The sequence below is a fragment of the Lepisma saccharinum genome, chromosome 20 (assembly GCF_977018435.1).
Source record: "Lepisma saccharinum chromosome 20, izLepSacc3.1, whole genome shotgun sequence".
Classification (NCBI taxonomy): domain Eukaryota; kingdom Metazoa; phylum Arthropoda; class Insecta; order Zygentoma; family Lepismatidae; genus Lepisma; species Lepisma saccharinum.
In genome coordinates this window covers 58,816,307-59,104,664 of record NC_139248.1, presented here as the reverse complement: position 1 = coordinate 59,104,664, position 288,358 = coordinate 58,816,307, and the positions used below count along the sequence as shown (strand labels likewise).

Genomic DNA, 288,358 nt, shown 5'->3' with positions numbered 1-288,358 from the left:
AGTTACGTCCTCCCCTGCCTCTGAAGCCTCTACCTACACCCCTGTTACCTCTAGTGAAATATTGATTTTGCCTGTAAAAGTTCTGGCGTGGAACTTGGTTAGAGAAGTTACCATGATTACTAGAGACGTACTTTCTATTCTGGCCACCTCTAGATGGCCAATAGTTGTTTCTGGGGGGTTGATTTTGCATTTGTTTTATGAGTTTGTTGCTATTTGTCACAGAATTGATCAATTCTTGGTGTGAAATTTGCATATCGTGAAGTTTGTTTGCAAGAAAGCTAACGTCTTGATTATCCTGAGCGGTGCTATTTGGAACGGCCGTGCGTGGAAAAGAGGCGCCCTGAACGGCCGTTGCTCTGAATGACTCGACTGGATGGGCAGCTGTTTCCACCCAAGACTAGTCTTGGTTTCCACTGTGGGAGCTGCTGCCCTTTCATGTTCATGCTTGTGAACGTGTTTCCTTCGTGTCGGCTTCGCAAGAATTTTCTCCTCGTCAGACGAGAATGAATCGGAAGACGACGTGTGGGAATCAGAATCAAAGATTGTATTAAATTTTTCTTGCCGATTGCGTTCTTTAGCGATGACTCGACGCTTCTCGACGCGTCTGAGCCAGCTAATAAGGTCTTCCAAATTTGCGAATTCCTTTTCGGCGGCTTCCAGGTATTTATCCTGGAGGCCGCTTATGATGGAATACATGAGCTTATCCTCTCGAATGCCAGGAACAAGTTTCCTGACCAGAGCGGATTTGCTAGTTACGTAATTCATCACAGTTTCATCCTTCCTTTGGATCCTAGCACGGATCCTGTCCTCGGCTAACCTGAGGTCACCTTTCTCCGGCAATGTGTCTTTTAATTTGTCCTTGAGATCGTTGTAGGACAACGTAGCAAAGTTCGGGGAAAGCTTTATGCCAGAAAACCATTCCAGTGCGATTCCCTGCAACGCTAACGCCAGAGCCGATTTCTTTCGCTCTTCGTTCCACCCGTGAAATTCCGCCAGGTTGTCGAACTTCAACAAGAACTGATGGACACTGTCTCGTTTTCCTCCCGAAAATGCGGGCGTTTTAAATGATGCGAGTAGTATAAAAGGCCATATTATTGGTGCCAGAAATGATGAGGTCTTGCCTGTACTAAAATTAGGTCAAAATGCCTATAAAAGTTTATTGCTCAAGTGTCCTCCTCTATCAAATTTAAGATTTTTGTACAAGAAAAGTTTTTTAGAAAGGATGAGGTATTTTTGACTGAATATAAATACTTAAAACTAAGGCAAAAAAATGTCTATAAAAATCTTATTGCTACTGTGTATATAACCTACGATTTTTGTAAAAAAGCTTCTGAGAAAGGATGACTCTTTTTTTTAGATTAATTTGGCTACAGCTATATCTGTCAGATTGTTATTCATAAGCTTGTTAAAAATATATCTTTTTCGACACTATTTTGGCTTCACTTAAAACTAATCCAAGATGCTCTTAAGAGTTTTTGATTATACAGTAGTACACTGTAATATAATTTTAAATACTTATTCAAAATATTTTTATATTATTATGTTAATATGTTAACCTGGAATATTTTAATTCAAGACCAGGTACAACTTATTTATCTAATACTAAGACAATGCAATATGCAGAGGTCTTCTAGAATTGCTCTCTCACTCTCTCATTTCTTACATCATAAACATATGATTTTTCACCTATAAGAATAACACTACATATGGTGTCATCAGGAAGTGTATCATGGAATTCACAGATAATTTTAATGTTTGTCCTGTCATTAACCACAACTTGTTTTCTTTTTGAGGTGTTGATGACAAACATGGGTCTCTGTGCTTTGAATTCATCTGGTGAGTAATACATGTCAGTATTCCCAATTGTGACCCTTTTGTATGCTGTAAATGCCTCATATAATTTAAGAAAATCATCCTTGGACATGTTTAAATTACAACTTTCTCTAGGGAACACCTCATTTCTGCCATTTTTAAGATATATGTTTTTGATGTTGCAGTTATCAAATTTACTTGAATTTTTTTCTTGATTATTGTGTCTTCCGGTCTGAAACAGTACCACCACAAAATCTGGCATGTCATATTGTATACTGGAGAATGAGTTTGTAGCATCAAATTCATAATAGCTACCAGTGGCAGGCTTCTGCACACATTGATATGTATAAAATTGTAAAGGTACCTGTGGATTTTTTAGTATATCTGCTTTGTATTTAAGAGCATAACTAGCTTCATATTCAACAACTGGAATTCTTAGCTCCATAGTCTGAATTAGGCATTTGCCTTCATCAGGTAGGGTATTAGGCAGAGCTGCCCCAGTAGAGTTTAATGAACTGTACCTCATCAAAGCATTATTATCATTGGCAGCTCTTCTAAATGTAATTCTTAAACCACCCTTCCACATAATTTCTTTGTAATCTGAGAAAAATCCAGGCAACAGGCGCATAGGAAACAATACTGTGTGGTTCTTAGATATTATTTTATCACCAGCTTCAAATCCACCTATTTTGTAGTATGAGGCCTCGGTCTTGGATAATTTTAGTGTGGCCAAAGCTGTAGAGGTAATGCCAGGGTAATCTACTCTGTTTATAACAACACCATGTTTTCTGATCTCGATTTCAGAGAATAGATGTGGCACAAAATTGTCTACCAATCTTATATTTGAGTTAGCCGGATAATCTGTACCATCGAGCTTGACAACATCAAATTTAATATATAGGTCTGCTCTGTGAGGGTGTATAAATCCATCTCCTACATCAAGGTCAACCTCAATCTCTGTGTTGGCTTGATTTAAATTTGCAAAGGTCCTCCGGTTTGGGGGGAATGATTGTAACTCATAACTCTCAATATTTTCCATTATATTTATTTATTTATTTATTTTTTGTATGTATTTTTATTTAAATATTAATTTCTATGATAGCAGTTGTTGTGGCTAAAGCAAAATCAACTAATTCTTCTTTTTCATTAGTGACCATCAACTCAATATAATCTATTCTATTATGGCATACAGGAAAATATAATGTTGGTGATGGAGTATAGATGATCGGTTCCATAAATTCAGAGTTAGGTTTGAATGTTGCAATGATGCCAGTTTGTTTGTGAGTGCCTATGCCATGTGATTTGGTGATCATACCCTCGGCCACATTACAGTGAATATTTAGAGTTTCTATGGCTAAGAATTTAGGTATATTAATAGCAGTGTGTTTAATGGCTGGTTCAAGTTTTGTGTTGTTCTCGAATCCTAATAGCTCTCCTATAGTACCCAGATCTACTGTTTCTGTAGCAGACACAATTTCTACTCTGTGAGTAACAGAATTTTGAGTTAACAATATACCTCTAGGTAACTGAGCATTTAAAGTAGACAAATTATACTGGCCTGGAGTGATGACAATTTTTTGGTCACCAACTGCGATTGTGTTGTTGTGGTGCGTAATATTAGGGATCAAGTACATGCCATAGAATGCTCTAAGAGCTATTGTTTTGGGATATACTATATCATCATGTAGTTTAAGTTTCAATATTGAATTTTGGCTGGTGAGATGGAATACTCCCATGATGTTTTAGATACCACAAAGCTTTTTGAAAATTTTCAATTGATGGTTTATTTATTTGAGACAGATATCTAAGAACAGATAAACATAGATGTCCACAATTAATATCTTTGAAATTTTGAATACGGGTATTATTATAATAAAGATTAGTTGATTTTAGATATTTTACTAAATTCTCAGGTGGAACACCTCCAAATGAATCAAACACAAATGCCTCATTGTTTAAATATTTAAGATAACAAATCCAGTGAGTGCCCTGATTTTTATACTTATCCAAATTAACTATGCCACACTCTTTGTTGAGTGGTTGTTCTGGTAAAGAATCAGACATGTATACTCCTCTAAAATATTTGATGCCCAGTGGTTTGATTAAAGCTTCAATATCTTGGGTGTTAAGAAAGTTATGAATAAGTTAAAAAAAACAAGAGCCGCATGTGTGTGGGAGAGAGAGAGAGAAAGGTGAGACACAAGCAGAGGAAAAAGTTAAGTAAAGGAAAATAAGAAAACGTACACCATCAAAAAGAAATGGGGAAACAAATACAAACGAAATCAGGAGAGAGGAAGAGAGAGAATACATGTTTGTGAAATTCATATTATATATATACTCTATATCTGCCCACCCTAATTTATCAATATAAGGATCCTGCCCACCCGGTCAAAATTTTCTGTCGCCGCTCCTGCCTGGTCAACAAGCTGTCTTTGTGGAAGATAGCTCCCGTATGCACGTGTGGACTACAGAGGGAGCAGCAGTACTGTAGTGTTGTAAGATTGGCGAAAAGCAGTGAAGTGAGCGAGGCAGAGGGCTTCGTCGGTCGCGTTCGTTCAGTGGAAAACTCTTATCATTTGATTTATGAGTGACGGTGTAGTTTGGCAATGCAATTTTGACATAACAATCAGGAAGTGGTTGTATTTAGAGCATGTCAGTAGATGAGGAAACTCTTAAGACCAATTACTCGTGATTGACGTTAATGGGTTTTTAATTTATATTAATTAAGGATTGGGAGGGATGCTATTGGTAATGAAATATGATGAGAGTAAAGGTACAGGGGGACGGAGATGAGCGACTGATGGTTTATAATACTGCGAACGTAGTTAATATTAATAGGTTTTCATTTAGTGTACAATAGTTACTAATGAGTAAATGATTTTGAGGTTTTTGGAATCCAATTTTTTGTTCTTATTAGATCTTTGCCTGTGAAGTACTTGGAGTTCATAGGTTATAATTTACTATATATTAGTTACTAACTAGGAGATGGTCTTTGGGGTATCATAACACAATTTTTGCTGTTACTCGCGCTTTTCCAGCGTTAGTGTGTCATTGATGACTAAGACCACTTTGTTATGTAAACGGGTCTTTCAAGATGATGTGTACACTAACGAACTCTAGGGTTAAATATAAGAAGTAGAGATGACGTCAGGCGTGATCTGATTGGTGCTGCACAAGACGAGCTCGAGTGTTCAAGAGCTAACAGGAAGGCTGAAGCACTCGAGTTCTGGGTAGCACGCCGATCTGGTACACTGCACGTACACTAGCGTTATTCATGTAAGGTAGAGTTCGTTAAGTCTAATTGGTATTTGGTATGTGTCTTTAATTTAACTTCGATGAATTAATGGAACGATAGAATGGTTCCAAAAGATTTTGTTAACCTTATTATATTTTTCAATTTGGTTTCAATACTTGCAATAAAACTCATGTTAATATATAACTTCATCTGGTTTCTTCGAAACATGCTGGTTTTAATTGTAACATCTGTATTTTTCAATGAACATTCTCGAGACGCATAGGACTATCTATAGCATGCTCCACTGCGCGGTCACATCAGCCTCGTTTCCTCACGGGAGTTTGGTTTTCTCGAAGGAACCGAGGGTGGTGATAAGAGAGAGCATGGTTGATCGTGTGTTTTCAGAGGCATGTTCATTTGACCCTACATACCAGCTGTCGGTTTGCTCTGCTCGTTACATTGAAAAATGCCAGTATTCAATCTGTTCATCGTAAAAGAAAAGGAAAATTTAATTGGTTATGGAACAGAAGGGGGGAGATATGAAAATTAGAATTTAGTATTAACGTATGTTTCTAATTACAGATACACTATTTGCAATATAAAGAAAATGGATGGTGTGAATTCTTTATTAACCTTAGATCAGGTGGGAGACTCGGATCGCACGCAATATCGTGAGCCTTTTTCTTCAACTCGTAACAGAGACCAGCGATCTGAAGGTAATGAGAATAATCCTATTAATGTACTCGACCAAAGAAATGTAGAGGTACAACCTAGTTATAGGGTTCCTATCAGGACTTCCTGGGTAAATAGACGCCCTCGTCACAATTTAATACAGTTCTCTGATTCAGACGAAGAAGCTAGGCTTAATATTAATGAAAGAAGTAACAATAGTGTTATTTTTCCTGATGGTGTGTTAAGCAAGTTAACTAGTCATATTGCACAGAATACGTTAGTTCAAGCTATTGCTGATGTTCCGCCCGTGGTATCCGAATCTTCGGATAATATATTTCAATTTTTGCTAGCAATTGAGAAAATTGTAGAAAGGTGTTTGTTTCCTTTGAGAGAAATCATGTTGTCAGTGTTAAATAAAGTGGGACAAAGATTGTATAGTTTATGTTTGACTTGTATATCGAAGAACAGCATGTGGCGAGAAGTTGTAAGGAAAGTACTAGATACTCATGTGACGTCTTTGGGACGTGAGAAGCTCATTACGAAGTATGTATTACGCAGGCAGGATAATTGGGAAGACCCAGTAGAATTTTTAGAAACTAGATTAAGGAGAGCCCGAGTTTTGCAAGTTGCGTGGACAGATGCGGAATTTTGTGCCTTGTTGGTCGAAAGACTGTTGCCTAGATATTCCGAGAAATTTCTTATAATGAGTGAAGTTCCTGACTCTCTTGAAACATTCAAATCGAGTCTAAAAAAAATGCAAAAACATCATGTTATTGCAAGTGAATTTTATGCGGAAAAAAGACAGGAAAAACTTGTTTCCTTCTCCTTGCCTAAAGACAAAGTTCCTATGCAATGCCGATTTTGTACAAACTTTAATCATAAAGAATCAAATTGTCCCCTTAAAAGACAGGCTTATATAATGAAGAGAGATCTTTCGAAAACTATAAATAAACAGGAGATGCAAGCTGTTTTCATTGACTGTTCTGTGGAAAAGGTACCAGTGTTGGCTTGTATTGATACAGGTTGCTCTGAGAACATTATTAAAGACAGTATTTGGCAATTAATTAAAGATAAAAGAAATTTTCACGAGCATGAGGTAGATATCAAAGTTACCGTGGGTAATTCTTCCAGTTTACATCTTAAGAAGAGAGTGACAGTTGGAGTTCAAATTAATGAAATGTCGTGGCCAGTTGATATGTACATTGCTAAAAACTTACCTGTAGACTTAGTACTGGCCTAAAATTTAAAATTCGAACTGGGATGAATATAAAGTTAAGTGATGGTGTAGTGCAGTTAAAAAGCAGAAATAAGATTGTGCCAATTAAGTGGAATGGTGATAGTTTACTTAAAGGATGTACAATATTTCAGGAAAGTGCTTCTACTCCTCAATATTCAAATGGGCAGACGATTCGTCAAGCCAGTGGATACGACGACCGCCGGGAACAAGTTGGAGTCCGGAAAAGAAGCAGACCAGGAACCCGAGAACACTTTGGCAGGCCTAGAAGACATCAAGGGACACATCTGGGAATGCAGACTGCAAACATAGGTTATTATGAGCAAGAACTAGGTAAGCTGAAAAAGGAATTTTCTGACGTACTTACTGATAATGATATAGGATGTATAAGGGATTATGAATATCATATAAAGTTAAAAGATACAACTCCCGTTAGAATAAATCCATATCCAGTAACTCGTGAGAAAAGATTAGAAATTGAATCAATTGTTCAAGATTTATTAGAAAAGGGAATTATAGAAGAGTACCAAAGTAACTATTGTTCACCTTGCTTCATAGTGAAAGGTAAAAACAATAAAAGTAGGCTTGTTTGTAACTACTCTGAAGTCAATAAACATATACTATTTGATGCCTTTCCTAACACGGTGTTAGAGGAAAGTTTGATGTCAATTAGCCAAGGAAATGTTTATAGTGTGCTAGACATAAAAAAACGCTTTTCATCACATTAAATTAACTGAGGATTCGAAAGCACTGACTGCCTTCGGGACCTCCTCGGGATTTTACCAGTACACTAGGATCCCATTTGGTCTTAAAATTGGCCCTAGTAGCTTAGCCCGAATTATGTATAAAATTTTGGATGACTTAAAAGATAAAATTTTGGAATTCTATGCAGATGATGTAATTGTGTTTAGCCCGGATAAAGAGACACATTTGAGACACCTTCGAATTGTATTCGACAGATTTAAGCAATGGGGGGTCACCATCTCCCCTACTAAAAGTCAGTTCATGAAATTAGAAATTCAATATTTGGGATTCATTGTTAAATCAGGAAAATTATGCATGGACCCAGATAGAATAACCGCTATACATAAACTTCCACCTCCTAAAAATATGAGAGGTTTAAATAGACTTTGTGGGTTTCTCTCTTACTTCAGCCGATTTATTCCAAATTTTCATGAAATAATGGCACCTTTGTATGATTTAAAGGTTAAAGGAGTTAAATTTCATTGGGGACAGTCTCAACAGTCTGCCTTCGACAAACTAAAGCAATGTTTTGAAGATTTTGTAGTTCTGAAACTACCTGACCTAAATAAACCCTTCACAGTACAAGTGGATGGAAGCTTAAAGGGGTTCGGATGCACGTTGTTGCAGGAAAATTAACAGGGTCAACTAAAACCTGTTTATTTTCATTTTAAACGGTTGAAAGAGAAACATAAATCAAAAACTATATATGAAATAGAATTAATGGGTTTAATGTTAGCTATCGAGAAATTTGGTTTCTATTTAAATTAAGACCATTTACGGTTCAGATGGATTCTCTCAGTGTTACATGGATGATAAGAAGATCTAAGAAATATCCATTGTATGCTAGATATTTAGAAAAGCTTTCCGAATATCAGTTTGAAATCTCACACATTTCCACCACAGCTAATGTTATTGCCGATTTTCTCTCACGCATTTACAACAGTCAAGAATTTGATACCGAAAATTTGGAACTTGAAGAATTGCAACATGTTAATTTGGGAATGTATTTTCATCCATTATTCTCTTTATCATTTGATTTGGAACAGAAAAAAGATAAAGTATTGTCCCGAATCATAGATAAAATAAATAATAAAGAATTGGTTCCAGATTATAAGTTAGTTAATAATATTTTGTACAAGAAAACTCGTGCAATAAATCAAACGTTTAAAATATGTGTGCCAGAACATTTACAAAATTCGATAATCGATTATTTTCACTCGAATGTAATTGGTGGATCCCATTGTTATTGGGTAAAAACACTCAAGAAAATACAGTCTAGATTTACGTGGGAAGGTATGAAAAATCACATTCAACGATTTGTAAGTAGTTGTGATGTTTGCCAAAAGGCAAAGAAAAGAAATGTACCTGCGTCTAATGCTTTGATGTCAGAAATCATAAAATTACCCTTGCAACGTATCTTTATGGACGTAATAGGTCCGTTACCAATGTCTGGTGGAAATAAGTTTATATTAATAATGGTAGACGCCGCTACTAGGTTTTGTGTATGTCACGCAATGGCTAAGATTAGTTCTAAAATGTGTGTCAAATTACTACATAAAACATTTATGTTACTAGGAGTACCTTATGAATGTGTAACTGAAAATGCAGCTTATTTTAAAAGTCAATATTTCACCTCATATTTATACTCCATGGGAATTCGTCATATTACAATTTCGCCATACCATGCGGCGGCAAACTTGAGTGAAAGATACATATCTACTATTAAAAGTTCCATGCGAACTTATATACACAACAGACAAGACAAATGGTCAACTGTTTTACAAGAAATTGTCTTTAGTATCAATTCAGTATATCATGAAACCTTAAAGATGTCTCCGGCAGAATTATTTTTGGGTAGGAAGTTGTACTCTCCTCTAGAAGTTAAGTGGCAATTTATCTTGTCGGATGAACATCTTGAAAAACAAGATTTAATAAATAAATGGGAACTTGCCATTGAAAATATGGTTAAAATGTGGCATAAGCGAGACAAAATGTATAAAAAAAAATTTGCAGACATAAGATTTTCCGTAGGTGACTTAGTTTTAGTAGAGACGCATAAAATCTCTAGTCTAGCACAAAATATAACGAAATCATTGAGTATGAAATATGCTGGACCTTATCAGATAATAAAATTTCTGGGGGGTAATAGTGTTCTATTAGAAAATGTAAAAGATTCCAGGAAAGTTCGTCGAGCACATGTTAGCCAATTGAAAAGGGTTCTGTCTCGACTTCACGATTAGAACTCCCCAGATTTTTTTCTTTATCGACGTGCTACCCAAAACACGTGTCAGAACTCCTTGTGTTGCGTCTTATCTGTGTAACCATCTGTTACTTGTAGAAGTCTGCTGTATAGGCATGTCTTTATTTCAAGTTGTACCTGCCTAACTGACTCAAGGTCAGACTTTTGAAATCCTTTCCGGAAATGTGTTACTGAACGAAGGTTAAAGATTACGTAATCTAAAAATCCAAAAACAATGTTGCAAATCCATTAATGATGTGTCGACACATACATTTGTAAATAATTTGTATACTAATTATTTTTATATGTGAAAAGTAATCAAAATAATATACATATGTTTGATTTATAAATGTTATACAGGGTGTTCATGCAAGTTACGAAGAAACTGTTCTCGATTTTGTATATTTCAGATGGGGTCTGTACGCCTAGCTTTATGTCGCGACACACAACACCAGATTTATTGGAATAACGGCGCTGGCTACCCAGAACATACTTAAATTAGAATGGTATCATAACTAAGGTGTAATTTTTGTAAATTACCCCCGAGTGGGGGAGGTTAAGACCACTTTGTTATGTAAACGGGTCTTTCAAGATGATGTGTACACTAACGAACTCTAGGGTTAAATATAAGAAGTAGAGATGACGTCAGGCGTGATCTGATTGGTGCTGCACAAGACGAGCTCGAGTGTTCAAGAGCTAACAGGAAGGCTGAAGCACTAGAGTTCTGGGTAGCACGCCGATCTGGTACACTGCACGTACACTAGCGTTATTCATGTAAGGTAGAGTTCGTTAAGTCTAATTGGTATTTGGTATGTGTCTTTAATTTAACTTCGATGAATTAATGGAACGATAGAATGGTTCCAAAAGATTATGTTAACCTTATTATATTTTTCAATTTGGTCTCAATACTTGCAATAAAACTCATGTTAATATATAACTTCATCTGGTTTCTTCGAAACATGCTGGTTTTAATTGTAACATCTGTATTTTTCAATGAACATTCTCGAGACGCATAGGACTATCTATAGCATGCTCCACTGCGCGGTCACATCAGCCTCGTTTCCTCACGGGAGTTTAGTTCTCTCGAAGGAACCGAGGGTGGTGATATGACTCATGCTAGGAATGTACTTATTTCAAATTCAGAAACATTTTATCTGTTAAGAGGCCGGCAGTCGGTAGTCTAGCCTAGTCCCTCAATGGGCCGTTGCGCCACGGGTTAATGTGAGAAAAAATAGGGGTACCAGCGTAGAAAGTTTTGGGGGAAAAGTGGAAACTAGGGACACCAAAATTCAAGGCACGGGTGAAAATTTTATCTTGAACCGCCCCTGCACCTAAACACCTAATTCATTTCGGGGGATGGAGCTGAACACCATATCTTTAAGGGGTATAGATAGAACCTCACAATTCTATGTTCAAGGCCAGTGGTGTCGATTTGGGGGGGGCGGGGGGAGGTTGCAAGGAAAGCTTACTTTCTCTTGGTAGACAAGGCTTAACATTAAAGAATGTTTCAATTGCAAAATGCACTATAAAATTGTGTGCTGTTACTGTGTGTTTTGTGCATTTTGTAATTATATATTTGTTTTTACACGCTTGTGCATGTATAATTGACGTTCTGATACTAGTCGTATGTGACGACAAAAAGAGTATAAATACGGATCAGTCGGCCCAGATTCTCACTCAGACCGAACTTCAAGCGACAGTTGCAGAAGTAACCAGGGACAAGAACACAGCCACACGCCATTATCAGAACTACTGTAGCAAAACCGATGGAAGTCAAGGAAAAGGAACTTCACTACAAGGAATAACAGGAAAAATTCATTCGTTCATTCATTGCAGATTCTGTACCATTTTTCACTTGCTATGGAAGTGTATATATGTCTCGTGTGCTTTTTTTTTTTAGATTCTCCTTGGTGCTCCTTGGGGTGTGGTTCGCGCGGAAGACTCGTGTAGGGTGGAATACATCTAACGGTCTCTTGTTACCTACACAACTCCTTGCGCCCTGGCACTTGTTGAGGAGTTACTAGTTTTGCTAATTTGCAGTTCGTTTGATTATTTCAATGTGATTTTTATTATGTGTCTTGTCCCGAGATTCTTGGTGCTCGTTCGGGCGAGGTTCGTGTGGAGGACTAGTGTGGGGTGCAATACACCCTACGGTCCATTAGTTTCTTTACACAACTCGTTTTCGCCCTGGCACTTGTTGAGGGACGAATTTATTTGATTTCTTCTTGTCGAGCCCTCAACCCATCTTCAGACCGTTGTCTCAAGGTGATATATTTGTGTATTTTTATTTGTCAGTACCATTGTATGCTTATTTTAACTGACAGGGCAGTTTGAATTGATTTATTGTTTTGCATAGCTTTTCCCTTGTACACTTATGTACATTTTGCTTTTTTTTATATTAACTGAGTATTCGAAATAGAGAAATAGATTCCATAATCTATTTTGAAAAGTAAGTTCTGAGTTTTGGTTTGACTGCAAATCTTAATATTTTCCCGTGCTCTGAGAGGTGTCATATGTATATCAACCATTAGGCTATAGAGTCTCATGCTGTTCATTCACGATATGTATTTATATCATTAACATTGCTACTAATATCCTATTGTTGAACCTTGCACGACCGTGTCAAGTGTTGGATATTACAGTCGTTATGGCATACCTAATAGTGATCATTTTATGTTTCATTTCTAAGTATGTACTTATAATATGCGTCATGTCGACCAACGTAATTAGCCTGTGCACACATGGCAGCTTCTCGTGATGCTCTTCCAAATATTACATAAGAACTCCATAAGGAGTCATTCCATATGAAATCAACACAGCCCACAACCTGACCATTTCAGATTTTCATGAAATTTGGGAAGTTGAAACTATGCATAGAACTTATAAACCATGCAAAATTTTGAGTCCCATATGCCTTGTAAATGTAAAACTATGCAAGGTCAAAGTTCACAGAAATTGCTATTTCTGAGGCCCTCTAGCTATCTTCAACTTGCTGTAACTCACCCCCTATTTGGCCTAGGAAGCTAAAATACAGTTTATTGTACAGAGAGTTGATCAAGCTTCCCAATGATAAGTAACAAGCCTATATTTGGATGAAATGAAAATATTGTCACGTGACCTTGAAAATCTCAAAATATGTCATCGTCAAATGTTATAAAAATAACATATTTCGTGCACCATGCTATACTATAAAACACATGGAAAAATCAAACTGGGACTAGAATGGGATCAGAAGATGCAAAATAATATGTACTACTGTACTTCCCAGGCAATTCTTGGAACCGTAGGTGTAGCAGACCGAACAAAAACGTAGACTGTTTGGGAACAGAATCCTAGCTACAAAATTATTCAGCTGTTAAAACAGGGCCGGCATTATTCCCGGTAGATCGCAGGAAGATTCAAAGAATACCTCCGTCTGATTGGCTGTTTCGAGTGAATGCTGTGTAGCAAATGCAACCCTGCAAGTAACCAATTACCTTGCCTATTTCCCCCGCTGACTCAACATTTAGGTGAAAGGAGTGGGTTTGCGCCGAAAACTACAACTGCCCTAGAATAGGGGCTGTTCACCAAGGTACCTGCCTGTGGTTTGAATTTTGAGGTTGAGTCTTTTTAGTACACTTTACGCACAGATAGACTAATCGGGGCTGGACCTAGAGTTTGAAATGGGATCTGAACCACTATGTGCCTCCAACGTACATCGAACCTACGGCCTCTTCGTTACAAGGCGACGACGTTACCACTACACCTCAGAGAGGCCCAAACCTGCCTTGGGGATCAGTAGTAGTTGCATTTATGAAGTTTGCACCAATTAACTTCCTGCGGTGTGGAGAGAATTTCTCCATGTACAGTCATTGACATTTCTGGGTTGTAACGATCAAATTGAAAGTTAATGGGATTTTTACAACCAAAAAGTGTGCGTGACTGAACAAGCGCCTACTCACGGACCACTGGAAGAACTTCACCACGGAGAACATTAAAAAGCATATGGTGGTAAAGTGCTTCAAAATATGACAAAGTTTTTACATTGAACAAATTGTATATTTTTATAATCAAAGAATAGTATTCATTGCAGTAAAAATAGTATGTTTTGCATGCAAATTGCTTCTAAAACCAGTCATTTCATAAAATTATTATTAATTAATAATTGTGCCTATTAATTCATTATGAGCACCTAAAAGTTCTAAAATGGAGTTTATAAAGTTCTAAACCCCTCGTTTATAACACGTAAAGATCAGTTCCTTAGTCATTAACAAGAAGGACCATCGATCGGGCTTTAATGAAGACAGTTTAAAAGCTTTAATCCACGAGGATCCACATCAGTCGACTCGAGAATTAGCAAATGTGATGAACTGTGACCATTCAACCATCGTGCGTCATTTGCATTCCATGGGCAAGGTTCAGGATACCGCATGCTTTAAATGAAAACCACCAAATCAGCGAGTAGGCCAGGAAGTTCTGCGACACGATAATGCACAGCCACACTCCGCTAACATGAAAATAGCAGCTATCCAGGAGCTTCGTTGGGTAGTTATTCCACATATTGCGCCCTCTGATTGCTACCTTTTCAGCTCTCAATCCATCAATCTTCAAGGAACTTGGCTTGACGACGCTTTAACCCAGAATCAGCTGATTTTTTCAGGCGTTGAATTGAAAAACTGCCCCAGCTTTGGTAGACAGTCATAGACACTAACTAACTCTGTAGCCTTCTTAAACTCGAAGAATCATGGCTGCAGCAACACAGGCCTTCCATCTGTCCCTATCGTCAGCAAGATCTATATACTCTTTTCCATCCCTATCGATTTACTTTAAGTCCATCTCAACGTTGTCCCCCAATCTTCGTCTTGGCCTTCCTACAGGTCTCTTACCATCAGGTTTCCCAACAAAAATCCTGTAAAGTCCTCTCTCCTCTCCCATTCGTGTCACATGGCCTGCCCACCTAAGTCTTCTTTATTTAATTATTCTAATAATATCTGGACATGAATACAAATTATGTAGTTCTAAATTATGTAACCTTCTCCACTCAACTGTCTCCTCATCCCTTTTAGGTCCAAATATTTTCCTAACAAGCTTATTTTCAAATACTCTCACTTTATGTTCCTCTTTCAATGTAAGGCAGTGGCGTCTCGTGGCCTCAAATTTGGCCGGGGCTTATTTTTTAAAGAATTTAAAATATAATGACAATTCACATGAATTACAAAAAATAGGTATTTTTTCTTCTAGACTACAAAACTGGACTTACTTTTTTGAAAGAATTTAAAATGTAATGACAAATTACATGAATTACAAAAAAACGGGTATTTATCTTCTAAACTACAAAACTGGACTTTTAAAACATAATGACAATGTCCTCCTCCGTAGTCGAGCGGGTTAAGGCGTTCACTCGTCTTGAGATCGTTCGCTGCGGGACGGCGTAGGTTCGAATCCGGCTCTGGTCGGAATTTATTCGGCCTGCGTATAGGGCCGGTGGCAACCTACCATCGTGAGGAAATTGGGGAGCTCCGAATGAGTGAGCGTAATCCGGTCGAGAAGACCTACTATAACGGCTGGGGATACGTCGGGCTGACCCCCCGACTATTCCAATACAGGTTGAAGATCTCCACGCTTAGAGGTGACGCACGTCAAGCGTGGGAGGGAGACTGGCAGTCGGTAGGTATGCCTTGGCCCTTCATGGGCTGTTGCGCAACGGATTATTATTATTATTTACATAATGACAATTCACATGATTACAAAAGAAACAGGTATTGTTGTGAAACATACCTTTCTACGAACGTTGACTCCTGTTCTTCTGCTCAGCAAATTTTGTTATTACTTTTTCGTTGAAGCCCTCTATGTTTGAAATGTATTCTATCTCTATTGTAAGCAAGTGCCAAGGCATTTGGTCTGTCTTGTCCCATTGCATTTCTTAAGCAGGTTTTAATACGCTTCAATGTGCTGAAACATATTTCAGATTCAGCTTTTGCCACTGGAGTTATTAAAACTAGCGAATGAAAGCCACCAAAACACTACAGAACAACACGCGAGATCGAACGCGACGCAACGCAACGGAAGTAGCCCCGAATCAGCACTCAAATCCATTGCACTCTCCCCTCCTCTCTCTGCTAGCATGTGACCTTCACTGTAGCGTAGGTGGGTGTAGGCCACGCCTTCCTTTGCGACGTGCCCCGGAAAGCGATAATTGACATCAATGCCGCTAGGAGCGCTGCATTGCAACAGACGATGAATTTACGTGGGTAAAAATCGCCTTCTAAAAGACTGTGTGATAGTTATGCGTTATGGTGATTGATAATTACACTGATAAACAAGCCGTAGATATCTGACATGATGTTGACATTTTCTAATGCAGATTTTCATGCTGATTTCAAATTTGAAAACCGTATTGCACTATCACGTCAGGTTTTGAAGATATCGACAAAATTTTATTTTTCATGGAATACCGTTCCTCAAAAAAAAAAAACCAATTTGTCGTTTTTAGTTATTTTTCGTGCAACACCGTAATTTTTTTCGTTGTTTGTGAACACAGTTATACTTAATGTAATACGTCGAAATATTTTCGACATCGCATTACTATACTTTCATTTGTTTTTTATTTTGAGTGACAGTAGATTATGGCATCCAGAGGTTGAAGAAATTCACCAGATCTGTTTTGGTTTGGTTTGAATTGGTGTTTTAAGTCCACTTTATGTACAGTAAGGCTAATCGGGACTAGACCTACAGTTTAAAGTGGGATCCGAACCACTATGTGCCTCCAGTGGGTGTCGAACCCGGGACCCCTTGATTACAAGGCGACAACGCTACCACTGCGCCATCGGGGAGGTCCAGATCTGTTTTGCTACGTGTGCGGCTATCTAACAGAAATCCCATCGGAAAACTTTTACACAGTTTCTGAAGAAAGCATATGAACTATACTTTGATTCGAAGGTACGTAGTGGTAAGTCGTGGGCACCACAGTTCATATGTTTGACATGTGCACGCAACTTGCGCGGTTGGAGGAAGGCGAAGAAGTACTGCTGCTTCATCTGCGAGTGGGAGAGCAGAGATAGGAAGCACCACTACATAAAGAACTTAATTTGAATTTAAAATTTTGGGTGCGTCAGCACTAAGGCTATTTTGCACCCGTCACATTATTCGGGGTCCAGCCCCTTATCGTTACAAATAACAACTCCAACGTTGCATAACTAAATGCATGAAATATAAAATATTAAAATCTTCTGACTTTCGTTAAAAGCTGATGCTGTAAAGGAGCACTCAGCACAAATAAGGAAAAACACAGGACAACACAAACAAAATTATACTGGCCGTGTGGTCAGTCGCCAGAGCCTCGTTAGTCTGCAGTCCAGGGTGTACTATGTGGAAGTAAGGTTGACTATTGGGTGCACTATGTGGAAGGAGCATCCCTGACACCCCACTACATAAAGAAGAATTGGCTGATCAGAGATATAATGCAGCCATGAAGTAAAAACGTCTTTCATGTGCCGTTGGTTGAGAGTGAAAAAGTTATCTTGCCACCGCTTCATTTGAAGCTGGGACTCATGAAGAATTTCGTGAAGGCAATAGACAACGACTCAGAGGCTTTTCTGTACCTGTGCAACAAGTTTCCGGAGTTGAGTTATGCGAAAGTGAAAGAAGGTGTGTTCATAGGTCCACAAATAAGGAAGATCATTGCTGACAGCCACTTCCAAGACTTAGTGGATGGCACTGAAAGAGATGCATGGGTGGCATTCAAGTCAGTCGTAGCCAATTTCCTTGGAAATTATAAATCTGCTGACTATGTGAATGTTGTGCAGAAGTGCATTAGTGTGTACAGAAGACAGCTGGGTTGCAACATGTCCCTCAAAATTCATCTCCTCGACTCACATCTTGACTTCTTCCCCGAGAACCTAGGTTTAGTCAGCGACGAACATGGTGAACATTTTCATCAGAACATCTCGGTGATGGAATCATGCTATCAGTGTCGATGGAGTGCAGCAATGTAGGCAGACTACTGTTGTACGCTTCAGCGCAACATGCCAAATGCTCAGCACAAACGCAACTCTACAGCCAAGAAATTCAAACCAAACACCTTAAATGTATGTATTTTATGTATGTATTTTATATGTGTATTATACCTTCAACTAGCTGTTAGTATATAGTATATGTGTCATGTGATGCATTTGCATTATTTTCTTAGCTCTATGTAGCAAAAAGTGCTTTGATACAATGTTAAACATATATAAATGGTTGATGTCATATATCTCAAGAATGGTGGGTGTTACAGACAAATGGTTTGCATATTTTGAATCAGCATGTTTCAATTTTCTTAGAACGCGTGTTGGATACCAAGATATCTGCCGAAATTATTTTTTTGTTAATCAGTGTTACGTGAATACGTCCGTTTTTCTTTAGGGGCTAAGCCCCGGAAGCCCCAAGGGACGAGACGCCACTGATGTAAGGGACCAAGTTTCACACCCATATAATACTACAGGCAAAATTACTGTTTTGTATATTTTAACTTTTAGTTACTTAGATATTAAACGAGAAGGCAAAAGTTTATGAAGAGAGAAGTAACATGCATTTCCTGAATTAAGCCTACTTTTTATTTCTTCTTTAATATAATTTTCATTTGTTAATATTACTCCTAAGTATTTGAATTTGACAGTCATAGACAAAGAAGGAAAATATATTACTGATTAATTTATGTCTTTTGTTCATCTCAAATTAGTATCAAATAAAAATATTTTTGTCACGGTGACAAAAACACTACGAACTTATGTATCTACCCATTACATGAGAATCAATTTAGTGCCAGGTTTTCTATATGTGTATAGCTTCTTTCTTGCTAATAATTGCAAATATTGGTCATTTGGAGATAAAGATAATACTTTTCAATTACATTGTCAGGAGTATAACTCTCCGAGCGGAGAATGAAAATTTATATATATATTTTTTTTTGTTCATAACAATATTACTGATATTTGTTTGTTTATCTCTCTCTCTCTCTCTCTCTCTCTCTCTGTTCTCTGTGTATATATATATATATATATATATATATATATATAATATCTGTGTGTGTGTTCTTAAAATATTGATAGCAAAAGTAATATCTCCCTTACATTTGAGAGTCGTGCTTGCAACTAATTTTGTGTGTGTTTGGAGGGAGGTTCTTGGACCCACTAAGCCCACTTTAACGTCGCCAAAAATGTCTACGAGAACTCAGAAATTGCTTTTTTAGCAGCAACAAAATTAATATAAATTTCAAATAACCATCACTGCATACAAACATTGTAATTGTTTTTCTCACACCTGTGCCTCCACCAATTAATGTAAAAATTATTGGAAGGCTAGTAGAACACTATGTGGTAATTAGCATTAATACTGTGCTCTTTAAAACTAATGTCTGTCTAATTATTACATGTTCCAAGCATTGCTGTAAGAATAAATCACAGCAATCCACAGAACATGTCTTCCAAAAAGAGGAGAGTAATTTGAAAAGGTTAAGCGCATATGTAATTGTCTTTCCCAAATTTCCATGAAGTTTCTTAAAATTATTCCTGTGACAGGTTTGGATAAGATATGAAGATAAAATTTCATATGTTATATCTGTTCTACAAGATTATGGAATTTAAGGCAGTTAGTTACTGTGTATACAAAGAAATGAAATTTTGGGAAAGGTTTGATGAAATTATGAAGCATATAAGATTTAATAAAGTTTCTACTCTGTGCTGCCATCTGATATGCATTCCAAAAGCTTAATATTGGGTCATTCCATGTCAAATCAACAACCCTAACCTTACATTTTTTGGATTCATTTGAAATTTGGCATACTGGAAGGGACACCTGAGGTAGGAGAATATGTAAAGTTGCAGATCCATATCCTTTGTATTTCCGAAATTACAGTGTTGCATACTATGCGATTCTCACCATTTCATTTCAACATCTTGTTAAATTTAAATTGCAATATTTCGGCAATCAGGACACCTATAGAAGTGATTCGGACGGCGTTGGAAAGCTCTAGAAGAGCTCTCTCACAAGATGCACATGCCTATGTCAGGGTAAAAAATGGAGGGGTGTAAAGAAATCATTGGTAGCCATTTTCTCAAAAAGGGTATTTTTTAAAAATATATATGTCATACATACACTATTACTCAATAACTGTACAGAATTTGAAAATGGGACGCCAATGTTATTCGGAGTTATGTTAGATTTAGACTAGGTTAGGTGGAGTAGGTTAGGTTAGGTTAGGTATTGCATGATAACATATTTTGATAGACAAATTCCTAATATTCAAAAGTAAAAGTAAACAGAAATTAAATACAATATTGTTTGAATTATCGTACATGAATCTAATGTTTAAAATCGCAGTTATTATAAATACAGGGTGATTCACAAGTCCGGTCCCATAGGTAATTCCGTTACTAGTGTACATAGTGAAAAATTGAAAGAGGGAAAAGTTGTTGGAAATAGGTAAGTTTCAATCTAAAATGCTAGAATTTTGAACTTAGCATGCATCGTTTAGGTTGTACACTGGCACGAGCCTCATTAGTAGCTGAAAATGCCACATGCTTGGCCCCTAATACTGCATGGCATCGCAATACCATACAGTACAGGGTAAATTAAGGATTGTGGACGATAATTACAGGTAAACTAAACAAATGTTTATACTAAAGAATAAAAATGTGAATGTGTGACACGCGCAGTGGTACAGTGTGAAGTGAAGTACTTATGTACTACAGCCTGATTCTCATTTGTGAGTTTTTAGCCTCTATCGCCACATGTTCACGTTTTTAATACTTGTTTATTTTGCCTGTAATTATCGTCATCAATTCTTAATTTACCCTGTACTGTGTGGTATTGCGATGTCATGCAGTATTCAGGACCTAGCATGAGAAATTTTCGGCAATCAATGAGGCACGTACTAGTGTACAGCCTAAAGGTTGCATGCTACATTGAAAATTCTAGCACTTTTGATTGAAACTTACCTATTTCCAATAACTTTTCCCTCTTTTCATTTTTCGGAGTTACCTATGAAATCGGACTTTTAAATCACCCTGTATTTATAATAACTACGAACTTAAACAATAAATTGATGTACGATAATTAAAACAATATTGTATTTCATTTCTGTTTACTTTTACTTTTGAATATTAGGAATTTGTTTGTCAAAATACCTTCACGTATATTATCATGTATTACCTAACCTACTCTACGTAACCCTAACTTACTCTAAATCTAACATAACTCCGGATCCCATTGGCGTGCCATTTTCAAATTTTGTAGTTATTGAGTAATAGTGTATTTATGACATATATTTAAATAAAAAAATACCCGTTTTTGAAAAAATGGCTACCAAAGTTTTCTTTACACCACCTTCAATTATTTTTTACCCTGACATAGGCATGCAATATCTCGTGTGAAAGAGCTCTTCAAGACCTTTCCAACGCCGTCAGAATCACCTCTATAGGTGCCCTGGTTGCCGAAATATTGGAATTTAAAGTTAACAAGATGTTGGAAAAAATAGTCAAAATCGCATAGTTTGCAACAGTGTAATTTCGGAAATACAATATATATGGATCTGCAACTTTACAGAGTTTCCTACCTCATGTGACCCTTTCAGTATTCCAAATTTAAAATGAATCAAGATATGTGAGGTTGAAAAGTACCTCTTCATTTGTTGATTTCACATGGAATGGCCCTATTATTTCATGAAATATTTTTCTACAGAATTAATGTTACTATAGTGTTTATCAAAGACCATGACCGTACCAGGTACAAGCTACAGGGGGTGCGCACCCCTATCTTGTAAATTTCCCACACATTTAACCACCCCAATTTTCTTCTGAAGAGTTGTCATAGTAATAAATTTCGAGAGAAAGTTAAATACTATGTTAGCTAATTTGCTTCGATTGGAGGATTGATTGCAAGGCCGCCAGTAAGCCTTTCTTTTTAATCGGAAGGGGGGGTTAGCAGTGCTGAAAGTGAGAAGGAATGTGGGGTGATGCTATCTCTTAGTTAGGAAATTCCACCAGTATAATTTTTGCAATGGCATCCTCCATCTACTGCATTTTCTGCATGTTGATCCATAAAAACATCCCCCTTCCTCCATCTTTCTACAAACTGAGAATTTCCATTTACAGCTCTGAGCTGACTAGTAACATTTCATATCTTGCTTGCCCTTCAGTTATAAAACTTCATATTTTAGCTATCGTTATTATTATTATTATTACTATTATTATTTTCTTAATCATAATATTGAAATTGAATTGAAAATATCGTGTCGTTGTAGCGCAGTTCAGACTTGAGTTCACCATTTAAATGGAGACTGGATTCGACTTGCATCATTTCCAGAAACATCTATCACATTATTCATGAACATTTTTTTCTGTACTTTTTTCACGATGTAGAGACCATTTCATCGGCTGTCTTTCGTGGCACCTCTCGTCCATGTTTTCACGCTACAATTTCATAATTTGAATTACATAAAGTCTTCTCAGATATCTCAGGTGGGGGACAAATTCTCCCTCTGCGGATGACATTGGAGGGATGGACATATTCATAAGTGTCAACCTTTGGGGCTCCCCAAAATCACCCGCGGGAAGGCTGGAATCGTTTAACCATTGAATAGTAAGGTTAGGTTAGGTTAGGTTAAACCTAACCTTACTATTCTATGGTTTAACTCACCATTATTCATGCACAGTGGCGTGCCCAGGATTTTCGAAAGGAGGGGGTTAGGTATACATTTTTTAGTAGTCAGCCCTCATTTTGCCATCTTTTCCTGCATTTGAAGTTCTTCTTTTTAGGAATACTGGGCCAAGGGGGAGGTTATAACCCCCACCAAACCCCCCTTGGGCACACCACTGTTCGTGCAGAGTTACTAAACATCGCAACATTCCTCCACGAAGCTTATTGTCTTGTACCATAGAATAGTTTGCTTGTACTAACTAAAATCATACTATGTGCAAACTAATGATTTATTTGTCCAAATCTTGAAGTCGCCCAATTTTTACATGCTAAATATCAGCGAAAGTACGGAAAACTTAAATTGAATCGCTATTGTGCCACCGAAAATTATGAAAATTGGGGCTCGGAAGGTAATGAAAACTTCCTTTTTTCTCTTTGCATTTTCCGGCCATTTTTTGCTTCTAGTTCGTTCTTCATAATTTACTCGTATTTCTGTTTTGTTGCATTTTAATCACTTTTGAGGTTTCTATTTGCTCTTTCGCTGTTGTTTTATGAATTTTAAATGCATTTACTGGCATAACTTGCATAATTAAAGTTCCTAACATCGTCTTTGTAGCAAGTTCGCCATTAATCGAAAATATGGTCAATGAAAAAGCACAATATTATTTCTAACTGAAATCTTTGGTAATGGTTAAATAATTAATTGTCATAATTTTTCCACCAGCAAACTTCAAATACTTTGGGTGAAGGCTGCTTTGAGGTTCCTTTGCTGGCCAATATCATCGCTTTAATCTGTGCTTTTAAAGCAAAATTAGTCACAACATGAAAAAATATATACGAGGGCTAGTCAAAAAAGTGAGAATGATGTTTTTTTTATATATCACACAGTGAACTGTAATGATCCTGCGAGATCTTACTTATTAGTAACACTAATATTTATTTACTCTGTGTATAAGTAACCATTGTTAATATGGTCAAAGTTAATTTATTTACTTGTTAAATGATACATGTGTTAATAACTGCTTTGATAAGTGTGTCACGTGCCTTGTTTATCGGTATTAACTTATCCTTATTCTGTTATTTTCTTAATAAGGCCCTGCGTGGTCGCAAAGAATTTGTAATATTTATCTTATAATTGTATATTAACGTTTAGCACGCGGTTAATATTATATGTTTTTATCGCTTCTGCCTTGAGCACGTAGTTCAATTTACTGCCGTAGAGATGGCCTTGCCTGCTCTAGCACGGTTCCACGTAGTTCGCGTGAGCGGTGCTAGAGGCGCTACTTTAACCAAAGCTATATAACCGGCCGCGCACCAGATATTCTTCAGTTGGCTTTCAGGTCGGCTCACGATAAGATCTCTCTTAAAAACTTACCTGGAAGAAAGGTGCACTCCGCGCTTGCGAGAGGCCAAGCACCCTAAAGAAGTGGCACTCCGCTTTGAGGCGAGAGAGGTTGAACTCTGCCCACGGGCAAGAGAACCCACTCTACCTTCCGGTGAGAGAAGTCACCCCTCCGCTTACGAGCGAGAGAGATGAACTCCACTTTCGAGTGAGAGGTCCCATTCCGCTTACTGCGACAGGTTTCCTCCCCTATCAACCAGCGGTACCCCGCCTGGGGGCTGAGACGTTGGATTTCTAGGCAATCGCTCAGAAGGTAAAATTACAGGTCAGTTAAAGCACGACGGGGTGGCCTTAATAGATGCCCTAGTTCCCCCAGAAGCCAACAGTTTCCCTGCAGTTACAGAAGTCGGCACATTCCTAACGAGTGTTGGAGCTACGGTTACGACTGCAGAGGGCAGCAGCAGCAGTATACCTGTTCCCAGTTTACGGCAGTTTGCAGAAGCCATTCTCCCCCCATTGTGTGGCAGTGAGTGTATTATCCTACATGGGCGTGTGCTAAACATACACCGCTTACAGTGGCTATAAGTGTATCCAACTACGTTTATTAAACTTTCTCTAACTATAGACAGTGTACTTTTTCCTGAACACCGAGTTAAATAGAGTCTCATGCCACCACTGGAGAACAAGTTAGCATGATGGGTAAAACTTTACAGTGCGTTTGGTGCTACTGAGCAATTGTTGCCAAGCTAGTTGGTTTGTACCTCCGCAGACTTACTAGTGTAGGTGTAGTAGGCACCCGGAGGAACGTTGCAGAACATGCAGCGGTGAAACAAATTTGCGCGAGAAGAACGTGTCTCGTGGAATCGGCAGATAAAATTGCAAACACGTATGCGCATGCGTCTGGCAACACTGCGCAAACAAAACACGAATGGTCAGAAGTCGCATACGAAAAATGGGGTCTGTTCGTGAGAAGCAGTACGCGGCTTTGAAATTTTGCGTCCGTCTGCAGAAATCCGCCACGGAAGCATACGAAATGTTGCAGCAAGCATACGGCGAAGATGTCGTTCCACAATCAACCGCATTTCGGTGGTTCAAACAGTTTAAGGAGGGCCGTGTTTAGACCACAAAGCAGGGCGGTCCGGGAGCTCCCGCCACCGCAGTGAACGAGATCATGGTTAACAGAGCTGCCGTGATTGTTCGGGAAGATCGCCGAATAACAATAGATGAACTGGTAAACGTGTTACACATTTCCCATGGTAGTGCGTTCACCATTCTGCACGATCGCTTGCACATGAGACGCGTATGTGCAAGATGGGTGTCGAGATTGCTAAATCCTGAACAGAAGCAGGTGAAAGTGGAGGTGTGTCGGGAGCTTCAGCGTCTGGTAGCGGAGCATGCCGAGGCCTACCTGAATTCCATCATAACTGGTGACGAGAGTTGGCTTCACCACTACGATCCCGAAAGCAAACAGGCGAGCACAGTCTGGAAATCACCCGGTTCTCCGACGCCAAAGAAAGCCAACGCTGTTCCGTCGGGGAATAAGGTAAAGGTGATTTCCTTCTTCGACTACTGTGAAATGGGCTACCAACATGAAGTGCCCTCGCATACCACGGTTACTGGACAGTATTACGTGACAGTTTTGAAGACCCTGGCTGAACAAATCCGTCGAAAACGCCCTGAGCTGCATCCATCTGTTTGGCGCCTATACCAGGATAATGCACGCCCTCACGTTTCCAAAGTTGTTGTCCAATATCTGGCTCGACAGAACATTGAATGTGTCCCGCACCCTCCATACAGCCCGGATCTTGCTCCGTGTGGCCTTTTTTCTTCTTTTTTCCCCCTCGTCTGAAATCGAAGTTGCGGGGCAAGCGTTTCGACTCATCAAAGGCCGATCTCAAGACGATGTTAAAAGACGGTTTCCAGCACGTCTTCCAGGACTGACAAACACGTTGGGCCAAGTGCATACAACTCAATGGTGACTACTTCGAAAAATATCATATCAACCTGCAGTGGCGGCGAGGGAGGGGGCAGTTGCCCCTCAGTTTTCGCCACTTTTGCCCCCGCACTATGCTAAATCTTATATACGAAGGGAAATGTACTGTCTTTGCCCCCCAGTTTTGGCACCTAGCTCCCCCCGGGTTTTGGAACCCAATCGCCGCCACTGTCAACCTGAACCCTGACTAATGTATTTCGTAAGTAAAACATTAATTCTCACTCTTGTTTGACCAGCCCTCGTAATTTGATGCACGCGAAACACAACTGTATTTCCAGATGTTTTCAATAGTCCTTATGTCGAAAACGAAGAGACGCACACAAAAAAAATGGAGAATATCGGAACCTTTCTTCCTCGCAAAAAGTTATTTTTAGCATTTTTTTTATTTGATTTATTTTGCTTAGCTTTTTTGATACTTTTGGCGAATCGCGAAGATGAGGATGAGTGATGATATGAAAAAGTGATGAAGGGACACTCTCAAAGAACACCCGTGCTTGATGTATGAAATATCATTATCCTTGCTTAGCACCCCCCCCTTAATATTATCGCGCAAAGAATAACTTCTGGTATTGTAAGGAATCCGTAGCACGAATGGCATAGTTTTGTAAGAAGTGCATGCCCGTCTCTAGCAAAAAATAAGTTCAATTTTGAAAACAAAATTGTACTGCACATTCCGGATTTTCAGAAAGTTATTTTACGTAACATACTTGTCGTTAACTGGTACATTGTATAACACCATCAATAACAAATCACGCTGTTTTTTATGGTATATAGACTTGAAGTTTTTATGTCTTATAAGGAACGGATGCTTGCAAATGGTGCAACAAACTTTTTAATAAATTTAATCTTTGTAAACCAAAAGCAATAACTCACCATAAATTCAAGTGACGCCCGTCGTTTACATTTACTTTCTTTCTTTTTGATCGCTCGATACAACCTAATTCTCCCCCGCACACACCCCCTCGTGTTTCGAAGATATTTCACGATTAAACAATAACACATTTATTACACAGTTTATGCACAGAAAGTGATTTAAAAATTAAATATTGTGTGGTTTAGGAGACTCAAGAAGTAGAAATACATTCCGCTTGACATGCATGTACGGGTTTTGATGTGTTGATGGGTTGGCAATACTGCCGATTCTCTCATTGTCTGCGATACGAAGAGCTCGACGGTTCAGGTAAGACTGGCATGGATGATTCTGAGCGCGTTCTCGCGCGGATTAATACATAAAACTCGCTGCAAACTTGACCTGACGCGCGGCTTAGAAACGGAGTTCTTTTGTAACTACTTCATCTGACGGAAAACGGAAGACAACTAAGGAAGAAATTTTCCCACGCGACCTATTTAAATGAAATTCGAACTATTCGCCGTTACAACAGTTGCCTCGATCGAGTCCTTTGGCAACGGCAATTCTAAGGGAAAACGCTCATTTCTGATTTCATTTTCTAATCAAATGTCAGCGGAGTTTTTCCAACTTCGCTGAAGGTCGCTGTCGTGATGAGCTTTTAAGAAGTTATTTTTCAATCCTTCAGCGGGACCCTTTTTGTAACATGATTAGCTTATTTATTTATGATGTCCGGGTCCTAGGTTCGACTCACGCCTGCGGCGTGATATGGTACATAAGGTTTAGCATAGTGTTGGGGCAAGAGAGACAAAACGTGGGGGGGGGGGGCATGCGCCGCCTCCTAATCGCCGTCACTGAACAAGAGTATGGGATCAACCACTACTTTCAAACCATCAGCAAGGAAAACAGCAGAGCCACAAAGGGAAAATGAAAAAAGTGATGCAGAATGCCTTTACTCCAACTGCTTTGTTCCTCGTAGTCCATCAAAGTGTGGGTATTCTGCACAAGCTGGTATAAGTTGGCCCACAAGTCATACGCTAGAATTGATAGAGATGATGATAAAGCAATCTCAGCTTGCAAAATTTGCGCACAATCAAAACTTATTTTGGACGTGAGGTTACATAATTATCACACTATATTACATCATATCTAGATAAATGTTCAAGAATTATATTATGTATCAAGCATTGAGAAAAGGGGGTTCATTGTGTCCCAGTGCTGGGACAGAATGGGCTGATTTACATTTGTTCATTCTTTCCATTTTTTTTTGTGTGTAATGTTTCCTTCTGTGTAGCAGTGGCGGCGATTGGGTTCCAAAACTGGGGGGGGGGGCAAGGACAGTTTACTTCCCTTTTAAGGTTTAGCATAGTGAAGAGGCCCCCCCTAATCTCCCCAACTGTGTGTAAGTGCTACTTTTATGTCTGTCAATGTTCAAAGGATATATTCCCTAATTTGTAGCTTTTTTTATTATCTAATATCTTCTTACAGCCTTTAGACTATTTTCTACCCCTAAAAAGCTACCAGCCAATGGGAATACATGAAACAGTTGTAGCATCAATCACTATCTTCAATATAAGTGTTCAGCCCCGGGTTGCCCTACTCGTTAACCAACATTTGGGGCACGGCTACAAGCAGTACCTACAACCACAGACTCTTTTCTACAGCTTTCTGTCCAAGTTCCTGTCAGTGCGGAGAACCCAACCAAACAATAAAATAATGTAATGAAATATAATGAGTTGGTGTTTTAAGTCCACTTTATGCACAGTAAGGCTAATCGGAACTGGGCCTACAGTTTAAAGTGGGATCCGAACCACTATGTGCCTCCACCAGGTATCCAACCCTGCACCCCTTGATTACAAGGGGACGACGCTACCACTCCGCCATCGGGGAGGCGGAACCAGCTGCAGTAAATAAATTACTAAGGAAATATAGTTCGTTTCTAACCTTGCCCCTCTTCCCCTTATCGTACATATTGTAGCATGGTGCCAAGGTAAAAACTTCTTTTTTGGACATATATTTCATAAAATTATGTAACTTAAACATTATGTTATTTTAGGGAAAAATCCTCTCGTCCACTGTTTCAACACCTCCCCAATCATTTTAAAGCACCGCATTAAAGGTAACGCTAATGACTTTATGTATCCATATTCGTGCCTCCCCGATGGCGCAGTGGTAGCATCGTCGCCTTGTAATCAAGGGGTCCCGGGTTCGATACCCGGTGGAGGCACAAGTGGTTCGGATCCCACTTTAAACTGTAGGTCCAGTCCCGATTAGCCTTACTGTGCATAAAGTGGACTTAAAACAGCAACTCAAACTGTATCCATATTCAAGCCTGGCTTGATGGTTAAATCAGTAAAATGCCTGATAGGCTAAAATTACGTTGTCCTTGTACACAGTGATGTGCCGTAGACTGTAAGTTTACGTCTATATGCGTTGTCTACACGTAATCTATGCGTAGCTTTCATTGGTTGTATTTTACATAGACTACGTAAACAATCTAAAGTGCATTAAAATGAATTTTTAAGGGTTTCGTGAAAGGATAGTGACATTTTCAATTGTATTGGTTCCTAACGAAATGAAAAGAATCCTATTTACAACAAAATGTCTCTTCTCTTCTATTATCAACTATAGAGGAACATAAATAGTATGCAAGAAACAACAACGGATGGCAGTCGTGAAACAAGAGTGGTCTTTTCCCCATAGAACACTAGAATATTTCCTATATTAGGTTTCTTCCTAGGTGAGAAATTGTTCGAATTTCGAATAAAGAGTATGAAAAGTTCTCTTCACACATCAGCATCTGATACGCAGTATAATTTTCTTTCAATTTCACGGCGCCCTTTGCTAAGTTATCAACTTTCGCCATGTTGTTTACATAGATTACGTAATCTACGTGTATAAAATAGTGTACGTGTAGAATGTAGACTATCGTTGTTTACGCGTAGACGCATATCACTGCTTGTACTTGAGTGAGCTTCTGTTAATGCTATGCGAATGTTCATTTTTAAATCAAACTAAAGTTCTCGGCATTACTCACGCTTGTAATGATAACCTATTTTATGTGCAATCTGAAATAGCTAATTTTGTGTGTGTATCGGATCGTTATTCCATGGCCATGTACGGATTTTTCTCGCACTTTCTTATTGCATTTACATATTTAAAAAATCTACTAATAACCTGTTTCCAGCAGAATTGAAAATTGTTAAAGTTTGCACGAGAATACTGTATACATTTAATTACTAATATATGCCATACTTACTTTGTTCTTCTTGTTGAAACATTTTGGCTTCAACTTCTCGCTGACTGTGAAATTTGCTATTCAGCCTCAGTTTTAAATTTTCGTTCATCACAGATATATTTGCAATAAAGACTCTACGGAAACTTGGTTTCTTGTGTGTGTGAAATAAAATAATGTGACGAAAATTAAAGAAGAGAATAATTATCGAGGCAAGGTAATTTTTTTATATAACCCTGTAATTTATAATAGCACGTATCCAAGGTGGGGATAAGGGAGGTCGAGCCCACCCTCAGGAAATATTTCACTTTACACTAGATAAAGTAGGTTTTTGGCTACTTGAATAATGTGACGATAATTTGAGGAGAGTAATAATTATCTAGGCAAGACAGAAAATGTTCTATAACCTTTTTATTGATAAAATTAGGTTTTTGGCTTCTTGAGTAATGTGACGATGGAGAGAAATAATTATCGAGGCAAGAGGGAGAATGTTCTATAACCCTGTTATTGATAATAGCACGTATCCAAGGTGGGGATCAGGGAGAGATCTCGACCCCCCCCCCCCACCGGGAAATCTTTCAGTTTACAATAGATAAATTAGGTTTTTGGTTTCTTGAAAAATACAACGCTAATTTAAGGAGAGAAATAATTATGGAGGCAAGATAGAGAATGTTCCATAACCATTTTATTGATAATAGCATGTACCCAAAGTGGAGATCAGGCAGTCGAGCTCCCGCAGGAAATCTATCAGTTTACACTGGATAAATTAGTTTTTTGGCTTCTTGAATAATGTGACGATAATTTAAGGAGCGTAATTATCGAGACAAGACGGAGAATGTTCTATAACCCTTTTGTTGATTATTGCACGTAAACTTGTATTGCGCTTTCATTGTTGTTGTCGCAGCGAGCGCGATCATTGTGTAAAGATTTGTCATCATTTAGAAGCTGCACAACAAAGCCTGTCACGAGTAGGACGATTCTTTGTTTTATTTATTCTTTGGAAAGCGGAAAAGGACACATTCTTAAATAAGAGGTGGAGTCGAACTACTGGTAACATTAACGAAAGGTTTTATCTGCGGAACATTCTAGAATATAATGAAGACATAAATAAATACCCGGCTTCAATTTCCCGGTTGATCAGTACAACAGAATCTGTTAGTAATTCGAAAATGAAGTGGACTAGTGACGCAATTTTCTGCAAACTACGGAAGTCTACTTCTAGTTCCAGTTCGTGTCCAAAGTTAAAGATATTGCCGACTAGGAGCCTCAGTGTAGTGCTAGTTCGGGGCATGAGCCGAAGAGATCGAAGGTCTCTAAAGTGAACATTTCAGGAGTACCGGATATTGGGGCGGTTTATTAAGACATAAATAAGTTGCACAGATCAACTGTAATTTTATTTGTGCCCGGGCCAAATTTCGTGTATGCAGTCCAAGACTTTCATGGGATAAAAAGGACTTTTATTTAAGCCAACTGGGTTTGACACACACTCAAACACTTAACTACTACAAAGGGACAGCCGAAAATTTTATTAATGTCAAGAAGAGAAAGCAGGAAGATATTTTAGCGGAATTTTCAGGCTCTGCCAGGACCCGAACCAGGGTCTCTGGTAAATCATGCTGTTGCTATACTGGTATACCCAGGATTTTCGAAGGGGGGGGGGGGGTACGTATACTCTTTTCGTTAGTCAGTCCTCATTTTACCATCTTTCTCTGCTTTTGACCTTCATTTTTTTAGAAATACTGGGCCAAAGGAGGTTTATGTACCCCCAAAAACACTCACTCCCTTGGGCACGCCACTGGAGATAAATGAGTGAGCATTTTATCATATTGGAAGACGAAACATTAGATGTGTTGGGAACGGAAGGGTTTTCACTGTGCATTAATTGTTTCTCGATCCAGCTGTATTCGAGAAGACTTCCTTTGTTTCGTGCCGATATATGACAAGACTGCGGAAGCTGTGACGGACAATTTCGAACACTTGCGAGTGCTTAGGCCTGAATGCAGAATTTGGTGGGTTTCAGCTTGTATAAGAGCTGCAAACATGGGAAGACAAGACACATTAGTGGTGTTCAGGCTCGAATCAGGGAGAAATATTCGAAAACTGTGTGCGTCCAGTTCGCAGCCCACAGTTTGAATCTCGCATCGTCGAGTGGATTGTCCATTCACTGTGTAACAGCTTCGTGAAAACACTCAGACAACAAAGATGTTTTGATGCCTGATGAGAAGAAACGTACAAACACGTTGTGATAAAAATGGCAGCCTTAAACGGTGGCTACTATTTAGGGGACAGTTGCTTCCCATTTTTTTGACTCCGCACTATGGCCTTGCTAGGCCTTGTCTGCCAAGAGAAAGTAAACTTTCCTCCCCCCCCCCCGTTTTGCCACCAAAGGGCACCACTGGCCTTAAACATACACTTGTGAGTTTATATCTATACCCTTTAAAAATATATTGTTCAGCCCCCCTCGAAAGGAATTTCTGGATACGTGCCTGTTTGGCTGTATCTTTATTCCTTTATATTTTAAATACGAATAAAATGTGTTAATCTATACGTAGGAAACTGGAGATGTGCCGAACTAACTTCACTAATAACATAATAGTGACAATACTAAAATTCAGGAGGATCATCATACATAGCCTACCATCAGTCTGACATCCCATGATTTAATAATAATGACAAAGATTTATGGATGAAAGAAAAGGAAGAAATGTTGCCAGGAGATCAATTTGGATTCAGAAGGAGACTATGCTAATATTACGGCTCTTCATTAAAGGCAGGATGGTGAAGGACAAGGAAACGTTTACAGCCTTCGTAGACTTTCAAATATCATTTGTCTTCATCCTTCCAAATTGCCATCGATCATCTCAAGTAAAAAATAAGCTTGTAATTTTATTGTCAATAACGTAAATAAAGCTCAGTTAGTAAATATTCGAACTGAATAAGGAAAAACAAAGCGTTAAATAAAATAAGAAAGGCTATAAAATACAGGAACCAGTTAGTGTATCCATATTATACCATTTCAACCAAATAATAAATGGTTCCAGTGTTTCAGAATTCCAAAAATTAGTTATATATGAGACACCACACAACATAATGATCATGACTAAAATTTCCTCCTAAAATTTGGAGCTTTTCTTGAACGAGGTGTCTAAGAGTTAATAACAAAATAGAAGAACTATGCATTTCAGTACACTAAATGCATGAAATGTAATATAAACTGGTGGGTTGAATCTCACCTCCAATGCTGATTGGCAATCTGGTACCCCTGACCTCAATCCACTGGACTGCAAACTGTGGCCAGTGCTAGAGGGGACTCTCCGTAAGAAGAGACACCTTACAATTGCAAATTTAAATTGCTCCTTAATGGCAGGAAAGGTGGATTTTCCCATTGAGACCATCCGTGCTGCAATAGATGCCTGACCAGAGAGACTTCGATCCTAATGTGGGCAAAAGTGGACATCTAGAAAACCCGATTTGTGCCATTCTGTGTAATAGATATATAAATGTAACATACAGAAAGAAATTTTAAAATCTGAAATCTTATTGAACTTTTTCACAAAATAATATGACAGTATTTATGGCTAGGTGTATACCTTGTTGTACACATAGTAGCTTAAATCGTCTACTTTTGTTGAGCAATCATTTTTAGACAGGTGTCAGTGGAGGGATTTGAAATATTGTCACTTGATATCTGCTCATTCTGTATATAGTTCCTTGTTGGGGGGAAGGTCATTATAATTTCCTCTGTAGATAGGTTACCTAACACTGTGTTATTTGTGATTTTTATCTTATGAGTTGTAGGGTTAATTATGTGAATTACAGGATTTTCTGTATTTAATAAAGCTCTAGGAACCAGCAGGCTCCTTTTCAAGAGAGAGGGTTCTGGCTCGAAAATGTTACAGTCTTTGTCTGAAGTGTTAATAATGTTTACAGGAACAAACATTTTAGAACGGGGTGGAATTTGAACTTTCTTTACTAATAAAACTTGGGGATATTATCAGCAGCAATTTTCTGAAGAACGTGTTCGGGTAGCGTATTCACCTGAATTTTGTCTTTGGGAATTTGGAACTTAGGTGGTTTCCCAAACCGAGAGAGTTGCATGGTGTTGTTACAGGAATTTATGCTTACGTCATGTGTCATCCAGAAATCGTTGCCTAACAATGGCAACATGGATGGCATGTGGACGACTCTAAATGAATGAAGAAACCATTTATTTCCTAGACGAAATCTAATAATTGCGATTTCCTTTATCGCTATTTGATTTCCCGTGACACCCCGGATAACACAATTTATTTGCAATTTTTTGTTTTTTTCAGGTACTAGGTGATCTGGGAAAATTGATGTCATGGCACCTAGGTCGACGCAACAGTTGGTAGTTTTCCCCTTACGGTTACCAAGTGTAGTGTGGACCAGGTATAAATGATTTTGCTTATTTAGTGGGACATTAATTCGTACCCTTCTTTCCATACGTGGTGTCCCTCTACGTACGGAAGTTAACAGTTTAAAGAATCACTTTGGACAGCTTGTTCAGAAAGTTGATTGACTTGACCACAGCTAGTGCATTTATTATGGGACTGGTGTGTTTGGGACGTCCGCGTGTTTCTATCCCATCGCTGGTAATTAGGCCGTTGAAAGTTACGTCCTCCCCTGCCTCTAAAGCCTCTACCTACACCCCTGTTACCTCTAGTGAAATATTGATTTTGCCTGTAAAAGTTCTGGCGTGGAACTTGGTTAGAGAAGTTACCATGATTACTAGAGACGTACTTTCTATTCTGGCCACCTCTAGATGGCCAATAGTTGTTTCTGGGGGGTTGATTTAGCATTTGTTTTATGAGTTTGTTGCTATTTGTCACAGAATTGATCAATTCTTGGTGTGAAATTTGCATATCGTGAAGTTTGTTTGCAAGAAAGCTAACGTCTTGATTATCCTGAGCGGTGCTATTTGGAACGGCCGTGCGTGGAAAAGAGGCGCCCTGAACGGCCGTTGCTCTGAATGACTCGACTGGATGGGCAGCTGTTTCCACCCAAGACTAGTCTTGGTTTCCACCGTGGGAGCTGCTGCCCTTTCATGTTCGTGCTTGTGAACGTGTTTCCTTCGTGTCGGCTTCGCAAGGATTTTCTCCTCGTCAGACGAGAATGAATCGGAAGACGACGTGTGGGAATCAGAATCAAAGATTGTATTAAATTTTTCTTGCCGATTGCGTTCTTTAGCGATGACTCGACGCTTCTCGACGCGTCTGAGCCAGCTAATAAGGTCTTCAAAATTTGCGAATTCCTTTTCGGCGGCTTCCAGGTATTTATCCTGGAGGCCGCTTATGATGGAATACATGAGCTTATCCTCTCGAATGCCAGGAACAAGTTTCCTGACCAGAGCGGATTTGCTCGTTACGTAATTCATCACAGTTTCATCCTTCCTTTGGATCCTAGCACGGATCCTGTCCTCGGCTAACCTGAGGTCACCTTTCTCCGGGAATGTGTCTTTTAATTTGTCCTTGAGATCGTTGTAGGACAACGTAGCAAAGTTCGGGGAAAGCTTTATACCAGAAAACCATTCCAGTGCGATTCCCTGCAACGCTAACGCCAGAGCCGATTTCTTTCGCTCTTCGTTCCACCCGTGAAATTCCGCCAGGTTGTCGAACTTCAACAAGAACTGATGGACACTGTCTCGTTTTCCTCCCGAAAATGCGGGCGTTTTAAATGATGCGAGTAGTGTAAAAGGCCATATTATTGGTGCCAGAAATGATGAGGTCTTGCCTGTACTAAAATTAGGTCAAAATGCCTATAAAAGTTTATTGCTCAAGTGTCCTCCTCTATCAAATTTAAGATTCTTGTACAAGAAAAGTTTTTTAGAAAGGATGAGGTATTTTTGAATGAATATAAATACTTAAAACTAAGGCAAAAAAATGTCTATAAAAATCTTATTGCTACTGTGTATATAATCTACGATTTTTGTAAAAAAGCTTCTGAGAAAGGATGACTCTTTTTTTTTAGATTAATTTGGCTACAGCTATATCTGTCAGATTGTTATTCATAAGCTTGTTAAAAATATATCTTTTTCGACACTATTTTGGCTTCACTTAAAACTAATCCAAGATGCTCTTAAGAGTTTTTGATTATACAGTAGTACACTGTAATATAATTTTAAATACTTATTCAAAATATGTTTATATTATTATGTTAATATGTTAACCTGGAATATTTTAATTCAAGACCAGGTACAACTTATTTATCTAATACTAAGACAATGTAATATGCAGAGGTCTTCTAGAATTGCTCTGTCACTCTCTCATTTCTTACATCATAAACATATGATTTTTCACCTATAAGAATAACACTACATATGGTGTCATCAGGAAGTGTATCATGGAATTCACAGATAATTTTAATGTTTGTCCTGTCATTAACCACAACTTGTTTTCTTTTTGAGGTGTTGATGACAAACATGGGTCTCTGTGCTTTGAATTCATCTGGTGAGTAATACATGTCAGTATTCCCAATTGTGACCCTTTTGTATGCTGTAAATGCCTCATATAATTTAAGAAAATCATCCTTGGACATGTTTAAATTATAACTTTCTCTAGGGAACACCTCATTTCTGCCATTTTTAAGATATATGTTCTTGATGTTGCAGTTATCAAATTTACTTGAATTTTTTTCTTGATTATTGTGTCTTCCGGTCTGAAACAGTACCACCACAAAATCTGGCATGTCATATTGTATACTGGAGAATGAGTTTGTAGCATCAAATTCATAATAGCTACCAGTGGCAGGCTTCTGCACACATTGATATGTATAAAATTGTAAAGGTACCTGTGGATTTTTTAGTATATCTTCTTTGTATTTAAGAGCATAACTAGCTTCATATTCAACAACTGGAATTCTTAGCTCCATAGTCTGAATTAGGCATTTGCCTTCATCAGGTAGGGTATTAGGCAGAGCTTCCCCAGTAGAGTTTAATGAACTGTACCTCATCAAAGCATTATTATCATTGGCAGCTCTTCTAAATGTAATTCTTAAACCACCCTTCCACATAATTTCTTTGTAATCTGAGAAAAATCCAGGCAACAGGCGCATAGGAAACAATACTGTGTGGTTCTTAGATATTATTTTATCACCAGCTTCAAATCCACCTATTTTGTAGTATGAGGCCTCGGTCTTGGATAATTTTAGTGTGGCCAAAGCTGTAGAGGTAATGCCAGGGTAATCTACTCTGTTTATAACAACACCATGTTTTCTGATCTCGATTTCAGAGAATAGATGTGGCACAAAATTGTCTACCAATCTTATATTTGAGTTAGCCGGATAATCTGTACCATCGAGCTTGACAACATCAAATTTAATATATAGGTCTGCTCTGTGAGGGTGTATAAATCCATCTCCTACATCAAGGTCAACCTCAATCTCTGTGTTGGTTTGATTTAAATTTGCAAAGGTCCTCCGGTTTGGGGGGAATGATTGTAACTCATAACTCTCAATATTTTCCATTTTATTTATTTATTTATTTATTTTTTGTATGTATTTTTATTTAAATATTAATTTCTATGATAGCAGTTGTTGTGGCTCCGGCAAAATCAACTAATTCTTCTTTTTCATTAGTGACCATCAACTCAATATAATATATTCTATTATGGCATACAGGAAAATATAATGTTGGTGATGGATCGGTTCCATAAATTCAGAGTTAGGTTTGAATGTTGCAATGATGCCAGTTTGTTTGTGAGTGCCTATGCCATTTGATTTGGTGATCATACCCTCGGCCACATTACAGTGAATATTTAGAGTTTCTATGGCTAAGAATTTAGGTATATTAATAGCAGTGTGTTTAATGGCTGGTTCAAGTTTTGTGTTGTTCTCGAATCCTAATAGCTCTCCTATAGTACCCAGATCTACTGTTTCTGTAGCAGACACAATTTCTACTCTGTGAGTAACAGAATTTTGAGTTAACAATATACCTCTAGGTAACTGAGCATTTAAAGTAGACAAATTATACTGGCCTGGAGTGATGACAATTTTTTGGTCACCAACTGCGATTGTGTTGTTGTGGTGCGTAATATTAGGGATCAAATACATGCCATATAATGCTCTAAGAGCTATTGTTTTGGGATATACTATATCATCATGTAGTTTAAGTTTCAATATTGAATTTTGGCTGGTGAGATGGAATACTCCCATGATGTTTTAGATACCACAAAGCTTTTTGAAAATTTTCAATTGATGGTTTATTTATTTGAGACAGATATCTAAGAATATATAAACATAGATGTCCACAATTAATATCTTTGAAATTTTGAATACGGGTATTATTATAATAAAGATTAGTTGATTTTAGATATTTTACTAAATTCTCAGGTGGAACACCTCCAAATGAATCAAACTCAAATGCCTGATTGTTTAAATATTTAAGATAGCAAATCCAGTGAGTGCCCTGATTTTTGTACTTATCCAAATTAACTATGGCACACTCTTTTTTGAGTGGTTGTTCTGGTAAAGAATCAGACATGTATACTCCTCTAAAATATTTGATGCCCAGTGGTTTGATTAAAGCTTCAATATCTTGGGTGTTAAGAAAGTTATGAATAAGTTAAAAAAAAACAAGAGCCGCATGTGTGTGGGAGAGAGAGAGAGAAAGGTGAGACACAAGCAGAGGAAAAAGTTAAGTAAAGGAAAATAAGAAAACGTACACCATCAAAAAGAAATGGGGAAACAAATACAAACGAAATCAGGAGAGAGGAAGAGAGAGAATACATGTTTGTGAAATTCATATTATATATATACTCTATATCTGCCCACCCTAATTTATCAATATAAGGATCCTGCCCACCCGGTCAAAATTTTCTGTCGCCGCCCCTGCCTGGTCAACAAGCTGTCTTTGTGGAAGATAGCTCCCGTATGCACGTGTGGACTACAGAGGGAGCAGCAGTACTGTAGTGTTGTAAGATTGGCGAAAAGCAGTGAAGTGAGCGAGGCAGAGGGCTTCGTCGGTCGCGTTCGATCAGTGGGAAACTCTTATCATTTGATTTATGAGTGACGGTGTAGTTTGGCAATGCAATTTTGACATAACAATCAGGAAGTGGTTGTATTTAGAGCACGTCAGTAGATGAGGAAACTCTTAAGACCAATTACTCGTGATTGACGTTAATGGGTTTTTAATTTATATTAATTAAGGATTGGGAGGGATGCTATTGGTAATGAAATATGATGAGAGTAAAGGTACAGGGGGACGGAGATGAGCGACTGATGGTTTATAATACTGCTAACGTAGTTAATATTAATAGGTTTTCATTTAGTGTACAATAGTTACTAATGAGTAAATGATTTTGAGGTTTTTGGAATCCAATTTTTTGTTCTTATTAGATCTTTGCCTGCGAAGTACTTGGAGTTCATAGGTTATAATTTACTATATATTAGTTACTAACTAGGAGATCGTCTTTGGGGTATCATAACACAATTTTTGCTGTTACTCGCGCTTTTCCAGCGTTAGTGTGTCATTGATGACTAAGACCACTTTGTTATGTAAACGGGTCTTTCAAGTTGATGTGTACACTAACGAACTCTAGGGTTAAATATAAGAAGTAGAGATGACGTCAGGCGTGATCTGATTGGTGCTGCACAAGACGAGCTCGAGTGTTCAAGAGCTAACAGGAAGGCTGAAGCACTAGAGTTCTGGGTAGCACGCCGATCTGGTACACTGCACGTACACTAGCGTTATTCATGTAAGGTAGAGTTCGTTAAGTCTAATTGGTATTTGGTATGTGTCTTTAATTTAACTTCGATGAATTAATGGAACGATAGAATGGTTCCAAAAGATTTTGTTAACCTTATTATATTTTTCAATTTGGTTTCAATACTTGCAATAAAACTCATGTTAATATATAACTTCATCTGGTTTCTTCGAAACATGCTGGTTTTAATTGTAACATCTGTATTTTTCAATGAACATTCTCGAGACGCATAAGACTATCTATAGCATGCTCCACTGCGCGGTCACATCAGCCTCGTTTCCTCACGGGAGTTTGGTTTTCTCGAAGGAACCGAGGGTGGTGATAAGAGAGAGCATGGTTGATCGTGTGTTTTCAGAGACATGTTCATTTGACCCTACATACCAGCTGTCGGTTTGCTCTGCTCGTTACATTGAAAAATGCCAGTATTCAATCTGTTCATCGTAAAAGAAAAGGAAAATTTAATTGGTTATGGAACAGAAGGGGGGAGATATGAAAATTAGAATTTAGTATTAACGTATGTTTCTAATTACAGATACACTATTTGCAATATAAAGAAAATGGATGGTGTGAATTCTTTATTAACCTTAGATCAGGTGGGAGACTCGGATCGCACGCAATATCGTGAGCCTTTTTCTTCAACTCGTAACAGAGACCAGCGATCTGAAGGTAATGAGAATAATCCTATTAATGTACTCGACCAAAGAAATGTAGAGGTACAACCTAGTTATAGGGTTCCTATCAGGACTTCCTGGGTAAATAGACGCCCTCGTCACAATTTAATACAGTTCTCTGATTCAGACGAAGAAGCTAGGCTTAATATTAATGAAAGAAGTAACAATAGTGTTATTTTTCCTGATGGTGTGTTAAGCAAGTTAACTAGTCATATTGCACAGAATACGTTAGTTCAAGCTATTGCTGATGTTCCGCCCGTGGTATCCGAATCTTCGGATAATATATTTCAATTTTTGCTAGCAATTGAGAAAATTGTAGAAAGGTGTTTGTTTCCTTTGAGAGAAATCATGTTGTCAGTGTTAAATAAAGTGGGACAAAGATTGTATAGTTTATGGTTGACTTGTATATCGAAGAACAGCATGTGGCGAGAAGTTGTAAGGAAAGTACTAGATACTCATGTGACGTCTTTGGGACGTGAGAAGCTCATTACGAAGTATGTATTACGCAGGCAGGATAATTGGGAAGACCCAGTAGAATTTTTAGAAACTAGATTAAGGAGAGCCCGAGTTTTTGCAAGTTGCGTGGACAGATGCGGAATTTTGTGCCTTGTTGGTCGAAAGACTGTTGCCTAGATATTCCGAGAAATTTCTTATAATGAGTGAAGTTCCTGACTCTCTTGAAACATTCAAATCGAGTCTAAAAAAAATGCAAAAACATCATGTTATTGCAAGTGAATTTTATGCGGAAAAAAGACAGGAAAAACTTGTTTTCTTCTCCTTGCCTAAAGACAAAGTTCCTATGCAATGCCGATTTTGTACAAACTTTAATCATAAAGAATCAAATTGTCCCCTTAAAAGACAGGCTTATATAATGAAGAGAGATCTTTCGAAAACTATAAATAAACAGGAGATGCAAGCTGTTTTCATTGACTGTTCTGTGGAAAAGGTACCAGTGTTGGCTTGTATTGATACAGGTTGCTCTGAGAACATTATTAAAGACAGTATTTGGCAATTAATTAAAGATAAAAGAAATTTTCACGAGCATGAGGTAGATATCAAAGTTACCGTGGGTAATTCTTCCAGTTTACATCTTAATAAGAGAGTGACAGTTGGAGTTCAAATTAATGAAATGTCGTGGCCAGTTGATATGTACATTGCTAAAAACTTACCTGTAGACTTAGTACTGGCCTAAAATTTAAAATTCGAACTGGGATGAATATAAAGTTAAGTGATGGTGTAGTGCAGTTAAAAAGCAGAAATAAGATTGTGCCAATTAAGTGGAATGGTGATAGTTTACTTAAAGGATGTACAATATTTCAGGAAAGTGCTTCTACTCCTCAATATTCAAATGGGCAGACGATTCGTCAAGCCAGTGGATACGACGACCGCCGGGAACAAGTTGTAGTCCGGAAAAGAAGCAGACCAGGAACCCGAGAACACTTTGGCAGGCCTAGAAGACATCAAGGGACACATCTGGGAATGCAGACTGCAAACATAGGTTATTATGAGCAAGAACTAGGTAAGCTGAAAAAGGAATTTTCTGACGTACTTACTGATAATGATATAGGATGTATAAGGGATTATGAATATCATATAAAGTTAAAAGATACAACTCCCGTTAGAATAAATCCATATCCAGTAACTCGTGAGAAAAGATTAGAAATTGAATCAATTGTTCAAGATTTATTAGAAAAGGGAATTATAGAAGAGTACCAAAGTAACTATTGTTCACCTTGCTTCATAGTGAAAGGTAAAAACAATAAAAGTAGGCTTGTTTGTAACTACTCTGAAGTCAATAAACATATACTATTTGATGCCTTTCCTAACACGGTGTTAGAGGAAAGTTTGATGTCAATTAGCCAAGGAAATGTTTATGGTGTGCTAGACATAAAAAACGCTTTTCATCACATTAAATTAACTGAGGATTCGAAAGCACTGACTGCCTTCGGGACCTCCTCGGGATTTTACCAGTACACTAGGATCCCATTTGGTCTTAAAATTGGCCCTAGTAGCTTAGCCCGAATTATGTATAAAATTTTGGGTGACTTAAAAGGTAAAATTTTGGAATTCTATGCAGATGATGTAATTGTGTTTAGCCCGGATAAAGAGACACATTTGAGACACCTTCGAATTGTATTCGACAGATTTAAGCAATGGGGGGTCACCATCTCCCCTACTAAAAGTCAGTTCATGAAATTAGAAATTCAATATTTGGGATTCATTGTTAAATCAGGAAAATTATGCATGGACCCAGATAGAATAACCGCTATACATAAACTTCCACCTCCTAAAAATATGAGAGGTTTAAATAGACTTTGTGGGTTTCTCTCTTACTTCAGCCGATTTATTCCAAATTTTCATGAAATAATGGCACCTTTGTATGATTTAAAGGTTAAAGGAGTTAAATTTCATTGGGGACAGTCTCAACAGTCTGCCTTCGACAAACTAAAGCAATGTTTTGAAGATTTTGTAGTTCTGAAACTACCTGACCTAAATAAACCCTTCACAGTACAAGTGGATGGAAGCTTAAAGGGGTTCGGATGCACGTTGTTGCAGGAAAATGAACAGGGTCAACTAAAACCTGTTTATTTTCATTTCAAACGGTTGAAAGAGAAACATAAATCAAAAACTATATATGAAATAGAATTAATGGGTTTAATGTTAGCTATCGAGAAATTTGGTTTCTATTTAAATTAAGACCATTTACGGTTCAGATGGATTCTCTCAGTGTTACATGGATGATAAGAAGAGCTAAGAAATATCCATTGTATGCTAGATATTTAGAAAAGCTTTCCGAATATCAGTTTGAAATCTCACACATTTCCACCACAGCTAATGTTATTGCCGATTTTCTCTCACGCATTTACAACAGTCAAGAATTTGATACCGAAAATTTGGAACTTGAAGAATTGCAACATGTTAATTTGGGAATGTATTTTCATCCATTATTCTCTTTATCATTTGATTTGGAACAGAAAAAAGATAAAGTATTGTCCCGAATCATAGATAAAATAAATAATAAAGAATTGGTTCCAGATTATAAGTTAGTTAATAATATTTTGTACAAGAAAACTCGTGCAATAAATCAAACGTTTAAAATATGTGTGCCATAACATTTACAAAATTCGATAATCGATTATTTTCACTCGAATGTAATTGGTGGATCCCATTGTTATTGGGTAAAAACACTCAAGAAAATACAGTCTAGATTTACGTGGGAAGGTATGAAAAATCACATTCAACGATTTGTAAGTAGTTGTGATGTTTGCCAAAAGGCAAAGGAAAGAAATGTACCTGCGTCTAATGCTTTGATGTCAGAAATCATAAAATTACCCTTGCAACGTATCTTTATGGACGTAATAGGTCCGTTACCAATGTCTGGTGGAAATAAGTTTATATTAATAATGGTAGACGCCGCTACTAGGTTTTGTGTATGTCACGCAATGGCTAAGATTAGTTCTAAAATGTGTGTCAAATTACTACATAAAACATTTATGTTACTAGGAGTACCTTATGAATGTGTAACTGAAAATGCAGCTTATTTTAAAAGTCAATATTTCACCTCATATTTATACTCCATGGGAATTCGTCATATTAAAATTTCGCCATACCATGCGGCGGCAAACTTGAGTGAAAGATACATATCTACTATTAAAAGTTCCATGCGAACTTATATACACAACAGACAAGACAAATGGTCAACTGTTTTACAAGAAATTGTTTTTAGTATCAATTCAGTATATCATGAAACCTTAAAGATGTCTCCGGCAGAATTATTTTTGGGTAGGAAGTTGTACTCTCCTCTAGAAGTTAAGTGGCAATTTATCTTGTCGGATGAACATCTTGAAAAACAAGATTTAATAAATAAATGGGAACTTGCCATTGAAAATATGGTTAAAATGTGGCATAAGCGAGACAAAATGTATAAAAAAAAATTTGCAGACATAAGATTTTCCGTAGGTGACTTAGTTTTAGGAGAGACGCATAAAATCTCTAGTCTAGCACAAAATATAACGAAATCATTGAGTATGAAATATGCTGGACCTTATCAGATAATAAAATTTCTGGGGGGTAATAGTGTTCTATTAGAAAATGTAAAAGATTCCAGGAAAGTTCGTCGAGCACATGTTAGCCAATTGAAAAGGGTTCTGTCTCGACTTCACGATTAGAACTCCCCAGATTTTTTTCTTTATCGACGTGCTACCCAAAACACGTGTCAGAACTCCTTGTGTTGCGTCTTATCTGTGTAACCATCTGTTACTTGTAGAAGTCTGCTGTATAGGCATGTCTTTATTTCAAGTTGTACCTGCCTAACTGACTCAAGGTCAGACTTTTGAAATCCTTTCCGGAAATGTGTTACTGAACGAAGGTTAAAGATTACGTAATCTAAAAATCCAAAAACAATGTTGCAAATCCATTAATGATGTGTCGACACATACATTTGTAAATAATTTGTATACTAATTATTTTTATATGTGAAAAGTAATCAAAATAATATACATATGTTTGATTTATAAATGTTATACAGGGTGTTCATGCAAGTTACGAAGAAACTGTTCTCGATTTTGTATATTTCAGATGGGGTCTGTACGCCTAGCTTTATGTCGCGACACACAACACCAGATTTATTGGAATAACGGCGCTGCTACCCAGAACATACTTAAATTAGAATGGTATCATAACTAAGGTGTAATTTTTGTAAATTACCCCCGAGTGGGGGAGGTTAAGACCACTTTGTTATGTAAACGGGTCTTTCAAGATGATGTGTACACTAACGAACTCTAGGGTTAAATATAAGAAGTAGAGATGACGTCAGGCGTGATCTGATTGGTGCTGCACAAGACGAGCTCGAGTGTTCAAGAGCTAACAGGAAGGCTGAAGCACTAGAGTTCTGGGTAGCACGCCGATCTGGTACACTGCACGTACACTAGCGTTATTCATGTAAGGTAGAGTTCGTTAAGTCTAATTGGTATTTGGTATGTGTCTTTAATTTAACTTCGATGAATTAATGGAACGATAGAATGGTTCCAAAAGATTATGTTAACCTTATTATATTTTTCAATTTGGTCTCAATACTTGCAATAAAACTCATGTTAATATATAACTTCATCTGGTTTCTTCGAAACATGCTGGTTTTAATTGTAACATCTGTATTTTTCAATGAACATTCTCGAGACGCATAGGACTATCTATAGCATGCTCCACTGCGCGGTCACATCAGCCTCGTTTCCTCACGGGAGTTTGGTTCTCTCGAAGGAACCGAGGGTGGTGATATGACTCATGCTACGAAGGTACTTATTTCAAATTCAGAAACATTTTATCTGTTAAGAGGCCGGCAGTCGGTAGTCTAGCCTAGTCCCTCAATGGGCCGTTGCGCCACGGGTTAATGTGAGAAAAAGTAGGGGTACCAGCGTAGAAAGTTTTGGGGGAAAAGTGGAAACTAGGGACACCAAAATTCTACAAGGCACGGGTGAAAATTTTATCTTGAACCGCCCCTGCACCTAAACACCTAATTCATTTCGGGGGATGGAGCTGAACACCATATCTTTAAGGGGTATAGATAGAACCTCACAATTCTATGTTCAAGGCCAGTGGTGTCGATTTGGGGGGGGGGGGGGGCGAGGGGAGGTTGCAAGGAAAGCTTACTTTCTCTTGGTAGACAAGACTTAACATTAAAGAATGTTTCAATTGCAAAATGCACTATAAAATTGTGTGCTGTTACTGTGTGTTTTGTGCATTTTGTAATTATATATTTGTTTTTACACGCTTGTGCATGTATAATTGACGTTCTGATACTAGTCGTATGTGACGACAAAAAGAGTATAAATACGGATCAGTCGGCCCAGATTCTCACTCAGACCGAACTTCAAGCGACAGTTGCAGAAGTAACCAGGGACAAGAACACAGCCACACGCCATTATCAGAACTACTGTAGCAAAACAGATGGAAGTCAAGGAAAAGGAACTTCACTACAAGGAATAACAGGAAAAATTCATTCGTTCATTCATTGCAGATTCTGTACAATTTTTCACTTGCTATGGAAGTGTATATATGTCTCGTGTGCTTTTTTTTTTTAGATTCTCCTTGGTGCTCCTTGGGGTGTGGTTCGCGCGGAAGACTCGTGTAGGGTGGAATACATCTAACGGTCTCTTGTTACCTACACAACTCCTTGCGCCCTGGCACTTGTTGAGGAGTTACTAGTTTTGCTAATTTGCAGTTCGTTTGATTATTTCAATGTGATTTTTATTATGTGTCTTGTCCCGAGATTCTTGGTGCTCGTTCGGGCGAGGTTCGTGTGGAGGACTAGTGTGGGGTGCAATACACCCTACGGTCCATTAGTTTCTTTACACAACTCGTTTTCGCCCTGGCACTTGTTGAGGGACGAATTTATTTGATTTCTTCTTGTCGAGCCCTCAACCCATCTTCAGACCGTTGTCTCAAGGTGATATATTTGTGTATTTTTATTTGTCAGTACCATTGTATGCTTATTTTAACTGACAGGGCAGTTTGAATTGATTTATTGTTTTGCATAGCTTTTCCCTTGTACACTTATGTACATTTTGCTTTTTTTTATATTAACTGAGTATTCGAAAAAGAGAAATAGATTCCATAATCTATATTTTGAAAAGTAAGTTCTGAGTTTTGGTTTGACTGCAAATCTTAATATTTTCCCGTGCTCTGAGAGGTGTCATATGTATATCAACCATTAGGCTATAGAGTCTCATGCTGTTCATTCACGATATGTATTTATATCATTAACATTGCTACTAATATCCTATTGTTGAACCTTGCACGACCGTGTCAAGTGTTGGATATTACAGTCGTTATGGCATACCTAATAGTGATCATTTTATGTTTCATTTCTAAGTATGTACTTATAATATGCGTCATGTCGACCAACGTAATTAGCCTGTGCACACATGGCAGCTTCTCGTGATGCTCTTCCAAATATTACATAAGAACTCCATAAGGAGTCATTCCATATGAAATCAACACAGCCCACAACCTGACCATTTCAGATTTTCATGAAATTTGGGAAGTTGAAACTATGCATAGAACTTATAAACCATGCAAAATTTTGAGTCCCATATGCCTTGTAAATGTAAAACTATGCAAAGTCAAAGTTCACAGAAATTGCTATTTCTGAGGCCCTCTAGCTATCTTCAACTTGCTGTAACTCACCCCCTATTTGGCCTAGGAAGCTAAAATACAGTTTATTGTACAGAGAGTTGATCAAGCTTCCCAATGATAAGTAACAAGCCTATATTTGGATGAAATGAAAATATTGTCACGTGACCTTGAAAATCTCAAAATATGTCATCGTCAAATGTTATAAAAATAACATATTTCATGCACCATGCTATACTATAAAACACATGGAAAAATCAAACTGGGACTAGAATGGGATCAGAAGATGCAAAATAATATGTACTACTGTACTTCCCAGGCAATTCTTGGAACCGTAGGTGTAGCAGACCGAACAAAAACGTAGACTGTTTGGGAACAGAATCCTAGCTACAAAATTATTCAGCTGTTAAAACAGGGCCGGCATTATTCCCGGTAGATCGCAGGAAGATTCAAAGAATACCTCCGTCTGATTGGCTGTTTCGAGTGAATGCTGTGTAGCAAATGCAACCCTGCAAGTAACCAATTACCTTGCCTATTTCCCCCGCTGACTCAACATTTAGGTGAAAGGAGTGGGTTTGCGCCGAAAACTACAACTGCCCTAGAATAGGGGCTGTTCACCAAGGTACCTGCCTGTGGTTTGAATTTTGAGGTTGAGTCTTTTTAGTACACTTTACGCACAGATAGACTAATCGGGGCTGGACCTAGAGTTTGAAATGGGATCTGAACCACTATGTGCCTCCAACGTACATCGAACCTACGGCCTCTTCGTTACAAGGCGACGACGTTACCACTACACCTCAGAGAGGCCCAAACCTGCCTTGGGGATCAGTAGTAGTTGCATTTATGAAGTTTGCACCAATTAACTTCCTGCGGTGTGGAGAGAATTTCTCCATGTACAGTCATTGACATTTCTGGGTTGTAACGATCAAATTGAAAGTTAATGGGATTTTTACAACCAAAAAGTGTGCGTGACTGAACAAGCGCCTACTCACGGACCACTGGAAGAACTTCACCACGGAGAACATTAAAAAGCATATGGTGGTAAAGTGCTTCAAAATATGACAAAGTTTTTACATTGAACAAATTGTATATTTTTATAATCAAAGAATAGTATTCATTGCAGTAAAAATAGTATGTTTTGCATGCAAATTGCTTCTAAAACCAGTCATTTCATAAAATTATTATTAATTAATAATTGTGCCTATTAATTCATTATGAGCACCTAAAAGTTCTAAAATGGAGTTTATAAAGTTCTAAACCCCTCGTTTATAACACGTAAAGATCAGTTCCTTAGTCATTAACAAGAAGGACCATCGATCGGGCTTTAATGAAGACAGTTTAAAAGCTTTAATCCACGAGGATCCACATCAGTCGACTCGAGAATTAGCAAATGTGATGAACTGTGACCATTCAACCATCGTGCGTCATTTGCATTCCATGGGCAAGGTTCAGGATACCGCATGCTTTAAATGAAAACCACCAAATCAGCGAGTAGGCCAGGAAGTTCTGCGACACGATAATGCACAGCCACACTCCGCTAACATGAAAATAGCAGCTATCCAGGAGCTTCGTTGGGTAGTTATTCCACATATTGCGCCCTCTGATTGCTACCTTTTCAGCTCTCAATCCATCAATCTTCAAGGAAGCTCCTTTTGTGGAAAAAATGCTCTTCAAACTTGGCTTGACGACGCTTTAACCCAGAATCAGCTGATTTTTTCAGGCGTTGAATTGAAAAACTGCCCCAGCTTTGGTAGACAGTCATAGACACTAACTAACTCTGTAGCCTTCTTAAACTCGAAGAATCATGGCTGCAGCAACACAGGCCTTCCATCTGTCCCTATCGTCAGCAAGATCTATATACTCTTTTCCATCCCTATCGATTTACTTTAAGTCCATCTCAACGTTGTCCCCCAATCTTCGTCTTGGCCTTCCTACAGGTCTCTTACCATCAGGTTTCCCAACAAAAATCCTGTAAAGTCCTCTCTCCTCTCCCATTCGTGTCACATGGCCTGCCCACCTAAGTCTTCTTTATTTAATTATTCTAATAATATCTGGACATGAATACAAATTATGTAGTTCTAAATTATGTAACCTTCTCCACTCAACTGTCTCCTCATCCCTTTTAGGTCCAAATATTTTCCTAACAAGCTTATTTTCAAATACTCTCACTTTATGTTCCTCTTTCAATGTAAGGCAGTGGCGTCTCGTGGCCTCAAATTTGGCCGGGGCTTATTTTTTAAAGAATTTAAAATATAATGACAATTCACATGAATTACAAAAAATAGGTATTTTTTCTTCTAGACTACAAAACTGGACTTACTTTTTGAAAGAATTTAAAATGTAATGACAAATTACATGAATTACAAAAAAACGGGTATTTATCTTCTAAACTACAAAACTGGACTTATTTTTTTTTAATAATTTAAAACATAATGACAATTCACATGATTACAAAAGAAGCAGGTATTGTTGTGAAACATACCTTTCTACGAACGTTGACTCCTGTTCTTCTGCTCAGCAAATTTTGTTATTACTTTTTCGTTGAAGCCCTCTATGTTTGAAATGTATTCTATCTCTATTGTAAGCAAGTGCCAAGGCATTTGGTCTGTCTTGTCCCATTGCATTTCTTAAGCAGGTTTTAATACGCTTCAATGTGCTGAAACATATTTCAGATTCAGCTTTTGCCACTGGAGTTATTAAAACTAGCGAATGAAAGCCACCAAAACACTACAGAACAACACGCGAGATCGAACGCGACGCAACGCAACGGAAGTAGCCCCGAATCAGCACTCAAATCCATTGCACTCTCCCCTCCTCTCTCTGCTAGCATGTGACCTTCACTGTAGCGTAGGTGGGTGTAGGCCACGCCTTCCTTTGCGACGTGCCCCGGAAAGCGATAATTGACATCAATGCCGCTAGGAGCGCTGTCGTATCCATTGCAACAGACGATGAATTTACGTGGGTAAAAATCGCCTTCTAAAAGACTGTGTGATAGTTATGCGTTATGGTGATTGATAATTACACTGATAAACAAGCCGTAGATATCTGACATGATGTTGACATTTTCTAATGCAGATTTTCATGCTGATTTCAAATTTGAAAACCGTATTGCACTATCACGTCAGGTTTTGAAGATATCGACAAAATTTTATTTTTCATGGAATACCGTTCCTCAAAAAAAAAAAAAAACAATTTGTCGTTTTTAGTTATTTTTCGTGCAACACCGTAATTTTTTTCGTTGTTTGTGAACACAGTTATACTTAATGTAATACGTCGAAATATTTTCGACATCGCATTACTATACTTTCATTTGTTTTTTTATTTTGAGTGACACTAGATTATGGCATCCAGAGGTTGAAGAAATTCACCAGATCTGTTTTGGTTTGGTTTGAATTTTTGTTTTAAGTCCACTTTATGTACAGTAAGGCTAATCGGGACTAGACCTACAGTTTAAAGTGGGATCCGAACCACTATGTGCCTCCAGTGGGTGTCGAACCCGGGACCCCTTGATTACAAGGCGACAACGCTACCACTGCGCCATCGGGGAGGTCCAGATCTGTTTTGCTACGTGTGCGGCTATCTAACAGAAATCCCATCGGAAAACTTTTACACAGTTTCTGAAGAAAGCATATGAACTATACTTTGATTCGAAGGTACGTAGTGGTAAGTCGTGGGCACCACAGTTCATATGTTTGACATGTGCACGCAACTTGCGCGGTTGGAGGAAGGCGAAGAAGTACTGCTGCTTCATCTGCGAGTGGGAGAGCAGAGATAGGAAGCACCACTACATAAAGAACTTAATTTGAATTTAAAATTTTGGGTGCGTCAGCACTAAGGCTATTTTGCACCCGTCACATTATTCGGGGTCCAGCCCCTTATCGTTACAAATAACAACTCCAACGTTGCATAACTAAATGCATGAAATATAAAATATTAAAATCTTCTGACTTTCGTTAAAAGCTGATGCTGTAAAGGAGCACTCAGCACAAATAAGGAAAAACACAGGACAACACAAACAAAATTATACTGGCCGTGTGGTCAGTCGCCAGAGCCTCGTTAGTCTGCAGTCCAGGGTGTACTATGTGGAAGTAAGGTTGACTATTGGGTGCACTATGTGGAAGGAGCATCCCTGACACCCCACTACATAAAGAAGAATTGGCTGATCAGAGATATAATGCAGCCATGAAGTAAAAACGTCTTTCATGTGCCGTTGGTTGAGAGTGAAAAAGTTATCTTGCCACCGCTTCATTTGAAGCTGGGACTCATGAAGAATTTCGTGAAGGCACTAGACAACGACTCAGAGGCTTTTCTGTACCTGTGCAACAAGTTTCCGGAGTTGAGTTATGCGAAAGTGAAAGAAGGTGTGTTCATAGGTCCACAAATAAGGAAGATCATTGCTGACAGCCACTTCCAAGACTTAGTGGATGGCACTGAAAGAGATGCATGGGTGGCATTCAAGTCAGTCGTAGCCAATTTCCTTGGAAATTATAAATCTGCTGACTATGTGAATGTTGTGCAGAAGTGCATTAGTGTGTACAGAAGACAGCTGGGTTGCAACATGTCCCTCAAAATTCATCTCCTCGACTCACATCTTGACTTCTTCCCCGAGAACCTAGGTTTAGTCAGCGACGAACATGGTGAACATTTTCATCAGAACATCTCGGTGATGGAATCATGTTATCAGTGTCGATGGAGTGCAGCAATGTAGGCAGACTACTGTTGTACGCTTCAGCGCAACATGCCAAATGCTCAGCACAAACGCAACTCTACAGCCAAGAAATTCAAACCAAACACCTTAAATGTATGTATTTTATGTATGTATTTTATATGTGTATTATACCTTCAACTAGCTGTTAGTATATAGTATATGTGTCATGTGATGCATTTGCATTATTTTCTTAGCTCTATGTAGCAAAAAGTGCTCTAGTGAAAGCTCTGTCTGTGAGTTGTTTGCTTTGATACAATGTTAAACATATATAAATGGTTGATGTCATATATCTCAAGAATGGTGGGTGTTACAGACAAATGGTTTGCATATTTTGAATCAGCATGTTTCAATTTTCTTAGAACGCGTGTTGGATACCAAGATATCTGCCGAAATTATTTTTTTGTTAATCAGTGTTACGTGAATACGTCCGTTTTTCTTTAGGGGCTAAGCCCCGGAAGCCCCAAGGGACGAGACGCCACTGATGTAAGGGACCAAGTTTCACACCCATATAATACTACAGGCAAAATTACTGTTTTGTATATTTTAACTTTTAGTTACTTAGATATTAAACGAGAAGGCAAAAGTTTATGAAGAGAGAAGTAACATGCATTTCCTGAATTAAGCCTACTTTTTATTTCTTCTTTAATATAATTTTCATTTGTTAATATTACTCCTAAGTATTTGAATTTGACAGTCATAGACAAAGAAGGAAAATATATTACTGATTAATTTATGTCTTTTGTTCATCTCAAATTAGTATCAAATAAAAATATTTTTGTCACGGTGACAAAAACACTACGAACTTATGTATCTACCCATTACATGAGAATCAATTTAGTGCCAGGTTTTCTATATGTGTATAGCTTCTTTCTTGCTAATAATTGCAAATATTGTTCATTTGGAGATAAAGATAATACTTTTCAATTACATTGTCAGGAGTATAACTCTCCGAGCGGAGAATGAAAATTTATATATATATATATATTTTTTGTTCATAACAATATTACTGATATTTGTTTGTTTATCTCTCTCTCTCTCTCTCTCTCTCTCTCTCTCTCTCTCTCTCTCTCTCTCTCTCTCTGTTCTCTGTGTGTATATATATATATATAATATCTGTGTGTGTGTTCTTAAAATATTGATAGCAAAAGTAATATCTCCCTTACATTTGAGAGTCGTGCTTGCAACTAATTTTGTGTGTGTTTGGAGGGAGGTTCTTGGACCCACTAAGCCCACTTTAACGTCGCCAAAAATGTCTACGAGAACTCAGAAATTGCTTTTTTAGCAGCAACAAAATTAATATAAATTTCAAATAACCATCACTGCATACAAACATTGTAATTGTTTTTCTCACACCTGTGCCTCCACCAATTAATGTAAAAATTATTGGAAGGCTAGTAGAACACTATGTGGTAATTAGCATTAATACTGTGCTCTTTAAAACTAATGTCTGTCTAATTATTACATGTTCCAAGCATTGCTGTAAGAATAAATCACAGCAATCCACAGAACATGTCTTCCAAAAAGAGGAGAGTAATTTGAAAAGGTTAAGCGCATATGTAATTGTCTTTCCCAAATTTCCATGAAGTTTCTTAAAATTATTCCTGTGACAGATTTGGATAAGATATGAAGATAAAATTTCATATGTTATATCTGTTCTACAAGATTATGGAATTTAAGGCAGTTAGTTACTGTGTATACAAAGAAATGAAATTTTGGGAAAGGTTTGATGAAATTATGAAGCATATAAGATTTAATAAAGTTTCTACTCTGTGCTGCCATCTGATATGCATTCCAAAAGCTTAATATTGGGTCATTCCATGTCAAATCAACAACCCTAACCTTACATTTTTTGGATTCATTTGAAATTTGGCATACTGGAAGGGACACCTGAGGTAGGAGAATATGTAAACTTGCAGATCCATATCCTTTGTATTTCCGAAATTACAGTGTTGCATACTATGCGATTCTCACCATTTCATTTCAACATCTTGTTAAATTTAAATTGCAATATTTCGGCAATCAGGACACCTATAGAAGTGATTCGGACGGCGTTGGAAAGCTCTAGAAGAGCTCTCTCACAAGATGCACATGCCTATGTCAGGGTAAAAAAATGGAGGGGTGTAAAGAAATCATTGGTAGCCATTTTCTCAAAAAGGGTATTTTTTAAAAATATATATGTCATACATACACTATTACTCAATAACTGTACAGAATTTGAAAATGGGACGCCAATGTTATTCGGAGTTATGTTAGATTTAGACTAGGTTAGGTGGAGTAGGTTAGGTTAGGTTAGGTATTGCATGATAACATATTTTGATAGACAAATTCCTAATATTCAAAAGTAAAAGTAAACAGAAATTAAATACAATATTGTTTGAATTATCGTACATGAATCTAATGTTTAAAATCGCAGTTATTATAAATACAGGGTGATTCACAAGTCCGGTCCCATAGGTAATTCCGTTACTAGTGTACATAGTGAAAAATTGAAAGAGGGAAAAGTTGTTGGAAATAGGTAAGTTTCAATCTAAAATGCTAGAATTTTGAACTTAGCATGCATCGTTTAGGTTGTACACTGGCACGAGCCTCATTAGTAGCTGAAAATGCCACATGCTTGGCCCCTAATACTGCATGGCATCGCAATACCATACAGTACAGGGTAAATTAAGGATTGTGGACGATAATTACAGGTAAACTAAACAAATGTTTATACTAAAGAATAAAAATGTGAATGTGTGACACGCGCAGTGGTACAGTGTGAAGTGAAGTACTTATGTACTACAGCCTGATTCTCATTTGTGAGTTTTTAGCCTCTATCGCCACATGTTCACGTTTTTAATACTTGTTTATTTTGCCTGTAATTATCGTCATCAATTCTTAATTTACCCTGTACTGTGTGGTATTGCGATGTCATGCAGTATTCAGGACCTAGCATGAGAAATTTTCGGCAATCAATGAGGCACGTACTAGTGTACAGCCTAAAGGTTGCATGCTACATTGAAAATTCTAGCACTTTTGATTGAAACTTACCTATTTCCAATAACTTTTCCCTCTTTTCATTTTTCGGAGTTACCTATGAAATCGGACTTTTAAATCACCCTGTATTTATAATAACTACGAACTTAAACAATAAATTGATGTACGATAATTAAAACAATATTGTATTTCATTTCTGTTTACTTTTACTTTTGAATATTAGGAATTTGTTTGTCAAAATACCTTCACGTATATTATCATGTATTACCTAACCTACTCTACGTAACCCTAACTTACTCTAAATCTAACATAACTCCGGATCCCATTGGCGTGCCATTTTCAAATTTTGTAGTTATTGAGTAATAGTGTATTTATGACATATATTTAAATAAAAAAATACCCGTTTTTGAAAAAATGGCTACCAAAGTTTTCTTTACACCACCTTCAATTATTTTTTACCCTGACATAGGCATGCAATATCTCGTGTGAAAGAGCTCTTCAAGACCTTTCCAACGCCGTCAGAATCACCTCTATAGGTGCCCTGGTTGCCGAAATATTGGAATTTAAAGTTAACAAGATGTTGGAAAAAATATTCAAAATCGCATAGTTTGCAACAGTGTAATTTCGGAAATACAATATATATGGATCTGCAACTTTACAGAGTTTCCTACCTCATGTGACCCTTTCAGTATTCCAAATTTAAAATGAATCAAGATATGTGAGGTTGAAAAGTACCTCTTCATTTGTTGATTTCACATGGAATGGCCCTATTATTTCATGAAATATTTTTCTACAGAATTAATGTTACTATAGTGTTTATCAAAGACCATGACCGTACCAGGTACAAGCTACAGGGGGTGCGCACCCCTATCTTGTAAATTTCCCACACATTTAACCACCCCAATTTTCTTCTGAAGAGTTGTCATAGTAATAAATTTCGAGAGAAAGTTAAATACTATGTTAGCTAATTTGCTTCGATTGGAGGATTGATTGCAAGGCCGCCAGTAAGCCTTTCTTTTTAATCGGAAGGGGGGGTTAGCAGTGCTGAAAGTGAGAAGGAATGTGGGGTGATGCTATCTCTTAGTTAGGAAATTCCACCAGTATAATTTTTGCAATGGCATCCTCCATCTACTGCATTTTCTGCATGTTGATCCATAAAAACATCCCCCTTCCTCCATCTTTCTACAAACTGAGAATTTCCATTTACAGCTCTGAGCTGACTAGTAACATTTCATATCTTGCTTGCCCTTCAGTTATAAAACTTCATATTTTAGCTATCGTTATTATTATTATTATTACTATTATTATTTTCTTAATCATAATATTGAAATTGAATTGAAAATATCGTGTCGTTGTAGCGCAGTTCAGACTTGAGTTCACCATTTAAATGGAGACTGGATTCGACTTGCATCATTTCCAGAAACATCTATCACATTATTCATGAACATTTTTTTCTGTACTTTTTTCACGATGTAGAGACCATTTCATCGGCTGTCTTTCGTGGCACCTCTCGTCCATGTTTTCACGCTACAATTTCATAATTTGAATTACATAAAGTCTTCTCAGATATCTCAGGTGGGGGACAAATTCTCCCTCTGCGGATGACATTGGAGGGATGGACATATTCATAAGTGTCAACCTTTGGGGCTCCCCAAAATCACCCGCGGGAAGGCTGGAATCGTTTAACCATTGAATAGTAAGGTTAGGTTAGGTTAGGTTAAACCTAACCTTACTATTCTATGGTTTAACTCACCATTATTCATGCACAGTGGCGTGCCCAGGATTTTCGAAAGGAGGGGGTTAGGTATACATTTTTTAGTAGTCAGCCCTCATTTTGCCATCTTTTCCTGCATTTGAAGTTCTTCTTTTTAGGAATACTGGGCCAAGGGGGAGGTTATAACCCCCACCAAACCCCCCTTGGGCACACCACTGTTCGTGCAGAGTTACTAAACATCGCAACATTCCTCCACGAAGCTTATTGTCTTGTACCATAGAATAGTTTGCTTGTACTAACTAAAATCATACTATGTGCAAACTAATGATTTATTTGTCCAAATCTTGAAGTCGCCCAATTTTTACATGCTAAATATCAGCGAAAGTACGGAAAACTTAAATTGAATCGCTATTGTGCCACCGAAAATTATGAAAATTGGGGCTCGGAAGGTAATGAAAACTTCCTTTTTTCTCTTTGCATTTTCCGGCCATTTTTTGCTTCTAGTTCGTTCTTCATAATTTACTCGTATTTCTGTTTTGTTGCATTTTAATCACTTTTGAGGTTTCTATTTGCTCTTTCGCTGTTGTTTTATGAATTTTAAATGCATTTACTGGCATAACTTGCATAATTAAAGTTCCTAACATCGTCTTTGTAGCAAGTTCGCCATTAATCGAAAATATGGTCAATGAAAAAGCACAATATTATTTCTAACTGAAATCTTTGGTAATGGTTAAATAATTAATTGTCATAATTTTTCCACCAGCAAACTTCAAATACTTTGGGTGAAGGCTGCTTTGAGGTTCCTTTGCTGGCCAATATCATCGCTTTAATCTGTGCTTTTAAAGCAAAATTAGTCACAACATGAAAAAATATATACGAGGGCTAGTCAAAAAAGTGAGAATGATGTTTTTTTTATATATCACACAGTGAACTGTAATGATCCTGCGAGATCTTACTTATTAGTAACACTAATATTTATTTACTCTGTGTATAAGTAACCATTGTTAATATGGTCAAAGTTAATTTATTTACTTGTTAAATGATACATGTGTTAATAACTGCTTTGATAAGTGTGTCACGTGCCTTGTTTATCGGTATTAACTTATCCTTATTCTGTTATTTTCTTAATAAGGCCCTGCGTGGTCGCAAAGAATTTGTAATATTTATCTTATAATTGTATATTAACGTTTAGCACGCGGTTAATATTATATGTTTTTATCGCTTCTGCCTTGAGCACGTAGTTCAATTTACTGCCGTAGAGATGGCCTTGCCTGCTCTAGCACGGTTCCACGTAGTTCGCGTGAGCGGTGCTAGAGGCGCTACTTTAACCAAAGCTATATAACCGGCCGCGCACCAGATATTCTTCAGTTGGCTTTCAGGTCGGCTCACGATAAGATCTCTCTTAAAAACTTACCTGGAAGAAAGGTGCACTCCGCGCTTGCGAGAGGCCAAGCACCCTAAAGAAGTGGCACTCCGCTTTGAGGCGAGAGAGGTTGAACTCTGCCCACGGGCAAGAGAACCCACTCTACCTTCCGGTGAGAGAAGTCACCCCTCCGCTTACGAGCGAGAGAGATGAACTCCACTTTCGAGTGAGAGGTCCCATTCCGCTTACTGCGACAGGTTTCCTCCCCTATCAACCAGCGGTACCCCGCCTGGGGGCTGAGACGTTGGATTTCTAGGCAATCGCTCAGAAGGTAAAATTACAGGTCAGTTAAAGCACGACGGGGTGGCCTTAATAGATGCCCTAGTTCCCCCAGAAGCCAACAGTTTCCCTGCAGTTACAGAAGTCGGCACATTCCTAACGAGTGTTGGAGCTACGGTTACGACTGCAGAGGGCAGCAGCAGCAGTATACCTGTTCCCAGTTTACGGCAGTTTGCAGAAGCCATTCTCCCCCCATTGTGTGGCAGTGAGTGTATTATCCTACATGGGCGTGTGCTAAACATACACCGCTTACAGTGGCTATAAGTGTATCCAACTACGTTTATTAAACTTTCTCTAACTATAGACAGTGTACTTTTTCCTGAACACCGAGTTAAATAGAGTCTCATGCCACCACTGGAGAACAAGTTAGCATGATGGGTAAAACTTTACAGTGCGTTTGGTGCTACTGAGCAATTGTTGCCAAGCTAGTTGGTTTGTACCTCCGCAGACTTACTAGTGTAGGTGTAGTAGGCACCCGGAGGAACGTTGCAGAACATGCAGCGGTGAAACAAATTTGCGCGAGAAGAACGTGTCTCGTGGAATCGGCAGATAAAATTGCAAACACGTATGCGCATGCGTCTGGCAACACTGCGCAAACAAAACACGAATGGTCAGAAGTCGCATACGAAAAATGGGGTCTGTTCGTGAGAAGCAGTACGCGGCTTTGAAATTTTGCGTCCGTCTGCAGAAATCCGCCACGGAAGCATACGAAATGTTGCAGCAAGCATACGGCGAAGATGTCGTTCCACAATCAACCGCATTTCGGTGGTTCAAACAGTTTAAGGAGGGCCGTGTTTAGACCACAAAGCAGGGCGGTCCGGGAGCTCCCGCCACCGCAGTGAACGAGATCATGGTTAACAGAGCTGCCGTGATTGTTCGGGAAGATCGCCGAATAACAATAGATGAACTGGTAAACGTGTTACACATTTCCCATGGTAGTGCGTTCACCATTCTGCACGATCGCTTGCACATGAGACGCGTATGTGCAAGATGGGTGTCGAGATTGCTAAATCCTGAACAGAAGCAGGTGAAAGTGGAGGTGTGTCGGGAGCTTCAGCGTCTGGTAGCGGAGCATGCCGAGGCCTACCTGAATTCCATCATAACTGGTGACGAGAGTTGGCTTCACCACTACGATCCCGAAAGCAAACAGGCGAGCACAGTCTGGAAATCACCCGGTTCTCCGACGCCAAAGAAAGCCAACGCTGTTCCGTCGGGGAATAAGGTAAAGGTGATTTCCTTCTTCGACTACTGTGAAATGGGCTACCAACATGAAGTGCCCTCGCATACCACGGTTACTGGGCAGTATTACGTGACAGTTTTGAAGACCCTGGCTGAACAAATCCGTCGAAAACGCCCTGAGCTGCATCCATCTGTTTGGCGCCTATACCAGGATAATGCACGCCCTCACGTTTCCAAAGTTGTTGTCCAATATCTGGCTCGACAAAACATTGAATGTGTCCCGCACCCTCCATACAGCCCGGATCTTGCTCCGTGTGGCCTTTTTTCTTCTTTTTTCCCCCTCGTCTGAAATCGAAGTTGCGGGGCAAGCGTTTCGACTCATCAAAGGCCGATCTCAAGACGATGTTAAAAGACGGTTTCCAGCACGTCTTCCAGGACTGACAAACACGTTGGGCCAAGTGCATACAACTCAATGGTGACTACTTCGAAAAATATCATATCAACCTGCAGTGGCGGCGAGGGAGGGGGCAGTTGCCCCTCAGTTTTCGCCACTTTTGCCCCCGCACTATGCTAAATCTTATATACGAAGGGAAATGTACTGTCTTTGCCCCCCCCCCCCCTCCAGTTTTGGCACCTAGCTCCCCCCGGGTTTTGGAACCCAATCGCCGCCACTGTCAACCTGAACCCTGACTAATGTATTTCGTAAGTAAAACATTAATTCTCACTCTTGTTTGACCAGCCCTCGTAATTTGATGCACGCGAAACACAACTGTATTTCCAGATGTTTTCAATAGTCCTTATGTCGAAAACGAAGAGACGCACACAAAAAAAATGGAGAATATCGGAACCTTTCTTCCTCGCAAAAAGTTATTTTTAGCATTTTTTTTATTTGATTTATTTTGCTTAGCTTTTTTGATACTTTTGGCGAATCGCGAAGATGAGGATGAGTGATGATATGAAAAAGTGATGAAGGGACACTCTCAAAGAACACCCGTGCTTGATGTATGAAATATCATTATCCTTGCTTAGCACCCCCCCCCCTTAATATTATCGCGCAAAGAATAACTTCTGGTATTGTAAGGAATCCGTAGCACGAATGGCATAGTTTTGTAAGAAGTGCATGCCCGTCTCTAGCAAAAAATAAGTTCAATTTTGAAAACAAAATTGTACTGCACATTCCGGATTTTCAGAAAGTTATTTTACGTAACATAATTGTCGTTAACTGGTACATTGTATAACACCATCAATAACAAATCACGCTGTTTTTTATGGTATATAGACTTGAAGTTTTTATGTCTTATAAGGAACGGATGCTTGCAAATGGTGCAACAAACTTTTTAATAAATTTAATCTTTGTAAACCAAAAGCAATAACTCACCATAAATTCAAGTGACGCCCGTCGTTTACATTTACTTTCTTTCTTTTTGATCGCTCGATACAACCTAATTCTCCCCCGCACACCCCCCTCGTGTTTCGAAGATATTTCACGATTAAACAATAACACATTTATTACACAGTTTATGCACAGAAAGTGATTTAAAAATTAAATATTGTGTGGTTTAGGAGACTCAAGAAGTAGAAATACATTCCGCTTGACATGCATGTACGGGTTTTGATGTGTTGATGGGTTGGCAATACTGCCGATTCTCTCATTGTCTGCGATACGAAGAGCTCGACGGTTCAGGTAAGACTGGCATGGATGATTCTGAGCGCGTTCTCGCGCGGATTAATACATAAAACTCGCTGCAAACTTGACCTGACGCGCGGCTTAGAAACGGAGTTCTTTTGTAACTACTTCATCTGACGGAAAACGGAAGACAACTAAGGAAGAAATTTTCTCACGCGACCTATTTAAACGAAATTCTAACTATTCGCCGTTACAACAGTTGCCTCGATCGAGTCCTTTGGCAACGGCAATTCTGAGGGAAAACGCTCATTTCTGATTTCATTTTCTAATGCAATGTCAGCGGAGTTTTTCCAACTTCGCTGAAGGTCGCTGTCGTGATGAGCTTTTAAGAAGTTATTTTTCAATCCTTCAGCGGGACCCTTTTTGTAACATGATTAGCTTATTTATTTATGATGTCCGGGTCCTAGGTTCGACTCACGCCTGCGGCGTGATATGGTACATAAGGTTTAGCATAGTGTTGGGGCAAGAGAGACAAAACGTGGGGGGGCATGCGCCGCCTCCTAATCGCCGTCACTGAACAAGAGTATGGGATCAACCACTACTTTCAAACCATCAGCAAGGAAAACAGCAGAGCCACAAAGGGAAAATGAAAAAAGTGATGCAGAATGCCTTTACTCCAACTGCTTTGTTCCTCGTAGTCCATCAAAGTGTGGGTATTCTGCACAAGCTGGTATAAGTTGGCCCACAAGTCATACGCTAGAATTGATAGAGATGATGATAAAGCAATCTCAGCTTGCAAAATTTGCGCACAATCAAAACTTATTTTGGACGTGAGGTTACATAATTATCACACTATATTACATCATATCTAGATAAATGTTCAAGAATTATATTATGTATCAAGCATTGAGAAAAGGGGGTTCATTGTGTCCCAGTGCTGGGACAGAATGGGCTGATTTACATTTGTTCATTCTTTCCATTTTTTTTGTGTGTAATGTTTCCTTCTGTGTAGCAGTGGCGGCGATTGGGTTCCAAAACTGGGGGGGGGCAAGGACAGTTTACTTCCCTTTTAAGGTTTAGCATAGTGAAGAGGCCCCCCCTAGTCAAACATGGCGGATAGCACCAGACACGTCTGAAACCGACTCCTGCTACATCGCCCGTTTACGCTAACACAAACCACTACCACGCGGATAAAGGATTCTCCTACACTCGCATACATTAGATACATTGCCTGCAAGACTATCAGGACACCAACATCAACGACAGGGTCAAATCTGAATCAAACAATACGTAACAGACACGCTCTAAGTAGACCCTCCGACAGTGCTACCAACCCTCCAGTCAGCAATGTCCAACAAGCAGCTGAACCAGCGTTTCGGCACCCTCGAAGCCAAGCTCCAGAAAATCGAAGAAAAGGTAGAAGCGGCCCTAGGATCCACCAGGCAACCCAACACAGAGGCAGTCTCTATCAATAACCCATCTGCTCTCCAGGATGTACTTCAAGATATACAAATCATGAAAGGGGAGCTAGCAGTCTTTCGTGAAGATATGGAAAGTGTCAAACGTCAAATCACTGACCAAGAAGACGCCCTGGATAAACTCCATCAATACAGCCGGAGAAATTGCCTGTTACTCCACGGAGTCCCGGAAACCCCGCAGGAAAATCCAACCGAGGTCGCCCTCAAAATATTTTCCAGCAAACTTGACGTCAACGTCCCGGAAGATTTCGTGAGTCGCTGCCACCGTCTTGGAGCTCCTCGAACGAAGAGAACGGCGGCGGACGTCGTCAGGCAGGGGCACAGGCCTTTAATCATCAAGTTCGTGTCCTACAAGCACCGGGACGCTGTGTGGCGATCCAAGAGGAATCTCAAGGGAAGCCAATATCTGATCACAGAATCGCTTACACCGAAACGCCAGAAACTGCTCCAGGAAGCCAAGGCAAGACACGGGAACTTCAATTGCTACACAATTGATGGGAAAGTCGTCGTGGTGACCGAGGAAGGAAAGAAATTCATTGAAACCGAAAGGGACCTAAACGCTCTCAAATGTAGGCGGGAATGATGATGCGTGGAACTGGAAAACAAGAAACGAACGTGTGAACACTTGTGCGTGTGTGTGTACCTCATGAACTCCATCCAGAAATTAACTCACAATTTATCACTCCCCAATTACTGGAAAAATTCATATTATCTCATTTGGTATTTGATTATTGTGTACTTTTGTGTGTTTTGTGTGTGTGTGTGTGTGTTTGTGTTTAGTGAAGTTACATGTAAGAAAGTGCTTAAAAATGTGAAGATGTTAACTGCTAACTGTGTGAGGTTTGGCGAGGCTAGTTTTTACAAGGAGACAGCATATAAGTACTCGTACACTCTCTTCTTTTCATCCCTCCAGCGTGATCTATTTTTAAAACACCAAATAGTATTCAATGTTTTTATGTCGTTTTTAAAAAGAAAAACACCCGACTGCCTTGATAAAAACTGTTACCCATCCTGGTCCCAATCTCAACAAATGGTACCCCTGTCCGTTCCTCTCTGCAAAAATGCCTTCCATGTCAACGACATCACGTGACGCAACCGCAAGAAACGGTTCCCTCCCCCCTGGTCATCGCCTTTCAGGGAAAGACCAACCACCCCTCCTCACCCTCGCACAGGCTAACGTCAGGTCTCTGTCGCGGACAAAATTAGAGGAACTAATAACAATCACACGCGAGTGCCCTCCCGACTTCCTCCTAATCACCGAGAGCTGGTCCTGTGAAGAAGCGGCCACGTCCTCTTTCGCTATCCCTGGTTACACGGCCATCAAAAAAGACAGGACTACGAAGGGTGGAGGTGGTATTATCTTATATCATCGCGAAGACTTAAATGTCAAGGTCCTTTCAACATCCACCAATTATGAAAATAACGATGAAGTTGAAATTATAAACGTAGCGATAAAGATTCGAAACACAACCCTGGGAATAATCGGGATATACAAAGCACCCAATATATCCTACACAAAATTATCACGTTTAGAAACCGCAATCTCTGAAGTTTTCCCGCGTGTTGACAAATTGATTATTTTAGGAGATACAAACGTAGACTTTCTTTCGCCACACAAACCGGAGACAAAATACTTTCGATCAATTCTTAATTCTGTCGGCCTTACGCAAATTATCAATAAACCGACTAGAATAACGGAAAATAGCGAATCACTCCTGGATGTCGTAATAACAGACGACCCTGCCATTGTACGTTCATCAAATGTAACCGTACCTATCGGAAACTCAGATCACTGCATGGTAAGTGTCACCCTTGCCATTGAAAAACCGAAAAGAGAAAAACATTATGTCACATACCGTAATTTCTCAAATTTCAATAAGGAGAAATTTGATGATGATGCTGCAAAAATTGATTGGGCACAAATTAACAGCTACGACAACATCGAAGATAAGGTACAGTATACATCTACCAATATTATCCACCTTTTTGACAAACATGCACCTCTCCACACTAAACCGGTTAAGCATAAAAGTGTTCCGTGGATATCCGAAAACACGAAATTACTCATGAAACTCCGCGACAGAGCTTTATTAAAATATAAACGCGAAAAGACAAACAACAACTGGGAACATTACAAGGAACTAAGAAACTTTACAACTACGGTGCAACGACAAGAGAAAAAAGCATTCTTTAACCATCACCTACGATCTAATGAAAACAACAAAGACCTGTGGAGCAAACTCAAGGCGTGGGGAGTGTATAGTAAAACTACTAATAATGAAATACCCTCCGATATACGAGACGTAGATAAAATAAACGAACATTTTTCAAACATTTGTCGTGAGGCCGACTGCTCGAAATCAGCCTTAAATAAAACCAGTAATTTTTTTAACTCCAAAATATTTAATGAAAGTGCACAACAATTTCATCTTAAAGAAATCAGTGAATATGACACAATTAAAGCAGTAAATAATATACGATCCAATGCCTCTGGCAATGATGGAATAACAATAAAAATGCTCAAACTATCACTTCCGTTTATCTTAAGTCACCTGACACATATAATAAATTTCTCCTTTCGGACTGGACAATATCCAATCAGCTGGAAAACAGCGCGAGTGATCCCTCTACCTAAGAAAAAAGTAACATCGTCCTTAAACGATCTTCGTCCTATAAGTCTACTACCCACCCTTTCCAAGATCACCGAAAAAATTGTTTACAATCAAGTCAGAAATCATGTGAACAGCCTCAATCTTCTTCCGAAATGCCAATCGGGCTTCCGCCCTGCTCACAGCACGGCGACGGCGTTGCTAAAAGTCACGGATGATATATTTCGCTCAATGGACAAGGGTATGACAGTTGCTCTGGTTTCACTGGATCTGACAAAGGCTTTTGACAAGGTTCATCACGACCTACTCTTAAGCAAGTTGAAATATTATAATTTTTCGCACCCCGCACTCAAATGGTTCAGATCGTACTTGACAAACAGGCAACAGAACGTGTTCCTAAAAACTACCACGCCCTCTCTCTCGAACACGCTTCCGCTAGAAACTGGCGTTCCGCAAGGATCAATTCTAGCTCCTCTCCTATATACAATCTTCACAGCAGATCTAGAAACCAACATAGAGCATAGTACCGTACACTTTTATGCAGATGACACCCAAATTCAAATCCCATTTCCACCAAAATCACCAGATTATGCAATAGCATTACTTAACAAAGATTTGGCAGCCATAAATACCTGGTGTAATGCAAATGGTCTGAAAATAAATCCTCAAAAGTCTGTTTTCACCGTCATGGGTTCCAAGAATAGCCTCGCAATGATAAATCCGAATAATCCACGCGTCAAAATAGAGACATCCGAAATTCCACATTCAAAAAGTATAAAGAATTTAGGAGTTATGTTAGACGAACACTTGAACTGGGACCTTCATGTTCAAGAGCAAACTAAGAAAGCCTACGCAGCACTAAGATCCCTCTATAAATTTAATGAATACTTAAATACAAATACTAAAATGAAACTTGTGCAAACACTGATTCTCCCTCTTCTAGACTACTGTGATATAGTATACGGTGCAAACTTGTCTGTTCGAAATAAGGTCAAAATTCAAAAAGTTCAAAATTCGTGTTTACGCTTCGTATATAGCATTAAAAAATTCGATCATATTCTCCCAACCCTGAACGAGAACAAAATGCTAAACATGAACAGACGTCGCAGACTTCATTTCTGTTGCTTTATACAGAATCTTTTGCATAAAAAAATTCCCGAAAATTTATTCGAGAAACTAAAAACCAGAAGGGAAATACACAACTACAAAACAAGAGGAACAGCGAAACTTGAACTCTTCAAACACTCGCTGGAAATTTTCAAATCGTCTTTTACACTTTCAGCGGCAAAAACATGGAATGAACTTCCGCCCTCCATTACCTCCCTCCCCAGTCCTAACAAATTTAAGAATAACCTAAAGAATTTTCTGTTAGATGAACAATATCTCTGTTCAAGCTCCCACGAGTAACACTACACAATACAGTTTAGATTACATACGAGCCTCGCCAATCCAATCCAATGCTTGACAAATCTACAACTATATTGTAATATTTACGTATGCGTTGTTCTATCGTATCTCACAAAACTACCATAATCATGTACATCAATCTCAACATCCGTGCGTGAATGTCCTGCTCAGAAATGTTTAGTATGTGTGTTTTAATGTGTGTGTGTGTGTGTGCGTGAATGTGTTTTTTCTCTCTTTCTTTTTTACGTGTTGCCGTGATTTTTTTTTTAAATCTCATCTTTGTTCTTTCCTTGTAACCATTTTTTTATTGTATTTTCTTCTCTTTTTTATGATTTTGTTTATGTACACTAGGTAAATGTCAAACGGGGTTAGGTGGGAGAACAGCCACAGGCTGAACCTCGCCCTTTAATAAAGAAAATTTGAATTTGAATTTGAATCTCCCCAACTGTGTGTAAGTGCTACTTTTATGTCTGTCAATGTTCAAAGGATATATTCCCTAATTTGTAGCTTTTTTTATTATCTAATATCTTCTTACAGCCTTTAGACTATTTTCTACCCCTAAAAAGCTACCAGCCAATGGGAATACATGAAACAGTTGTAGCATCAATCACTATCTTCAATATAAGTGTTCAGCCCCGGGTTGCCCTACTCGTTAACCAACATTTGGGGCACGGCTACAAGCAGTACCTACAACCACAGACTCTTTTCTACAGCTTTCTGTCCAAGTTCCTGTCAGTGCGGAGAACCCAACCAAACAATAAAATAATGTAATGAAATATAATGAGTTGGTGTTTTAAGTCCACTTTATGCACAGTAAGGCTAATCGGAACTGGGCCTACAGTTTAAAGTGGGATCCGAACCACTATGTGCCTCCACCTGGTGTCGAACACGGGATCCCTTGATTACAAGGCGACGACGCTACCACTGCGCCATCGGGGAGGCCTACAAACAATAACAAATGTGTTTCTTCAATACCCCTTATCAAAAGACCATCGGGAATCGTTATACAAAACCCTACTACGAATAGCCGGACCCTGTGGCCGAGTGGTTAGCACATCGCGCTGCGACGCCAAGGGTCCCGCGTTCGAATCCCGCTCGGGCTTGGTTGTTTGTGAATGTCCATTCATCAATTTCATCATTTCATCACTCATCCCCATCTTCGCAAATTAGCCAAGAGGCACAAAACGCGAAGTAAAATAAACTAAATCAATCAATAAACCTGTTGTCAATCTACTAACGATTAAAATTACCCGATATGCAATCTGGTGGGATTTTCCGGAACTACTCTATGTAGGATAGGAAGTTGTTCAAGGGATCGGAAATGTTCGAAAGAGTAACGTGTACTGTTCAGTTGTTTGCTCTAAATTGTTTTGTGGGTCAGGATAAGTGAAAAGTTTGCATGTGTTTCCATCCCGTGAAATCAACAAAATGAAATCTGTAAATAAATCAGGGAAAACAGAATTGATTGACAGAAGATTGGCATTGGGGATAACATTGAAATGCGTCAAAGAAATTACGAAGAATGCACGAGTCCGTTCACTTTATTTTTAGAAAGATCATCATTCTATTACCATGAAAGTAAAGTTTCAAATTGTTCTTTATGAATAAAACTTTTTTTTCGAAAACAATGTATTGTATATGAATTTTTGAACAGGTGCAAGTCGATTAAGTGCGAAGATGAAAATAGTTTGAGATTTTATTAATGACTGTAATCAAAGGTAACCAAAAGAAAAAAGACATTCTAATTTGTTGTTTCATTCAGTGAGTCCTTTTTCAGTGAAGAGAGCCTCGATGAATTATTATATTATTACATTAGTATATGATTATTATTATCCTGTGTTATTATTAAACCAGCCTGCCTGTTTGGGGGAAGAACTGTAACGATATGTTTACATTTTTCTCCTGCCCAAGCTTTGCAAACACAGGTGAATTGCTTTATTTTCAAATCATTTCCAAGAGTCCCAGTTCTGAGGTGCAGATGAAACAGCACTGTAAACGGTAAGACATTAACATGTATATTAAATGGGAAGGAAAATCAATTTACTTCTTTTTCTCACCTTACAAATGATTACGATCTATCATTTTGTGCACAAGTTATTTTCAGAATGTCCTGAAAGTGTTTCAATTTAATATTTGCACATATAATTTGCTTCAAGCAAGTGTACGAAAAGTGAAATACTTTTACAGTGGAGACATGCATTGGAACTATTCCTTTGCGGGTATGCAACCCCCTTAAGCAAGAGAAGGAAAAAAGTTGACGCACTTAAACTTGTCACCCTACACACTAAAAGTGCATCCATTTTTTTGACTCCAACGACACGTTTTGGTGCATCAAACAAAATACAAGTGACACATTTATTTTGATGCATTTAGGTGCATCATCCAGTTTTATGCATTTAGTGAATCAATTGACACATTTATTTTGATGCATTTAGGTGGATCTTTCGGTTTGATGCATTTTTAATGTGTCGTTGGAGTCAAAAAATGATGCACTTTTGTGTGTCAATTGACACACATTGAGTTCTGTGTGATGCTATGAAGAACCAGTGCGGTTGGTCTGCGTTTCTCGTGTTATATTTGCCTATCATAATTAAATGCTTCGTTCTCAGTACAGCTTGACCTTCGTTATAGTTCCTGAAATTCACATCGCATTCGCAATATTTAAAAATATGGCATACTTTAAACTTTCTTCTTCCATATCAGCCATGATAGCACGTTCCTCTTACGTACTACGAGAAATGTAAACAAATCAGAAAAAACTTGTAGTACTACTAGAGTTCGATGTATCACCGTTCCCTGCACGTGCATTACATCCGTTGTGATCAATATGAAGCACTTTGAACCTTCTTACAGTGAACCTCATGTATTTGCTTATCAGTCACGTTTTCTTCTTTCTGTATGTAATTATATATTTTTAATTAATACTTGACCGTTATAAGTATAGGTCATAGTACGCATTCTTTTCAGACCTACTTCTTTGTCTTAACATATTGTACTCTCACCCCACATCAGTCCTTTTTATCCATGTTCCTCGTTTCTTTATTTTTCATAAAGGAATTTCAGTTTGTGTTTCATTTCTTTTGCGCAAATGATGATAAAATAATTTTGTTCAGATGAGAGAAAATACACTGAGACAATTACATCAGTTGAACAGTACATTTAAAAGCTTATTTATGTGTATTTATTACAAGGAAATAATGTGTATTGTATAACATTATATCTAACTAACTCTCTAGCCTTCTTAAACCCGAAGGTTCATGGCTGCAGCAACACAGGCCTTCCATCTGTCCCTATAATGAGCAAGATCTATATACTCTTTTCCATCCCTACCGATTTCCTTCAGGTCTATCTCAACGTTGTCCCTCCATCTTCGTCTTGGCCTTCCTACAGGTCTCTTACCATCAGGTTTCCCAACAAGAATCCTGTATACTGAAATGGTACGATATATAGGGATCTTTGGCAGTCTTTATCTTGGTCTTCGTCTCGTTCTCGTTTAGGTCTCGTTGACGGGCTCGTCTCGGTTTCGGAGGGCAATTCTCGTTCTCGTCTCAAGTCTCGAAAAATAGAGAATTAACAACATATGCAAAGGCTTATCGTACAAACTTTCACAGTGCATAGAGATTATAAAGACAAAAAACTGTTCTCAATGATTTTTTGGTAGTTTGTTTGACTCATCGTTTCAACGCTATGAGCCCTCGAAAACAGGATATTATCCTGCTTATATATGCAAACCAAACCGCCAATTCAGAATTACCACGAATGAACTGGTGTTGTATTTATTATACACAAAATTCATTATTTATCTGAGGAAGTCGCATGTTCTAGGTTTGATTCTCGACCTGGACATGACTATTCATTTGTGAATGTCCTTTCATTGAAGTGGAAATTATTTGGTGGGGAGGGGGGGGGGGGTTGCTCGAGACTTTGGGGACAGCTAGGGGGATGCTTCTATGGTTAATGTTAGTGTTGCTCACGAGACGAACCATTTTCCGACTTATCTCATAAAAGGAGACAGGACAAGTGAATGTTTTCGGAACGAGACGGGACTGGGAGAGACCAAAGTCTAGTCTCGTGGGCACGTTGGGTGATTCTTAGATTGTGCTGGTTGGTGGTGGTGGTGTTAGTGAGGTGGGGAGTTTCTCCTGCACCCCGACTTCGAATATTGCTTGTAGTCATTCATCTTCATTGTAGCGATTAGCCAAAAGTTGAAAGAAATGTGACGTTAGAGAAGATACATACTAAATTAACCATGCGTTCTCATCGTTGCGGTTAAACAAAGTGACGGAAAAGCGACGTAAAAGTAGGATAAATAGATTAATACATAAATTTACAATATATATATTAATTGAAGAAAACTGTCGTTTACTGCAGGAAATTTAAAAACTTCGCGTATAATTTTTTATTACCGTATCGCCTTTTATATTGAAGGAATTGGCGTGTAAACCCGAGTATTCTAAACGTATTGTTATTTTGAAATTTGCGAAGATAATATTATGACCAAAATAATTGTAATTCCAGAAAAGGCATTCTTGTAACAATAATTTCTTGCCAGTGAGAACCTAGTATATATTTGCAATGAACAAGGCTGTTCTCGTGTTCAGTCATTGACCAGTATTGCTTTGTCTTTTTGCTGTCGCTTTCGCGGCGCATGCTAAGTTTAAGGAACGAGCAGGAGCCCTGCCTGCACGCATTTCTAAATGATGACGTCAAGCCAATCAGAGGATGTTCTCAAATCAGTGACGTAGGAGGTGACTTTCAGCAGTGTTTGAAGGCGTGTTTCTCGAGAACCAAAACAACTATCGCCGAGATACTTTGCACATCTCATTTTGGTGTCATTATCAGTAAAATGAATAGATTTAAAACGTTTTTCATGTCATAGTGGAATTGTCCATTACAACAAAACCAAGACTAAAATATAATTTTTCCCAGGACGGCGTAGCAACCGTTGTGCAATCACATCGCAGAACGGTTATTTTGACAAAATCCTGTTTCCCCTACTGAGTGCTTTGGGGAGGGGAAATTTTAACGTTGTCGCTTCTTGCTCAAGCCTAATTGGTTGTTTGACCTCGAGTTCCTTCGTAGGGAAACGTGGCAACAAAGGGTCACTGCCATAAAGGCGTTCTCCGCACCGCATATAAGAGCGGCGCAGGAATAAAAATTAGCATTAATCATGTGTTGCTGGTGCAGAAATGTTAACCTGCGTCCCAGAAGAGTATTGTAATAGTTCAGTTATCCACGTGTAGTAATACAGAGTGATTCTTATAGAACCGGTCCGACAAAATGAGCTGTAATATGAAATATACCATACAGATATTAACGCAATTTATGCATGACGTACCTTGGATAGTGTGCCGTTGATTTTTCATTGTGATCAGAGCATGTGTTGAATGTGTCCGCCGTATTAAAAAAGGCAGCCTATACCCACGCGTGCATATTCGCCGTGACTCGCCGTTGTGTTTCTCCAGTGATGTTCCTGATTTCAGCCGAAATGTTGTCCTTTAAAGCTTGTAACGTACGCGGTTTGTTTGCATACACCCTGTCTTTCAGTAAACCCCACAAGAAAAAATCCGTGCTGGGGGGTCTGACGACTGGACACTGCAAACACGTACGTACGTACATGCACCACCCATACAGCACACAAATTTCCAAAAGACATCCATTGGATATCCCCTGGATATCCATTTGTCCGCATACGTGATATACAGGGCAGGGGATATCCTGAAATGGATATGTTTTGGACGTTTCCGGACCACTTTTGGACATCAAGTGGGACGTTTTCTGGACATTATATGCTTTGATTTAGACATTTTTTGTACGTACTATGGATATCGTATGGATACGAAAAGTACATTATTTAGACTACATTTGGATATTATCTGGACATTATATGGATATAACAGGGAAGTTTATTATTATTATTATTATTTTATAATTTAATAGGGCACCATTTAGATATCAAATAGATGTCTCCTGGACTGAATTATATATAAATTCTTAAGAAATCACATGTATACGAGAAAATACTCAGCATTAGTAAAAAAACTTTTGTGAAGCTAAGGGGATTTCATAGATTTGTACACATATATTTGTAACATGCACTCCTTTCTCTCTCTCTCTCTCTCTCTCTCACACACACACACACACACACACAAACACTCTCGCACGTCTACAAAAACGGAAAATATCTTATATTCACACGCATTTCCATGATGAGCAGAGTATAGAGAGCTTGTTCTTCACTGCCACGTTTCCCAACTTCCTGAATTCAAACTGGCGTCAACCAGCGAGACACAATACACTTTCACCTGCACTTGCGCGCGCATGCGTGACTCGCTATGACACAGACAATGGCCACACGAGTTTCCCTCCGAATATCCAGGGCTGGAGCTGTTTTGGACGTAAAATGGACATCGCTAATATACATGAATCTTGGCTATGAATATTCCTTGGAGATTTGTGATGCTACAAGCGAGCATTGACCCGATTCTTGTCTGCATTGTATTGTAGCGTTTCTGATTCTATGATTTAAAAAAGTTTCAATCGCTAATAATAGAAAATAACAAAACGCTCACCAACAAGGAAAACAAACAGTCACAAAGTTTCTGATTCACTCAGGCCTCAGGCGTAAAACACGCGAACTGAAAATTATGTGTATAGCTACTGTCTATGCTAAATATAAGGAACGGGTTTTTCCGCTTGAGCTAAGCAGGATTGACTCGATTTTAGTCTCGATTGTATTGTAGCGTTGAGTAACGCTAAATAGAAAGTTTCTCATTCTAAGAAAAAAAAATCACTAAATGACAGGTGAATAAGTTTATAAACGCTAATGCTTCAATGCAATTCGACGATACAGTATGAAAGAGTATACATAACGGGAATACTATGATCATTTTCTAATATCCGAAACAGATCCTATTTATGTTCATTGTTGGATATCCAGTTCTGGATCAGTTCTAGCTATGTATTGGATGTCCAGAAATGGATGTATTTTGGATATCCAGTTTTAGCAAGATCTAGATATGTTTTGGATATTCAAAATTGGATGTGTTTTGGATATCCCGTTTTGGACAAAATCTAGATATGTTTTGGATATCCAGAATTGAATGTGTTTTGGATATCCCGTTTTGGACAAGATCTAGATATGTTTTGGATATCCAGAATTGGATATGTTTTGGATATCCAATTTTGGACAATATCTAGATATGTTTTGGATATCCAGAATTGGGTATGTTTTGGATATCCAATTTTGGGCAATATCTAGATATGTTTTTGGATATCCAGAATTGGATGTGTTTTGGATATCCAATTTTGGACAATATCTAGATATGTTTTGGATATCCCATATTTGGCAAAATCTGGATGTCTTGCATATCCAGATTTGGATGTGTTTTGGATATCACATTTAGAACAAGATCTAGATATGTTTTGGATATCCCGTCTTGGACAAAATCTGGAGACGTATTGGATATTTTTAATTGGACAATGTTTCTGACAGCCAGTTCTGTACATGTTTCGGCCATATATTACATATCTAGAATTGGACGAGATTCAGTTATCCAGTTCTGGATATCACATAGACGTCCAAATGGATATCCATAATTGGATATACAGAAATGGATATCTAATGGATATCCATAATATACATGGATCTGATCTGGACATTGGATATCCCTTGGAGATTTGTGCTGTATGGATATGTGTCCTTTAACCTCGCAGCATAAGTGTTGCCACCTGTCAGATCACCTGCACACCATTCGACTCAGCACAACCCACGGATTATTATGACGTAAATAAGAGCTGTTATATGCATCGCCTGCAGCACTATTAGCAAATTCATCAGGCCGGTTCTATAAGAATCACCCTGTATTATGTGCCTGGGCGGGATGAGTGATGGATTTTAATTCTATATCTGAGGGGAGGGTAACAAGGCCATCCACAAGATTAGTTTGAGGCAGGCAAAGCACACTTTTATCCGAAGAAGCTGTAGCCCCATCTCAATACTACTGCTTCAACTGCTTGAATTTCAAATTCTAAATTAGTGAAAAACCTGTTGCAGGATTACTTGTAAGTTCACTTTATGCACAGGAAGGCTAATCGGGACTGGACCTACGGTTTAAAGTGGGATCCAAACCACTCGTGCCTCCACTGGGAATCGGACCCGGGACCCTTTGACTACAAGACGACGGCATGTCGTACACTGGGAATGCAGGTATATTATACCGGGTATTTCATAAATAATTAAAGGGTTACAAAAATTTATTGCAAGTAAAGTATTGAACGTACTTTAATAAAACCTGTCCAGAACAAGCAAGGAACTCAAACAGTTTGTATGTACACCTATATACAGTTGCGGCGATTAGGAAGGGGCAGTTGCCCCCACTTTTTGCCACTTTTACCCCCGCACTATGCTAAACCTTATCTACAAAGGGAAATAAACTGGCCTTGCCCCCCAGTTTTGGCACCTCCCCCCCGGTTTTGGAACCCAATCGTCGCCACTGCCTACATATGTTTAAGTGTAGGCACACATCGACACGATAGACTACATCTTGCCATACTCGCATCAACATGGGCCGGTCGATAGTGTCTATCGCTGCGATGACACGCTCCCTTAGGGTTGCGATATCACGCGGCATCGGTGAGGTGAGACGAATGCCCTGTCTTTCATGAAACCCCACGAAAAGAAGTCGCACGGTGCAACCTCCAGTGATTTTGGGGACCGAAACATTGAACAAAAGACTGTGAGTAATGTGGGTGAATTGAGTGTCGCCTAGCGGCAGGTATATGAACTCTCAGCTTAACGAAACATACACGAACAACTCGCGGGGGTGCCCGACCTGAGTCAACCGGCACTACACGCACAAACTGCTTGCGTTCCTCGATTTCTGGACTGGTTTCATTAGCGTAAGTTTAATAGTTTACTTGCAATAATTTTTGTAACCCCTCAATTATTAATAAAACAGCCGGTATATCCAAATTGTAAATAAATTGATATTTTCCATCCTCCGTGGCGGAGTGGTTATCACAGCGCGCTACAACGCCAGGGGTCTCAGGTTTGAATCCCGTCCTGGGCATGAGTGTTCTTTGTAAGTGTCCCTTTACCATCACTCATCCTCATCTTCGCGATTACCCAAAAGTGGCAAAGAAGCAAAGTAAAATGAACCTAATCAATGAATTAAATTGATATTTTTCTATTACACATTTAGCACGCGTGTTTCGTCTGCGTTATTGATTTAATTAGGTTCTTTTACGTTGCTTTTCTGTCACTTTCGACTAATCGCAACGATGAAGATGAGCGATGACATGAAATTGATCCAAAGATACTTTGCAAAGAAGTATAGCTAAACACTTCAAAACTATTTTGTTATTTGTTCGTAAGTCCATTTTGTTTTCAGTTTTTCTCATTAGTGCCCTAAAAATGATGAGGAGGTATAAGAAGGGTGCATGATTATCTTTGGGGAAGCAAAGAGAGAGATGAAGATAAGTGGAACAGAAATTTGAATTATAACATATAAATCAATTATTTAAAAAGAAACAAACTTGCAATTAACTAAACTGAAACATTTCCCTGGCTCTATGTTCTGAACTCTATTATTTTTATTATTCCAACAATGGCACTAGAGTACGAAGCATATTTACTTCGGGGGGCTGAAATTACAAAGGTGGATAATTACAGAGCTGTGTGCTAGGGTGGAGTGCGGGATACACAACCAAATGTTTCGTAATTATCATTCTTAATCTTAGTTTTAAAAACTGTTCAAAGACATAAATGGTAATTGGGTTCATATTAATTTACTTTGAATTACTGCTTTGAATTGAAATTTTTTATTTTCTCAAAATATCGGAGGGTTGTAGCCCCATTAGCTCTCCCCCGCGCACGCCAGTAAGCAATGGTATAGTTTCAATTTTGGTAGCTGAGCAGCCCCTTTGAACGGGGATTTTTTCTGATCCCCTCCCACTCCATTTATGACGAATATGCGAACAACACCTCACATCTTTACAATAAAAGTAGAGACACATGAAACAAAAGCCGAAGCTAGTAGGACTCAAATTTTATTAATCACGCTCCAAATCATCGTCTACTGAAACAGATCCTTCACAAACGTTCTTGGTTTATTCCACCCTCGAAATATAAAATATTTGAAAATGATAAGCTACGAAAATATCATCGATGTTTTTTCAAATTTATGAAAATTTCGATTTTTGTCCCTGCATAAACGAATGGGTTTGTTGTGGAGAGAGCCAGGCTCCAGTAGTTTGCAGTCTGCAATATTGGGTAGTTTTAGTTGTATATCAGTGGCGGCGATTGGGTTCCAAAACCGGGGGGGGGGGCAATGTGCCAAAGACAGTATATTTCCCTTTGTAGATAAGATTTGACATAGTGCGGGAGAAAAAGTGGCGAATAGTGGGGGGCAACTGTCCCCCTCGACCCTCAAATCGCCGCCATTGTGTATATCCATTGATATAAGGCTACTAGACGTCCCGATTTATTTAGCCTGGACAGTTCATTCCTTTTGATCCCTGTCCATATGTTTTCAAAGCGAAAACATGTCCCTTTTAATAGTAGTAGTAGTAGTAGTATTGCTAATGCGTATAATTTAATTTATAAATATATTATTTTCTAAACATAGAATTATCATGGTTGTTTAATGGTGCTGGGATAAGATTATTAAAGGCAATTTGAAAACATTGTTAATTTTGCGGAACAGAATACTTCTGAGAATTGAAGCACTAAGCTGTACACAGTTTTCTTTGTCTGTAAACGACTGTGTTGATGATGGTATGGTTGGGGGGCTATAGATGAGTGATTTTTTTCCGTTACTTTAGACCATAATATTGCAACTGTACATTTGTATGTTTACCTCCAGCTGTACTATTACCATAGCATTGGTGGCCGCATCAAATACTTCAACAGCATTTCGCTTAACAACGTTGCAAAGGAATGGGTGTTCTTTGTGAGTTTTCTTCATCAATTTCATAATATCATCACTCATCCTCATCGTCGCGATTTGACAAACTCGGAAGAAAAGAGACGTAAAATCAACCCCACAGCATTTCGGGGTTTTCTCTTTGTTCTACATTTTCAGATATGCCTGCACCCCCTCTTTCCTCAAGAAAAAAAAATCATGAGTACGGGCCTGGTTTGTTCTGTCTGTATTAGCACAGATAAGCGTGTCAGTAGCTTGTTTAGACAAATAACGTGAATCCTTTTTGGCATCATCCTCTAGAACAAATGTTATTTTCACTTTGACCTTTAGTTGTTTGAATCCCAGCGATAACCTTAATCACAGACACGACATAAAAACTAATTTTCCTTTCGAAAACTTTGACCAAATCACACGCACCCGGTGGGGTCGGCGCATGTCGGCGCATGCGATTCAGCTCAACGTGTTTCTCGAGAACATTCGATGCACTTGTCTTTTGTTTTTTCACCTCGCCTCCCACCACGTATGCGGCGTATTGATCCGGTATATAAGCTCAACCGGTGCAGCGCTGGTCAAGTTTAACGTGTCGTCGAAGCTAGTTTTTCTACGTACAGCTATTCTTTTGCTGCGATCAGCTGTTGATAAACTGCCAGAGTGTTCACTGAACTTCGTTTCGTTCGTTCAACATTGTAGTGCTTGAGAAAGGTAAGTTTTAAGCAGAATTTCTGTCATTTCTACTGCTTGTTCTCGCTGAAGATATTCGACGTACATATACTGCGAACATTTGGTTCCAGTTAAGTGAATGTGAGAAAAAGTACAATAATATGTACTAATAATGCACGAATTTAGTCAGTTGTGTGGCAGCCATTTACGTATTCAAACATTTTCTTCATATAACCGGGTAACGGGTCGATAATGACTTGTGCGTTGTTGCATTTTCTCAACATGCACGTTACGTGTTGTCCCCATGGGGGACTTGCTCCTGTATAGCATGCATAAAAGTGTTGATTGTTCTGTTAAGCCCGTTTTTCAAAACAGGTTTAATTTTTAACAATGTTTACAATTTTTTATATGGCCGTGATATCAGTAACAAGCATTGGTTCAAGCTATAAATGGAAAGCTGAAAATTGCCAATTTATGACATTCTTGTAACTAGTATAATATTTTGACAGTTCCTCCCCCCACCTTCGCCTTTTGGAAACTGTCTTCCTCCTATGCTGTCATTGGGTATTACTAAAGTTATGTAATGTCAAGTCAAGGTCAGATTTAGGCAAACCAATTGTCATCTAAATGTCATCTGGACATGTCATTTCACTTGTATTTTCGCTTCGAGCTGCTTTCGTGCATAGTTGCAGCGGTGGTGATGACTTTCATGTTATTTCGTGTGGAAGTGATGCGGTGAGGGACAATGTCAGCGAGCATAGCCGTGACCTTGCCCTTGGAAAGTTTGTTTACGGAAGCGAGAGAGTGTGTCCAGGATTGCTGTGTACTGAAAATCGCTTATTTGGAAAGTGACATAAGAGAAACAGTTTTTCGGTTCCGATTCTGCCGTTACTTTTTAGTAGAGCTAATCGAAATTAGAATCACAACCGTGTGTTTTCCAGGGTCGCATTTACTACGCAGCTGCCGGGTTCAATACTCTGTGGAGGTCCATAGTGGTTCGGATCCAACTTTAAACTGTAGGTCCAGTCCTGAATTAGCCTATAGGAGCATGAAGTGGACTTAAAACAGCAACTCTTTTCTTAAGTAAGGGTTTAAGAGTAAAAGAAGGGCGAACTCGTGTTGCAAGGTAAAATTTATCATCAAATCAGAGGCATTATACTTAAAAACAGCACCAGTCCCTTTCTTTACGCCAGAGGCGCAACCACGAATTTTCGTCTGAGGAGAGGAGGGCAAGTACCAGGATAAACGTACCAATAATAATAATAATATAACATTATTATTGTTATTATTATTGATTTGCTATATTTTACTTCGCTTTTGTGCCACTTTTGGCTAATTTGCGAAGATTGGGATGAGTGATGATATCATGAAATTGATGAATGGACACTCGCAAACTGTAAAAATTAGGTATTCCCCGGATACCTATAACTTCTTAGGCCTCCCCGATAGCGAAGTGGTAGCGTCGTCGCTTTGTAATCAAGGGGTTCCGGGTTCGATACCCGGTGGAGGCACATAGTGGTTCGGATTCCACTTTAAACTGTAGGTCCAGTCCCGATTAGTCTTACTGTGCATAAAGTGGACTTAAAAACACCCAATTCAATTCAAACCTGTATCTTCTTCGTCTCGTCAATTTTTGACATTCGTACTTACCTATCTGCTTCGCGGAACATTCTTTAAGGTGTATTCAATTTTTTTTTTTATTACAATTTTTCACATTACGAGTACTTCTTTCTCGTAGTCTTTTCGCTTGCCTGAGAGACAATATGGCGCGTACACCTTTCTAGATAATCGCGCGTCGTGCTTGTGTTTTGTCGATTTTCATTCGTTATGCAGTGTTTCAACCTTCGGAACCCAAGAAATACCCGTGAAAAAAGCTCATCTGATGTATTTTTTTTTTTAAAGTTTTTCACATTGATTTGATTTAGTTTATTTTACTTCGTTTTGTGCCTCTTGGCTAATTTGCGAAGATGGGGATGAGTGATGAAATTATGAAATTGATGAATGGACATTCACAAACAACCAAGCCCGACCGGGATTCGAACCCGGGACCCTTGGCGTCGCAGCGCGATGTGCTAACCACTCGGCCACAGGGTCGGGCAGTTTTTCACATTGTTGTACGAAGAAACTTGTAATAATTCGTGGGGCTATCCGTGAATGGTTTTTTGGGCTATCCGTCCCGGAATCGGTGGGAAATTTAAACTAAAAAAAAATTTTCGTTTGAAATTATTGAGTCCAAATTTCCCACAGATTCCGGGCTCCGTCCCTGGGGTAATTGACCTACCGCGGCCCCCCCTCCGCTCCGGCTACCAAGCTCTCTCTATAGAGTCCCTGTTAAAGGCGTGTTAGAAATTGGCCGGAGTCACCTGCCCCCAAATGAGCCCCAAACTTGTAAATTTGAAGAAATCAGTTTCCTGTTCAAATCTACATGGAACTCTTTTAAACCGTAACTTCCCACGTCCCTGGACTCTCTTTGAACACGCATATACCCACAGCGCATTTCTTCTAACGAGTAGCTTACGTTCACTGCCACATTTTGGACATTCCTTTCCTTTCTTCACGATCCCATGTTCAATTAAAAAATCCACTGGATGTTCCGCACCCGGTACAAATTTCACCACGCATCCACGACACGTCATGTTTCTAACTTTCGTTGCAAACACAGACGGTTCGAAACACTGGATACCCCAATGAACATGAACAAAACACAATCACGACGCGTGATGATGTACGAAGGTGTACGCGCCAAGGGCTATTCTCCGTTGGAGAATTAATTTTCAATAAAGAACATGAATTTCCACTATCATACATTCCCACATCACACAAAATACCTTCCAGATGTTAGACAATGCTACAGGAACTTATGACCCTAAGTATTTTCTTCTGTAAAAATGAAAAAATCTGTCCGGGGAATATCAGATTAGTACCACTATGGGAATTATTTTTTCAACACTTTCAATTTCACATTAATAATGGGAAACAAGGACGCAAACTATTTTTGAAAGACAGAAAATGCGTGATAAATGCATTCCAAATATTATTCTTTTTTACATTAACATGTATAACTTTCATGCACGATATGATTCACACATATGCAACATGGAGCGTCGTGGACACTAAATTGTGTACGTATTCAAAGTTTCTTTAATACATATTATATACAACATATTATTTAAATACATTACACAACCAATTCATCCATTTCACAATAAACCAACAGCAAAAATTACATAAATTGTCTCTCAAATGTGCACGCTCCCTTTCCTCAAAAAAATTATTCATGCCTTTAAAACAAAATCAATTTAGACAAGTCTTATTTTTTTGTCTGGTAATTCACAATGCATTACAGAGAACAATCACACGTTGCGAGCGAAGCGAGCAAGAACATTTTTGGATCCAATTTGTTTGCAGGCTGAATACAATGTTGATTTAATAGGGCGCAAATAATTTCACGGGACGCCAATGCCTTCTCTTTTACAACGTCTGTGCCTCCCCGATGGTGTGATCAAGGGATTCCGAGTTCGATACCCGATGGAGGCACATGGCACAGTGGTTCAGATCCCACTTTAACTGTAGGTCCAGTCCCGATTAGCCTTTCTGTGCGTAAATCCAATTCTACAACTTATTTTCATTTAGATCGTTCGTTGCCCAGGGCCGACTCCCGCCGCCCCCTAGCTACGGTTCTTAACTTGATAAGACTAAGAAAAGCAGGGCATTGCGAGCGAAGCGAACAAGAAAATTTTACGAAAAGTATTTTTATTTGCATAAAATTTGAAGTTGTGAGCGGTAATTACCCCCTGCAAGTACGTACACTTGGTCGTCAATGTTTGCCCCCCTAGAACTCATTTCCGTCCGCCCCCCCCCCTGTGATTGCGCCACTGCTTTACGCTTGTATCGCTTGCTGTTGCAAACAGCAGCAAACAATATTGGACGTGCACCGTTATTGCATTACATAATTTATTAGGCAGCAGTAAAAAATGAAACTGATCTCATTTACTGCCGACAATACTGAAGACGATAACTTTAAAGTGTGCGAACACCAAGCGATAATACAATCTTTAATTGCCGTGGTGAGTACTACAGGAAATACGCATATGATTTATTTGAACCTGACGTTTCAGAATTACTATGAATAATAATGACGACGAATCAATTAACATCAGTTGATCCCGATGACGCAAATGGGGTGAAAAATGATACTTGTACAATTTCTTAATTTAGAAATTGCGTTACGAATATTCTTGTCAACTCCTGCGACTGACTGTTTGGCAAAGCGTTCTTTCTCACTCTTTAAAACACTTTAAAATATTTACGATCATTTCTGTCGCAAGACTGATTGACAATCTTGCTGTCCTTTCCATGAATATTGACATTATCCAAAAACTAGACTACGAAGATGTTATCGATTAATTTGCAACTAAGAAAGGACGCCGTAAAACACTCCTTACCTGACCAGTACTTACCGAGTTCAATATGTATGTATGTATGTATGTATTATTATTATTATTAATGCAGTTAGTTGGCGGTACAGTATAGGCCTAATCATTTCGAAATAAAAGACGGCAAATTTCAGTACCCTTAGCCATGGGCGACGTTTGAGCTTTTGCTTTGGGCGGGCCAGACTCTGGGAGAAGCATATGATGTACCTGAGGGTTATTGAATATCCCCTACTTTATAAGGGGTCCGGAGGCTTCCCCCGTAAATTGAAAAAAAAAAACAACTTAAAAACACTGAGTTTTAGGCCTTTTAGATTTGAAAATGTTAAATATCCTCGCTTAAGTAAACAAATATTAATTAGTATATTGGTTGTTAGTTTTTAAAAAAGCAAAACTGTACGATTATTGCATTTTGCATTTCATTAATTTTTTATTGATACAATACTTTAAAAAGTTACGGTGCAATAGTAAGCTTCAGAAATGTTAGAAAAATTAAATTGAAAAGTTCTTTTGATGCCTCAGCAGTAACTGTTGACTCAACACAGTCATTTTACGTTTTTTTTTCTTCAAACTGTACATATTAATCAAATCGTCTAAGAGCCGCTATTGCGGCGCAATTACCGCACATGACATCATGCCAAACGTCAAGATTTACGGTATGGCTTCATAACAAAAATGTAGTAACTGAACTTAATCATGTTATTTTTTTAGTATTTTTTTTAAATTGGGGGGGGGGCTAGGCCCCTCCAGAACTCCGCCTATGCCCTTAGCCCTCTGTACTCCCACTAAAAAGTGAAAATTTTTGCATTTGTGAAGATTATATTGTTTACGTGCGTTTTCAATTGATTTTAGCTCACGGAGATGCGTTATGGTGAACTAAAGTACCCTTGTTTCCTTACCTTGAAACAGCACAACCCGCAGGCTTCGCGCAAGTGAATATAGCACCCACAACAACAATAAAAAAAAAAAAAAAACACCAGACGGAACGTTACATACCGCTTCACAAACACAAAATTATAATCATTTTACATTAAAATGTATTATAAAATGACGTAAATCAAACATGAAGGACTAGAAACCAAAATAAAAGCGAAACTATTAGGAGTGTTAGATTTATTGGTGCTTATAGTTCTACATTGTTAGGTTAAGTGTTAGGTTCGAGGCTGATTTTACGATCAAATTTCCATGTTATTGTTGTTTCCGCGTCCTAAAACAAATTATGTTGCGTAAACTTCGAAATTTATCGATGAAAAAAAAAATCAATGTAATTCTTGAAGGGGTACAGTCGGTCAAAGGCCCCTGTTAAAAATTTTAATTATTATATTATTCTGCAGTTATAAAATTATCTCTGGGCTGTCAGGATTAAAAATTTGGCTTTCTTGCCAGAGACACTTGATCTGGTGATGGGGGTAAATATATTTCGGTATGTACTCTGTTAACTCGTACCCTGTGAAAAACGTTGGTAGAATTTGTGTCTTAAGTTCTTCGTTTAGTAGAGAATATCTACGAGATTACACTATCAGAGTTACAGCTGATTTATTACAATGTAATATTGCAGGACGTGAACGATGACGATTTCATCTGAAAAGCAGACAAATTAGTTTCAATTTGCATATAGTTTTACAATGTTAGAATGTGAGTATTTCTGAATTTCGGGTCATTAATTCTTTTCTCAATTATTGACACCGTAGGTTATCAATGAGCTACAGGGACCTCTCGATGGCGTCCCTTTGTAATCAAGGGGTACCTTGGATCGATGCATTGTGCAGACAAATAGTTCTTCAGATCCCACTTTAAACTGTACGTCCATCAAATTGACTGCAAAAACACACGATGTGAAATAAACAACGCTCTAACGACAGAATACTCTTGGTTTGTTGCAGTTGTAGCTCATTATGGCCTAACTTACATAATGTCGAAATTTAAGTTGCTTATAGTTTTGGATATTTTGGTTAATAGCATTTGTAATTTTTTTCGGTTTTCTGCCCATTTTAGCTACTCACGACAATGAATGCTTTTCAGATAAAACTGATAATGGACACATTAACAAAGGAATGTGACATTTTGAGAATAGAAACAGTTTGAGGAAATTACATGAACTTAGTATATTTACATATATATTAGTGTAAGAAAACAAACCCAAGTGGCGTAGAATTTGATCGAAACGCTATCTATATCCATTTACATACATACATACACAACAAAAACTTGTTTTGTTTCTGGTTTTCTTGTTATCCTTCATATCTCACTTCATCCATTTACTCTTACATAGCAAAATAATTACATTACTCTCTTACAGTGGTGGCGATTAGGGGGGGCTGGGGGCAGTTGTCCCCCCACTTTTTGCTATTTTTGCCCCCGCACTATGTATAAATGGAAAGTAAACTGACCTTGCCCCCGCAGTTATGGAACCCAATCGCCGTCACTGCTCTCTTATTATATTTTCCTTCTACACACAATTTGCCTTGATATAACTTAAAACGCCCACCTCTCTTGTTAAGCTTACATGATAATACTTAGTTTAATGTAAGATTGTCAATGTCATCCATAATCAGCAAAAGTACATTGAACCTTGAGTCAAAGCAAGCTTCTTATATTTCTATAGTAGGTTTTGGTGTCAGTTGCGTGATATTAGACACGCAAATATTTACTTTACGAGATTTAACCTCGACGGTTAGTATTTTTTCCCCCGTGTTTTCGGTGGTGAAGCACCATTTCTAATCTAACTAATACATATTTCACCGGACAGTTTGCAAATATTACTGTGTTGCAAACATTTTAAAGTTTTACACCGTTAGAAGCGCACGTACATGAATTCATAATAGGAACATACAATTATATTTACGTTGTTCTTAAAATTTCATGAAAAATAAATAATTAGGCCTACATTGAGTACACGTATTCTAGTAAAATTTAGAATAAAATTATTATGTATTTATTGTTTAAAGGGATTAATCAGAATCAGAAAAATAAGCGGCATGTAGCCTAAAATTATGTATCTAGATGCTAATTTATAACTGCATGTGGATGAAAATATTACATATTTTTCTTGTGTTTTTGTATGTAACGACACCTAAATAAAATTGTACGGAAACAAAGGGAGCAGTCACATTTAATACGGGAAGTTTACCAATGTTGGCCTCCCAGTTAGTTAATTTGATTTTTCAAAATATTAATTTGTTTCTGCAAATTGTATGGGTATTATTCTCATATAACGTCGCATCTCTTCCATATTTTGCTAATCTTGACGATGGGAATGAGTGATGAAAATCTGCAATTGAAGGTTAACTCGCAGGAATACCGACACCAAGGCCGGGAATCAAACCAGGAGACTTCAGTGGTGACTCGAGTTAATAATTTAACGTGTTCAGTCATCGAGCCGGCTTCTGATGTCAGAACCTATTTATAGAAATCGCATAATTAAAATTGTTCTTTAAGAAATTCATCAAAGTAGGACCTATTCAGACATGTACAATTTATTATACCGAGAAAATTTAAACAATCTTATGCTTTGCAGTAGAACTTGAACACAAGGTTTGGTAACTTCAAAATATATCAGATGTTTTGTTCTTGATGCTTTTAATATATCTTCTAATATATAAAAATGGATGTGTGTGTGTGTTTGTTCCGGCGTAACTCTCGAACGCCTGGAGCGATTTCAACCAAACTTGGAACACGTATCACTTGCAATCTCGAAAGAAATACTGTGAGGGTAAGACACCCCTTGCACCCGTGGGGGTGGGAAGGGGATGACGTAAAAATAATCGAAAACGACCGATATTAGTGTGGAATCCATAGTTTTCGGGGTCGCTTAGATGAATAGTGACACTCCCAATGTCGTTCAACTCCAAGTTCATCACCTATCGGGATGGATGGTGAGAGTGTGTGAAAAATAAAATGTCAAAAATGACCTGGATTAGTGTCGAATCCATAGTTTTCGAAGTCTCTAAGCTAATTGGTGACATTCACGATGACCAAACTCGGTACACATATGACTTACAAACTGGAAAGAAATACTGTGGGGGTAAGACACCCCTGGCACCCCTGGGTGTGGGGAAGGGGGTGACATGTAAATATAATCTAAAACTACCGATATTAGTGTGGAATCCATAGTTTTCTGAGTCGCTAAGATGAATAGTGACTCTCCGAATGCCGTTCAACTCCAAGACACTCCTGGCACCCCTAGGAGTAGGGGTGGGAAAGGGGTGACATGTAAAACGACAAATATTAGTGTGAAATCCCTAGTTTTCGGGGCCGCTAAGATGAATAGTGACACTCCCAACGCGTTCAACTCTCGAGTTCATTTTACACTATAGTTGGAATTCATTATATATGTATTCCTGTCTAATAGAAGATTGGGATAAATAAATACCCGGGAAACGCCGGGCAATCAGCTTGTAATATATAAAGTATAGAATGTGTGTCTGAATGTGAAGAAAGAGTTCCCTCAGCCTATTTTCAATTCAAACCTTGCCATCTGTACCTGAATATTAACTTAATAACAAACCAAGTCAAAAGTCTGCCAATATATTCCATGAAAGATGGGGACCGTGCTTAAAAGGATTTTTAAAAATGATAGTGTCTTCTTTTACCTGTCGAGGAAGCAGTATAATAACTATATGCTGTTACCCTGCCCTGTTTTTTACATATCAGTATTAAGAAACTTCTATGAGTTTTAAAAGAGGGTTAACAGAATTTCAGTAATCGCAACACTGCAAACAATGCACCATATACACTACTGGAAAACTACGAAGATAGTTATTCTACAAGTTCATGTCTGCCCCAAGGCTCCGCGCTTCAAGGGGGCGCCGTGCCAAATAAAAGTTATTACGAGCTTATACAACGATGCTTGAAATTGAGAAACTAACATGTCTAATGTTTTGAGGCTCTGTGAATTCATGTGAACGTTTGTTGAATATTGGCTCCGGAGACATCAAAAGCCGATTCCGGTTTGTGACTTTACGATTAAAATTGAAAACTATAAACACTGTCCTGAATAAATTAGTTTAACAAACGAACGTATAATAACTGTGTGGAAGTTTATACCTTCGAAGTGCACGTACAAGACAATAAAATTTTAAAATACAATGCTTGATTCAGACACAACTTTTCTTTTGTATCTTTGTAAAGATGATATTGCGGAAAGCAACCGAAAAAGGGTAGGGGTGAAAATTCATCTGCGATAATGATTATTTATGATGTATCCTACGCATATATACCGGGTGGTCCAAAAGACCTGGAACGGTCAGATATCGTGAGAAATGCACATCGAATCGGAAAACGAAAAAATACGTGTTTTAATAAGTGAAAGAAAGCTATTCAATGAGATCACACTTGATTCCCCACCCCCCGCACCCTAGGGGTGGGGCGGGGCAACTGTGAAATTTCAAATGGAAACCCCCCATTTTGTATTGTAGAATCGGAAAAAGGACTTCATTCAGAGTCCAACGAGCTATCAACCATCCTCTTAGCTCAATTAGGAACGAAGATATAGCGATTTTAAATTTTCGACCCCCCCCCCCCAAGAAAAAAATTCAAAGGGACCCTCTGTCCCTAATTGAGCTAGAGTGAGAGCGATTGCTTTTTTGGGGGGGAGGTGATAATTTAAAATCGCTATATCTCCGTTCCTAATAGAGCTAGGAGGATGGTTGATAGCTCGTTGGACTCTGAATGAAGTCCTCTTTCCGATTCTACAATAGAAAATGGGGGTTTCCATTTAAAATTTCACAGACCCAGGGAGCGGGGGTGGGGAATAAAGTGTGATATCATTGAATAGCTTTCTTTCACTTATTAAACACATATTTTTTTCGTTTTCCGATTCGATGTGTATTTCTCACGATATGTGACCGTTCCAGGACTTTGGACCACCCGGTATGAAAGAGCCAGCCCATGTGGCCGAGTTGTTTCCCGGGTACGAAACCCGGCTCTGATATGGATGTTTGTGTCCGTCTGTCTTAAATGAGATTTGAGATTAATTGATGAATATGATGTGTGGGGAAGGGTGCCGCTTACGGATCTTCCTTTAAAAAGTGCTTAGCAAAGAGCACTACTACTCAAGGGATCCTGGGCAAGGGTGCAAGTGTCCCTTCATCAATTTCATCATATCATCACTCATTCTCATCTTGTAGACAAACCAAATCAATCAAGGATATATGAAAGAGAAGTTTTTGTAAGGAGGGTCAGGTCGTTGGCAAAACTCTAATAGTAAAATTAACAATAATAGTAATTAATATAAATGGTGACTATTATAAAATAATAACATAAACCCATTTTATTTCAAATTTAGGATTATACTCTTGAGAATACTTTTCTACTCAATCCAACAGATGAGTAAATATCAAGTTCAATTGTTACTTTATTTTTTGTACATTTCATAAAGTTAGCGTACTGAAATGCAGAGTTATTATTTTTTGTTATTAAGTTTTACGCACTTAAGAAAGAAACTTTTAAAGTTAGGTGGAAATTTTGGTCTAAATTTGTCGCATAAATGTCAGTTTTTGAATTTTCAAAACTTTGCAAATCGGCTTATGGTACTACGTCAAATAGCTTACACGTATATTTGAAATTATGAAATTTATATTGAAACTTGCTGCATTGAATTTTCTTTGGCATAATGGTGCTTTAATGCCCAATTCTTGGTATCTGATGCAAGAAGGATTAATTTCAATCTACATTAAGATATTTTATAGCTTCGATATTTAGCACAGAGTAGAAAATGTCAAAAATTTATTGGGTTTCATCATGATTGTGGAGTGCACGGCTAATGAAAAAATATCCCCGAGTATTTTCCGAGAGAGATTCCATTCGGGACAGCAATAATTTTTCCATAAGTTTATTGACCGTAGAGTATATTACCTTTACAAAAAGAAAGACTTCTTAAATGCCACTGAGAATGTAAGCTGATAATTAACTTTCATATCATTGTTATTAGCCTAACTCTGTCCCTACCTCTTCCAATACGTTCATCGAATTCAATAAATATGCAACAGACAAAGCAATAATGGCTGCCTGCTTTCATTCTGTCATTGTCGACATACAATCAGCGAACAATGTTGAAGTTGCTGTCCGATATATTGGCCTTATTAATTCTCATAATGCTCATCGCGTCCTTTCACACAAAGGAAAGCGCCTCCTTACATTAAAATCATATGTGCCAATGCACCATTAGCCACAGACAAAGTATAATTCTGAGAAGGCTACGATACTTTAAGCTTGCAACATAAAATTGGCATTTAACTTCCTTTGCCTATTGGTATTAATGAGAATTCTTGCCTGCATCACTTTACAGGACAAATAAACTTCAAGTGGCAATTGAAAAGCAAGCACATGGAAGTGCAAGGACAATTTTGAGAACTCTTATCATGTTTCTTTATGCCGCAAATAAACTCAACTGAATGGTTATGCGAAAACCATGAAAAGGTTTCGATGTCTCGTGAAGCAGCAAGATTGATTTATTACCTTACTGTAGGATTTTTGATCGTGCACTTTGAGAAAATCGCCTCATTCTCAAGCCGAATGATTTTTGTCCCATCCAAAGCAGTGACGAAACACAAAGGGGGCTGGGCAGAAGCTCCTCCCCAAATCGATCATCTCAACCCGCAGACAAAACATCTTTAATATTAGGTAAACTTATTCTCCGGAGGAACACTTTACTTTAACAAGGGTCATATTAAAAGTGTCTGTCCCTTAGAAATCATTCATACTGATTGAAACTTTCACAACATATTAATATGGAGATGTAATTTTTGTCCAATCATATTATTCTCGTACAGCCTGACACTTTTAATCTAAATTCGACTTTGCTTAGAAACATGACAAGTAAACTGATACCCTTTATGTAATTCTAATAGTATGAAAAGTTTGTTCACGTTCTACTCAAGAAGCATACCATACGTGTAAATCGTAATTTCTTTTCACGGCTTGTGACCGAATATAAAAGTCTTATGAAGCTTACCAACCATACAAATGTATATTTATAAATGTTACGCAAGACGACATTATGTCAATTTAGTTTATTTTACATCTCTTTCCATCCATTTTGGTTAATCGCGACGATAGGGATTGCAGTAGATAGATTGTGAAACATCTACGATGTTATAATATCTTTCTATGCAGATATTTAATTGTTTTGTTGATTCGTTGTCAAGCATGAAGTTAGTCATGTTGTAATATTTTGAGTTATGGATTCAATTGTTATTATATATTAAGTGAACCCACTTAAGTTATTATATTACCGTAGTTGGTAACGCAACAATTTGGCGACGATGTACGGGATTCGAGGACAGATTCTGCAACCTTTCGATGTGGATAAGGTAATACTGATTCGTATTTGGAACGGTTTGAACAGATTTGTGTTGCTAATGCACCATGAAGGAAGGAAAAGCAAATTACTAATTTTATTACATTATGTAGAGGAAATTTGTATGGTGTTTTGAGGGCCCCGGCGCCCACCCAGCGTCGAATAACATGGGTACCTGGGGGAAACCCTGGGGGGTAAAGGCGGTCAGGGGCGTGATGCTGATCACATCACCCCCCTCACGACCGGATCAAGAAAGTGTGGGGCGTTACCCCCACACCTCCTATACGCCTTCATGGCGTGGTGCTATGCACAGGGGAGCACTTTACCTTTTTTTTTAGGGATTTAGTTACCCCAGATTCTGTTGCTAGTAAAAGATACAAAGAAATGAAAAAGGGAGATACTTCCGGTATTCTGAATATATACCTGAAAAAGATATTGTTGAATCATTTTCAACCTAAACATAATGTAGTCACAGAAAGATACCGTGATAAATGACAATTCTCTTATTGTAAATAACCATGTAAGAATTTTATGCAAACTACCATTATAAGAAACAAATATATCTTTGTAATCACGAATGTAATAACCGCTAATAATAAGATGCGATAATTCGCTCAAATTGTGTTTGACCTGCTGAACTAGTTTATACATGAATTCCTTTCTTATTTTGCAGATGGCAGCACCTAAGGTGATTGTTGAAAGCCCCAACGTGAAATACAGCAAGGAATACATTGAAGCTGATTACGACTATGAGACCACAAAAGTGAAGAAAATTAACGATCAGTATGTGGTAAGTGCATTATTTGATCATGACAACTATTTGTGTACAGTGACGCTGCCAGTTTGACGTCCCGGATCTGCCAGTCCACATTCCGTACTGCCCCTTTCCTAAGCAAAATAATAAAATATAGATAAATGTTATTTCAGGCCAAATATGCATTTTTGTGTGGTATTTATGCGTGTATTAAATGTGATCCCCCCAGAACATATTCCCGCGCCTGATCTGCCACCCCAACATTTTTTCCCTAGCGCCGTCACTTGTTGTACACGTTGGAACAGAGTATCATATTTCTTATCGAAATTAGTTGAGAGGATAAACGTCAAACGTCAAAACTTCTGCAATGTGTCTCAGTATTCCAGGAAAAATAAGCGTAAAGTTTCGTATCCAATGGGCCAATTAGCCATGCTGCCTGTGTCTTGAAAACAGTATGGCTGTTCCAAGCGCAACAACTGAACCTTTTATTAATTTTTTTTATTATTTTGTGACGCTTTCTGCCCTCTGTGACTAATTGCAACGATTAGAATGAGTGATGATATGATTAAATAGATGAAGGAACACTAACAAAGAACACACATGGCCAGGCCTGGATTCGAATCCGGAACTCCGCCACGGTGTTCGTCTAACTGAACCTGTAGCTGAAGAAGATTTGATTTGATTTGGTGTTTAAGTCCACTTTGTGCACAGTAAGGCTAATCGGGACTGGACCTAAAGTTTATAGTGGGATCCGAACCACTATGTGCCTCCACCGGGTATTGAACCCGGTACCCCTTGATTACAAGCCGACGACGCTACTACTGCGCCATCGGGGAGGCCCTAGCTGAAGAAGAGAGAGCAGCGTCGTAAGTCAAATGCGCTTCAGCGTTCTCCGATGAAGATTTTCTTTTTCTTTTATAGCTATACATCTCATCGGCAGTAGCGTAACTGATATGCTCTGCACCCCTTCCCCCCAACTTTCAGTTGCGCGCGGTAAATCACCACTGTGTGAGTTAGAGGAGAAAACAGTATCAAAGGGGTGTAGATTCTCGTTTTCTTTGATGTCTGCCTATCTACATGAGTGTTTACCTAATCAGAAACGTATTCATGAAACGTGCCTGGTACAGTAGTTGTTCCACACATCAATTTATTGTAGCACTCCTAGCCCGTAAAGACGTGCTTGCTGGTAAAAATACCCAGGCGATTTTGAAATACTTACATATTTCTTCTGAGTACCATTCCATTGAACTCTTCCGACTGTCAAGACATTGAACCAGCTGTGAGACTTTTGGGTAAATTTCACGCTCATACGTTTCAGTTTGGTATATCAATTGTTCTCTTCTTTCTGTTGTTTTTTTTTTTATCAATTGTGTCAATAACATAACCTGTGGCGCAAGGGGGGTAAGGCTACCGACTACCGGCCTAACTCCTACCCCAGAAGAGGTGGGCAATCATCCAAACAGTTACAGTGTGACGTGTGGTCAGCACGACGAACTACCAGTCATCGTTGCAGATTTCAATGATCGGGTTACACTACTCATTTGTAGATTTTCAATTACCTCACTATGGTGGGTGCTCTCCGGTCCCATACACTGGCCGAAATCTCAGAAGAAAATGTGCAAAATTAATTTAAAGTTATTTAAATGCTTTAATACAATTAGAATTTGAACTTAAGAAGTAATTTTGCTCGTAGGTAAAATTTACCCAGCGCACTTCTTTGGTCACTATTTTTCCTCATCTTTGTCAAATACGTAACGCAATAAATATGTTCAAACTTAATAAAATTACTTTAATAGATGAAGGTATTATTTACATGTCATGAAAATTTCAATGCGGATTTGCGAAACAATTTCGCTTGTGGGTAAGATTTCCCAGCGCGCGTCCTGCCAGGCAAGAATAAATGCAAGAAAACGTATTAGGTGTGTAACACCCTTTAGCACAGGTGGAAGCACTCTGCGTGCAGTTGCTGAGTAATCGTTGCTTGCTTGTTTTTAGTGAACAGACTCTTTTCACTCCCCAAAGTATTATCCAACGAATCAAGGGTGCCCGCAGGATTTATTCTCAGGGGCGGTAGGGTTATAGAAACTTTTATTATTGTTATTATTGCTATTATTTTTGTTATTACTACTACTACTAATGTTTTTTTAATTACATGCATTTGTAATTTCCATATTCAGTATATCTCTTTCCAGAAATATCAGGGGGGCAAGTGCCCTCCCTGACCCCTCCGTGCGGGCGTTCTTGAACCGAATAAATGCCAGCAATGTCGTCGCCGGGATGAAAGTATTTTATTTGCAAGCGCGATACTTGGCGGTGTGCAATTAGCGGATGTTTCCGAAGAAATTTATGCACACACACAGCATAGTTGGTTGATCAATCAAGTATTTGATCGGTCTGCTCAGTGAGCAAAAGAAAACTTGCTGCGAGTCTTTGACCTGGCGTGCAGCAGCGCCTCTAGCGGAAGAGCGGCATGCAGAGTTGACCTTCCGCATGTTTCCTAGAAGTCTTTCTTGCTAATACGTCGTTCAAAACAAATATGTTGATTTCTCTTTGACACTTTTTCCATGCATTCCTGTACAGGAATCCACACGACGCCTTCCAAAAATACAATTCATTTAATTTTTTAAGTACATATTTTAAAACTACTTCATTATTAAGGAAATATCTAAATGAAATTCCCAAGACAGATTTAAATTCGTGGTAAATAATGATCAAATAGCAAAACTAATTCCAGAAAAGTTACAGTTTCATACGCGTTGCTTTATATAGTTCATAAAATAGTAGAAATAAAAAAAAATATTTAAATTATGGTACCAAAAATGAGCATAAATATATGTACTTTGTGGTGCTGCCATCTAGTAGTGTTTTTATAACCTTTCTTTGATGAAAACTTCGCAACAAGTATCAGACACACTGGTCATCCCATCTTGGGAAATGACGATATCGAGAATGTGCCCGAGTAACCTTCCAATTGAATTGTGCCGAAATCTTCGAATTAAACTTCTTACTTTCGGCGGATTCTTGGAAATCAACACTTTATGGAGCATAGTTTTTGATTAATACACTCCTCACAAAAAGTTTGGATCTGTATTCTTATATTAGTCAATAGGTGATAGGAATGATCTTGGAATTCAACAGCATATGGTATCTGTCGGCTGGACGTTCTCGTGCTTTCGCCGACATATGCAACCCTGCCTATCACCCTATCGCCTAATCGCCGTCGCCTTGTAATCAAGGGATCCCGGGTTCGATTCCCGGTGGAGGCACATAGTGGTTCGGATCCCACTTTAAACTGTAGGTCCAGTCCCAATTAGCCTTACTGGGCATCAAGTAGACTTAAAACACAAATCAATCAAAATCTATCGCCTCATATACCAAAATTCCCTATTTTTGTGCTTAATATAACAATATTCCAAACTTTTTGCGAGGAGTGTATAATTATCATTATTATTATGACTAGGATAACAAACGATATTTAACTTCATAAATCAATTATTTTTACACTATTTTTCCAGGCTGTTCACTACTCCACTCCTGGTTCTACTGAATTTGTGTTTTTACATCATTATCTGAGTGCCCGCAGAAAATTTTGCAAAGGGAAGGGAGGTGGGGGGTCAAAATCAAAATGTCCTTATGTTAGGTATATTGACACTGTTTACATGTCAGCACATGAATAAAGTGTTAGGAGATAACGGAAAGATGGATGAAGCGGTAAAGAGTGAGGAAAAGGAAAAGAATTAAGTAACCAGAGTGGGAGATAGAAAGGAAACGTATGTGAGAGACAGATAAAGAAAGAGAAATAAATAAACGACAGAGAGAGAGAGAGAGAGAGAGATGGGGAAAAGGAGAATATAAGTGAAATACAGAAGTGACGTGACCACAGAGAGAGGTACAGAGAACAAAGTAGGACAGTGAAATAAAGAAACTGGAGATAGAAAAATCAAAGAAAGGCAGAAAAGGAGAAGACTAATAGCGGAAGATCGTTAGAGAGAAAGAAGAAAGAGAAAATAGCAGAGATAAATAAAAAAATATAAAGAGAAGTAGTAGTTTCAACGAACGAAAGGTGCTAAACTGAGAAAAACTCAAAAGCTAGGAAGAAGGTAAAAAGGAAAAAAATAGATACAAGTTACAAGCAAACGAGAGGGAGAAAGGAGAGTTATCAATTTTTCCTTATTCCAAGGAATAAACTCCTATAATCATTATTTTGCATTTTTCAAAACTTATGTAGGAATCTTGTTTTTGTGAGTCGGCTGTTTTTTTTGTTTTTTTTTGAACAAAAATTGAAATTTCTTCAATATTTACTCCAGCTACTGAAACCAAGCTAAAAACTCTTTGAGCAACGCAGTGGTGTGTCCAATTCTCGATGGCAGTACATTGCATATGGCTCGGATCCAACTTGTACAGTTTTGACCACCCTTTCTTCTTATCGTGCACTAAATTCAAAACTTGCAACCAGATTTTTAAAGCCAATTTACCGTCTATGAGGAAGGATTTTGAGTTGGAAAAAGTGCACTAATTAAAACTTAAAATTTAAATTGTATGTTCCTGCGATGTTCGTGTGTTCGATCCTAAGTCACAGAAGAATCTCTTTCAAAATAATCAGGCGTTTGACATTTGCATTCGTGGGAAATGTAGTCGAATTAAGAGATGGTAAGATTAAAATTACAAACAGCTATTTTTAATTGTAGGAGAAAATCAGTGTGATAGGCGAAGAATCCAGATAGGTAGTGATCACATTCCTTGTGTGGGCATATACCTTTTGTTGGATTCTGACAATGATTTGTAGACTGTGGTGGTGATTAAGAGGGCGTGTGGGGTAGTTACCCCCCACTTGTTGCCCCCGGACTATAACAATGCTGACTTGCCTACCAAGAGAAAGTAAACTGCGCTTGCACCACCGGTTTTGGCACCCAATCGCCGCTACAGATTTTAGATATGCAGTGAGGAGCATAAATATTGGTTGATTTGATTTGGTTTATTTTAGTTGATGAAGGGACACACACACAACACACACATACCCAGGTCGGGATTCGAGCCCAGGACCTTTGATTTCGTAGCGCGGTGTGTAAACCACTCCGTCGCGGAGGTCGGTGGGTGTATAAGCAATACTTTCGATCCATAGGATGAAAGTTTGTATTGCTGTCTAAAGAATATAATCGCTAGAATTACTTAAGTGGATAATAAAAATAGGTAAGTAATATAAACAATTTGAAAAAAATTCACTCAACTTTCCATATATAGTACACCTGAATTCAGCGAAAATTTCGTGCGTTAAATCAATCAACCACAGAAAGTTGTGAACTACATCTTGTCTTTCAATAGCGTATCTTGAAATTTTAATGTCAGAAAAAGAATGAAAGAAATTGAACAAGAAAACATTCGTCGAATTTTACATCGAATTAATTATTCCAGCCAAAAGTATTTAGCTTAATCAGTGGCGTATTCTCCATGTTACCGCGTTTACCTACGGTAAACCAACTTTTCTCATCTATTACACTGGGGAACAGTGAAATTGCGGCACAGTGTTTGAGAGCTAATTTAGGGAGATTTCATGCAGCTGAATAATGATATATTAATATATTTCCTGAATTGGCTCTAATTTATGAAATAAATGCAACTAAACCAAAATAGCGGAAACATCAGACATACATATAAATGAACTTCCAACAACAATTTAATATTTCTTTTTGTGATTACAATCATTAACATGATTTTTTGGTTCACTCCATGTCATGGGCACTCCAAATTTGAGTGATTCCAAACAAGTTTTGCAAACTATATGTGGGACCCATTTTTTTATTCTGTTGTCCCAGATTTTTGGCAAAATAAGCCTGATACAAATCTCTCACTACATCCGTGATATTTCTTCTCTGTCATGGTAGACAATATATTCCACATATATAGCAAAAAACATTTGGGTTATTGAAACACTTACTACGTGAGGAACTCATATTTCCAATGTATTCACATTAAACGCATTTCGCTTAGTTATTCTACAAAATTCAACATTAAGAGATATACTTATTGCATAGTAATGCTTCATAAATTGCCTAGCAACAATTTACAAATAAATAAATAAGTTTCTTAATGGGAATTTCAGCCCATTATCAAATATTGATATTACCGAGAAAAGCGTGGAGTAATTTTACCTCCTACATTTTCCATTGTGTGTTTATTTTTATAACTGGAGTCAATTCAACTGAACCAATCATACAATTGGCAATCACAGCTGTTTTGTGTGCTGAACACTGATCGTTGTCCCGCCACTGATCGTTGTCCCACGCACCCTTTTGACGAGCCGATTTCCTCCCCGGTTGTACGCGAGGAGGGTGAAGAAACCGAAGAAAAAGTATTCGGGTGGTTATTTAAAAACACGTGGCCCAGCCTAGTCCGTGTTGCTGGGAAATTTTCCTTGAAGGAAAATTCAGGTCAAATTTTACGTGAAAAGCAAGGACGTATTTGGTGAGAAGGTCCAAGGGAATCCGACCCCCCCCCCCCCCGAAAGACTTAACCAAGAACTAAAATTAAATAATAAAAATGCACTTATTTAACAGTAATCCATGGTTTCATTGCATTAGTAGATCAACGATTACTGGACGTAGATATATTTCGGATAACTTTCGGAGAAGTGGACAAACATGTAATTCATGGATCTAGTGATGAATCCGGCAGATTAAATAAAAATAGTAACATTTTACAAGGTACTGGTGCTGCATCCGATCTGCATATCTATACTCAATAAGTAGATTATTTAAAATTATTTATCTGGTCCGATGTACACTCATATGACTTTGTAATCATAGGTGGAACAAGCAAAGTATATTTGTGTGTGAGTAAAAGAAAAAAAAGAAGAATGAAAAACAGAATCTGATAGCAATCTGCTTGTACTACTCGACTTAGAAGTATTCGAATACAAAAGGAACTTCAATGATGATTGACGGTGGAATTATTGTACATTTCTAACCATACACAAAGTTACAGGCAATGACATTAAGATAATAATTGACCTTGATAGTGTCCCATTTGATTCACACTAAATTGACGAATCAACATTAGATGCCCATATTTAGTATATGTAGTGTACTTCCATTTTGTCTTCTTTCATTGTTTCCCATCTTCCCATAAATAAATATTCTTATAACATCTCCAGTTACTCTAATATTCTGTACTTGTTGCAGGATATGTTCATAGCATAACCCACAATATACACATCATGCACCAATGAAAATGACAGGCTCTAAGTTTGAAATATGCAATATGTCCTTCGATGAAGGTAGATTTTCCACTAACAGTATGTCTATTTTCCAATTGCAGGCTGCTCCACAGAAGACAAGATTTCATTTTCGCACAAAATGCAGTGTTCCCAAACTTGGTGTCATGCTTGCCGGCTGGGGAGGTAATAATGGTAGCACGGTCACTGCAGCCGTGATTGCTAACCGTCTTGGTTTGACATGGCCCACCAAAGAGGGCATAAAGAAAGCCAATTACTTTGGATCCCTCACACAATCATCTACTGTCTGCCTAGGCACTGGAAGTGACGGCGGTGATGTGTATGTGCCGATGCATAACCTGATTCCAATGGTGAATCCAAATGATATTGTCTTTGATGGTTGGGACATCTCATCCGTGAATCTGGCAGATGCGATGGAAAGAGCACGAGTGATAGACTACGAACTTCAGCGACAACTCAAGCCTCATATGATGAAGATGAAACCACGACCTTCCGTCTATTGCCCTGACTTCATAGCTGCCAATCAGTTTGACAGGGCAGACAACTTGATCAAGGGGACCAAATGGGAACAAGTGGAACAAATCAGGAGAGACATCAGAGACTTCAAGAAGAACCAAAACTTAGATACGGTGATTGTCCTCTGGACAGCCAATACGGAAAGATTCTGTGATATCCTGGAAGGTTTTAATGACAGTGCAGACAGTCTGATGGCTGCTATTAAGACCAATGCAAGCGAGGTGTCCCCATCAACACTATTTGCCGTTTCCAGTATTCTTGAAGGGGTGAGTAACAAATTACCTCTAAACCTAATAACACACATGTGAATATACTATATTTGCAAATTTGTACCTCCTTAGCATGATATTCGTCATATTATTTTAAAAATAATATTAACACACAATGTTCATTTTTCAAATGCCTTTTTAGCTGTGAATAAATTTCCATAATATCATCCAACTAAAATATATGCAAGAACAGAAAATATGCAAATTAAATGAACTGTTTCTCCCTTCTTTGCATACCAATGTTTCCCCTCTCACTTTCTAACTTGGCTAATTTCATTTTATTCTTTGCCAACACAGTTCAATGTTGTTTGAATATCAGTGTGATTAACTAAAATTTAGTATGTGATCAGATACATTTTTATTTCCAAACAACAATACTAATGAATATGATGAACAGATTCTCTTGGGCTATCGACCAGGTGAGTCACCTGGTCAATAGCCCGAGAGAATCTGTTCATCATTCGTCGCCAGGAAAGCTTCAAGTCTTACTTAATAATGAATATTGTGATAAGGCTTCCATATCATGCCCACATGCACACACCCACTGCTAGAGTTGACAGGATAAGGGAAAGCCATATGTTCTAGCAGCCACTGATCTTGAATCATTCCCACGACTTACACATTTGACACTTCATTGTTAGAGATATAGATATGATGGTGAATATATATCACATTATTTCTATAATAGTTGTATTTAAATTTCAGGTTGAAATTGCCTACATACCTGAGCTAATTTGTTCTCAAATTTTCACGGGAACATAAATGTTACATCATGGATGTATGCCTAAAGTAAAACAATTGCTCCTAATAGAATGTTCATTTGGTTGTATTAATGCAGTGTCTCTTGTGTGTGTGTTGGGGGTAGATTTTGATTGATTAATAATAATAATAATAAATTCTTTATTTCCGTTGACCCATGTCCATAGGTATGGAAATCGTCATATAGCAATAGATACAGCAATAAAATATTAATACAATTATAGACAAGAATACAGTAATGATTTGAAGATCTTCTACATGATGGAAATCCAAATAAAGGAAGAATACACTATGGGAATGAAATTACGTACAATATTTAAGGCGAGCACAATAATAACCAAAGAATTTTTTTAGTGTAAAAATAAAATGTAAAAGTAAATAGGTAACTTATACAACATGGAAGAAAGTGAAAGAAGGAAAAATATATAAAGAACCAATTAATGATCATTTAGGCACAATAATAGCATATGGTGAATAATTCGTATATTATAATATAAATAGCATAATTACATTTTCTGTACAATCAAACTCTGTTTGTTGACAATTTATGTAATTATAAATATTTACAAATTTGGAAATTCATTTATTGAATAAAAACAATGTCGTAATAAGAATTTTGTTAATTCCCTCTTAAATTGGGTAATTGATTCCATTGTTTTCATGTGATCAGGTAATTTATTATACAGGTGGATACCTACGAATTTAGGACCTTTTTCAAAAAGAGTGGTATTATGAGTTTGTATACCCAGATTGTAATTTTTTCTTGTGTTGTATTGATGTACTTCCTTGATACGTTCGGAGAAACTAGACATATCTTGTTTTACTTAGCACAATAAATGTAAGATATATATATACAGGCAAAGGTAATATTAGAATGCCAAGATCCCTGAAGATTTTCCTACATGGTTCATTAATTTTCTTATGGGTGTAACAGTCCTAAGGCTATTCTGCACTCATTACTTATTGTAAGGACAAGCCCTTGTCTTCTAAAGTCAAGTCATGGAGATAATCTCCTTGTCACAACTAAAGCTATTCCACATATATCATAATTAAATATCTCCATATCTGTTAAACAGACAAACAGTAATAACAGGTTAACAGAAAATCCCATAGATTATTTTGGCTGAGGGTCTAGGTACTAGCTTTGTTTACCTGCCATAATGCAGTTGGTTATCTCTAAAGAAGTTTGCGTTAACTTAGGTTAACTTTTTTTTCTCTTCACAGTGTACCTACATTAATGGTTCCCCACAAAACACGTTTGTTCCTGGTTGCATTGATTTGGCTCAGAAACACAAGGTGTTCATTGCTGGTGATGACTTCAAGTCTGGACAGACCAAGCTAAAGTCTGTTCTTGTTGATTTCCTGGTGAGTGCTGGAATAAAACCTGTGTCCATTGTAAGCTACAATCACCTAGGAAACAATGATGGCAAGAATTTATCTTCCCCAAAGCAATTTAGATCCAAAGAGGTGAGTCAACATTTCATTTTTTCCTATCTATCTAATCAGTTAGTTAGAAAACCTAACTTAGATTACCAGCAACTAAAAAAAAAAAATCAAATTTACAATCAGTGTATGCTAAATAGATCAATTTCCAAATATACAGGGTGTTGATTTTCAATTAGTCTGTTAGGATGGAATCTAGTATTACATGTAAAAATAAGCCGCAAATCAAGAATGGTAAAAACACTGTTTTGGCTTGCATTTTGATTTATTAACAGCAGAATTCTGGTAAAATTACATCCAGCGATCTTTGATGAATTGGGGGTTGTACAACTACATCAAGAGCTGGAGAACTCATTCGGCACAGCCAGAGGCAGGAACGGGTCAGATCCATAGGGAGAGTGATAGGGACTTTCTTTGTCCCTCCCAACTGGCAGATTTTTGCATGCCTGGAAGACTCAAATGTTCTGTTTTTCTTCTTCACCAAGTCTATTAGGCTTGAATACTTTTTTAAAGTTTGATTCGAGTCCGGTTTGTGCTCATGATAGGCTAATCAGAACTGGACCTACAGTTTAAATTTGGTTGATTGATTTGGCTTATTTTACTTGTCTTTTCTGTCACTTTTGGCTAATCACGATGGTGATGAGTGATGATATGATGAAATTGATGAAGGGACACTCGCAAAGAACATCCATGCCCAGGACAGGATTTGAACCTAAGACCTCTGGCATCGTAATTCACTGTGCTAACCACTCCACCACAGAGGTCGGCAGTTGAGATTTAGATCCAATCCACTGTGCAATATCTCTCAAAAGAGGATCAAACCCAAGACCGAGGCATGTAAGTTTTTGTTTTCTTTGTTCATTTTCTCTCTCATATCTGATCGTTCAGTTTACTCTGGCAATGGGAGGAATTATGATAACGACATGCAATAATAATTATCTATTCTAGCCCTGGATCCATGTTTTTCCAAAATTGTACCCTAATCTCTAGAACATGGAAGTCTGTTCCTGTTTACAGTAAGATATATTGTTTACGTAAAACAGTGCAAGTGTAGCTCAGAATTGATTCTCAGTGAGTTGAGTGACCCAACTGAAATTCGGCCCTTCCAACTGTAACTTCTGGATCCACCAATGGTCAGGGTTTCCAGTTCGGAACGATGCCTTTGGCATCTGCAAGCATTAAATGACTGGCTACAAGTCACGAGGCATTCATTTCATTATTGTGCTTTCATATGTGTACTGATTTATTTGGCGATTTCCTTATGTTTGTTATGTTTTACAGATTTCCAAGAGTAATGTAGTGGATGACGTGGTACATTCCAATTCGATACTATATGAACCAAATGAGAAACCAGATCATTGCGTTGTCATCAAGTACGTTCCTTATGTTGGTAAGTAAAAATATGCTTGGTTCATAAATTTAGGAAAGGTGTACACAAGGGATTGAAATAAAACATATGATGTACACCCTCTTCCCCCCCCCCCCACACACACAAATTTTACCCACTTCTGTTTCTTATGAAATTGTTCATTGCTATAAAGAGTGATTCAAAAGTCTGGCATCTTAGGACACCACCATTATTGGTGCAGATAGCGAAAAATGTGAAGAGGGGGAAAATTATTGGAAGTGGATGATTTTCAATCTAATGTGCTTGAATTTTCAACATAGGATGCATCATTGAGACTGCACACTGGTACATGTCTCGGTGTAAAAATTGCCACGTTGCTACATACTTCATCCTCAAAAGGGGCATTTACATTTATCACACTACTGTACTGTGCTAGGTAAATTAAGAATTTATTATGATAATTAGATGTCAAAGTACAAAAGGTGTGAACATTGGCACATGCAGGGTCCCTGCCCCACCCCGCCCCTCAACACCTAGAATTACAGAAATTGTACATAGGACAAAGTGACCTCTGTCACTGGCATCCATCAGAACCTGCTTCATCACAGAAAACAACAGGGAGCATCATGCAATAACGTCAATTCCCCCTAAACTATTGGTAATATCTAGGCAACAGCGAAAGCACACCATATGAAGATTCATGTGAATGTTCTAGAAGGAATTTTAAGTAATGTATTTATTTTTTTCAAATTTGGAATATCATCAGTGTATAACCTCAATGATGCATTCTACATTTTCTAGCACATTAGATTTGAAACCACATATTTTTTTAAAAAATTCTCTCTCCAATTTTTGCTGTCTGCACTAATAACAGAGTTTTGATGTCCGACTTTTAATTTGGCCTGTATTGTAGCCAACTTTCTTGAATGCAATCTACCTACTTTGTCCCACACTATCAAACAATTCTAAAATAATAATATTGAAATTAAGTTTTACGTTTACAAACAGTTGATTATATTTGGTGTGAAAGATATTGGAAATTGTATAATGTAATGATAAAAATTATGACAAGGACTGTAGTTAATATTTTATTAAGAGGAAACAATTTTGTTATGACTTAATTACATTTTCTATCATGCAGTTGTCAATTATGCAACTTTATTGTTTATTTTGCAGGTGACAGTAAGCGTGCTATGGATGAGTACACTTCTGAAATCATGCTGGGCGGACACAATACAATTGTAATCCATAACACCTGTGAAGACTCACTGTTAGCAAGTCCTCTCATCCTCGATCTGGTAATCCTGGCCGAACTGTGTGAACGTATCACATTCAAAGTAGACCAATCCGACTCCTACCAGAGTTTTCATTCCATCCTGTCTATTTTAAGCTACCTGTGCAAGGCGCCGTTAGTACCTAACAACACCCCTGTTGTTAATGCATTGTTCAAACAGAGAATCTGCATTGAAAATGTCTTAAGAGCTTGCATTGGACTACCGCCAATCAACCATATGCTCATGGAGCACAAAATGGAAAACCCGGAGGTCTTCCACCACGTTACTGAAGCTGTAGATGTGAAGAAATCTTCTGTAAAGGGAATTACACGTATCACCAATGGAGTCTACAATGCGCAAGAGGATAGCATGGGAAAAATCGTGAAAAATGCTTATAATGGATACACAAATGGTGATCTTATCACTATCGATTAGCATTGCCTGTTCATCACCATTTGTGATAACTGAGCCATCCACAATTCGTTATGTATGTTATTTATTTCAGCAACATTATGCTTATTTATGTTTTTGTTTAATAAGCCCTTGCTGTGTTAAATATAACTGTTGTTATTTTAGTGATCATATCAAAGTGTTGTACTTTTCTAGCAATAAATAATTTGGTTTCTCTGTCATATGTTACGAAATACTTATCAATTGAATATTGTGATGAAAACAAGTACACCTTTAAAAATATATGGGACACATTATTGAAACACATTACATGAAACTCTCTTTTATTGTGATTTTTAGTTTTGCAACAAATATTTCACATTGCATGTGTCTCATTGATGTTCCATTTGGGGATATTTATGTTCCATTTGGGGATATTCTTATTTTTTCACTTTATAAATGATTTGATGCCTGCTTAATGTAGCTATTGTCACTGGGTGTAAATGTCCTTTTGTATCATTTCTAGGTAATAACTCCATACTCACAATAAACATAACTTTGAAGCACTGCGAGACTTAACTTGTGTTTATCTGGTCACAAATGTTTTAGATTCAATGTGATAATGAAATAGCATTCTGCTCAGGGCATAATGTGATTTAATGTGCTTTACCCTTTGGTCAAGAAGAAACCCAATATTTTCAAATATGTAAATAGATATCGTTGTAAATATAAATATTAGTAAACATTATTCTCTCTAATGTTGTTTATTATGAAGTTAATGTATCAAAACAAAGAAATGTGTAAACATTTGAATTGTAGTTTTGTAATTCTGATTGATTTATGCAAAACTGAATGTGTGTAAAACAAGCATAATCATAACAACAGTTTACAGGTTGTTTTGTAATTGAATGAAAAACTGTGAGATACTATTTTAAATAAAACATAAACTACAAAATCTAATTTCATTTTATTGTATTCCTCGATTTCACTTGTATTCATTTTAAAAATATATTAAATATGTTTCACAATTTGCCACAGTAAGCATGTCACACATGAAACCCTTCAAAAATCATTCATAGTAGAAGAATGAATTTTCCAAAGGAAATTGTTTAAATGAAATAGGACTCAATATTTTGGACTCCTAATTGGATTTTGGATCTAGAATCCTACCATACGTATCTCACTAATATAGGTGAACTACAACTTTTTGGAAAAGCAAGAGCTCACCGATGCATTTGCTTAAATTGGAAGATTAAATGCTACTCGAATGAGAAAAATCTAAAAAAAATATAACATTTTTGCACTTCTGTCTTTCAAGATTTATTTTACAAATTATTTACTTTTAACTTTTCCCCTTCACAATAGTCATTTACCCCTCTTTCCCTCCACCTTTTAGTACATCCTTTAATTATTTACTTCATAATGATTTACTGAAAAATATAACATGGTAAGCATTTTTTACTTCAATTCTTAAGTATATAACAGTAGTTTGATATTTTACTTTATAAAGTGTATTCCTAGTTTGCTTTATACTTAGGACTTCTTTTTAAAAGAATATAAAATATATCAACATTGTTTCTAATTCTGGTCCTTTTTGTGTGGGTTTCTCTGGGTTTCCTGCTTCTTACCCTATGTACACTCTTTAACTACTTTCAAACTAATTACAATGATGTATTTAGGGGGTCCAGGGGGTCCACGTTGTGATATTGAAGTGTATACTTTAATTATAAATTCTATATGACTACCTGCCCGATTCCCAGCAATATAATTTCATATCGCCATAAGATGTTTTTCACTTTCTTTTCATTTTAATAGGTAAGTATTGATAGTTGTTTGGCAGTATTTCTATTAAAATCGAAATGAATGAAAGAGCAACTAGTGTCAATTCACTACTTCGTAACAAACAGCCAATCACATAACAGCAATTGAACTAAAAAGTCTCGTCTCATTGGCTGCCACAAACTACCTCTCACATGAACAAATTACCTACTTCCCTCCATAAATGAATTAATGTTGCAACAGCTCAGCAACGTAAGTTAAAGAGGGCCTACCCGATGGTGCAGTGGTAGCGTCAGTGCCGTTACAAACAGCCAATCACATAACAACAATTGAACTAAAAAGTCTCGTCTCATTGGCTGCCACAAACGACCTCTCACATGAACAAATTACCTACTTCCCTCCATAAATGAATTAATGTTGCAACAGCTCAGCAACGTGGTGCAGTGGTAGCGTCAGTGCCTTGTAATCAAGGGGTCCCAGGTTCGATACCTGGTGGAGGTACATATTGGTTCGGATCCCACTTTAAACTGTAGGTCCAGTCCCAATTAGCTTTACTGTGCATAAAGTGGACTTAAAACACCACTTTGGAACTTAAGTTAAAATGAGGGAATCTATGGAATCCTTGTTGTCAATGTAACCATGAACATCCCACTCACTACCTTGCAGAAATGGCCAAACCTGATGCAGCTACCTTGAAGTAAATTTCATTACTCCTAAACTTGTCCCCATTATTCTCCGTTTATAAAGTGTCCATCCATTACTAGAAGTGGGAAGGAACCACAAAACCTCCATCAGCTAACAGAGTTGTGTTGCCTCTATTTTCTTTGCGAGTTCTTTCTCTTCATAAGAACCTTGTCAAATTTGTTACTCAAATTTTGCTTTTGTATAAACTTGGCTTGTCTTGCAGCTATTACAAGTAAACAAACTGATAGTGCACATAAACTATTCAATGAACATCATAAATCACTATGTACTAACTCCCTCAGGAACTCACCGATTCATCCATTCAGGGATTGAATTTGTTTCTAGTTACGTAGATACGGCTGTATTTATCAACAATGCCAAATTTCTTCAGCTCCTGGAAGATCAAATGCATCTTTTTAGACCGTTTCAGTCAAGTCAGACAATGAGTATGAGTGATGATAGGCAGGCACGTAGCCAGGGATGATGATTCGGGGGAGGGATGAAGCATCTCCCCCGAAATGCTACAAATATCTAATTTAAATAGTATATAGTGATAATTAATTTTACTTGCTTAGAAGGATTAAACAGCCATTACTTACGGCCACACTGCATGGATATCAGCCCCAGACTCATTCTATCACAAACTACAAGTTCTGGAAAGACATGCTCTTCGTTTGGCCTACAGAGTTGTCCTACCATCCCTACACGACTACTGTATGAGCGAATAACCTTTCCCGAAATCACAACCCACATCGAAGCCATCCATCACAAATATATAACTGGTCGAATGAACTCTCACCATCCACAACTTCTCAGCACAATGTACGAAGATGCTCTTCACGACTGCCTTCCTACATACCACTGCACACCATTACTACATCTCTCACCCATGTATACCTTCCTGATTGATCCACAGTATCCTGACCATCAGCTGTATAATATCCATCATCCTCCGGAACTATGGCATGTGATATATCCAACATATGCTGTATAAATAATCCATAGCAAATGATTACTACCTCACTGAAGTAATTTCCCTCTACTGTCACTGAATAAACAAGATCTGAATGAAATACCCTCAGAACAAGCAAATATGTAACACTCCTAATACAGAAATTCACATAGACCATCACCTTGCATAAGAAAAAAATATTGTGAAAACAATTCACCTTCCAAAGAGAAGGTGTACCCTTCTAAATGGAAGAAGAAGAAGAAAAAAGTGCAGAATCAGTGATGAAGTGATCGGCTAGTTCAAATGAACTTTCCAGCCTGATCATTACCAGTGCGCAGTGGCGGCCGGCGGCAAGTATGATGGGTGGTACCAACGTGATCAAGAAATCGAAAAAAAAACTCTGCAACTCCTCCTTGAGGTTGCCCCACTGGGCAAGATGTTATCCTCGTTTGGGAATGTGGAAAACAGTGTGTGTTTAAGTAATAACACACTAATAGATTCATCTTCACCTATCTTTATACACTACAGGACACTTCACTAAAAACACAATTAGAAGAGGAAGGGAAAACAAATCTTCTCACCTTCTCCTCCCCCACACACAGGTATTTCAACTGGATGTTGAAAATATTCTAGACATTTGATGTAAAAAGAAATTGTCGAAATGCCAAAGGAAACTCGCATCACCATAGGATTTTTTACTTTTATATTTTTAAAAAGTCTAGATGGCCCTCTAGGTGCATCTATCTATTATCAAAATGTTCATTTAACTTTGGAAAAATACTAGGTTCGTTTCTCCAAAAGTTGGCAGAAAAGTAGATAGTACCTGTTTCACGAATTACTTCACCAATGGGTCTTACAAATCTGTCGTATTTAGCGACTTATCTCTAAAGATTGCAACTGTGTCAACACTGCAAAAGTTCCCTTGCTGTGCCAGGCGAAAAAGGGCACGGTTGGTGTCTTATGGGCTAACCCCATTGGCTAACACCACCCCCTGCCACCGTCTTCCCGGCTCATGGTGGAAATGTTACTCGATGAAACTTCTCCAACCCTCTGCACGTGTTTCAACTTGGTTAGGCCATCTCTTGGGAGGCGCGGACCGCTGCCTCGCCGAGGGTACGAAACAACTGGTGATGCAGTGAGGAGGTTGGGGCGGTTCATATCTAGTCTGTGGTTGGGGTGGTCGTCACGTCAGCTTGACAGATTGCAAGATTCAAATCTCCTTGTCTATAAACTATCAATGTATTAATTTAACAATACTTGGGCTAGGTATGCATTTCTTCTGAGGGTAGTGGCATGGCACGGCGGGTCTCCCCCTTGAGCTGCCGCTGCCAGTGCCTACTTAGAGATCAGATAGATCATTGAACTCTCTAGCCTAATTATTGCCTACTTTTGTGGGAGCAGGAAAAGGTTTATTATCCATTTTGCCTTGACTCACCTCACTCAACAGGTCGCTAGGTGCCGTGGCTTGCCGCGAGTTGATAGCTTCGTGGAGATGAGGCCTCGCTCGGAAAGGTTTATTATCCAATCCAGAATCAGTGACATAGTAGTTGGTATGAACTTTCCAGTCTGATCATTACCAGTGCGTAATCAGAGATCGGTTAGTTCATTGAACTCTCCAGCCTAATTATTGCCTATTTTTGTGAGAGCAAGAAAAGGTTTATTATCCATTTTGCCTTGACTAATCTTACTCAACAGGTCGCTAGGTTCCGGGGCTTGTCCCGAGTTGATAGCTTCCTGGAGATGAAGAATGCTTGAAAAGGTTTATTATCCAGTCACATAATCAGTGATCCATTACTTCGTATGAACTTGCCAGCCTTATCATTACCAGTGCGTAGTTAGAGATCGGTTACTTCATTGAACTCTCTAGCCTAATTATTGCCTATTTTTGTGAGAGCAAGAAAAGGTTTATTATCCATTTTGCCTTGACTAATCTCACTCAACAGGTCGCTAGGTGCCGTGGCTTGCCACGAGTTGATAGCTTCGTGGAGATGAGGCCTTGCTCGAAAAGGTTTATTATTCAGTGACATAATCAGTGATCCGTTACTTCGTATGAACTTGCCAGCCTTATCATTACCAGTGCGTAGTTAGAGATCGGTTAATTCATTGAACTCTCTAGCCTAATTATTGCCTATTTTTGTGGGAGCAGGAAAAGGTTTATTATCCATTTTGCCTTGACTCATCTCACTCAACAGGTCGCTAGGTGCCGGGGCTTGCCCCGAGTTGATAGCTTCCTGGAGATGAGGCCTTGCTCGAAAAGGTTTATTATCCAATCACATAGTCAATGTTCCGGTACTTCGTATGAACTTGCCAGCCTGATCATTACCAGTGAGTAGTGTAATCATATTCCTTCAAAGTCACACTTGGTTCGAGGCCTATTGTCTTTATTAATTTAACCACAATGGAAAACCTATTTTGACGATGTTCTTGTCGATTTTATACTATTGCAAATCTGTGTTTTTTCACCTCATACTTGGTACGAGTGTCATAATTTTTTACGAGTTAAATTACGCAACATTGCGATGGCTCGTAAGGGTAAATTATTGCATCATGTTATGCAACAAGTTATTACGCAACATTGCGATGGCTCGTAAGGTAAACTATTGTGCAATGTTTACCCAACAAGTTATTACGCAGACCCGTATCTAACGTGAGGTTGGTTATGACGTAATGGGTGTCTTCTGATTGACTTACTGTTTCGGATGTTTTCATCCGCGCTTATGTTACTTAAAGGGTTTTCGCATTACAGATCAGTCAGTATCGTGAGAGTGTTTGAAGAGTAGGGATGTGTTGTTGCAGTGTTAAAAGTTAAGTATTTAATTTATTTTAAAGCTACATACTATTTATTATTTTTAAGTTTAAAAAAAGTGTATCAAGTTATTTTTTTCATAGTAATTTCGATCAGATTGAGTTTTGATGTATTTATTATTTTTTATAGTTAGTACAAATATATATTTTATATATAATAAAAAATAGCTAATATAAAATAAAACGTCATGAATATTTTTGGGTTTAAGAAGCAACAACATAATCAGCCTTAGAGAGAATTCCAGTAAACATGGATGTATTTAGAGAAATTTATCATCAATTGAAAGGGTTACTTCTTGTTCACTTGAATAGTATTTGGTCTCATGTTGACGAGGATACTGGAAAGCACTTATTTGTATTTAATAATAACTTATCATCATATAAGTTACCTGTTAGTGGGAAAATTAGTGGTCTTCGTAAAGAGATTAAGGGTGTGACAGAACAAAGTAAAAACCTCATCAATGAATTGGTACCTCTTACTGCTAAAAAATATGCAGACTTCCCTCCTACGCCATTATCCAGCATCCACACTCCTCTGGTACTTAAGGAACCACCTGCTAAAGCAGCTATAGAAGAATCAAAGAAAATCGAGTTGGGTCCCCTGCAAGGGATTATTTGAGTACAGGAAAATACGAAAAAGATGAAGTATAGAAGCTAATGAAGGTGTAGTATGGAAAATTGGCAAATCTAAAGTTACATTCGAAGGGGACAACATAAAAATTAATTTGGGTGGGAGAAACAGCTGGTCCAGATATCCTGGTACCGTAGGGCTATGGGAGCTTATTACCAAAAAAACAAATTAAAAAATTTTGCAGAAGATGATTATCAAAGTTACTCTGAAATTTTGACACTCTCTGATGCTTTGTACCAAAATAACGATGCCAGTCAAAAGCGTGTGAAATCGAGCAGCGGGGATAAATACAAAAATCTGATTAAACCTATCTGGAATCAACTAAAAACCGGTAGTGGTATAAAACAATACAATACTTTACCTAAGCAATTTGTATGAGTAAACGATGTGAGAAAACTTATAGATAGGTTGCTGGTTATAGCAGGGGAGGAAAATGCTGGGAACAATAATTTCCATAATGAGAAAATGGGTATTGTAAACATAATTAGTGACAAATTAGCTAATTTTATTGTAAACGATCCTAAAGGTATAGGTTACTTAATTAAAATTTTCAATACTTTACCTCCTAAATTCTGGAATATATCAGAGGGTCGAGGTTTAGTAAATGATATTATTAATAAACTTCCGTTCGAGTTACACGTACCTGGTTACCAATATTGTGGTCCTGGTACAAAAATTGAGAAACGAATAGAAAGAGCTGACAAGGGTATTAATCCTCTGGATGCAGCTTGTAAAGAACATGATATTGCATACAACACACACAAAGATCTGAATGATCGTCATGTGGCTGATCAAAAACTGGAAGAGGCAGCTTTTGGAAGATTAACAAGCAGAGATGCATCATTGGGTGAAAAAACAACAGCGTTGGGTACAACTATTGCTATGAATACAAAACAAAAATAAAGGGCGGGGTTTGTAATATAAATACCCTGAAAAATAATAATAAAACAACATGAAACCAAAAGGAGTTGTCATGATCTTAAAAATTTAAAACTTAATTCGATTTTAACTAAAAAAAAACAAGAAAAGAAGAGGCAATGTATAGCCAAAGGAAATGGAATGAAATTATTACTCAGTACGCCACAATTGAAACAATTGCAAAATACAAGAAAAAAACACAGTGCAGGACTTATATTCAGCATTCCAGCTATCCTGGCTGCATTGGGGGCAGTTGGGAGCTTAGCCGGGGGCAGTGCTGCTATTGTCAAAACTGTAATTGATTCAAAAAAATAAGGCAGAACTAGAAGAGCAAAAGCGTCATAATCTTGCCATGGAGAAAAAAATAGGCAAAGGTGTGAAGTCTAGAGCACTCAGAAAATTAAAAATAAAGAAGAAGCTCTTACCAACAAGACATTGAATCTTTAATTAAAATATTTAAAATTAAACACTTCAGGGGGGGTTTGCATGTCTGATTCTCTCCCTACAGGTAGTCCTCACTCTCGAGAATGTGGCGTGGTGAATTTGGACAAGTCCGAAAACGTTGGTACTCACTGGATATGCTATTATAAACAAAATGACAATGCTTTTATTTTCGATTCATTCGGAGGGGTACCCCCTACAGAATTAATTCGTTACTTGAAACATGTTAAAATTTATTACAACGACGATCGTATTCAAGATTTCGATCAAATTATATGTGGCCATGTTTGCATTACGATGCTCAGAATTTTAAATAAAATGCCAAACATCAAATTAAAAGATTTACAAGAAGCTGTATTATATATTAAATATGGGAATTTTTCATCTCTCCAGCGAGACTTCGGTTTTGAAACTACATCTTCACGATGATATTATCTATCCAAAATCCATAGCCCTGAGAGTATTCTACAGTAGGTATCTTACCAACAATACTATATTAGTAGGTAATGAAAAAATAATTATTCCTCCTGGACAGTATAACTTATCTACTTTACAATTTGAACTTCCAACCACTGTCTTGCTTTCTCAAAATTCTGTAACACACAGAGTAGAGATTGTAACTACCAATGAAACAGTGGACTTATCCACCATGGGAGAACTTTTAGGATTTGAGAACAATAGCAAATTAGAACCAGGTGTTAGGCACATAGGTAAATTTATACCAAAATTCTTAGCTATTGAGACATTGAATATTCACTGTAACATTGCCAAAGGTATGATTATCAAAGCAGAAGAAAATTCGATTGGCAGTCACAAGGACACAGGTATTATTGCTACATTTAAACCGAATTCTGAATTTATGGAAACTATCTTCTATTCCCCAATCCCACCAGTCTTTTTCCCTGTTTCTATTGATAAAGTTAATTACATAGAAATAACAATTACGAATAAGAAAAATGAAATAATCGATTTTGCCGGTGCTAATAGCACTGCGATAATAGAAATTAATATTTAAAAAATATTAATAAATACCAAGATGGAAAATATTGAGAGTTATGAATTACAGTCCTTCCCTCCAAACAGGAGGACATTTGCAAATTTGAATCAGCCTAATAAAGAGATACAGTATGACATTACGGTGGGGGATGGATTCATTCATCCACATAGATCTGATCTGTATATAAAATTTGATATTGTAAAACAAAGTAATGGTGATGAATATCCCCAATCCGGGGCTAATATAAAACTTGTAGATAATTTTGTTCCATTCTTATTTTCTCAAATTGAAGTCAGAAAGCATGGTACAGTGATTGACAGGATTGATTGTCCTGGAATTACATCCACTACAGTGGGGACATTGAAACTGTCCAAATCAGAGAGTGCATATTATAAAGTTGGTGGGTTCGAAGCTGGAACAAAAATTCAAGCAAAAAGTCACACAGTACTGTTCCCCATGAAATTGCTATTTGGATTTTTATCTGATTATAAAGAAATTATGTGGAAAGGTGGTTTGAGTGTCATATTTCGCAGAGTACCCAATGATCATAATGCCATCATGAGATACAAAACTTTGTATGCAGATGGAACAGCTAATTAGGGTAGTTTACCCGAAGCTGCGAAATGTGTGATCCAGTCTATGGAGTTACGAATGCCTATAGTTGAATATGAATCGAATTATGCTCTCAAATACAAAGCCAACATTTTGAAAAATCCCCAAATTCCGATTCAGTTTTATACATACCAATGCATTCAGAGATCAGTGGAGGGTAAATTGTTTGAATTTGACCTTACTAATCAGTTCCAATCTTTGCAATATGACATGCCAGAGTTCGTAGCTGTGTTGTTTCAGACAGGGAGAGATGACAATCAAAAAAATATAGCAGCCAGTTTGATAATTGTAAAATTAAAAATGTGTATCTGAAGAATGGCAGAAATGAAGTATTTCCTCGTGAAAATTACAATTTAAATATTGCAGAACAAGATTATTTAAAATTATATGAAGCTTATAGTGCATTTAAAAGAGTAACTGAAGGTAACATAGATATGTATTATAATCCAGATGAGTTCATAGTTCACAGACCAATGTTTTTAATCAATGCATCAAAAAGAAAATTGGTAGTTATAAATGATCGAACTAATATAAAATTGATCTGTGAATTTCATGATACTCTACCTGAAAATACAATATGCAGTGCAATTTTAATTGTGGAGAAATCATATATTTATGATGTAAAAAATGAAAGATTGATAGAAAAATTTTAATAGGAGAGAATAATATATAAAAAAATTAAACTACGTGTAGATTTTTTTTGTAATTTTCAAAATTTTGGTTTGATGTTAGGTTTATTTTTTTTCACATGTGTTAAGTGCAATTATTATTAGCTTCTAAACTAAAGTGCCCCCAAGGCAAAGTATGGATTCCACACTCGAGGATACACCTGTTGTCGTCGTGTGGATCCAGGGCTACTTTTTTATTTTATTTGTTGTAATCTCGTGGTTTGAGCTTTGTATTCTATTATCCTCTCGAACTATCCTTGACTGTGAAGAAAGGCAATAAATATAATCTTGGAATGTTAGTTTGTTTTCCACGGTATCTTTGTACGTTCCTTTTGCTTTCTTCGTGACGCTGCTCTCTGTTGTGAATGTATACATCTTCGAACGCAAACCAGCAAACTCAACAATAATAGCACCGTTACATTCATCTTTCAACTTACCAAGAACCTTGTTGTTGTAGGAAGAAATTCCAAATTTGTTGGGTTGAGGGTAGGAAGAAGTGTCGAAATACCCAAGCATGGAAGGATGTTTAAGATCTTCGTAGAGGTTAGGTGTTTGTATGTCATAAATAACACTATCGGTGTCTATGTACAAAATTGACAGCTTATCATTATAGAAGGGTTTCATAATATTATAATGAAATTCGAACATGTACAGTTTCGACAAGTCAAGAACTGTTGCACCAACGTAAATAGGTTTTCTGAATTTTATTAATTTTATATCTAGATTAAAAAGTGTTAAATTCTCGTTGTAAATTTTTCGCGATTTGAATCTGGGATCAGATACCAATTTTCTACAGTTATTGTTATCTGAAACCAATTTCATGTCTCCATGCTTTCTGACGTTCTCCATCGTTTTTCCATAAACGGCATTATTCATTAGTTTATAAAAATCTTTATCTAATTCTGAAATGGCAGCTGTTCTGTGTCTCGTGTTGGTCTCAATATAAGATTTTAACCATGGAGAGTGTTTGAACTTGAGAATTCTTCTCACATTTACTACCTGAACACCCTTCCCAATCAAAAACCGGAGATTCTTGTAGTGGACGACATATCTCTCTTTTCTGTCCAGAGTTAACAAAAGCTTGATTTTATTAGAATCAGGTGAACATTTAATTTCAGGAGCCGGAGGTAAATCGGAAAAAGTATGCAAATTATTTGGAAATTCAATGTCTACCTCAATGAACAGACCAAATTCACGATCGTCGAAACAATTAATATCAATTGAAATGGAATCTATCCACTCCCTCCGTAGGGAAGATTTTGTATCATTGCGAATCCGTAGAGATTGTTTACGTCAGCGTAAAATATGTAATTCGATGGTCGATTTGCATCGTATTGATTCTCAGACATGTGAATATTGTTTGCCCTTGCATGTCTCTGCGAGCATTGCACCATCCCCCCACGTATCCCCCTTTCTATAAAAAGTAACATGTCCTCATCCGATATCAATTCCAACTTGATCCTTGTCTGGAGCAACATAGCAGACCACGCCAAACCAGGAAGACTGTAGCAGTATGCTGGGTCTAATTTATAAATATTTATTGCTGTTTTTCTGAATACCTGAAAAACATCAGCAAGTATTGTTACGTCTAATTTGAGATATGCATCGTGATAATCGCTGAGAGTATTGCATCTCAATTCCTTCCATATTAATTTCGCATGTTCGTATTCTTCATTCGTAATTCCGGTTTTTTTCAGTTGACTGAAGAATTCTTTTTCAGGTGGAAGAGTGTCATCGTCAAATTTAGATTCATCGGTTACATATTCGTAAGGATAAATGCCTTTACGTTTAATCAGTTCTACGTGTATGTTGGGAAAACTACCTTTTGTAATTTTAAATTGTTTGTCAGTAAGTTTACTCGCTAAAGCATCGAGACTTGCCGATAGGAATCTAAAAGAATCTAGAACCTCATCTCTATGATTTTATTCGTTCCTGGAATTTTAACTTTCTTACTTATAGAAATATAATGTTCTTCTTTTTGAGCAAGAATATCTATTTTTTGCGTATCGTATCCAAGATTCCTAATTAAAAAATGGAAGTCGTAATTGGATCCATTGTGAAAAAATATTGGTACGAATTTAGGCTTCTGGATTTTGAGGTTGCAGGTGTTACAGATTCCACTAATGTAGTTTCCGGTGAAATGATTATGGTGAAATACTTTCCGATTCTCACATGTGAAATGTTGATCACACACCGGACACGTTTCAATGTTATGGCAAGATTAAAGTTCATCACTAGATAATGGAAGCATTGATTTCGATTGGCATAAGAGGCTATCAATGTTCTTAACCTCCTCCACCATCTTTTTAAAAAAGAGTTCAATAACATTCGGTCCGCGATATATATATATGGTTTATCTATCCTATCCTGCCAAACAACAACATGACACGTTCCAGGCTAACTTGTGTATGTACGCGTCGTATTATTATACTATCAATATTAACTTAATAATACTCAGCGGTGAACGATGAGACTCGGTGAAGTACAGACTCCTCTCAGGTACAGGGATAGTGTTAGGCAAAGACAATATTCACAGCACAGAGAAATAAAATCACATTATTGCAATATATATAAACTGAAAGGTTTTATTCTTTATTCATTGCAATTATAATGCAAGTATACTTGAGATAAAAGAGAGGATTTCGCTTTGTCGATGAATTGACTCAACTAAAACGCATAAACTCAATGCGTGGCTATCGGCAAGCCTATGATCACATAGACCTAGCTTGCGCCCCGAACTACCACACCAAGAGATATGCAATGATAACTGAGCCAATATTTGCTCTTTAGCCTTTTATTTCCAAATTAATATTTAGGCTAGCTTTATTATTTAACGTAGAATGGTTGCAGTATTGTGCATATCATCAATGCATGGCTATCGGCGTACCTATGTTCACATAGGCCTAGCTTGCGCCCCGAACTACCATACCAGGATGTATGCACAACACCGAGGAGTTCTTTTTAAGTTTAAAAGCTTCGACGATCGGTGGCGAAAGTGTGATGATTCTTACGCTATATCCTCGCTTTTATACTATTTTCGAGAACACAGATTAAAGTACAGATGTATCATTCACTATCTACAAAAGGATACTATCAACAAAACTGACATCTATACATCTTTAGAAATACAAATTCGTATAGTGCACTCTTGCAAACATGAAGATACATTAAACTACTCATAACAAAGCATAAAATACAATAAACATTAAACAAAAGATATACATTACAAACCAGGTGCGTTATTACATATAATAACAAAGAAATTACGCTTTCTTTTACAAAAATAAATACAATAGTGACATATTTTCTACTGATGACGTCACATAAAAATATGGATCATATCATCTGCCCCTTCCTTTCGAAAACTAAGTTTCAGGAAGGAAGTTATCTACCTGGAGGAAACTTAGTTTTAAAGTACAAACTCTTTCTTTTTATCCTCCGAAAAACGCACTAGTTTTAGGTTATCCAAGTTAACCTTATCATATAATTCTTTAGTCCTTGGAATTAGCAATGTCACAACATTATTTTCCACTTTGTTCACTATATAAGGTCCAATCCACAACATAAATAACTTTTGAATGGTCCTATCTAGTGATGAGCTTAAGGAATGGTTTTTAACCATCACGAAGTCTCCAACTGTCACTGTCTTGGCATTTCCCTTCTGTTTTAAATCCTTCGACAGCTTCTTCTTCTCTCTGACTTGGGCTAAGAATAATTTGGACTTCCAATCCGGTTGGGCTTCTTCCCGTTCGGGCCAATTGAAATGTGTTAGGATCTCTCTGGGTATAGGATGATTGAAGAATAGTTCAGCAGGCGAATATCCAGTTGTTTCAGAAATAGAATAATTAATTAACCAAACAACTTTTGATATGTATCGCGACCAAGTCTGATGTTCTCGATAACAAAATAAACGAAGTAATCTGACTATCTCTTGATTTGCTCGTTCTACCATGTTCCCCTTTGGATTGTAAGCTGTTGTGCAAACGTGATGGATACCACGGCTTTTGGTAAATTCCTTCCACTGCTTCGAGGTAAACTGAGCTCCTCTGTCGCTTAGGGTAAACGTAACGTTTGGATAGTGAGCAAAATATCCTCTCTGAAGCGTGTTTATAATTTCTGTGGTGCTGGCAGTCCGTAAAGCATATGCGGAGACAAAACGTGTACCCACATCAATAAGGCTCAAGATGTACTGGTATCCATTAGACCGAGGAAGCTTCCCAATCAAGTCCAGAGAAAGCATCTCATGAGGTTGCTTGGGACTGATATGAAGGGTCTCCTTGAGTATCCCTAATTTGTCTGGTTTACTCTGGGCACAAATTTCACAATCTCGGATGTACTGTATCACGTCATCCTTCATGCCTTTCCAGAAGTATCGTACTGCAAGTCGCTTCAATGTCTTGGATACTCCAAAATGTCCAGCTTCATCATGAATTACTTTCAAGAGAGGTTGCTTCATTACCACCGGAACACACAATTTCCAAAGAGACTGATTGTCTGATCCTCTCTTAAATAAAATTCCTTCTTGAATGAGATAGGAACGATGCAATCTGAGGTTAGGTTCCTGAGAATTTAGAGATTGGAGTAAATTTTTGCAGAATTCATCTTCAGATTGTGCCTCTCTCCACTTGTCGACGTCATCTATTTCTCCTCTTTCGGCCCACAGGTAGTTTATTCTGAATGTCTGCTGGCTATTTTCAGGATGAATCTGGGGTATATCATCAGCAGGATACCGAGATAAAATATCTGCCAGATCGTTTTGGCGACCAGAGACGTATACTATTTTATACTAGTACTGTTAGAGTTTTAGAGACCAGCGAGTCAAACGACTGTTCCAGTTACGGGCGCCTTGTAACCATACCAACCCTTTATGATCACTGTAGATAGTGAAAGGTCTACCTTTCAAATAAACAGCATACTTCTCAACTCCAAAGATTATGGCCAAACATTCTAACTCATGGATGGAGTAATGGCGTTCGTTCTCCTTCAGTTTTCGGCTTGCATACTGAATGACCTTCCTCTCTTCACCATCCATTTGGAAAAGAATACTACTCAATCCTTTCCCAGAAGCATCGCATTGGATACAGAATTCCTGTTCAAAATCAGGCTGTGCTAATTCAGCATCTCTTACAAGTTCATTCTTCAGTAGCTGGAAACTTTGTTCTTCCTCGTCTCCCCAAATCCAACGTTGATTTTTACCTAACAGCTTGGTGAGCGGTTCAGATTTAGCTGCAAAATTTTCAATGAACTTCCGCCTCCAGTTGGCGAGGCCAAGAAATTTCCGAACATCCTTTCTAGTTTTAGGTTTAGGAAATAATTTAACGGCTGAATTTTTGTCTGGTTGGATTTTGATAGCATCTCCAGAAACAATGTGACCCAAGTAGGTAATTTCCTTTTTGACAAATTCACATTTTCGCAGCTTTACAGTCATCCCCACTTCTTGGAGTCGCTGCAACACTTCGTCCAGATGTTCGAGATGTTTGGAGAGTTCTTTGTCGAAAATCAGCAAGTCATCCATATATTGAGTTAGATACTCTTCGGTTTCAGGACCAAATACAGCATGCATGGCAGCTATGAAAATTGACACAGCACTAGAGATACCAAAAGGCATTCGAGCAAACATCCACTGACGTCCTTTATAGGAGAAGGCAGTACATGGTTGGCAGTCTGTTTTTACAGGGATCTGTAAATATCCAGAAGCCAGATCCAGATTTGTAAAATAACGAGCACCTTTAAATTTTTGTAAGGCATCCGAAATGGGCTCAACTGAATTTCGTGGAACACGTACAATTTTATTCAAATTTCTGAAGTCAATGCATGGGCGTACTGTACCGTCAGGCTTGTCGACTACAATTAAAGGGTTCAAGTAAGGGGAATTACAAGGCATTATAACACCCCATTGTCTCCACTTTTCTAATTCTTCCTCCAGGAGTTTCCTTTTTGCTATAGGTATGGGATATGGAGATCGATACACAGGTTCTGTGGTGGTGAGTTCAATCTCACACTGGAAGTTTTTAATAGTACCTGGTCTCTCGGAAAATACATCTCTATGCTTCAATAAGACTTCTTTCAATTGGCTTCTACCCCTTTCGCATAAAATCTCATTCGCATTGACCTTCTGCAGAATGTCGTCAGGACTAGCCGTCCACTGATCGACATAGGAATCTTCACGAACATTTCTTACATACGTCCCTTTCGAAGATCCATTATTCACGAGGTCCTGCTCTACCGGAACTCCGTCTACGGTGAGGGATAACTTCTCGCGCTGTAGGTCAATTCCTGCTTCATATTTCCTGAGGAATGGGTAGCCCAAAATAAAGTCAGCTTCGAGACCCTTCAAGACAAACATGTCCTCCAATAAATTTCTTCCAGCAATCTCCAGATATACTTGTCTACATCCTACAACTCTAGTTTTGTTTCTCCCAGTGAAATCAGTCAGCCTAACATCTGTAGATGTTTGTAACTGCAATGATGGCAGCTTCTCTTTAATCTTCTTCCAAATGGCGTAGCTCATGAGATTACATTCGCTGCCAGTGTCCAGAACACAAATAAAATCGACGCCGGTTACAGTTGCTTTAATTAACGGAGCCCTGGGTAAATTTTCCTTTCTGCCTGCCTGTTGTAGTATTCTATCTAAACTTTGTTCTCCCTCATTGAGAGTCAGCACAACAAAAAGATGATTATCTTCACTATTTATATCGCTGTCATCGGTTCCCAGAGAAGTCCAAGATTTTAGCCCAACCGTGATCGGGAACGAAGAATTCACGTTGGGCGACTGGCTAAATCCGACTGCATACCACTCGGATTAGCACTAGTCGATGGTGCCCAACAAAAGTCTCTCGTCATGTCGACGCTTTGACGTTGCTCGTTCGTCAAACGTGAAGCAGAAGGTTCAAACGGAGGCGCCGTCGCTCTGAAATTACTGGGTTCAGAGGCGTTACGTGAAGAGTCACGGGAATGGTCTTCTGGATCAGATCTGGAACGACGCGGCCCACGTGCGTAGTTGTTCCTGCCATCCCTTCTAGGAGGTTTACGTCGTCTGTTGTAATTGGAATATCCATTCCTCTGGTTCTGCATAACTTGTCTGACTCTGGGTTGTTGGTTTCCAATTCTATTTTGTCTGGGAGCATTTCCTTGGCCTGCACCTTCCCTATTCCACACAGGCTTCCAACTGTCCTGCTCTTCAAGCACCTCGAACCTTTTCAGAAAGTCGGCTAGCTGCCGTACAGTTTGAGGAGAATTAGCTAGACTCAGACTGCGAGCTCTATATGGAAGCTGGGAGATGATTAAATTCACAATCTCAGGTTCTATGTAATGGGCAGACAGATTGCGGTAGGCTGAGTAAATAGACCAGGCATATTCCTCCATGCTCATACCGGACTGCTTTAAGTATCGGCGAGATCTCACTGCTGTCAGCTGTCTCTCTTTGGCCTCTTCTGAAGCATATTGTTTGCGAAAACGACGGCAGAAATCAGAATAGGACTTGAACTCTAACTGGTTTGCTCGAAACCAATGCTCAGCCTGACCCTTGAAGAGCCGAGGAATAATTTCCAATCGGTATTCGTATGGAATCTGCATTAAATCAAAATTGATATTAAGTTCTTTTAAGTATTGCTCAGCATTCTGGGCTTCCAGGTCTCCCTTGAACTTCGACAAGGAATTAAGGTCTGCCATCCTTGGAGTTCCAGTCATTGCTGATCGCTGAGTTGTTGGCGGCGAATCATCTGGCCCGCTCCTTGAATTCCCATGCCTTCGTGTTCGCTTCCTGATTTTTGCTTGATACTGAGAGTCAGAGCTGGTGCTGGAAGAGAAGGAACTGCGATCCTTCTTCCTTTCTAGACGTTTCCTCTTTGTCCTTTCTTCATAAATACTGTGCCGGGCCCTGCGAGATTCACGCTCTGTGTAACCTCTGTCATCGCCCGAAAGACTAAAGGTAGGTGGAACAGCAGACGCCACTTCATTAGCTCTTGAATCAGCAGTAACTCGTGGGCGACAGACTTGTTTGTCTTCTCTAGTTCTCTCTCCACCGGCTCGGTCCATCGCTTCATTTAGTTCAATGTTCATGGTTGGCAACGCTGCACTCTCAGCAACTGCAGACGGATGACCAGCTGTTCGAGATCCAGTTTCTGTTTCCGTTTGGCGGGTAACGTGCATGGTCTCTAACTGATTCGTAAGTTGTTCTACTTGAGTTTTTATTTCCTCAACGTCCTTGCTTCTTTGAGACACAATTACTGAAATCTGACTAATATTTTCTTGGACCTCAGCCCGGAACTGTATTTTGTCAGTCTCGGCCTCGGCCAATATCTGTTCCATCGTCAGCTGTTTTTCAATAATCTTATTGCACTCCTCAGTGAATCTCGAATTAATATCCTCTACATCGATGCGAACACTTTCCGTGGCTTTATTAACATCGGCTGCCAAGCTACGCCGGAACTCATCAAAGTCCATCTCTCTAGCCTGCCGGATTTCTTCAGAGAATCGCGCCCTAGTTTCCTCATTCTCAGACTTTAGTTGTTGAATCTCACAGGCCATCTCGCCTATTTCAGCTCTTAATACTTTTATAGATTCATCGTGCTGCTTACCGATATCATCCTTTAGCAACGCACATTGTCTGAGGATATCTTCCTTTAATATGTCAGATTGTCTACAGATATCAGCTTTCAAGCTGGTAATGGAATCAGCTTGTTGTTTAATATCAGCCTGCAGTGTTTCAGACTGTTTGCTAATATCATTGCTAATATCAGCCTTCAAGTTATTAATGGAATCAGCTTGCTGTTTAATATCAGTCTGTAATTTTTCCATACTTTCTACTTGCTGCTTGCTAATTCCTTCAATCATGGATTTTAAAGCTTCAAACATATTTAATGGATCAGATGTAATAGTTGTAGACAATGATTCACATTCTTTACAAACGAAATCGGTAGCTTCGTGGTTTTCAGATCGAACATCTAAGCCACAACATTCATAATGTAGAAGCTTTGTACATTTCTTGCACACAAATGTGGATTTATCCTTATCAATGTCCCGACAACAATCGGGAACATTAAGTCCTGAACTCGAAGTAAGATTTTTATTTGCACTACGCAAATGTTTCTTTTCCATTTCGAAACGAAATAACTCTGTGCTTTTCTATAAATATGAAAGTTCAGTGCTCTTGCACAATTAATCTCAACTTTAAACAATTGTCTTGCCCTTGTACACTACAAAATCGAGCCAACACGTTGAGCTGCCACTTGACACGTTCCAGGCTAACTTGTGTATGTACGCGTCGTATTATTATACTATCAATATTAACTTAATAATACTCAGCGGTGAACGATGAGACTCGGTGAAGTACACAGACTCCTCTCAGGTACAGGGATAGTGTTAGGCAAAGACAATATTCACAGCACAGAGAAATAAAATCACATTATTGCAATATATATAAACTGAAAGGTTTTATTCTTTATTCATTGCAATTATAATGCAAGTATACTTGAGATAAAAGAGAGGATTTCGCTTTGTCGATGAATTGACTCAACTAAAACGCATAAACTCAATGCGTGGCTATCGGCAAGCCTATGATCACATAGACCTAGCTTGCGCCCCGAACTACCACACCAAGAGATATGCAATGATAACTGAGCCAATATTTGCTCTTTAGCCTTTTATTTCCAAATTAATATTTAGGCTAGCTTTATTATTTAACGTAGAATGGTTGCAGTATTGTGCATATCATCAATGCATGGCTATCGGCGTACCTATGTTCACATAGGCCTAGCTTGCGCCCCGAACTACCATACCAGGATGTATGCACAACACCGAGGAGTTCTTTTTAAGTTTAAAAGCTTCGACGATCGGTGGCGAAAGTGTGATGATTCTTACGCTATATCCTCGCTTTTATACTATTTTCGAGAACACAGATTAAAGTACAGATGTATCATTCACTATCTACAAAAGGATACTATCAACAAAACTGACATCTATACATCTTTAGAAATACAAATTCGTATAGTGCACTCTTGCAAACATGAAGATACATTAAACTACTCATAACAAAGCATAAAATACAATAAACATTAAACAAAAGATATACATTACAAACCAGGTGCGTTATTACATATAATAACAAAGAAATTACGCTTTCTTTTACAAAAATAAATACAATAGTGACATATTTTCTACTGATGACGTCACATAAAAATATGGATTATATCAAACATATCCAAAACTATTTGGATCATAAAGCTGGTACGGTGTTGTGGAAGAAAATTCGGGATCCGGATCGCAATAAGACAATGGCTTAAGAAAAGCCTCAAAGTCTGCGATGATAATGGCCGGATGTTCCAAGAAGGCCTTGTGCATTTTAAATTCTTCGAATTCATTTGCTTTGGGCATCAACATGCGAGCCGGTCTGTTGACTCCACAGTAGACTTTATGTTCAGCAAGTTTTTGTTTGGCAATTTCTTGATTTTGGAAATGTTGGTAATTACATTGGTCAAGATCGTCGAATACGGTTAAACACCTTGGACAAACTTCGATGTGTGCATGAAACTTGGTTGTTTGGCTTCTGACCAAGCGAGAGAGTGAACGAATTAGCGTGTGATGATGAACATCATCGTCAGCAATAAGAAGCAGATTGATTTCCACGGCTTCGTCATCAAGAATATTAGTTATCCTAACAGGATGCACAAAATGCTTAACTGAACTATACGAATATACATTTATAGCTAATCGTTTTCCTTCTCCATTTCGTGCCCTGTTTTCAAACTTTGTTATGTCAGAAATAGCAACAGGGTATTCGATGCCTGTCATAGAATATTCAATCTCATCGATATATTTCTTATAGTGACTAACCCGTTCCGGATTATCTATCCAATGAACCGGGTGAAGCGCCGCCAAAACGCACCACATAAAACACTTATTGTCAGTGTTATGAATGTTCAGCACGGCTCTCTTATGCCGAATTTCTACCGGAAGTGGAACATAGCTCGAAGCAGAAAAAGGTGTAAATTTGTTTACATACGCGATTAATCTGTGAGGACTTCTACATAAAGACCAACCTGATCCCTTAGCCTCGATATTTAATTATTAATAGTATTATATTTTGTTGGTGAAATCATCTAATTATACCTGATGTTAATATTATTGCTCTAACGGCTCCTGTTGCTGGTCACGGGTTTTGATCTACTAGGAGATATGGGTGGTTTTGGTTTGTTGACATTAGTTACTTTGATTCTCTGGAATAAATAGCAATTAATAAGGCAAACACATAAGATTGGATAAATGCTACGGCTGTTTCTATAATAATTAATATAATTTGTGCTAAAATTAATATTGAAAGTCCAATAATTTCTAATATTGTTCCTGTATTTCCAATTATTGATATTATTAGGTGGCCAACTATTATATTTGCTGCTAATCGTACTGATAAGGTTATTGGACGAATTAAATTTCTAATTATTTCAATACCTACTATGATTGGTATTAATAGTGCTGGTACACCTTCCGGCACTAGGTGTGCTAATATATGTTTTGTATTGTTAATTCATCCAAATAGTATAAATGATAATCATATTGGTAGGGCTAGGGTTAAAGTAAAAACTAAATGGCTTGATCTAGTAAATACATAGGGGAGTAGCCCTATTGAATTATTAAATAAAATTATTGAAAATATACTAATAAATATTAGAGTTCTTCCTTGGTGGTTAATTATTCCTAGGAATGTTTTAAATTCTTCGTGTAATTTTATCATTATTATGTTATATAATATAGAGGTCCGTGATTGTATTAATCAAAATGGGGCTGGAATTATTAATAATCCCAAGAATGTTCTTATTCAATTTAGTGATATATTTATAATTGATGATGTTGGGTCGAATGATGAGAATAATCTTGTTATCATTTTCAATATTTAATTTTTGGTTTATTTTCTATTTTAAAATTGTTATTATTTAATAATTTATTATGATTATAGTAGTTAACAATTATGAATAAAAATAAATTAATATAAATGTTGTAAATAGAATAATTCAGTTTAATGGGTATATTTGTGGAATAAAAAAGTATCTATATAGATAATTTAGGTTTGACACTCCTATGTTATGTATTAACTAACTTTTTTCATTAGAAGTAGTTGTTATATTACTATTTTGTGGTTTAAGAGACCATTACTTACTTTTCAGTCATCTAATGATTCTTGTATAATTTTTATTAATCAATTAATAAAAGATTTGTGAGTTGTAGTTTCAATAATAATTGGTATAAATCTATGATTAGATCCACAAATTTCTGAACATTGTCCAAAAAATAGACCAATTCGACTAATGTTTACTCCTGCTTGGTTAAGTCGTCCTGGAGTGGCATCTATTTTAATTCCTATAGATGGTATGGCTCATGAATGTAATACATCTGCAGACGTAGTTAATACTCGAATATCTATATTAATTGGTAGTACTGTTCGATTATCCACATCTAATAATCGAAATGATTCTATAGTTATTTCATTTGTTGGGGTTATATATGAGTCAAATTCTGCTTTTATAAAATCGGAGTATTCATAACTTCAGTATCATTGATGTCCAATAGTTTTAAGGGTTAGTGAAGGTTGATTAATTTCATCTAATAAATATAATAAACGTAGGGATGGTAGTGCAATAAAAACTAGGGTAATTGCTGGTATAATTGTTCATATTGTTTCTAACACCTGTCCTTCTAAAAGTATTCGGTTTGTTAATTTATTATTAAATAATGATGCTATTAGGTATCCTACTAATACTGTAATTATAATTAAAATTAATATTGTGTGGTCATGGAAGAACATTATTTGTTCTATTAGTGGGGAGGATCTGTCTTGTAGTCCTATTTGATTTCAGGTTGCCACTTTTAAGTAAGGGCTATACCCTTATATTTGAAGCTTAAATTCAATGCACTTCTCTGCCACCTTAAAAATTAGTTGTTAATAAGTAGTATTGGAAGTTCTGAGTATGTATGTTCGGAAGGAGGTGATATTTGATATCATTCAATTGATGACGCTTGTTGTAGATTAAATAATGTTGGTCGAGCACTTGTTATACCTTCTCAGGTAATAAAAATTATAATAATTACTGCTGTGAATGATAAGATTGACCCTAATCTTGAAACAATATTTCATATTGTATATGCATGTGGATAGTCCGAATATCGTCGTGGTATTCCTCTTAGCCTCAGAAAATGTTGTGGAAAGAATGTTAAGTTGACTCCAATAAATATTGAGATAAATTGAATTTTTAATCAATCTGGATTTATTATTACTCCTGTAAATAGTGGAAATCAGTGTACTAATCCTGCTATAATAGCAAATACTGCTCCTATAGATAATACATAATGAAAATGTGCTACAACATAATATGTGTCATGTAATACAATGTCTAGTGATGAATTTGCTAGTACTACTCCTGTTAATCCTCCTATTGTAAATAAGAAAATAAATCCTAATGCTCATAATATTGATGGGGAGTAATTAATTTGTGTTCCATGGAGTGTGGCAATTCATCTAAATACCTTAATTCCTGTTGGTACGGCAATGATTATTGTAGCTGCAGTAAAGTATGCTCGTGTATCAACATCTATTCCTACAGTAAATATATGATGTGCTCATACAATAAATCCTAGAAATCCGATTGCTATTATTGCATAAATTATTCCAAGGACTCCAAATGTTTCTTTTTTACCTCTTTCTTGAGTTACAATATGTGAAATTATTCCAAATCCTGGTAGAATTAGAATATATACTTCTGGGTGTCCAAAGAATCAGAATAGGTGTTGATATAAAATAGGGTCCCCCCCACCGGATGGATCAAAAAATGAGGTATTTAGATTTCGATCTGTTAATAGTATGGTAATTGCTCCTGCTAGAACTGGTAGTGATAATAATAGGAGAACTGCGGTGATTACTACTGATCATACAAATAATGGTACTCGTTCTATGGATTTCGCACCCTGCTTGCCATGGCAAGCTTGGTTCATGCTTCCAGTAAGCTGTCTGTGCTATGTGAGACCATTGAATGAATCCCAGAAATAAATGGTTGCACAGTTTCCAAAATTTCGAAAAAATATTGTTTTAGGGGAGAGGTCAGAACATAAACCTCATGAGTAAAAATTTACCCTAACTTTTACAGCCTTTTCGCGAATGATTTATGCAAAAGTTAATTAAAAATGCAATAACCGTGAGTTTCAGTGCACTAACAGAGTGAAATGTGAACAAGATATATATAAAATAACATTTGCACTAGATGTTCACTCATCTGTTGAATCGAGTAGTGAAGTGCTTCCCCGATGGCGCACTTGTAGCGTCATCGCCTTGCAATCAAGGGGTCCCAGGTTTGATACCCGTGGAGGCGTAGAGTGGTTCGGATCCAGGGACGTCGTTAGTGGGGCACGCGGGGGCACTGGCCCCGGCAAACGTCCACGTGGCCCCGGGGAACTGTTCTGTATTTGCTGGAAATTTGACTTTGATGACAAATATTGCAAAATAATTCTTCAGTAAATTTTGCTTGCAGTTTGAAACACTTCTTCAATTTTCAGTAGCACGAACCCAAGCAAAGGCATTTCTTTCTTATTTGCAATGTGTCTTGCTTATTGAACACAAACAGATGTATTGGGAGGGGATGCAGTTAATGGTTTTGTGGTCCGCCCCGGTCAGGGAAGTCTGAGACCTATTGAAAATGCACTTTTCCTCCCTGCTGCACACCAGATCCAGGATCCCCCAAAACCCGTATTTTCTCTTCATCTGGCCCTACACTGGCTCCATGAGCGCCGAAAGGACGAACAGGAGGATTTAGTTACGGGTGGCTAGAACTTTCTGGGTTAATTATTTTATGGTTCAGGAAAGATATCTCCATGCGTTTCAAATTCCAAAACAGAATTCTATTGCTTGTCCCTTTTTCGGCGCGGGAATGAATGACATAGCGGTTCTTCTCACATGCACTCAACCCTCCTGCTAATGACCTGCCCTCCAAAGGAGGGAAAGGCCACTTTCTGAAAATTCGGAGAAACATCGAAGCGGTCTTCATCTGTTGATTTGGTGGACAGTTGATATCTGTCAGATAATTTGAAGAAGGATTTGCGGTCCGAGCGGTGGTAAACTTCTGTAAACGCGAGAAGATAGCATCACGAAGTGTTTGTGATCTCGTTTTCCTACATCGCAAGTAAAATGTCGAATGAGAAGTTGCCAGATTGTCTTCCTTTAGAAACAATGGATCAGGATCGATTGATCGACCAAATATCCAACATATTGGCATTCTAAAAGAGAGTCTGACTACCACACAAGATCCTGGGTTCGAGTTGGTGTTTTAAGTCCACTTTATGCACAGTAAGGCTAATCGGGACTGGACCTACAGTTTAAAGTGGGATCCGAACCACTTGTGCCTCCACCGGGTATCGAACCCGGGACCCCTTGATTACAAGGCAATGACGCTACCACTGCGCCATGGGGGAGGCCCCGATCCTGGGTTCGACTCCCAGGGTAGTTGATCTCGTGTATAATGAAGAATAAACCACGTTTCAATTAAGGAAGGAAACTAGATATGTAGCAATTGTTTTTACAGCCGTCTGCATGCTCTATAAGTATTATTTTACAAAATGTGTGTACCTTTCTGACTTTCTATGATTTTTCTTCATTTAGCCTCCACCTGCAAATGCGGAAGCTACTGCTGCTTAGGTGGCTAGGTTGGCTAGACATACAAATATAACTAATCCCTAGTCATACAGTGAATAATACTTATAATATAATCATGAGTTATGGAGAATCAAATAACTTATCAATCATTCATTTTCTGTTTCTATTTGTTGTGCAAAGGTTAAGAAGGTTCATTACGATGCCAGGGGTCCTGGGACTGGGCATGTGTGTTCTTTATGATGGTCCTCTCATCAATTTCACATCACTCATTTTCACCTTCATCTTCACGATTAGCCAAAAAGTGTCAGAAAAGCGAAGTAAAATAAACCAAATCAATCATTTATATATTTATATATTACGCCGCTTTTTACCTCTTGGGTTAAATGCGGCGATGAGGATGAATGATGAGCCGAAGGAATGGCAATGGGACAGTCATGATATAACCATACCTGTCCAATGTCCGAACCTTGGGCCTCTGGTTTCGTAGCGTGTTATACTCAGTGGAATTCTTAGGAAGAAAATCTGTAAAAGTAGGGTGAAAAAAAGCAAAGTTGTACGATGCATAAAAAGCCATGTTTAGTTCTTCTAAAACCTTCCAATTATCGAGTTCGTGTTTTAAGTTTACTATATGCACAGTGAGGCTAATCGGGGATCCGAACCACTATGAGCCTCAACCGGGTATCGAACCTGGGACCCCTTGATTACAAAGCAGCGACGTTACAACTGCGTCATCAAGGAGGCCGAGAAAAACTTACAATTAGTCAGTAAATTTAATATTGAGGGACAAGGCCTGCAAAGAGTTCCTTCATTCGGTTGCTCTCATTCGAGTCCCATAGTTTCGAGAGCAGAATTTGTTTCAATATCACTTTCAAGTACTTCCCAAATTGTCCTCACGATGTTGAAACAGCACAGAACTTTTGGAACTAATACAAGCAGGCACATACCCAGGGAAGGGGCTCGGGGGCTTCAGTCTTATCCCGAAATCCTACAAATATCTGATTTTAATAATGTGTAGTAGTAACTAAATTTACTTCATTAACAGGATTAAACATCTTGTATATGGTAAGTTGCAATATACCAAGAAATTCATATTTAGCGAATTTACTCCTTCCCCCAACCTTTTCGTCTTTAGATGGCGGCTGCCGATAAGGGATAAGCCCCTTCCGAAATCAAATTCTGGCTACCGGCCTGGCCACCAACGATCGAACCTTGAACCTTTCGATTGACTCATTAATTGAACTGGTGTTTTAAGTCCACTTTATGCACAGTAAGACTGGACCTACAGTTTAAAGTGAGATCCGAACAACTATGTGCCTCCATCGGAAATCGAACCCGGTCAGGTTGTTGAACCTGCCGAAGCAATGACGAGGACGTAATCATTTGAGCGTGTGGGAACTCTTTTTTATCCAGTGCCATCATATATTCAGTTTTCCACACACAAATAAGATTAATTTTAAGAAATTAGACGTGTGCATATAATTTCTTATCGTCATCATTTCCCAAGTGAACAATCAGATGCCATAGAAGACTCGGGCCCACCCTATAGAATAGTGCTTAACGCGGTCGCCTTGAACTAAGAGATGCCAGATTCAATTCCGGTATGAACTATATACATGAGATGCACACATTTTATATTTGCACTGTTCCCAATACTTGTAAACCTGGTTCCAGCACTTTATATCTAAAACCACGAAAAAGGGTTTTATCTACTTCTCAGTTTTCTTCCAGCAAATTTACAAATCTAAAGACTGATAACATTGTTCTTGGTGTATCAGCCATTAAGTTAATGAGTTCATTCTGCATTTAGTTTCCCGAATAATAGCTGTGTGTTTCGCGAGAGTATATATCCATAGACTGTTGGAGGCTACAGAAGAAAATTATGTTCCTTTGTGACAGTCAGATTTACTGTCGTCATTATTATTATTATTACTCTAACAATTAGCCGAAAAAAATGTGTTTAATCAAGGTGTTGAGTGTCTTCATTTGTATGTATGTATATGTGATAAGCCAAGCCGACGGGAGGAAGAAAGGAAGTCGCGAGTCTGACGGGCGAGCACCTGAAAGGCCACGTTATGCGTCTAAAGCTTAGGAAATTCGACCTTAACGACAACCATTTACATATCTCGGGTTCCGGCGGCCGGATTTGTGTGGAATTTTTACCAGCGCAGCAACATGTGTGCAAGGACGGATGTGTGGAGTTTCGTCGCGATGAAGCAAGAATTACGGAGGCCAGATTGAATTGGTTGTAATCGATCAGTTTATGGGCACAGATTGCAGTTGAGCTCTGGGCGCCAGCGAGACGGAAGCTTAATCCGTAGGAACCAAACCTCCAGCACGACCCTGTCCAGCCTAGGACACAATGGAGCGAAGTGGAATGACCTCTCCGGAAGCGTCCCTTCAACGACCGCCGAGCGTCCTTTTTCGAAATCGGGATAAAACGAAGGACATGCTTTTTCGACACACAGTTTTACCGCGATTCTTGTAGCGAGAGCACCTCCGTGCTTCATCTCCGTATACCTTGGACTTAACACAGTTTTACCGCGATTTTTGTAGCGAGAGCACCTCCGCGCTACCTCTCCGTATACCGTGGACTTTGCTTTGTTTTGCGAACATCAGTGTGTGATAGGCAGTAAGTCGTTACGAGTGCGCTTACCTCAATCGCTGGAGGAAGACGAAGCGAGACTGTGTTTCCGTGATAATCTTAGGCCGTTTATAGTTTTTGTGAAACAAGGAACATCGAAAATCATGGCGGGCTAACGGAAGAAGAGAGATGAGGGCGTTACCCTCGATTCGCCCGATGCCAGACGAGACACCACGACCCATGCCTACAACGTGCCAAGAAACGACGAGCTACGCCGCCTGATGCCTACCAGCCGCCACAGAGAGAGAGAGAGAGAGAGAGATGTCGAACGCTGCCATGTTGACGTCCCGACGCTTGAGATCGTCCGACGGTGATGGAGAAGACGCCGACGAGCCAAGAACGACCGCCACCCGCCCAGATGCGACGTCCTAATCGCGCCAGACCACGGAGATGTTCGCCGATCCCGAGAGAAAGAGACGCCGAGCCCATTGACGTTCCCGACCGACGCCGACGACCCATCATCACTGATCCGCCGAGGAACCAGATGCGTGGACGCTCTTCGCATTTTCGTCGTCACGACCGAGGAAGAATAGGAAAACCTTTCGTGTGCATACTAAGTGATTTCAATCGCCCATGAAGACACCAGGAGGCACCGTGGAAGCTGAGAGATGGTAAAGTATTCATCTGTGTGAATGTCAACACGTACCGGCTCGATTGATATTTAGAGAACGCCCTTGAAATTCGTCAACATTTTGAAAACGCCCACACCACTCGGAACTTCATACCAAACTCCCGTCGCGCTTATCATTTGTAATTTATTTTGTCTCAGGTCAATTTTACTTACTTCTTGTGATTTTTTTAAAATGATCTTAAATACGCTGTTGTTGTGCTCCTTTGTATTTGTTTAAGGTGCGTACTACTAGAGTAAAGCGCCGCCCGCTTAATTGTTTAATCTATTTGAGGTTTGTTCATTTTTATGTGTCAGCGCTGTGTCGCTGCTAGCTACGTCAGGTCGCGTATGTGATTATTTGTTAAAGTATTTCCCTGGTAATATGAATTGCTCGTCGCGGCGAAGTGTTGAAGTCCCGCCTGCTAGAGAGTATATGTTGCGTTACTCAACGGAGGTTATTGTTATGTTTGGAACCACGTGAGGTCATGTAAAAGGAAAACGTCCGCCCACGTGAGCGTAATTGCTGTTGAGACGCCTTTGTTTATGCTGGACAAATAATGTATTGTCACCGCACCGACCTAGTTTTTTTTAAAGGTGAACTTAAGTAAGGGCTGGCTAGGATTTGAGTAGCACTGGAGCAAATCACAAATGACCTGATTAGACAAAAGTCGAGGTAAATTTAAATGTGAATGCAATAATTAGGGCTCGTCGTCATAAAACCTGTACATATCATGTATCATTTTTGTGTTGATGACCCCGTAAAGATTGATTCTGTGAGTGAATGTGTGAGTGAAAGAGGGGGAGATGTAACTAATTGATTTTTGTGTTGTTATGAATAGAATATACTTTTTATTTTTCATGTTAATTTTGGGCTATATCATTTCGTACGCATGTCGCTACCCGTGATTTTTAGGTATGCAGCTAGCCGCTTCCCGGCTACAGGTAAAAAGGTGCTAATTGAAATTATATGTTTTTTGTTTGATATGGCTAATCGCTATGCACTGTTGGTCACCGGTCCCTATACACGAACTCAACGTGGACCGTAACGCTATTTCACTTGTTCGAGGGAGATTTTGCCGCCTCTATCTAGGTAGTGGTAGCATTTGTTGTCCCGGGCAAGGAAGGGCGTTTCGCACCTTTCCAAATTTTTGATTGATTGAGTTGGTGTTTTAAGTCCACTTTATACACAGTAATGCTTATCGGGACTGGTTCTACAGTGTAAAGTGGGATCCGAACCACTATGAGCATCCACCGGGTATCGAACCCGGAACCCCTTGATTACAAGGCGACGATACAACCATGCGCCACCGAGGAGGCCCTTGCTCCTTTCTTTCCAAGACATATATATATATATATATATATATATATATATATATATATATATATATATAATATATATATATATATATACAAACACATACGCCTATATGGTGTATAAAGGTTTATTAATTTATAATAGTTTGATAGAAAAATCTTACGTTTGGGCCTCCCCAAAGTGATCAACCTAGCTACGTCCCTGTTCGGATCCCACTTTAAACAGGAGGCACAGTCCTGATTAGCCTTACTATGCATAAAGGAGACTTAAAACACCAAATCAATCAATCGAGTAGTAAAGTTTATATAATAATTATAATAATAAAATTGTTTCATTTTTATTAGTTTATAATATTTATCATTGTAAAACAGGAGCGTATATTTTGCTCTAGCTAGGCTATCTACGAAGCTTGAAGTCTAGAGAATAAAATACAGGAGAAAAATCGATCAGAAATTGTAAATATTATTATTCATATCAGTGAGATGGATGATAATGCTGATCCTGGAGTTGGCAACCTGATTTCTTATGAGTTGGTTACCTGATTTCCTATGAGTTGGTAACCTGATTTCCTATGAGTTGGCAACCTGATTTCTTATGAGTTGGCAACCGGATTTCTTATGAGTTGGCAACCTGATTTCTTATGAGTTGATAACCTGATTTCCTATGAGTTGGTAACCTAACCTGATTTCTTATGAGTTGGTAACCTAACCTGATTTCTTATGAGTTGGCAACCTGATTTCTTATGAGTTGGCAACCTGACTTCTTAGGAGTTGGTAAACTTATTTCTATTCATAGCCTAGGACCACGTGACATAGTGAGATAGCCCTGATCTTGGACTTAGTATACGCCACTGTTGTAAAATAATTTTTATTTTCTATTAATTTTCATTATTGTTATAATTATCATTATTCAATATTCTACCATTTAAGTTTTATCTTTTCCCGAGCTTTTGCAAAAAAGTTCTGGCAAATTAATTATTTTTTGTTATTATTATTAACAGCAAAAATTACAAACTTTCTGTTATTTGTAACTTGAAATGAACGATGGCAACTTCTAGGAGCTGATCAACGGTCCGACTCGAACCCCCTGCCTCTCCCAACGCTCGTATGCATTACATACATTTATTTTCAGCTACGCAAAAAAAAAGGGGGTAAAGCGCTTTGTACAGTGGTACAAAAAGACACTGTAACATTTTTCACCAAGTAAACTTATTGCACTGCAGTAATGCCACCATTACTAATAGAAATAACTGAAGATTACGAATGATTGCTACTGAGGAAAATCTTTCAACAGAATGCTATTATGAAGTTCTCCTCCGTGACCGTGCGGTCTAAGGCACCTTGCTTTGGACGGTGGCTGCGGGACGGCATGGGTTCGATCCCGGTTTCGGTCTCCGGGAATTTTCGGCCTGTGTAAAATTGGCGAAATTGGGGAGCTCCGAGTGAGTGAGGAGCCTACTCCGGTCGCGAAGTCCTAAGGCGAAGTCCTACAACGGCTGGGTGTTGGTCGGGCCGACCACCCGTCCCCCTAATCTGGCTACAGATCTCCACGCCCCTCTGGTGGCCCGCGTGGGAGGGAGGCCAGCAGTCGGTAGGTAAGCCAGTGCCCAATATTGGACTGTAGCGCTATATGGTTACTTAGGGAGCGGGGGGATATTAAAAAATCTTGAATAAGCTGTCGATAAAAATAAACACTATATCCTGAGTTTTGAGTTGGTGTTTTAAGTCCACTTTATGCACAGTAAGGCTAATCGGGACTGGACCTACAGTTTAAAGTGGGATCCGAACCACTTGTGCCTCCACCGGGTATCGAACCCGGGACCCCTCGATTACAAGGTAATGACGCTACCACTGCGCCATGGGGGAGGCCATAAACACTATGTCAAAATTCCATTGGAAGACTTCACTCGTTGCTTTCGTTCCTCTCATCTCTGCTCCAATATTAGTTTAAAAATTGCATTGATCACTGAGGATTCACTTTTAAGTGGCACAGAGATTACACACCGAAGTAAAAAGCAACAGCCCCTTTACTCTAAAGGAAACAATTCACCTTGCATACGAGTACAACAGACCGAGGCGACACGATGCATGGTACTGAGAAAACAACAGTCCAGTCCAAGCGACACGTGCATTTTCTCGTGGTGAATCGGTTCGAAAGGAAGCTTTTAGACTGCAGCGATACGTGTCTCTTCGAAACCAACATTCAAAAATAAACAACACCTTCCGAATTAAAGAGACACGACAAATTGCAGGTGTCGCTTGTCGCTCGGAATGGGCCGTTTTATCAATACCGTGCATTGTGTTGCCCCGGCCTGTTATTTGCGCCAGCGTGAGTGGTGAATGGTTTGCTTTTGATCGAATGCTTCTGTGCGAAATCCCGATATCGCTTGTCGCTTCAGTCTGAAAACTCCCTTGTTGTTTGAAGTAAATTCGTGCAAGTGAAAGTGGCATGCCATATCATAGGTTTTCCCTAAATCCCTCAGGCGGAAAGGCGACGTTGAAAGCACATATATTTACTAGCATTTGTTAGGTGTCACTTCATTACTTCGGCAGATTTGTTGGCAAAGATTCACTTAAGCATACTTTATAATATAATAATATCACTAGTTTTATAGAATTCTCTTTCCCTCACTTTTCCATTTACAAAATAATTGAATATATCTGAACTTTCGTACGTTTTGAGTTCGTCGTGTGTGTACATGAGATACTTGTATGTAGTAGTATGCTATAGGTACAACTCGCGGCCACAAAGACACGTCATATTTTAATAATCTGCTCTGCAGTTGATCATCCGACGGATTCTAGACGTCCACCCCTTCATAGTAGAACTTTAACAAATACCTTTCTTGACTATCGTCGCACAACTGATGAAATCAAGCGCCCATTTCTTACTTCGTATGCCTGTGAATCTGCACTGGCAACAACGGGGACTGGTCTAAACTGGAAGTTACGGGGGGAACAGGGCAAGACCTCAGCAATGTTTATGTTTACATTTTTAATACGGTCTATAGCGGCCAACAGCCCCTTACCTGTCAGTTTGATGCAACACGCACAGCAATTGTGTTCAACGCAATCCGTGGAACACCGTGGGAGTCAGTGTTACCAACTATCTAAAAAAAGTTATCAGACGTGAAAGACGTCGTGTCAGTAAATTGTGTGTAGATACTCGAACATCAAAGAAGGATTTTTTCGAATAAATAAGTGTGTGTGTGTGTGTGTGTGTGCATTTAATATCTACGTAATTTAAAACATATACATGAGTGTTCACGTGCTCATGCGAACATTATCAGGCGACGCGCCTGAACGTTTGCACCCAAAGGTAGGTTGCAATAGGAAACACAGTCACGTCCTAATACCAAATGCAACCAACGCCAAGTGCAGATTCAAATTCAAATTCAAAATTTCTTGATTGAAGGTCGACTGGCGAGGTTCAGCCTGTGGCTGTTGTCCAACCTAACCCCGTTTATACATTTACCTGGTGTGCGTGAACAAAATCATTAAAAAAAGAGAATAAATTTTAAAAAAATGGTTACAAAGAAAAGAAGAAAGACAAGATTTTAAAAAATCGGGTAGACATAAAAAAGAAAGAAAAAACACACACACATACTAAACATTTTTGAGCAGGAGATTTATGCATGGATGTTGAGATTGATTTACATGGCTAGTTTTGTGAGGTAAGATAGAACAATGCATAGCTATCGGCAAATATTATAATATAGTTGAAGATTTGTCAAGGATTAGCGAGGCTCGTATGGACGCTATTCACCGGATGTTTACATTTCTGTGCTTCCTTGGCGCGGGCGGGGACTCCACTTCCGGTTTTGAAAAGAATAACATTGAATTCAAAGGTGTAAAAGCAGTGTCTTCGGAAAAGACGACAATATTTGTGTGGCTTTTGGTTTCAATATGAGACAGGGAACAAACAATTGTTCTCAGGTATCTATGTATCGTTTTGAGACAGACCCGATACGGACGCACATGTGTTGATTAAATTTAAAAGATGGAACTACTTATAATCATATTATAACGCATTTGCCTTTTGGTTGTTGATAAGCACTCTCTCCAGGGGCGTCGGTAAGTGAGTCGACCTCTCCTCCACCTTCTCCTCCCCCTGGAAATTGGCATCCTTCATTTCAAGTTGCAAGGAAGCAGGAAGTTATTTTTATTGTTAATAACAGAAATAAAGTTCACTTGGTTAGTATTCGAACAGAGTAATCAATTGTAAAATATGCATTAGATCGAAAAAATGAGTGAGAAATGAACCATGTTATTTTTTTCATATTCTACCATTTAATCCAAAGAATATATGGTTCCACAGTTTTCAGATTTCGAAAAATTATAATTCTAGATGACGTCAAACAATATAAAATTTGTGAGCATATTTTTTCTAACTTGAACGACACTTGCAAAAGTTAATAACAAAATATTATACAATAACTGTGCATTTCAGTATAGTAACTATGAAATGTAAAAGTATTAATGGAAAATAGTTGTGCTGGATATTCACTCGGCTTGTAGATCAAATAGTAAGATAATAATAAACAACAACAATAATAATAAAATTCGAATAAAATGTATTTAATTAGGTATATATTATTGGTGTATAACAATAATTTTAACCGTAGCAATTATTATTATTTATTATACTGTTGTCTTTTCAAAAACGAAACTGATGGTAGAAGATCAACGTTGTCTTGGAAAATATTAGTATAGTATTGTCCCTTATATCTGCATCCAAAGGATCCAGGAAATTGCCAATCCTTTCTAGGTACCTTTGTTTCTCTATATCACTAAAAATTAAAAGTGATCCATTTTGTTTCCGATCTTTTATAAGAAAATAAGCTCGGTGACGATCTGTATTCCACTTGTTTACATTGGAAAATTCGCTAAACCGGAAGTTCTTTCCCCGCCATCAATAATCGAATTGTCTGATCGATCATTTTTTGTTTACTCAGTTTATGCAGTTTAAGCTGTATTATGTAGTGCTACTCGTGGGAGCTTGAACAGAAATATTACTCATCTAACAGCAGATTCTCTAGCTCGTTCTTAGCTTTGTTAGGATTGGGGAGGGAGGTTATGGATGGGGGGGGGGTTCATTCCATGTTTTTGCCACTGAAAGTGTAAAAGACGATTTGAAAATTTCCATTGAGTATTTGAAGAGTTCAAGCACTATCGTTCAAGTTTCGCTGTTCCTCTTGTTTCGTAGTTGTGTATTTCCCTTCTGGTTTTTAGATTCTCGAATAAGTTTTCGGGGTTTTTTTAATGCAAAAGATTCTGTATAAAGCAATAGAAATAAAGTCTGTTTATGTTTGGCATTTTGTACTCGTTCAGGGTTGGAAGAATATGGTCGATTTTTTTAATGTTATATACGTAGCGTAAACACGAATTTTGAACTTTTTGAATTTTTACTTTATTTCGAACAGACAAATTTGCACCATATACCATATCACAGTAGTCTAGCAGTGATTCCCAAAGCGTGCTCCGCGGCACCCTGGGGGGCCGTGGCTGTCTTACAAGGGCGCCGGAAAATGTTCCAATATTTTCACTGAAATTACATTTGTTCGTCTACACATGGTTTTGAAATTGGACCATCGCATCAATGTGTTCATTCCATGATTGGAAGAATCATTTATCTAGCAACATAAAATCTATTTTTGAAGAGCATCTTTCACAGCTAATCAACAGGTTTAAGAAATACTTTTAAGAAAATAATATTGAAAAATTCGCATGGATTTAAGGCCCATCCACGGCCAGAGCTCCATCTGAATTTAGTACTTCTGTAGGAGATGAAAATCTTAAGCTGTCTTATGATAATACGCTGTAAAAAAAGTAAAGTAAAGTGCTCCCCTGTGCATAGCAGTACGCCATGAAGGCGTATAGGGGGTGTGGGGGTAACGCCCCACACTTTCTTGATCCGGTCGTAGTTGGGGTTTGATGTGATCAGCATCACGCCCCTGACCGCCTTTACCCCCCAGGATTTATCCCAGGTACCCATGTTATTCGACGCTGGGTGGGCGCCGGGGCCGCTTTCAACCTTAGAAAAGTTCCCGGATTTGAACCGGCCGGAGATCGAACCCGGGACCTTTAGCATGGTAGTCAGCCCTTATGATAATACGCTGAATTGAATATCAATAAAATATGAATATCCGCTGCTAAGCGGTAAAGCTCTGCCAATAATTGCATTTGCGACATCACATTTCTGCGAAGTTGGATTTTCGGCAGTTGCTGTGATAAAGAACAAGTATCGTGCAGAAATCAACGTGTAACAGGAAATGAGGGTGGTTGTTTCTTCTTTGATTCCAGTTGAGAAGATATGCATAACATCAGGCTCACCTGCCCCACTAAAATTCAATCAATGATATGATTGTTTCAAATATGTGCTTATTTAGTTATTTTTACATGTAAAATATTCCTGGCAGTGGCGGCGATTGGATTCAAAACTAGGGGCAAGGTGCCAAAACTGGGGGACAAGAACAGTTTACTTTCCCTTGGTAGCATAGTGCGGAGGCAAAAGTGGCAAAAGTGGGGGCAACAGCCCCGCCTCACCCCCCTAATCGCCACCACTGATTTGGCAATCAAGAGATAGAAAATTAAATAGAATAGATCATTAATGACGCGTAGTTTTGACGTTGAGAAAGAAAATGGTAAAGCAAATAATCCCGAGTTCCGCTGATTATTTGCTTCCCTAACATATACTTCATAATCGAAGAGAGTCACAATGTTGTTAATATATTAGCATTAAATAATGTTGAATTGTAATCATGATGAGTTAAACTCAGGTTTCAAAGGGAATATATTTTTACACAAATGGATTTTCTCCTACCCGCAGCAATTTACTGGACAATTGACAGTGACACTTTGAGCAGAAAGCAGACGATGAAAATTAGTGTTTTTATGACTACAGAAAAGAAGTGATAGGTTCAGGTTTTGATGAAGTTATGTGATTGTAAGTTTTTAAGTAGAAAATAAGTGGTTTTTTTATATAGTAACAGAAAAAAACAACGATTTTGGTTTTTAAAATTTCTTAATCTTATTGGAGCTGGCGTATTACGTTACTCATGAGAAAGAAACCTATCAATTTAACAACAATTAATCTTAATATAAGGGGAAGAAGCACAACTAGGACGTTACATTCAAGTATCAAGAGACAGACCATACGTTATTTGAATAGGTTAGCTAAATCAGGCTTTATGTTCTCAGTATAATCTCGGTGCCACATAGAGTGTTACTATTTCAACGTTTTGGATAAGTTAGGTTTGATTGCCTTACTATTTCCACACACAAAACGCTTCAAAAATGTTTTCACTAGAACAGTCTACTATTTGTGACATAATATCACGCAATAATGCTTTCTCGGACCTCAAAAGGCGCAAATTAGTCTCTGCACAACTTTCTAACGTACTTTCATATTCATTTTCAGCATTCTGAACGCCTTGCAAACCCTTCCATCCAACTTGCATATATTGGCCCTAGTTCCTTTTGTTTTATTGCGATTTCATCATGCTACGAATGCAATTTTAACATGTTTCGATTTTGATTTACTTCTGTTAACACATACTGCTGAATTTTAGTGATTACTTAAGATTTTGTTCAATATATGCTTTCGTAGTTAGGTTAGGTAGGCCAGGTTTGGTTCTCTTAGCATTAAAGTAAAGTCCTTAAATGAATTCTACTAAGGTTCCGATTTACTTCTACATTAATTCCCACTAGTCTACGATACTTATAGTCGCTTGTCAACGGAAAATACATTGTCCATCGGAAGCACACATGCTTGCATAAGGTAATTTTTAAGTTTTTTTTAACATAAATAGCTTTTTTTTAAATCCAAACAGTGCTCATTGGTTCAAGGAAGGTTCAAATTTCATGTGACAATGATTGTCAAAATTCTACGATAATTAGTCTTCCTGCTAGCAGAATTTAAAAAAAAATCATAAAACAATTAGAACCGTTACCATTGTCAACTTCCTAATGTGGAATATTGTATGCATATGTTTGGGGGCAATTTTTTTGTTGAATTTACCCCTTTTTTGATATGCTACCGGATTTTTTATACCTACATACAAAAGAATTTGTGTAGTTCTATTTTTGTGCGACAATATTAGAATCTCAATTTGCTTATTTACTAAATGACTAAATACCATCTAAAGTGTGGAATGTTGCTAATAGGTAATTCATGTATATGTACAAGTACCAAAAGTACATAGCCAGAGGTTTTAAATAATTCAGGCACCAACCCCTTTTTCTCTGGAGCCAGCCTTTATGTTGGGAGGGAGGGTGAATACGGTCCAAGAAAGCCATGAATCCAACTAACATGAGCTACATATTTTGATATAAGATCTTATAACATTTAATTTATGAATTAATACAAAATTGTATTAAAAGCAATTAATTCTTGCGCCGGTGTAGCCTTCCCAAAGAAGGCTCTACCAGTAACAACATGAATAACTATGCTATAAATTCTAATGTATGGCAGACTGTACCATATTGCCACAGATTGCATTGCATTGCACAAGACTGCATACTTTTCGGCAGGCAAATCTTCGATGACTGGACCATTGATTGACATGAATGATTTTTCAGTTGTGTTTGTTACATAGTTAAGAAATGGTATATTATATGCTTTAAACTCCATTTTCTTCGAAGGGGATATAAACATCCCTGGCAGGGATAAAAATAATTTTGTTGTCCTGGGTATAACATTTTTTGTGAGAGGGAAATCCCCAGATTCCCCCCCGTTAATTCACCCACTGGTGCATAATACAATTTCTACCATATATTGATAACGCTGTCAGTAACTAGCAGTATAAAACACTTAAACTTCTCATCCAATCAGTGACGAGGTAAGAGAAGCATTGCCTTATCCAGGCTAATTCAATGACAAAGTATGCGGATGGGTTAATATCAGTGGAGTTTTCTGAAAGTTTGACCTGGTTTACCGCAACAATTCTTATTTATTGTGTATATTTTTTATATGTTAATTAGATATAATACTAGGGCTGAGCCAATACCACTTTGAACCAATACTGATTCCGATACTCTCACCGATTCCGATACCAATACTTTGAGACTGTCCTATTCTCAAACTGTCATGTTCAAAGTTAATATTATTTATGTTATTGATGTTGTTTTTAACTTATGCATGTTTGTTTTATAGATATTGTTATAATCATCTTATCACGCTGTATAAAATACAAGAAATGAAATTGATGTAACCATAGCAACGAGAAATAATAAGTACTAAAAAATGGTGATGGAAGTTGTGAGATTTTCTGCGCCTGTATTGTATTTATTTTAATTATAATGGTTATCGTTAATTACGCAATTTTATTTGCATTGATAATTGTTCTGCAAGTTTAAGCGCAGTGACGGTTATCAAGAGTGGCGACCCAGAAGCCAGGATTGTTCAAAAAGTGTGCAATCTTCTGATAGTGGTAATAATGTCTGTTGTAATGGAACAGAATTTTTGTCATATGCTGAATTAAGACTTATGTCACAATCTTCAGTGTGCTTGTATAACGTAACTTCTTAAGTGAATCGTCATATGTGTAAAGATCACAATGGCTGATAAGTTAAAACAAAGTAAATCTAAATCGTCGCGTAAAGAAACAAACATTCAGGCTAATACAATGACTACTTACTTTGATGCTGGTAATCCCGTAGTCGCTTCCAGTAATGCGAATACTACAGAACATGATGTTTGTTCTACAAAACCCGACAAATTATCTTGTTGTGATGATCCTGACAATGATTTGAGGTATGTTCAGTGTACACAGTGCTCGTCATGGCATCACATATCTTGTCTCAAACTTACAGTCACTCACTGGACAATTTATTCGACTACACTAGAAAATTATTATTGTAAAGGTTGCAAACCAGATTATGATCCTTTTAGTTTGCCAGCTTATCTAGAAACTCTTAATCCGAATTTTGGTGATTTGTTAAGTACTGTTAAGAGTATTCAATTGCTAATGGTCGCTTCTAATGAAGACCTCAAGACGAAACTAGAACAGTCTAATGCTGAAATGAAATCGCAGTTAGAACAGTCTATGAAATCGCAGTTAGAACAGTCTAATGCTGAAATGAAATCTCAGTTAGAAAATTCTATGAAATCACAGTTAGAACAGTCTAATGCTGAAATGAAATTGCAGTTAGAACAGTCTAATGAAGAACTAAAAACCCGAATGGATCTTGCTAACCAAGATATGAAATTACAGTTACAGCAATCTAATCAAGAATTTGCAGAGTTTAATGAGAATATTAAGTCTCAGTTTGAACAATTGGAATTTTATATTTATAGTAACCTAACTTCAAAATTTGAATTGGTTCATCAAGAAATTAATACTGTTAATCAAAGATTAGACAACTTGACTTCCGATGTTAAAACACAACTTGATTCAATAGCTTCTGAATGTGTCAAGAAAAATGAACATTTGGGAAGTATTTTAAATAGCAATATTTCTCAAATCTGAACAGAACAAGACGTTCAAGGACAACAAATTTTAATAAATAAAGATTTGATTAGTGAATACGATAAATCTATTACAGTATGTTCATCCAAAATAACTGATATTAATAATAGATTATCATCGTTGGAAGTTGCTGGTAAGGAAAATGTACATTTTGGAACGTATCTTATTGATTGTAATAACAGGTTTCAACATATAGAATCTCGTATTGATGTTTTGCGAACTAATTATGCAAATTTTCAACGCAACACAAAGGGAAATTTGAAACCTCCCCTTGCACAAAATAGTTCTCAAACTAAGAGCATGTGAAAGGGCTAGAAATGCAGTTGACTCGGGGGTGACTAATTCATCTACTTATTCATCTGATGAATCTTTAACAACCCATGTGAAAACAAAGTTCGATGAACCGCATGTTCGAAATCGTGTTCGCTGGAAGCGAAACAAAAGATTTATTCCAACCTGCAATGAGGAACATTATCGAAATAATATGTCACCTAATAGTGTACAGTTTAAGGATACAAGTAGTTATGCGATTAACAATATGCAGACAACTTCTAGATTGAATTCTAACGTTACAAATATTGATAAACATTCCAATGTTCAACAATGTTGTTCTGCTGATGGTGAAAATAGTTACATAAATCAAATGTTTACATACTCGCAAGAACCTAACCTCCCTGTTGTTCATCATAGTAATGTCCCTGGTGAAACATGTGGGTTTCGTCATATTTCTTCCTTGCAGAATGAAGCTTGCAGACCATGGTTTCAAGGTGAAAGGCATAATGCAAATTTAATGACTGGCACAAGTTGTCCAAATGCTGAAATTGGTGTTAATGAGTCAAATACAAATAACAATTACTGTGATAATCCACAAAGTCAGTTTGATCGTTGTATTTCTCCAACATCTTTAACTGTAATTACTGTTGGGGATAGAGGAAACCGATATGTAAAGATAAATGAACTGTCTCATTTACCCAAATTTTCTGAGAAAATAGAAGACCAATCGGCTCGAGAATATCTAGAACATCTTAATTCTATGCTTGATCTTATGGGCATTCCAATTAACAAAAGGCTACAGAGTATTCAGCAGTGTTTCACCAACAGAGCTGCGTACTGGTATAGAACTCACAAACGTATGTTTTCTTCATATGATCATTTTCAGAGGGAATTCATGAAACAATTTTCAAGTCCGGAAATAATACAGTCTCAGTTATCAGTATTAAGGAACAGGAAGTATGATCCTACAGTACATGGTGATTTAGAAAGCTTTGCGTTGAAAACATATTCGAATTATTGCAATTTAGTTGAGAACCCAAACGAATTGGATGTTATTCAATTAGTTATTAGCCAGTTACCAAATAATATAGCTAATAACATAACTTGTCATGAGATACGTTCTATGGACCAGTTAACAACTATGTTAAGGAAATTAGATGTTGTCCGAACTAGTAGAAGAGGACTTATTTTCCTACCGGAAGAAACCGATAATAGTAATAAGGTTAAACCCAACAAGAATCCTGACAGTATGAAATCAAAATTTAGTGTCAAGCAAATTAATGTTAAACACACCAAAAACATTTGCTCGTCTTCTACTCAGACTTCGTCGATGGATGCTCAAGTATGCTTTACTAATGAATTTCGCAACGCTAATTCAAGATATGGACTGTTTAGAGGTAGCAATGGTAGTTTTAGAGGACGTAGAAATAATTGAGGCTATTCAGGATTTTCATATAATAACAGAAATAATTTCAGATTCCAAAGAAATAATGCATACTCTGGTATTTCCGGTGACATTACAAATAGGCATTATAAGCAGGATGCTGTAAGTTCTCAGTTACCTAACAGTAGTCAGAATGGAAGGATTTTCTACAATAGGCAAGTGCAGTATACAAGTGAGCCTGCTCTCGCTCCTACTTACAGTCAACCTGTTAATGTGACTTCATTACAACCACAAGATGCATCTACAACTTCTGGAATATCAAATTCTCCTTCTGGAAATGTATCAAGGACCTTTACACGACAATCTGGTATTGGAACATCTTAGCAATCATCAACAAATTTAAATTAAAGGAGCGGATGGAAGTGCCTCGTTCACTCTGCTTTCTTTCAGAGAGGCCAAATTTGAACAAACGAAATTCATTTCAAACACATGAAATTATGAATGTACGTGATGATAAAGACTTAATATCGGAACCACTACAAGTGAATTTTTTATTGGAATGGTTTGAAGAAGAACTTGAATGGACTGTTAGTGATTATGATATTCCGGTTCCATTAACTGAAGTTCCAGTTATTCATGGAATTATTTGTCAAATACCTGTAGTTTGTATTATAGATTCAGGAAGTCAGGTAAATGTTCTAAATTTTGACGTTTGGTGTAAACTATCATCTTTGATTGGCAACATTAAACTGGATAACGTGGAAGATGTAAAACTCACCGGTTTCGCTGGATCCAAGAAGTGTAAAGTTGTTGGCAGTAAAATTATTAATCTGCAGATAAAGAACGAATACTTTTCTATGGAATTTTTTGTTCTTAACCTTCCAGCGGGCGCGTTCATAATCGTGTCACCAGCGGGCGCGTGACGCATTTTTTACGTCATTTAGTATCATTCATTATGAGCAAGGATTTTTATAATATAAACGTAAATGTTCTTGGGTCTACATTCATTGATATCATATCTGAGGTTAATATAAATGAAACATATTGAAATACAAGTTAGAATGCTGAAAAAAGAAGAAAAAACAGTACGTAACTTATTACATATTTATAGCGCACCATGCTTTTCATCAGCAGGCGCGTGTCGTACTTCTTACGACAGATATTCCTGCTGAAAACCTAAATGTTACAAGTCTATGTACAAACACTTTACATTCCAAGTTCAAGAGGGACTGAGTCGAGTAAAAATTCTCTAAGTCATATGAAAAATTATGGGCAGTCTATGGCAATATCCTGTGAACACACTCCCGCCTTCCCCTTCCCTCACCTCACACACCACACACACACACACACACCCCAACACACACACCCCAACACACACACACACACAAACAAACACACACACACACACTATATCTCGTATGAACTAAGTAAAATAAACCAAATAATAAGAACTTACTTTCACATTTTCGGATATGTCCGTCCCCTCAAAACATCCTGGGAACGAGCCTAGCTACCAAAGTAAGTCAAGTCGCGATTAGCCTTTCTGTGCATAAAGCGGACTCAAAAACAAAATCAAAATCAATCAATCTATTCTATTCGTGAAACTTGAAGGATACGCTGAATTTCGCTAACGTCTACGTTTTGTCGACTCATTTTCAAAAATGACCTGACTAAATAATTACAGAACAGGAGCAGGCGCACAGCGCAAACTTTACGACACGGTGTTCTGATCTGAAATAAACAACAATTGACAGAGTATAACATATGGATTAGTAACAATGACTGCTAATATGCAACACAAAATACCTCTTTGAGGAATACATATAAAGCATAGGTCGACGAATTCAAAGGAAACACAAGAAAATTAAAGAAAATTACTTTTGGCGTAAATTTTGCGCAGGCGCGCCCGCTCGAAGGTTAAAGAGTTGAATGCCGATGTCATTTTAGGAGTTCCATTTTTGAGGAAATATAAAGCTGTAATTGATTTTAAAGAAGGGAATGTAAGTTTGCTAAATGATAAAGGAAAGGAAATTTCCTCTGTTTTAACTCGGCAATGTTCTTCTACAGAAGATTTGAAGTATTGTACAAAGTCTAACTTTTGTTCCGAAGATACATTAAATGATAATGAAAGTTATTCATGTAGATTGTTACGTAATGCGTCAACTTTGAATGATGATGTAGAATATATGCCAGCTAAGAAGTTCATTTATGAGTCTGTTTTTAGAAATGATAATTTAGACAATTTGCAGAAAGCTGATTTATTCAAACTTCTGTCGTATTGTCACGTACAATTTTCAGATAAACCTAGAAAAGCAATTGTTGAACCTTACAAGATTCAATTAGATACTGTAACACCTATTACAAGCACACCTTATCCCATACCAATATCAAGGAGACTACCTTTAGAAGAAGAGCTTTCCAAGTGGGAGAAATGGGGAATTATTTACCAAGATTCTTCACCATATCTTAACCCTCTACATATAGTGCCAAAGCAAGGAGGTCTTTGGAGACCTGTGATCGATTTTAGGAAACTTAATCAACATGTTATCTCTCCACAAGTGAGAGTAGAAGCAATGAACGAAATGTTACAGAGGTTCCTAGGATGTGTTTACTTTTCTTCAATTGATTTATCATGCGGTTATTTTCAAATACCGTTGACTGAAGATTCATATCCTTACACAGCTTTTTCTTATAGAGGCAGACAATATCTTTTCCGCTATCTTCCATTTGGGATTCGATCAGCAGTCTCAGTGTTCCAGGACAGGATGAATAAAATATTCTCCACCGATTGCAGAAATTTTGTCGTTTGTTATTTGGATGATATTCTAATTTTCAGCAAAAATTGGTCTCAACATATGCAACATTTAGAACTAGTTTTACAAAAGATTAAGGGTGTCAATATGTCTATTAAATTTTCCAAATGTAAGTTTGCTTACAAAGAAATCTGCTTCCTTGGACACATAGTGTCCGGTGATAAAATTATGGTTGATCCTGCAAAGAATTCAGCAATTATTAATTTTCCAATTCCAACAAACAAATGTTCCTTGAGAAGGTTCTTAGGATTAGCTAATTGGAGGCGAAAGTTTATTGAAGGATTTGCTGAAGTGGCACAGCCTTTGTATGATCTGGTGAAAATGGAATCAAAATGGCAATGGAATGAAGTTCATGCTTCAGTTTTTGAAAACCTCCGCAAGTCACTGATATCTCCAAAGGCTTTGTATCAACCAGATTTCACGAAGCCTTTCAATGTCAACACAGACGGTTCGAAGAAAGGAATAGGTACTGTTCTATGGCAAGACTCAACTGAAAATTCTGAAGAAGGACCACGTATAATTCAATACGTTAGCAGATCTCTTAAAGGCAATGAGTTATCATACAATACTCACGAGATTGAATGCTTAGCGATATTATTTGCTTTTGAAAAATTCTACATTTACATAGCTGGAGCTACGGTGAAATTGTTTACCGATCACCAATCTTTATCTTGGCTAGAATCTACTAAAACTTTGAATCCACGATTAAATCGTTGGAGTTTGAAATTACAAATGTTTGATTACAATGTATATCACAATGTATATCACGTGGCAAGAAAGTCAAAATTCGGATTCTTATTGCAGTGCCATTGTACAAAAGTTACAAAATGGGAATTTGTCACAGAATATAAAAAGGCAATATTCGATTCAAGATAATATATTATTCCTGAAACATTTGAAAGAAGACAAGTGGAAACTTGTAGTACCTATTATTGTTGTACCCAAAATTCTTCATAAATTACATGACTTACAAGGTCATTTTGGATACTATAAACTATTTAATAAGTGCAGAAGTTTATATTATTGGCCTAAAATGAAAGTTAGTATCAAGCAGTATTTGAACGACTGTCTAACATGCGCAAAAACTAAAGAAGCTCACACAAAAATTAGTAAGGATGAATTGCATGTATATTCTACTACTCCACATGATATTTTATCAATAGATCTTGTTGGACCGTTACCCAAATCACAAGTATATAGTTACATATTAACAATAGTTGACACGATGTCCAAATATTTAATGGCTTATCCGTTAAGGAAGGCAACGTCACGTGAAATAATTAACAAATTCAATCTCCAGATTGAGACTGTCCTATTCTCAAACTGTCATGTTCAAAGTTAATATTATTTATGTTATTGATGTTGTTTTTAACTTATGCATGTTTGTTTTATAGATATTGTTATAATCATCTTATCACGCTGTATAAAATACAAGAAATGAAATTGATGTAACCATAGCAACGAGAAATAATAAGTACTAAAAAATGGTGATGGAAGTTGTGAGATTTTCTGCGCCTGTATTGTATTTATTTTAATTATAACGGTTATCGTTAATTACACAATTTTATTTGCATTGATAATTGTTCTGCAAGTTTAAGCGCAGCGATGGTTATAAACTTGAAAATTGTAATAATTAAAATTTGTTTAAAATATTGATCAATACCTTACCTATTGGTGTGTAAATAATCTGCAATTACATGCATGAATTTACCAATAAATTTGCTTTAGAATATTCCAGATTTACATCAAAATAATGAAAATAGATGTAATAAAAAATACAGTTTTTCTTTCATAATTTGTGCAAAATAAAAAAAATAGTTCGAGTTTTGCATAATTTCCAGGATAATTAGGCTCGGCTAAAGTGTCGCGTGGGATTTTTGCAGACCCCATGAAAAACCAATGTGCCAGAAAAGTATTGGCTCGTATGGGTAGATGAATTCCAATCGATACTTTCCGATACCGATACAGACACATCAGCATCAGTATCGGCTCAGCCCTAATACACCAATGCAGGCATGCAAGTGAAACCATATCAGAAGTCCATCAACTTTAAATTGTATGGCAATTTCTATGTATTTGAAAAAAAAAAGTTAGTTTACTAGCGATAAATCAAGTAACATCGGAGAATATGCCACTGGTTAATATTGATTGATTTGCTTTATTTTACTTCGCTTCTTGTGCCATTTTTGGCTCATTTGGGAAGATTGGGATGAGTGATGAATGGACACTCACAAACATTCATGCCCAGGGCGGGTATCGAACTCGGGACCCCTGGCGTCGTAGCATGATGTTGTAACAACTCCGCCATGGGGGCCGGCCCACTGGTTAATATGATCATGAAGTTCGACATGTGTGTATGTAGCATCTGGGACAATCAAGTAGAGTAAGTCTAATTTGTCATCAATTCTACTGTGAAAACAAAAGCCTGATGAATTTATCATTTTTTGTTTTGTTGCTTGTTTATATATTATAATTGTAAATTAAATTTTCCATTTTTTAGATGCTGGCACCATATGTATATTGGAAAAGCTAATACACAGACACAAGGCAGACACACAAGAGTATGGAGATAATGCTGCTCTGGGTCTACAGTTCATTTATACTGTTAGGTGAGGTGTTTTAATTTAAAATAAAAATGTAATTTATAAAGTTAATTTGTATTAACATATGTATTTTCGAGTACAGATCAGCTAGATTAATTTGCATTTGTCTTTTCATATTTTATGTACGTATTTCTTAAACTAAATAATGTCTTTTTTAAAAAACTTTTAAAGAAACTCTAAAAATGCTTACTTACATTTAGCGAGTACTTCTATGTTGGTTGAGCAACGTTTCGGGGTTCCTACTTTCTCCTTCTTCAGGCTTCACTTGGCAATAGTTTCCTACATGCCACGTCACTTATTTTAAATCAAGGATTAGATTAAAAGGTACATTTGGACATAAAAAAATATTTATAAATCTTGTCTAGCCTTGATAAAAACTTCCAATGTCAGTATCCCTCCCATTAAGCAACCCCAAAGATGCAATATACCATTATGGATGACTAGAGGTGAGACGTTTTAACAGTTTAGGAGTAGACATTTTATTGCGTCTTTGGGGTTGCTTAATGGGAGGGATACTGACATTGGAATTTTTTATCAAGGCTAGATAAGATTTATAAATCATTTTTTATGTCCAAATGTACCTTTTAATCTAATCCTTGTTTTAAAGTAAGTGACGCGGCATGTAGGAAACTATTGCCAAGTGAAGCCTGAAGAAGGGGAAAGTTGGAACCCTGAGACGTTGTTCAACCAACTTAGAACTACTCGCTAAACATAAGTAAGCATTTTTAGTGTTTTTTAAAAGTTTTTTTTTAAAAAAAGACATTATTTAGCTTAACACAAATGAGTAATACGCACACATGTTAATATGTATATATATTTCTTCTTCTCCTTTGGGCTAATTGCATTGATAAAGATAAATGATGAAGGAATGCTCATACCCAGACTAGAACTATTAGATGTACTTAGTATTAGTATATACGGGCTGCTTCAAAATGATGTGAACGATTTCAACTCCTTATATTTTTTTTTATTTTTCATCCAAATTGCTTTAAATTTTAAATGTAATTCTTTTGAACACTGTATCTCACAAATGTTCTATGTGAGCCCCCTTTGTTACCCTGCATACATCAATTCGGTAATCTAATTCCGCCCAGACCCATTTCAACATGTCTGTATCAACAGTTTGCACTGCAGCAGTAATGCGCTCTTTCAGTTTATTGACATCTGCGGTTAGAGGTGGTTTGTACACAATGTCTTTAGATGTCCCCTCAGAAAAAAAATCACAGGGTTAAATCCGGGGATCTTGGTGGCCAATGTAGTAACTTGATCATTTTGAGTAGATCGCCCAATCCAGCGGTCTGGCAGTCTGATATTAAGGTAATTTGTAGTAAGCATTTGTAGGAATGTTTGTCCAGTCACAGTTTCTTCGTGAAAGAAGTATGAACTGTACACTTTGGTAGATGAAATGGCGCAAAACACATTAGTCTTCGGTGAATCACGCACAACTTCAACGACTTGACGAGGATTCTCAGTCCCCCAGATGCGAACATTTTGCTTGTTCACTCTTCACGTAGCCTCATCACTAAAACAAAGTTTGTCAATAAAATCATCATCACCACTGCATAACTCGAGAAATGACTCACAAAAATTTTTGCGGAACGTGTGATCATTAGGTGTTAATGTTGTAACAACTGCACTCAATAGGGATACATTTTTAAACGCCTACGCACTACGTGCCAAACAGTTGCCCGCGGCATTGTTAGCTCTTGAATCACTTTCCTTGTAGACTTTTGGGGACTGCGTTGAAAACTAGCTCGAACTCTCTCGACATCTGCCTCAGACATGGATGGTCTACCAGACGATTTTCCTTTGCAAATGCATCCCGTTGTCTTGAATTTATCATACCACTTACGTATGGAGTTCTTGGATGGTGGTTCTTTACGAAATGTTGTACGAAACTCACGCTGAACACTAACAACAGACCGACAAACTTGAAACTGTAGGACGCAAAAAGCTTTCTCTGCACCACAGGCAGCCATCTTGGAACTTATCACCCTGCCACCTAGTGGAGAAATTTGGAACTACTACGACCACTGCAAACAAAACTTGAGGATATGGTTGAAAGTATTTACATCGAACTTTAATTGTTGATAAAGTTTTATCGCTCCTGGAACGGTTTCTTATCGTTCAAACAATTTTGAAGCATGCTGTATGTGCGTGTACCAAACAGTAAGGTAAATTACATATCTACATTGAGAATAACTTGGCACCATCAATGTCAACAGTGTTTCGAAGACAACAGAACTCGTTGCAGTAGCACTGACAGAGGCAACTCCACACAGGTAACACAGTGAGAGTGAAAAATTATAACACCATTTAGCCTTGTTTCCATGATATGAAAAACTCAATATGCTGGCCAAGGCAGAAATGTATTTTATTATAAAACAAACTAAATGTAATGTTTCAACGTTTGTACTTGGTGCAGAGTCTGAAGAAGCCCTTGCTAGAAGGTTGAATTGTTATGTTTACGGAAAAAATAGCTAAAACCGGGCTCACTTGGCAGCTCAATTGAGCAATGGCACAGTATGCGAGAGACCCAGGTTCGAGTCCTGGTCAAGCCAGCATTTTCCGCTAAAATTTCTCTGTAGTTTATGAATATGTAGACAATTATTGGTACTACATGCTGGTTTATGTTTATAAAGTTAATTAATGTCAAAAGACGAACTACGCTTATGCTGCTTTTTCAGATGTTAAAAATTCCATGCAACTTTTGCATTAAAACAGTGCCATAATTTTTTCTAGATCTAGTGTGACAGTTACATAAAAGTATTCCATAATGCAACAATTGAAAAAAAAAAAATACATGAGTGGGCTGTGGTGGCCCACTTACCCCACCTCACCCTAATTATTTGTGCAAATTGATAATTTTGCTATATGTTTTTTATTATTCAATATCAATAGCTATTAGATTTTATGGTTTTATTTCTGTGCAAAATATGTTTTTTTTTTCACATTTGATGTTATTTGTTGCAAACTTATGAATTTCTATTTTATCACATTTTTTTTTCAAATAAACCAGAAAATGTGGCTTGAATGTGTTTTTAAATTCTCCTGGTGAGTGTATTATATTCTTAACACTGTCCATATGTTCGTTAACTGTATACATGCTGTTCAGCAGCAAAATATTATTAGTCCTCACTGAAGTCCCCCACATAAAATCTTCAACATTATATTTAGCCAGATCAGTGTAACCAAATGTAACTTATTAGTAACAATCAAATTTACAATCGGGTACATTGACAATTCTCAGTTTCTTTTCATTTAGAAAGTTCAAAGATGTCATTTTTGTATGTAAAATTCTCTCCTCTGTAGGAACCACCTTGTTTTAACCTGCCCCCTTTTGCATGCAGTACACCCAACTGCAAAAGTTAATACATGTATAGTGGAACCATAAGAGAAAAAGCCTGCACAGACCCATGACTCATCTGCACCTCACTCCCACGTGGAGGGGAGGGGCAGAGTGGAGCATGCTTCCTTATGGGCCAAATTGAACGAAAGAAAGGGAAGTTGCAAAGAGACTTTTCGCCAAAGGTTCTTTTCCTTGTGCTCGCTCTATAGTAGGCAAATTATCCATCACCATTTTCATTCAGTTTGTTTTCCACAATTCCATGATCGTGACTTAAAAATTACCAATAAGCAGAGGGCAGCATTTAATGTGCTCGGCGTAATTCCATTCCTTAAAACAACGCAGGATGTAGAAGGAAATAAAAGAACAATGTAGGTTGTACTATAGCATTTTTCCTTACTATGGATACCTGTTTTTATCCTTTTAATCTCGCCACCTCCTGTTTTGTATCCGAAACCCAGCAACCTTGGTGAAATATTGGAATAGCAATTCGACATGCCAATGTGAGTACATTTCTTTCGATATTACATGTCAACACATGGTTTGACCCAAGCTAATAATTTACTTCCATTATACAGTTTTTATCATAGTTTGTGGAAGAACGTTATACATTAAACATTTTATAGAGCACAGCACATTTTGTATATTGAAATTTTGGGTTCCAAAAGAAATGTTTTGTATTCATTATTATGGAATTCTCAAATAATTTCTACTCTTTGGGTGAGTTGGTAACCTATTTACAATAATTTCTTTTAATGCGTTTAGCCAAAGGTTAGATTATTTAATTCTGAATTATTATGGTGCAAATGTATCGCTCAATTTATATTGATGTCTGTTTACACATACTTCATTGATTTAGTGATTACTTAATACGTGTTTTCTGGAGAATAAGTTTCATTTGTGCATGTTCCTATGGGATTATTTGTTTGCTAGCAGCTATTCGTTTACTGACATCTTGGAAACAGAGTGATACTGCCATCTACTTCACGTTTGTATGGTGAAGGGGTTTTCTGACTCAACGTTAGAGTGACATTTCTACATCGTTGATGAGGCAGGTCAGGTTTAGGGTTCTAGAATTAAAATAACTTCCCTAAATGCTGTCATTGTTAGGTTAAATGGTTCAGATTTAGGGCTTTTAGCAGTAAAGCACCATCCGTAAATACTTTCAACAACTGATCACGTGGAATCTTGTCTCAAGCACGACACTCCTTCGATCCTTTAATGGAAATACGGTAGTACTCATGTCCAAGATAAGTGTAGAAGGATTGGCTGCTTGCTGGTGTGACGCTATACTAGGGTCGGTTGCAGTTGCCAACAATATTTAAACTGGAAGCGGCGACTGGCAACAGCAACTAGAAGTAAATAAAGAACCCGTTCTAGGTATTACAAATTATTAATTTGCATCGTACTTCTCTCTTAATATTGCGGGAGTTTACGGGCAAAATCAGCGAGAAGCACGAGGCAAAGGCCCTGTAAATAATCACACTTTTATATGTATATCAAGGGTCCGGCAATGAATGGCATTTTATGCTTTCTCCATCGCGATCATTGTTTAGCTAGTTAAATTAACATTTTCCCTCTCTCGAAGTACCGCTGCAATATCCAACGACAACTTTAAATTTAAACTTACTGCCCACTGTGTATAATTTAAAAACCTAAAGATTAATCACACTCCTTTTTACGCTGTTTAAATCACCATCCACATGTCAAGCCGTCCCGATTAACCGAAGCGGTCGTCCACGTGACGTTTAGTTCGTCACCCTTTTTTTTTTGTTTGTTTGGCAAGGAACATTTAAATGAACAATAATTCTTTATACTGATTCAAGCGTTCATAATGCTACTGTTGGGGTAACGGGGGTCAATGATTCTACGAAAATTCAAGTCAAAAGATTTCCTCAAACTTGATCAGTTATTTTCAAGTTTGCTCAATTTGTCACAATTTTCTGTATTGCGAAGGCAGGGTTCAATTATCGCGCAATCACAGCACTATTTCATTCTCGAACACGACCTGCGTGTCCGTTAATTTCACCTCCTTGTGCTCAGCAATTATTAAACCGCATGCATCTAGCTTCTAACAAAATAATATGTGTTGCATAAAGGATCGTAAGCGTGGCAAAGATTTTAGTTCACTTTGTTCTACTTACGCAAGTTCATGTGTGCACAAACTATTATTGGTTTACTTTGTTAGTAAGACAAAGGGGAGTCAAAAATGAACAGTCGCATTAATGCACTGGAGAACAGAATTTGAAGTGCAGCAATTGTCTGACACTGGATTTTTGCATTCCTAATGCCACAGCAGAGTATTACGTACCTCGTGTAAAGTTTTTAAGTCGAAAACCAAAACACCATGGTCCCTTTCCATTCAGTAATGTTCCATTGCACATGGAAGGCAAATGGCCGCCTTCTTTTTGATTAAGTCGTCCGGACCATGGCAAGGCACGTCACTCCACTGACGAGTTGGAGAAGCTGCAAACGTGTCGTGTACTGCTCGATTCCTGCCGATGAAGTGTGGCAGAATATTTACCGGTTTTAGTGCAAGCCAACTAGTATGAAAGGTCGCTACTAGAGGCAGCACAAAGAGAGCTATTAGATGGGGATGCCATCTGATGGCCGAAAATTGAACTTCTTAAAACTGGTTTAAGCATTATTAGAGTTCGATTTTTCCTTGTGTAAGGATTGCGAATATGTACAGTAATATTCGGAAATGTTACACTGGAAAGTGTAGATGCTTGCATAACCTACTTTTTACATCATATTTTCTCCAATAAATAGTACATTGTAAAACCTTAAACTGTGCTAATTACTTTCTTGTAGCTCCTAATTAATTTTACAATTATTTCCATTCAAGAAGACTTCCAAATGCTCCTAAATCATTAAACATTCAGAACTGTTGCCTGGTTCGTATTGTGGTTCTGAAATTGAAACAAATCAGTAAGCCTATTTAAAGTTTGTGCTGTATTTCACAGCATAATCATTGCAGATGCCAATTTATTTTTATTGTAATAAAGTGGGGGTGCGATCTTTATGTGAAGTTCTTAAAAACAAATCGTGCTGCTATTACTTAAAAATAATTTATTATTAAACTATCTTTGGTGCAAGATTGCGATGCACAGAATAGTCCAAATCGACACACATCATTTCATCATGACACTTTAGCAAACATTTTTCCAGTCTGAACAACATATTAGTTGTTGTTGATTTGTGCATTATAGTCTAAATATTCCACTTGAGAAAATTTACTATACTGTCACAAAATACAGACTTACAAAATTTTATCTTCTGTGTCCAAAGATTCTGTGCCGCTATTACTGGTTTCGTTATCTGATACACCATTGGGACGGTTATGTGAAGAAAAGATAAAAAACAATTTTTGGACTGAAAAAGCGGTGCGATGATATGCAGTGAAATACTGTCTTTTTTTTCCCTCAAGAAGTAAATGAGAATCTTCTGGATATATTTTCTTCAAGAGATATGTGGTTCTTCATTTATACACAGCCTTTGTTTACAATTGTATATTATTGTGCATTCTAACAATGTATTTTTACAGGTTGTGCTAACAATTGCTTCGGTGAGGATGAGAAAGTGACAGTTGATGACCTGATAAGTCAAAACAGCGGAGGAGATTATGGGTTGACCGGTATGGATGTGCAGGAGATCCATGCTAAAGTTATTGATGAATCAGAACTTTCTGACATCGATTCTGTCAGTGGATACATCAAGGAATTTCAGGTTAGCATGAAATTATTGTTTTCCCTGTTCTAAATTGTCGCATATCTTGATTAAAAAATGATAAGTGGAGAACATGTCTGGACTTCAAATATAAGGAGACGTTTATAGACACTGTGTGAATGTATACAGGAAATTGATAACATAAATAATATTGCAATCATATCTATTTTTTGTGTATATAAAAATTGTATTGAATTGAAAATCTACGATTTCAGAAATGACTTATCTACATCAAATACAAAACTCCAGAAAATAAGAAAAAATTTAAAATGAGCTTCCCTTTTCAGGATAGAAAGTCTAACTTTTCACATATAACTCTATTTGTATTTTGCAAATAAATTGTTAATAGAATCACGAAATTGCAACTGTAAGAGTGGAATTAATTTGCTTTGGAACCAAAGCTTCCTATTTTAATTTTTTTAAACAAAAAAATATACCTTTATATTGATAAAAAATAACAAACTGGCAAGATTTTCATTAAATAACAGGATATTTATAGAATTTTTTATCAGTAAAATTAGTACCAAATTTTGCTTTTAAACATATACATCAATGTGTGTGTAGATCAGCTAATATCAATAGAGTACTTATTAATCTGTCTTATTTCTGCTATGTATATGTAACATACCAAAGTGAACATTTGTAAGTAGTTGCTTTCTAGGTAGAAGGCCCGGAATAAACTATAAAATATTTTGTATTACAGTGTTTAATCTGTGTTCTAAATGTTGTTCCAATACAAAAATGGTGATCTGAAGTCATTTTAAGGGGGGTTTGCATTTACCACTTTGAATTTTTTCACTGCTTTCATTTTGAAAATTTTGGGAGGGGATATTGCCCCATTAGTTCCCGCACTGCATATGCCAATGCTTGGAATAACAAAATGCAGCTACTCCTTCACAGTAACAATGACTACTTCACATTCCATGTGCCTAGCATATTGAACCACACTAAAAATTTTCGGATCTGAATCCTGAAGCCAGTTAGAACAAAGCATGTTTGTTTCCTTTAAAGCACTGAAATGCTGCAAACACATTAGGGAATAGATTTCTAGCATTAAAAAAAGGGTGATTTAGTTGAAATATTAAATTAAAACATTCAAACATACATTTATCATAGCAGAGAGCAATTTCGGAAACCAGAAATGTATGGATTTTACTTTCATGGTTGCATTCTTTACAAGTTACGACCAAAATAGAACAGTATTGTCAATTTGTGTGGGTTATGCGTGGGTTGTAAATAAAGTAGTGGCAACACTGTCAAGAAAAGGTGATAACTAGGGCCCGGGACTTGATGTCCTATAAAACTTTAAAATATGTACGTAATTATGTTATAAAAATGGAAAAATATGTCATGAAAAATTAAAAATGTCAGAAAAATTCAGAAGTATCCCCAGTAAAGCCAAAAATATGCACAGCAGTACTTTCGAATGTCTCATTATACGGGATGTCAGTATCTTCAGGGGAAGATCGACTACGATGGGGGTGGGGTATTAAATGAAGTCAGAATCCCTTTTACCATATAATGTAGTGGGAAAATATTGACAATATATTGTAAGGTTCACTGCAATTATCCAAAATGTTATTTGCTATTATGTCAGATTTACACCTTTGTGGAAAGTAAAGCATAATTGGCAGCTCGCCATAAAATAGGGGGTATTTTTGTTCTGTACTAGTTGGTAAGAAGATGACATCTGCTTTAATTTCTTCGTTCGTAATTTCCTTATCCTGCCATCGATAATATGAACTATCTGTTGTGTTAAAGGTACGAATTATAAAATAAAAATAAATAAATTATAAAATAACTGATTATGTGCAAGACAATTACAAAATTATACAGAAATATGTCTTATTACAAGAAAATTGAAGAAATATGTTGTAAAAACACGAAATTGGTAAAATATGTCAAAATATGCCTTATCAAGTTTGTCTATTTCGACTGATTTTCATCAGATATGTAAAGATCTCACCCCAGTATCCGATCTGATACCAAATAAAATATATGTTATAACATAAAATCTCGTGCGCTAGTGATAACACCATGCATATGCTATGAGGCCCATGTCGATGTGTGGAGTGCCAAAAGTGGTCGGTGCAGCGGGCGCTGTTGTGTATGTACGAGGCTGAAATGAGCACCATTTTGATCACCACCCTAAAACATGTTTGCCAAAGTAAGACATCGATTTTGGATCAAAATCCAGGTGGCCCGTGGCAAATATGCACTAGAGTGTGATCAGTACTTTCATGAAGCCTGTATTTAAAGCTTATATAATATATTCCACGATGCCTAGCCACGGCTGATTGTTGCACAATGGGTAAGTGCATTTCTTGAGTAGGTTGCGATGCTTCAGTGAGATGTACCTCAAAATGAGGAAGATTGCATCATGCCGGGTTCTTGATAACTGTCACCAATGTGCAACAATCAGCTGCTGCTAGGTATTGTTGCTACAGGCTTCATGCAAGTACTGATCACACACTAGTGCATTTTTGCCACGGGCCACCTGGATTTTGATCCAAAATCGCTGTCTTACTTTGGCAAACATGGACCTCATAGCATATGCATGGTGTTATCACCTTTTCTTGACAGTGTTGCCACTACTTTATTTACAACCCACGTATAACCCACACAAATTGACAATACTGATCTATTTTGGTCTTAACTTGTAAAGAATGCAACCATGAAAGTAAAATCCATATATTTCTGGTTTCTGAAATTGCTCTCTGCTATGAGAAATGTATGTTTGAATGTTTTAATTTGATACTTCAACTAAATCCGTTCAATGAAAATTTCCGTTAAACTTTTTTAAAAGATAACTAGTATAGTATGTGTTTTTTTATGATTCGTAATCTTTGTGTGTTTTGTGTATCATTAAATCAGAATAATAAACATGTCAATGTAAATTTTTGCACTGTTGCTAGCCGAACTTTAAAATCTGCAGCAATATGGTAGACTGGCCATATATTAGAATGTATTGCATTGTTATGCATGCTGTTAACAGTTGAGCCATCTTTAGGTTGGCTACTCCGGCTAACTAACTCTAACATCCTAGCCTTCTTAAACCCGAAGGTGTATGGCTTCAGCAACACAGGCCTTCCATGTGTCCTTATCATGGGCAAGATCAATCCTTACCTATTTCCTTTGGCTCCATCTCAACGTTTTTCCTCCATCTTCGTCTTGGCCTTCCTACAGATCTTTTACCATCAGGTTTCCCAACAAGAATCCTGTAAACTTTTATTTTCTCTCACATTCGTGCCACGTGGCCTGTCCACCTTAGTCTTCATGATTTAATTATTCTAATAATATCTGGACATGAATACAAATTATGCAGTTCTAAATTATATAACCTTCTTCACTCACCTGTCTCCTCATCCCTTTTAGGTCGAAATATTTTTCTAAGGATATTATTTTCAAATACTCTTAATTTGTGTTCTTCTCCAGCGCAAGAATTAATTACTTTTAATCCAATCTTGTACTAATTAATAAATTAAATGTTATGAGATCACATTTCAAAATGTGTAGCTTTATCTTGGATTCATGGTTTTCTACCCGTATTTGAAAACAAAAACTGGCTCTTGAGAAAAGAGGGCTAGCACGCAAATAATTTTTTAGCTTTGTCTACCCCTGTGATGTAAGAGGTGGCTTGTTAAGGCATGTTTTTCTGCTTCCAGAAGAAGTTCAAAGAAGAGCAGGAAGCGACTCAACAGGCAAAGGATCCAATGGTTGCTGCTGATGAGGAAGGGACGGAGCCCGTGCAGGGGGAGGGCGTGGCTGTAGAAAATGACACCGCAAGTGTCAATGTGACTTTGAACGCAACTCAAGAGGCAAACGAAACAACCAATGCTACATCCAATTTGGTTTCTTGTAATTTGAGGAACGAAACTGGAATCCCTGCTGTAGAGGTTGGTAGTCTTATTTCGTATTTGTTCTGGAATTTTGCCAGAAATTAATTTATCCCAGTAATCGAATAAGCACCATCTCCACTCCGTGTATTTTAGTTATTTTATATCCTGAGCCCCCGATCTCTCATCACGTGTCTAATCACAATGATGAGGTTAATTCTTATGATTGTAATTAATAGGGCTATGATTTTCATTTCTTAGCATTTTTTTTCTTTGCTAAGGGTTGTGTGTTCCATAAATATATAGAAATTCATATTATGAAAAAACTAATTAAATTAAGGTGCTTTTTAAGGACATATTTAGGCATATTTCGCTATTTCTATGTGATACAGCATATTTTCATAGATTTTGAGTCATATTCAGCATATTTTCGCTTTTTCAAGGAACATACAGCAATTTTCAAAGTGAATTCGTTCTTACTCCCATGTTCACTCAAGTTGTTGATTTTTTTTACAATTGTACGTCTCAGTTTATTTCCTGAAAATTGGTGAAAATCACTCTCCTTTTCTAATGGGATGAAATCAGTGGCATCTACTGACCCTGAATTTAAGACGTTAGCAAAGAAGGAATGTTAACCCCTCCCCCTCTCATTTCTGTGAACAAATATTACAAATTTTCTCCGAACATTGTTGGTGTAAATTTAGAAACATTTATAAAAAACATTAAATTACATAAATTATTTTAAATTAAGCAAATACTTCATTTAAAATATTAAAATATAATGCAAATGGCCACTCATTACCGAAGATCCATCGTATGTCTGGACAATTAATTTGTTCCCACACTTATATTTATCCATTATTAAAATCACATGACTAAAAAGAGCTCCTGCAGTTTTATCGGCGCTCATGTCATGAAATCCAAGAAATCTTTCAATGACTTTTTTCTGTGAAGCCAAAAAAAAACTTAACACAATTGACACCTGAGATTTATTGATAATGTCTGATGTTTCATTGACCATGGTGACAATGAGGAATTCCATGTAATTACCCTTATTTAGAGATGCTGCATTTTCCTCATGGCCTCAGGATGGCAGTTCTTGCTTTGCTAAATAGCAGACGGCGTTAATCAACCTCTTTAATGTTTCCCTGTTCTTTTTTACTTTTTCATTGTGTAGCTCTATTTCAGCTTTTCGTTGAGTTTCCAAAAGAACGTCAATTCTAGTAGGGGTGGGAACAAAACTAGTAAATTTAAAGAAAATAGAAAGATGCAATTCAGACTTACTGTGTTTTTCACTGCAGTATTGAGATGATTCAAATCCGCATACCCTTGATAATTCCAACACTTCTTTTAGTCGAGAATAATAAACATGTCCAACAGTAAATTTATTCACCACATCACACCCGCAAAGCCAGTCTGAAATCGCATAGAGTTCTTTTCGAAAATGTCTCTCAAAAGCTTTTCCAGCACCACTTTTTCCTTTAACACATGTTGACATCGTGAGATTCGGACATGGTCGACGATTGTCAATCACTTGTTTCTTCTCTGAATACGAAAGCGAAGAAAAGGAATTATTTAAATACTTTTGCACAACCATTTCACTATTCTCCATCTTAAAATAATCACATCACTTCACACCACACGTTTAAAAAATAAAGCACAAAAATCAAGAGCAAAACAACGTGGAACGGGGCCTGAATGAAAGCCAAATAGTTGGGAACAAATACAACGCCTTGAGAAGCTAACCATGGTTCTGGGTGGCAGGGTGTGCATGCGAGATCATTCTATGTTTTGGCAGTGGTAAGACGTTGGATATCCTTGCCAACGTCCTGCCTGGCCCGGACCGATCTGCCTGTCTGACAACCACTGCACGCTGCGCCGCGTTCGAAAACTACCGGGTGCTCGAAACTGACAATTAAAGAAAAATGCTCAAAATCATAATTTATAAAAGTACAGATACTTTCTTCTTTATTTCATTTTCCTTTGGGCATTGACACACGACTTACACATCCAGAGAAATCGCCACTGGATGAAATCAGATAATGGACTTTGGCCCAAAAAACTCTTAAGCAAATATTTGCTTATTGTTGAATTTCTTCGAAGTGTAGATCATTGTTTATTTTCTGTAATATTGTGAGTAGTCTTAACTAAATCTGTGAATAACTTGCATGATGCGTGTGGTGAAGTGGGACAACAAATGTCAACGAAAATTAGGAAAGTTTTGAGAGAAAAACAGGTTATCATGCACTGTACTCTATTGCAAAAATTTTATTGGGAGAAAAATTGTCTCTCGATACTGCAGAACCTGAGCCGAATGACATTGTTTACTTTAAGTATGTTCCTCTCGTGTCAGCTGAAGTAGAAGAAGCTTTTCTCAGTTCAAGGCTTTGCTCACTGATAATAGTCAATCATTTTTATTTGAAAACTTACAGAAAGTATTCATTGCAACTCAGGGCTCATAAAGTAAACTAAAAATAGTATGTGAAAATATCTCAGCATATGTTAAGTTTTGATGATTGAAACAGTTTAGTTGTAAGGGCATATTTTTGAAATTATAGTACATATTGTTGTTTTTTTAAATTTTAGGTCAGTTTTATTTTTATATTCTGGTAATTTTTAGGTCATAAAAAAATCCTAGTCCTACTGATTAAGAAAGTGATGGGAGTGATGCTAAATGATCAAAGTACAAAGATATTTAATCTCACTTTTCTACCTCTGTTAACCCTTTGTTGCACACAGTGCCAGAGACCAAGCTTTAAAAATACGTTCAATTATAGGTCTAACTAACTAACTCTCTAGCCTTAAAAGTCTAAAATGCTAAACCCTCAATTATTATGATTGCAAATCTTTATGTGTAAACAATTCAGATTAAATACACAAGGAAAAATAAGTAATTTTCCACACGATGAAAATTTCAATGTTACGTGTGGAATTGGAAAAATGGGTTTCTTTTGCAAATAACTGGTGAGAGAAAGTCTTTTTTCATTGTTTCACTGCACTCTTACAAATGTTACTCTGATTGATCACAGTGGCCATCTGAATCAAACTGTCCACGTATTGTGTCACTCTCACTCGGAATTTCCAGTAATAACTGTCTTATCTGCTATTATTTTAACTGTTTAGTTGTTGTTAATAAGATCACATTTTAATTGAAATCACAAATGCACAAATAAACAAAAAAGGGAACACTTGATTAGTTATGCACAGAATGGTAAACTGGTTTTCAGTAAAAACTATGTACACCATTGGCCTTGTCCAGACTTGCAGACCAGGGCTTGGATAACCACCTCTCCCCCACCGGCTCAAAGATCTGACTAGCACTGAAAAGAAAATTGTGGGGTATAGAGCGTCTCAACCTTAAAAGTCAGTATGGGTTAAATGGAGCGCGGCGTTGCCAGATCAACAAACAGAGACGTATCGAGTCGCTGTTAATCGCTATTGATTGCGACAAACTTACTTCCTTAATATCGTATAGGAAATCATCAAAATCTATGTATTTGATGCATTTTAACTATAATTACCTCAAGATTTGCATGTAAATGTTTATATTTCGACGTAACTATTTACCATTTTACATTTGCATTATAGGTGTAATACACGACGCAACTATTGTTACTTCTTTCATTGAATGTTGTATCGTTTACATAAACAGAATTAAATAAATGCAAAAACAAACATTAAGATACATTTTTTACGGAAAATAAAGCACACTGCACTTCCTACGAACCGGGGCACCTGCCTGCAACTGAATTGTAACCTTGGTGGCGTGCAATGAATTTGATACGCGAGACAGCCTGCATAAACAAACTACAATTGCAGAATAAATAACTGTGCTGTGGAGTAACAATGCATTCTAAAAATAACTTCAAACAATGGTCAACACTTTTCTCGCTTGGTCTGCATGTGTATCACGACAAACTGAAAAGTTTCTCGCTAACTAACTTTTTCGTGTTACGGTCTGATGAATTATACAAAATATCCAGTGTGTGTGTGTGTGTGTGTGTGTGTGTGTGTGTGTGTGTGTGTGTGTGTGTGTGTGTGTGTGTGTGTGTGTGTGTGTGTGTGTGTGTGTGTGTGTGTGTGTGTGTGTGTGTGTGTGTGTGTGTGTGTGTGTGTGTGTGTGTGTGTGTGTGTGTGTGTGTGTGTGTGTGTGTGTGTGTGTGTGTGTGTGTGTGTGTGTGTGTGTGTGTGTGTGTGTGTGTGTGTGTGTGTGTGTGTGTGTGTGTGTGTGTGTGTGTGTGTGTGTGTGTGTGTGTGTGTGTGTGTGTGTGTGTGTGTGTGTGTGTGTGTGTGTGTGTGTGTGTGTGTGTGTGTGTGTGTGTGTGTGTGTGTGTGTGTGTGTGTGTGTGTGTGTGTGCGCGTGCTTTTGCAGATGCTACCTTATGGGGACACTCGTCAGTTGTGAATCCACCTTATGGGGACCGCACCGACTTGTGGGGACCAAAATCCGGTCCCCACAAGGAAATCGTTACGAAAATACATTTAGAAGCCTCGGATCACTGCGCTAGAATTTTTGAGGAACGATAATGGAATTACCTAATAGGAAATACTTGCAAGTACCTGATGGATAGCATCCTTACTTGGGAAAATTTGTTTTTCACGTGTCCCCATAGGGTGGCAAATTTCAATGCAACGTGTGGGATGAGCTTACTATTTTCCACACCAGGTGGTTTCCACACCAGGTGGCAGAAAAATCGCGTCCGCGTTACACACCCACACGCTCTGGTTTTATCGCCCTTGTCGGTACCCGGGGGGAAGTGGAGTAAGGGGGGAAGTTTCGGGTGGTGGTGCGGTGAGAGGGGGAGCGCATACACACGATTTCTTTCCGAATAGACCTTGTGGGTACCGGAGAATCACCTCCCGGTCAAAGGCCAAGATATTCAAGGTGCATCGGCGCTCGTCAGGAGAGGTTGAGACAGTGTCTGGTTGAAGGTCACTTTTTACCCCACAGCTTTCTGGAATTCGATTTCTTTTTATTTCTTTTAATTCTTATTATTTGGCGCCATTACCCTCTATCTAAATCTATGTTTCGCAACCGGTGTTCCTCCACAAGGTCACGGGTGTGCTGCGAACTTTTCTTGTAGTAACAAATTGAATGTAAATTATTTAATCTGACTACCATGCGAGAGATCCGGGTTCGATCACCAGCGGGGGAGAACCAGTATATTTTCCACCTGTTCAAGCGGTTCTGGCGCCCACCCAGCGTCGTATAAAGTGGGTACCTGGAGAAAACTTTTGGCTAAAGAAGGTGGCCATGGACGTGGTGCTGATCACTTCACCCCCACCTTCGACCGTGATCAAGAAAGTGTAGGGTCCAAACTCCATACCCACTTTACTCCTTCATGGCATGCCTTGATGGCAAGAGTCAGTTTGTTATTACACATACATAATCTCTACAGGCGTTTCGGATCCATATAATCAGCTGCATGAATCGTTTCAATAATAATAATAATAATACCAAAAGTACCTATGAGTGCAGTGAATTGTATTATTATTATTATTATTATTAGTAGTAGTAGTAGTAGTAGTAGTATTTTTAACTGATTATATTGTAACTCATTCCTAAACTTTTAATGTATATCAACAGTGCCGTAATGTATGTTTTTTAGATAAATAAATTTTATGATGTGCCGTGTTCAATAGTGGATAATTTATGGTATTCTGCGAGGACGAGAAGGTTGCGGAACATTGCTCAACCTTTACTTTTACAGATGATCGAGTATTTTGAGTGGTTTAGAATTATCAGAAGGAAAAAGAGGGGAACACCATACTTTCGGAGGTATTTTCTTATGCCCTTGTACCTTAAAATTAACTCAGAGCGTGAGTACCGCGATTTTTCTTTTACGGATTCCCTTTTTGATTCATCCTTTATTTTCCTTATTTTTTTGTTTACAGTAACTTACTGCGACATTGGCATGAAGAACGAAATTTGTTCGGTTTTCCTGAACAACGTTGATTTTACAGCATTCTACTAGGGGATAAGTAAGATTAAAATAAACGTTAATAATAGTAGAAGGTAAATGTGTGTTAGTGTTCAACATTAATAATATTTATGAATACAGATACAAAATCACATAAGTGTGTAATTGGTTTTGTAATGTTTTGTTTGGATAGGTTATATTGTGTGTTGTGTGCCTTAATGTTAGTGTTAGTGTCAGAAGGAAGTCATGAGCTAACAAGACGTCCGTTAAAAGTGTAAAGTTAGAGGCGCCCTATCACGGGTAAATACATGTTCTTCAGTTATTTTTCCCACTTATTTCTCTTTGATTCAACCTCGATAGCGAGAAAAGATTAAGATTCAGTTGAAGTGAAGAAACTTCTTTTGGTACTTAATTACTGCCATGTGTAGAGAGTAAAACCACAGACTTAAAAACGAGGGAAGAACAACGTTAATACCTATTTTGTTCTTTGTTTCTTGACTGTAAACTTACTGTTCTCTAGGACACAGCCTATATATTATGCAAGTTCTGTCCCAAAAGTAATTAGACCAATTCTAGAAAAATCGTTTTGTTGAAGGTACTGGTGTGTTTAAGGGGGCTATCGAATTTGAACTTTCTCAGAACATTCTCTGCACATAAATACTATCAATTAAATTCAATATCAATATTTTTTTGCCCGACCCTGTGGCCGAGTGATGTCGACCTCCGTAGCGAAGTGGTTAGCAGAGCGCGCTACAACGCCAGGGGTTCCGGGTTCGAGTCCCGGGTAAGGCATGGGTATTTGTGATTGTCTGTCCTGAAAAAGTCCTGAAATAGAAATGTGAATGAAATGATATGAGTGAATGTGATGTGGGAAACTTCCGCTTAGGGGGCTTTCCTTTTTTTTTTAAAAAAAAAAAAAAAGTGGTTAGCACATCGCGCTGCGACGCCAAGGGTCCCGGGTTCGAATCCCGGTCGGGCTTGGTTGTTTGTGAATGTCCATTCATCAATTTCATCATTTCATCACTCATCCACATCTTCGCAAATTAGCCTAGAGGCACAAAACGCGAAGTCAAATAAATTAAATCAATCAAAAAATCAATACCAATTTATGTGATGTAAAAATGTGAATAGAATTTATATTTTTTCACATATGCCTTTTTGAATGTAACAATGCTATTGTACGTTTAATATTGTTGCCAAGTTGCTCGATGACTTGGAGACAGTCAAAGACGACAGTTGCTACCACTAAGTTATCCAGATACCTGTACCCTGCACCGTCCCGTTTCAATTTATTCATCATTGTTGCGGCCTACCAGGAAGGAATCCTTGATTCTTCAAACTGTTATGGGTTTTCAGCGACGCATTTATGCGCAGCAACCATAACTTAGCAGGGGCAAAGGAGACACTTGCTCCCCATTTTTTTTGGTTTATGGAGATTCACGATATAATGGTACTTTTGTTAACCTCCTGAAACCCGAGGACTACAGTAATCAGTAATTTTATGATTTTGCAAATGTAACACCTATTTATCAAAATAGTCCTGGATGATATTTCTATGAGCTGCAAAAAAGAAAATATTCTGCTCAACCCCCCCCCCCCCCATGAGTTAAGCTCCAAATTTTTATACTATAATCTGAGCATACGAAACAAACATTGAATATTTCATTCTGTAAAATAACGTAAAGTTTTATGGTTGACGTAAAAGTGTGGAAGAAACCGAAGGAAAATTAAATTTAGATAAATAACATCATAAAATCGGATCGTCTTAATGTGAACGAAATTAAATAACGTCTATTTCTGCCATGAATTCAATGGCGCTTCCAGAAAATTAGTAAGAAGCCTAATGCTGCTTTTTCACTCTTGCAGATGTATTTTCCCAGTATTTCATATTATTTTTGACCGAACTGGAGCTACAAATTCAAAGCGCGACAAGGACAACTTGAAACGTGACCCCATAAGAAATCAAATCCTGGAACGTATATTTACAAGATCAACGTTCTAACGGCGAAGCCCCTACGTAAATTCCTCAGTGTATGTGTAAATAAAATAGAGTAAGTTAGTTACCATATATTTTCAACCGTGTTTGGAATTACAGTTTAATGTGGAATCTGTCCCGGGGAACTTTGATTGCAGCTTCAACCACTCGCTATCAGTTGTATTACGTTTTTCATTTTTCTTGGTAAAGGATATACGTATATTTACATTTGGATGGTCACTGATTCACATCTCACGACAGCCTAAAGAGTTCTCGTTGTCTTGTTGAGTCTATTCAGGCGACTGCTGAGATAGTGTCGCTGACGCTTTATTCCCTGCCCTTTATTTTCACTCTTTATACACGTCATCCTCTCGTCGCTGTTCAGTTAATTTTGAGGCCTCCTCGATGGCGCAGTGGCAGAGTCGTCGCCTTGTCATCAAGGGGTCCCTGGCACATAGTGGTTCGCATCCCACTTTACTTCTCTATCTCTCTCTTTCTCTCAATGAAAGAAAGAGAGGAGAAAAGAAAGAAAAGAGAGAGAGAGAGAGAAAGAGAGAGAAGGGATAAACTGTAGATCCAGTCCCGATTAGCGTAACTGTTCATAAAGTTGACTTAAAACACCAAATCAATCAATCAACCAATTCAGCTAATTGTGCATATAAGCAATGATGAGTAAATAAACAAGCACCCAATCATAAAAACGATCCTTCAATTTTTCGCTTCTCATTAACTTAATTCATAGTTTCCAAAAACCTTTCAGCAGACGTGAATAAAAAGCGTAGGTCGTTCCCCGTGACGTAAGCATATCAGAATCAGCTGCCTTGTGACTTGAGAAGGAAAGGAGAAACGTGACAGGTTAGAAGGTCAGATTGCAATGCCTCGATTCGTGATACCCACACACATGCTTGGAACCTAATGTCTTGTGTTTCGTTGTTGATAAAAATACAGCAGCCCCAGCGAACATTTGTGGAAGTTGCTCACAGCATGTCCACTGCTCCATTTCGACCTTGAGTTCCTTCGCTGGAATCATTTTGAACTGCATCGTGTGATGTAGGTATATTGGTAGTCAGACGTCCCATCTTGTGAACGTCGAAATACATACATCTTTTATTATAAAGTTGATATTACAAAATATATGCTACGAATGATGTGATAAAAAATTAATGGAAGTTATTTTCCTCAGGACGTCTAACTGCCAAGCGGGTGACCAGGGTCCGATTTCCGGGTGGGGCATGATATACTTTCGGATTTTTTTCCGGCCTTGTCACCGCATAAAGCGGGTCTGGGCTCACACAGTTTCAAATCTATTGCTACCTGGGGCCAACCCTGAGGGGTAAGGGCGGCGGCAGCGTGTTGCTGATCACATCACCTCCAAAAGGACGAGATCGAGTTCGAGAATATGAGGGGTCCTATACCTATATCACATAAATGTGCCTTTATGGCACGGTGCTATCTGCACGGGGAACTTTACCTTTTACCTCACATTTATCACAATAAACAAGCTATGTTTAATATATATTAAAAAATATAGTTCTGACTGGGTAAAGGCTGTGTAATATCCCACTTTATTTTTCATGATTTTCTGTAACGTTACTAAACACGATATTTATTGCCATATTATTTTTATATTATATTTTTGGGTTATTTTATATTCCTTTTAGAAAACTGATTAGCGAATGTGTAAAGTGTTTCTGTCCAAGTCCATCAGTCCGTATGAACGATCAGTGTCTCAAAGCTACAAATTCAAAAATCTGATAGACCTAACAGATACTAGGTAAACACATCTCTATCGGACCGTCCATCTGTTTGGCCGTGAGGGACAAGAGTCCATGCGAGGTGAGACATCCATATCACAGAATCTGTTGACGCTACATCCGCAAAAATAAACACAATTTAACGACAAAGAAAATTCTAAACAACCCCTGTATAAATTATCTCCAATCCAATCCAAAAGTCGGAAACAACCCATATATTTTCTCCAGATATTATATATTTATATTTATTGAACAAATGATGCCACAGAACATTGTTCCATTGAGACATGCATACATTTTGTGCATTATATATGTGCATTACATATATCTGTGCATAACATAAATTGTTTCACTAATTCCTATACAGACGAACCCCTCACCCCTTTCTCCAATGAGCCAATAGGACTCTTTTGAATGATTGAAATGACAGACTGTTTATATCAACGCTCGGATCATTTGCTACTACTTCATTATAAGTTTTACCCATTTTCCACATCGGAGATATATTTACATAATTTGTTCTAGATTTTGGTACATGAAACAAACCGGGTTTCGGTCTGATTCTCATTTGAGATACATGATATTGTAATGCAGATACTAACCCCATAGAGTCTATTTTGTTATTTTCAATTTTATATAACGTGCTCATCAAATTAAGATTAAACTTTTCTTCAATTTTTTCAATGTTAAACTGCGATACAAGCTCAGAGTACGGATTGAATTTGGGATATACTTTGTCTTATCTATACTTTATGAACCTCAAGAACTTGGACTGAATCATTTCTATTTCCCTCATATGTTTTTTTTTTTTTTTGGTCCAAGGGCTGCCATATTACCGACGCATATTCTACGAATGAGCGTACTAGGGAGACATACAAAAATTATTAATATTGATGTACTTTCTAGATCTTCCCCACATATTTTTATCAATCCTAATTTCTTATATGCTTGGTTAACGATGTGATGCATATGCTCTTTAAAATATAGATTTGCGTCATACGTGATACCAAGATCCGTGAATTTAGTGACCTTAGCTATTTGATTTCCTCCCATCTGACACTGGAAGTTTCTTTTTATTTCAGCGTTTGTTATAGACATTACCTGACATGTATCAAGAATGCAAGTCTATAATTTTCGCTCCATTGTAGTAATATATTTACGTCTGCCTGCAAGTCAAGGCTGTCTTCGTCAGAGCAAATTGTTCTAAATATTTTTACATCGTCAGCAAATATGTCAACGTGATTTCGTAATAATTTTCGGGAGGTCATTAATAAAGAGTAAGAAAATGAGTGGGCCCAAATTGGATCCCTGCGGCAGCCCAGAAGGCGTAGGGTATTCCCGAGATATGTATCCTCTATAATTGACAAATTGCTTTCGGTCCATGAGGTAAGATTTTAGCAGCATAATTACATTTTCAGAAATATATTAAAATACGATAGTTCCTGAAGTAAAATGTCATCATTTACCGAATCGACCGCCTTGGCCAGGTCAGCATAGATACCTGTTTCCTTTCGTCTAATTCATAAGCTACAAAATGTGCAAATTCGGCAAGGTTTGGGATTGTCGACCTCCGCGATATAAAACCATGTTACATGGTAGATATAGCCGGTCGTACGTTGGCCATTATTCTGTCGTACAGTATTTGTTCAACACTTTGCAAAAAAACTGAGAGAATTTACACTGGCCTAAAGCAATCAACGTTCTTTGCATTTGCCTTTTTTTGGGAAGGGATTAACTTTAGTAATTTTCCATTTTGATGGGAAGTTGTGATGTTCTAAAATGTTATTGAATATTATACTCCCCTTGACCACATAGGGAGGAATGATGTCCATCCTCACTGCTTTTTTGGCTTTCAACATTTTAATTGCTTCCTCGATATCATTCAATTCGATATACGATATATCGAGTTGGGAAAGCACTCCGGTTTCGCACTTATCTGATTCAACTATAGAGTACTGTAAATAATCTTTGTACACCGATAGAAAGTAGGTAGTAAATGCATTTACAATATCGTGTCCATTGTGTAAGATTTCATTGTTGTATTCAAAAGTATCACTACCTGAATCCCTCTTTTTATTTCTAATATATGTCCATACGTTATTTACATATGTCCCTATGTTTTCCTCCGTCTCACGGATGTACGCTTTGTACGCTGCTGTTACCCCTTTCTTTATCTCTTTCCTAAGATTCTTGTATTTCCCTTCATGGTACTCTGCGTTGCAATTACCTTTTCCCCACTTTTTGTAATGATATAATTTTGACATTATTTTCCTAATAATGTCACCATTGAACCACACAGGATATTTAGGTACCTTGATGCGTTTCAGTGGTACGCAGTCATTCAAAATATTATACAAAATATCATAAAACGTATTAGTTAGTGTATTGACACCCTCAATATCGCATAGATTTACCCAGTTATAGTCTGTTAATTTTCGATATAAAGACGGGAAGTTCGCTTTTTTGAAGTTTTATTGAAAACTTACATTTTCTGCTTGATTTGAAACATGGACCATTAATGTAGCCATATGCGTTATTAGGAGATAAAGTGCTTCATCTCTGAGGCATGTTAGATACTCCGTACGCCATATTGGATTCGCCATATTTGATCTAACCTTTTTTCAAACGAGAATAGGGGTAAGTAACACATCAAACATCTTTGACAGTTTTCGAGTTCAGGAGAACCATTATTAAGTACGTAATTTTATATTATGCAGACACTCAAAAACGAATAAAAATCCCTTAAAAAGGATTTCAAAATGTGATATTTCAGAAAATTTCACGTTATTTCGGTATGACACATGATCCCCTTTCCAATTAAAAAAATAAGCGGATTTGAAGTTGGAGCGGGTATTCTTGTTGCACTCTTTAGTCCAAGACACAATGATAATGATATTATTGGTTTAACGTTATGCGTTGTCATGAAATTGGCTGGTTCCATGTTTTTGCCTGTTTATACGTCGGTACTTTTTGACACCCCGAAACTTCGAAAGTAATACAGATATCTTAAAACCGGATTTCACCATTCAATTTTTCAGAAAATTTTACATGAATTTGATATGTCATTTGCCTATTCCCATTTGAAAAAAAAAGAAGAAAAACTTTCTATCCACTTTCATCAATTGATTCTCATCTCATATCGTAGAATAACAAAACAGGAGAAGAAAGTAAGATATGGACACATAGACTCCTACATACTGCACGTGATTGCATTCACGGTTTATAATATCTGTAGAAATTATATGGGTGTTTCTCTTTCGACTTTCGAATCACCCTGAATTTTAAAGTGGTGACGTGACCAAAACGGTTTGAGCTATAAATTGAAATTTGTCAAACCAACCGGACGCGTTATTAAAAATCTCCATTGAGTCTTTCATTTAATTGTTGTAGTCATTCACGAAATAATTGGATAGATAGACAAAAACCATAAAATAGAAGCGTAGATAGGTAGACCTATCAAATACTAGCATGGAGCGGTATAAAGTATCTGGATGCGAGTATCCGTCTGTTTATGGGAGGCAATGAATCGAAAGTCAACAATGAAAATATTCTTATACTTAAATATCTAGGACTCAATTAAAGCTACGAACGTGTAATTTGATAGATATGTTAAATAGCAACTTCCATGGGCGTAACTTGGGACCTAACTTGGCGGGAGGGGGAGGCATGATCATAATTTTTTCATCCCATAACTACTGTATTTGTAAAATTAAAAAGTTATATTAATATAAAATCAATTTTTAATTAAACTTTTAAAACCATTAATTATGTATTGGAAAATTAACAAGCCGAATAGAAATTTTAAACACACAGCAAACTTTTGTTGTTATACTCAATTTAAACTTAGGAGATAAAAGAGCATTCTTCTTTCTGGTTGCAAATATTAGTCCTTGGGGGCTTGTTTTAAGGTGGCCTTCCCCACCTGAAAATACTTGTTTCAAATGGTACATGTTAGAAATTTTAATATTGAATGAGTTAAGGTCAAACTGTTTCAACAGTGAATAGATGATGATCATGCACATTCGCTGATGCCAGAATTATTTAATATATAGCAAACTGTCCGCATTTAAGTATTCAATTTAATATTTTTGATATTTAAAGTAACATCTGGTTATTCACGTGGGAATTTACAAATACAATTGTTGTCAATATTCTTTAAACTGTAATCAAGGGACCCAGGTTCGATACCTGGTAGAGGCCCATAGTGATTCGGATCCCACTTTAAACTGTAGGTCCAGTCCCGATTATCCTATTAGTGCATAAAGTGAGGTTAGAACAACAACTTAACAAGATAATTTATACGTCACACAGCATGCATGAAACTTTTCAGATTCGTTGACTTTCTGCTATCCACTGTGTACGTCCCAGCACAGAAATATCGACTTGTATGGAAATTTTCACACGCATAAATCTTCCAAGGTTTCATGTGATTTCCGGTGGCCGTGAAGAGCAGGACTTCCTCCATGCCGTAAGGACCACACAGTATTTGCAAAGCCCTGAAAACCTGGACAATACCTACTTTATAAATTGGACATTTAACCAATGTAGTTCTCTTTCTAAATTTTGTAGTCTTTTCTGTGAGAGGGCGCGATAGTTCGCTCTTTGTATTTCTGCCATTTTTTAAAGAACAAGAATCAGAGCTCAAGCATGTATATACGATGAGTCCAAAGTGTACCTGGAGAGGGGAAGGGGTGATTCTTAATTATTTATCATCATTTTTACCCCTGTATCCTCATTAAATAATAATATATTTCAAGAAAACTGGTCATGTGCTTTGGCTTTCAGGCCTTTGAAAACTCTGTACCATGGTGTGCAAAGTATGCAGTACGGTGTGAGGTTGTTTGCATGAATTTAGTTTCATCTAGCACAGTATAGTTAAACTATTTTTTAGCGTGTAAATTTTACAATTTGTTTGCAGCAAGTTTTGTCACTCATGTTGAGCAGTTAATACCTCTAGTGCATAATGGTTCTATTATTGCAGAAGAAAACTATAAATGAGCCCAGCAACTTATCAATTCCTCCTCTGTAAACGATATCTATTCTTCAAATACAAGTGATAGAAATGCAATAGTTTTGCGCTATCTATGTTGAAAAATGATGGTTCCCAGCCACGAAAGAAATGTGGGTTTTAGAAGGGAATTCCTTCAGTATTTGGAATCATGTGAGACGTGGCATCCCCAAGAGTATCCGTGAGGTCATAAACATACTATATAGACCATAATACAATTTCGAAGGTGTTTTTATGCATAGCATATTTCGATCTTTATATAGCATATAAATCCGATCCGCCACATACCACATATAGCACACAAGTATGAGTGAAGCTTCTGGTTCTAATGAAGCTTCAGGCCTCCCCGATGGCGCAGTGGCGCAGCGTCGTCGCCTTGTAATCAAGGGGTCCCGGGTTCGATACCCGGTGGAGGTACAAAGTGGTTCGGATCCCACTTTAGACTTTAGATCCAGTCCCGATTAGCCTTACTGTGCATAAAGTGGACTTAAAACACCTATTCAATCGACCAATCAATAAAAAATCTAACGAAGCTTCAGTTTCCTTTCTTGACGAGTTGCGTCCGAGTAAAATTCATTTATCATTTTGGACCTATTAATATTATTCGTTTGTTAAATATACAAAACAGCAATAAGGTGAAGTATTTAATGCCCAGTAGTTTTGAGTATACAGTGTATTGGTCCTGAGCCTTCGAGGGCAAGAAAGAATGCTCACAGCATCCTGAACTCACGGAGTTTGTCAATAATGTTTTGAACGGATCATTTCAAATTTGGAAAATGTTCTCGTAAATGTTGTTCCTCACTCACAAGAAAGTTCTGGGTTGAAACCCATGATCAGTGTTCTTATATTCACACATTCCTGACAGCACATTGAGTTCTAAAGTATTTTCTGTCTCTGACATTTTATGTGTGGAATATACCTCTTTTTCACTCAACACATGATTTGGGGGGGGGGCGGTTGCCCGCCCTTGCCTCCGCCAAGTTATGCCTATGGCAACTTCTCTCGGCAAAATGTTCTCAAATGGTTTGTCTGTTTGTAAGTGAGGGTAAACAATTTGACAACATATACCTGTCGATTGCTCAGAAATAATTGCAAATTGGATTGAAAGTAGTCTTAAGTCTAGTATTATGGAATAATTGACATGTCGATAAAATTGTTTGTCTGTCAATGTGAGTTCAACTATGGATATACTACTTTCTGATTAGTACACATAGCATAGAGCATTCGCGGTTACACTGTAAACACCGCTCTATCTTCTTTTTACATATCTACGACGTGACATAAGCATGAATCATGAACTCATGAAATAAGTGGAGGGATTTTCGCACCTGCATGCTTTACTTAGAATTTCAACCTGAGGTCCATAACGCTATGCTTGATCATTTTTACGTACACTGCTGTTATCCTCTAATCAACCATTCCGAATAATGAAGCAAATTTGCATGTGAAAATTTAAAACTGTGGGTTAACTTTATTCATGTATTATAATTACGGACGGAAAATACATAAAATGTGATCTTTATAGTTCGCTTTTATTCATCGTACCTTCATCAACTATTTGTTTCGTTAACGGAAATGTCGAAGTTGCCAAATTCCGTACATAACTGTGGTACAACTTGCTGCACATGGAAGAAAAATATTATTTAAAGTTCTATGTAAAATGAAATACACTAACCGTCGGAGTGGTCAGCGCCAGGGGCATGACTATTCTTTCTGAGTATCACTTAATCAATTTCGTCAAATCATCACTCATCTTCATCTTCGCGACTTTCCAAAAGTGGCAGAAATTCGAAGTAAAATAAACCAAATCAATCAATCAATCAATCAATGAAATATACTAACTTGAAGTTTACAAAATATATTTACATGTAACTCGTACATAATCAATTTACAATCCATTGATGGAAATATATTTGCTAATTTGCGGTGATTAGAAGACAGTCAAAAGTTCTACTAATTCTTGACTTTGGTCGTTGAGATGTTCTTAAAACGTGCTCATTAAAATTTTCGAAAGCAGATATTTTGATGCATTGAGGAAGATTCAGGCAAAAGCAGATTTCAGAAGAATAAGTAAACAAGAAACAAGTGTCGTTTGAAACGAACATTAAGAAGCAAGTGTGACCTTCCACACCGGGGCGACGCAATAAGCAGCTCAGTTGCCTGTAGATTGGGTGACTCTCGGAAAGGTTCGTTTTTTTTCTATAGTCTACTTGTACCCTTCACGTGCAGTGAATGCTCTTTTCAAGATTGCAAAGAAGATCCAGGTGTTGTATCCCTTGCATTTTGTTGCTTTGGTACGAAACCCTCTGTTGGTTCAAGCAACTTGCTTGTCTCCTGTACGTACTTGATATTTGTATATTTTGTATGAAATCATCGTAACATAAATTTCATAGCCAAGAAAAACCTCGGAGCACTTGTAATGGTCGGATTGAGCATTACTGGTTTTGGAAATATGTTAATTCATTGCTGGCCAGCTACAAGGTGTAGGGTAAAGTAATATGTTTTCCATGTGCGTACTTATATGTTGTTACTGGATGTAAGTGTATGTGCTCATTGGATTGTGCTTTACTGGATATTAGATTCCCCTGTTTTTATCACTCCAGTGGGGGAGATGTCTTTCCAAAGACCGTTACAGTGGAATTTTCCAACGCTACGTGGTCCACGTCCACGGACGTTTACCCAGACTATAAAAAAGCCAATTGGGCTTTTATAGAAAACAGTGTTTCCCATCTTTCGACGACGAGGAATGTCTGCTCGAGTTTAGTCCACTTTTGGTGGCTAGACTATTATAAGAATGTAGCATTTGGTGCAAGCCAGCCCCTGTTTGCTGTCCCAAGTCCCCTTTAGAAAAGTTTTGAATATTTGGATATTTCCGTATTGAATAGTTGATGCCCAAAAGAAAGAGTAAAGGGGTAAGGAAACGCATTTGTAATGAACGGAATATCATTTCAGCTGAGGGTAGGCCCGCAGAGATAGTTTTGCAGAGATATATACTATATAACAACGTATAATAAACAATATAATCCTACTAGAAATGTTGTTGCTGTTGATTTGGTGTTTTAAGTCCATTTTATCCACAGTAAGGCTAATCGGGACTGGACCTACAGTTTAAAGTGGGATCCGAACCACTATGTACCTCCACCGGGTATCGAACCCGGGACCCCTTGATTGCAAGGCGACGACGCTACCACTGCGCCATCGAGGAGGCACTACTAGAAATGTTATGATTTGCTGAATTAACTCTAAGAACTACAGTACTGTCCATTTTAAACCAGTTGTTTATTCACTTGATGTACGTACATGCGTAACGAACCATGGACTAAAAATATAAATTGTTATGTGAAACCCCCCTTTCGTATTTCCGGCTCAAATATAATCTGCTCGCTTGGCACCCAGGGTGAGGTGAAAGGAGGGATTTGAAGGATTAAAGCAGGAAGTAATCCAGAGGGCCGGATAGGAACCAGGGACTGGGGGCTAACCTTTCAAAGAGGGGGGTTGCACTTTCACACACTGATCCTAGGTTCTAGGTTCGAATCTTGGGTAATCGATATGTGTTGGTTCCGTCATCTATCTCATCAATTCATCCTTCATCCTCATTGTATTGTGATTAACCTAGAGAGGTAAAAAAAGGACGTAAAATAACAAAACAGAAGAAAGTAAGGTATGGACAACAACGTTCCTCCGAATAGAGGAAACATAGAAAGATAGAAGAAAAAGGGGGGACCGAAATATTTTTTTAGGAATAGTCAAATTTTATTCCGATTAAATATCGCATACAAAATGCATACTTGAGGTAAAAGTTGATTAAATGACAATTTTTCTTGTAGGCTAAGGTATGTTCATGTACGCACGTGTCAAGCATGTGTGCGACCGTGAGGTGCCGCTCCTCCACCCTTGCATTCCTCAAATCCTCAATTGTTTGTTATCATTGTAGTGACCAAAGTTGTAATATTGTAATCAACAGGGTCGTAACGAGTAGTTTCATTGTGAAGCAATTAATCTTCGTTTTTAAAATATGTTCTAGATTTGTGTTTGAAAAAGTTGGAGCTAGGGTTGCAGCTTATCATGTTCTCCATGGGTATCGAGGCAGTTAATAATGCCCTGAGTTGTCCTTAAGCACAGATTCGAACGACATTATGCGGGTGTGTCTACGAAAACCAATCCAGTCAGCATATCGACCATCAGCTTGTAGATCCACTGTTTAAAATAGTAGCTTTGACACCACTCGCTTATAGCAGGCAACTGAATGTGTAGATATTTGTGCGACATGAAAGCACTGTTTCTGTTGTTGTGGCAATGTTTGTACAATTCAAGATATCGCCAGAGGTTAGAGTAGTTGCACCAGAGGTTAGAGCAAGTTTAACTTGTTGAAACAAGTTCGCCACTTCTACCCAGTAGAGGCACATAATGGTTTGGATCCCACTTTAACTGTAGGCCCAGTCCCGATTAGCTTTAGTGGACTTAAAACACCAAATTAATCAATCAATCAATCAAGTTCGTCACTTCGCCGAAAGAAAAACTAAACATCTCTCAACTTACAGCATTTTGTAATCGCGCAAAATAGCGAAAATCCATTTTCCTCCCGCCTTATCGAAGGCCTTGACCCAATTTTGCTCAAATTAATTATCACTCTAGTCCTCAAAGGTATACAGCGACTGTAAAAAAATCTGCCTAAAAGCTCTAAATTTACAGTAATTACCATCTTAGCAGAGTTGTAAGTTTTCTATTTTGTTCCCGCTCCCCTCCCCTCCCCCCGCTACCTATGCACTCAAAAGTAAATTTCTTCCTGGCAAATTGTACATCTATTGTTTGTTGAGTTTCGATGATTAAGCTCTGAATATTTAGTTCTACAGAGCGTTGCAAATGTCAAAAATGGGTTAGTAGTGAATATGCATAAATATATTTACATACATACATACATACATATGTACATATAGGTAGGTATATGCATGGATGTAAGGTTCAAGTGACGGTTACATCCAATGGCTGGAAGCCCTCTGTTATGCTAAATGAAATGAGGTATGTATCATCAGGAAAGCAGGTCAATATTTCTGCCTAAGCTCTCTTTTTGTTGTTCGTGTTGTTGTTTCCTCACTATCATTTCAAGTTTATTTCTTAAAAAATAAAATATTGCGGGTTCAACCTTACTTTACCCAACTTTTCACACGACTTATTTATAGGTTTCGTGCGAATTCTTGTCTTGTCTTTACAGTTACACATTATTTCACACGCATTTGTTTACGAGAGCTGTGAATTCGGACAGAGCAGAAGTCGCTAGCAATGCTATGAAGAAAGCACAAACTACCTTGCTCCTCCAATGTTTGTTTTGATCTGGTGGGGCCTACACAACACTAGGCCCCATCTCATAAACAAGGTGTTCTAGGAATAACCAGAGAGACCCGGGAATTATGAAACATACATTGTCTTTCAAAATGAATGTAAGATTAAGGACATATCTGTAAGTAACTCTCAAATGATCTTGATACAAAGTTTCGTTTATTATACAGATACAGAAGTTTATTATTATTATTATTATTTGAGGCTCACCCTGACTCAAAAAAATTAGTACCTTGGGGTAATCCTCGGGAGTAAGGGCGGCCGGAGTGTGGTGCTGAACACATCACCTCCAAAATGGCCGAGATCAAGAATATATGCTCCCACGTCCCCTAAATTTGCCTCATGCACGGTGCTATATGCGCGGGAAACTTTACATTTTACCTATTATTATTATTATTAAATATGTGAGATATCTATATGCTCTTTGTGGCATGAGTTATTTCTTCGTTATTTTACGTCGCTTTTCGTTGGTTCGATGTGGTCTACAGACTGGGTATTGTTTGTCTCTTTCAGTTCGGAATAAACATAACTTGATTCGGGAAGCATTGGGTCGCCCACGTCGTCTTCGTGACCGCGTACGTGACTTCATATGTTTAGAAAACAAATTCAGGTTGTTTCCACTTGACCTTGGAAGGGGCGGACTATAATTGTGTTTTGGTTCCATAAAGAATGCAGCGTGCTGTAGAAAATAATTTCTCTTTCAATAGGTCGCTGAAGCACGGGATGAAAGGGAATGCTTCCAACAGTAGCGTACGCAGGATTTCATCAAGGGGGGGGGGTGTTATTTAGAAAACTTTCTACAAATACATATTACCATTGTTTTATTATACTTTAATTAATAATAATAATGACAAATTAATTAATAATTATTATAATTAATTAATTAATTAGTTTAATTACTACTAATGCAGCTGCTATTTATGAAAGAAATACAACAAAATTACATTTCTTTTGTTTCTTTGTTACAAAATAATTGTCTAGTCAACGGTTGTATATGATAAGTGAGACATTTTAAGTGTGAAGAAAATCCATAAAAACAAGCAAATATATTAAATTTATTGAAATAATCGAAATATGAAACTCATTCAAGGAGCCGCGCTGGTCTAGTCTGACAACTTCTTGGGATATCCGGGTTCGATTCCCGAAATTGGTTGGAATTTATCCAGCCTTGTCTCCGCACCCAGCCTCATAGCAATGGGTACCTGAGAGCAACCCTGGGGGATGAAGGCTGCTGGAGCATGGTGCTGATCACATCACCTGCAAAATAGTTCGAGATCGAGAATCTTTGGGGCCCACTCACTACTACGTGTGCCTTCATGGAACTCGCCCAGGATGATGATGATGATGAAGCGCGAGAATACATGTTGCTAAATTCCACTGAGTCTTATGTTTTTGTTGAAAAGTAAGTTTATAGATATTCCAACACATTTATCACTTGTAGGTGATTCACAAAGCACTTCTTCAACATTATTTAATGATGTGGATGTAGACTCAGCATCACTTGAGAGTTCACAAGCGGATGTGAAATCAGTACCGGGAAGAACGTTTGCAATAAGGTCGGCATACTGCGACGAAGCAGCGGCCCCGGCGCCCACCCAGCGTCGAATAACATGGGTACCTGGGGAAACCTGGGGGGTAAAGGCGGTCAGGGGCGCGGTGCTGATCACATCACCCCCACTCACGACCGGATCAAGAAAGTGTGGGGCGTTACCCCCACACTCCCTATACGCCTTCATGGCGTGGTGCTAAGCACAGGGGAACACTTTACTTTTACTTTTTACTTTTACTCTACACTGCGACGAAGCAAGGAATTTTCACAATTCTCACGAGAGTCACTGCGTGACTTTTTGCAAAAAAATTGCAAAATTGAACTTTGCGGCCGCTTAGTTTGCGTTTGGAATGTTGTGTTTTTCTTCATGCTGCATGGGAATAATAATTCAAATTATTATTATTATTATTATTACTGTCGCAGATCTTTGACTGTGATAAATTAGCCATTTTAATATTTTTTCTACAGTATTTTCCATAATATTTCAAAAGCTCAAGGGGGGTTTAAACCCGGTAACCCCCCCCCTTGCGTACGCCACTGGCTTCCACAACTAGCGTTCAGCTTCAAGCCCTGCATTTTCCCTCAGTAATAAACAGATAAGGAAAGAAAAAGGGGAAATTCCTGAAGACGCCCAACCTCCACCCGCATATGTTCAGGGGTAGGTGCTTAGTGCCCTGCTGCCTTTAAAATAAACAAGGAGCGTCAGATCAGCGGAATTTCGGTTCTCCCGTTTTTCTCTTCGTCCATGTATTGACGGTTTGAATTATATGTATGTACGAGGCACTAAAGGTAAATCTAGATAACGTCTCATGGATATAGTGGACCAAGATTGTTCCGGCGTTCTAGAAACGAACTTGGTTGTAAGATCTTACTTGCTAGTAATTGAATTAAATTAATGGCATCTGCATTGCTAGTAATGAAAACCGCGGTAGCTCAGCTAGCGTCTGACTACCATGCGAGAGACCCGGCATTTTTTCCACCTGTTCAAGCGGCTCTGGTGCCCGCCCAACGTAGTGTAGTATAAAGTGGGTACGTGGAGGTTACTCTGGGAGATAAAGGCGGCCCCACCTTCGGCGGTGATCAAGAAAGTGTGGGACCCTAACTCCACACCCCGTATACGCCTTCATAGCTTGGTGCAAAGCACAGGGGAACACTTTACTTTTTATGTTAGTAATGAAACGAAAGTTCGGAAGCGGGGAGAATGTGTTAAGACAGAGGGGAGAAAGAGTGGTATTTTAGGAAGGTTAATAATTAAATGAGTTAAGCAGTGTGCAAATTAAGCAAAGGGTGTGCTGGTGATTTCCCCACCACAATAAATTTTATCCCCTGCAAAAGAAAATTATTTTTATCTATGCCAGAAGTGTTTTTATCCCTTTAAAGAAAAATGGAATTGAAAGGATATATTATTCCATGTCTTAACTATGTAACAGACACCATTGAAAAATCATTTGTTATTTATGGTTCAGTCATAAGATTTGCCTGCCCCAAAGTATGCAGCTTCGTGGATTAAGGAAGGACACCATTCCGAAACTGACAACCTCACCGTGCCGAGACAACAAAAACTCAAATTTTCGTGGCATAGTGCTGATATTTTACACTTATTAAATTGTTCACCAGAAACTTGTAGGTATGTAAGATTGGCATTAAGTATGAACTTGGCAATATACAGTTGGTAACGTTTTCGGTGTTAGTAGTTCGATAACTATTTTCGTGTATGAGTTTGGGTTTACTTAGAATCAGGCGGGCCGCCAGGAGGTGGGGAAGGGTGCTTCATCACCCCTTCATTTTCTTCCTCACGCCGTCCAGCATCCCTTGTTCAACTTGTTAAACCATGTCATATTCAGCGTAGAAAGGTTTTGAAGTGAGATCGGTATTACTGCATACAACAGGCAAGTCATCGATCTTAATCTGACATCAGGCACGTATCCAAGGGGGCTCGAGCCCCCCACCGAAAATTTTCTGTTTACACTAGATAAAATGAGGCTTTTAGTTTCTTGAATAATGTGATCATAATTTGAGAGTTATGATTATCGAGACAAGACAGAGAATGCTCTATAACCCTCTTATTGTTAATAGCACGTACCCAAGGTGAGGATCGGAAATTTTTCAAATTACTTTAGAAAAAAAATAGGTTTTTGTCTTCTTGAATAATAGGACGATGACTTAAAGAGAGAAATAATTATCAAGGCAAGACGAAGAATGTTTTATAACCCTATTTTCATAATATTGCACGTAAACTTTTCTTGCGCTTTCGGTGTTGTCGCAGCGAACTTGAGCACTATGGAAAAACTTGTCAGCATTTGAAAGCTGCACAACAAAGGTAGCGCCACAAGTAGGACGATTCGTTGTAATTTTTAATCTCTGGAAAGCGCGAGAGGGAACGTTCTTGAATAAGAGAAGGAGTCGAACTACTACTGGCTATATTAACGAATCGTTTTCCTGCTGAACGTTCTAGAATATGAAAATATTCATTTCCCGGTTGATCTGTACAATAGAATCGGTTAATGAGGCTTCAGAGGTAAGTGTGGCAATTCATACAGTCGATCAGTGTCCATTGGTGGCTTTATAAGATCTAGTGATTTGAAAATGAAAAGTAACGAAGTCTACATCTAGTTCCAGTTCGGGTCCAAAGATGAAGACAATGACGACAGCGGAACTTCCGGAGCCTCAGTGTAGTGCTATTTCGGGTCGAGGGCTGAAGAGATCGAAGGTCTCTTTCTCTAAAGTTAATATTTCAGCAATACCGGGTATTGGAGCAGTTTATTAAGAAAGAAATAAACTGCACAAATCAACTGAAAAACAAAGTTCTGATTGATGATTTAGTTGTGCCCGGACCAAATTCCGTGTATGCGGTTTGTAACCTTATATAATAGAAAAATGCATATGCATGTGTGAACCTACATCAGATACTGATATTTCAGATATTGGCCTTTTTATACTTGTTACCCAGCAAGCCTTGATGAGTTACTAAGAGTCTAATGTTCCCGACAAATGGAGTAATGGACTAACTTTGTGACGACTGGTGTCCAACTGGAGGATGTTGCAACATCGCGCTACGACGCCAAGGGTTCCGGGTTCGAATCCTGGCCTGGGCATGGATGTTTTTGAGTGTCCATTCATCAATTTCATCATATCGTCACTTATCCCCATATTCGCAAATTAGCCAAAAGTGGCACAAAAAGCGAAGTAAAATAAAGCAATTCAATCAATCTTCTAAAGTCTTGAAGATCCAAGTCACAAGGATGGAAAATTAGGGCTTTGTTAAGGTTAGGTGCGAAAGCAGGCGACAACACCCTAAAGGATCATATACAAACCTGCGGGAAGAACGATCTTACTTAAGTCTCCAATACGAAATGATAAAAACTTCTGGTGAGTTCATTATAAATTATGTGTCCGAGATAAAGAGTGGTATCCCCAGAATTTTCGGAAGGGAGAGGGGTTATGAATACTATATTTGGTGGTCAGTCTTCATTTTGCCATATTTGTCTGTGACGTTCTTTCTTTTTAAGGAATACTTTGTTAAATGGGGTTATGTCCCCACCAACCCTCCCTTGGGCACGTCACTGTAGACAAGCATTTGATCACATTGGGAGACGAAACATTAGATGTGTTGGGAACTGTGCATTAATTGTTTCTCAATCCGGCTATATTCGAGAAAACTTCCTTTGTTTCGTACCGATATATGACAAGACTGAGGAAGCTGTGATAGGCATCTTTAAACAGCCGCCCCTCGTGGAGGAGTGCTTATCACATAGCGCTACGAGGCCAGGGGTACCGGGTTCAAATCCCGGCCTGGACATGGATGTTTTTTGAGTGTCCATTCATCAATTTCATAATATCATCACTCATCCCAATCTCCGCAAATTAGCCAAAAATGGCACAAAAGGCGAAGTAAAATAAAGCAGATCAATGAATCAATCACAATTTTGAACACTTGCGAGTGCCTGAATATGGACAATTTGGTGGGTTTCGGCTTCCATAAGAGCTGCAAACATGGGAGGACAAGACACATTAGTGGTGTTCTGGTTCGAATCAGATAGAAATGTTCGAGAACTGCCTGCGTTCAGTTCGCAGCCCACAGTTAGAATCTCGCGTTGTCGAGTGGATTGACCATTCCGTGCATTTGTAACAGCTTCGTAAAGACACTCACAGATACCACAGATGTTTTGATGCCTGATGAGAAGAAATGGGCAAACACGCATACTCAGATGGTTTCGGCACACGATATTAATGCTTGGAAATAGAGGAGTCGTGTGGTAAAAAATGTTCTGATTTCACGTTCTAATTAAAATGGCAGCCTGAAACATTGGCGACGATTTAAGGGATAGTTGCTCCCCATTTTTTTGCCTCCTCACTTTGGCCTCTTAATGGTAAGCCTTGTCTACCAAGAGAAAGTAAATTTTCATTGCACCGCCCCACCCCCAGGTTTTGGAACCCAGTCGCCACCACTGGCCTTAAACATGCGATTCTGAGGTTCTATCTATACTTCTTAAAAATATGTTGTTTGTGTAAGACTTTTTGCTTGTAAATAGTCAATTGTTTTATGGGGTATTGTTGCTTTCCATTGTTATGCGGCAATAAAGAGGGCCCAAAATACAAGTTTCTACTGTATTTTTACTTATTTCGGCCCCTAATATCTTGGTTAAACAACACTACCATTTTTTTTTACTCGGCATGAAAGCTCACTATTAGCACTCACTGAAATAGCACATTACTTGGATATTGACGCTGTTAGTAGATATAACCCTTTAAATATTAAATTATTGCGAAATCCGCAACTTTAGAATTAGGCTTTTCTCAAAACAGCAAAAGGGAAGAGTAAAACTTGGTATGTCATATGGTAGCTGAATATACAGCCTAAGTCAAAATGATGTTCCCGATTTCGTTCATTTCTTATATGAAAGGTAATGAGCTTTTCTTGCATATGTAATTTTTTTATGGAATACAATCTCAAAAAGTTTTCTCTCTCTTTCTATTGAAGACTCGTAGTTGCGCTGTCAGCCACTAGAAGGCAGTTTAGTAGCAGTGAGAAAAATGGCTACCACTGGACAGCAGAAAGCGTTCTTTATTCTCGTTCAGCGACATTTCCGAACAAGATTTGTGGTTGAACCGCCTTCTGGCAAGTCAATTAGAAAATGCTACAACATTGGTGGAATTACGTGAGCGCATCACTGCAGCCATAGCCGGCGTGGACCCTGACATGCTAGGAAGAGTGTGGCAGGAACTTGATTATAGACTAGATGTGTGTCGTGTAACACGTGGATCGCACAGAGAATATTTATAATATGCCAGGAAAAACATTTTGAGTTTTTCAATCTGTGTGTGTAATATCAGTCATTTACGTATGATTACAATGAAATAAATAGACACTGAAATCGGAAGAAATCATTTTGACTTACGCTGTATGTACTAACACATGTAAATAAAAAAATCATTGGGGCCTCGTCCTATTTTTGAGGGGAAAACATCAAAATGTTAAGAAATGTCAATGTAAATTATCACACTTCCTTCGCTATCAGAAAGAGGAACAGACCTTTCTCCTCCCCTTGTATGTTCCAAATGGAACAGTTCCTGTCTTGAAAAGTTGTGGAAGAGTTTCAGTTTTTCTTTCTTTGATGAGTAGCGTAGTGGTAATGCGACCTCTTTGTAATCAAAGGGCTCCGGGTTTAATGCAAGGTGGAGGTACAAGTTGTTCGGATTCCACTTTAAACTACAAGACCACAGTCCCGAAAAGCATTTATGTGCATAAAGTGGGTTTAAAAATAAAACTCTACCGAACTCTACATACAGTGACATACCAAGGACTTTCGTTAGCCATCTTTTTGCCACCATTTCCTGCTTTAGACATTCTTTTTACTGGGCCAAAGAGGGACTATGATTCCTTACACCAGGAATGTCCATCCCCCTCAAGGTCCTGAACGCAGTCTCCCAAATAAAGAATTTCAAGGCACCAATCATAAGGATAATAGTCCAAAATTCATAACTAAATTCGATCATCATAACCCTCCAATATTATTTTGATAAATATAGTAACTGATTTTAATTTGGATGCAATAGCCTGTCAAGTGGTCAATAGTTATATCTTAAAATGTATATTTTCGACACGCAGAAAATGTCAGGAAATAAATTATGTGTATGCAGTGTTTTGGTCGGGGAATAGATGTTAAAAAGCCCACAACTGAATGATAAGATAGAAAAATCTAACTGGGCACACCACTTGCATACGCATGATTTTTCGTTTCGGAGGCGGCTGGAATTGTAAAGGTGGATATTACATAGCTGCTTCACTGAGTTCTGGGAGAAGACGGGATATAAAATATTTCATAAATATTATTTTTTGCCTTCCTTTTTAAAGTTGTTCAAAGACAAATGTCGGGGGTTGTTTTAAGGGGAGTTTGCTTTTATCATTTTGCCCTTTCCAGAGTTTTTAGTGCTTTCATTTGAAAAATTAATTTTCTCAGAATTTCAAATTTTCTCAAAAATTCATAACCCTTACCCTGCGTACACCAGTGGGGCAAACCAAATATTGGTGCTGCAGTTGTCTTAACCAAAACTTGTTTGTTCGTACGATTGATTCAATTATCGTTTCATACACAGAGCCGTAGATAGTGAAAATAGAATTTGTTGCCTTTGAGACGCTCGATTTGTGGGATGGCGCGTTTTCCTGTTGCAAAAGCACTTTTTGAGCTTTTTGGAAAGTTATTCACCTAATGAACTGCGGCATCATCATCTAAATTTACTAAAATATTCAATCAACACCAAGAATATTGGTCGTGTCAGGCAATGTAGTAGCCGACCTTCGTGGCCGTGTGATTACCACAGCGCGCTACGACGCCAAAGACCAGGGGTTTGAATTTCGGGTTGGGCATGAGTGTTATTTGTGAGTGTTTCTTCATCAATTTTATCATATCATCATTTATTCTCATCGTCGCGACCAGCTCAAAGTGAAAGAAAAGCGACGCTAAATAACAAAAATGAAATCAAACCGTAATGTAGCTACAGTATAATCATTCACAATCAACTTATCAAGACCCAAATAGGGATAATTGCGAGCGAAGCGAGCGGGAAAATTTTTATATCTATTTATTTGCATACTTACAAGAATATTACATTAATTTAATTTTGCGTCAATACTTTCAAAGGGTGCCGTGCTATTTACTCTTTCCCAAATTATTCTCCACTTGCTCATGGGCGCCAAAAACGAAAAGGGTGCATCACTATGAAATGGGGTGGAAAAGTGGTTCAATATCATGTAAATGGTAAGACAAGAACTACAATAATCTTTTCGTATATAATATCACATAATGTGAACCGTAAAAATTGTACCTTTTTTATTTTTTATTTTTTTTTCTGTAGTGGTGACTTCCAGCGCTCTATGTCCCTTTTCTTCAACCCGCTGTTGTACACTGTGTGAAGCACTGCAAGCGAATCGAGCAAGAAAATAATTAGGGCATTAATTAAGAAACCGGCAATAATATTAATTTAATAAGGAGTAAATATTTTCACTCTGTCCCGCGACTTTTACTCCTTCGAAATTGATCTCTTCTTGCTTCTTCAGCACCCACTTTGTTGTCTCTGAGCTCGTGGCGCCCCCGTACCTGATGCTGTGTCAAACCATCTCTCTCACCTTCATTATCCTAAAGAGGCAGAAAAGTAACGTAAAATAACGAATAGTTACTCGTGGATTTCTTATTTAGTAGTCTGTGCTCTATTTTACTTCACTGCATTTTCATGCATCGGATGTTTTATTTAGAAGAGAAGGAAGAGAGGCGGATGGCTATGACACCCACCGCAATGCCGCTTAGCGAATAATCCAGAGTAAAATCCACTTTATACCATACGATCATCAAATGGTGTGGTGTCTAAATAATGATCATCATACGAATTTTATGCCAAAGCGCTAAATATTGATTGCCCCCCTCCCCGAACTTCAAAGTTCGTTCCCTCCTTACTATGGAAATTCTGTGGCAATCTAAAACTTAACATTGCTATCCAATGTATGCCCTCAAAACGTTGGAAGCCAACTCCAATTTAACCTGACTGGTAACCCGAGAACACTTGTTCGAATTGTGTACTTGTTTAACTATTTTAAAAAAATATGTAGGGTACGTACATGTATTCCATTCAGACTTTTGTTATATTAGGATATTCCAGTTAACGATTTCCTTGCTTATTTTGTTCGAGGAGTATTGAAGAAAATTGTCAACGGGGGAGGAAAGGGGGGGGGGTGGAATTAATGGGAAACCAGAAAGCAGCAAGAGCGAAACACACGAATGAGAAAACATAAACAGAAGCCTGCTAGAATAACGAAAGAATAGGAAACAGAAAATATAGCTGGGAAAGTCTATTGTAAACGCAGAGTATGTACACTGAAACAGAAAGAGCTTTCAACAAACGCCGAATATGAGGATAAATTGGACTTAAAACATACAATGAACATCCATCTCAGAACTGAAAATCTGCGTTTTACACGTAGGTAATATATCAATTAGTTATGATTGTTGACTACAAAAGTTAAGAGTAAAGCTCAGTCTGTAAAATACTATATATGTAATGTAAATATATGAAACACTATTCTGAAATATATAATGCCTAAAATTATTTTCTAAAAAATATGTTTGGATGCCGCAGGAGCGACTATCACTGTGAAATGCTGTGTGATTTGTTGTTCACACAAAACGTTATTGTGCACCATTGAAATTACTTGCTCATACTGTAGTAATGATATGCCAGTGATATGCTATGCTGCGTCAGTCTGGGTGCATCTCACAGCGCAAAAACAAATCAGAGATAGTCTCAGATCTGTACAACGGAATGTCCTGTTAAGGATCCTCGGAGCGTTTAGTACAACATCCAAGACTTTGATAATAGCTGTTGTTGAAGTTCGACAAAGTGCCGCTTGTTACTGGTGGAAAAAGGGACTAAAAGAAGGAAGACCAGATACTTGCAACTCCTGTTCCTTTGGGAGGCTTAAGGTCTAAGGACTTATATTACTCAATAAATTTACTAGATACTATCATATATTACAAGTTAGTATTTTATTATATTTTTCATTATAAATTTCCGTAAGATTTTCAAGCTGAAAATAAGCACCAACCAAATCCTTAACATATACAAGTCTATTTAGAAATTTTGGAAACACTGGTCAAACATATATATGATTTTGTTTGTTATATTTTATATTCATATTCTGTATATACTTTTCTTTTATTATATTTATTCCTCAAGTACAATAATCTTAGAAAACACAAACATATATACACACACCTTGGTTTTATTAATAGGCACCAAGGTCAGAAACTTCTCTCTACAAGTACTAGAATCCTCTTCCATATTCCAATCCTAAACGGAACACTTCCGCTCTTGTAACAGCTATGATAAGCAATCTACGCAAAAGTATACCAAGAGAGAGGGATGCGTAGTGTGAGTGGCGAGAGGAGGCTGGAGGACCTCGTCCCTCAGTGTCCCGATCCATTATTAATGAGTTGGATTAAGTCTTACAGAGGAACTGTGCCAGTGTCTCCGGTTGAAACAAATGAAAACGTTATTTGTCGTACATTTTGCCAAACAACTGTTCTCTCCAAGGATTTTCAAATGTTCATGTGTTGCTCAGTTGACCACCTCTTTTTCATTCAGGGTCTTGTGCGAGTCGTATGTCGGAAATAGGAAAAATTATGATGGGTAAAAAATAATGAATTTGATACTCTATATTCATCACCAGGTGTTATTATAATTATTAAATAAATACGATTTCGGTGGGCAGGTCATGAAGCACGAATGGGAGAAGAAAGAAAACTTACAGAATCCTGGTTGGGAAACCTAATTGTAGGAAACTTATAGAAAGGCCAAGACGAAGATGGAATGGCAATAAATAAGACGCTTATAAGGAAACTAGTAACAATGGAGAAACCTGAATTAATCTTACCCATTGTAGGAACGGATAAAAAGTTTAGGTTGCTGTGACAATAAACTTTCCACTTTAGAGTTTAAGTTCGACTTTGTGTTTTAAGTGCACTCTATGCACAGTATGGCTAGTCGGGACTGGGCCTGCAGTTTAAACTGTGATCCGAACCATTATGTGCCTCAATCAGGTTCGAACCCGGGATCCCTCGATTACAAGGGGACGCTCGCACTTTCCGCTTTAGGAATGCCAGAGAGTTAGTTAATATTTTCTAATTACTTTCACTTTCAAAACTTAAAGTTCAACAAATCTCGACTTCTGTGGAATAAAAGTCAGCGATATTTGTGTCAAGAAGTGTAACTCATTTAGACGCACACGAGGGAGCGTAGAAATACGTCTAAAGTGCAAGCACCTAGCATGGGGTACATTCAAGAGGATTGCCATGTCAGTTTGTATCACAAAATGGTCGACAAATTAAGTTTCACTCGGGGCTGTCGGACCCCTCGTTACTTTTCAACGTCTAAGATAACGGATTCGTTTTTGGAAGTAGCCGGTTGTAATTCACGCGTTAAGCTTAACGCCCACTGAGACGTTGTTAAACGCGGCAACAGAACGCAACAGACGCGTTTCCGGCGTCTCAGCGGGCGATAACCTTTAAGATGGACTTCTGGCATGGAAATTCCGTGTGTTTCCCTGTAGTGGAAGCAGACAACAGAAGTTCTGTTGCTTTCTGTTGCCGCGTCTCAGTGGGTGTTTAACTTAAAGTTTCCATCGTCACTTGAGACAAATGCTGCGGAAATATTGCATTTATTCTTATTTGTTTACCACATTTTCCGTCACTCTCTTACTTTGTCGCCACGGTTAACCGCCTAGTACAAATTGTCAATTTAAGTTGAATGAATTGAGCAAGGAAGAAGCTAGCAAACTGCTACATGTGAAATTTGTTTGTGTTACATCTTAATTTAGCATCGACATTCATTTATTCCCAGAGTTGTTTAATGTAAAATTGTAGTTGAGACATCTTGGAAATAGGGTCTGTAAGTTGGGTATGTTATGAATCCTCATGATAATATTTAATTCGGCTTCCCCGATGGCTCAGTGGTAGGGTTGTTCCCTTGTAATCAAGAAGTCCCTGGTTCGATACCCGGTGGAGGCATTCAGATCATAGTTATAAACTGTAGGTTTAATCCCGATTAGCCTTACTGTGCATACAACAGGTGTGTTTGTGCTTGCCATTAACTTCATTCCTACTTGATACTTCCTACCCTCACATCAGGTTAGCGTAAGGAAATCATTCCCCCTGACGTAATCAATCCCAAACACTCCTATCAAAATGAGAGCGCTTACATCATAGCTGGCACGTAAGCAGTTTACACGTTTCCCTGCACGACCTACGCGACCCTAAATCTGTTGACCTTGAGTTTATTTGTCGACATCAAGTTACCCAGCAACGAAAGATTTAGCGCGAACGCAGCTCACGGGTCGCCACTTTCATTCCGATGCAGTGGCGCGACCACAGGGGGTGGGGGGAGGGGCAGGGGAGGCATTGCCCTCTAACCTTGGACAGAAATGAGTTCTTGGGGGGACAGGGGGGAAAAACATTGACGGCTAAGTGTACCTGCAATTACCGCCCACAACTTGAAATTTTATGCAAATAAAAATACTTTTCGCAAAATGTTCTTGATCGCTCGCTCGCATTACCTGTTTTTCTTAGTCTTCAGTACCGTAGCTAGGGGGCGGAGGGAGTCTGCCCTGGACGCCGAACGACTTGAAGGAAAATAAGTTGTAAAATTGATTGATTGGGTTGTGGTTTTACGTCCATTTTACGAACAGAAATGCTAATCGGGACTGAACCTGCAGTTTAAAGTTGGATCCGAACCACTGTGCCATGTGCCTCCAGCGGATATCGAACCCGGGACCCCCTGATCACATGGCAACGATGTTATCATTATACCATCGATGTGCAGGGGCGGCGCCAAAAATTTTCGACCGGGTGGGCAGAAGCTGTATATTCATAAATTAGGGTGGGCAGTATAAATCTAAGACCTTATATGAGTTTTTCATGCACTCATGCTCGTCCCCCCCCCTCCAACATATTCAGGGTGTCCTAAAACAACTTCAACAACGGTTGGATGCTGATAGATAGATATATAAAAAAACAAGAAACTTTTCCTCATACTCATAACCTCGAAAGTGCTTAGTTTCTGATCTATGAGCGCTGAAAATCTAACCTGTATGTACAGTCACGGACACGTCTGGGTTATAACAATCCCATGAACTTTCAATGCAATCATTACAACCCAGAAGTGTCCATGACTGTACGTATACAACCCAACTTACCAAACGATCGCTCTGACGTAACTTCCAGGGACGCGTAACAAGATTGCCACTTGAATTGAAAACAACAAACTTAGGAGTCTTATCTGGCAAAATACAAAAGAATAATTATTCTTGCTATGTTGTAAGCATAGGTGCGCGCAGAATAATTTATTTGGGAGTCCCTTAAGAGAAGTTTCAGTTACCTACCTGGACATGGCTAGCCTATAGTCGTAACTTCATGTTATTTTCACAGAAACTATTAAGTATACATGACATTTTAACAATATAGAATGAGCATTTGTTATCACTTTAGCACAGGTTTTACTATCACCGTGTCGATATTTTAAGTAATGAAAGTAAACAATTGAAAATGATAAATACAAGGCTAAATCTCTACGGGTACTATCAGCTGAATCACTCTCACGAAGTACATCTGTAGGTTCAGTTTTACCATGTTTTCTAATGCACATTAGCCTACTTCATAAAACATATTGCTGTACCTGGTCACTCGATAGTTAATGTCATGTGTTACATATCATTTAAACCGTAGCATTCAGATGTAAGCAAAAATCTGAAAATTGATACACTTGTCATTGAATGAGAAGTGAGAGAGCATTCATGAAAGTATTTGAACATGAAAGTTTTATTGGAAATATTATAAGGTTGCATTAACAGACAAGTCGGTCCTCGGGAAAAGAATATTTACGGTCCGATATGTGAAGGGGCTCTGCGAATTATCAAGCAAAAAATAATTTATTTACTACGTGATTACTGTCTACTATAGTAAAGGAATATCACATTGTTTTTGTGGAGAGGGAGAGACTCAGAGAGAGAGAGAGAGAGAGAGAGAGAGAGAGAGGAGAGAGAGAGAGAGAGAGAGAGAGAGAGAGAGAGAGAGAGAGAGAGAGAGAGAGAGAGAGAGAGAGAGAGAGAGAGAGAGAGAGAGAGAGAGAGAGAGAGAGAGAGAGAGAGAGAGAGAGAGAGAGAGAGAGAGAGAGAGAGAGAGAGAGAGAGAGAGAGAGAGAGAGAGAGAGAGAGAGAGAGAGAGAGAGAGAGAGAGAGAGAGAGAGAGAGAGAGAGAGAGAGAGAGAGAGAGAGAGAGAGAGAGAGAGAGAGAGAGAGAGAGAGAGAGAGAGAGAGAGAGAGAGAGAGGAGAGAGAGAGAGAGAGGGAGAGAGAGAGAGAGAGAGAGAGAGAGAGAGAGAGAGAGAGAGAGAGAGAGAGAGAGAGAGAGAGAGAGAGAGAGAGAGAGAGAGAGAGAGAGAGAGAGAGAGAGAGAGAGAGAGAGAGAGAGAGAGAGAGAGAGAGAGAGAGAGAGAGAGAGAGAGAGAGAGAGAGAGAGAGGAGAGAGAGTGGTAGTTCAATGAAACGAATTCACTATTTTTACCACTGATATTATTTTCATTATTTTAATGGTAGTTCAACATATTTTCTTTATTTTTTTAGAAGACGTTTGGGGTAGCCAGGTACCATTGGCACTCCGTGTGCACACCTGCCTGTAAGAAGTATCTATAGCATTTACAAACTGGCCAAGACATAGAATTACCAACAGATATGGACTGAAATTCAAAACGCTTCATTCTAAAATGTCCCCATCGTGCAGTACCAATAATCGTGAATCGTGAGATACACTTACGACATGTTGATGAAATCGAACGAACTGAGAAATGCAAACATAGTGTGTTCGCCACCTTGTTTTATTTCACACGCAGACTGCAAACCCCTTACTAAAAATAATGAATGGTAAAAATCTCTGCAATGAAATGAAAAATATCGTTTAAATCGCAGATTAAAACTAATACATAATAACTGAAATCAATCCGATCTGTATAAGGGTGTCACTACTTGAAGTGTGCTTTCCGAGCGCCCAATACAGCTCAGCGTTTGACATAAGTATGAATAATGTCTTATTAGCAAAATTTAAAAAAAGCAAGAACCCGGGTATAAATCAAATTATTAGTTCATTCTGCATAATATTTACCTAAGCTAAAGAAGGACATTTTGGCAAAATATCACCGAAATGTAATAAACAAATAAATAAATAAATAAAATTGTATGTATTACGTTATGAAGCACAAAGTTCTAAAATTGTGTCCCTATTCTATGTTAGTTAACCACAAGAAAAATCACATGATTACGTAACTGATAGGGAAAATGTATCTGTAAGAAGATTTTTTGCCTTCCTGATGGCATAGTGGTAAAGTCGTCGCCTTGTGATCAAGCGGTCTCGGGTTCAATAACCGGTGGAGGCAGATAGTGATTCGGACCCCACTTTAAACTGTAGGTCCAGTCCCGATTAGCCTATCTGTGCATAAAGTGGACTTACAACAACAACTCATTTAAGAAGATAGCTAACTCATCAAGTCATTACTAATTCTGCAGCTATTTTTCAAACCTACAGAGCTGTTTTATCAAAATCTATTTTTGTGATTGCTTCTTATTAGTAGAATGAATATAAAATTATTATTATCTATTTTGGATACGATATCGAAATTAGAAATTACAGGTATATAAAATCGTGATGATGAAAGGGGCGTATCAAATTACCTCTGTCTTAGTATTTCAATATAGACCTAACTAAACAACTTTGTGTGTTGCAGGAGGAAGCAATGCGAAGAAGAGGTTTTTATTTGTTTAACAGATCACCTTAATCATACCCAGGCCGGAAGCCCGGAGTTGAGAACATCAAATCACTCCACTCCACCCCTTCTACACTCAGTTTCAGTTATAACTTTTTGGCCAAGTTATGGCAGACAGTTAATTATATTTCTATATTTTTGCCACATTTCAAGAATCTATTTCTTTTCATTATGTGGCACATTTTCAAAGCAATTTGATGCATCATCCCTGTGAAGGTCAGAAGCTGCAGCCCTCAGGCCCATCTTGTTCTAATCTTGATCATATTCTGCACAATTTTGCTCCTCTCATAAAGCCTCCTAAGCCTACTGGCTGCTTAAGCATACAAGTGGGCATTAGATCACATTTTTTGTTTCAAAAGATTTGGAAATTCCTTTCGCTTTCCAATGATAAAATTAAGGAAGTTGAAAGAAAAGCTTAAATTAATCCCATTCAACTTATTATTTACTCTGACTTTTGTAAACCTATTCACGAAATCAGTGTTTCGGCAAAGCTTTTTATTGAATGATAATATGTGAACTTGTCTGTAATATAGATAATATTCACAAGTAAAATATACATGAAGTGAACACCATAATAAACTTATTTATTAGACCTTTCGCATTCTCCCAAGAGTATATATTTATTGAATTTGATTGGGTTGGCACAGCAATTTTTGGGTAGGCAATTGTCCATCCGTGCCCACCCCTGTCGCCGTCCCTGTCGGGGAGGCACAATAGTTGTAAGAGAGAGAGAATGCATTGGCGTCTCGTGAAATTGTTTGAGCCCTATTAAACCAATATTGATTTCAGCCTGCAAAAAAATTGAATTCAATAATTTTCTTGTTTGCTTTGCTCGCAATATATCATTCTTCTCTGTAATGCATTGTAAATTACCAGACAGAGATATAAGACTTGTCTTAATTGATTTTGTTTTAAATGCATGAACAATTGTTTCGAGGAAAGGGAGCGTGCAGACAATTTATGTAATTTTTGCTGTTGGTTTATTGTGAGATGGATGAATTGGTTGCCTAATGGATTTAAATAATATAAGCTGTATATAATATGTATTAAATAAACTTTGAATATGCACACAATTTAGTGTCCACATCGCTCCATGTTGCATATATCGTCGGTGAAGGGGTGAAGTGGCTTAACTCGAAAAATTGCGTTTTGATTTATGACTACCTCCTCTGTTACCTGTCAAAATTTCGTGGCTGAATTCCCACTGGTTCCGGAGATTTAAGCACCCTGCAATTGGTGTACCTTGAAATTTTCTGCATAAAGATATCTGCGAAGTTTCTTCAGTAGCTGTTAGAAATGAAGGCGCGTACTGGCGTAAGCTTATATCGGGAAACAAGATATACGATTTACGAAATATTATATAAATTTATATAAGATTTATGAAACAAAGGTGAATCATACGTTAGTCCATGCACAAAAAAGTTAGTTCCAGGGAGAAATCTGAAAGAAAAGTGTGATGGAAAATGTGAAAAGTTTGGTAAAGAATGCTTTAAAATCACAGATGCGGAAAGACATGAATTTTTTAAGGACTTTTATGCAAGTGACGACCTTCAGCTTCAACGAGAATTCGTCAACACATATGTAAAGGTTCCAGAAGGTAAACACAAAACTACGCAAAATGAAGAATCTCGAAGAATAAAAACAAATCATTACTTTTTACCATAGAAGGAAAGAGAAGTAGTACCAGTGTGTAAAACCATGTTTTTAAACCCTTTTTTAATATCAGAGAAAACAATGCGAACTGCTCTAGCCAAAAGAAGATGTCATTGAGAAAGAGAGAAGAGGAGGAAAACTTCAGAGCCTACTGGAAAGGGACAAAATAATAGAGAATATGATGTAAAACTCATAAAGAGATTCCCAAGAGTCGATTGATTGATTGATTTAGTTTATTTTACTTCGCGTTTTGTGCCTCTTGGCTAATTTGCGAAGATGGGGATGAGTGATGAAATTGATGAATGGACATTCACAAACAACCAAGCCCGAGCGGAATTCGAACCCGGTACCCTTGGCGTCGCAGCGCGATGTGCAAACCACTTTTTTTTATTATTGTTTTTTAAAGGAAAGCCCCTATGCGGAAGCTTACCCTATCACACTTCATTCACTCATATTATTTCATTCATATTTCAATTTCAGGACTTTTCAGGACAGACAATCACAAACATTCATGTCCGAGCCAGGATTCGAACCCGGGACCCCCGGCGTCGTAGCGCGATGTGCTAACCACTCCGCCACGGGGGCCGACCACTCGACCACAGGGTCCGGCCCCAAGAGTAGAATCTCACTACTGCAGGAAAGATACAAAAAGACAATATCTTCATTCGGATAGATATCTTGAGGTGGCTATGACAGCAGTCTTTTTTCTTCAACGCCAAATAACTCACGGAACTGACACATTGATAGCAGTTATGCCTGTATGCTCAGGGAAATTCCTTTAAAAACTCACGTAGTTTTGTCCTTGTAGGAGTTGTAGTCTTGGTCGGTCAACCATGAATGACTCTTGCAAATGTGCTGTTTGAGAAAATATCAAACTAATTCCGTCTGTATTTTTATGTCGCTTTTCTGCTAATTTAGCTAATCGCGACGACAAGGATAAAATTGTGAAATAGATGGAAAGACAAAAACACATTATGCCTTGACAAAGATTCGAATCCAGGAATTCTGGCGCTACACTTACTTCTCTGCCACAGAAGACCACCTAACTATTTACATTTTTCAAATTATTTAGAGAATATTTTCGTTCACTATAAATTAAAGGAAAGACCAAAAATCATCAGATGAAATAGGTCTACAAGTTAGATAAAACAAAATTAATGCTTACTGGAAGAAAGCAATGTTTCGGTTCTTTTCCTAATGCCTCAGACCTCCCCGATGGCGCAGTGGTAGCGTCGTCGCCTTGTATTCAAGGGGTGCTGGGTTCGATACCCGGTGGAGGCACATAGTAGTTCGGATCCTACTTTAAACTGTAGGTCCAGTCCCGATTGGCCTTACTGTGCATAAAGTGGACTTAAAAAACTGTTTTTTTTTTACTTTATGGGTGTGAGTGATCGGAGTTTATGGGTCCAGGACGGGATCGATACGGTTTATAAAACTATCCCGATCTTCAGGACAGAAAATTTCACGTATTTCCCGACTAGTTCAGAAACTTTTATGGATGGGTAATGTTCAGAATTTCCTAACACTCCTGAAATTATTGAGTTCCATGCACATTTTGTCCCCAAAGAAATTATTTTCGGTATTTTGATGCCATTTCTAGAAGATTTCCCTTCCCATAATTAAGTATATCCAGAATTCTTATTTCGCGATCATTTTAAATTCCTGACCTATCGGAAATCCAGAAAGTAAGGAAATCATTTCCCGAAGTTTCCCGGGACAGGACTTCTGGATCCCGCAAACTGAAGTCTGCTTTCCGTTGCGACTGGTAGTATGTCAGAGGTCCCAGGTTCGAATCCTAGTCATTGTGTTTGTTCAATCACAATGTTCCTGACGTGAAATAACCAGAATACGTAAACTTTAATAAACAAATATCGTATCCGATGCAGAGGCGGGCTGATTAACATCTGTGCATAAATTGGACTTGAATCTAGGGATATACAATATCGGAATTTTGATATCGAGATATATCAAGAAAATATCGTCGCAGACGATACGATATTATTTCCGTATCGTGATATGGGTGATATATCGTCTCCCTCTCTACAATATATATCGCAAAAATATCGTGACGATATATCGTCTAGTTAATATCGCCTGGACGATAGTTCCTCAATATCGCGATATATCGTCTGGACGATATATCGCCGAACAGTACTTCAAAAACAATTGAAATGTCGGTTCTGCCAACCGAAGGCTTCGTGTTTTGATGACGTTACTTTGGTCTCAATATGTGTTCCTTGCACCCCTAGCACGCGTGGTTTTACCACAGAGAGCAATGTAATAAAAACGGACCCTTTTGAATATTCGTACCGCCGAAAGGACCCACCGAAGAGAAAAATGACACTTGCATTAAAATAAAAAGATCATTATGACCTGCCTGCTTTACCCACTGGATCATTCACTGTGTGTGCACTTCCTTCTTCTTCCTCCATGATATGTGGCGCCGTTCTTTCCCTTCAACATGTTTACAGTTAATCGGATATCATGAGTAAGCAGTTGCAGTGGAAGGAATCTTCCAAAGCGATAAAAAACAAAACATATTTGTTTCCCCGCCATAATGACTTCACAGTTGCTTCTCCTTAGATATAACACTGACATAGTGTTGATTGAGTTGGTGTTTTAAGTCCACTTTATGCAAAGTAAAGCAAATTTGGACTGGACCTACAGTTTAAAGTAGGATCCGAACCACTATGTGCCTCCACCGGGTATCGAACCCAGCACCCCTTGAATACAAGGCGACGACGCTTACACTGCGCCATCGGGGAGGCCTGAGTCATAAGGAAAAGAAACGAAACATTGCTTTCTTCCAGTAAGCATTAATTTAGTTTTATCTAACTTGTAGCTTCCTTGACTGAAATATTGATTTTACCCATGTGTTATGTCGCCCCTCCTTCCTTCGAAAATTTTTAAGCCCCCTGTACTTTTTGAGGACATCATACACTTCCTCAACATAAGATAACAACATTGTGAGGGCGCTAATCACTTGTGCACCAGAAGTAATAAGCCTTGTGAGGACATCATACACTTATTCAACAGAATATAGTAACCTTGTGGGTACACTACTCACTTGTGCACCAGAAGTAATAAGCCTTGTGAGGACATCATACACTTCATCAACAGAATATAGTAGCCTTGTGGGGACACTACTCACTTTGCATCAGAAGTAATAAACCTTGTGGGGACATCATACACTTCTTCAACAGAATATGGTAACATTGTGGGGACACTACTCACTTTGCATCAGAAGTAATAAACCTTGTGGGGACATCATACACATCTTCCTCAGAAGATAGTAACCTTGTGGGGACACTACTCACTTTGCATCAGAAGTAATAAGCCTTGTGAGGACATCATACACTTCTTCAACAGAAGATAGTAACCTTGTGGGGACACTACTCACTTTGCATCAGAAGTAATAAACCTTGTGAGGACATCATACACTTCTTCAACAGAATATAGTAACCTTGTGGGGACACTACTCACTTTGCATCAGAAGTAATAAGCCTTGTGAGGACATCATACACTTCTTCAACAGAATATGGTAATCTTGTGGGGACACTACTCACTTTGCATCAGAAGTAATAAACCTTGTGAGGACATCATACATTTCTTCAACAGAAGATAGTAACCTTGTGGGGACGCTACTCGCTTTGTATCGGAAGTAATAAGCCTTGTGAGGACATCATACACTTCTTCAACAGAGGATAACAACCTTGTGGGGACACTACCCACTTTGCATCAGAAGTAATAAACCTTGTGAGAACATCAAACACTTCTTCAACAGAAGATATCATCCTTGTGGGGACACTACTCGCTTTGGATCGGCAGTAATATACCTTGTGAGCACATAATACACTTCAACAACAAAAGGTAAGCTTGTGGAGCGAAAAGTTTCTTAAACGTATATCGAATTTCTATCGCGAATTGAAGCCATGACTTCCTTATTTCAAAGCATCCGAGCACATAAAGTAAATTGATTGAATTTGTGAGATGTAAATAATGCATAAAAGAATAATATATTATCATAAATTAGAAATGTACATAAATCAATAATAATAATAACAGTTACTGTTAGTATTTTCATGGCGTGTAAAGTTACATTTTGGCTTCCTTGAAAAATATATTGACTTTGTCCATGATACACCCCTCCCGCTTCCGCTTGGAACATTTCTACCCTTGAGCGCACTATATATTTCTTCAATGGAAGATAACAACGTTGTAGGGATACTACTAGATTTTCCATCAGAAGTTATATTCCTTGTAAAAGCACTTTTTAAATTATTAACTAATTTAATTTATTAACACCGTTGAGCCTTGTTTCATGCCTTGGTCAGCATTGTAATGTTTAATTAAATTTAGATAAAAATTAACATTTAACTTAAAGCAAAGCATGATTCGAAATGTATATAAATTAAACACAAATAGTTTGTGAGAACAATGAAAGATACTTTGCATATATCACATTTTGCATCGTATCTTTCTGGCTTTTTGGTTAATCGTGACGATTAGATGAAATTGATGAAGGGACACTGGAAGAAAATAATCGAACTCGGAACTTTATTGAATCAATTTCAAGTCCTATATCCCTCTGCAAGATTTCCACATCATATCACATGGTGGTGGTATTATTATTATTAGTATTATTATTATTTTTATTATTATTATTATCATCATTATTATTTGTAATACGCGTGCTATGTAGCTTTTTACTTTTTGTCTTGATGTTAAAACACAGAAGTTTGCATTTCTTCCCAAAATAGCACAACACTCGTTAGTATACTTATTTTGCTAACTTTATTTGTCAGTCATTTAATTACATTCACCGTCAGATGTCTCCTATTTCATGTAACATCTGTTTCTCTTTTCCAGTGATTTATTCTCTCCAGGACAAGTATTTACGATTTTTTTTATGAAAAATATCATAAACGACAAAAACTGCAAAAATCGACAGAGACTAAAAGTATTTCCTCTCTTTTATTCTCAAGTACCAACAGGGTAGCATTTTCAAACTTATTTACACATCGGTCCCCACAGCGTCTGTACAGAATCAATCGTGTGTATGGAGTGTATGTGCAAATTTTCATGAATCTAATGGACCTTGTGGGGACCCGAGGCCACCTGATTTCACAGGCCTTGTGGGGACTGGTGTCCCCACAAGGATAGGAAACGTTTTTCTTGAATAATTTGCTCACAATGTAGGTTACTTTTAATTTTCGGGAGTTTATAGTTTTACTGTGTTATTTGTCACATAATTTCAACAAACACATCAGACTACGACTGTGATTTCCCCCGGTCCCCACAGTGTATGTGCACTAACAGAGTCCCCACAAAGTAGCATATGCACGTATGTGTGTGTGTGTGTGTGTGTGTGTGTGTGTGTGTGTGTGTGTGTGTGTGTGTGTGTGTGTGTGTGTGTGTGTGTGTGTGTGTGCGCGCGCGCGCGCTTTTGCAGATGCTACCTTATGGGGACACTCGTCAGTTGTGAATCCACCTTATGGGGACCGCACCGACTTGTGGGGACCAAAATCCGGTCCCCACAAGGAAATCGTTACGAAAATACATTTAGAAGCCTCGGATCACTGCGCTTGAATTTTTGAGGAACGATAATGGATTTACCTAATAGGCAATACTTGCAAGTACCTGATGGATAGCATCCTTACTTGGGAAAATTTGTTTTTCACGTGTCCCCATAGGGTGGCAAATTTCAATGCAACGTGTGGGATGAGCTTACTATTTTCCACACCAGGTGGCAGAAAAATCTCGTCCGTGTTACACACCCACACGCTCTGGTTTTATCGCCCTTGTCGGTACCCGGGGGGAAGTGGAGTAAGGGGGGAAGTTTCGGGTGGTGGTGCGGTGAGAGGGGGAGCGCATACACACGATTTCTTTCCGAATAGACCTTGTGGGTACCGGAGAATCACCTCCCGGTCAAAGGCCAAGATATTCAAGGTGCATCGGCGCTCGTCAGGAGAGGTTGAGACAGTGTCTGGCTGAAGGTCACTTTTTACCCCACAGCTTTCTGGAATTCGATTTCTGAAATACTTTTAATTCTTATTATTTGGCGCCATTACCCTCTATCTAAATCTATGTTTCGCAACCGGTGTTCCTCCACAAGGTCAAGGGTGTGCTGCGAACTTTTCTTGTAGTAACAAATTGAATGTAAATTATTTAATCTGACTACCATGCGAGAGATCCGGGTTCGATCCCCAGCGGGGGAGAACCAGTATATTTTCCACCTGTTCAAGCGGTTCTGGCACCCACCCAGCGTCGTATAAAGTGGGTACCTGGAGAAATCGTTTGGCTAAAGAAGGTGGCCATGGACGTGGTGCTGATCACTTCACCCCCACCTTCGACCGTGATCAAGAAAGTGTAGGGTCCAAACTCCATACCCACTTTACTCCTTCATGGCATGCCTTGATGGCAAGAGTCAGTTTGTTATTACACATACATAATCTCTACAGGCGTTTCGGATCCATATAATCAGCTGCATGAATCGTTTCAATAATAATAATAATAATACCAAAAGTACCTATGAGTGCAGTGAATTGTATTATTATTATTATTATTATTATTAGTAGTAGTAGTAGTAGTATTTTTAACTGATTATATTGTAACTCATTCCTAAACTTTTAATTTATATCAACAGTGCCGTAATGTATGTTTTTTAGATAAATAAATTTTATGATGTGCCGTGTTCAATACTGGATAATTTATGGTATTCTGCGAGGACAAGAAGGTTGCGGAACATTGCTCAACCTTTACTTTTAGAGATGATCGAGTATTTTGAGGGGTTTAGAATTATCAGAAGGAAAAAGAGGGGAACACCGTACTTTCGGAGGTATTTTCTTATGCCCTGGTACCTTAAAATTAACTCAGGGCGTGAGTTCCGCGATTTTTCTTTTACGGATTCCCTTTTTGATTCATCCTTTATTTTTCTTATTTTTTTGTTTACAGTAACTCACTGCGACATTGGCATAAAGAACCAAATTTGTTCGGTTTTCCTGAACAACGTTGATTTTACAGCATTCTACTAGGGGATAAGTAAGATTAAAATAAACGTTAACAATAGTAGAAGGTAAATGTGTGTTAGTGTTCAACATTAATAATATTTATGAATACGGATACAAAATCACATAATTGTGTAATTGGTTTTGTAATGTTTTGTTTGGATAGGTTATATTGTGTGTTGTGTGCCTTAATGTTAGTGTTAGTGTCAGAAGAAAGTCATGAGCTAACAAGACGTCCGTTAAAAGTGTAAAGTTAGAGAGGCCCTATCACGGGTAAATACATGTTGTTCAGTTATTTTTCCCACTTATTTCTCTTTGATTCAACCTCGATAGCGAGAAAAGATTAAGATTCAGTTGAAGTGAAGAAACTTCTTTCGGTACTTAATTACTGCGATGTGTAGGGAGTAAAACCACAGACTTAAAAACGAGGGAAGAACAACGTTAATACCTATTTTGTTCTTTGTTTCTTGACTGTAAACTTACTGTTCTCTAGGACACAGCCTATATATTATGCAAGTTCTGTCCCAAAAGTAATTAGACCAATTCTAGAAAAATCGTTTTGTTGAAGGTACTGGTGTGTTTAAGGGGGCTATCGAATTTGAACTTTCTCAGAACATTCTCTGCACATAAATACTATCAATTAAATTCAATATCAATTTTTTTTTGCCCGACCCTGTGGCCGAGTGATGTCGACCTCCGTGGCGAAGTGGTTAGCAGAGCGCGCTACAACGCCAGGGGTTCCGGGTTCGAGTCCCAGGTAAGGCATGGGTATTTGTGATTGTCTGTCCTGAAAAAGTCCTGAAATAGAAATGTGAATGAAATGATATGAGTGAATGTGATGGGGGAAGCTTCCGCTTAGGGAGCTTTCCTTTAAAAAAAAAAAAAAAAAAAAAAAAAAAAAAAAAAAGTGGTTGGCACATCGCGCTGCGACGCCAAGGGTCCCGGGTTCAAATCCCGGTCGGGCTTGGTTGTTTGTGAATGTCCATTCATCAATTTCATCATTTCATCACTCATCCCCATCTTCGCAAATTAGCCTAGAGGCACAAAACGCGAAGTCAAATAAATTAAATCAATCAAAAAATCAATACCAATTTATGCGATGTAAAAATGTGAATAGAATTTATATATTTTCACATATGCCTTTTTGAATGTAACAATGCTATTGTACGTTTAATATTGTTGCCAAGTTGCTCGATGACTTAGAGACAGTCAAAGACGACAGTTGCTACCACTAAGTTATCCAGATACCTGTACCCTGCACCGTCCCGTTTCAATTTATTCATCATTGTTGCGGCCTACCAGGAAGGAATCCTTGATTCTTCAAACTGTTATGGGTTTTCAGCGACGCATTTATGCGCAGCAACCATAACTTAGCAGGGGCAAAGGAGACACTTGCTCCCAATTTTTTTTTGGTTTATGGAGATTCACGAGATAATGGTACTTTTGTTAACCTCCTGAAACCCGAGGACTACAGTAATCAGTAATTTTATGATTTTGCAAATGTAACACTTATTTATCAAAATAGTCCTGGATGATATTTCTATGAGCTGCAAAAAAGAAAATATTCTGCTCAACCCCCCCCCCCCCCCATGAGTTAAGCTCCAAATTTTTATACTATAATCTGAGCATACGAAACAAACATTGAATATTTCATTCTGTAAAATAACGTAAAGTTTTATGGTTGACGTAAAAGTGTGGAAGAAACCGAAGGAAAATTAAATTTAGATAAATAACATCATAAAATCGGATCGTCTTAATGTGAACGAAATTAAATAACGTCTATTTCTGCCATGAATTCAATGGCGCTTCCAGAAAATTAGTAAGAAGCCTAATGCTGCTTTTTCACTCTTGCAGATGTATTTTCCCAGTATTTCATATTATTTTTGACCGAACTGGAGCTACAAATTCAAAGCGCGACAAGGACAACTTGAAACGTGACCCCATAAGAAATCAAATCCTGGAACCTATATTTACAAGATCAACGTTCTAACGGCGATGCCCCTACGTAAATTCCTCAGTGTATGTGTAAATAAAATAGAGTAAGTTAGTTACCATATATTTTCAACCGTGTTTGGAATTACAGTTTAATGTGGAATCTGTCCCGGGGAACTTTGATTGCAGCTTCAACCACTCGCTATCAGTTGTATTACGTTTTTCATTTTTCTTGGTAAAGGATATACGTATATTTACATTTGGATGGTCACTGATTCACATCTCACGACAGCCTAAAGAGTTCTCGTTGTCTTGTTGAGTCTATTCAGGCGACTGCTGAGATAGTGCCGCTGACGCTTTATTCCCTGCCCTTTATTTTCACTTTTTATACACGTCATCCTCTCATCGCTGTTCAGTTAATTTTGAGGCCTCCTCGATGGCGCAGTGACAGAGTCGTCGCCTTGTCATCAAGGGGTCCCTGGCACATAGTGGTTCGGATCCCACTTTACTTCTCTATCTCTCTCTTTCTCTCAATGAAAGAAAGAGAGGAGAAAAGAAAGAAGAGAGAGAGAGAGAGAGAGAGAGAGAGAAAGAGAGAGAAGGGATAAACTGTAGATCCAGTCCCGATTAGCGTAACTGTTCATAAAGTTAACTTAAAACACCAAATCAATCAATCAACCAATTCAGCTAATTGTGCATATAAGCAATGATGAGTAAATAAACAAGCACCCAATCACAAAAACGATCCTTCAATTTTTCGCTTCTCATTAACTTAATTCATAGTTTCCAAAAACCTTTCAGCAGACGTGAATAAAAAGCGTAGGTCGTTCCCCGTGACGTAAGCATATCAGAATCAGCTGCCTTGTGACTTGAGAAGGAAAGGAGAAACGTGACAGGTTAGAAGGTCAGATTGCAATGCCTCGATTCGTGATACCCACACACATGCTTGGAACCTAATGTCTTGTGTTTCGTTGTTGATAAAAACACAGCAGCCCCAGAGAACATTTGTGGAAGTTGCTCACAGCATGTCCACTGCTCCATTTCGACCTTGAGTTCCTTCGCTGGAATCACTTTGAACTGCATCGTGTGATGTAGGTATATTGGAAGTCAAACGTCCCATCTTGTGAACGTCGAAATACATACATCTTTTATTATAAAGTTGATATTACAAAATATATGCTACGAATGATGAATGATGTGATAAAAAATTAATGGCAGTTATTTTCCTCAGGACGTCTAACTGCCAAGCGGGTGACCAGGGTTCGATTTCCGGGTGGGGCATGATATACTTTCGGATTTTTTTCCGGCCTTGTCACCGCATAAAGCGGGTCTGGGCTCACACAGTTTCAAATCTATTGCTACCTGGGGCCAACCCTGAGGAGTAAGGGCGGCGGCAGCGTGTTGCTGATCACATCACCTCCAAAAGGACGAGATCGAGTTCGAGAATATGAGGGGTCCTATACCTATATCCCATAAATGGGCCTTTATGGCACGGTGCTATCTGCACGGGGAACTTTACCTTTTACCTCACATTTATCACAATAAACATGCTATGTTTAATATATATTAAAAAATATAGTTCTGACTGGGTAAAGGCTGTGTAATATCCCACTTTATTTTTCATGATTTTCTGTAAAGTTACTAAACACGATATTTATTGCCATATTATTTTCATATTATATTTTTGGGTTATTTTACATTCCATTTAGGACACTGATTAGCGAATGTGTAAAGTGTTTTTGTCCAAGTTCATCACCCGTATGAACGATCAGTGTCTCAAAGCTATAAATTCAAAAATCTGATAGACCTAACAGATAGTAAGTAAACACTATCGGAACGTCCGTCTGTCTGGCCGTGAGGGACAAGAGTGGATGCGAGGTGAGACATCCATATCACAGAATCTGTTGACGCTACATCCGCAAAAATAAACACAATTTAACGACAAAGAAAATTCTAAACAACCCCTGTATAAATTATCTCCAATCCAATCCAAAAGTCGGAAACAACCCATATATTTTCTCCAGATATTATATATTTATATTTATTGATCAAATGATGCCACAGAACATTGTTCCATTGAGACATACATACATTTTGTGCATTATATATGTGCATTACATATATCTGTGCATAACATAAATTGTTTCACTAATTCCTATACAGACGAACCCCTCACCCCTTTCTCCAATGAGCCAATAGGACTCTTTTGAATGATTGAAATGACAGACTGTTTATATCAACGCTCGGATCATTTGCTACTACTTCATTATAAGTTTTACCCATTTTCCACATCGGAGATATATTTACATAATTTGTTCTAGATTTTGGTACATGAAACAAACCGGGTTTCGGTCTGATTCTCATTTGAGATACATGATATTGTAATGCAGATACTAACCCCATAGAGTCTATTTTGTTATTTTCAATTTTATATAACGTGCTCATCAAATTAAGATTAAACTTTTCTTCAATTTTTTCAATGTTAAACTGCGATACAAGCTCAGAGTACGGATTGAATTTGAGATATACTTTGTCTTATCTATACTTTATGAACCTCAAGAACTTGGACTGGATCATTTCTATTTCCCTCATATGTTTTTTTTTTTTTTTTTTTGGTACAAGGGCTGCCATATTACCGACGCATATTCTACGAATCAGCGTACTAGGGAGACATACAAAAATTATTAATATTGATGTACTTTCTAGATCTTCCTCACATATTTTTATCAATCCTAATTTCTTATATGCTTGGTTAACGATGTGATGCATATGCTCTTTAAAACATAGATTTGCGTCATACGTGATACCAAGATCCGTGAATTTAGTGACCTTAGCTATTTGTTTTCCTCCCATCTGACACTGGAAGTTTCTTTTTATTTCAGCGTTTGTTATAGACATTACCTGACATGTATCAAGAATACAAGTCTATAATTTTCGCTCCATTGTAGTAATATATTTACGTCTGCCTGCAAGTCAAGGCTGTCTTCGTCAGAGCAAATTGTTCTAAATATTTTTACATCGTCAGCAAATATGTCAACGTGATTTCGTAATAATTTTCGGGAGGTCATTAATAAAGAGTAAGAAAATGAGTGGGCCCAAATTGGATCCCTGCGGCACCCCAGAAGGCGTAGGGTATTCCCGAGATATGTATCCTCTATAATTGACAAATTGCTTTCGGTCCATGAGGTAAGATTTTAGCAGCATAATTACGTTTTCAGAAATATATTAAAATACGATAGTTCCTGAAGTAAAATGTCATCATTTACCGAATCGACCGCCTTGGCCAGGTCAGCATAGATACCTGTTTCCTTTCGTCTAATTCATAAGCTACAAAATGTGCAAATTCGGCAAGGTTTGGGATTGTCGACCTCCGCGATATAAAACCATGTTACATGGTAGATATAGCCGGTCGTACGTTGGCCATTATTCTGTCGTACAGTATTTGTTCAAACACTTTGCAAAAAAACTGAGAGAATTTACACTGGCCTAAAGCAATCAACGTTCTTTGCATTTGCCTTTTTTTGGGAAGGGATTAACTTTAGTAATTTTCCATTTTGATGGGAAGTTGTGATGTTCTAAAATGTTATTGAATATTATACTCCCCTTGACCACATAGGGAGGAATGATGTCCATCCTCACTGCTTTTTTGGCTTTCAACATTTTAATTGCTTCCTCGATATCATTCAATTCGATATACGATATATCGAGTTGGGAAAGCACTCCGGTTTCGCACTTATCTGATTCAACTATAGAGTACTGTAAAGAATCTTTGTACACCGATAGAAACTAGGTAGTAAATGCATTTACAATATCGTGTCCATTGTGTAAGATTTCATTGTTGTATTCAAAAGTATCACTACCTGAATCCCTCTTTTTATTTCTAATATATGTCCATACGTTATTTACATATGTCCCTATGTTTTCCTCCGTCTCACGGATGTACGCTTTGTACGCTGCTGTTACCCCTTTCTTTATCTCTTTCCTAAGATTCTTGTATTTCCCTTCATGGTACTCTGCGTTGCAATTACCTTTTCCCCACTTTTTGTAATGATATAATTTTGACATTATTTTCCTAATAATGTCACCATTGAACCACACAGGATATTTAGGTACCTTGATGCGTTTCAGTGGTACGCAGTCATTCAAAATATTATACAAAATATCATAAAACGTATTAGTTAGTGTATTGACATCCTCAATATCGCATAGATTTACCCAGTTATAGTCTGTTAATTTTCGATATAAAGACGGGAAGTTCGCTTTTTTGAAGTTTTATTGAAAACTTACATTTTCTGCTTGATTTGAAACATGGACCATTAATGTAGCCATATGCGTTATTAGGAGATAAAGTGCTTCATCTCTGAGGCATGTTAGATACCCCGTACGCCATATTGGATTCGCCATATTTGATCTAACCTTTTTTCAAACGAGAATAGGGGTAAGTAACACATCAAACATCTTTGACAGTTTTCGAGTTCAGGAGAACCATTATTAAGTACGTAATTTTATATTATGCAGACACTCAAAAACGAATAAAAATCCCTTAAAAAGGATTTCAAAATGTGATATTTCAGAAAATTTCACGTTATTTCGGTATGACACATGATCCCCTTTCCAATTAAAAAAATAAGCGGATTTGAAGTTGGAGCGGGTATTCTTGTTGCACTCTTTAGTCCAAGACACAATGATAATGATATTATTGGTTTAACGTTATGCGTTGTCATGAAATTGGGTGGTTCCATGTTTTTGCCTGTTTATACGTCGGTACTTTTTGACACCCCGTAACTTCGAAAGTAATACAGATATCTTAAAACCGGATTTCACCATTCAATTTTTCAGAAAATTTTACATGAATTTGATATGTCATTTGCCTATTCCCATTTGAAAAAAAAAGAAGAAAAACTTTCTATCCACTTTCATCAATTGATTCTCATATCGTAGAATAACAAAGCAGGAGAAGAAAGTAAGATATGGACACATAGACTCCTACATACTGCACGTGATTGCATTCACGGTTTATAATATCTGTAGAAATTATATGGGTGTTTCTCTTTCGACTTTCGAATCACCCTGAATTTTAAAGTGGTGACGTGACCAAAACGGTTTGAGCTATAAATTGAAATTTGTCAAACCAACCGGACGCGTTATTAAAAATCTCCATTGAGTCTTTCATTTAATTGTTGTAGTCATTCACGAAATAATTGGATAGATAGACAAAAACCATAAAATAGAAGCGTAGATAGGTAGACCTATCAAATACTAGCATGGAGCGGTATAAAGTATCTGCATGTGAGTATTCGTCTGTTTATGGGAGGCAATGAATCGAAAGTCAACAATGAAAATATTCTTATACTTAAATATCTAGGACTCAATTAAAGCTACGAACGTGTAATTTGATAGATATGTTAAATAGCAACTTCCATGGGCGTAACTTGGGACCTAACTTGGCGGGGGGGGAGGCATGATCATAATTTTTTTCATCCCATAACTACTGTATTTGTAAAATTAAAAAGTTATATTAATATAAAATCAATTTTTAATTAAACTTTTAAAACCATTAATTATGTATTGGAAAATTAACAAGCCGAATAGAAATTTTAAACACACAGCAAACTTTTGTTGTTATACTCAATTTAAACTTAGGAGATAAAAGAGCATTCTTCTTTCTGGTTGCAAATATTAGTCCTTGGGGGCTTGTTTTAAGGTGGCCTTCCCCACCTGAAAATACTTGTTTCAAATGGTACATGTTAGAAATTTTAATATTGAAGGAGTTAAGGTCAAACTGTTTCAACAGTGAATAGATCATGATCATGCACATTCGCTGATGCCAGAATTATTTAATATATTGCAAACTGTCCGCATTTAAATATTCAATTTAATATTTTTTATATTTAAAGTAACATCTGGTTATTCACGTGGGAATTTACAAATACAATTGTTGTCAATATTCTTTAAACTGTAATCAACTGTAACCCAGGTTCGATACCTGGTAGAGGCCCATAGTGATTCGGATCCCACTTTAAACTGTAGGTCCAGTCCCGATTATCCTATTAGTGCATAAAGTGAGGTTAGAACAACAACTTAACAAGATAATTTATACGTCACACAGCATGCATGAAACTTTTCAGATTCGTTGACTTTCTGCTATCCACTGTGTACGTCCCAGCACAGAAATATCGACTTGTATGGAAATTTTCACACGCCTTCCACGGTTGCATGTGATTTCCGGTGGCCGTGAAGAGCAGGACTTCCTCCATGCCGTAAGGACCACACAGTATTTCCTAAGCCCTGAAAACCTGGACAATACCTACTTTATAAATTGGACATTTAACCAATGCAGTTCTCTTTCTAAATTTTGTAGTCTTTTCTGTGAGAGGGCGCGATAGTTCGCTCTTTGTATTTCTGCCATTTTTTAAAGAACAGGAATCAGAACTCAAGCATGTATATACGATGAGTCCAAAGTGTACCTGGAGAGGGGAAGGGGTGATTCTTAATTATTTATCATCATTTTTACCCCTGTATCCTCATTAAATAATAATATATTTCAAGAAAACTGGTCATGTGCTTTGGCTTTCAGGCCTTTGAAAACTCTGTACCATGGTGTGCAAAGTATGCAGTACGGTGTGAGGTTGTTTGCATGAATTTAGTTTCATCTAGCACAGTATAGTTAAACTATTTTTTAGCGTGTAAATTTTACAATTTGTTTGCAGCAAGTTTTGTCACTCATGTTGAGCAGTTAATACCTCTAGTGCATAATGGTTCTATTATTCCAGAAGAAAACTATAAATGAGCCCAGCAACTCATCAATGCCTCCTCTGTAAACGATATCTATTCTTCAAATACAAGTGATAGAAATGCAATAGTTTTGCGCTATCTATGTTGAAAAATGATGGTTCCCAGCCACGCAAGAAATGTGGGTTTTAGAAGGGAATTCCTTCACTATTTGGAATCATGTGAGACGTGGCATCCCCAAGAGTATCCGTGAGGTCATAAACATACTATATAGACCATAATACAATTTCGAAGGTGTTTTTATGCATAGCATATTTCGATCTTTATATAGCATATAAATCCGATCCGCCACATACCACATATAGCACACAAGTATGAGTGAAGCTTCTAGTTCTAATGAAGCTTCAGGCCTCCCCGATGGCGCAGTGGCGCAGCGTCGTCGCCTTGTAATCAAGGGGTCCCGGGTTCGATACCCGGTGGAGGTACAAAGTGGTTCGGATCCCACTTTAGACTTTAGATCCAGTCCCGATTAGCCTTACTGTGCATAAAGTGGACTTAAAACACCTAATCAATCGACCAATCAATCAAAAATCTAACGAAGCTTCAGTTTCCTTTCTTGACGAGTTGCGTCCGAGTAAAATTCATTTATCATTTTGGACCTATTAATATTATTCGTTTGTTAAATATACAAAACAGCAATAAGGTGAAGTATTTAATGCCCAGTAGTTTTGAGTATACAGTGTATTGGTCCTGAGCCTTCGAGGGCAAGAAGGAATGCTCACAGCATCCTGAACTCACGGAGTTTGTCAATAATGTTTTGAACGGTTCATTTCAAATTTGGAAAATGTTCTCGTAAATGTTGTTCCTCACTCACAAGAAAGTTCTGGGTTGAAACCCATGATCAGTGTTCTTATATTCACACATTCCTGACAGCACATTGAGTTCTGAACTATTTTCTGTCTCTGACATTTTATGTGTGGAATATACCTCTTTTTCACTCAACACATGATTTTTGGGGGGGGCGGTTGCCCGCCCTTGCCTCCGCCAAGTTATGCCTATGGCAACTTCTCTCGGCAAAATGTTCTCAAATGGTTTGTCTGTTTGTAAGTGAGGGTAAACAATTTGACAACATATACCTGTCGATTGCTCAGAAATAATTGTAATTGGATTGAAAGTAGTCTTAAGTCTAGTATTATGGAATAATTGACATGTCGATAAAATTGTTTGTCTGTCAATGTGAGTTCAACTATGGATATACTACTTTCTGATTAGTACACATAGCATAGAGCATTCGCGGTTACACTGTAAACACCGCTCTATCTTCTTTTTACATATCTACGACGTGACATAAGCATGAATCATGAACTCATGAAATAAGTGGAGGGATTTTCGCACCTGCATGCTTTACTTAGAATTTCAACCTGAGGTCCATAACGCTATGCTTGATCATTTTTACGTACACTGCTGTTATCCTCTAATCAACCATCCCGAATAATGAAGCAAATTTGCATGTGAAAATTTAAAACTGTGGGTTAACTTTATTCATGTATTATAATTACGGACGGAAAAAACATAAAATGTGATCTTTATAGTTCGCTTTTATTCATCGTACCTTCATCAACTATTTGTTTCGTTAACGGAAATGTCGAAGTTGCCAAATTCCGTACATAACTGTGGTACAACTTGCTGCACATGGAAGAAAAATATTATTTAAAGTTCTATGTAAAATGAAATACACTAACCGTCGGAGTGGTCAGCGCCAGGGGCATGACTATTCTTTCTGAGTATCACTTAATCAATTTCGTCAAATCATCACTCATCTTCATCTTCGCGACTTTCCAAAAGTGGCAGAATTTCGAAGTAAAATAAACCAAATCAATCAATCAATCAATCAATGAAATATACTAACTTGAAGTTTACAAAATATATTTACATGTAACTCGTACATAATCAATTTACAATCCATTGATGGAAATATATTTGCTAATTTGCGGTGATTAGAAGACAGTCAAAAGTTCTACTAATTCTTGACTTTGGTCGTTGAGATGTTCTTAAAACGTGATCATTAAAACTTTCGAAAGCAGATATTTTGATGCATTAAGGAAGATTCAGGCAAAAGCAGATTTCAGAAGAATAAGTAAACAAGAAACAAGTGTCGTTTGAAACGAACATTAAGAAGCAAGTGTGACCTTCCACACCGGGGCGACGCAATAAGCAGCTCAGTTGCCTGTAGATTGGGTGACTCTCGGAAAGGTTCGTTTTTTTCTATAGTCTACTTGTACCCTTCACGTGCAGTGAATGCTCTTTTCAAGATTGCAAAGAAGATCCAGGTGTTGTATCCCTTGCATTTTGTTGCTTTGGTACGAAACCCTCTGTTGGTTCAAGCAACTTGCTTGTCTCCTGTACGTACTTGATATTTGTATATTTTGTATGAAATCATCGTAACATAAATTTCATAGCCAAGAAAAACCTCGGAGCACTTGTAATGGTCGGATTGAGCATTACTGGTTTTGGAAATATGTTAATTAATTGCTGGCCAGCTACAAGGTGTAGGATAAAGTAATATGTTTTCCATGTGCGTACTTATATGTTGTTACTGGATGTAAGTGTATGTGCTCATTGGATTGTGCTTTACTGGATATTAGATTCCCCTGTTTTTTCTCACCCCGGTGGGGGAGATGTCTTTCCAAAGACCGTTACAGTGGAATTTTCCAACGCTACGTGGTCCACGTCCACGGACGTTTACCCAGACTATAAAAAAGCCAATTGGGCTTTTATAGAAAACAGTATTTCCCCATCTTTCGACGACGAGGAATGTCTGCTCGAGTTTAGTCCACTTTTGGTGGCTAGACTATTATAAGAATGTAGCATTTGGTGCAAGCCAGCCCCTGTTTGCTGTCCCAAGTCCCCTTTAGAAAAGTTTTGAATATTTGGATATTTCCGTATTGAATAGTTGATGCCCAAAAGAAAGAGTAAAGGCGTAAGGAAACGCATTTGTAATGAACGGAATATCATTTCAGCTGAGGGTAGGCCCGCAGAGATAGTTTTGCAGAGATATATACTATATAACAACGTATAATAAACAATATAATCCTACTAGAAATGTTGTTGCTGTTGATTTGGTGTTTTAAGTCCATTTTATCCACAGTAAGGCTAATCGGGACTGGACCTACAGTTTAAAGTGGGATCCGAACCACTATGTACCTCCACCGGGTATCGAACCCGGGACCCCTTGATTGCAAGGCGACGACGCTACCACTGCGCCATCGAGGAGGCACTACTAGAAATGTTATGATTTGCTGAATTAACTCTAAGAACTACAGTACTGTCCATTTTAAACCAGTTGTTTATTCACTTGATGTACGTACATGCGTAACGAACCAGGGACTAAAAATATAAATTGTTATGTGAAACCCCCCTTTCGTATTTCCGGCTCAAATATAATCTGCTCGCTTGGCACCCAGGGTGAGGTGAAAGGAGGGATTTGAAGGATTAAAGCAGGAAGTAATCCAGAGGGCCGGATAGGAACCAGGGACTGGGGGCTAACCTTTCAAAGAGGGGGGTTGCACTTTCACACACTGATCCTAGGTTCTAGGTTCGAATCTTGGGTAATCGATATGTGTTTGTTCCGTCATCTATCTCATCAATTCATCCTTCATCCTCACTGTATTGTGATTAACCTAGAGAGGTAAAAAAAGGACGTAAAATAACAAAACAGAAGAAAGTAAGGTATGGACAACAACGTTCCTCCGAATAGAGGAAACATAGAAAGATAGAAGAAAAAGGGGGGACCGAAATATTTTTTTAGGAATAGTCAAATTTTATTCCGATTAAATATCGCATACAAAATGCATACTTGAGGTAAAAGTTGATTAAATGACAATTTTTCTTGTAGGCTAAGGTATGTTCATGTACGCACGTGTCAAGCATGTGTACGACAGTGAGGTGCCGCTCCTCCACCCTTGTATTCCTCAAATCCTCAATTGTTTGTTATCATTGTAGTGACCAAAGTTGTAATATTGTAATCAACAGGGTCGTAACGAGTAGTTTCATTGTGAAGCAATTAATCTTCGTTTTTAAAATATGTTCTAGATTTGTGTTTGAAAAAGTTGGAGCTAGGGTTGCAGCTTATCATGTTCTCCATGGGTATCGAGGCAGTTAATAATGCCCTGAGTTGTCCTGAAGCACAGATTCGAACGACATTATAGGGGTGTGTCTACGATAACCAATCCAGTCAGCATATCGACCATCAGCTTGTAGATCCACTGTTTAAAATAGTAGCTTTGACACCACTCGCTTATAGCAGGCAACTGAATGTGTAGATATTTGTGCGACATGAAAGCACTGTTTCTGTTGTTGTGGCAATGTTTGTACAATTCAAGATATCGCCAGAGGTTAGAGTAGTTGCGCCAGAGGTTAGAGCAAGTTTAACTTGTTGAAACAAGTTCGCCACTTCTACCCAGTAGAGGCACATAATGGTTTGGATCCCACTTTAACTGTAGGCCCAGTCCCGATTAGCTTTAGTGGACTTAAAACACCAAATTAATCAATCAATCAATCAAGTTCGTCACTTCGCCGAAAGAAAAACTAAACATCTCTCAACTTACAGCATTTTTAAATCGCACAAAATAGCGAAAATCCATTTTCCTCCCGCCTTATCGAAGGCCTTGACCCAATTTTGCTCAAATTAATTATCACTCTAGTCCTCAAAGGTATACAGCGACTGTAAAAAAATCTGCCTAAAAGCTCTAAATTTACAGTAATTACCATCTTAGCAGAGTTGTAAGTTTTCTATTTTGTTCCCGCTCCCCTCCCCTCCCCCCGCTACCTATGCACTCAAAAGTAAATTTCTTCCTGGCAAATTGTACATCTATTGTTTGTTGAGTTTCGATGATTAAGCTCTGAATATTTAGTTCTACAGAGCGTTGCAAATGTCAAAAATGGGTTAGTAGTGAATATGCATAAATATATTTACATACATACATACATACATACATATGTACATATAGGTAGGTATATGCATGGATGTAAGGTTCAAGTGACGGTTACATTCAATGGCTGGAAGCCCTCTGTTATGCTAAATGAAATGAGGTATGTATCATCAGGAAAGCAGGTCAATATTTCTGCCTAACCTCTCTTTTTGTTGTTCGTGTTGTTGTTTCCTCACTATCATTTCAAGTTTATTTCTTAAAAAATAAAATAATGCGGGTTCAACCTTACTTTACCCAACTTTTCACACCACTAGGTTTCGTGCGAATTCTTCTCTTGTCTTTACAGTTACACATTATTTCACACGCATTTGTTTATGAGAGTTGTGAATTCGTGACAGGGCAGAAGTCGCTAGCAATGCTACGAAGAAAGCACAAACTCCCTTGCTCCTCCAATGTTTGTTTTGATCTGGTGGGGCCTACACAACACTAGGCCCCATCTCATAAACAAGGTGTTCTAGGAATAACCAGAGAGACCCGGGAATTATGAAACATACATTGTCTTTCAAAATGAATGTAAGATTAAGGACATATCTGTAAGTAACTCTCAAAGTATCTTGATACAAAGTTTCGTTTATTATACAGATACAGAAGTTTATTATTATTATTATTATTATTTGAGGCTCACCCTGACTCAAAAAAATTAGTACCTTGGGGTAATCCTCGGGAGTAAGGGCGGCCGGAGTGTGGTGCTGAACACATCACCTCCAAAATGGCCGAGATCAAGAATATATGTTCCCACGTCCCCTAAATTTGCCTCATGCACGGTGCTATATGCGCGGGAAACTTTACATTTTACCTATTATTATTATTATTAAATATGTGAGATATCTATATGCTCTTTGTGGCATGAGTTATTTCTTCGTTATTTTACGTCGCTTTTCGTTGGTTCGATGTGGTCTACAGACTGGGTATTGTTTGTCTCTTTCAGTTCGGAATAAACATAACTTGATACGGAAAGCATTGGGTCGCCCACGTCGTCTTCGTGACCGCGTACGTGACTTCATATGTTTAGAAAACAAATTCAGTTTGTTTCCACTTGACCTTGGAAGGGGCGGACTATAATTGTGTTTTGGTTCCATAAAGAATGCAGCGTGCTGTAGAAAATAATTTCTCTTTCAATAGGTCGCCGCAGCACGGGATGAAAGGGAATGCTTCCACCAGTAGCGTACGCAGGATTTCATCAAGGGGGGTGTTATTTAGAAAACTTTCTACAAATACATATTACCATTGTTTTATTATACTTTAATTAATAATAATAATGACAAATTAATTAATAATTATTATAATTAATTAATTAATTAGTTTAATTACTACTAATGCAGCTGCTATTTATGAAAGAAATACAACAAAATTACATTTCTTTTGTTTCTTTGTTACAAAATAATTGTCTAGTCAACGGTTGTATATGATAAGTGAGACATTTTAAGTGTGAAGAAAATCCATAAAAACAAGCAAATATATTAAATTTATTGAAATAATCGAAATATGAAACTCATTCAAGGAGCCGCGCTGGTCTAGTCTGACAACTTCTTGGGATATCCGGGTTCGATTCCCGGAATTGGTTGGAATTTATCCAGCCTTGTCTCCGCACCCAGCCTCATAACAATAGGTACCTGAGAGCAACCCTGCGGGATGAAGGCTGCCGGAGCATGGTGCTGATCATATCACCTGCAAAATAGTTCGAGATCGAGAATCTTTGTGGCCCACCACACCACTACGTGTGCCTTCATGGCACGGTGCTATATGCACGGGGGAATTTATATTACCTTTACCTATGGAACTCGCCCAGGATGATGATGATGATGAAGCGCGAGAATACATGTTGCCAAATTCCACTGAGTCTATGTTTTCGTTGAAAAGTAAGTTTATAGACATTCCAACACATTTATCACTTCTAGGTGATTCACAAAGCACTTCTTCAACATTATTTAATGATGTGGATGTAGACTCAGCATCACTTGAGAGTTCACAAGGGGATGTGAAATGAAGAACGTTTGCAATAAGATCGGCACACTGCGACGAAGCAAGGAATTTTCACAATTCTCGCGAGAGTAACTGCGCGACTTTTTGAAAAAAAATAATTGCAGAATTGAACTTTGCGGCCGCTTAGATTCTGTTTGGAACAGTAGCGTACGCAGGATTTCATCAAGGGGGGTGTAATATGTCGAAAACTTTCTACAAATTCACATTACCATTGTTTTATTATACTGTAATTAATTATTATTAATAATAATAATTCTTATAATTAATTAATTAGTTTAATAACTACTAATGCAGCTGCTATTTATGAAAGAAATAGAACAAAATTACATTTCTTTTGTTCTTTGTTCTTCGTGGGATATCCGGGTTCGATTCCCGGAATTGGTTGGAATTTATCCAGCCTTGTCTCCGTACCCAGCCTCATAGCAATGGGTACCTGAGAGCAACCCTGGGGGATGAAGGCTGCTGGAGCATGGTGCTGATCACATCACCTGCAAAATAGTTCGAGATCGAGAATCTTTGGGGCCCACTCACTACTACGTGTGCCTTCATGGAACTCGCCCAGGATGATGATGATGATGAAGCGCGAGAATACATGTTGCTAAATTCCACTGAGTCTATGTTTTTGTTGAAAAGTAAGTTTATAGATATTCCAACACATTTATCACTTGTAGGTGATTCACAAAGCACTTCTTCAACATTATTTAATGATGTGGATGTAGACTCAGCATCACTTGAGAGTTCACAAGCGGATGTGAAATCAGTACCGGGAAGAACGTTTGCAATAAGGTCGGCATACTGCGACGAAGCAGCGGCCCCGGCGCCCACCCAGCGTCGAATAACATGGGTACCTGGGGAAACCTGGGGGGTAAAGGCGGTCAGGGGCGCGGTGCTGATCACGTCACCCCCACTCACGACCGGATCAAGAAAGTGTGGGGCGTTACCCCCACACTCCCTATACGCCTTCATGGCGTGGTGCTAAGCACAGGGGAACACTTTACTTTTACTTTTTACTTTTACTCTACACTGCGACGAAGCAAGGAATTTTCACAATTCTCACGAGAGTCACTGCGTGACTTTTTGCAAAAAAATTGCAAAATTGAACTTTGCGGCCGCTTAGTTTGTGTTTGGAATGTTGTGTTTTTCTTCATGCTGCATGGGAATAATAATTCAAATTATTATTATTATTATTATTACTGTCGCAGATCTTTGACTGTGATAAATTAGCCATTTTAATATTTTTTCTACAGTATTTTCCATAATATTTCAAAAGCTCAAGGGGGGGTTTAAACCCGGTAACCCCCCCTTGCGTACGCCACTGGCTTCCACAACTAGCGTTCAGTTTCAAGCCCTGCATTTTCCCTCAGTAATAAACAGATAAGGAAAGAAAAAGGGGAAATTCCTGAAGACGCCCAAACTCCACCCGCATATGTTCAGGGGTAGGTGCTTAGTGCCCTGCTGCCTTTAAAATAAACAAGGAGCGTCAGATCAGCGGAATTTCGGTTCTCCCGTTTTTCTCTTCGTCCATGTATTGACGGTTTGAATTATATGTATGTACGAGGCACTAAAGGTAAATCTAGATAACGTCTCATGGATATAGTGGACCAAGATTGTTCCGGCGTTCTAGAAACGAACTTGGTTGTAAGATCTTACTTGCTAGTAATTGAATTAAATTAATGGCATCTGCATTGCTAGTAATGAAAACCGCGGTAGCTCAGCTAGCGTCTGAGTACCATGCGAGAGACCCGGGATTTTTTCCACCTGTTCAAGCGGCTCTGGTGCCCGCCCAACGTAGTGTAGTATAAAGTGGGTATGTGGAGGATACTCTGGGAGATAAAAGCGGCCCCACCTTCGGCCGTGATCAAGAAAGTGTGGGGCCCTAACTCCACACCCCGTATACGCCTTCATAGCTTGGTGCAAAGCACAGGGGAACACTTTACTTTTTATGTTAGTAATGAAACGGAAGTTCGGGAGCGGGGAGAATGTGTTAAGACAGAGGGGAGAAAGAGTGGTATTTTAGGAAGGTTAATAATTAAATGAGTTAAGCAGTGTGCAAATTAAGCAAAGGGTGTGCTGGTGATTTCCCCACCACAATAAATTTTATCCCCTGCAAAAGAAAATTATTTTTATCCCTGCCAGAAGTGTTTTTATCCCTTTAAAGAAAAATGGAATTGAAAGGATATATTATTCCATGTCTTAACTATGTAACAGACACCATTGAAAAATCATTTGTCCATTAATGGTCCATTCATAAGATTTCCCTGCCCCAAAGTATGCAGCTTTGTGGATTAAGGAAGGACACCATTCCGAAACTGACAACCTCACCGTGCCGAGACAACAGAAACTCAAATTTTCGTGGCATAGTGCTGATATTTTACACTTATTAAATTGTTCACCAGAAACTTGTAGGTATGTAAGATTGGCATTTAGTATGAACTTGGCAATATACAGTTGGTAACGTTTTCGGCGTTAGTAGTTCGATAACTATTTTCGTGTATGAGTTTGGGTTTACTTAGAATCAGGGGGGCCGCCAGGAGGTGGGGAAGGGTGCTTCATCACCCCTTCATTTTCTTCCTCACGCCGTCCAGCATCCCTTGTTCAACTTGTTAAACCATGTCATATTCAGCGTAGAAAGGTTTTGAAGTGAGATCGGTATTACTGCATACAACAGGCAAGTCATCGATCTTAATCTGACATCAGGCACGTATCCAAGGGGGCTCGAGCCCCCCACCGAAAATTTTCTGTTCACACTAGATAAAATGAGGCTTTTAGTTTCTTGAATAATGTGATCATAATTTGAGAGTTATGATTATCGAGACAAGACAGAGAATGCTCTATAACCCTCTTATTGTTAATAGCACGTACCCAAGGTGAGGATCGGAAATTTTTCAATTTACTTTAGAAAAAAAATAGGTTTTTGTCTTCTTGAATAATAGGACGATGACTTAAAGAGAGAAATAATTATCAAGGCAAGACGAAGAATGTTTTATAACCCTATTTTCATAATATTGCACGTAAACTTTTCTTGCGCTTTCGGTGTTGTCGCAGCGAACTTGAGCACTATGGAAAAACTTGTCAGCATTTGAAAGCTGCACAACAAAGGTAGCGCCACAAGTAGGACGATTCGTTGTAATTTTTAATCTCTGGAAAGCGCGAGAGGGAACGTTCTTGAATAAGAGAAGGAGTCGAACTACTACTGGCTATGTTAACGAATCGTTTTCCTGCTGAACGTTCTAGAATATGAAAATATTCATTTCCCGGTTGATCTGTACAATAGAATCGGTTAATGAGACTTCAGAGGTAAGTGTGGCAATTCATACAGTCGATCAGTGTCCATTGGTGGCTTTATAAGATCTAGTGATTTGAAAATGAAAAGTAACGAAGTCTACATCTAGTTCCAGTTCGGGTCCAAAGATGAAGACAATGACGGCAGCGGAACTTCCGGAGCCTCAGTGTAGTGCTATTTCGGGTCGAGGGCTGAAGAGATCGAAGGTCTCTTTCTCTAAAGTTAATATTTCAGCAATACCGGGTATTGGAGCAGTTTATTAAGAAAGAAATAAACTGCACAAATCAACTGAAAAACAAAGTTCTGATTGATGATTTAGTTGTGCCCGGACCAAATTCCGTGTATGCGGTTTGTAACCTTATATAATAGAAAAATGCATATGCATGTGTGAACCTACATCAGATACTGATATTTCAGATATTGGCCTTTTTATACTTGTTACCCAGCAAGCCTTGATGACTTACTAAGAGTCTAATGTTCCCGACAAATGGAGTAATGGACTAACTTTGTGACGACTGGTGTCCAACTGGAGGATGTTGCAACATCGCGCTACGACGCCAAGGGTTCCGGGTTCGAATCCTGGCCTGGGCATGGATGTTTTTGAGTGTCCATTCATCAATTTCATCATATCGTCACTTATCCCCATATTCGCAAATTAGCCAAAAGTGGCACAAAAAGCGAAGTAAAATAAACCAATTCAATCAATCTTCTAAAGTCTTGAAGATCCAAGTCACCAGGATGGAAAATTAGGGCTTTGTTAAGGTTAGGTGCGAAAGCAGGCGACAACACCCTAAAGGATCATATACAGTAGTAGGAAAGTATATAGGACTGGGGCGATAAATGAAGAGCCCCCCTCAAGCAGATTTGCTTACACTTAAAACTAGCTCAACATGCCCATATGAGCTTTTTGCTCAAGTGTGGAACCCTGCCTAATCCAAGATTTTTGTAAAAATGCCCTCAAAAATTTCCTGTGAAATGAAGAGCCCCCTCAGATTGATTTGCCTACACTTATAAAAGGCACTTCTGTGAGATTGTTGTCCATAAACTTGTCAAAAATTGATATTTTTTTGGCTACACCTAAAATTGATTTGCTTACACTTATAAAAGGCACTTCTGTGAGATTGTTGTCCATAAACTTGTCAAAAATTGATATTTTTTTTTGGCTACACTTAAAACTAAGCCACCCACACCCACATACATACCCATACCCACACACCCACACATATTTACTTCAGGTTTAAGTTCAATTGGATACCAGCTTCAATTTGTTTATCTAATATTAAAATATTATATGCAGAGCCCCTCTAGAATTGTTCCGTGACTCTCTCATTTCTTACATCATAAACATATGATTTTTCACCTATGAGAATAACACTACATATGGTGTCATCAGGTAATGCCTCATGGAATTCACAGATAATTTTAATATTTGTCCTGTCATTCACCACAACTTGTTTCCTTTTTGAAGTGTTTATTACAAACATGGGTCTCTGTGCTTTGAATTCATCTGGTGTGTAATACATGTCAGTATTGCCAGTAGTGACCCTTTTGAAGGATGTAAGTGCTTCATATAATTTGAGGAAATCATCCTTGGACATGTCTAAATTGTAATTTTCTCTAGGAAAGACCTCATTTCTGCCATTTTTAAGATATACGTTCTTGATGTTGCAGTTATCAAATTTACTTGAATTTTTTTCCTGATTGTTGTGTCTTCCAGTCTGAAACAATACCACTACAAAATCAGGCATGTCGTATTGTATGCTGGAGAATGAATTTGTAGCTTTTTGAAAATCTTCAATTGATGGTTTATTTATTTGAGACATATATCTAAGAACATATAAACACAAATGTCCGCAATTAACATCTTTGAAGTTTTGAACACGGGCATTATTGTAATAAAGATTGGCTGATTTTAAATATTTTATTAAATTTTCAGGTGGAACACCTCCAAATGAATCAAACACAAATGCCTCATCTTTTAAATATTTAAGATAACAAATCCAGTGAGTGCCCTGATTTTTGTACTTATCCAAATTAACAATGCCACACTCTTTGTTGAGTGGTTGTTCTGGTAAAGAATCAGACATGTACACACCTCTAAAATGTTTGATGCCCAGTGGCTTGATTAAAGCTTCAATATCTTGGTTTGTAAGCGGCTCTTGTTTTTTTAAAACTTATTCATGGCTCTCTTAACACCTTTGCCTTGTTTCTCAATGGCCAGGTTATGGCGCTTCAATTCATCTAATTCTGCCCTATTTTTCTTGGCATCTATTACTGTTTTTGCTATGGCAGCTGATCCCCCAGCCAAGCTCCCAACAGCCCCGAGAGCAGCTAAGATGGCAGGGATGGTAAATATGAATCCCCCTACATGTGATTTTTTTCTTGATTGCTGTAATTTTTTTAATTGGGGGGTACTAAGCAACAATTTCATACCATGCCCCTTTGCAAGACAAGAATTTTTTTTCTTGCGCTGCTTTTTGGTTAAAAGACTGTCAATAGGCCCAAGAGATTTGAGACCTGCATAAGGTATTTGATACATAACACCCTTGGCCTTCATTCTAGGTTTATTATATACATATTCACAACCCCCACCCCAGTTTTTGTTTGGTGCTCATAGCTATGGTGGTTCCCAATGCTGCTATTTTTTCACTCAAAGATGCATCTTTGCTTACAAATCTGCCAAATGCAGCCTCTTCTAATTTCTTGTCTGCAACATGTCTTTTGTCAAGATCAGAATGTGTGTTGTATGCTATGTCATGGTCTCTACAAGCAGCATCTAAAGGATTAACACCAGGATCACCTCTGTTTAATCTATGATCCAATTTTGTGCCTGGACCACAATACTGATAACCTGGAATATGTAGTTCAAATGGCAGCTTGTTTATAATGTCATTAACAAGGCCCCGACCCTCAGAAATATTCCAAAATTTAGGTGGTAGAGTATTAATAATTTTTATGAGATATCCAATCCCCTTAGTGTCATTCACTATAAAATTAGACAATTTGGTGCTTATCATGTCCATAATTCCAACCTTTTCATTGTAAAAATTGTGGTTCCCAGCATTTTCCTCCCCAGCTATCACCAATAACCTATCTACAAGTTTCCTGACATCATCAACCCACACAAATTCTTTAGGCAGGGTGTTGTATTGTTTGATTCCACTGCCAGTCTTGATCTGTGACCATATGGGCTTAATTAAATTATTGTATTTTGCTCCACTGCTCGACTTGACTCTTTTTTGTGTGGGATCATTGTTCTGGTATAGAGCATCTGATTTTATTAATATTTCTTTGTAATGTTCATAATCTTGATCTGTATAGCTGCCAGGCCTTTTCCGAGTCATCAGTTCCCACAATCCAGGTGTGCCGGGGTACTTAACAAAAGCACCTTTTTCTCCGAGACGAGATTCTGAATAAACAATCAGATCATCCCCCATAAATGTTACTTTGAAATTGCCAATTCTATGTATGATGCTACCATCAGGCTCTGTGTCAGCATATAAGCCAAAAACCTCATCTTTATTGTCTTTAGGTGTGGTTAAATATTTTTGAGCAAGAAGACCCAATTCAATAGGATCCTGAGTAGCTTCAATTCTTCTAGGAGCAATAGGACTAGGTGTATGAATACTGGAAAGTGGGGTAAATGGATAATCTAATATGTTTCTTGCAGCTACAGGTACAAGCTCTGTAATCAAATTTTGATTTTGCTCTGTAACAGTTTTGATATTTTTACCTAATTCACCAATAGCATCAATTATAGGCTGTTCTGTTTGTTTGTGTTTTTCATAAATTCCCCGGTTCTCTGATTTCCATCCCTTAAATCTTTTTACAAGATAATCTCTTAATTTAAGATCATCAATTATTGGCCTTTTCATGGTTATTTATTTATGTTTCAATGTCTAGAAAATTGTTGATTTTATTTCTGTATTTGCCACTATTGGGTGTTCTTGTCATATCAATTGTGACAAACCCATAACTGTCCTGGTTCCAGCACCTGCTGCAAAACTTGGAAAAATCATTGTAGCTCAGGTCCCCACCTACATATTCATCATGTATGTGTTTGAGGTTGGTATGGTCTTGATGAAACACACATATAAAATTGCTATTGTCTCGGATCAGTTGCTTCGGTATTTTTGAAAAAGTCTGTGCCAGGTAGAAGCAATCAATGTTTTTGTGCCGGCCCTGTGTAAAGAAATTTCTAACCTTGTTTTGATTATCCAGTATAATGTCATCAAACACAACAACAGAATTATCGAGACATTCATGAAGTGGCTTAACATCTGGTTCAAAAGTGGCTATATCCAATCCATCATATAGCTTCATCAGCTGCTGATATTTTAATTGTTCCAAGCTCTTAGAGAAGATATACAAGTGCCTGTTTTTCCAGTCTAACCAGTTGGGTGCCAATAAAAAATTAACAACCATTAGTGTAGTTTTACCACAAGCAGATGGCCCAACAATAAGACACCTAATATTATCAGGTAGCAATTTGCCATTTCTCTTATTCTGTTGTTCAGGTTCTGGCAGCCTTTTTATAACATCCCAGGTGTTCATATTATTATTTTGTTTGCATCGATCCAGCTGTGTTCTGGGAGTCCTAGCCATTTGACAAATAACTTGTTGTTTTTTCTGCGGATAATTTTTTCTATGAGATATGTGTCAGGCTGTTTAGTTTTGCTGAGCTCTTGTTCATAGAACCTGCCTTTGAGAATTTCTCCTCGGTGATCCTTTATTATATATGTGTTAAGGGTCCCAGGCTTAACTTGAACCACTGTAAATAATTCTGTGCTCCAGTTTCTTGTAAAGCCTCTTTTGAATAAGTGCTTATATTTGCTGATTCTTACTTGATCACCAATCTTGTATTTGGCCTTTCTTGTTGTTGGCCGATATTTAGGATAATAAACAGTGCTGATCAATTTTTGCTTATCAGATGAAGTTACTTCAGAGGGTTTCATGTTGATTGTGGAATGGACCGAGTTGTTATATTTATGTAGAAGTTCTGGAAGAATATTAATCCATTTATAATTACCTTGCAGGGTAAATTGTTTATACATAAGATTTTTTAAGGTTCTGTTGAATCTCTCTACAATTGAGGCTTTGAGATCACTGTAACTCGAATAATGTTGTATTGCCTGGCTTTTAATAAATTGTTGAAACACTGAATTATAAAATTCTTTGCCATTATCTGTTTGCAAATAGCGCGGGGATCTTCCACTCTGATTGATGATTGTCCTGAGGGCTTCTGTAACACATTTTCCAGTCTTGGATTTGAGTGGCACAGCCCAGGCAAATTTTGAAAATGTGTCTATTACAGTGAGTAGATACTTGTAGCCCTTGTTGATTTTGTCTAAGTTTTTCAACTGGCCACTTGCTATTTCAATCAAGTCGCCAGTTGAAAAACTTAAAATAAAGAATTTCAAGGCACCAATCATAAGGATAATAGTCCAAAATTCATAACTAAATTCGATCATCATAACCCTCCAATATTATTTTGATAACTATAGTAACTGATTTTAATTTGGATGCAATAGCCTGTCAAGTGGTCAATAGTTATATCTTAAAATGTATATTTTCGACACGCAGAACATGTCAGAAAATAAATTATGTGTATGCAGTGTTTTTGGTCGGGGAATAGATGTTAAAAAGCCCACAACTGAATGATAAGATAGAAAAATCTAACTGGGCACACCACTTGCATACGCATGATTTTTCGTTTCGGAGGCGGCTGGAATTGTAAAGGTGGATATTACATAGCTGCTTCACTGAGTTCTGGGAGAAGACGGGATATAAAATATTTCATAAATATTATTTTTTGCCTTCCTTTTTAAAGTTGTTCAAAGACAAATGTCGGGGGTTGTTTTAAGGGGAGTTTGCTTTTATCATTTTGCCCTTTCCAGAGTTTTTAGTGCTTTCATTTGAAAAATTAATTTTCTCAGAATTTCAAATTTTCTCAAAAATTCATAGGTAATTGTGGAGCTACAGCACCATCATCTCCCCCAACCCTTACCCTGCGTACACCAGTGGGGCAAACCAAATATTGGTGCTGCAGTTGTCTTAACCAAAACTTGTTTGTTCGTATGATTGATTCAATTATCGTTTCATACACAGAGCCGTAGATAGTGAAAATAGAATTTGTTGCCTTTGAGACGCTCGATTTGTGGGATGGCGCGTTTTCCTGTTGCAAAAGCACTTTTTGAGCTTTTTGGAAAGTGATTCACCTAATGAACTGCGGCATCATCTTCTAAATTTACTAAAATATTCAATCAACACCAAGAATATTGGTCGTGTCTGGCAATGTAGTAGCCGACCTTCGTGGCCGCGTGATTACCACAGCGCGCTACGACGCCAAAGACCAGGGGTTTGAATTTCGGGCTGGGCATGAGTGTTATTTGTGAGTGTTTCTTCATCAATTTTATCATATCATCATTTATTCTCATCGTCGCGACCAGCTCAAAGTGAAAGAAAAGCGACGCTAAATAACAAAAATGAAATCAAACCGTAATGTAGCTACAGTATAATCATTCACAATCAACTTATCAAGACCCAAATAGGGATAATTGCGAGCGAAGCGAGCGGGACAATATTTATATCTATTTATTTGCATACTTACAAGAATATTACATTAATTTAATTTTGCGTCAATACTTTCAAAGGGTGCCGTGCTATTTACTCTTTCCCAAATTATTCTCCACTTGCTCATGGGCGCCAAAAACGAAAAGGGTGCATCACTATGAAATGGGGTGGAAAAGTGGTTCAATATCATGTAAATGGTAAGACAAGAACTACAATAATCTTTTCGTATATAATATCACATAATGTGAACCGTAAAAATTGTACCTTTTTTTATTTTTTATTTTTTTCTGTAGTGGTGACTTCCAGCGCTCTATGCCCCTTTTCTTCAACCCGCTGTTGTACACTGTGTGAAGCACTGCAAGCGAATCGAGCAAGAAAATAATTAGGGCATTAATTAAGAAACCGGCAATAATATTAATTTAATAAGGAGTAAATATTTTCACTCGGTCCCGCGACTTTTACTCCTTCGAAATTGATCTCTTCTTGCTTCTTCAGCACCCACTTTGTTGTCTCTGAGCTCGTGGCGCCCCCGTACCTGATGCTGTGTCAAACCATATCTCTCACCTTCATTATCCTAAAGAGGCAGAAAAGTAACGTAAAATAACGAATAGTTACTCGTGGATTTCTTATTTAGTAGTCTGTGCTCTATTTTACTTCACTGCATTTTCATGCATCAGATGTTTTATTTAGAAGAGAAGGAAGAGAGGCGGATGGCTATGACACCCACCGCAATGCCGCTTAGCGAATAATCCAGAGTAAAATCCACTTTATACCATACGATCATCAAATGGTGTGGTGTCTAAATAATGATCATCATACGAATTTTATGCCAAAACGCTAAATATTGATTGCCCCCCTCCCCGAACTTCAAAGTTCGTTCCCTCCTTACTATGGAAATTCTGTGGCAATCTAAAACTTAACATTGCTATCCAATGTATGCCCTCAAAACGTTGGAAGCCAACTCCAATTTAACCTGACTGGTAACCCGAGAACACTTGTTCGAATTGTGTACTTGTTTAACTATTTTAAAAAATATGTAGGGTACGTACATGTATTCCATTCAGACTTTTGTTATATTAGGATATTCCAGTTAACGATTTCCTTGCTTATTTTGTTCGAGGAGTCTTGAAGAAAATTGTCAACGGGGGAGGAAAGGGGTGGAATTAATGGGAAACCAGAAAGCAGCAAGAGCGAAACACACGAATCAGAAAACATAAACAGAAGCCTGTTAGAATAACGAAAGAATACGAAACAGAAAATATAGCTGGGAAAGTCTATTGTAAACGCAGAGTATGTACACTGAAACAGAAAGCGCTTTCAACAAACGCCGAATATGAGGATAAATTGGACTTAAAACATACAATGAACATCCATCTCAGAACTGAAAATCTGCGTTTTATACGTAGGTAATATATCAATTAGTTATGATTGTTGACTACAAAAGTTAAGAGTAAAGCTCAGTCTGTAAAATACTATATATGTAATGTAAATATATGAAACACTATTCTGAAACATATAATGCCTAAAATTATTTTCTAAAAAATATGTTTGGATGCCGCACGAGCGACTATCACTGTGAAATGCTGTGTGATTTGTTGTTCACACAAAACGTTATTGTGCACCATTGAAATTATTTGCTCATACTGTAGTAATGATATGCCAGTGATATGCTATGCTGCGTCAGTCTGGGCGCATCTCACAGCGCAAAAACAAATCAGAGATAGTCTCAGATCTGTACAACGGAATGTCCTGTTAAGGATCCTCGGAGCGTTTAGTACAACATCCAAGACTTTGATAATAGCTGTTGTTGAAGTTCGACAAAGTGCCGCTTGTTACTGGTGGAAAAAGGGACTAAAAGAAGGAAGACCAGATACTTGCAACTCCTGTTCCTTTGGGAGGCTTAAGGTCTAAGGACTTATATTACTCAATAAATTTACTAGATACTATCATATATTCCAAGTTAGTATTTTATTATATTTTTCATTATAAATTTCCGTAAGATTTTCAAGCTGAAAATAAGCACCAACCAAATCCTTAACATATACAAGTCTATTTAGAAATTTTGGAAACACTGGTCAAACATATATATGATTTTGTTTGTTATATTTTATATTCATATTCTGTATATACTTTTCTTTTATTATATTTATTCCTCAAGTACAATAATCTTAGAAAACACAAACATATATATACACACCTTGGTTTTATTAATAGGCACCAAGGTCAGAAACTTCTCTCTACAAGTACTAGAATCCTCTTCCATATTCCAATCCTAAACGGAACACTTCCGCTCTTGTAACAGCTATGATAAGCAATCTACGCAAAAGTATACCAAGAGAGAGGGATGCGTAGTGTGAGTGGCGAGAGGAGGCTGGAGGACCTCGTCCCTCAGTGTCCCGATCCATTATTAATGAGTTGGATTAAGTCTTACAGAGGAACTGTGCCAGTGTCTCCGGTTGAAACAAATGAAAACGTTATTTGTCGTGCATTTTGCCAAACAACTGTTCTCTCCAAGGATTTTCAAATGTTCATGTGTTGCTCAGTTGACCACCTCTTTTTCATTCAGGGTCTTGTGCGAATCGTATGTCGGAAATAGGAAAAATTATGATGGGTAAAAAATAATGAATTTGATAATCTATATTCATCACCAGATGTTATTAGAATTATTAAATAAAGACGATTTTGGTGGGCAGGTCATGAAGCACGAATGGGAGAAGAAAGAAAACTTACAGAATCCTGGTTGGGAAACCTAATTGTAGGAAACTTATAGAAAGGCCAAGACGAAGATGGAATGGCAATAAATAAGACGCTTATAAGGAAACTAGTAACAATGGAGAAACCTGAATTAATCTTACCCATTGTAGGAACGGATAAAAAGTTTAGGTTGCTGTGACAATAAACTTTCCACTTTAGAGTTTGAGTTCGAGTTTGTGTTTTAAGTGCACTCTATGCACAGTATGGCTAGTCGGGACTGGGCCTACAGTTTAACTGTGATCCGAACCATTATGTGCCTCAATCAGGTTCGAACCCGGGATCCCTCGATTACAAGGGGACGCTCGCACTTTCCGCTTTAGGAATACCAGAGAGTTAGTTAATATTTTCTAATTACTTTCACTTTCAAAACTTAAAGTTCAACAAATCTCGACTTCTGTGGAATAAAAGTCAGTGATATTTGTGTCAAGAAGTGTAACTCATTTAGACGCACACGAGAGAGCGTAGAAATACGTCTAAAGTGCAAGCACCTAGCATAGGGTACATTCAAGAGGATTGCCATGTCAGTTTGTATCACAAAATGGTCGACAAATTAAGTTTCACTCGGGGCTGTCGGACCCCTCGTTACCTATCAACGTCTAAGATAACTGATTCGTTTTTGGAAGTAGCCGGTTGTAATTCAGGCGTTAAGCTTAACGCCCACTGAGACGTTGTTAAACGCGGCAACGGAACGCAACAGACGCGTTTCCGGCGTCTCAGCGGGCGATAACCTTTAAGATAACATGCAGACTTCTGGCATGGAAATTCCGTGTGTTTCCCTGTAGTGGAAGCAGACAACAGAAGTTCTGTTGCTTTCTGTTGCCGCGTCTCAGTGGGTGTTTAACTTAAAGTTTCCATCGTCACTTGAGACAAATGCTGCGGAAATATTGCATTTATTCTTATTTGTTTACCACATTTTCCGTCACTCTCTTACTTTGTCGCCACGGTTAACCGCCTAGTACAAATTGTCAATTTAAGTTGAATGAATTGAGCAAGGAAGAAGCTAGCAAACTGCTACATGTGAAATTTGTTTGAATTGTGTTACATCTTAATTTAGCATCGACATTCAATTATTCCCAGAGTTGTTTAATGTAAAATTGTAGTTGAGACATCTTGGAAATAGGGTCTGTAAGTTGGGTATGTTATGAATCCTCATGATAATATTTAATTCGGCTTCCCCGATGGCTCAGTGGTAGGGTTGTTCCCTTGTAATCAAGAAGTCCCTGGTTCGATACCCGGTGGAGGCATACAGATCATAGTTATAAACTGTAGGTTTAATCCCGATTAGCCTTACTGTGCATACAACAGGTGTGTTTGTGCTTGCCATTAACTTCATTCCTACTTGATACTTCCTACCCTCACATCAGGTTAGCGTAAGGAAATCATTCCCCCTGACGTAATCAATCCCAAACACTCCTATCAAAATGAGAGCGCTTACATCATAGCTGGCACGTAAGCAGTTTACACGTTTCCCTGCACGACCTACGCGACCCTAAATCTGTTGACCTTGAGTTTATTTGTCGACATCAAGTGACCCAGCAACGAAAGATTTAGCGCGAACGCAGCTCACGGGTCGCCACTTTCATTCCGATGCAGTGGCGCGACCACAGGGGGTGGGGGGAGGGGCAGGGGAGGTATTGCCCTCTAACCTTGGATGGAAATGAGTTCTTGGGGGGACGGGGGGGGGGAAACATTGACGGCTAAGTGTACCTGCAATTACCGCCCACAACTTGAAATTTTATGCAAATAAAAATACTTTTCGCAAAATGTTCTTGATCGCTCGCTCGCATTACCTGCTTTTCTTAGTCTTCAGTACCGTAGCTAGGGGGCGGAGGGAGTCTGCCCTGGACGCCGAACGACTTGAAGGAAAATAAGTTGTAAAATTGATTGATTGGGTTGTGGTTTTACGTCCATTTTACGAACAGAAATGCTAATCGGGACTGAACCTGCAGTTTAAAGTTGGATCCGAACCACTGTGCCATGTGCCTCCAGCGGATATCGAACCCGGGACCCCCTGATCACATGGCAACGATGTTATCATTATACCATCGATGTGCAGGGGGGGCGCCAAAAATTTTCGACCGGGTGGGCAGAAGCTGTATATTCATAAATTAGGGTGGGCAGTATAAATCTAAGACCTTATATGAGTTTTTCATGCACTCATGCTCGTCCCCCCCCCCCTCCAACATATTCAGGGTGTCCTAAAACAACTTCAACAACGGTTGGATGCTGATAGATAGATATATAAAAAAACAAGAAACTTTTCCTCATACTCATAACCTCGAAAGTGCTTAGTTTCTGATCTATGAGCGCTGAAAATCTAACCTGTATGTACAGTCACGGACACGTCTGGGTTATAACAATCCCATTAACTTTCAATGCAATCATTACAACCCAGAAGTGTCCATGACTGTACGTATACAACCCAACTTACCAAACGATCGCTCTGACGTAACTTCCAGGGACGCGTAACAAGATTGCCACTTGAATTGAAAACAACAAACTTAGGAGTCTTATCTGGCAAAATACAAAAGAATAATTATTCTTGCTATGTTGTAAGCATAGGTGCGCGCAGAATAATTTATTTGGGAGTCCCTTAAGAGAAGTTTCAGTTACCTACCTGGACATGGCTAGCCTATAGTCGTAACTTCATGTTATTTTCACAGAAACTATTAAGTATACATGACATTTTAACAATATAGAATGAGCATTTGTTATCACTTTAGCACAGGATTTACTATCACCGTGTCGACATTTTAAGTAATGAAAGTAAACAATTGAAAATGATAAATACAAGGCTAAATCTCTACGGGTACTATCAGCTGAATCACTCTCACGAAGTACATCTGTAGGTTCAGTTTTACCATGTTTTCTAATGCACATTAGCCTACTTCATAAAATATATTGCTGTACCTGGTCACTCGATAGTTAATGTCATGTGTTACATATCATTTTAAACCGTAGCATTCAGATGTAAGCAAAAATCTGAAAATTGATACACTTGTCATTGAATGAGAAGTGAGAGAGCATTCATGAAAGTATTTGAACATGAAAGTTTTATTGGAAATATTATAAGGTTGCATTAACAGACAAGTCGGTCCTCGGGAAAAGAATATTTACGGTCCGATATGTGAAGGGGCTCTGCGATTTATCAAGAAAAAATAATTTATTTACTACGTGATTACTGTCTACTATAGTAAAGGAATATCTCATTGTTTTGTGGAGAGGGAGAGACTCAGAGAGAGAGATAGAGAGAGAGAGAGAGAGAGAGAGAGAGAGAGAGAGAGAGAGAGAGCTGGTCATCTCAAATGAAACGAAATTCCTTATTTTTTACCACTGATATTATTTTCATTATTTTAATGGTAGTTCAACATATTTTCTTTATTTTTTAGAAGACGTTTGGGGTAGCCAGGTACCTTTGGCACCTCCGTGTGCACACCTGCCTGTAAGAAGTATCTATAGCATTTACAAACTGGCCAAGACATAGAATTACCAACAGATATGGACTGAAATTCAAGACGCTTCATTCTAAAATGTCCCCATCGTGTTTCGAGTGTCGTGCACAGGGACGGCGACAGGGGTGGGCACGGGTGGGCAAGGGCCCACCCAAAAATTCCTGTGCCCACCCGATTGCCCACCCAATCAAATTCACTAAGTACACATACTTAGAGATATGTGAATGTTGCAATAAATAAGTGTATTCTGGTGTTCATTACATGTATATTTTACTAACGAATATTATCTTATACTAGAATGTTCACATATCATCATCCCATAAAAAGCTGATTTAACTTTGTCATTAGAAAGCAATAAGGAATTACTAGAGATCTTGAAACAAGAAAACTGTGACCAATTGAATACTTCTATGATTAGAAGCATCTAGTGGGCTTAGGAGGCGCAAGATTATGCAGGGGGTATGGTCAAAATGAGATCACGATTTAGGGTGAGCTTTAGGATGATGCAGCTCCGGGCCTTCACTGGGGGAAAAACTGCTTTGAAAAGTACCACATATAGAAAAAATTAGGTACTTTGGATGTGTTGAAAAAAATGTAGAAAAACGTATAACTAACCACCTCATGTAGCTTGGCGAAAAGATATAACTGAAAATGTGGAGGGGATTGGGGCGGAGTCTTGGTGTTGTAAGCTCTGGGTCTTCACATATATAAATCCCGGCCTGCGTATGATTAAATTAATCTATAAATAAACAAATAAAAACCTCAGCGTTGCTTCCTCCGCAACACAATAAATTATTTCAACTTTTTAATTAGGTCTACATTGAAATTCGTTCTACTAATTAGAAGCAATCACAAAAACCACTATAATACCGAGGTATATTAATTTTGATGTAACAGTTATGGGTTTGGAAAAAGCAACAGAATTATTGAATTGATAATGGGTGGCTAATTCTATTTCGAAATCCTGGTTCCACACATAAATTTTGCCTATCAGTTATGTAATCATGCGATTTTTCTTGTGATTAACTTTCGTAGAATTAAAAGAAGAAGAAGGAAAGCTTTGTTTTGAGGGCGTCAGAGAACTAATCAGTCACGATGAGAATGGTTTAAACTTTAGAAGCATCAGAGGTTAAGCCGAAAAGGTCAACAGAATCTTTAGATGCAGATGAAGTAAAAAAGAAAAGGTATGTCACGAAGTATCCATACGAAAATTTTGTCTATTTGTTTTTAAGTCGACTTTTATGCTCAGATAGGCTAATCGGGACTAAACCTACAGTTTAAAGTGGAGTCTGAACCAGTGTGCATTGTGCTTCCACCAGAAGAGGGGGCAGTAGATGAACCTCTTCGTTATAAGGCGACAACGTTATGCCATTGGAGAGAAAAAATATATACAGAAAGAATTCGCAGGGAACGTGTTATATTATGACAATAGAAGATTAGTTCATTTAAGAGGGTGTATTGCCAGAGACAATATTTAAGACTTTCGGAAAGCAACGTTATTGTTCACGGAGTTAGCTGCCTTGATCCAACAATGAAACTCTGTGAAATTGAAACTACCACCTCAACTTTCGAAGTGGTATGAACTAATGAAATTTCACTTTTGAAAGAGTAAGTTGTTGTTGATTCGACTGATTTGTTCTATGCGATGTCACTTTTCTTCTAATTTTGGTTAATAGCGACAATGAGGTTCAGTGGCGATTAGATGAAAGTGACGAAGGGGGAAAACAAATACAAGCAGACATTGAAAATACAACCCCCCCCCCAAATTATTATTTTGACTGTGGTTCCAGGCGCCAGAGACTCGTTCTCCTGCAAGATTAAAGTTTCCATGGTATACTGCTCAGGATTGAGGTTTACATTTAAGCGCTTTCGAAAAGTTACCGGTATAGTGATCAATTTCGGTGAATTCCTTGTGTCACAAATCACATTCTACAAAATGTAAACCATTTGTTACCTCAGTGCATATGTTCATCTAACCCTACGTGTATCACTTCTCCCGCATGATTAACGAAGACTTACTTCAGAAACAATAACAACTTAGCTAACAGATTTTTCAATGTTACTTGACTATTACTTTTGGGCGATATTTTGTCAAAATAGCCTTTCATATGCCTGGGGATACTTCATGCAGAATGAACAAAGAATTGGTTTTTCCATGTGTGTGTGTTTAATTCCCAATAAGACATAACTTTTAATCCAAATATCCGATGGTGGCGATTAGGAGGAGCAAGGGGGGGGGGAGTTCTCCCGCCACATTTTGCTACTTGTTGCACCCGCAGTATGGCCTCTTAATGCTACCAAAGAAGTAAACTGTCCTTGCCCCCAAGTGTTGGCACCTGATAGCCGGTATTGCAAACATTCAGATACATTTGTCAGTTGTAATAACCTTGTAAGCCAAGAAGAGTGATCATTAACTCCAAGTTTCAGTCAAAATCTCATATGATGAAAATAATATGATCAGGAACATGGATTTAAATTAAGAAAAAGTAATTTAATCCTTCAACATTGTCTACCATCACAATTTCTATCACTGTCGTCTAATATATAAAGTGGAGTAGGTGTGTGCCTTGTATTTTTGCACTTGAAGGACAAAATGTGATTACAATGTATGGCTGCGCGCACACAAACACTTCCTTGAAGTAATTGTGTCGATGGGAGACGAAGAAGTAGAACAAGAGGCGAGAATAGATTAGAAAAGGAAGAGGGAAGATACCAAACACACACGCACACATACATGTGATGTGTTGTGCATGGCAGTTAAGAGAAACATTTGAAGAATGGAACGAGAGAAAGTGAAAGGGAGAAAGTGGTAACAAGCTGAGAAAGAAATATATAAGAAGGCATTAGGGAGTAAAACAGAAAAGATGAAAAGGAAAGGAAAAACAGAAGGGAACTGAGGAGTGTAAGAGAGAAGGGGATACATATGCATGCATGTCGTACTATGTGTCTTACATGCATATATATATATAATATTTATTTACATTTATACCTGCCCACCCAAATCTATCAATATACAGCTTCTGCCCACCCGGTCGAAAATTTCTGGCGCCGCCCCTGGTCGTGCAGTACCAATAATCGTGAATCGTGAGATACACTTACTTACTTACCTTACCTTACCAATTGGCTCTACAGCTCTGGGTGAGCTTTGGCCTCCTGCACTATCAGCCTCCAAGCATTTCGGTCCAATATCTTCTCCCTCCATCCATGGACTCCCATTCTTTGTAGATCTTGTACGACACTATCCCGCCATCTTAGTTTGGGTCTGCCTCTTCTTCTTGTGGAGTACATTCTCTCATACATAATTCTTCGCGGCATTCTGTCTTTATTCATACGTTCTATATGACCCATCCAACTAATTCTTCTGGCTTTAATAAATCTTACTATATCCTTTTGATTTAAGATGGAATTTATCTCTTCATTGTTTCGGCTTCTCCAAAAATCTCCATCCTTGATTGGTCCATATATTTTTCTGATTATTCTTCTTTCAGTTTTCCTTAATTGCTGTTCGTCTTCTACACTCATTGTCCATACCTCAGCACTGTAAGTTATTACCGGTCTAATAAGTGTTTTGTAAATCAATAGTTTGGTATATCTGCTAATTAACTTGCTTTTTAGTAATTGTATGTTGGCATAATATGCTTTGTTCCCTGCATTTGTTCTTTCTCTAATTGCATCGTGCATGTTATTTTGGTCATTTATCGTCATTCCAAGATACTTGAAGTTTGTTACAGCTTCAAATTTCTTGTCATCTATTGTAAATTGGTGGTAACGTTTTCCATCTTGTTTTGGAGTCAGCAGTAGGAATTTGGTTTTATTCATGTTTGTCTGTAACCCAATTTTATTTGCTTCTTCTTCTAATATCCTGTATGTTCTCTTTAATTCTTCTTCTGTTCTGGATATTATAACTACGTCGTCGGCATATGCGTTAATTTGGCTGAGTTTCGTAAATATTGTTCCTCTTTTGTCTATTTTGCTTATTATTGCATGTAGTGCTATGTTAAATAAGCATGTAGATAGTCCGTCTCCTTGTTTTACACCTGTGTTATATTCTGTTAGTTCACCCATATCGCTCCATATTTTGACTTTAAAATATGTGCGTTGCAGTGTCATGTTTGTTAATCTGATCAATTTATTAGGTATTTGTAATTCTGTCATAATTTGTATTAATTTGTGTCTTTTTATACTATCAAAAGCACTACGAAAGTCTATGAATAACATGTAGAGATTTATATTATGTTCATAATATTTTTCAATTATTTGTCTTATTATAAATAATTGATCTATTGTGCTTCTTCCTTGTCTAAAGCCTGCTTGGTATTCTCCTATTATGTTTTCTGTTATTGCTGTTAATCTTGTATGTATGATGCTGGTCAATATTTTGTAAGTTGTATTAAGTAACATGATGCCTCTATAATTACTACATTCTGTTTTGTCACCTTTCTTGTGTATTGGGCACAATATTCCATTATTCCATGCTTCTGGTATGTGTTCTTCTTGCCAGATTTGTTTTATCATTTTGTATATTTCTTCTATCATATTTGGTCCAGAAGATTTTAATATTTCTGCTGTTATTTCATCTTCTCCTGGTGATTTATTGTTTTTTAGATTTTTTATTATCTTCTCAACTTCTTCTCTTGTTGGTGTTCCTTCTGTGTTTTGTTCATCGTTATTTTCTATTTGTTCTTCTCTATATGTTTCATTGTATAATTGTTCTTGGAAGTGTTCTGTCCATCTTTCTAGTACACTTTCTTTGTCTCCTATTATCTCTCCATCTTTCCTTTTACATCCTATCTCTTTGGGTTGATATCCTTTATTTATTCTCTTTATTGCTGCATAGTACTTTCTAATCTCTGACTGTTGACTAAGTTGTTCTATTTCTTGGATATTCTTTCTTATCCATTCTTTATTCTTTTTCTTACATAAATTATTTGCCTGTTGTCTTAGTTCTTTGTATTTGTTACAACTGCTTCTTGTTTCTCTTTGCAGCATCTTCATTCTTGCAACATTTTTTTGGTTAATTATTTGCTGACATTCCCCATCAAACCACTCTTTCTTCCTTGATGTTTTCTCTTTGCCTATTACTTCTTCTGCAGCTTCTGTTAACACTTTTTTTATTCTTTTCCACTTCCCTTCTATTGTTTCTTCTTGAGTATTTTGTTGTAACTTATTTTTAATTGCTGTTTGATAATTCACCTTGTTTTCTTGGTTGTCAAGTCTCAAATGAAACGAAATTCCTTATTTTTTACCACTGATATTATTTTCATTATTTTAATGGTAGTTCAACATATTTTCTTTATTTTTTAGAAGACGTTTGGGGTAGCCAGGTACCTTTGGCACCTCCGTGTGCACACCTGCCTGTAAGAAGTATCTATAGCATTTACAAACTGGCCAAGACATAGAATTACCAACAGATATGGACTGAAATTCCAGACGCTTCATTCTAAAATGTCCCCATCGTGTTTCGAGTGTCGTGCAGTACCAATAATCGTGAATCGTGAGATACACTTACGACATGTTGATGAAATCGACGAACTGAGAAATGCAAACATAGTGTGTTCGCCACCTTGTTTTATTTCACACGCAGACTGCAAACCCCTTACTAAAAATAATGAATGGTAAAATCTCTTGCAATGAAATGAAAAATATCGTTTAAATCGCAGATTAAAACTAATACATAATAACTGAAATCAATCCGATCTGTATAAGGGTGTCACTACTTGAAGTGTGCTTTCCGAGCGCCCAATACAGCTCAGCGTTTGACATAAGTATGAATAATGTCTTATTAGCAAAATTTTAAAAAAGCAAGAACCCGGGTATAAATCAAATTATTAGTTCATTCTGCATAATATTTACCTAAGCTAAAGAAGGACATTTTGGCAAAATATCACCGAAATGTAATAAACAAATAAATAAATAAATAAAATTGTATGTATTACGTTATGAAGCACAAAGTTCTAAAATTGTGTCCCTATTCTATGTTAGTTAACCACAAGAAAAATCACATGATTACGTAACTGATAGGGAAAATGTATCTGTGAGAAGATTTTTTGCCTTCCTGATGGCATAGTGGTAAAGTCGTCGCCTTGTGATCAAGCTGTCTCGGGTTCAATAACCGGTGGAGGCAGATAGTGATTCGGACCCCACTTTAAACTGCAGGTCCAGTCCCGATTAGCCTATCTGTGCATAAAGTGGACTTACAACAACAACTCATTTAAGAAGATTCCTAATACAATAGCTAACTCATCAAGTCATTACTAATTCTGCAGCTATTTTTCAAACCTACGGAGCTGTTTTATCAAAATCTATTTTTGTGATTGCTTCTTATTAGTAGAATGAATATAAAATTATTATATCTATTTTGGATACGATATCGAAATTAGAAATTACAGGTATATAAAATCGTGATGATGAAAGGGGCGTATCAAATTACCTCTGTCTTAGTATTTCAATATAGACCTAACTAAACAACTTTGTGTGTTGCAGGAGGAAGCAATGCGAAGAAGAGGTTTTTATTTGTTTAACAGATCACCTTAATCATACCCAGGCCGGAAGCCCGGAGTTGAGAACATCAAGTCACTCCACTCCACCCCTTCTACACTCAGTTTCAGTTATAACTTTTTGGCCAAGTTATGGCAGACAGTTAATTATATTTCTATATTTTTGCCACATTTCAAGAATCTATTTCTTTTCATTATGTGGCACATTTTCAAAGCAATTTGATGCATCATCCCTGTGAAGGTCAGAAGCTGCAGCCCTCAGGCCCATAATCTTGTTCTAATCTTGATCATATTCTGCACAATTTTGCTCCTCTCATAAAGCCTCCTAAGCCTACTGGTTGCTTAAGCATACAAGTGGGCATTAGATCACATTTTTTGTTTCAAAAGATTTGGAAATTCCTTTCGCTTTCCAATGATAAAATTAAGGAAGTTGAAAGAAAAGCTTAAATTAATCCCATTCAACTTATTATTTACTCTGACTTTTGTAAACCTATTCACGAAATCAGTGTTTCGGCAAAGCTTTTCATTGAATGATAATATGTGAACTTGTCTGTAATATAGATAATATTCACAAGTAAAATATACATGAAGTGAACACCATAATAAACTTATTTATTAGACCTTTCGCATTCTCCCAAGAGTATATATTTATTGAATTTGATTGGGTTGGCACAGCAATTTTTGGGTAGGCAATTGTCCATCCGTGCCCACCCCTGTCGCCGTCCCTGTCGGGGAGGCACAATAGTTGTAAGAGAGAGAGAATGCATTGGCGTCTCGTGAACCAATATTGATTTCAGCCTGCAAAAAAATTGAATTCAATAATTTTCTTGTTTGCTTTGCTCGCAATATATCATTGTTCTCTGTAATGCATTGTAAATTACCAGACAGAGATATAAGACTTGTCTTAATTGATTTTCTTTTAAATGCATGAACAATTGTTTCGAGGAAAGGGAGCGTGCAGACAATTTATGTAATTTTTGTTGTTGGTTTATTGTGAGATGGATGAATTGGTTGCCTAATGGATTTAAATAATATAAGTTGTATATAATATGTATTAAATAAACTTTGAATATGCACACAATTTAGTGTCCACATCGCTCCATGTTGCATATATCGTCGGTGAAGGGGCAAAGTGGCTTAACTCGAAAAATTGCGTTTTTGATTTATGACTACCTCCTCTGTTACCTGTCAAAATTTCGTGGCTGAATTCCCACTGGTTCCGGAGATTTAAGCACCCTGCAATTGGTGTACCTTGAAATTTTCTGCATAAAGATATCTGCGAAGTTTCTTCAGTGGCTGTTAGAAATGAAGGCGCGTACTGGCGTAAGCTTATATCGGGAAACAAGATATACGATTTACGAAATATTATATAAATTTATATAAGATTTATGAAACAAAGGTGAATCATACGTTAGTGCATGCACAAAAAAGTTAGTTCCAGGGATAAATCTGAAAGAAAAGTGTGATGGAAAATGTGAAAAGTTTGGTAAAGAATGCTTTAAAATCACAGATGCGGAAAGACATGAATTTTTTAAGGACTTTTATGCAAGTGACGACCTTCAGCTTCAACGAGAATTCGTCAACACATATGTAAAGGTTCCAGAAGGTAAACACAAAACTACGCAAAATGAAGAATCTCGAAGAATAAAAACAAATCATTACTTTTTACCATAGAAGGAAAGAGAAGTAGTACCAGTGTGTAAAACCATGTTTCTAAACCCTTTTTTAATATCAGAGAAAACAATGCGAACTGCTCTAGCCAAAAGAAGATGTCATTGAGAAAGAGAGAAGAGGAGGAAAACTTCAGAGCCTACTGGAAAGGGACAAAATAATAGAGAATATGATGTAAAACTCATAAAGAGATTCCCAAGAGTCGATTGATTGATTGATTGATTGATTGATTGATTTAGTTTATTTTACTTCGCGTTTTGTGCCTCTTGGCTAATTTGCGAAGATGGGGATGAGTGATGAAATTGATGAATGGACATTCACAAACGACCAAGCCCGAGCGGAATTCGAACCCGGTACCCTTGGCGTCGCAGCGCGATGTGCAAACCACTTTTTTTTATTATTGTTTTTTAAAGGAAAGCCCCTATGCGGAAGCTTACCCCATCACACTTCATTCACTCATATTATTTCATTCATATTTCAATTTCAGGACTTTTCAGGACAGACAATCACAAACATTCATGTCCGAGCCAGGATTCGAACCCGGGACCCCCGGCGTCGTAGCGCGATGTGCTAACCACTCCGCCACGGGGGCCGACCACTCGACCACAGGGTCCGGCCCCAAGAGTAGAATCTCAATACTGCAGGAAAGATACAAAAAGACAATATCTTCATTCGGATAGATATCTTGAGGTGGCTATGACAGCAGTCTTTTTTCTTCAACGCCAAATAACTCACGGAACTGACACATTGATAGCAGTTATGCCTGTATGCTCAGGGAAATTCCTTTAAAAACTCACGTAGTTTTGTCCTTGTAGGAGTTGTAGTCTTGGTCGGTCAACCCTGAATGACTCTTGCAAATGTGCTGTTTGAAAAAATATCAAACTAATTCCGTCTGTATTTTTACGTCGCTTTTCTGCTAATTTAGCTAATCGCGACGACAAGGATAAAATTGTGAAATAGATGGAAAGACAAAAACACATTATGCCTTGACAAAGATTCGAATCCAGGAATTCTGGCGCTACACTTACTTCTCTGCCACAGAAGACCACCTAACTATTTACATTTTTCAAATTATTTAGAGAATATTTTCGTTCACTATAAATTAAAGGAAAGACCAAAAATCATCAGATGAAATAGGTCTACAAGTTAGATAAAACTAAATTAATGCTTACTGGAAGAAAGCAATGTTTCCTTTCTTTTCCTAATGCCTCAGGCCTCCCCGATGGCGCAGTGGTAGCGTCGCCGCCTTGTATTCAAGGGGTGCTGGGTTCGATACCAGGTGGAGGCACATAGTAGTTCGGATCCTACTTTAAACTGTAGGTCCAGTCCCGATTGGCCTTACTGTGCATAAAGTGGACTTAAAAAACTGTTTTTTTTTACTTTATGGGTGTGAGTGATCGGAGATTATGGTCCAGGACGGGATCGATACGGTTTATAAAACTATCCCGATCTTCAGGACAGAAAATTTCACGTATTTCCCGACTAGTTCAGAAACTTTTATGGATGGGTAATGTTCAGAATTTCCTAACACTCCTGAAATTATCGAGTTACAAGCACATTTTGTCCCCAAAGAAATTATTTTCGGTATTTTGATGCCATTTCTAGAAGATTTCCCTTCCCATAATTAAGTATATCCAGAATTCTTATTTCGCGATCATTTTAAATTCCTGACCTATCGGAAATCCAGAAAGTAAGGAAATCATTTCCCGAAGTTTCCCGGGACAGGACTTCTGGATCCCGCAAACTGAAGTCTGCTTTCCGTTGCGACTGGTAGTATGTCAGAGGTCCCAGGTTCGAATCCTAGTCATTGTGTTTGTTCAATCACAATGTTCTTGACGTGAAATAACCAGAATACGTAAACTTTAATAAACAAATATCGTATCCGATGCAGAGGCGGGCTGATTAACATCTGTGCATAAATTGGACTTGAATCTAGGGATGTACAATATCGGAATTTTGATATCGAGATATATATCAAGAAAATATCATCGCAGACGATACGATATTATTTCCGTATCGTGATATGGGTGATATATCGTCTCGCTCTCTACAATATATATCGCAAAAATATCGTGACGATATATCGTCTAGTTAATATCGCGATATATCGCCGATCAGTACTTGAATCAGTCGAAATGTCGGTTCTGCCAACCGAAGGCTTCGTGTTTCGATGACGTTGCTTTGGTCTCAATATGTGTTCCTTGCACCCCTAGGACGCGTGGTTTTACCACAGAGAGCAATGTAATAAAAACGGACTCTTTTGAACGTTCGTACCGCCGAAAGGACCCACCGAAGAGAAAAATGGCACTTGCATTAAAATTAAAAAATCATTATGACCTGCCTGCTTTACCCACTGGATCATTCACTGTGCCTGCACTTCCTTCTTCTTCCTCCATGATATGTGGCGCCGTTCTTTCCCTTCAACATGTTTACAGTTAATCGGATATCATGAGTAAGCAGTTGCAGTGGAAGGAATCTTCCAAAGCGATAAAAAAAAAAACATATTTGTTTCCCCGCCATAATGACTTCACAGTTGCCTTCTCCTTAGATATAACACTGACATAGTGTTGATTGAGTTGGTGTTTTAAGTCCACTTTATGCAAAGTAAAGCAAATTTGGACTGGACCTACAGTTTAAAGTAGGATCCGAACCACTATGTGCCTCCACCGGGTATCTAACCCAGCACCCCTTGAATACAAGGCGACGACGCTACCACTGCGCCATCGGGGAGGCCTGAGTCATAAGGAAAAGAAACGAAACATTGCTTTCTTCCAGTAAGCATTAATTTAGTTTTATCTAACTTGTAGCTTCCTTGACTGAAATATTGATTTTACCCATGTGTTATGTCGCCCCTCCTTCCTTCGAAAATTTTTAAGCCCCCCTGTACTTTTTGAGGACATCATACACTTCCTCAACATAAGATAACAACATTGTGAGGGCGCTAATCACTTGTGCACCAGAAGTAATAAGCCTTGTGAGGACATCATACACTTATTCAACAGAATATAGTAACCTTGTGGGTACACTACTCACTTGTGCATCAGAAGTAATAAGCCTTGTGAGGACATCATACACTTCATCAACAGAATATAGTAGCCTTGTGGGGACACTACTCACTTTGCATCAGAAGTAATAAACCTTGTGGGGACATCATACACTTCTTCAACAGAATATGGTAACATTGTGGGGACACTACTCACTTTGCATCAGAAGTAATAAACCTTGTGGGGACATCATACACATCTTCCTCAGAAGATAGTAACCTTGTGGGGACACTACTCACTTTGCATCAGAAGTAATAAGCCTTGTGAGGACATCATACACTTCTTCAACAGAAGATAGTAACCTTGTGTGGGACACTACTCACTTTGCATCAGAAGTAATAAGCCTTGTGAGGACATCATACACTTCTTCAACAGAATATAGTAACCTTGTGGGGACACTACTCACTTTGCATCAGAAGTAATAAGCCTTGTGAGGACATCATACACTTCTTCAACAGAATATGGTAATCTTGTGGGGACACTACTCACTTTGCATCAGAAGTAATAAACCTTGTGGGGACATCATACACTTCTTCAACAGAAGATAGTAACCTTGTGGGGACACTACTCACTTTGCATCAGAAGTAATAAACCTTGTGAGGACATCATACATTTCTTCAACAGAAGATAGTAACCTTGTGGGGACGCTACTCGCTTTGTATCGGAAGTAATAAGCCTTGTGAGGACATCATACACTTCTTCAACAGAAGATATCATCCTTGTGGGGACACTACTCGCTTTGGATCGGCAGTAATATACCTTGTGAGCACATAATACACTTCAACAACAAAAGGTAAGCTTGTGGAGCGAAAAGTTTCTTAAACGTATATGGAATTTCTATCGCGAATTGAAGCCATGACTTCCTTATTTCAAAGCATCCGAGCACATAAAGTAAATTGATTGAATTTGTGAGATGTAAATAATGCATAAAATAATAATATATTATCATAAATTAGAAATGTACATAAATCAATAATAATAATAACAGTTACTGTTAGTATTTTCATGGCGTGTAAAGTTACATTTTGGCTTCCTTGAAAAATATATTGACTTTGTCCATGATACACCCCTCCCGCTTCCGCTTGGAACATTTCTACCCTTGAGCGCACTATATATTTCTTCAATGGAAGATAACAACGTTGTAGGGATACTACTAGATTTTCCATCAGAAGTTATATTCCTTGTAAAAGCACTTTTTAAATTATTAACTAATTTAATTTATTAACACCGTTGAGCCTTGTTTCATGCCTTGGTCAGCATTGTAATGTTTAATTAAATTTAGATAAAAATTAACATTTAACTTAAAGCAAAGCATGATTCGAAATGTATATAAATTAAACACAAATAGTTTGTGAGAACAATGAAAGATACTTTGCGTATATCACATTTTGCATCGTATCTTTCTGGCTTTTTGGTTAATCGTGACGATTAGATAAAATTGATGAAGGGACACTGGAAGAAAATAATCGAACTCGGAACTTTATTGAATCAATTTCAAGTCCTATATCCCTCTGCAAGATTTCCACATCATATCACATGGTGGTGGTATTATTATTATTAGTATTATTATTATTTTTATTATTATTATCATCATTATTATTTGTAATACGCATGCTATGTAGCTTTTTACTTTTTGTCTTGATGTTAAAACACAGAAGTTTGCATTTCTTCCCAAAATAGCACAACACTCGTTAGTATACTTATTTTGCTAACTTTATTTGTCAGTCATTTAATTACATTCACCGTCAGATGTCTCCTATTTCATGTAACATCTGTTTCTCTTTTCCAGTGATTTATTCTCTCCAGGACAAGTATTTACGATTTTTTTTATGAAAAATATCATAAACGACAAAAACTGCAAAAATCGACAAAGACTAAAAGTATTTCCTCTCTTTTATTCTCAAGTACCAACAGGGTAGCATTTTCAAACTTATTTACACATCGGTCCCCACAGCGTCTGTACAGAATCAATCGTGTGTATGGAGTGTATGTGCAAATTTTCATGAATCTAATGGACCTTGTGGGGACCCGAGGCCACCTGATTTCACAGGCCTTGTGGGTACTGGTGTCCCCACAAGGATAGGAAACGTTTTTCTTGTATAATTTGCTCACAATGTAGGTTACTTTTAATTTTCGGGAGTTTATAGTTTTACTGTGTTATTTGTCGCATAATTTCAACAAACACATCAGACTACGACTGTGATTTCCCCCGGTCCCCACAGTGTATGTGCACTAACAGAGTCCCCACAAGGTAGCATATGCACGTATATGTGTGTGTGTGTGTGTGTGTGTGTGTGTGTGTGTGTGTGTGTGTGTGTGTGTGTGTGTGTGTGTGTGTATATATATATATATATATATATATATATATATATATATATATAACTCTCCTCGTAGCAAATTAATTCACTCAGGCAACGAATATCATATCTACAAACATCATAGATCCCGTAGGAAAAAAAACTGCCGAAGTTGTTCAAGCGGTTTGATATTTATGGCTTTTGTTGAAGTATTTACTAGAAAAAATTAAGCGTTTTGCAAAATTGCATAATTATGAAAAATTCAGATCACATGAATTTATGACAGGTTATATAATGCTGCCATTAAATAGAGCATAAAAAACTCTACAGGATAATGATTTCACTGTTTGAAATTTTTGACTTTTACATTTTGTAAATTTTGTAACATCTTGCAATGCAGCGGTGGTAGAGAAGGACAGCTATTGGCAAAACTCATGTATTAGGGAGTGAGGGAAGTACTCCATTTACTTCCATACTGACTTTTAAGGTTGAGACACACTATAGACAGATGGAAGGTGTAGACATGTAGACAAACGATCATTGATAATGGCGATGTTAAAACCACACACCTGGAATTTAAATCATGTGATGTTTTAAAAAAAATCACTGATTTGAATAATTTATAGAATAATGTACATAAGTAGTTTGTAGATGTCAGAATCACTTTTTGGTGAAAGTACATTAATCTTGTAATCATTCAGTGGTGTTTATTAGGCTCTAAGATTGGAAAAGCAAGGGAAAACGTATGTGTACTGGTGGAGTAAATATTATGCAAGATGAAAATGTAATTTGTAAACTGTAAACGGATGTATTTTCTAGGCAAAAATAGCAAATATTTTGGCAGAATAATTTACAAAATACTAATCATGTTGAATCATAAATAGTGTCATTATCATTAAGCTGTAAATAAACATGGCAGCTGATATTTTGCAAAATATTTTTTTAAAAAAAAAATCGCCAAAATTTTGCGATAAAGGCTAAAAATATCTTAAGTTGCAATTATATAGTACATCCAAAATGTTTTATTTTAACTGAAAGAAAAGTTACTGAAATTATTATAGTTTCATGAACACACTCAACAAACTTTTCCAAAGTAGGTTCATATATACAGTATCAGAAACAGAAGAATGTATATTTATATATTTTTATTTGCCTTAATCAAACAGGTCAAATATTTTGCAGGGCTATTTACCAGAAAAAGCATTTGTAAAAAAAATATATATGTTCTGTACTGAAATGCATGCAAGTAATTTTAAACAGTTTTTAAAAAAGAAATCGATTTATGTAAAAAAAACTGATTTAAATAAAAAAATCATGAAAATCATGATTTTTATCCACCTTGCAACATATACAGGGTTAATCGCAAGAATGAGGATGTTTAATGAACTGATAAAATAGAAAGTAAGGCACATACTCATCCCTTATCCAGAATTCAAACCTTCAGATCCCTAGCATTGCAGCACTCTGCCACAGACTTTAGCTGTAATAAGTATTACCTAAAATAAACATACATGTGATTTTCCCAATGACTGTTCCAAGAACACAGTATTTCAATCGTAATTACTCGGATAATGTTTGTAGCGATGGCAGTAGTTGTTACTTTGTAACATTTCATAACAAAGTAATACCTAGGTATAACATACCTCGGGCAGATAATATATGTGATATAAGAGGGAGTTTACTCTGTATTAACATTAGAGAACTGCTGCCTCTGTTGTCAGTAAGTTGATACCATCTTGAACACAACTGATATTATTAGTGTCGGGCCCATGTTTTGCTGTCCCGCACTGTGGTTTTGCGATGCTGACCATGAGTCACCCTGTAACTGGTTGGTTGATCTACCATCTCGGCAGGTGGGAGAGAAGCAGCCCTACCCCTCACAGGTTATTATTATTACGAGGGGATATCAAAAAGTAATTGAGTAAATTTTTTACAGCCAAACGAAAATGTGTTCACAAAAACTGAAATATACATTTTGAAGTTTGAACATTACTCTACTTTTCCTCATAACATCCATTCACATTTATTGATTTGTATCACCGTGACTCCAATTTTCCGATGCCCATGCGGTAGAAATAGTTTGGTTGGAAGCGTAACCAACAACGCACGGCTGTCACAAGTTCGTGTCGCAGCTGAACTGTCTGCCGGCAAGGTGTTCCTTCAGTAAGCCAAACAGGGGGAAGTCTGATGGGGCCAGGTCTGGATTGTATGCTTGAGAATTTCCCAATGCCAGGAATTGACTTTTTGCGTCACTGATGCAGCCACATGGAGACTAGCATTGTCATGGAGAATGGTGACCTCCTACAGAGATTTTGATGGATGTTTACGGTGCAGAGCAGCTCGTAGACGATCCAGTGTGGCACAATATGCAGCAGCATTTACAGTTGCTCCTTTTACCCCAAAATCAACAAGAATGACACCCTGGCTGTCCCAGAAAATGGTAAGCAAAACCTTTCCTGCAGATGGGGTTGTCCTGATTTTTTTGGGTGCGGGCGAGTTTGTGTGTTTCCATACTCTTGTCGCTTTCGTTCAGGGGTGTAATGAAAAACCCACAATTCGTCACCAATAACAATGCAGTCGAGGAATGCATTTTCAGCTGTATGGTACCGGAGAAAATGCTCAAGACTGTATCCCATACGGTCCTCCATATGCTGTGGTGTGAGTTGTCTGGGGACCCATCTCCCTGACACTTTGCGATACCCAAGTTCTTCATGGATGAAGATGTATGCACTGCCATATGAAATACCCACTGCATCCGCTGTTGTTGGACCGCCGGTCCTCCTGCAACAATGCCTCCACAGCAGCAACGTTGCTCTGTGTGTGGGATGTGTGAGGCAGTCCAGAACGGGGTTCATCGAAGACATTTACACACCCTGCGTTGAACTTTGCACACCAGTTAGACATTTGTTGGTTGGTTGATTTGGTGTTTTAAATTCCACTTTATGCACTGTAAGGCTAATTGGGACTGGACCTACAGTTTAAAGTGGGATACTAACCAATTGTGCCTCCAAAGGTACAACCCGGGACCCCTTGATTACAAGGCGACGACACTACCACTGCTACAGACATTTGTGAATGTCATGCATGTGTCACCATACACTGCACACAACTCACGATAGATTTCAGGTGGTTTCTGTCCCTTTGACCACAGAAACTGAATCACACCCCGCAGCTCAACTGTGTTGAACGTCTCAAGTGTAGCTGCCATTTTGAAACAACTCCCTCTCGGCATGTGCACCTGCCTTCTCGTAGAAAGGTGGCAAAATACATGTACTTCCAAATTTTATATTTCAGTTTTTGTGAATACATTTCCATTTGGCTGTAAAAAGTTTACTCGATTACTTTTTGATATCCCCTCGTATTATATTATATGCATGCTAAGTTTTGCTGACAAAGATTGTTTTGAAATGCCAAGTTACTAGTCATCAGCCATTTTAGTACATTTGTCAGCAAAAGTTTGAAAAAAGTACCATTATTTCCTGGTTTTGTCCACCCATTTGTTACATAAGAGCAATACAAAATAACAGAATTGTAAACTCAATTTAAGGTTTGATAGAAATATTACATTCAAAAATATCTACAATTTTCTCAATATTCTGGTATGTATGTGCCAAAAACTAGTAAAGTATTAATTGATCACCCTTATTTCAGTTAAAATACCAAAAGATGTCAGTTATAAATTCATTTTCTTTTCAAGTTTTTCTGTGACAAATTTGTCACATGAATGTGTTTCTTCTTGTGAAGGAAATATCGTATTTACGGGTGTATAATGTGCACTCTCGTTTTTGATGGGGAAAAGTGACAAACAGTTATATCTCGTGTGTGATGTGCAGTACAATTCAAGTAGAAGGTATGGCTTTCTTAGTTGTAGGTCATAAAGCTGTTGCTATGTGGACGAGGAGGAGAATATTGTCTTGTGTACACAATGAGCCCCTCTCCCTCAAGTGTTTAGAATCCCAAAACTTTCACTATGTAACCAACGTGTTTATTCTGTAGTAGAATAAAGTGAGATGAAAATAATTATGTTATGGATTTGCAACGCTCAGGAAGTTATTTTCTATTATTTCTCGCCCGACAAATACCGCTGATACACATCTCGCGTGACAGGAGGTGCATGCTCGAATTCTGTGCTTTTCTCGGTGTCGCAAAACATTCCGTTACATAGTAAGAAATCATGGGAATGGCCATTTCAATTTTATAGTTTTTTTTTAATTATTATTAATAAAGAAATACAACCTGGTAACTTGTATTTGTTCTTGTTGATATATACATGTTATTTATAGTGACATAGTGAAAGCACACATGGTTTCATTTTGACTGTCCGAATTATTCCGTCCATAATACGCACCACAATTTTGGGGGCAAAATTTTTGTAAGAAAGTACGCATTTAAATAAGTTATCAGATAAGATACTTTTTTTTGAAGAATTTTTGCATATTATAGTGCACTTGTCTATTGCAGGTGGTAAATTCTTCAGTGTTGACAACTCTGCTAATATCGGATGCAAACATCACAAACCGGGATACTCCAGCCGAATGTGTGGCCCTGTTATTCTACACACGATGGTGCCAGTTCAGTGCTCTAGCAGCCCCTCACTTCAGCGCTTTGCCAAGGGCATTTCCTGATATTAAAATGGTGGCAGTGGATGCTATGAAACACCATAGGTATGGGTCTTAAACATTTGTTTTAACTTCATGAACAACTTTCTAAGTCAGTGGTTCCCAAAGAGTGCACCGCAGCACCCTGAAACACTAGTATGGGTTCTGTGAAACAAAAAAGGTTTGGGAACCTCTGCCATAAGTTATAACCAGGAAGTGTATTTATATGTAAATACATATTTATGTATGAAGCTAAAATCAGTTATATTTTGCATTATCTTTGTGCATCATGGCATGTAGATTCGAAAGATTCAGTTTTTATTTTTCCATATTTGTACATATATTAGGTTTGTCTCATATTTTACTTATTTTAGTTATTTTTACATATTACTTCCATATTTCAGAACATTTCCCAACATATCTCTCCATATTCCCACAATAACTACATTTTCCTGTGTCACTGAAAGAGTTGGGTGAATTTCTTGCGAATAACTGACGAAGTTAGAACGAAATTTTCCTTATGTATTTTCTTATTTTCCTTAGAAAATTAATGGAAATCTTTGTCTGAGGAATACCCTGTTAGAGGGTGGAAATGTTAAGTTTTATTATTTTTTTTTCTACAATAAATTTTGCCTTGGTCAGCATTTGATTGTTTTATTTGCATGGAAACAAGTTCTAACATTGTTTTCAGTAGTACGTCTCCATGATCTTTTGGGCCTTCCCGTTTTTCTAGCGACTTGAGGGTTCCAATCAAGTGCTTGTTTCTCAATTGCATTGTCTGCTTTCCTTAGTGTGTGTCCTATCCAGTTTCATTTTCTTCTTTTAATTTGGTTTTTAATCTGGTCTTCTGATGCTCGTGTCCAGTGTTCTTGATTTGTGATTACTTCTGGCCAATGTATATTTAATATTCTCCTGAAACATCTGTTAACGAAAACTTTTAATTTGTTTGTGATTTGTTTTGTGACTGCAGGATTCTGCTCCATATACCAATACTGTTTTGACGTTGCTTCTAAAAATCTTTAACTTTGTTTCTGTAGTTATAATCCTACTCTTTCAAATTGGATAAAGTTGCACAAAGGCCCCATTAGCTTTTTTGATGCGTTGTTTTACATCATATTCTGCCCCTCCATTTGTTGCAACTACACTTCCTAAGTAGATTAAATTGTCTACATCTTCTAAGGTTTCGTTTTCTAATTGAACGTGATCTTGAGTCCTTGCATTTAATTGCATTCTTTTAGTCTTTGATTTATTTAACAAATCAGTCCGATTTTTTTAGTCTCTACAACCAGATCTTTCAATTTAGTTTTTGCATCTCTCTAAGATTCTGACAACAGACACACATCATCAGCAAAATCTAGGTCTTCTAATCTATCCATAAGACCCCCCCCATTGTATTCTTCTTCTTTTTCCTTGTACGGTTTCCCTTGTTACTGTACCTATTACGAGGGTCACTATTTATATTTTGAGCCTAACAATGAAAAAACAGGAATTTGGCATTGAAAACTGCTTTATTGTTTTTCGAAGTATTCTCCTTTATGGTCAATACACTTTTGCATTCGTTCGAACCATTTGTCAAAGCAGTTTTTCCAATCTTCTTGAGACACCTCCATAATATGGTTTTTGAACGCATCAACGGCATCTTCCGCCGACGGCAATTTATTCTTGACATTCGGGAACAAGAAGAAGTCATTGGGTGCCAAATCAGGACTGTATGGCGGATGACCCATCAATTCGATTTTTTGACTGTTCGTAAAGTCGGTTGGTAGACGAGATGTGTGACAGCTGGCATTGTCTTGATGAAGAATGATCCTACGGCGTTTGTTTGTTTTCCATATTTGACCGAAGACCTCTGGCAAACAAATTGTTGTGTACCATTCAGAGTTGACCGTTCTACGTTCCTCTAAAGGCACAGTTGCCACATGACCAGTTTTCCCGAAAAAACAGGCAACCATTTGTTTCGATGTGCTTCGAGCACGAACAACTTTTGTTGGATTGGGTTCATCTTGAAACACCCATACAGTCGACTGCTGTGTACGTTCCGGCTCATATGCATATATCCATGATTCGTCACCTGTTACAATCTTATATACGTCTTTTGAAGCACCACGATTGTATTTATTGAGCATTTGTTTGCACCAATTGACGCGAGCGTCTTTTTGAGTTTTTGTCAAATTGTGTCGGATCCAACGAGAACATACCTTTCTCACAGCTAAATGATCATGTAATATTTTATATATGCTGGTGGAACTAATGCCTATGGTTACCTCAATCACACAGTATGTCACATGACGATCTTGCAGTATTAGGTTTTGCACAGCATCAATGTTTTCTTGAACAACAACTGATTTTGGACGACCTTCGCGAATCTCGTCAGTGAGCGAATGGCGGCCACGATTAAATTCGTTATACCAGCGTTTCACAGTGGCAAAGGATGGGGCTTCATCGCCAAATGTGGAAGTAAGTTGATCGATGCACTCTTGTCTTGATAATCCACGTCGAAAATCGTAAAAAATCATCGCACGAAAATGTACACGAGTTAATTCCATTTTATTGTTGTCGCGCAATCTCCAAGGCAACATAAACAACACAAATCAAGCTATTGACAAAACATTTGAAGTACGTTATGGTCAATAATGCCAGACGATTCCGTGCAAACGTCAAATCGCGCCTAACTTCAATCAGTGTTGCCAAGGCTCAAAATATAAATAGTGACCCTCGTACCAGAAGAAAGATAAGAGGCAACAATACATCCCTGCCTCACTCCAGTTTCTGTTTCAAAGGGTTCTGTAACTTCTCCTTCATGAATAATTTGTCTCTTGTATTGTCAATATGACTCCTGGGTTATTCTTATTATCTTATTTTGTGTTCCAAACTGCTGTAATATTTGCCACATTCTTTTCCTTGCTATAGACTCAAATGCTTTCTCAAAATCTACAAAGATTGTATATAATCTAGTATTCCATTCTATGCATTGCTCGATGATATTTCTTAATGTACATATTTGGTTTGTACAGGATCTAGAATGGAACCCTGCTTGCTTTCTCCTAATCTTGGCTTCTATTTTATCTTGAATGCAATTTAGTATAACCCTAGATAGATTTTTACTTGGGACAGAAAACAGCGTGATTCCTCACCAGTTGTTACAGTTTGTCATATCGCCTTTTTTGGAATGTTTATTATAAGACCTCTTTTCCAATCTTCTGGCATTTCTACTATCAAGTTTACATTTACCTTTAAAATCTCTAGTGGGATTTGGTCTATTTCAGCTGACTTCCCATTCTTTTGATGTTTAAGTGCTAATTTGATGAGGAAGGTCTGAAATTCTCATCTCCGCTCCCTCTTCAGTTTCTTCAGCCTCACTCTCGTTCTGTCATTATCTCTGATGTTCTTATTTAATACCTCTTCCAAGTACTCTTTCCATCTCTTCATTTGCTCTTCTTTATCCATTAATAACCTGCCATTCTTGTCCTTGACTGGTATATTTTTCTTAAATTGTGTCTTTGATAGTAAGCTTGTTGTTTGATAAAGCTGTTTTAAATCACCTTACTTGCTGCTTCCTCTGCTACTCTTGCTTGTTGTTCTATCCAATTGCGTTTATCATTTCATGCATTCTTCTTCTCTGTCAAGACCTTTATACTGTTTCCGTAGGAAGCTCTTTTGGGTTCTTGTTTTTGCAGTATTTAATTCTTCATTCTTCTAGCTTTAATTTTATCCCATGTGTTCAATGACATCCAGTTTTTCTGGTTACTTTCCCTATATCCTAAAATGTGTTCACTTATTTCTATCAAATTTGTCTTGGTCTTCTGCCATTTTCTCTATCGTAGTCTCCTCTCTTTCTTCTGTATCTTCATCTTTCTCCAATTGCAGACTTTGCTGTTTCTCAGTTCCAATATAAATCTATTTTTTTTTGTATCTTTATGATTTACACATCAAATTTCTTTCCAATTTTTGAAATTTTTTTACATGCTGCCATTCTATGAAGTTTAAAGACTGCAATTACAAAGCAGTGGTCGTTGCCAATATTGGCTCCTCTTTTATTTCTTACATCCAGAAGGGATGTTCTCCTGTCTCCCATCAAGATGCTTTTTTTTTTTTTTTTTTTTTTGTACTAGTGCTTTATGCAATTTTGAATAGAATTCCATTTTTTTGGTGATGTCTGAAACTTCTGTTGGAGCATAGCACTGCACTCACCTCACCTTTGTTTTACGAGGGCTGCTGGAAACGTTTCTGCAATCAATATGAAAAAATGCCTTTGTAAAATTGTGAGAATGGCCATATTGTTTTTCAAAGTATTCACCCTTAAGATCAATACACTTTTGCATATGCTCAAACCAATTTTGAAAGCATTTTTTCCACTCTGAAGCTGATACCTTAGAAACCACTGTTCGGAATGCGTAAACAGCTGCTTCAGGTGACACAAATCGCTCACCACGCATCTTATTTTTCATGTGTGGGAACCAAAAGAAGTCATTAGGTGATAAATCAGGTGAGGACGGACATTGAGTCATTAATTAATTCGACATTTTTACTGGACAAAAAATCAATAGTTTGGTGTGCTGAACTGGCGTTGTTGTTGTGAAGAATAATGCAACGATTTGGGTTTGTTTTACGCAATTCATTCATGACCTCTGGCAAACAAATTGTTGTATACCACTCAGCATTTACAGTCCTTCGATCTTCTAAAGCTGTTGTTGCCACATGTCCGGTATAACCAAAGAAACAAGCAATCATTTGCTTGGCAGCCTTCCTCGAACGAACAACTTTTGTTGGTTTTGGCTCACTTTGAAACACCTAAACAGTGGATTGCTGTTTAGTTTCGGGTTCGTATGAATAGATCCAAGTTTCGTCCCCTGCAACGATGTAGTACATCAAATTTGACATGCATCGGTTGAATTTTTTGAGCATTTCTTTACACCAATTTACACGAGCCTGTTTTTGAGCCTCAGTCAAGTTGTGTGGGATCCAATGGCTTGAAAGTTTCCGTACGTTCAGATGACCATGCAAAATCATATGTATTGCTTTCATGTCAATGTTCAAGGGTGCCTGAATCTCATGGTATGTCACATGCCAATCTCTCTCAATCATTTCACGCACAGCATCAACATTACTGGCAACAACAGACGTGGATAGACGACCTTCACGAAATTAATCACCGAGAAATCTGCGACCACGCTGGAATTCGGAAAACCAATTGTACACAGGATGGTGCTTCATCCCCAAAAGCCAAATGAAGTCGCTCGATGCATTGTTTCAGTGTTGAACTACATTTGAAATCATAAGAAATCATTGTCCGAAAGTGTTCACTAGAAATGTCCATTTCTCACACGAAACTACTACTTCAAATTGCCGTGAAAAATAAACGAACAGGCTTAAACAAACAATCAAAAATAATTTAAACATAAAAAAAGGTATATTATTCCAATTTTTATAATAGCGGAACACTAGCGCCACTGTTGGTGGTAGTTTGCAGAAACTTTTCCAGCAACCCTCGTAAACTTTGCAGTTTTAATTCTTTCAGAAACAGGGTCCCATTCTAATAAGCTCTTCTTTGCTATCTTACTCATCAAAATACCTACACCATCTCTATGTTGTTCCTCTTCTTCTCTTCCTGAGTATAAGAATGTATATCCATCTTTAGTTCGTATCTCCAAATACTTTCCACCTCTTTTCAATGCTCCCCAATATGTCCAACCCATAGGCCTGCATTTGGGCTACTGCTTGCTGGAACCTCCCACTCACTCTTAAAGTTCTCACATTCCAACATCGAATTTTTGTTTTCCCTCTCATGCCAAAGGTCGTTATATTAGAGTCAGCCTGGCTATTCTTTGTGGAGTTTAAGGTGTGCAGGTTATTAACCCACAGCACCATCATTTGGATGCAGTTAGATTTCAATGTACATATGCAATAAACTTCATGCATCACATGGATATTGACTAAGGAATGCCATAACAATCTTCACACAAAGACTTATGGAAATGCCATTGGCCAAAACTTGTGCAGCACGTTATACTTGTGCAACCTTATAAAATGCACTAATTTTAAAGTAGGTGTGGAGGTAGGTAGGATGTGTGCACATGTATACATTGTGTTAATAAATTATTGGTCGATTTTGTAACATTATATCTTCACCAATACTGAACAAAAATGCATGATATTAGCACCATTTGAAAGAGGAATATTTGAAGTTTCACACAGTCCTTAAGTGCATTCATTGTGTGCCCCACATATAGCAGGACAGATGTGCAGGCAGTACTCCCATTGCCAAACCTTCTTAAGCATATTTTGTGTGAAGTTTCCGTTGGCGACATTGATGCACCTTGGCAGTGTCTGTGCAAGTGGAGGAATGTAAACATTGGCTTTGATGAAACCCCACAGGAAGAAATCGCTCACTCTGTGGTCCTGTGACTTTGGGAAATCGCCATTGGAAAATTCACACAAGACATGCTTGAGAATGTTTGGCAAGAATTTTATGAACACCCAGTATATAGGTGGGGGAGGGGGTACATGCATATGCAAGCTGGTACCCCAACACAAGCTAGGACCTCCATTGGCTAACACATCAATGGTCCAAGGACACTTTTTCCTAACCTTAGCTCTAAGGACATTCTCAGAACATTCTGACATATTTTCTGATATCATCCCATGGCTTCCAAAGCCACCCAAAGCATAGCTCAGGGCATAGGTTTGGTTCTTGTAGCCCAGTACATACTCCCCATGTATATGTACATTCTCTTTTTCACACATCTCAGGTTTCACACTCCATTTTCCTTAAGGTCACCGGAAGCCTACCAAGGGTTCAGGGAGCAAGGGGTTAAGTTCTTGATTTATTTCTAAGTTGGTTCTTGTATCTTGGTTTTATGCTTGATTAAAAATGCCATTCTCCTACCACACGAAACAAAGACCTCCCAGAAAGATGAACCTGTGGCCTTGCGGACAGACCTTATCCACTTATCTTGATAATCTTTCTTAATCTTCCACCCATCCCCTTGATTTTTGCCATGTTCGATAAAACAGCTGCTAGAGGAAATGTCCACACATGTACTGCTCTATCTATTTTCTGTTTTTTATGCCGTTTTTTTATATCTGTAGGTTAGTCGCAACGATGTGGACAAATGATAGATTATTGAATTAGAAGATGCAACAAACCTAACAAAAATCCTTATCCAGATTCAAACGGCAATTCCTAGTTCGTATACACTCTAGTGAAGCAGACTTTTCCACGAGTTATAGATTATTTTTTTGATTTGCTTTTCTAGGATTGACTTGTTTAGATATTCACAATAGTTTTGTGGCTACATAAAACTATTGTGCAAAGATTCATATGAATGTCGCATCACTACAACCCCACAGCAACACTAAAAGTTCATGCTTTGATCCAACATCTTCGGGAGGTTATACAAGGTTCACTGAGCATGACTCATCGACTCACTGAGCATGGAGTGATGTTAACTCCAACTAAAGGATTCATGGTATGGAAAATTTTGGATTCAGTAAGATTTTAATACACATACGCAATTATACTTATGCATCCACAAAACTGTTTATTTTCATTCTTTGTGTAATGCCTGTAACCATTTTTACCACCCACATTGAAACTTGTAGTTATTTGCTTGACAAGCTTCTGGTGTGCATTGCTATGCAAGTGCCATCATAAATAAACTGGTTTGAGATACATAAGTACATTGTGCATCCATACATATTAACTGCCAGGCTCTTAATGCATCTTTATAGAGTTTGCTGTGAGGCAGTTCCCTGAATCATGTCACATGACAACTTCCGGGTGTTAGTGAACTTCGTTGAGTAACTGAATGGGTCATCTGAATTCAGATTCATCACTAAAAAATTTTTAATGGTGTAAGAACTGGCAGCAGGTCCAACCAATTTTATATGCTGCTATCGAACGCTTAACACCCATAACATAACAAAACTTGAAAGTTATTTTGCGCACACTCTCTCCTATCAAATTCTGCAGCATTTTGTATCATGTCTGCTATGTTTCTTATGCATCGGAAGATGCCCCAGCGTTATGCATAACAAATATAACGTAGCTGTGTATACTGAAAAGTCAAAATTGTTCCACAACTGCATCTGAGACACGAAAAACAATATTGTTTTTGGACTCAAGGCAGTGGTTTACATTGGAATCACCTATATTATTTTTTACTTCAGAACCATTGCACTGTATTGTTACCATTGTAATTAGCATCGTTACACTAGGTGTAGTTTTATTCTCTAAAATTGCTGTAACTAATCTGAAACTCCATGATATCTTACGAAGAGTGTACTAATCTTTAGTTTCATCAGTTGAACTCTAACTAAGATCAGACTATTTTACTTATTTTTTGCAAATAAGTTAAAGTAATTGTTTGCACAGTAAACATACTGAGACTTAAAGTTTGTGGAAATTTATCATAGAAAATTCACAATTTCACTGTTCACTATAAAAATTCATAATTGCACTCACTATACGTTAGGTGGCAGAACAGCCCCTGGCTGAACCTTGCCCTGTAATAAAGAATAATTGAATTGGATTGGATAATTATACTTGAGTTTTGTCTCACTGGAGCAGTCACCATGAAAGTCATTTCTTAAAAGAGTTGCAGTAACATGAAAGCAAGTTATCAAAATGTTACTTACCTGCTTCTCTGTGTGTCCTTGTTCAAGCTTACTGCAGACCTGGAACACCTGCAAAAATCACAAAAATGAATCCTATGAGTACAAGCAAGCTTGGAAATGTAAGGGAATTTTGTTAAAATGCTAAAAAATGAGAAGTTCAGAAAACGCCACCATTTAGTAGACAAGATATATGTATTATGAAGAGACAAATATTTTACAGTAGAATCTTTTTAATTTGGAATTTTTCAAATTATTCAGTAATTCAAACAGAAGTTTATTCCCCTTGAAAAATGTATTGAAAACAATGTAAAAAGTTTATGTATAATTTGAATTTTCGAACCTTTTATTTGATAAGGCAGTTAACCAGAGACAAATGTAGTGAAGAGAAAGTTTCTATTTGCTGGTATGCAGCCTACACCCTCTCCCCAATAACTTGGGATTTCCCACCCCTAGTGTAGCTGTTCACCATTGAACCCTCTGCCTTACTAGCCAATGATTTGTGAAAGTCTTCTTATCTCCCTTCAGTTGTCAGTTATGATTAGTCAGGGTATGTGGTTCCCAATGTCAAAGCATGGCCCATAACATTAGAGAAAAATAAAGTACCTCTATTAGAAGTGGAAAGAGGTGTGAGGAAGAAAAGTGACATCCCTAAAGAGCATGGGATACTGCCGAGTATATAAGCTAATGTTGTTACACATGTATGTGACTTTGCATGTTAATACAGTGAGTTTATTTAACCCCTTTCCTGAGGCGAGATTTGAAGGGAAATGCTTCCAAAAGAAATCATCTCTATATAGATGAAGGAGCCTTAATAGATGTGGAAGTAGATAACAAGGCACTTTTTATGGAATTTTCAAAATCGTTTTGTCATAAAATAGAAAAACAATCTATATACAGGGTGATTCAGAATTCCTATTACACACTTCCAGGGGTTGTAGAGGGGACCTAGTAAATCAAGTTTTGATAAGGAACTCATGTCCGGAAACGTACCGTTTTGGTATCATTACGGCAACCACTAAATTTGCAGGAGTGTGGCAACCACTGGAAATCGTTGAGTATACTCGTTTTTTTAACATGTATATTTATGTGTCATATCGTACTGAGAAGCCTGTTTTACTTTATTTGCAAAATTTGGATAAATCTCTAGTAAATTCGCTCCGATATCATTGTGAAGGCCATTCACACCAGTATCATTCTAACACCCAATGTATATATTTGTTATTATGCTATCATCGTGGAACCATTGCAGCAACAGTCCTACGAACTGTTGAATATCAAACTTTTCGTTCATACTTTGGCTATTATTAGACGTAACTTCAGTCCATAAATGAAGACAAACCAGCAGGAGAGTAAGAGAGAGGAAGGAGAGATGGAGAGGGGGGGAGGGTGCTAATCTTATATAAACTCTTGCTTTACATGAAGGCTCCAATCCTATCTTTCTCCCTGCAGTAAAATTTAGGTGACGTAACAGAAGTTAAGAGGAAATGTTTGTGTGTGCCTCTATGGAGACTTTGTTTGAATGTTTGATTGTCTTTTTTCTATTCGATGATTGTATTCATATTGCTTTTATATCATTCACCAGCTATAAACTGATACTTTATGGTAAAAGTTGTTATTGCACGTGAGGTTTTTTATTATTATTTTCGAAATTTCGTATTTCACGACATCCGTATCCAACATGGCTGCCATCTTGTATTTTTTAAGAAAATAAGAAACCAATCAGTAGGCTTATGTAAGTACAGTGTGTTTCAAAAGTCATGCAACCCGAACTTTGAAAATTTATATCATGAAAACCGTAAGAGATATTTACACAGAGTTTTTTGCATTATAAAGCCTCATCCATTGAGATATTTGTCAATGCTTAACATTATCAATTTATTCTATACAGAAAATTAAATAAATTAATAACTGGCAGAAGGCAGCGTTAACAGGGCCTCCCCCATGGCGCAGTTGTAGCGTCATTGCCTTGTAATCAAGGGGTCCCGGGTTCAATACCCGGTGGAGGCACAAGTGGTTCGGATCCCACTTTAAACTGTAGGTCCAGTCCCGATTAGCCATACTGTGCATAAAGTGGACTTAAAACACCAACTCAAACCAAACCAAAGCAGCGTTAACATTTTTCCAGAAATGCACTTTTGAGTGAGAAAACTAGGTAAGAAATTATCGGAGAGTCATAATTAGACGTGTAATGAGTGATGCCATGCCAATCTGTCATTTGCAACCAAAAATGATCATGTACAGTTTTTGATGGATTTTATGGGTTGAGTGAAAAAAGTGCCATTTTCGGCACATATCTCTGTAGCTGGCAGGTCGAAATTTTGTCATCAGACGCACGCAACATGTGCCTAAGTATTGTCCACACATATACGTGAAAAATCAAAATCATAATTTTGGTCCTAAATTTGACTATTAAGTGTAAATTTCTCTGCACCTGGCAACCCTGTCATTCCAACACAGCTGACGGGAGCTTGTTACAAAATGGTAAGGGTGAGTCGTAAATGCAGCTACTACACGTCTACTTTTTATTATTATTACAATTTGGACATTAAGTGTTCCGATTAAGTCACTAAACTAATCATGTAGGCTATCACTAGGTTAATAAACTAATGTTATTTTTTAAATTTATCCAAATAAAAGCAATTAAAATCTTTTATAAACATTGTTAATTTACTGAAAACATCTGAGAATTGATCTTCAACACTATATACCAACTCTTAACAATATGTGAGATCATTTGTTGTTGTTTAATATTGTTGATTGTTGTCAAACTTCAATAAGCGATAACCACCTCGCTCCATTCAACCACCCGACAATCAGCGACAAAGTCTCTCACACTGTGTACAGATTGTTTACATTCGATTCTCAGAATTATTCAAATAGTATGTGTTCCGCAAAGTAACAATTTTTGGAATTTCCTTTAATTTACTTGTAATACAGCACCATTGAACAGTCATAATAACTCTTAGAAGACAATCTATTTATTATTTAAATTATACGTATTAGAAGTGATTATTAAAATAAAGAAATATCTAAATAAGAGTAAGCCAAAGAAGCAAAACATTTTCACTTCACAACTGCAGTTCGAAAAACGTCAGAATAGGGATTTAATAATGGACTTCTACAATTAAATCGGGACATCTGGTAGCCTTCCATCAGGGATCATAGAAACTAATATTTCAATATTGCAAACTACAAACTTCTAGAGCTTTCCTGTCTCCACAACAAGCCTCTTCATTTATGCAAGGACAAAATCGAAATTCTTGCAAAATCTGAAAAATCGTCAATGTCATTTTCGTAGGTAGCCTATTTCTAGATTCATATTAAATTCTTTCATAGTTCGACGCGACATGCTCCCTCTCTACGTAAGGGCCAGGTCAGTTCTCATATGGTACTGTTTTCATGCCTTCGACGATATTTTTAAAGGATACTGGGCCGAAAGGGGGATTATGATCCCACCAACCCCTCCCTGGTCACACTACTGCTTGTAGTTGCTGGACACATCTTATAAATGATAACAGAACGTGCGTGGCATTTTAATTTTAACTACCCTGAAATCAGGATATGTTTACAAGACTAAGCATACTTAGCTTTAGTTGGGGTTAGTGAAAGAGAAGATACAAAGCACAAACTACAGGCAGTCTGTTTCCAGTACAAACCTATGTATAGTCGGTGCTGTCAAATGATAGCGTTGAATCATACGCTGGTGGTGCTCTGAAGACAATGGTTTAGCCCATTAGAGCCTCATGTTACCCGAGATGGTTTGCAATAAAAATGGCTCGTCGCGTCGTGCAATGGCGTACGCAGGATATTTTCTTTTCGGGAGGGGCAACTGGAATTGTAAAAGTTGAGAATATATTGCTGGTTTCTTAGGCAGACGGTATATATTATATTTTTACTTTGAAAAGTGGCAATCGACGGTCATTTAAACAGGGAATTGCATTTAGCACTCTGTTTCTGTCCTGAATTATTCACCGCTTTTATTTCCGAATATTGATTTTTGTCTAAATTAATGGGGCCCCTCCCTGCGTTCATCATGGTGTCGTGTCATGTCTGCTGGTCTTATCAATTATTATTATTATTGTGCAATACAGAATAAGCATCGAGGATTGCTGTCAAAAGGTGTTGTTTTTCTTCACGACAACGCACGACCACACACTGCAAATGTGACGAAAAACCTCCTACAGGGATTTGGCTGGGACGTGTTTGACCATCCTCCGTACAGCCCTGACCTCGCTCCTAGCGACTTTCATCTGTTCTTACATCTCAAGTCTTTCCTTGGCGGTCAACACTTCAACAATGACGACGAGCTGAAAGAAACTGTTTCCAACTGGTTGAAGACACAGGCGGCAAATTTCTATGAAGAAGGTATACAAAAACTTGTGCCACGCTATGACAAATGCCTGCAAAATTTCGGCAGTTATGTGGAAAAGTAGTTTAAGAGTTGTAGAATTTTGTGCAATAAATAACTTTTCTGTATCTGTACACAATTTAATTTTATTACCAAACGGAACTTACTTTCTGGACGTGCCTTGTATTTTATGGTTCAGAAAAGATATTCCCATGCGTTTCAAATTCCAAGAACAGAATTATATTGCTTGTCCCTTTTTCGGTGCGGGAATGAATGACATAGCGGTTCTTCTCACATGCACTCAACCCTCCTACTAATGACTTGCCCTGCAAGGAGGGATAGGCCACTTTCTGAAAATTCGGAGAAACATCGAGGCGGTCGGTTCATCTGTTGATTTGGTGGACAGTTGATATCTGTCAGTTTGAAGTAGGATTTGTTGTCCGAGCGGTGGTAAACTTCTGTAAACGCAAGAAGATAGCATAGAAGTGTTCGTGATCTCGTTTTCCTACATCGCGAGTAAAATGTCGAATGAGTAGCTGCCAGATTGTCTTCCTCTGGAAACAGTGGATCAATATCGACTGATTGACCAAATATCCAACATATTGGCATTCTAAAAGATAGTCTGACTACCACACAAGATCCTGGGTTCGACTCCCAGGGTGGTTGATCTCATGTATAATGAAGAATAAACCACGTTTCAATTAAGGAAGAAAACTAAGTTTGTAACAATTGTTTTTACACCCGTCTGCATGCTCTATAAGTATTATGTTACAAAATTTGTATATATTTCTGACTTTCTGTGATTTTTCTTCATTTAGCCTCCACCTGCAAATGCAGAAGCTGCTGCTGCTTAGGTGGCTAGGTTGTCTAGACATAGAAATATAATTAATCCCTAGTCATACAGCGAATAATACTTATAATATAATCATGAGTTATGGAGAAGCAAATAACTTATCAAGCATTTTCTGTTTCTATTTGTTGTGCAGTGGTTAACAAGGTGCATTACGATGCCAGGGATCCTGGGTTCGAATCCCGGACTGGACTGGGTGTGTGTGTTCTTTATGATGGTCCTCTCATCAATTCACATCGCTCATTTTCATCTTCATCTTCACGATTAGCCAAAAAGTGTCAGAAAAGCGAAGTAAAATAAACCAAATCAATCATTTATATATTTCTATATTACGCCACTTTTTCTACCTCTTGGGTTAAATGCGACGATGAGGATGAATGATGAGCTGCAGGAATGGCGATGGGACAGACATGATACAACCATACCTGTCCAATGTCCAAACCTTAGACCTCTGGTTTCGTAGCGTGTTATACTCAGTGGGATTTTTAGGAAGAAAAACTATAAAAGTAGGGTGAAAAGAAGCAAAGTTGTACGATGCATAAAAAGCTATGTTTAGTTCTTCTAAAACCTTCCAATTACACTGGTCAACATGAAATTTGTTACAAGGACTGTGAATGGTGTTCTATGGTAAGTCGATGGTGCTGAATTCGAAAATGAAATCAGTTTTTTCCTATTGGGCTCAGTTTTCTTGTTATACACTAACCTGTACCTAATGCAATTCATGAAAATTCTGCCTATTGGGCTGTGGCTTAACCTATATTTACTCTACAGATATTGTTGAATAACAGTCATTATATGACCATAGAATGACCAGCACGTTCCTAAGGCCAGGGACCTTCCTCCAATTGCAACAAACCAAATTGTGAATAAGACAGAGGCATGGCAACACTGTCGATGAGTCATGCCCGAACACGTCGAAAACAAGGAACACTGTGCAGTACCCAAATTTACTATCAGTCATGAGACCTGTATGTCACAATGAAGAATTGCCGGTACCAAAGCCTCCTGAGAATGTGACTGTGAGTGAACATGATTGTGGTGACCAACACGAGGAAGAAAGTGCAAGAGGTGAAGAAACTGCCGACCCAACATTTAAAGTGTCCGGTTCATCAATGGAGCCACACTTATTGTCACAAGGGTATCTGAACGATCTTACGCGGGATTTAAATTTGTCTAAGCAACAGTCTGAACTTTTAGCTTCGCGACTGAAAGGTTGGAATCTCCTCGCTTGCGATACGAAAGTGTGTTTTTTTCGTGACCGCCATACTATTTTCTCAGATTATTTCTCCCACGAAGGAGACATGGTTTTTTGTAATGACATCTCATCCATTATGGATTGTCTTGGCCATGAATATAGTTCACACGATTGACGTCTTTTCATCGATTCCAGCAAAGTTAGTATGAAAGCTGTACTTATCCATAATGGAAACAAATTCCCATCAGTACCAATTGCTCATGCTGTTAATATGAAGGAGACGTATGAGAACTTGAAACAGCTTCTGACAAATATCCAATATGAGAAATACAAATGGAATATATGTGGAGATCTGAAGGTAATTGCAATTCTGCTTGGCATGCAGCTTGGGTACACAAAGCATTGCTGCTTCTTATGTTAGTGGGACAGCAGAGACAGAAAAAACCACTATTGTGGGAAAATATGGCCTCTTCGTAGTGAATTAGTGCATGGACAGAAGAATGTGGCGAACACTCCTCTTGTTGACCCCAAAAATGTGTATCTCCCTCCTCTGCACATAAAATTGGGACTAATTAAAAACTTTGTGAAAGCCATGGACAGAACTTCACGTGGATTCATGTACTTGAAACAGAAATTCCCAAGAATCAGTGATGCCAAAATTAAAGAAGGAATATTTGTAGAGCCTCAAATAAGGGAATTGATGAATGACGAGAATTTCATTCAACAATTAACAGATGTTGAAAAAATGGCATGGTTGTATTTTACAAGTGTATGTAAAAACGTTTTAGGCAACCATAAAGCAGAGAAGTATCGCGATATTGTACATGGACTAATTAGATCATACCAACGTATGGGATGCAACATGTCTCTAAAATTACATTTCTTGAATGATCACCTCGACTTCTTCCCAACTAACCTTGGTGCTGTTAGTGACAAACACGGTGAACGGTTTCACCAAGACATTGCTCTAATGGAAAAGCGGTATCAAGGCAAATGAAGTGCTGCAATGCTGTCCGACTACTGGGCCTTACGAAGAGATGCTCCTGAGGCAAAGTTTCGTAGGAAATCGGGAAGGAAACATTTTTAGGTATGTTTATACACTTTCATGTTACTCATGTACTTCATTCCTTTGTATACTGACACAGATGTATTACCTTTTACGTTTGTACAACTTTTGTGAAAGTGAGTCCTTTCGACCAATACATATAGAACATAGGCTGAGGTAGGAAAATACAAAAACATTTTTACAGAAAATCTAAGCCCGATGGAGAAATTCTGAAATCAGATCTGCATTCAGGGGCTCAGCAACTTCTAGAAACAGCTTGTTTTGTTCTTGTAACATTCACAAATATTTTTTTTGTAGACCAGTGTTATCGACTTCGTGTTTTAAGTCCACTGTATGCACAGTAAGGCTAATCGGGGATCCGAACCACTATGTGACTCCACCGGGTATCGAACCCGGGACCCCTTGATTGCAAGGTGGTGACGCTACCACTGCATCATCGAGGTGGCCGAGAAAATCTTACAATTAGTCAGTAAAATTAATATTGAGGGACAAGGCCTGCGAAGAGTTCTTTCATTCGGTTGCACGTGGTCATCACATCAAGTCCCATAGTTTCGAGAGCAGAGTTTGCTTCCATATCGCTTTCAAGTCCTTCCCAAATTGTCCTCACGATGTTGGAACAGCACAGAACTTTTGGAACTAATACAAGCAGGCACATAGCCAGGGAAGGGGCTCGGGGGCTGCAGTCCTTTCCCGAAATCCTACAAATATCTGATTTTAATAATGTGTAGTAGTAATTAAATGTACTTCATTAACAGGATTAAACATCTTGTATATGGTAAGTTGCAATATACAAAGAAATTCATCTTCAGCACATTTACTCCTCCCCCAACCTTTTCATCTTTAGATGGCGGCTGCCGATAAGGTATAAGCCCCTTCCGAAATCAAATTCTGGCTACCGGCCTGACCACCAGCGATTGAACCTTGAACCTTTTGATTGACTGATTAATTGATCTGGTGTTTTAAGTCCACTTTATGCACAGTAAAGCTAATCGGGACTGGACCTACAGTTTAAAGTGAGATCCGAATAACTATGTGCCTCCATCGGGAATTGAACCAGGGCAGGTTGAACCAAAGACGAGAGCGTAATTATTTGAGCATGTGGGAACTTTGTTTTATCCAGTGCCATCATATATTCAGTTTTCCACACACAAATAAGATTAATTTTAAGAAATTAGACGTGTGCATATAATTTCTTATCGTAATCATTTCCTAAGTGAACAATCAGATGCCATAGAAGACTCGGGCCTGCCCTTGAACTAAGAGATACCGGATTCGATTCCGGTATGAGCTGTATACATGAGATGCCTAGCTTGAACTCATTATGCACACATTTCATATTTGCACTGTTGCCAATACTTGTAAACCTGGTTCCAGCACTTTATATCCAAAACCACGGAAAAGAGTTTTATCCACTTCTCAATTTTTTTCCAGCAAATTTACAAATCTAAAGACTAATAACATTGTTCTTGGTGTATAAGCCATTAAGCTAATGGGTTCATTCTGCATTTAGTTTCCCGAATAATGGCTGTGTATTTCGCAAGAGTATATCCGTAGACTGTTGGGGGCTACAGAAGAAAATGATGTTCGTTTCCAATTTATTGATTGATTGAGTTGGTGTTTTAAGTCCACTTTATGCACAGTAAGGCTAATCGGGACTGGATCTACAGTGTAAAGTGGGATCCGAACCACTATGAGCATCCACCGGGTATCGAACCTGGAACCCCTTGATTACAAGGCAACGATGCTACCATGCGCTACCGAGGAGGCCCTTGATCCTTTTCTTTCCAAGACTATATATATACATACACATACATATATAATGTATGTATACAGCATAGGACTATACGGTGTATAAATAGTTTGTTAATTTATAATAGTTTGATAAAAAAATATTACGTTTGCCCCCCCCCCCAAACTGATCAACCTAGCTATGTCCCTGTTGTCGGATAAATAAATAAATAAATTTTATATATTATATAAAATATATTTATATAGATGCTCCGGAAAAAATGACCATTTTTGAGAGTCTATATATAGATTTTTTTTGCTGGTAGCTTAATTACTATTCTGAAAGGAATTTTTTTGCTGTGCTGTATTACTACACACAAAATACAGCAATTGTTACAGTAAGGTTCATTGCATGTTCATTATTGTTGTCTATACTATAGTACAGTAGTTTTCTTTTATTGATTTTCTTTAATAATGCATGTTTTTGTTAATTTGAATATTTTTTTCGGCTGCCCTTGGAGTTCAAATTAAAGAGTCCAGTGTATTTTGAAACCTCAAGTAATGTTTCATCACTTGCTCTGGTTCCTTCTTCTTCTTCTATTAGTTGATTTCATCTGGTTGATGATCTGGGCATTTTCATGTCTCAAAAAAAAGCAAGTATAATATATCCAATGCAGATATCTGGTTTGTACAGTCATGGGCAGTTCTGGGTTGTAACAATCCCATTGAAATCGTTACAACCCAGAAGTGTCCGTGACTGTACAATAATGAAGGTAAATTTATGGGAAAAGGCACATAAATTTTTGACAATTCTTTGTAAAAAATCTTTCATTTCTGTGCATGAATAGGGCATTCCAAAATAATATGAGCATCACCCCTTCAATTACCACAGTCACAATTTGGATACTTTAAAATGTTTATTTTATAATTTACTGCATTGCCGCTTCTTAGTCTATTTATAAAAAACAATTGCATTTCTTGATCCTTTACAATTATAAAACCAAGTTTTTTTTCTAGTATGTTCAGCATAAGGTCGATAGCTTTCACCAACATTTTGTAATGAATTATTACACTATATTTGCCACTCTACAAAAAATGTCTTCTTAACCATCGGCAATGTAGTGCAATGGTAACTGGATTGTTCCCTTCATCTGAGCAGCTTGTTTTGCATATCTGTCTGCTTGGTCATTTATAGTTGATTATTTTGTAAGTATTGTTGCCAGGTTGACATCTACAGGTTAGTCTATTCACTTGTTTTTCTGATACCGGTTGTCTGCGACACGCTAAACAATTGACAATATAGAAATAGAACATACTCAAAATTCCAAAGTTTAAGTACCATACAACTGTAATACAGGGTTTTCGTAAATGATTGTCGGGGTTACAAACAAGCACTGTATTTTACGTAATAAAGATAGATACATGCAATTTTTTGCAAAATGTTAGAAAACTCACCAAGTTTTTATGACAAAGTCACAAACGTTCCATGTGCTCGCCTCGCGATATCCTGCAGATATCTAAGCGATAGTCCATTTCCTGCCACAATCGGGATAGCATATCACATGTAACACTGTTGATGGAATTCGTTATGTGTGTTTTCAATTCCTCAATGGTAGTGGGTAATGGTAAACGGTATCTTTTACGTATCCCCAAAGAAAAAAATATTGCAAGGAGAAACGTAAGGTGAACGAGGGGGCCATGATCAAAGGTTTTCATCCTCATAACTCCGCCCAATCCAACGTTGTGGTAATTTTCTGTTAAGCAATGATCGCACTTCACAGTGGAAGTGAGGTGGGGCTCAATCCCGAAACAGTTTTCTCCATGAAGAAGAATGGACCGTGCACCTTTTCTCGTGACACAGCACAAGAAACATTCACTTTAGGCGAGTCCCGAACCTGATGAGGATGAGGATTTTCCGTTCCCCATATGCGCACATTGTGTGTGTTTACTTTTCCACTTAGGTGTAATGTCGCCTCATCAGTGGAAACAAAATTCTCGATGAAATTGTTATCGTCAGCCATGAGATTTTGCATATCGCTGGAGAACGTTTCCCGTACATGACAGTCGTTACGTGTTGGCTTTTGATGCAGACTTAGGCGGTATGGTTCCACGTTTAGCCGTTTTCGTAGAACACTACATAATGTTGTCTTCGGAATGTTTAGTTCCTTGGATCCAGCAGGAATCGATTTCTTCGGGCACCGAACTCGCTCCACATCATGTTCCGACACTGATGGTCGGCCACTGGTTTTGCCTTTGCAAATGCAACCTTTTCTTTGAACTGTGCATACCACCTTCTAATCGAATTGTCTGACGGTGCATCTTTCCAATATCGCGCACAAAAATGTCGTTGCACAACTGTAACGGACCTCGTTGCGTGATATTCAAGGACACAGAACGCCTTCTCGCTAGTAATATCCGCCATTTTGGAAAACTGCCGCCTTGCGGCAGAATAGGGAAACAGAGGTATATTAAACAAATAAGGAATAAAACTTGTTGAGTTTCTCAACAATATATTGCATTTGTGTTCACCGTGTCATTCACCCAGATCGATTACAACAATGAGGAAACCCCGACAATCATTTACGAAAACCCGGTATAATGTTCAGGACATTACAGTGGAATCTCTACTTTACATTTTGCAAGCAGATTAGGGGAAAAAAAAGAAGAATGGGGAAAATGTAAAATCATTTTTTTTTATGTGTTATTGGGACCATGAAGATTGATTGCATAATGTGGGAATATGTAAAATTGGGGTTTCACTGTATAAATGCATAAAGTTGGCACTTAGTGTTCTTACATAACTTGTTTTGCATTTCAGCTTTAACACCCAATATGGTGTTGTTGGAGTTCCTACTGTATTGTTGTTTCACAATGGAAGGCCGGCAGCAAAATTCAATGATTCTGAATATACGTTGGATATGTTAGCAAAGTTCATCACAAAATATACAGGTATTGTTTTTGATTTCTTTTATATAAAGCATTCACTACTGTAGTGGAACCACATGTCCTGTGCATTGTATTCATGCATGGAAGGTAGAGGTAAAGTGTAGCAGGCTTCTTATGGCCCAAGTTGAATGGATGGAGGGGAAGATGTGCAAAGGATTTTAGCTGAAGGTTCTGTTCTTTTGTTTGTGGTCGCTCTGCATAATGTTTCATTTTCTTTCTTTTTTTATCTGCACATGTGGAAAATGATACACACAGCAGCCTAAACGAAATACTTCATCCAGAACTGAAGAGTATATTTGGAATACTAGGGAGAATATGCTGGGTTGTAACAACAAAACAGAAGAAAAACATGGCATGCATAACTGTTCCTTTTTTGGTTTTGTTAACTTTATTGTATCATTGTAACTGTAACATTGATCAAACGACAAATAAATGTTGGATGAACGGAGTGTGTGTGTGTGTGTCAGCGGCATGTTGTAGGTTCTATAAAAGTTACTTCAATTTCACATTTTCTAATTCAAAATGATCATACAATAATGAAGACATTTTAGCAGGCTTTGATTTTAAATACAATTGCTTGGATACGATGCGTAAATGAAAGTATTAAGTCTATAAGTTATAGATCTACTGCCAAACTGAACAAGTGGACACAAATGAGTCCGAGATCGTTCATGTTTTGTGACAGCATTGGTGAGATTATTTAAGTTGTTGCAGACCTAGTCTTGTGTGTCCCACATATTCCGTTCATTAGAAAAAAATGTAATAATAATTATTATAAAATAATAATAGTTGGTGAGCTACCTGGTAACCCATCCATCTTTACATATTGATGAACATTTAAGTAGCAAAACAGTTCCTTTTCCTTTTATTTATGTAAAAATTTCAAGTTTGGAAGTGCTGGCACAAGTCACTCTACATTTATAATATCACGTTTCTCACTGAAAGTGCAACAACCAAATGTTTCTTCACAAATGGTCTCAACACATCTTCAATTGCACATGCTCTTTATGTGTGCATAATATGCATTTTCAAGTATTGTACCATGGGAACAAATGCCAGCAAGGGCCTCCCCGATGTCGCAGTGGTAGCGTAATCGCCTTGTAATCAAGGGGTCCTCTGTTCGATACCCGGTGGAGGCACAGTGGTTTGGATCCTACTTTAAACTGTAGGTCCAGTCCTGGTTATCCTTACTGTGCTTAAAGTGGACTTAAAACAAAAAATCAATCAATCAATCAAATGCCAGCAGTTTGTGAAAGCTCTGCATGGCTATATCTGGATGATATTGTGAGGGACAAGGTCACAGGAGACCTGGAAGCTGGAGGTGTCCCCCATGGGCGTCATTTGCTCATTCCTGCAAGACTGACTTTCAAGAATGCTTAGGCAATGGATGCTCATATGGCATAACAACCAGGAGATTGTACAGTCACGTGTAATTTGCTGTCGTTACACACACTAAAATGCTTATAGTTTACAACATTGTTTTGCCAACAACCCAAATAATGGTAAAAAACCAAGAGGCAATACATGGTTATTTTTCAGGATAGGGTGTAAGGTGTAAAATTGCAACATGTTTTGCAGTGAACACCTAACAGCAGCAATTTTCTCCTAAGCCAGAATTGGTGACAAAACACAACAAAGAACTCCGCGAGGGACCTTCCAGCAGTGACAGTAAAGTTGCATCCCAACAAATCATGTACCACCATCTACAGGACTGTGATTTGATCTTTGTTACTGCCACTTTGGCTAATCACAATGACGACGATATTGAAGATCAGATACTCACAGAGAACACCCATGCCAGGCTGGGATTTGAACCCGGTACCCCTGGTGGTTTGGATCCCAATGTAAATTGTGAGTCTCATCGCCATTAGTGCCGGACCCCGTGGCTGAGTGGTTAGCACATCGTGCTGCAATGCCAAGGGTCCCGGGTTCGAATCCCGCTCGGGCATGGTTGTTTGTAAATGTCCATTCATCAATTTCATAATTTCGTCACTCATCCCCATCTTCGCAAATTAGCCAAGAGGCACAAACCACGAAATAAAATAAAACAAATCAATCAGTCAATCATCGCCATTAGCCTGTCTGTTTATAAAGTGGACTTTATTTTGCTATTTTTTCTTGTAGGTTTGGAACCACTTGGCCTTCTGAACGTTACTTCTGCTGACTTTATGGGGCCCATACCCACCACTCCAACAAACGAAATGGACTTCTGGCTCGTTCTCTCGTGGATATTTATTGTCCTGTGCTGCGTGTATTACTTCATGAGGTCATCCTGGTGGACTTGGATTATGGAGACGATTCAGAATACTTGGAGAGACACAGAAGCACATCACGAACATGTAGAGTAGAGTGAGAAACCTGTGCGGGTGTTTCTGCGACAGTGCAGTGGCTGTGATAAACTGAGAATCATGTTCATATTGGATAAAGTGGTTATGGAAAGCGTAGATATGCTTTTATCATGTTACAGTGTGGGAACTAGTGTGTGTGTGCTTGTGATGGTGTGTAGGTGAAATGGAACTGTGACGTGTGTTGCATAAGTTAACATGTGGCCATCTCATCCGAGTTATTGTATAGGGAAATTTGTGGTTTGTATATAATCGTGTTAGAAAATAAGGAAGTGCAACTGTTGTGTTATTTGTGTTAGGAACTGTTTAATAATATTACAAAATGCAATATGTTACTTGTTTTAAATCAAGTTCAGTATTTTTTCCTCCCTTCTGGTATTCTGGCCTGAAAAGGAATTTAAAAATTAAAAATAAGTCATGCTTTCATCTGGTGCATAATCCTATACATATTACTGATTTGTTGCATCTAACTTTTAATATTTTTGTTTAAAAACAATAAAGTCTAAACAACACCTAAAACTTATGAACTAGAATTTATCTTCATGCTAGAGAAAATGTGGTGGGGCTATGGGAGCTTGATTCAAATATGTCAATTTATTAATTGTTTTACAACATATGATCAAAATAATTGTGCGAGGAGGAGCGGTGAGCACAAGCATAACCAATGTGCACATTTATTTACAGATATTGTCTAATTTAAGCAATGACTTTTCACTAAATTAATATTATGTTCTCAAATTTTATCACGTCACCCAACAATAAGTATACACATGCACACACACACACACACAACTAGGGAGCTTATACACTAAATTAGTATTGTACATGATTCTTTTAACTTTTAGGGGTGTAAGGGGTGCTCCTTCCACGTAGTGCACCCAATAGTCAACCTCACTTCCACATTGTACACCCTGGACTGCAGACTAACGAGGCTCTGGCGACTGGCCCCATGGTCAGTATAATTTTGTTTGTGTTGTCCTGTGTTTTGTCCTTATTTGTGCTGAGTGCTCCTTTGCAGCCTCAGCTTTTAACGAAAGTCAGAAGATTTTAATATTTTATGATTTTAGTTATGCAACGTTAGAGTTGTTATGTGTAACGATAAGGGGCTGGACCCCGTATAATGCGACGGGTGCAAAATAGCCTTAGTGCTGACGCACCCAAAATTTTAAATTCAAATTCAAATTCTTTTAACTTTTGAAATTTGCAAGGTTGGAGGTATTTTATCATGGTCATTCGCTATCAGTGATGTATAAAATGCATTTGCTTTCACTCTCATCTCAGACTTGTAATTAAAGATAAGTCCAAGAAAGAAAACTTTGCCTAAGAATGTCCCAGTTGTATGTTACACAATATTTTAGTAAATCAAAATCTAAAAGTTTATATTTTAGACATACCAAGGAGGTAGCTGTCTAATTATATTTGGTTGGTGCAGATGAAATGTCCAGTATGTTCACATAAAACAATACACACTTGGTCAAAGTAGTCTCCCTTGGTATCCAGGCACTGCTGCAAATGTTGTGCTAGTGTAAAACTCATGCCGAAAGCAGTTTCATGGCTGTGACATCAATATGTCTTCCACTGCCTGACACACACACCTGTGTTGTAACAAAACTGTCTACATGACAGTTGTGGAGTGTCCATGTCACTTTGACAGATCACTAGTGTACAAGAGAGCATCTCATGATCGAATGACCATCAGAGTGCCTACCAAGTGCATGACATCGCACAATGTAGCAGAGACCAATTCCTTTTGAACCTTCTCTGGCCATTGTGAAAATGGACATTTGAAATGCACTAACCCAAATGACGAGTCGTCTGCTTTATTTAGTGTGCAAAATTTTATAATTTTATTTCATTAACTAAGTTTCAACATTTTGTACATATTATTCAAAATTCGATACGAGAGAAGTAGACTGAAATTTAGGTATCTCGAATGAGACCGGCTTCCTCATTTACAATGTGATAGAACATTTGAAATTTGCAACCTTAAAAAGTGACATTATATCATTTCAGAACCCATGGTTAATCTTGGAAGTCCCCACCTCACCCTGCCCTTTCCCTATAATGGATACTCATTTAATTCTACTATTGGATATTTCCAGTGGCTGCGATTGGGGGAGGGGGGGCATTTGCCCCCCACTTTTTGCCACTTTTGCTCCCACACTATACTAAACCTTACCTATAAAGGGAAATAAACTGTGTTTCCCCCCCCCCCCCCCAGTTTTAGCACCTTGGAACCCAATCGCCACCACTGGATATTTCTATTGACCTCTGTGACAGAATATCAACCATATCATGCTATGGAACAAACTTGTGTACCTCTAATCATGACAATGAGTATTGTCCACCTTCAATAGCAGTATTGCGAGTCAATTACTCTGCATACTCAGCTGCCCTAATCAAGCTAGGAAGGGAATATCCCCTTTCAGGAAATCCAGTTCCTGAACCCTCTAAGACACTTTTTTTTTTTTTTACCAAAGTGAAATTGATCTAAGAGCGACAAGATCCACCTCGCTGAGCCAACAGGTAATGTCAAATGAACAAAACACAAATATCAGATCTGTCCAAAAAGAAACTGATTTTTTCACTTGTTATACAACTTAATCAGATTTATACCCTTCAAAGTGTAACTCTTACGTGCAGTGAATTGGAACCTTTTAAGAGTTGACAAATGTTGACTGGTTTCTTTGTTTTTTTTTAATATAAAAAAGGTTACTTTTGGGGGGGAGGGAACAGGAAATTTTGGCTTGTTTCCGATTGCAGCCAGCCAATTTAATTTGCAGTTTCAGTTTGAGTTAAGAGATTTGTAATCAGTGTGTGTACCAGTCTGAAAAAGTAAGGGAATTTACTTTGTCTGGTTTTCTGGAAATACCATTGAAATTTACTGTTTTTCTGAAAAAAGAATCAATTTTTTTGTGGAAGTGCAGTAAAGGTATTTGAACAAAAAGAAAAGGGCAAGCAAGGAATTCTTAATTTGTTGTGGACAGTACTACAGTTTGATATATAGAGTATTACCGGCAGTTACAGTCAGGGATGCACTCCCCCCAAAAAAGGTAGAACAAACCCCCCCTTTATGCCGAATTATTTACTCAAATTATTTTGGTCAGAAAATTTGCAGAACAATGTAAACACAGACATATTTAAGCATTATACTGTATGTTTACTTTAGGTATTGTTTACAATGCAGACAATTACATGAGTATCTTGTATATTACTTTGCCATTGATTGAAATAACATTTTACACAAATGGTAATAACTTCTGACGTGGCTAAGTTGTTGCAGCAAGCTTATTTGATAATTTCCTCAATTGGCTACACTTTTAAAATATCTGACACTCCGGATGGAATTAAGGTAGACATTAACCACTCATCAGCCATACACGAACGTAGTGTTTTTAATGGTTCTATTGACTCTCATTGTGTGTTCAGCAGCAACTTGTCACTGGTATGGAGATCAGAATTGTAAACAATACCTGCAAATTTAGAAAGGTTGAAAACTGGACAACAACACGGTAAGGTTTAAGAATTCCATTCTTAACCTATTTCTGCTTATCCATAATTTAATCAGAACCCATCATATCATCTGTACCTGAATTTTCTTTATTTCTCAATCCCATCTTGCCGGCCCCCATGGCGGAGTGGTTAGCACATCGTGCTACAACGCCAAGGGTCATGGGTTCGAATCCCGGCCTGGGCATGGATATTTGTGAGTGTCCATTCATCAATTTCATCAGCCTCCCCGATGGCGCAGTGCTAGCGTCGTTGCCTTGTAATCAAGGGGTCCCGGGTTCAATACCCGGTGGAGGCACATAGTGGTTCGGATTCCACTTTAAACTGTAGGTCCAGTCCCGATTAGCCTTACTGTGCATAAAGTGGACTTAAAACACTAAATCAACCAATCATCAATTTCATCATATCACCTCTCATTCCCATCTTCGCAAATTAGCCAAAAGTGGCACAAAAAGCGAAGTAAAAATAAATCATATCAATCAATCAATCAATCCCATCTTCCCCATCACGATTAACCACAAGGTAGAAAAGCAACATTAAATAATTCAAGGTGAATAATGTTTTCCATTGCAAAGCTTCAGAAACACTTTACAATCAAATCACGTGAACAGGAAGGATAGTAAATAATTAGGGTGACCTGGGGTAATTATTGGACACAGAAAATCGGGTTAAATATTGCACAGGGACCAAAAACCATGTTGTATCATAATTTGTTACATCTAACCAACCCACATTTGTTAATTGCATATCCAGCAATGCTCTGATTAATTATTGGGATGAGATTAGTACATTTTCTCAAAAAATATATTAATAACCCAAAATACTTGAAAAGAATGGTTTTAACTTTTTTTCAAATGAAACAAAATTGTGCATATGTTTGTTTTCTTTTACTTGATCTTGAATTTTGTAATGCCCAGTCTTGGATATGTGTATGAAGGTGGTTTGTGCTAAAAAAAACACCATTGTAGGATGAACAGTAACAGCATGATGTGCATGTTTAGTTATGGGATAATTATATTGGACACAGCTGGGTAATTGTTGGACATGCTATGGGGTAATTATTGGACAGCTTGATTACTGGACTGCAACAGGTACTGGTGGCCAGCTCAACCACAGATTGAATTTGTGAAAAACACTGTATGTGTTTTATCGTCCTGTGCAAACCATATCAGTTAATCCATTTCAAATAACTTGTAATGATGAAGTAAGGTCAATGTTTCAAAGTATCTCTAGTGCCTCCCCGATGGCGCAGTGGTAGCGTCGTTGCCTTATAATCAGTGGGTCCCGGGTTCGATACCAGTGGAGGCACATAGTGGTTTGGATCCCACTTTAAACTGTAGGTCCAGTCCCGATTAGCCTTACTGTGCATAAAGTGGACTTAAAACACCAAATCGAAATCAAAGTATCTCTAGACCTGGGAACGAAATATTCCCTACTCTGCAGTCTGATCGTGTGATTATTGAAGATGATGTGGAAAGTGACAACCTAGTGTAAGCCTATAGCATCTCAATATGCTTTGTTGCAGTGTGTTTGATTAAAATACATTAAAATACATTTTTGCAATGCTTGTAGGCCTACTTGAACAAAGAATTTTTTGAAAAGTTATGTATTTAGTTTTCTACTGTCATATTTAGTTTTTAGTTATAACTGTATTAGTTCTAATCAGTTCAGTTGTAGTTTGGTGGCAGACAGCACCTCAATATGCTTAAATTTACTTGTTATAGTTTGTGTGATTAAAAAACACCATTTGTGCAATGTTTGTACTTGAACAAAGCAGAAATTATTAAATGGTTGTCCGAAAAACTAAAAGTTTTGCTAATTTTTACTAGATTTCACTGTTATACATTGTTTACAGCAGTAATGTGGTGTTCAATAATTACCTCACACACAGCACTTATAGTACACATCATTGTCCAGCATTTACCCCCTACAGCTCATCTCTGTACTGTGCAGAAGAGATTGAAAACTACTGTCCAATATTTACCCCGCTGTGTCCAACAATTACCCCAAGGGCGGGGCAATTTTTGGACACAGTTTTATTTTTTTTATTTTTTTTTACTCCTGAAAGGAATTAGTAAATTTCAACAATGGTACCCGACAGATATATCAAATAGTCGTTACAAAAAAAAAATACTGGCTAGAAAAGTACATAAATGTGGGAGCTATAGTAAAGTTTGATTTTTGTCCAATATTTACCCTGGGTCACCCTACCTGTCATGTTTCTCGTGTCTCATCTCATTAGGCTGATTTTGTTAACCTGGTCCTTGAACCTGAACTTGAAGCACTTTCATCATTGATGTGATTTTGCCAAGGCCCACTTCAAAATTTAACTTCCACAGTTTTGTACTTTATGGGAGGATTATTTTTAGTTTTATATACATGTTTAAGTTTGGTGTTTTTTCCGCTTGGTCCGGGTGATGAATGGTATTACACATGTACTCCATACACATGTATTTGAACTGGCTTGTAAGACTCTTTGAAATGAATGTTCCTCTTTCAATTTACAGTCAACAAAAGTAA

The 288,358-nt window shown here is 37.9% G+C and overlaps 2 protein-coding genes and 1 pseudogene across 4 annotated transcripts; 2 read left to right on the top strand and 1 right to left on the bottom strand.

Annotated features, from left to right (window-relative positions):
* The first annotated feature begins 78,354 nt into the window (after positions 1 to 78,354).
* Positions 78,355 to 106,182, top strand: Inos (Inositol-3-phosphate synthase). Of its 2 annotated transcripts, none has more exons than XM_083141522.1 (6): positions 78,355 to 78,552; positions 91,916 to 92,032; positions 99,311 to 100,009; positions 101,996 to 102,238; positions 103,496 to 103,604; positions 104,739 to 106,182. In XM_083141522.1, exons 2-6 carry the CDS (start codon positions 91,916 to 91,918, stop codon positions 105,269 to 105,271), a joined length of 1,701 nt encoding a protein of 566 aa, XP_082997648.1. In that variant the 5' UTR covers positions 78,355 to 78,552; the 3' UTR covers positions 105,272 to 106,182. The 2 variants fall into 2 exon arrangements, with proteins under 2 accessions (XP_082997648.1, XP_082997649.1); XM_083141523.1 differs by lacking the exon at positions 78,355 to 78,552 and adding an exon at positions 90,445 to 90,566.
* Positions 106,183 to 127,870: 21,688 nt separating this feature from the next.
* On the bottom strand, positions 127,871 to 134,170 carry LOC146003484 (cytochrome c oxidase subunit 2 pseudogene; annotated as a pseudogene).
* An 8,572-nt stretch (positions 134,171 to 142,742) lies between these two features.
* bug (thioredoxin domain-containing protein bug) lies at positions 142,743 to 282,932 on the top strand. Of its 2 annotated transcripts, none has more exons than XM_083141520.1 (7): positions 142,743 to 142,858; positions 153,352 to 153,460; positions 160,348 to 160,529; positions 164,198 to 164,425; positions 259,098 to 259,300; positions 279,856 to 279,986; positions 282,108 to 282,932. In XM_083141520.1, exons 2-7 carry the CDS (start codon positions 153,415 to 153,417, stop codon positions 282,329 to 282,331), a joined length of 1,014 nt encoding a protein of 337 aa, XP_082997646.1. In that variant the 5' UTR covers positions 142,743 to 142,858; positions 153,352 to 153,414; the 3' UTR covers positions 282,332 to 282,932. The 2 variants fall into 2 exon arrangements, with proteins under 2 accessions (XP_082997646.1, XP_082997645.1); XM_083141519.1 differs by having other exon boundaries at positions 142,745 to 142,858; positions 164,195 to 164,425; positions 282,108 to 282,927.
* Positions 282,933 to 288,358: the final 5,426 nt, after the last annotated feature.

What these genes read in the sequence shown, in the direction of transcription:
- Inos (XM_083141522.1), top strand. Translation starts at nt 91,916, where the DNA reads ATGGCAGCACCTAAGGTGATTGTTGAAAGCCCCAACGTGAAATACAGC. An exon ending in TTTCCAGTATTCTTGAAGGG is followed by an intron (nt 100,010 to 101,995) that starts GTGAGTAACAAA and finishes TTCTCTTCACAG; the next exon opens with TGTACCTACATTAATGGTTC. An exon ending in AGCAATTTAGATCCAAAGAG is followed by an intron (nt 102,239 to 103,495) that starts GTGAGTCAACAT and finishes TATGTTTTACAG; the next exon opens with ATTTCCAAGAGTAATGTAGT.
- bug (XM_083141519.1), top strand. Translation starts at nt 153,415, where the DNA reads ATGGAGATAATGCTGCTCTGGGTCTACAGTTCATTTATACTGTTAG. An exon ending in CAGTTCATTTATACTGTTAG is followed by an intron (nt 153,461 to 160,347) that starts GTGAGGTGTTTT and finishes GTATTTTTACAG; the next exon opens with GTTGTGCTAACAATTGCTTC. An exon ending in GATGCTATGAAACACCATAG is followed by an intron (nt 259,301 to 279,855) that starts GTATGGGTCTTA and finishes TTTGCATTTCAG; the next exon opens with CTTTAACACCCAATATGGTG.